Source organism: Martes martes, assembly GCF_963455335.1.
Source record: "Martes martes genome assembly, chromosome: 3".
NCBI lineage: Eukaryota > Metazoa > Chordata > Mammalia > Carnivora > Mustelidae > Martes > Martes martes.
The window spans coordinates 52,741,300-53,021,369 of record NC_137890.1 but is presented as its reverse complement, the minus strand read 5'-3'; the positions used below and the strand labels follow the sequence as shown (position 1 = coordinate 53,021,369).

The following is a 280,070-nucleotide window of genomic DNA, read 5'->3' as shown; positions in this document are numbered from 1 at the left end:
TCTTTGTGTGTCAAATAAATAAATAAAATCTTAAAAAAAAAAAAAAGCTGGGTTTATATATATGAAATGAAATACTGTGCTGTCATTTAAAACAGTTATGTAGTCCGTGTCGTAGATACGGAACAATCACGAAGATACATTATGAAGTGAAACTATAAGGTGTAAAGCCATACACATAAGTGTGTATGTATAAAGATGCATGCACACACATATTTCAGATTCAGAAAGAGAGGGAGGCACACACACATATTATATTCTAGAAACTCCAAAGGGTTCTAGAAGGATACCTGTGGAATACAACAGTGACAGCCTCGGGCTGGGGAGTGGCTGGAAGCGTGGAGACGGGGGAGTTTCATTTACGGCTCACTTGTGCTCACAGAGAGCAGTGGTAGTGGTTGTTGCTTCACTGTGGCCATGTATTATTCTTTCAGTTCTTTCCCTAATCATGTGAATAATTCGTTTAATTTCTAAAAGCATAATGACAACAGCAAAAACTTATTATGTACTCTGTGCCAGGCAGTGAGGGCTTTTCCAGGTATAATTTCCTTGATTCCTTACAATAACCCCGAAAGGTGCATACTTTTATCTCCATTCTATGGAAAAAGAAACTAAGAAACAGGGGAGTCAAGTACCTGGCCCGCCATCAAACCTCTGGGAAGCAGCAGGGCTGAGATTGAAACCCAGATCGGGCCCCCCAGCCTGCATTCTTTGGCCCCAAAATATATAGGCTATGAGCACAAAACAAAAATAAAAGGCATAAAGCAGATTCAAACAAATAAATTATTCATGTGGGGGCAAAAAAATTTCACACAGGTACAAGAATACCGGTACATATTTTTTTCCACGTCTTCTAAAAAGCTCAAAATCGGAGGCAAGAGTGTGCTGGTGGGTATAGCTGCCTTCCCTCTGCAGAGAATTATGCAGGATACCTTTAATGTACATAGCAAGTACATTTTGTATTATTATCACAGAATAATGGAAAAACGCTCCTCTACTGTGGAAGCCCCCAACAGCCTCACTCCCGTATCCTCTCCCATTCCTCCTCCCACATTTCTCCCCAAGTGCCGCCTAGTTATGCGAGGGGCCCCGGGGACATGCCCTATGCCTGTGCTCTGTTCTGCCTGAGCCATTCTTTCAATGTATATTCCTACCAGCCAGAGACCTAGACATCTTCCAAGGTCACGATCAAATCCACCTCTCGCGATAAGACTCTTCTGATCCCCTACCTAAAAGCCCACCTCTCCTTTGTCTGGACCTGTCTTAATGCTCCACTCATTGGAAATACAAGCACAGATAAATAATGCAAAGGAAATGTAAATTATGAAAAAGTCTATCCAGCAGATACCTGCCCCTTGCACTGTGGGTCTCGGGAGAGCAAGAACTAAATGTTTCCATTATTTGCACTACCACCCTCACACTGTCTGGCACAATATTTGACTAACTATTCAATGAAGGTTTGCAAGAAATGGAACACAGGGAATGGCATGAGTCATCAAGAAAACCCAGGCGGATGGAAACGCGGGAAGTCTGAGCAGTCACCACTGGGCTCTGGGATGTTAGTTACTCCTGCTCTCTAACGAGATGAAGGTGTCCCTCTCATGAGAAGCAGGAACTTGCTGCCAAAGGAAGGGCATGTTTTGAAAGCAACCGAGGGCCCAGGCATCCTGCTTTGGGGAAACCTACATAACGCTGGCTCCAAAACTAGAGACAGTTGGGAAGCCTCAAGGCCACTGAGGAATTGCCAATGGGGGAAGACGAGCCTCTGTTCACACTCACTCTCCCAACCTCACCCCCGGTTTGTGTGTTGTGTGGGTTTAGGGTGGGAAGGTAGTGGCATAAGACACATCAACTTTGATGTTAGCAAGATTTAAATCTCGTGTATACTTGGCTTGGAAGAATCTCAGGGATCCAGAGTTAATGGAGGTTGTCCACACTCAAACAAGAAGAGAAACTATCCTCATTGCAGGAGAAGGCAGAACCCTGAAGGGAGAGATGGAAAGGGGAAATGGACAAGATGCCAAGAGGAAGCGGAACTTCTGGAAGCCTGTGCAGGGTCGGCTTCCCTTGTCCATAGGAAACCCAAGACAAGCCCCCAGAGACATACCTGAACCATCTTCAGCCTCTGGGTGTGCTCTCAGTTGGTCACGAGGAAGACGGGACCCTTTTGATGATGGACCACGCCAGCCCATGAGTTGTGACAGTCATTGAGGGGTAGGACCCAATAGCCAGTTCTTAGCATTTCATTGCTTAAAAGCCAGGCTTCAGGGTAAACTAGAACCTGCCTTAGTATTCAGTAGCATTCTAGATGCTCTCTAACAGTTTGGAAGAAGAAATGGGGAAGGGGTTAGCACGGAATCCCACTGAGACCTCCCAGAGGAAGGGAATGAAGGAGGTCACTGCAAGGTCAGTGCTGGGTGGCTGGGAGCCCAGATGAGAATCCGCGGGGAACAGACAGGAAAGTACCTTCTTGGTGGGGGACAGGCCTGGAGAGGAACTGGCTGGGGGAAGTGCAGCACAGCCTGGGGCCAGAAGAGAGGGCCCAGGAGAAAGAGGTGGGGAGGCAGATCCTGGGCAGGAACCCTGGGTCGCCGTCCTAGAGACAAGACCCCGAGCTCCACCTAGCGCTTTGCAAATCCACAAAGACACACCAAGATCTTTTTTTTTTGCTTTGTGTTTCCACCCATGGGATACTCGCCCTCTTGTAATTCGACCGTTGGTTTATACACGTGGCTTCTCCAGGGAAAGAATCGTGGGACACCATTAGGAGCTTCATGAGTTTGAAGGAGAAAAACAAGAAAACCCTTATCATCAGTTTCCTCGGCTGTACAGTGGGGATTTACATCTACCCCATCGTGTCATTGTGAAAACTGAGTTATGTGGAAGGATTTCTTGCAGCTAAACCCCATTCAACTGATGTAAGTTACCTTACTGCTGTGGTTGACATGACTTATATCATCACTGTTCCAGACCTTGAGTGGAAGCTCAAAGGAAAAGCTTCCCACCAGCGGAGCCTAAGGCACAGAGAATCACACACATTATGGGTGTCACTAGAGCCGCCAGGTTGTGGGGAGTAGCTGAAGTGTGTGGGCACGCACTTGCATTAGATCATTTCAGATGTGGTTCTTTTTCCTCTTTACTTCAGGAATGAAATGACACATTCCTCCCAGGTGGCAGCAAAAGAATTAAAAGGACAGCCCATCTGCATTCCTGCCTCAAATGGGGAAAAAAAAAAAAAAAAGACCGCAATCCCATTTCCAGTGAATCTCTGCCAAAAACTCGAGCCCAGCAACAGATGGGGAAAAAAGCCCTGCGAGACAATATACAACATCCCCAATCCCCAATAAAAATAATCAATAGTGGCGGCAGCGCTAATGCCCACAAGTGTTTCCAGAATGCAGTAGAAGTGTGCCAAGAATCATACCTGGAGGGTGGCTGTTGCCGGTGGTGTAGCCCGCCGGAGGAGGATCAGCCGGAGGAAGTCCTGACTCGTCCTCCACAGCGCCGGGGGAGGATGTGCGCAGGAGGAGGGGGGCAGGAGGAGCGGCGTTTGGGTAAAGAGGGGGAAGAAGAATCAAAATGGACAATATGGGGGTATATGTAATAGCAACAGGTCAGCAATTCCCAGCCGTGACATCGGGCATTCAGCCGTCTAGAATGCCCTCCTGTCAAGGACTCCATGTCGTGGGTTGTTACCGCTGATTAGAAACACTACCGGCAGCATTCTGAGAAGGTGAACAGATGTTCAGCCACTGCAGAGGAGCCAAGGCAAATATGGAAACCAAGGAAGAGCCAAGAAAAGCAGGGGCTGGTTACCTTCCTGCTGCGATGGTTCTGTGTGCCAAGGCTGCGTTTTCGTCATCACTGTGGCAGATTAACAAGAATTTGAAGCAAGGGGCGCCTGGGTGGCTCAGTCGTTGAGCGTCTGCCTTCGGCTTAGGTCATGATCCCAGGGTCCTGGGATCGAGCCCCGCATCTAGCTTCCTGCTTGACAGGGGGCCTGCTTCTCCCTCTCCCCACTTGTATTCCCCCTCTCGCTGTCTCTCTCTGTCAGATAAAAAAATAACATCTTTAAAAAAAAAAAAAAATCTGAAGTGAGTACTCAGGGCACCTGGGTGGCTCAGTCTGTGAAGCATCTGCCTTCAGCTCAGGTTGGTCCTGAGATGGAGGCCAACGTTGGGCTCCTCGCTCAGTGGGAAGTCTGGTCGATCATTCTCTCTCCCTCTGCCCCTCCTCCTACTCGTGCTCTCTCTCTCTCTCTCTCTCTCTCTCAAACAAATAAACAAAATCTTAAAAAAAAAAATAAAGTGAATACTAGATGTACATCCAAAGATTCGATGTGTCCACACAGCATACCCATTCTGCAGCGACTGGCTCTCAGTCTAATCCAGGGATAAAAGGTCAGATGACAGTGACGAAAGTAGGTGGAAGAAATGTTTCCCTACATGTGTGCAAGTCCACATGGACACACACACACACACACACACACTTTTGATGCCCTAGGCAAACACAGAGTCCCTTCCTTCCCATTCCCACAGCACGAACTCATCCATAACCCCACTGTTCCCTCACACAAGCCCTCCCTGAAGGATGACTCTGCCCCAGTCTATAGCCAGCCACTGGGTTTGCTGTCCACAGGTCTGTTCTGACCTTCCCTCTCATGGAAGTCACCAGAAAGTCCCAAAGAAGCAGCCAAGATGGTTCCAGATCCTCTCTCACAGGGACTGGGCTAGCTCAGGGCAACAGCTGCCCTCACCCAGATTTTTGCCTGTGGCTGAGGAGCCCTGCAGCTCCCAGGAAACTTTCTTTAGGGATGATTCTCCCCCGATGAGTCCTTGACTCTTGACTGGGTTTGAATAACGGCTTCTTTGTACATGCCTTGGTTATGGATGTTATAGAATAAATTGAGAGAGATGTTGAGGATACAAGTAATCGTATTCGTTTTTTAAAAATGACTTTGTCCCACATCCACCAATAACCAGGCCATTTGGAAACTTCTGGTTTTGACGGCTGAAAACAATAAGTCTTGAATTTTAGAATGTGCTGGAGCCTGTTGAAGATGTAAATTCTTGGTGCATCTTTCAGGGGCAGAAAGTCCCAGAGTGCCGGAAAAAAACCCCACAACAATGGGGATATATCAAAGGGATACAGTGAGTACTAAGGGATACAGGAGCCAACTGAAAGAGTTCCCCATGGACTAAGCTGGAGTAATTTGATCAAAAGTAGTATTGGTTTATAACCCAGTGTCCTTGAGTCCATACTGAGGTAAACAAATGATTGAATCGACAAATCTCCCATGTGGAAGAATTCCCAACGGTTCTGCAGCTCCTCTTCCCCTCAAGGTGGACAATAACTCCCCACTCCTTTAGTGTGGGTTACCCACAGTGACTTCCTTGCAAGGAGTACAGTGTACAAAGAAGGGAAAAGAGGGCAACTTTACAGTGGACAAATCTGTCAAAACCATCTCTGTCAGGGGCTCAAGGTTACCACCAACAGTGAGTCATGTTGATAGTACAAACCCATGAGGTGATGTGACAAGAAGGGCACTTTACCTCTGTGGTCTTCCTTCCAGAAACCCAGAACCCCAGTCTCACTGGGAGAAAAACATCAAACAAATCCCAATTGAGAAACATTCTAAAAAAAAAAAAAAACTCTCTTGAACTCCTCAAAACCCTCAAAGGTCATAAAAAACAAGGAAAGTCTGAGAAACTGTCACAGCAAAGAGAAGTCTGAGGTAATATCTATATGACAATTCGACATAACGTGGGTCCCTGGATAGGACCTTGTAATAGAAAAAGGGCACAATGCGAATAAAGTGTGGACTTTAGTTCATAATGTGTCGGTGCTGGTTCGTAATTACAACAAATGTACTACACTCCTACAAGATACTGATGAAGAAAACTGGGTGTGTTATGAATGGGACCTCTCTGTATTATCTTCGCAACTTTTTTGTAAATCTAAAACTATTCTAAAATGAAAAGTTCATTTAAAGCAATTGGAGGGGGGCCTGGGTGGCTCAGTGGGTTAAGCCTCTGCCTTTGGTTCAGGTCATGGTCTCAGGGTCCTGGGATCGAGACCTGCTTCAGGCTCTCTGCTCAGCTGGGAGCCTGCTTCCCCCACACCCCTATCTGCCTCTCTGCCTACTTGTGATCGATCTCTCTCTGTGTCAAATAATAAATAAAATCTTTTTTTTTTTAAAGAAAGAAAAAAAAGGGCGCCTGGGTGACTCAGTGGGTTAAGCCACTGCCTTCGGCTCAGGTCATGATCTCAGGGTCCTGGGATCGAGTCCTGCATAGGGCTCTCTGCTCAGCAGGGAGCCTGCTTCCCTCTCTCTCTCTCTTTGTCTGCCTATCTGCCTACTTGTGATCTCTCTCTCTCTGTCAAATAAATAAATAAATAAATCTTTTAAAAAAAAAAGAAAGAAAGAAAGAAAGAAAAGCGATTGGAGGAGGCCATGGGGCAGGGTACCTGGTGGCGCAGTTGGTTAAGTGTCTGACTCTTGATTTCAGGTCAGGTCATGATCTCAGGGTTATGAGATAGAGCCCCGAGTCTGGCTCCGTGCTGGGCGTGGAGCCTGCTTAAGATTCTCTCTCTCTCTCTGCCCCTCTTCCCCTGTTATCACTCTTGCATGCTCTCTTTCTAAAAACAACAACTATAATAAACAAACAAACAAACAAACAAACAAAAAATAAAGCAGTTGGGATTGCTGGCTGCCCCATCCCCAGAGGCTGTGATCCAGCAGGTCTAGTGTGAGACTCATCAACCGGGATAGCGGGCGAAGCAGATGATTCCACTGCAGGTGCCTACACGGTTTGTTAAAAGGCTACAATCCAGAGACATCTGTTTAAGCAGAAAAACGGATGGCTCCTGAACCATCTACCTCCCTCTACACTGGAATGTCGGTGGCTTCCAGGACAAAAAGAACTGCTTCGTATCTGCCCATCCCGCGAGTAGCATTCCCGGTGCTGGGCCGATCTGAAAATGTCATATTATTCTGTGGCCATTCACCAAAGGCCACATTTCCTCAGGTTTTGACAACCCCCAAGTACAATCGCATCCACAAAGATAAGCTTTAAATAGTGATGATGATAACAGACAGTGCCACGGGCTCTGCAAGCTAGCAAAATAAAGGAAATAAAATGGGAATAAAAGACACGGCTTCCAGCGGCTCTTCAATGGAACATGACATTACATGGACAAAAGCTATTCACTCACCACGTGGGGAGCCGGGGAGGGGATGTGACATGCACATCTTCAAAGCTGGATCCAACCGTGCTTAGTCATAGTACATGGGCTACTGGTATTCTCCAGAACTCTAAGACATTTAGTCTGTATTTAGTGAACTAAAAGAAACACAATAGTAACTAATGAGTGGTCTTCAGTTTCAAACCAGAGCCTTGGGACCATTAAAATGGTTTAGTAGAAGAGAATAAACATAGATGGGTATTATCAATCTTACACATCGCATTAGAATAGGTGGTTATAGGTTATTATGAAATAGTTGGATTGTGTCTTTATTATTTTCTCCAAGCCTTGACCTCTTCATGAATATCGGCTGTTTTTTGGGCCACCATATTATTCATTTCCTATGCCTGTGCGTTTTCCCAGTAACGGGATGGTCAGTCGCTGCCAGGCGATATCATTTGTCTTAACTTACAGACTTTCTTGAAGCATCAGGAAAAACATAATTCTGCCTCTGTGTGTGTGTGTGCATGTGTACAACCAACTAGCCCTGCTGTCTGCTGAAGACAGCTCTGTGAGCAGGGCTGCGAACATGAGCACAGGCTGTCTTCAATTGCCAAACTGTCGGTACTTTCTCACTGGTCACACACCCCATGGCCCAGCATGGGGGTCAGACTAATGAGCTCGGCCTCTGTACCAGGCAACAGTCTCCACTGACACCACTGTCATGACTAACTCACATTCAGGCTCCTGGAAATAAATTGTGACACTCTGTTTTTGATGAAAATGCAGTGAATTCTGAGCCTCACCTACCTCGGAGAAGGGCTGACTGTGGTGGCTGACAGGCTTGTCATCCTGCAGATGGCCCATGTGTAGGCCTGCCTTTGGAGAACAGCGTAGGGATGGAGATTGTTGGTCTGAAGTAGAGAACCATGGAAAAAAATTCATTGAGGAAATTTAGCCCAAATCCACGTTGCCAACCTCAAATTATTAGTTTCCATATAGAAAACAAAAATAAAGACAAGGACAAGATAAAGTTTATTCCCCAGACTGTTCTGCTACATGAATCATCCCAACCCAGTAACCAGGATATTTCCGTCCACAATACCTCAAAACAGACTCAAATGGCATTGAAATCAATTGTATTTCCCCATTTTTAATGGCACAAAGTTCATTTCAGTTAAGCAAATGACATCATACAGGGAAAAATAACCCGCAACATTTACTGCATATAACCATGCTGGACACTCAAATATGGTGGGTGGGGCCTGTGATAACTGTTGAACCACGAATGATCCCACAAATGTCAAAGTCAGGGCTGCAGCCAAGCAACAGGTCAGCGTCCCAAATCCTGTGCCAGGGTCATTTGTCTCTGAGGCAAATTATTCGTGGTATTTAAAAAAAATTACTTCTAATTAGAGCCACTAAATTATCCTCCCAGGGCTCTGTACTGATAAATACAAGCACATACCTCTTCACGCAGGCACGATGGAGGAAACCACAGGGAAGCTAAGTTGATCATGCGGCAAATCAGAGAAGACCCAGAAGTTCAGATGAAGAATTTGTCTCCCGATTCTAAGCTTAGGCCATTTATTTCTGCATTACTGAGAAATTGCCACCGAGATAAGAAATAAGTTGGACAAAAATCACTCCATGGAATGCTTCTTGATTTCTGGGCTCGGACGCTGAGGCTGCTGTTTGGTTTCTAAGTCTTTTTGATGTCTTTCTTCCCTGCAGATGTTAACTAGCTCTGTCCAGAGGTAAGGCTGGGCAACAAAGACTGGTCAAAATAGGAAAAGCTGTTCGTTGCATCCTGTTTTCTGTGAGACCATAGTTTCTAGTTCCGTCAGGACTATTGTTCAGGACAAGCATATCGTCTTGCTGTGCCTCGTCAGAACACCTCCTAAGGTCAGCAACATCAAATGCGTGCTTAGCAAACAAACATGGAGCATCTGCCGGTCACTCTGCTCGGTGCCGAGTATATAAAGACCCATAGGACAGCCTCTCTTTCAGTCCAGGACAGGAAGGAAGACACGAGAAAACTTGACCTTTCCTCTTGGAAGCTTCTCCCCGGTGATTCTCATCACAGCTCACCACTTGGCTAGAGAACTCTCTGCCCTGAAATCAGCCTCCTCTACCCTTCAGTGATGCTTCATAGCGGCGCTGGCCAATCAGAGTATAGCGTGGGCCACAGATACATGTAGTGTAGTTGAAATTTTTGAATGGTCATGTTTTTAGAAGTTAAAAAAGAACAGGTGAATAATATTTCATTTAAATAAATGTATCTAAAATTATGCATTCCAACATGTAATTGAATGAATAAATTATTAATTAGGGTTTTTTTTTCCATGCTACATCTTTGGAATCTATGTGACTCTACACTTAGAGCACACCTCAACATGAACTAGTCATATTTCAAGTGCTCCGTGGCCCCATGTGGTGGTGGCTCAGCTCCAGACACCAGGCCTGGCCTCTCTTCTTTTCCTCCAGGGAGCTCAAAGTTTTTGTTCAAACAAGAAGGTAACATATTGGTTTCCTATTGCTGCTGTAACAAATTACTACATGTTTAGTGGCATAACACAACACGAATTTCATAATCTTACAGTTCTGTAGATTAGAAGTCTGACAGGGGTCTCACCAGGCTAACCTCAGTGTCTTCAGGACCACGTCCCTTTGGAAGACTCCAAGGGAGAATCCATTTCCTTGACTTTTCAGCTGCGGGAGGCTGCCTGCTCTCTTGTGGGCTCGTGGCCCCTTCTTCCATCCTCAAAGCCAGCTATGTGGCCCTTCTCTGACTCTTCCTCTCCACTCACATCTTCCTCTGATCACAGCTAGAAAAGAGTCTCCTACCTTCAGAAGATTAGATTGGACCCACCAGGATAATTCAAGGTACTCTCCCCATCTCAAGGTCCTTAACTTTATCATATCTACAAAGTCCCTTTTGCCATATAAGGTAAAATATTCTCAGGTTCTGAGGATAGGGACTTGGACATATTTGGGAAGGCCATCATTTTGCCTATTTTGGTTATCACTTTTTTTGTTTTTGTTTTTGTTTTTTATTATAAAGAGAGAAGAATAGACATTGAAAGTTGGGGACTTGGAGAATCCATTAGGGTACTGGAAAGGCACTGCTTTTGTCCTCCAGCTCATTTAGAGTTCCTCCCTTGAATAAGAAAGAACCACTTTCATGAAGTTCTACCCTCAAGATATGAATATTTTCTCTCACATGTCACTGACCATTCATTCAAAAAGTATTTTAAGGTTTTCTAGATGTGGCAATTCTACCAAACAACCACAGCCAAGTACTAAGAGGAAAATCATGGTATAAGGTGATAGTTCTTTTTCCAAAGGGCCCTTAATAATATTATTAGTATCAATATTATTTATTCTTATTTATTAATAATAATATTATTATTAAAAACCTACTTACCATGTTGGAAGCACACTAAGAGCATGCCATCCTTCCCAAAGTAATGTTACTAATTTTCCAAAATCGGGAACCTATAGGTGTGTCTACTATAGGATATTCTCAACTCTAGATAATTGGAAATTACTAATGAGAAGAAATAACATTGTAAAATCCCAAATGGGGAATAAAAATTTGGAAAAAGAAGCTTTGTCAGAAAAATCAGAATCCTTAATACATGGAGCCAGAGACCAAAATGGGAATACAGGCAAAGACCAATACATACAAGATTTTCTTAGGAAAATTATCTTTTAAAGACTTAAAGATTATGAAACAATTATGTGTTTATGCACATATATAAATGCATCTTTTGATGCGAGGTTAGTATTTGCAGTAGTTTCCTACAGAGAATGTGTGATGCTTGCCACCTAGTTTATGGTCTTGGCCCCTTTGGAAGTGTTTTCATAAAACCAAAACCATCAAGGCAGGAGAGCACTTCCGATCCTGAAGTCCTTTTATAGATTGAGAAACAGGCCACACTGGGAGATCAAGCAACTTGCTCCAAGTCCTGCAAGTGACTTGTGACTCAAATTTAGACTGCAAACTCCCAGTACACTGCTTTTGCCACTGACTTATTGGGAAGGGCTAACCCCTGCCCATCCGTCCACCCATCCACCCATCCACCCATTCATTCAGCAAACGTTGGTTGAGTGTCCACTGCAGGCCAGATACGGTTCTAGGGCTGAGGGCACAGGAGAGGACAAAACTGGTGAAGTCCTGGCTCTAAGGGAGCTTACACTCTGGGGGACCAACAGGTGATAAATACTTGCTTCTCTCAGATGGAAAAAGGGCTGAGAAGAAAAATCGAGTGATACTGCAATAATAGAATGTAAGGGGATACGAAGTGATGGCAGCAGGTGCAGACCGTATTGGTAAGGCACCATTTTGAACAGAGGCTGTATTGGGAGTGGTTTTTAGAGTACACCTAGAATGAACGCTAATTTTAAATGGCATAGACATGATGAAATGCTAATAGAAAGTTCCCTAAAAGCTCATGAGGAGTGACCGAGGTGGGTGGGGATGGGTAAAAGAAGAAGGAAGGGGGTGGCCTGAGCACACAGGGACCGCTGGTGGTGAGCGTCTGCAGTCTGCCCAGCCGAGCAGGATATGACTGTCTGGTGAGCCCCGTGGACGCATGTCTCCTGTGTGCCTGGCACGGTCTGGGTTGGGAGGACAGGCCCCAGGATCACAGGGCAGCCATTCTGACCTGAAACTGGGGGGCAAACCTGAGCAGAAGTGACCTAAGAATTGAGAAAATGATCCAGGTTCTGGCTGGGGCTCAAAGAGGATGGCCCAGCAAGAAAAGACCTTGCGAGTGAGGCTAGATTAGGAGCCAGGCCAGATGAAACAAGGAATGCCTGCAAGACTGAGAGATGGTTCGAGCAGTCAGGCTAATTGTGCCCAAGGAAGCTTTTCGCAAAGCTTCAGATTTTTGCCCGCCGTAGACTGTGCTGCTGTACCACCTTGAGGCTCAAAGGAACACTGCAGCTTTAAGAGAGCAGAGCGGATCATCTGTGAGTCTGAGCTCCTGAGGTCCCTTTGCAAAGGCTCCCTCTCATTGTCAGACAGTGCTGTATGCCCCTGGGCGGTTTTGAGCACTGCCCTGTTGTGAACCCCGTGGGAGAGGCTGTGTTATGTTATCCTCTGTGGAAGGGCACTGCGTCCAGCCCTGCAGCTCTCTGACCAGTCCAGTCGGCTTGTGGGGTGCCTGGGGACCAAGGATGACCGCCTTAGACCACTGCAGTGCTGTGGTCCTGTTTCAAGCGTTGCAGGTCCTGTTTCTTCAGCCTGAATCACAGGGCAGTGTCCCAGGAGGCTAGCATTTTCCCACTCATGGCTGGGGACCACACTGGCCGGCCATGCTGCAGCTCTGCCCTTTGCAACATCCCCCTGGCTAACTGGCGTCCTTCCCTTTCCCCCAGGATGGACTCCTGCTAAAGACTCTGGTTTAAAGTTATCCTTGCCTCCTCTGCCCACCTCCCTCCAGCAACTTCCTCTGATCCAGTCCCTCTGCAAGTGTGGATAATGAAGCTTCTGTTATTCACATGTAGGAATACAGCCTGGGAGATCCAAGACAGACCCAGAGATGAGATAGGCAATGGTAATAGCTTCCCTTTGATTGCCTCCGTGGACAGCGGTCTCCTCCCTCACTCTGACGCACCCCAACTTTCAAAGGTGGGCAGACAGAAAACCCAGGTAATGCATACCTTCTCGGGGCGAGGAGGCGGGAGGGTGGGCATTTCAGGAAGCACAGAAAAGTGTTGTTTTTTTCCTTAAACCTCAGTTTGTGCTCACATATCATTTTTCTTCAAAGTTTTTTTTCAACATTTTCAGAAACTATCTATTAAGGTACCCCCAGAGCCTCCTTTGAATGAATTTTGTTGAGTAATTTATTTTAAATGAATTTTTATCATTGTGGAACATACCACACATTAATATTATATCAAGGATGTGTATAATTTGAAGGAAACAAGTTTGAACATCCAGGGACTCACCACTCATAAATGGAATATGACTGGTGCTTTTGGAAACCTCTGTTGTGTGCTCTTCCCTTTCCCAATCGCCACATGCAAATCCTTGTCCTGAATTTTGTATTAATTATTCCTTTGTATTTTTATAGTTATGTATGACTCCAAAGGGATATGTGTATATGTGTGTGCATATATATATGTGTGTGTGTATATATATGTGTGTGTATATATATACAAAATGACATAGTATATGATTTTGTCTGTTTTTGAACTTTATCTAAATAGATTCACTTTCTTGTATTCTTCTGTGACTTGCTTTTTTTGCTGTTAACGTTTTTGCAATGCACCCATATTGATGTGTATAGCTGTGACCTTTTGCCGATGTTTTATAAAATTCTATTGGATGCGAGGCCCCTGGGTGGCTCAGTCAGTTAAGCATCTGCCTTCAGCTCAAGTCATGATCTCAGGGTCCTGGGATCGAGCCCTGCATTGGGCTCCTTGCTCAGCGGGGAGTCTGCGTCTCCCTCTGCCTGCCACTCTGCCTACTTGTGATTTCTCTCTCTGTGTTAAACAAATAAATAAAATCTTTTTTAAAGATTCCATAGGAGGCCCATAACACAATTTATTCATCCAGTCTACTGTTGACCATTGCACATATCCCTTGGTGTATATATGCAAGATTATCTCTAGAGGTTTTTTCTAATGGTAAAATTGTTGTGATATAGGATGCACACAAGTCCAACTTAACTAGGTAATACTCAGTCCTTTTCCAGAGCAATTGTACCAGTTTCACAAATCAGTTTGCTCTGGAAACAGATTCGAATATTCCTGTGTAGGAAGTTTATGGAGGGGGGGCATGGTCTTGGGAACACCTATAAGAGAAGAGGAAAGCGGTATTCAGATCTGCCATCTTATGTTGTGCTAATTTTTGGCCTACTTGTTTCTTCTTCTATCTTTTCTTGACTTCTATTTTTTTTCTCTGCTGGTCTGAATATATGCAATTTATATATTCTCTTGCTGATTGTTGTGGACATTTTAGCTTGATTATTCAATAATCTCGAAAAGTAAACAAATACATGTACAGCTCTTCCTAGAAAACTTACTGTGTGTTGTTTCTGCTTCAGAGTTGTTAGGTTTCTTGAATCTGTGAATGGTTCTTCTGTCATTTCTAGAAAATTCCCAGCAAATTCTTTTCAGATATTAATTCTACCCTATTTTCTCCCTCTTCTCCTTCTATAATTATTACATGTGCTAGTTCTCCTTTCCTTCAGTGGCACTAACCTTTCTCTCACGAATCCTGTCTTTGTTTTTCTATACTGTATTCTGGAGAATTTTTTCCAATTCACTAATTCTCTCTCAGCTATGTCTAATCAGCCATTAGACTCAACCACTGTTTTCTCATTTCAAGTTTTCATTTTTAAAAGTTTGCTTTTGAAATAATTTTTCAGGGTGCCTGGGTTGTTCTGTCAGTTAAGCATGTGACTCTTGATCTCAGCTCAGGTCCTGATCTCAGGGTCGTGAGTTCAAGCCTCACACTAGGCATGGAGCCTACTTACAAAATATCTATATATGTATATGTATAACATATTTATTGGTTCTCTGCTCATATTTTATAAGATTTATTGAAATATGATTTCCTAGCACAAAATTCATCCTTTTTAAAAGGTGCAATTCAGTGGACTTTAAGATCTTCAGAGAGTTGTATGACCATGAACATGTTCATCACCCCAAAGGAACCTAGTACTCATAAGCAGTCACTCTCCTTTTCTCCAGCCCCCAGTCCCTGGCAATCACTAATCTATTTTCTGTCACTATTAATGTGCTTATTCTGAGTATTACGTATAAACGGAATCCTATAACATGCGGCCTCTTGTGTCTGCTTACACAGCACCCTTCTTTAAAGTTTCATCCATGTTGTAGCTTATCTCCCTACTTCATTCCTTTTAATGGCTAAATAGTCTTCCACGAAGTGGATAGACCACATTCTGTGTATCTATCAGTTGATTGACATCTGGGTCCCTTCCACTTCGGGGCCATGATGAATAATGCTATGAACATTCACGTACAAGATTTTGTGCAGACGTGTTTTCAGGTGTCTTGGGTATATCCTTAGGAGTGGAATTATTGGCTCATATGGTAACTATCTTACTTTTTTGAGGAACTGCTGAACTGTTTTTCAAGTGGCTGCATCATTTTCAATTTCCACCAGCAGTGTATAAAAGCCCCAATTTCTCCACATCCTCGCCCACACTGGGTATTGTCCACCTTTTTTAATTATACCATCCTAGTGACTGTGGAGATGTTCCCTGTTCATACTTAAGCTTCCCTCTATGTATCTAACACAACTACTTTATATTCTGTGCTTGATAATACTAACATCTTGAACAGGTTAGTTTTCTTCCAATCCCCAGGGTGCTCTGAAGAGCTGTGATTCTTTTCCACCCTCCCAACTTCACTTCTATACTGTGGGAATAGGCCTGTGGGGTCTTTACTTTGACCAGGTCCCAGACCTCGGTGTGATGGTTAATTTTATGTGCCGAAGTGGCTAGGCCACAGTGTCTGATATATGGCTGGAACCATCTGGGGGTTACTATAAAGGTATTTTTCAGATGAGATTAACATTTTAAATCAGTAGATGGTGAATAAAGATTATTCTCATGGCATGTGCGGGCCTCACCTAATCAGTTAAAAAATTTTAAGAGAAAACAGACCAAAGACCCCCAAGAAAGAGGGAATTTGCCTAGCAGACTGCCTTCAGATACAAGTTATGTAATTGGCTCTTCCCTGGGTCTCCAGCCTGCTGCCTAACCTGCATATTTTGAATTTGCCAGCCTTCATAACATGTGAGCCAATTCTTTAAAAAAAAAAAAAAAAAAGGGATTTACTTTAGAGAGAGAACACAAGCAGGGGGAGGGGCAGTGGGAGAGGGAAATGCAGGCTCCCTGCTGAGCGGAGAGCCAGACACTGGGGCTCAATCTCAGGACCCTGAGATGGTGACCTGAGCCAAAACCGAAAGACACTTAACCAAGTGAGCCACCCAGGTGCCCCTGAACCATCATTTCTAAAGGAGGTATTGGTTGTATGAAGTTTTAAAACCTCCAATTCAGGGGCCTAAAAAATAGAATTGCTTTCTTATTGATACCTTAGTTTCTATTTCTAGCACGGTTCTGTATGATGGCAGAAAACTGAATCATGGTCAATTCTAAGTATTCTGAAGACATTTAGATTTGAATGCAGGTGTTTTTCTTCTACTTCCTTCCTAGATATCCAGCATAGTCTCTAGCTGTAGGCAGCATCTGCAGTAATTTTGAGGTACGGAGGGAAGGTATAGAACTGCCTGCGTACGCATGGTAACTGGAGACAACCGTTACTTTGATGTGGTGGGATCTGTCTTCTGCTCAGCTCTTCTCAGTTGTCTCCTCGGCATGCTCTGAGGTGCACACATTCCCACCTCATCTCCAGCCAGTTTGACCCACGCTGCGGTACTGTTCCATTCACTCTTCTTGGGAACAAAGTTCTATATTCATGCTCACAATTCTCTGGAGCAGCAAGAAACTTAGATTTTCTCCGTCCCATTCCGCCAAAACCCAAACCACTATACCACCATCCCAAGAGCGCAGATATTTAAAATATAGTACTGAATTTGGGGAAAAGTAAAAGCAATAACACTAAATATGGGTGAAAATGAAAGTACAAGGGGGTACTCTTGGCACATTTTCTTCTCTCCACCGCCTCTTTCCACCACACATACCATTACCATATGTATATTTCATGTTCTTACTTCTCTTAATATCCCAGAGTTTGATTACATTAAACACTGATGTCTCCTTATCAAGAAAAAGATGGAAGTTTTCATCACATGTGTTCCCCCATTGCCTTACACAAGAGTTGGCAGAAATAATAGCATTTAAAAAAAATCATAAATTAGGGGTGATAACTTCAAGTATAACCTCCCTAAATAGGCCTGTATACTTTAGTTAGGAGCCTGTGTAGACCTCCTTAAAGATGGTAGACATGCCCTTGAACAAGAATTGAATATTGAATTGCAAAAAGGAAAAATTTGACCTCTACCTCTTATTCTTATACTTTGTTTCCCTAAATGCCCTACATTGTTTGTACCGGATAAATCCTTCGCCTCCTTCTTCTAGGTTCCCTGGTTGTGTGCTCTCTGTCTCTTCCACAGCTGCATCATCATCTATGCCTTTGTTCTAAGAAATCTGTCCATCTTTCTTGCTTATCATTTTGTTATATTTAATATATATGTTTTTGCACAATGAACTCCCACTGGGAAACAGCTTTCCTAAGCCTCTCCTTCTCACCCTTACAAGCAATCTCCACCCAGACCATCTGGCATTTCTAGCGGAACTCAGAAGTTACAAAATCAGAATGATTTTTAAAATTGATAACATCTATTAGGTGCTTATTATAGGACAGGACCTATGAAGCACTTTGTATGAAATGATAAGGGGGCAAAAGGGAAAAGCCACCAGCCAATTGAAGAAAGGGGCCTAGACCTGGGAAAGGACATCTGTCCTTTCTGTAACTCTTGTTCTCATGTTCTAAGGGACATGAAACCATGCATGGAATACCCTTTATTGCTGTCAGCACTGATGGGCGAAGTAAGAGGGAAGGTGGGAGGGGCACCTACGTGGCTCAGTCAGTTAAGGGTCTGCCTTAGGTTCAGGTAATGATCCCAGGGTCCTGGGATCGAGTCCTGCAATCTGTTCCCTGCTCAATGGAGACCCTGTCTTTTCCCACTGCCTGCCACTCCCCCAGTTCATGCTCTCTCTCTCTCTCTCTCTCAAAAAACTAAATAAATAATCTTTAAAAAAAAAAAAAAAGCGAAGGCTGGAAAGGGGAAAATCAGTCAAGCCGAGATAACAAATACTTCTACCTGGTTTCTGGAAGCCAACCAGAGATCCTTTTTGCACACTGTCCTTCTCAAAAGATCTACAATACTTACATTGTAAAGACTGTCAGTTGTCCTAACTTTGGCTCAAAGCAGCACCACATAATAGGAACATAAAGAAAATACAACATTCTATGGATCAGTCAGACCAAAGAGTTCTGGTTAAGTTATTTCTAGACAACAGAGTGGAAAGATTCATCGACCACCAAACTTGAAAAGCCCAAAGGTGAATGTGGAATTTAAAAAAGAAAAAAATAATAAGGTTTTGGCAAGTGTTTATGAAATGAAAGAAATCCCAATTGTATAAAACATATGTATGGGAGAAAAACCAGAAGGAAATAGGCCAATGTAAATAGCTGTTGTTTCTAGGTGTTATTACAGGTGATTTTGTCACTGTCTACATTTTGGTTTTTAAATATGGTGACACAGAGTAATGTAATGAGTAGAACTGGAGCCTGGCAGACCTGGGCATTAGCACTGTGCCTGCTGGGGGAGACACTTAACTCCTCTGAGCCTGATTTTTCTCACACAAAAAATAGGAATAATGACGACAACGTGGATATCTGGATTCAATGACATGAAGAGCTGGCCATAGAGAATAAGTGGAAATTATTATAAGAAGAGTATTGCATTTGGGCGGTTGCTCCTTCCTGCTTTCATTTTTTAATTTTAATTATTATTTGAAACATTGCTTCTTCACTGTTTCCATAGCATTCAATATCCTCCTTATGAAAGTGGTGTATTCAGCAGTAGTTTTTCTCGGCACACATAAGTTACCTGTAAATTCTTTTGGGCTATCAGAAATTACCTTAATTTTATGCTCACTCCTGGAAAATAGTTGAGAAGTATGTGAAATTCTAGATCTGACTTTAACCAGCACTTGAAGATATCATTCTATTATCTTTCGGCTTCTCTTAGAACTGTTGACTTGCTGTGAATCAAGCTGGTTCTTGTGTTCTCTAGTTGTTTTTGCAGCTTTTTATTTTTTAATTAATTATTTTATGTTTTTATTTTTTATTTTTATTTTTTTGAGAGTGAGCGAGAAAGTGCATGTGAGGGGGATGAAGGGATAGGAGAGAGAGAGAGAATCTTAAGCAGGATCCACTTCCAGCATGGAGCCCAAGGCCAGGCTCAATCTAATGAACCTGAGATCATGACCTGAGCCGAGATCATGACCTGAGCCAAAATCAAGAGTCAGATGCTTAATGGGCTGAGCCACCCAAGCACCCCTGCAGTTTTGTTTTTTTTTAAACGTGCGTGTGTGCATGCGCACACACATACATGTTGAACGAAATGTATACACAGAATTGCACAAATTTATAGGAACAGTTTAACCAGAATTCAAGGCAAGAACTAGAGTATTATTGACACATTAGCCTCCTGTAGATATTCCTCTGCCCCAGGAGTAACCACTAACTTGACTTTCATGGTAACCATTTCCTGGTTTCTGACACTTTCCAATTAACATCCAACAACAGGTTACAACAGCCAATCCAAACGCTGAAAATCTATTTAGCACAATTGCTGCCCAACAGAAACTGGTAAGGTGGAGGTCCCCAGGAAGGTCGCTTGGTGGCTGGAGAGCTGTAAGAAGGACTTGTCACTGTATGTCCTTATACCTTTTGGAATTTAATGTCATTTGCATTTATGACCCTTTGAAAAAAAGATAAATAAAAATACTGGCAAAAATAAAAGGGGTGTTAAAGGTCAAGCACATGGGGAAAAAAAAATTCAAGTACTGCATGTAAATTAAAATATTATGAGCAGTTTACCTGGGAGAAGGAATTGGATAAAATATCAGAACAGGCTCTTGAAGGCATCAAACAGCTCACAGGATATTGAGGAATCAATGGGTCAAAATCTAGCAAAAGCAAAGAACCCCAGCAATAAACTCGGCTCTCAACATCACTTTTCTGTCCTAGGACTATTTGCCAAACCTGAAGAAAAACTGTGATACAGAGTAATATTTCAGCAGCCTTGTGGGGCTTTAGAAAGGCAAAAGTCAATTTTCTCCTCCCTGTCCAACAAAGTGATTCTCAAAAACTCACCCCCTTCTCTAAGTTGGAACCCTGGTGGGCTGCACGCTTCACATAGAGGCCCTGGTCTGCGGGTGCAGCACAATTTCCAGCCACCTGATTTGTCAGAAAACGTCAAGGCTTGAATTTAAATTCAGGAGCTCCAAGACTAGCTGTGCCCCCAGGCACCTGTCAGAAGCAAATGAAAATCCCCTCTGGAGGAAAATCCCACCATCCCGAGACTTTCCTCTAGATCATACAGAGAAGTTACAAGTGGCAGAACTGTGATTTTTAAATCAAGCTCTTTCAACCCTAGAGCTGACTTCCCAAACTTCCCTAAACTGCCATGGGAAAAATTAAGTCATGTATGGGAAAGCAGGTCACCTACTCCAAAATTTGGAGCTGTTTGGATTTCTTATCAAAACTTGAAAAGTGACCAGCCAGCACAGCAGACATCTCCAAGAACAAGTGCACTCTTTTTCATGGAAAGGGTCTAGTCCATTGTTACACAGCTTTAATTTTTGGAGAGCAAAAGGAAATCTGCTAATTTCTACCCCACGGATCCTTACCTGGTCTTCTAGGTTCACAAGTTTCAATCTGTGTCCACTGACAGCCCTCTGTATGTTTAAAAATGCTTTTGAGGTCACCCCAAACCCCACTTTCCTTCTCCAGGCCAAGTAGCCTCCTTTCTTTCAGTGGAAACTCAAATGAATCCTTCCTTAGCTGCTTCAGCATTCGATGGTCATGGATGTGGATGGTTCACTTGATCTCTGTCCTTTGTAAGATTGTATCTGGGACTCAACCTAATACTCCAGGCACAGACTAAAAAGCACAGGGTCAAGCAAGACTATCGCCCACCATGCCACGGATTTCAACCTAACTGCTACAGTAGAAAAAACCCCCATTGTTGCAGTACACAAAACTACAAACACTCTTTAAGCATCTGAGTGAGAGCTAGTTAAGAGTTCTATGTAGTTTTTAAGATATGTCACAACTCCTCAGGCTCTAGCCAAACTGGTCTTTGGTTCTTCAGATAAGCCACAGGCCTTCTCTTCTCAAGGTGTTTGTTTGTTCTACCAAAGAAGCTCTCCGCCTCCCCCAGCCACCCGATTCCATTTGCCTGGTTGGTTCCCACTGAGCCTGAACCTAGCTGATGGCTTTGGTGGCACGTTAGGGAAGCCCAATTAGGCTCCTGTTTTAGGCTCCCACCATCCTTAAAACAGTAGCTAAAGAGTTAACTTTATAATTACTCATTTATGATTCTTCTTCTAAATAATAAACCCCATAAAGGAAGGGACTAATATTATAGGTTTTTTTCCCCATTCAAACCCATTCCACTCTCACAAGGGTGCTGGCAATGGCTTACTTTCCCTGCAGCCTCTTAGCACTCTGATGGAAGCCTTGACGGTCTCCCATCTCCCACTACCCCGCACTTACACAGACCTAGTATTCACCTCTTGCCTTACCAGAGCACTTAGCCATTTGGGCCTACTGAGGCCTTGGGGGATCGGACTCATTCAACATACTGTCTGTTATCTCCCTAGCTCTCTGACAACTGCAGACTCTGCCATTTAACCAGGAACCCCTCCTGGAAGCCATGGCTTCTGAGATGACTCAAAGACATAGACCTAGAAGTTGGAAAAGCGGGGCACCTGGGTGGCTCAGTGGGTTGGGCCTCTGCCTTCGGCTCGGGTCATGATCTCAGGGTCCTGGGATCAAGCCCCACATCAGGCTCTCTGCTCAGCGGGGAGCCTGCTTCCTTTCCTCTCTCTCCGCCTGACTCTCTGCCTACTCGTGATCTCTGTCAAATGAGTAAATTTTAAAAATCTTAAAAAAAAAAAAAAAAGAAGTTGGAAAAGCAATTATCAGAACATTTCAATCTCCCCAGAATCCATGCCACCTCGTCCCACAACTACCCATATTATTATAAACAGAAAAGGAGATGAGGTTAATTTCAGATGTAATTCTAGCAGTTTCTCTCTCTCTCTTTTTTTTCCTGACAGCCTTGTTCTGACTCTGCACAAGTCCACCATCCTTGTAAGCCCTTATGGGTTCTCTAAGCCTCAGTTCCTGGTTCATAGAATTTATGTAACTGGGAAAGAACTAAGTTTTTATCTAGCAAGTCATTAAAATATAGTATTTGGAGGAAAATATTTGAGCTCAAAATATTCAATTTGTGAAAGTGTGTAAACATAGAACCTTCCCACCTTTGGAGGAAAATGTCAAGTCATGGTTCAGTCACAAGGACAGAAGGGGAAAAAAAAAAAAAAAAACCCAAACCAGATTCAGAAGTTCCTTGTCCTAGTTTATTTGCAATTGTTTGAATATTATCCTTCGAAATGGTTACCAGGTAATGCTCCCAGTGCTCTTCAACACCCCTGGTCAGTATACTCCAACACAATCTTCACCCAAGGCAGTATAAACCAGCTACATATCAGATGACTTAGGCCAATCCTGTAGGTAGACACTGACCTATTAACTACAAATCTTTGGGAACCCATTCTCAGAAAGCCAAGAAGCTGCAACTGTTCATTCCTTTCTCCAGAGACAATGCCTCGGTAAAATACAGATACTAGGTCTCTGGTATTCTAATATACCAGCCCTACTGGCAACAATTCTATCCAACAATTCTATTGAAAAAGAAATGCAGAAACTGGAGCAAGATAGGTGAAGGAGTAGGAGGCTTAAATATCATCAGGTCCCAGGAATTCAGCTAGATAGTTATCAAACCATTCTGAACACCTACAAACTCAACAGGAGATAAAAGAGAAAAAGAGCAGCAATTCTAGGAACAGAAAATCAACAACTTTCCAGAAGGTAGGACATGTGGAGAAGTGAATCCAAGGCAACAAATGGGAAGATAGACCATGGGGGAAGGGGCCAGCTCCAGGCAAACAGTGGAGTAGCGGAGCACAAAATCGGAACTTTCAGAAGTCTGCTCCATGGAGGGACATCACTCCAGAGGCTAAGTGGGGGGTGGAGCCCTCACAGGGACAGTGTGGTCTCAGGACCCTTGGGGTCACAGAAAGATCAGGGGCGTCTGAGTGTGGTAGAGATCCCAGGTATTAAGAGTGGGGAAGCCGGCTACAGAGACAGAGCCGAGGAGTGTGATCTCAGCTCAGGGTTACCTTAAACTGTGATCCATGGCACAGTCGACCACTGCTCTTGGAGCAGAGACCCCAAAAGCAGCAGATCTGGAAAGACTCACCTTCCTCCTCTGGAAGGAGTGTAGCGGGAGCAGACTGCAGGAACCTGCTGGGTTTGAAGACTCCAAACGGGGGCGTGCGTAGAAACACTCGGTCACAGGCCCGGTGAGCATGGAGCGCGGCCAGAGACCAGGGAGGCAGGAGGGATTCACTGCTTTTCTCTGAGGGTGCACTGAGGAGTGGAGCCCCTGAGCTCTCGGGTCCTCCAGCCGGAGATTGGGAGGCCACCATTTTCATTCCTATCCTCCAAAGCTCTACGGAAACCATTCAGGAAACAAAAGCTCCTGAAAGCCAACCCGAGCGGATTACTTAGCCCGGTCCCTGGCAAGGGTGGTGCAATTCTGCCTTGGGCAAAGACAAATGCAATAGGCCCCTCCCTCAGAAGATCAAAAAGAGGATCCAGCCAAGACCAAGCTCACCAATCAATGAGAACTGCAAAACTTCAGAGCTATGGGAATTCATGGCTTTTTCCCCATGATTCTTTAGTCTTTCAATGTTAAATTTTTGAAATTTTATTTTTTATTCTTTTTTTTAATCTTTCCTCTTTCCTATTTTAACATTTTTAACTATTATATCTTATCAATACCTTTTTAAAAGATTTTTAGTTTTCATTGTTATAGTCATATTCTATCCCTTCATTGTATTTGACCTTATTTTTTGTATACATACAGGTTTTTCTTTCCTTAAAATACTGGGATACAGTTTCTTCTAATAGATCAAAATATACCATAAATCTAGCGAATAGCTTTGTTCTAGCCTCCAGCCTGATCACATTCTTTTCTTTTTTTTCTTTTCTCAACCAACTTCTTATATTATCAATCCCTTTTTTAGAATCTTTTAAAATTTACATCTTTACAGTCATATTCCATCCCTTCATTGTGTTTGCCCTTATTTTTGTATACATATAAGTTTTTCTTTCTTTAAAATTTTGGGAGGCAGTTTCCTCTAACAGACCAAAATACACCCCAAATCAAATGTGTGGCTCTGTTCTCATCACCAGTCTAATATATATATACATATATACACATATATATACATATATATTTTTTTTCCTTTCTTTCTTTCTTCTTTTTCCTCCTTTCTTCTCCCCCCAGTTTCAGGTCTCTTCTGATTTGGTTAGTGTTACCCTTTTAGTATTTTTCTGGGGTCGTTCTTACCCTTTTAGTATTTTGTTCTCTCATTCATCTATTCTTATCTGGATTAAATGACAAGGCAGAAAAACTCACCTCAAAAAAAAAAGAACAAGAAGCAGTACCAACGGCTAGGAACCTAATCAATATGGACATTAGTAATATGTCAGAACTAGAGTGCAGAATGCTGATGATCAAGGTGCTAGCTGGGCTCGAAAAAAGCGTGCAATATACTAGATAATTCCTTTCTGGAGAAATAAAAGAACTAAAATCTAACCAAGTTGAAATCAAAAAAGCTATTAGTGAGGTGCAATAAAAAATGGAGGCTCTTACTGCTAGGATAAATGAGGCAGAAGACAAAATTAGTGATATAGAAGACCAAACGATGGAGAATAAAGAAGCTGAGAAAAAGAGAGACAAACAGCTACTAGATCACAAGGGGAGAATTCAAGAGATAAGTGATACTATAAGACGAAACAATATTAGAATAATTGGGATCCCAGAAGAAGAAGAGAGAGGGGGGCAGAAGGTATATGGCAACAAATTATAGCAGAGAATTTCCCTAATTTGGCAAAGGGAACAAGCATAAAAATCCAGGAGGCACAGAGAACCCCCCTCAAAATCAATAAAAATAGGTCCACACCCCATCATCTAAGAGTAAAACTTACAAGTCCTAGTGACAAAGAGAAAATCCTGAAAGCAGCTCAGGACAAGAGGTCTAACACACAATGGCAGAAATGTTAGACTGGCAACAGACTTATCCACAGAGACCTGGCAGGCCAGAAAGAACTGGCATGATATATTCAGAGCACTAAATGAGAAAACTATGCAGCCAAGAATACTATATCCAGCTAGGCTGTCATTGAAAATAGAAGGAGAGATAAAAAGCTTCCAGGACAAACGAAAACTAAAAGAATTTGCAAACCCCAAACCAGCCCTACAGGAAGTATTGAAAGGTGTCCTCTAAGCAGAGAGAGAGCCTAAAAGCAAAAGACCAAAAGGAACAGAGACAATATACAGTAACAGTCACCTCATAAGCAATACAATGGCACTAAATTCATGTCTTTCAATAGTTACTCTGAATGTAAGTGGGCTAAATGCCCCAATCAAAAGACACAGGGTATCAGACAAGATCGGGTGTGTTCAGGCTGGTGTGGCTGTAGATGACAGAGGGTTCAGAATGGATTAAAAAACAAGACGCAGTTGATATGCTGTCTGCAAGAAACTCATTTTAGACCCAAAGGCACCTCCAGATTTAAAGTGAGGGGGTGGACAAAAATTTACCATGCTAATGGACATCAAAAGAAAGCAGGGGTGGTAATCCTTATACCAGATCATTTAGATTTTAAGCCAAAGACTATATAATAAGAGATGAGGAAGGACACTATATCATACTTAAAGGGTCTTTCCCACAAAAAGATCTAACAATTTTAAATATTTTTGCCCCTAACATGGGAGTAGCCAATTATATAAAACAATTAACAAAATCAAAGAAACACATTGACAATAATACAGTAATAATAGGGGATTTTAACACCCCCGTCACTGAAATGGACAGATCATCTAAGCAAAAGCTCAAAAAGGAAATAAAGGCTTTAAATGACACACTAAACCAGATGGACATCACAGATATATTCAGAACATTCCATCGCAAGGCAAAAGAATGCACATTCTTCTCCAGTGCATATGGAACATTCTCCAGAATAGATGACATCCTGGGTCACAAATCAGGTTTCAACCGGTACCCAAAGACTGGGATCATTCCCTGCTTATTTTCAGTCCACAATGCTTTGAAACTGGAACTCAAGCACAAGAGGAAAGTTGGAAAGAACTCAAATACATGGAGGCTAAAGAGCATCCTACTAAAGAATGAATGGGTCAACCAGGAAATTAAAGAAGAATTTAAAAAATTCATGGAAACAAATGACAATGAAAACACAACTGTTCAAAATCTTTGGGACACAGCAAAGGTGGCCCTGAGAGGAAAGCATATAGCAATACAAGCCTTTCTCAAGAAACAAGAAAATCTCAAGTACACAACCTAACCCTATACCTAAAAGGACCTGGAGAAAGAACAGCAAAGAAAGCCTAAACCCAGCAGAAGAGAAATAAAGATCAGAGCAGAAATCAATGAAATAGAAACCAAAAGAACAGTAGAACAGATCAACAAAACTAGGAGCTGGTTCTTTGAAAGAATCAATATGATTGATAAATCCCAGGCCAGACTTATCAAAAAGAGAGAGAGAGGGAGAGAAAGGACCCAAATTAATAAAATCATCAATGAAAGAGGAGATCACAACCAACACCAAAGAAATATAAACAATTATAAGAGCATATTATGAGAAACTCAACACCAGCAAATTTAACAATGTGGAAGAAATGGATGCATTCTTAGAGACATATAAACTACCAAAACTGAACCAGAAAGAAATAGAAAACGTGAACAGACCCATAACCAGTAAGGAGTTCGAAGCAGTCATCAAAAATCTCCCAAAAAAAAAAGAGCCCAGGGCCAGATGGCTTCTCAGGGAAATTCTACCAAAATTTAAAGAAGAATTAATATCTATTCTCCTGAAACTGTTCCAAAAAATAGAAATGCAAGGAAAACTTCCAAACTCATTTTATGTGGCCAGTGTTACCTTGACCCAAAACCAAAGATCCCATCAAAAAGGAGAATTACAGAGCAATATCCTCAATGAACATGGATGCAAAAATTCTCACAAAAATACTAGCCAATAGGATCCCACAGTACATTAAAAGGATTATTCACCACGACCAAGTGGGATTTATTCCTGCGCTGCAAGGTTGGTTCAACATCTGCAAATCAATGTGATACAATACATTAATAAAAGAAAGAACAAGAACCATATGATACTGTCAATAGATGCTGGAAAAGCATTTGACAAAGTACAGCATCCTTTCCTGATCAAAACTCTCCACAGTGTACGGATAGAGGGTACATACCTCAATATCATAAAAGCCATCTATGAAAAACCCATGGTAAATATCATTCTCAATAGGTAAAAACTGGGAGCTTTTCCCTTAAGGTCAGGAACACAGCAGGGATGTCCACTATCACCACTGCTATTCAACATAGTTCTGCAAGTTCTAGCCTCAGCAATCAGACAATAAAAAGAAATTGAAGGCATCCAAATCAGCAAAGAATAAGTCAGACTCTCATTCTTTGCATATATGATCCTTTATGTGGAAACCCCAAAAGACTCCACTCCAAAACTTCAATAACTCATACAGGAATTCAGTAAAGTGTCAGGATATAAAATCAATGCACAGAAATCAGTTGCATTTCTATATACCAACAGCAAGACAGACAAAAGAGAAACTAAGGAGTCGATCCAATTTACAATTGCACCCAATACTGTAAGATATGTAGGAATAAACCTAACCAAAGAGGCAAAAAAATCTGTACTCAGACAACTATAAAGTACTCATGAAAGAAATTGAGGAAGACCCAAAGAAGTGGAAAAACGTTCCATGCTCATGAATTGGAAGAACAAATACTGTGAAAGTGTCTATGCTACTTAAAGCAAGCTACACATTTAATGCAATCCCTATCAAAATACCATCAATTTTTTTCAAAGAAATGAAACAAATAATCCTAAAATTTATATGAAACCAGAAAAGACCCTGAATAGCCAGAGGAATGTTAAAAAAGAAAACCAAAGTTGGCGGCATCATAATTCCTGACTTCAAGCTCTATTACAAAGCTGTAAGCATCGAGACAGTATGGCACTGGCACAAAAACAGACTCATTGATCAGAATAGAGAGCCCAGAAATGGACCCTCAACTCTATGGTCAACTAATCTTCAACAAAGCAGGAAAGAATGTCCAGTGGAAAAAAGAGTGTCTCTTCAACAAATGGTGTTGGGAAAATTGGATAGCTACATGCAGAAGAATGAAACTGAACCATTTCCTTACACCCCACACAAAAATAGACTCAAAATAGATGAAAGACCTCAATGTGAGAAAGGAATCCATCAAAATCCTTGAGGAGAACACAGGCAAGCAACCTCTTCGACCTCAGCAACAGCAACTTCTTCCTAGAAACATCGCCAAAGGCAAGGGAAGCAAGGGCAAAAATGAACTACTGGGACTTCATCAAGCTCAAAAGCTTTTGCACAGCAAAAGAAACAATCAACAAAACCAAAAGACAGTCAACAAATGGGAGAAGATATTTGCAAATGACATATCAGATAAAGGGCGAGTATCCAAATCTATAAAGAACTTATCAAACTCAACACCCAAAGAACAAATAATCTAATCAAGAAATGGGCAGAAGACAGGGGCGCCTGGGTGGCTCAGTGGGTTAAGCCTCTGCCTTCAGCTTGGGTCATGATCTCAGGGTCCTGGGATCAAGCCCCACATAGAGCTCTCTGCTCAGCAGGGAGCCTGCTTCCCCTTCTCTCTCTGCCTGCTTCTCTGCCTACTTGTGATCCTTCTGTCAAATAAATAAATAAAATCTTTAAAAAAAAAATGGGCAGAAGACACAAACAGACATTTCTACAAAGAAGACATCCAAATGGCCAAAAGACACATGAAAAAGTGCTCAACATCACTCACCATCAGGGAAATACAAATCAAAATCACAGTGAGATACTACCTCACACCAGTCAGAATGGCTAAAATTAACAAGTTAGAAAACAACAGGTGTTGGTAAGGATGCAGAGAAAGGGGAACCCTCCACCCTCCTACACTGTTGGTGGGAATGCAAGCTGGTGCAGCCACTATGGAAAACAGCATGGAGGTTCCTCAAAAAGTTGAAAATAGAGCTACCCTATGACCAAGCAATCACACAACTGGGTATTTACCCTAAAGATACAAATGTAGTGATCCAAAGGGGCACGTGCACCTGAATGTTTATAGCAGCAATGTCCACAATAGCCAAACTATGGAAGGAACCTAGATGTCCATCAACAGATGAATGGATAAAGAAGATGTGGTATATATATACAATGGAATACTATGCCACCATCAAAAACCCCCCGAAATTCTGCCATTTGCAATGACATGGATGGAACTAGAGGGTATTATGCTAAGTGAAATAAGTCAATGAGAGAAAGACAATTATCATATGATCTCTCTGATATGAGGAATTTGAGAGGCAGGGCGGGGGGTCATGGGAGGTAGGGAGGGAAAAAAATGAAATAAGATGGGACCAGGGAGGGAGACAAACCATAAGAGACTCTTAATCTCAGGAAACTGAGGGTTGCTGGGGGGATGGGGAGCAGGGATAGGGTGGCTGGGTGATGAATACTGGGGAGGTATGTGCTATGGTGAGTGCTGTGAATTTTGTAAGACTAATGATTCACAGACCTGTACCCCTGGGGCTAATAATACACTATGTGTTAATAAAATAAATAAATAAATAGGAAAAAAGGAAAGAAAAAGGAAATGCAGTTCTGAGAATCTGCTCTCGGTAAACCTACGCTGTCTCTCCTTTATTGTTTACATACATAAAAGGCTGTGCCTTTAACAACTATGATGTGTCTTGTGCAGGAGCAATAAACTCAAGTTTATAATTTCTAGAACCTTCCTCCCCTCTTTGAGTAATCCTGGAGGATGGAAGTGTTGCTAGAATACTGTTCAGATTTTTTCTAAGCACATTAATGATCTCATCTGCTTTCAGTCAGAGGCCTCATGACAGAGACTGCTAGGGCCCCAGCAGGCAACAGAAATGGATGAAGTGGATGGAACCGGTCATGCCAGAGACAAAAAAAACCCTTCTAAGCCCAGACTGAAGGGGCCATCATTATTCAGCTCCTGCCAAAATGTTGCCACACAGGAGGAGGACAGTGTTCCAGAGCTTCCAATTTTTCAAGAGAAGCTGAAATTCAAAATGTATTCAAATGTGAAATCTCCTTCAAGTGTTGATAATGACCTCACGTTGGGCCAAAGCATTTCAATGGGCAGGATTTAGTACCCAGGGATCATCTTCATGGCTCGCTTGAAACTCAGAAGTCTATGCAGGTGTCCTTTTAAAATAGGGGTGCCCTAAAATGTCAAATGTGGGGCTTCGGTTGTCTCTGAAAATATTTGTTTTTTTAAATCTCTTTCCAATCTACAATAGTATTCTCCTTACCCTGGAGCACAAAACCGGGTGATTACAAAACCTACAAGGAAGGGGCACCTGGGTGGCTCAGTGGGTTAAAGCCTTTGCCTTCAGCTCAGGTCATGATCTCAGGGTCCTGGGATTGAGCCCCTCATCGGGCTCTCTGCTCAGCAGGGAGCCTGCTTCCCTTCCTCTCTCTCTGCCTGCCTCTCTGCCTACTTGTGATCTCTGTCAAATAAATAAATAAAAACTTTTAAAACCTACAAGGAAGAAGAAAAGAATGCTACTGCCATTCCCAGTGAGTGAGCTTCACACATTCATTGTTCTCACTATAAACGCAATGCTACAAAAGCTTAGATTTTTTTTTTTTTATTCTTCCCCTTTTTGCACAATAGCACCAACAGCATATTCCTCCTTGGGTATGAGACTTTTCTCCATCTTTCACACTTTGAAAAATCTAACCTGACTCTTCAAGCCCCGTCCCTCATCCTCCTTGCTATCCCAGCTGAGACACAGATGGCAAATAATCCCAATGTGCAAAATTGTTGAAAGGCCATTTGTCACAACTTCCTGTTCCTTTTGAGCCTTTTCCTTGTGGAATTCCAGGCTAAGGCATCTTGCTTACCTTTTCTCAGCATTTTTAAATTGTTTTCTTGGGGGACTGGGATCCACCACACCCAAGCCACTTTTCCTTTCATTATTTCCTAGTATTTTAGAACATCTACACAAAGCTAGAACATCATTGCCTAATTTCTGGGGTTTATCTACTTAAGACATATTCCATACTTAAGATCATATTCCATCAGCAACAATCAGCACCTGTTAAGTGCCTGATGCTACGTGGCATGACGGAGGTACAGATGCTCTCTACAGCCTCTGCAGGGAGTGCTGCATCCAGGCCAGAACAATTTCCCAACATGCAACCATAATATTCTACCTGGCACTCAAATGCAAAACAGACTGGGCAGACGGCCTTTCAGGTCACTCCCGTCAGCATTCAGCATTCAGAGGCACCTGAATATATAGCTAGAATTCAGCGTCCAGTTAAAAATACCTCGCTTTACATAAAATAAAAAAAAAATGAAAAAAAAAAAAAAAAACCACCTCGCTTCCCTAGTTCTCGGAAACCACTTGAGAAGCACAGAGATCATCAGTTCCGTTTCTATGCCTTTGTTTAGTTCAGGACAAACTAGTTAACAAGATACTACAGAAGGAAACCGAGGCCAGGCATCTCTTACGTTTATTGGAGAATTCTTAGTTTGGGAGAGGAAAGATCACAGACAAACAACTCATAAAAGATAAAAGAACAATTAATTGCAAATGATTACAAAGGTAATTTCTGAAATGTTTATTTTGAGCCACTGCAAAAACAAAAGTATAGTGCATCCTGGAGTTTGTATTTTGGTAAATGAACATATCAAAGGACAGAAAAGCCAAAAAAAGTTACTGTTATACAATATCTTAATGTAATAATTCTGCACAAATAAACAGCTGCAATTACTCAAAGCTGCTTCGGCTATATATATATTAAACAAGAATGTGAAATTACTTTAAACACTGCACAAGTAACCAAAGTTAGCAAATCCAGCAATATTAAAACCTGATATTAAATAGTATTCAAACATTACAACAAAAACAAAACAATGAACTTCTAGAGCTATAATTCTACCCATGTGAAAGGAATGTACATGGATGGTAAAAAATAATAATAATAATAATAAATAAATAAAGTGACAAGAGTGACCAACACAGCACCTGCATCTTCAGAGCAGATACAGTAAGTGAGTAAATGCATGTGGGGTCTTTTGCTAAAAATGGAAAAAAAATGCATTCCACTTTAGTATAATCACAGAATTCCCACTGAAGCTCTGTCTTATGCTGGTGACAGGTGGGCAGGGTTTTAAATGGAAAAGTATTTTCCCTACACCCTGAGTGTGGATGCGTACTATATATTTTTTAAACTGTGGAAAGCTTCTTTTGAGAAAAACAGAATTTAAAGCAACATACTGATGGGAAATTGATAGTTAACCATGAAAGAATACTATTAGCTAAATAATTAACTAAGAAGACATCTTGAGTCTGGACTCCGATGATGAGTCAGGGTTAAGATTTGCATTTAGGAAATGTGCACTGATGTCAAAGCCATGTGGATAAATGATCTTTCACTTTATACACGGTACATTTAATAGGTAATTAAAGTCTCCTACCAGCAACACAAAACCCTTATTTAAGCAAAATGGAAGTATTATGAATTGAATTAACTCACATCAAATATCTGAAAGGGTAAGTGGAACATTTTTCAAAGTATAAAGATGTTATCACATGTATTCACTGAGTGAATACTCTCAAAGGTTTTATTACTCCATTAAATTCTATCAACCATCCCAATAGAGATTTTAATTTTCATCTGTATTTATAAATGAATCGTTCATTTTGTATAAATCAGGAAATACTTTCAAAATCAACATTAATAATCTCCAAAATATAAATGTAATTTAAACTTGGCTTGGGAAAAGAAGAATATGAAAGAATTGCTACATTTCAGTCGAAAATAATGTTCTTAAAAAAAAAAAAAAAAAACACCTTATCAGAGGCCTCATTCACTTTCTTTCCCAAGATCCTTCAAGGGTTCTGAAATTGGTAAACAGAGAATTCAACTCAATGCATATCACATCACAACATGGTAATTTCATAAGGGCCAAAATGTACAGAACGGCAAGATTACAATGTTATAATATAAATATGTCAAGGAGATTTGTAATAAAATGAGACGGGGGTGGGGGAGGGTGGTCCTCTCAACAAACCGAGCAACCAAACAGACATAAGATGTCTTTGGAATAATCACAAAGTGTCTCTGAAGAAAGTTAAGTTTAGACTGTCCTTGATTAAGATACTTCTCTCCATATAAGGAGCTTTACTCACGCTTCTTTTCACATGTGCCAATACTTAATATTTTCCTCTACGCCCCTAAACTGATATAAGGGTAGAGTTTCATTAGGATTCTCACACACATGCTAACACCTAAATACTGGTCTGTCATTACGTCGTGGCTACATAAAGGAACTCTGAGTCCCGCACAGCTCCAGGTAAATGCAGAGAAAACAAGGATAGGAGGAAAATCTTACTTCAAAATGATTATTACCATAAAAGACAGAAACATAAAACATTTTCAAGCACAGAAAATTTTACAAAATGAATATATTTTCACTTTAGTTTAAAAGAAATTCAGAACTCAATTTGTTGTTAATCAAATCCATACATGTATCGAAGTTACTAAACACAACTTGATAGTTATATACTTGTGAAAATTCAATCTAAATTTAATAATCCATGTTCTAATCAAAAACCCAGTTCCTAGCGTGTACAAACCCAGTCCAGTACTGCTGCATCTCAAGTTCTGAGAAGCTAAAGACAGAAACCATTCTGGCTAAATAGATCTCCTGCATTTCTCCACCTTAAAAAATACTTGAAGAAACTTTAGGAAAATTTATGTTTAAGGTTTGCTCTATTTCTTTATTTTAAATTGAGAAAAACCAAAATTTACGCTAAAACCTTAAACTGTTTATGTACTTTTGGCATTTTTCTTAAAAAGCAAATTTTACTCTCTCATTATAAAATACATTTCTCTACCATAATGATTAATTCAAATTAATGTCAGTGCCTTATTCCTTGCCCCTAGCTGGGTGCTATGTCTTCTACACTTTGTGCAGCTTCCAGAACAGTCAGTGCTCAGGAAAAAAGAAAATGTAATGGAGCAAAACCAAAGTCCCCAACAAAAAGTGACTTTACTCTAGATTTATGCTAATGGAAGAATCAAAAATTCATACGGGCATACCCTCACATGCAAAACCAAGACACAGTCTTGGTTCTCTATTCAAGTCAACTTGTGGTTTCTAAAGACAAAGCAGTAGAAAACATAGAGCCCAAAACACTCATGTCAGGCGACTTTACAAAATAGAGCAGATACCATTTTACTGGGGGGAAAAGGAGGGCTGGGAATCCCCGTTTTCTAGAAAAAGCTTATCCTTGTTAAGTAGAGAGTTTTGTGTTTTTTTTTTTTCTTCAAAAATCTGACAACGAAAATCATTACTGGGCTTCTTTAAATGCATTTCCATACTAATATTAATTTTTAAAATTTAACGTTTTGCACCTTTATTTTCATTTATAGGATAAATTAGGGACCCAAAATAGTCAAAAAAGAAATAAAAATTCTTAACTGCACAATCTTTATAGACATTTTATTTTAAAGCACCTTTTAAACGTCAACAGTGGGTTTCTAACCAAGACAAACAGTAAAATTAAAAAGGGCACAAAAACCCACTAGGCAAGGTTAAAGTACTCCCTTATACACACATACACACACACAAATTTCATGCCAGATGGATTGGCAACATTAGCAAATAATGTCATTTGCTGAAAGGCTGGGGAAACTATCATTGATGGTATTTATAGAAACCTAAAATACTAATATGTTTCTAGGAAATTAAATATTTGGGGGGATTCAAAAAGCTACTGATAGCTAAGCTATGAAAATAAAATTGACTTCTAAAAATAAGAGAGAAATTCTATGGCAGGGGGGGAACCCATTGACCTCAAAGCTCTTTTGTCAGGTTAGCTCTCAAAAGAATAGCATATTTTGCAAAGGAGCAGAATGAGAAGTCTGTCCCTGCAGCCTCCCCTCAGCCACCTCAGTGTCGTCTGTAGCAGCACTATTTGGATGCAAAAAAGAATGCTGTCAGTCAATGTCCCTGAAAACCTCAGGGTCACACCTTCCTTCATTCAAATCAATGTTCTTAGGGTCTTAACACACTACACAGGTGTAGAGAATAGTGATGAAGATAATATCTGACAGAGATTACAAAAGTATGAACTATATACAATGTGGGATGGCTGAATGCGCGGAAAAAGCTCGATTTCCTTCCCTCCCAGTTCACTATCGGTGTTCATATTCAAAGTTTACCCTCTGCACCTGTAACTGTTTCTTCCTCTCCCTAGACCGTAGACTGTACCAGCTGTAGGGCTGTACTACGCGTTTTCCAAGAGCCAGTCAAACAGGGACTGGCAGCTCTCCTGGGTGCCCGGCTTCTCCTGCACTTCGTAGTACCGCAACACGGCCTGCAGGACGTCCCCCACCTTCCATGCCTTCTCTTGTAATCGTCGGGAGAGCTGGGGAGAAGGAAAGGCATGTCCCACGTTAACCAAAAACAATCTCCTGACAACAAACTTTCCATGCTTATTTTTAATATCAGAGAACTGTAATTCTCTCATTGTCTGCAGTAAAATATTCTTTCCCAGTTGTATAACAAGGTCTTCTCCCCTAAATTACCATCCCTCTGCGCAAATTAAGCATTTTTCCTTCCTGCCCCTAACAAATACAGCTCCTCCAGAGAATGACACTTTGGGATTGTTGAAAACGGAATTGCACAAACCTCCACCACCTGAGAGTCTGTGTGGGAGTACAGCCTCCATTTCTGCACGAAATTCTTGACCTAAATCCATCTGTCACACCCTCAATTAGGAACATCAAATAATAAAGACAATGTCCATCTTGACAGAAGGATATGGATTTTTCCTTCCACTATATGCAATGTGGCTTTTTTCTGGAATACACACTCTGGCCTCAACTGGAAACACAGCTAAGTTAAGAAATGCTAATGTTTCAACAAAAAGCCACCAAAAGAGTAAATAAATATTGTGGTGATCATTTCACAATATATCCAATTATCAAATCATGTTGTATACCTGAAACTAATATAATGTTATATTTCAGTAATACCTCAATTTAAAAAAAAGTAAATAAAGGTTTAAATAAGCTCCATTGTCACCAGAATCAGAACATGTCTTCATTCATTTTTTTTCTATTTAGTTCTATAAAAACTATTTTAATTTTGTAATATAAATATGCTTAGCCTTATTAAATACAGCCTTAAAGAGATACAACTCACAGACCATACAATTCATCCATTTGAAGTGCACTTAGTCAATGGTTTTTAGTAATAGTCACTGAGCCGAATGCAACCATCACTATAATCACTGTTAGAACATGTTTGCCACACCAAAAGGAAAGCTCTACCCATTAGTAAAAACTCCCCATTTTCCCAAACCCCTCAACTCTAGGCAATTACTAATCTACTACAGTCTCTAGAGGTTTGCCCATTTGGGCCATTTCATATAAATGTCAACATAAAACGTATGGTCTCTGGTGACATTTCTTTCTCCTAATGTGACTTCAAGATTCCTCCACGGTGTAGCATGTATGCACTTCCTTCTTTTTCAGTGACAAATAGTACTCCACTGCAAAGATAAACCACATTCTATGTATCCAATCTAGGATGTTTCTACTTCTGGCCTACTATGAGTAATGTTGCTGTGGACATACATTTTCATTGCTCTTGGGTATATATCTAGGAGTGGAATTGCTAGCTTATATGATAATGCTAGGCTTAACTGGTTGAGGAATTTCCAAAATGGGGATGTGGATCCCCAGTGGTGGCACCAAGCACCATTATGCTCATGTTCACCTCTTAGCCCTCAGTTTATTCGAGACTAAATGACTTGAAAACGTCTGCCTCCCTCCAATGAGTTCTAACACCTTTCCTACCACCTCCTTCTCTTTGACAGCTCATTTCTGGAGGATCACTTTGTCTTATTTTCTCCTTTTGCCCCAAAAGAGAAACATAAACCAGAAAAATCCAAAAGTCCAAGAAAATACAAACAACAAATTCCAAAAAAAAGTTATTTTTACTGAATACCTTTTTCACATACTTCTTTCAACAATATCTTTGTAAACTCTGAACCAGAAATCAAGAAACTGGACTATTCCTTTTCTGTTATAGATCAATTTATACTGGTTATTCATTGAACTATTTTATATCTTATAATAAGATTAATCAAAATTCTGATAAGGAAGATTCTGGGACAAAAACCTTAAGACTATAAAATGCAAATCTTTTTTTTTTTTTAAGACTTTATTTATTTATTTGAGAGAGAGAGAGTGTGAGAGTGGTGAGGGTCAGAGAGAGAAGCACACTCCCCGCTGAGCAGGGAGCCTGATGTGGGACTCGGTCCCGGAACTCCAGGATCATGACCTAAGCTGAAGGCAGTTGCTTAACCAACTGAGCCACCCAGGCGCCCCTATAAAATACAAACCTTGACCAACATATGGTGCATGGCACACAGTTAAGTTCTCAATAAAAATACCCTATTAGTGCATCGAATCTGGATGTTCTATTATTAGAATCCTACAAAATATTCAAAGTGGTCCATGGTCCCTTAAAAGATGTTCAAAGCCTCACTGGCTTTTGAGTATGCTAGTTTCTCCCACTGATAAGACTGGATTAACAAAGCAGGAGACATACTAATTACCAGACATAATTATGAATCAATTTTAAAAAAGAATAACTCAATCCTTTCATATGCACACATGCTTAGTCATGGCACCTAACTGAGTACTCGGGATGTGCCAGGCACTAGATCAAGCTTTTTTTTTTTTTTTTTTTAACAGTATTATGTTTACTCCTCACAAGCCTCTGAACTGCTCTACTCATTTTCACAGTGCAGATGAGAAAACTGACTAGCAAGCCCACCCAAGCTTAGACTACTAGAGTGGCGGGGCTGACATCCAGACCCACTATGAGACTTTACCTCTAAGCACTTACCTACTCTGCTATCAAGGGGCATCTTACTAGATCAACCACGTGACACAGAACATCGTATACGGTTAAACGTGTCCTTATAACCACCCCGTAAGGAAGGTACTTACTTGTATGAATTCCTTCTTTGCAGAGTCATGAAGGTAAAGTTCTGCCACTTCGGCCTCAGAAGCAACAAGCCACTGAAGAATAACCCTCAGCTGGGGGTCTACTGCGCACGGCTCCATGTCGATATTCGTAATGAGCAGGATCTTTCTGTCTTGCCCCAAACCTAATATTTACATTTAAACAATATAGAGTGAAACTCATCAACTGAACTCTCAATACTCTGGTTTCCAAGGATAGAGAAATATTTTCCATTTCTTAAGATTCCAATCAAAGCTGGGGAAAAAAAAATCTGTCTTTTCTTATCCCCACCTTAACATCAACTGAAACATTTATTTGAAAGGGCACAATAACTCTACAACACAGGAATAACATTGATCATCTACCAAGAGCACAAATACAAAACTCTATTTTGAGGCCCTGAATATCAAGTACTATACATGCATAATTTGTGTCAAATACAGTCCACAGGTAAAGAAAGAGAAAACAAAACTGTAAGGCTATGATTACAATCCAAATATAAATCTCATATAAAAATCTCAAATAAATAAATACATTAAATGGACTTGAAGAAAGCTTCTTGAACTAAGAGAAGTAACAGACTCCACAAACACTGTAAAGGGCATATTACATGGTAAGTATTGTTCTAAGCTCTTCCTATATACAAACTCCCAGAACCCTCACACCCATCCTGTGAAGCCAGAACTACCATCATCTCCGTCTCACAGGTGAGGGACGTGAGGCAGAGAGAGATCCAGAGTCTTACAGTGGGGAAATGGCTGAGCCAGGTTATGAACAAACGGTCTGGCTCCACGCTCTTAATCACTTCATTCTTGAAGCAAGAGAGGGGTAAAAAATGTCACATGCAGCTACCTACAACCCAAAAGCCAGACCAGGGAATTTTCTGGTATACCCCTTTATAAATAAGATACTGCTCTCAAGTTTCGTTTCTTTTTTTACGAACATTATGTTCTCAACATAAAGAAGGATGAATCCCTATTGACTATAAAACTAATGACGTGGACCGATATCATGCGTTTAACACTCCTGCTTAATAATGGCTGAGCAAAAGGCAGACACAAGAAGAGCTCTGCCACACAAGAGGTGAGCAGCCGGCCTGCTGGCAGACATCACGTCAATTTGTACCAGTCATGGAAATTTGTTGGCCAATGTCCCTGATTCTTTTTTACGATTTGCAGGGCATTCTAGACCACTACTAATCATTTTTAGGATCTGTGTTGGTCCCTAATTTTTCGCTTAAAAAACGGATCCACGTCATTCTCTTCAGATAAATGTACTGCCTTCTCCCCCCGGCTCCCCACACTGACTCTCAATCAAAAATGGGTCTGGTACACTATGAAACCAAACATGGTCTCTGGGCCATTCTGTAAATCCTGCAGCGGTCACAGGGTTGGAAGCCAAGTCACCCGAGAGTTCTCTGTATTACTGGGTTTCTCAGTTCGGGGGACTTCTGGCTGCCTGGCCTAGGAGAGGTCATTCAACACCAGGGAAAAGGCAAGTGGCTGACCTCCTGCAACTAAAAATACAATGAAATGAGGTTTGTTGCCTTAGGATTTCCATATCTCTGAATCTTTCCATAAACCTCTTATCAGTCTCTCCTACTTTACCAATTCCTAATTTAACAAATTTCAAAGCTGGCCAATTTTCTATATAACAAGAGATGACTATGATCTCGAAAGCGGGAAGTGACATGTATCTACATACAGTTCATCTGATTTCTATCGACTCACAAAAGAAATCCTAAAGAGCCTGCAAGTGCCAAAAGTAAAATTTTAAAATCAATTTCATATTTATATAAACTTTTATTTTCTTTTCTCTAATTGTCCCTCAGGAAAGTCAGTTAAGTAATGACTAGTTCATTGGAGAAAATACTCACCACATGCATTTACACCATGCACAGTCTTTGGAACAACTTTGCTCACAGGTATTATTTGGGAAAGGGAAACAACTTTCCTAGACAAAGTCAACACTCTTTTAGTCAACAAAAAGAAAACAAATATTACCTAGCTTATCTGTCACTCTAAGAATATTGCCCTACCCCTACTTCATATCTGATGACAAAAATCTACTTCTAGAAGTCCTATATGAAGAAAGTTCACTTAAAAAAAAAAATGTCTACTTAGCAGAAATACTGGAACTAAAAAATTATCACCTTAAGTCTGAGGATTTTAACTCAGAAACCAGTTCATGACTTCCCTAAATAAGAAAGGCATAACTGGCGATAAAACTCATCGGTCACTCATGTGTTATAAAGTACATTTCGAGAAATTCATTTGGGCAATTTTCTGTTTGTCCACTTCAAAGAAATGATGGGGAAAAAAAAGCACTAGCTCAAAAACAAATATCTCAAACAGTATGAATATTTTTAGATGCCACTCTATAGAAGATATTATTGGTATTTACATAATAAAAAATAAGCCATCTAAATACAATAAAAATTCAGCTTTAATAGGGAAAATATCTACATTTATGCAGACCTTCTAATATTTGAATTAAGGATTACAAAGCATGGTCCAAAACACTCTGACCAAAGGCATCTAGTATTTATATATGTGGAATTATGTTCATCAAAAGAAGAATTAAATATTTTCTTCAAATATGTATATTTATGAGTTTAGGAACAGAAATGAGAGAGGGAAGAACCAATTTTTAAGTATCTTTTAATTTTTACTTACTAATTTATGTAAGATCAACATTAAACACTAATTTGAGAGATTATAAGTTTGGAAGAAAAAACTAGGGCACACGCCATAATTATATCTTATAATGTAAGGGTTTTATGTTTAGAAAAAGATAATTATAGAGAGATTATCATAAATTTCCCTCTCAAATCACTGAATGATTCTTTTAAAGTAGTTCAGTCTTTACACCAATGGGCACTTCATTAGTTTAGCAATCAAATGGTACAAATAGTTCAACAAAGGACCTGCCGCTGGATGTACTAGTTCAACAATTTCCTGATTTGTAATGTAAATACCCTGATTTGTAATAACCCGGAGCCTCGGTGATGAAAATGCACAAGGGGAAGACCCTTCTAGGAAACTGAACAAAAAAACATGCAAACACTTTGAAAAACAAATTGTCAATTACCTTCTCCATCATCCTCATGATCTTCGTCTTTATCATCTGGCCCATCACTTTTCGAATAAAAGAGCAGAAGCAGTTAAAAAAAGAGAAGCTTTAATTAATAATGGTATTAAAACCAATTCTTAAAATGTGGAAAAGAATGAATGTTACAATATGATATATGACATTTAAAAAGGGAAGAGATGATAATAAAAAAAGGAAGCTTTGCTTCTCACACCATTTCATGTTAAAATCTGAATTGTAAATGATGCCTAGACAGGTCATCAATAACCAAGAAGTTCTACCTTACCGTGATAGAGAACGCCAAGTAATTTCATGATAAAATTTATCTTCAAATAATTTAAAGCTAAAATATTCGACTAGTTTGGTTTTGGATAACACAGCATGTGAATTATCATAGAATGCCATGAATAATTATTTATTAATTCCTCTACTGATGCCATGCACATATTTTTAATGCAGTAAAAATACATTTTTCCTACACTTGCCTTATATATGAAATAAAATTACATACAAAAACAACAACAAAAACCAGAAATCCTGTAGGAAGCAAGCTCTTTTTAATGAGATAATAATTGGTAGGATGAAAAATAGCAAGCAGAGCAATACATGCATAGATGGAACATATTTTGCAATTAGAGGTCAGTCTTATCTCAGCATAATTGAAGTTTTTGATTAGATGTAAATTATCGAGCAGAATCATGTCCAAACATAGGAGAAAAGCAGATTGATACATATTGGCACTGTAACCCACGTTCTTTTAAGAATATGACATCATGCATTAGTGTGAAAGACTCATCAGTTTGTAAGTTTCTGGACTGGACCAACCTGTCTGATGTTGGAAAGGATAAATTGTCCTCATACAAATCTCCTTCTAAACCAAGACTGCTCCAGCTACTGCTGTTACCATTACTGCCAGAAGAAGAAAAGAACAGAGCTGAACCAGAAAACGAATAGTAAAGAAGTCCTCGGTTTATCCTTGGAACAGCTTCTGTTGGTGATAAGTGGGAGGCTGGGAAGCTGCTCGGCGGAGTGGGGCATCCGCAGAGGTAGAGAGACCGTCACTGCTACTGGCGGCTTCGGACATTTGGGAGTTTTCTTACTTGTCCTCCATAGATCAGGAAAACTATTCTCAATTTATATTTATTTTACATACGAACACAACAGAATGACTTTTAGGACAGCAAATGAATGCGTGAAGTAAGAAGTTTCAGTGATTAACATCTATGGCAAATCTTGGGATATCATTTGTAAAAAGGCAATATTCTTCAGTTTGGGTAAAATTTTTAAAAAGACCACAGGTTAACATTCTCTCAGCTCTTTAGACAACGCAAACACTGACTGGTTTGGGGGTGGGAATGAAATGACAGGCAGCAAAACACAGTCCCAAATAGACCTTTTCTAACTACTTGGAGAAAAGATGTTTTATGATTTCAGAATACTCTTATTATGTCAATCACTTTCATTTCATACATTATGTATAATTCAGTAGGTGGCAAATAACATACATTTTCTTCAGAATATTGAGTAACCAAGGCTTAACATACCTGTCTGGTGGGCCAGTCACTAATGCCACACAGATACCTTCTTAAAGTACCGAATCAAAAGAAGAAAGCAACTATATTCTAAAACTGCGGCAAAGCAGGAAGAAACAAAAAGCGACTATGTTCGGAAACAAAACTAAACTTAAATTTTCAGACTAAAACCTAAACATGCAATTTAAAATTCTAGTCATTAAAATAATTAGTAAGCACATTAGTTTGCAGTGATAAGCAGCTTATATTTCCCCCACATTAGGCTAGGCAATTATAAAAATTAATATGTACATAAACCAAAATTCTGGTTCTAAAAACTGAATTAACGCAAAATCATCTTCTGTGCATCAGTAAATGTTGACAGGGTTACAAAAAAAGGATGATTATTTAAAAGTTCTAAAGAGTTTTCAAGCAATTTCAATAATTTACATATCCGTATTTCCTCTGGCACTAGCAAGCTGTCACAAACTACACTGTGTTAGAAAAGTTAAAACTGAGCAGTGACTTTTCAACCTACGTTCCAACAAATATAGCTCTATTATAAAATCATGAAAACAGCCAGAGTTTTGCCTATATAGCCTCCTGTCAGACAGATCAAAGATGGGAAAACATGGAAATACAGAATGGACAGACAGCTGTGAGCCAAACAGAAAGGAAAAACTGAGGATCTCAAACATTGCATTTATCTCTATTAACAGAACCTCTATTAATAAAATAGATTTTCTTTTTTTTTTTTTTGGGTGAATGTATGATTTTTTTTTTTATTTTAATAAACATATAATGTATTTTTATCCCCAGGGGTACAGGTCTGTGAATCGTCTGGTTTACACATTTCACAGCACTCATCATAGCACATACCCTCCCCAATGTCCATTTCCCCACCACCCTCTCCCATCCCCCTTCCCCCCCGCAACCCTCAGTCTGTTTCTTGAGATTGAGTCTTTTATGGTTTGTCTCCCTCCCAATCCCATCTTTTCATTTTTTCTTTTCCTACCTCCCCCCAAACCCCCCCACCTTGCATCTCCACTTCCTCATATCAAAGAGATCATATGATAGTTATATTTCTCCGATTGACTTATAATAAAATAGATTTTCTAAGCAGAGAAAAATATTACAAAATTAAAATTCTTACCCATACGCTGACAACAATAATGATTCCTTTTAATTAATCATCAAAATCTATCAAGTTTAGGTGAACATGCAAAGAAATAACACCTAAAAAACGTGAAGACAAAAGATTCAAACTCCCTCCACTTAACCTCATTCCCCTCCCTTCCTTTTGTCCCTCAAAATGGGTCAGATTTCAAGTCAGTTATTTATAAAACATCACCACTAACTAGGGTGCCCATATAATTCCTCATTTAGCCAGGACACTTTCGGAAATGAGATAAGTTTTTACACCAGAGCAGCGGAAGTAAATCCGGACTGTTCCAGGCAAACTGGGAAGTACAATCATCCTCCATTAACCAGATATAAAATAACTTAATTTCTTCACTTAACAGTGTTCCTATTTCATTCTTTTTTTTTTTTTCCTATTTCATTCTTGAACACTGCCTTGCTTCCAACATTTTCTTTTAAATCTTTTCCTGTTTCCTATCTATCTATTCCTATCTGTGTATTTTCCATCTTTTTGTATTTCCTAGGTCTAGAGCAAGTGTACCTCAAGCCAGTGGGGGGTAAAGGGATAGGATTCTTTTTTTTTTTTTTAAAGATTTTATTTATTTATTTGACAGAGATTATAAGTAGGCAGAGAGACAGGCAGAGAGAGAGGGGGAAGCAAGCTCCCTGCTGAGCAGAGACCTGATGTAGGGCTCAATCCCAGGACCTTGAGACCATGACCTGAGCCGAAGGCAGAGGCTTAACCCACTGAGCCACCCAGGCGTCCCAAGGGCTAAGACTCTTTATCATGGTTTTCAGTCACATGAAGACTACTATCGATTTTGACATATCTTGTAAATATTATCTCAAAAGTTCTGTAAGCCCGGTCTCACCTCTTACCTAATCTACTATATAACTTCTAAAAAATTCACAGACTGCTTGAAATACTTGAGACACACATACACAGACCAAGTCTCTTTCAGATCAAATAACTATACACTCCTCATAAACACCTGTGAAACTCTGAAATTATTATTTCTTTTTTAACTGCTGCCCTCTACTAAACTTCCCACTTGGGAGTAAAAGCACATGAAGGGTCCAAACCACTGAAGTCCTTTATCTCTTATCTGATCTCTGTACCAGAAAATTGCAGTTCCTACAGCAGATGTCATCAAAAGACAAAACATGTGCAGCCATGTATCTTAAGTGTGGTCGCTGAACCACCTGCATTAAAACCATCTGAGATTCTTGGGACCTCCAATGACCTACTGAATCTTAATCTCTCTCAATCTTAATCTCTCTAGAAACTATATGTTCAACAAGCATACCACCAACCCTGGATAAGCCCTACTCTTTTTCTTTGTGCTTGAACCTCAATAACCACATAGCATAATCATTCTTATTAATTACTGTGTTCAATTAGAACTACAGGTGTTTTTCTGACAAAATGCTATAAAGCCAAGTTATTCCCCAACCTGAATTCAGTTAATTTTCTGAACCAAATGCATTTACCCATGTTAAACATAATTCTTTTAGTCTCTGCCTGATTTGGTCTTTTTGGAAACTTAGTTCTGTTAATGAGATGATCTTTTCATCTTTGTTTTAAGTCATTCACAATAAAGAGCACAGCAGCCCCTTCTTATCTGCAGAGGATGCATTTCAAGGCCCACAGTGGATGCCTAGAAACCATGGATAGTACTGAAACCTACATATACTACGTTTTTCTCTTTACATACATACCTATGATGAAGTTTAATTTATAAATTAGGCACTAGTAAGAGGTTAACAATAAAAACTAATAATAAAAGAACAATTAAAACATTATGCTATAATATAAGTTATGTGAATGTGATCCGTCTCTCTCAAAGTATCTTCTTGTATGTACTTACCATCCTTGTGATGATGTGAGATGATAAAATGCCTACATGATGAGATGAAGTGAGGGGAATGACACAGGCCCAGTGACATAGTGCTGGGCAACAAGTGCCCTTCTGACAACACGTCAGAAGGAGGGTCATCTGCTTCTGGACCTCGACTGACCATGGGTAACTGAAACCACAGAAAGCAAAACCGCAGATGGGGCGGGCGGGGCAGGGTGATTACTTCTTCTGTTACTAATAAAATGCTAAAGAGGACAGAACCAAGGACAGAGCCATCCAATCAAACCACATTTTCCACAGAGCTGTTCAACTGGCTACAGGCCCCTTAATGCCACCCACCATGAACCCTAGTTCACCCATTTTAACACCCGGATTTCCTAAACAGCAATGTCAACCCTTACTGAAATTCTAGAAGCCTGTGTTTCTCCAAGACGAGAGAAGAATTTAAGTGTTAACATTCTATTCCAGGTAGATTTATGGAAAGGGCCAAAAGATGTTTGTGATATTACCCCTACTTCGCACTACCAGTTTTAAAGACGGTCTTTGGATCCAGATTTTAAGACGTATTGATGGTTTACATAAAGCATTTTAAGAAACTACAACAAAATAGATGTTTTATAAAACATTAATACTACTGGTTAATCTAAACATCAGACAAAATGCTCTGAGATGATGTGCAGGTGAAAACCCATTTTCTTCCCTTCATCCCCTCCTCCCACAGTTTTCTCACATCCTCCTTTTGGTAAGTCAATTCCAAGGGTTCTGTTCTACTGAAGCCTCACGGGGTCCTTTCCAGAGCCTGAAACTAAGAAGCCTTTCCTCTCCCTAGACTCAGCCCTGGATGACACTTATTATTTCCAATTATCAATTAATGTGGATAAAAATTTATGGCGTTTTAAGTTTAGTCAGGAATGCCTTTAGAGAGTTAAGAATATGAGACAAATGTATCAATAAAATATGCGGAGGCTGGCATTATAAACAAAATAAACTAAAACAAGTTATATATGAGGTAAGTGCCTTCTGCTGTACCAAACCATATTTTTATAAGGAATTTATATTTTTTTAGTCATTCAAATATAAATGCTCCAGGACATTTTGTTCCTGAATAGCAGGGTAAGTGAGGAATCCTTCCCAAAAAAGATATTACTTTCACTAAGAACAAAAAAATTACAGGATCATTTAGATACCTTTTGTAGATCACTGTCTTTTTTCTCAGCCTCTAAAGAAAAAAGGTACCCTCTTTAAAAAGTGAGAAATACAAAAGTTCAGGAAAATCCTAAGGGTATAAAATCAAATGTATGCAGTATTTTTCATATCAACTACTGGCACACCTGAAGAAACTTAGCTTGGCTAATTATTGTACCTAATAAATGTGAAAAACCATTAGAACCACATTATGGAGAACAAAATACATTCCACAAATAATGAAAGATTTTCAAATTCATGATTTTTAAACACCCAGTATAAATTTACTTCTGAGGTCTGAGGACCTGAACTATGCAATCACATGCACAATTTTAGTTACCTTTCACTTAGGTGATGAAAACTGCTACTTTCATCCTGATGCTCATCTTCAAAACTTAAATTGGACCAGCTGCCAGTGCTGTCATCACCAATACTGAGATTCATCTGCTGGCTGCCAAAAGACTCAGTTGACTGAAACTCTTCTATTTCTTTTGGACTGAAAAAAAAAAAAAAAGAAGAAGGAAGAGAGGGAGGGAGGGCAAAAAGGAAAAAAAAAATCAATCCAAAGTCATCAGATTCTGAATTCTAAGACTATCACTTTGATGATAAAGATTACAAAAACAAGAATTGACATTCACAGCCACACCAGTGGCCCATCCACCCCTTCGTGTCTGCTAATAATGAGACTTTGAAGGAAAGCATTCTACTTTCCAAGTCAACTGAGCTGTATCTATTATAGATCCATCCCAAGTGCTTTATTATCTAAATTCTCTTTAAAGCAATTCATAGTTTCAACTGGGACCACTACAGAAGAGGACAAATTCCTGTTTATCACCTACTTTGTAAGACAGTACTTTAATTTGTACTGAGAGGAAGCTCCTTCTGGCTTTAAGAACAAAATTAGTAGTCCAAGGAATTCTAGTACTGTCAATCAGGCCTAGAGTCAAACTAGCTAAAATCTCTTTTAAGATTTTGAGCATAGGATCACAACCCTTCTTACTTTTCTCAATGAAAAAGAGACCTTTATATTTTTATTCCATCTTCACAAGAAAGGCCAGTCACTATTCAATTACTGTAACTGTCCCTCTATATTTAATTCTCAACATTGCAGTTTAAAATAATACTTTCCAAAGATGAAGAGGAAAAATGTTAGTCTTGTGATCAAAATCTTCTAGTGGCTCCACACCAATCAGAGTGAGGGTTCAAATCCTTATAACATAATTTGCTGATATGATACCTTCTCCTCGTCTCCATCGTGTCCCACGTATTACTCTCCCCAGCCTACTTACTGCAGCCACGCCTGCCACTGTGCACCTTCCCCAACACGCACGATCCTACCCCTTTGTCTGGAACTCTCTGCCCCAATTCCCATGTAACTTATTCTCTCTTCATCTTTGGCTCTTTGCTCAAATGTTATTTTGTCAGTGTTGCTTCCCCCTCTATCTATTCAAAACTGCAAACCATCCCCACCTGCTCCCCCCGGCCCCCACCATCCCCCACACCTCCCTTACTTGCTTCAGTTTTCCTCCAAAGCACTTATCGCTGTGTGGCGGCACACTTGGCTATTTTACTTGTCTACCGTAACATAAGCTCCAGAGAACACATATTTTTGACTATTTTACTTATTTCTGTATCCCCAGTGCCCAGAATAAGTCCTGAACTGCCCCACCCCGCTCTGGGGCTATCCTCATTTTATATTTAAGATACAGCAACCAGAACTATCCTGGACAGGCATATTATAGTTTTGAGCCGTAACAGAGCTCAACTTTGTTCTTTTAAAAATTTTTATCACTTTCTGGAATGTGCTGCAATCTAATGCTTTTTTGGCTGAAATGACCCACTAGATGAGGTCCAGAGAAGAGTTTTAATGACTGCTGGGTTATTCTGGCTCAGAAAGAATAGCTCAGAATACAGTTCAGATGTTTGCTCTGCTAAAAATAAACTACCATATAATTCCCCATTTGACACTCACATACCACCCACATACCACCCTTCTGTACATTACAGCTTTGTAAAATATTTATGGTTATTTTCATGAATCAAACATTTACAAGAAAGGGGACGCTAAATGATACCCTTAAAAATAATCCATCTGAACGAACCCCTCTAAAGCTTGAAAGGCAAACCATTTAAACTTCAGAAACAGAAAATGGGAAACAGGACCCTGCACGAACTAGAGCCAGCTTTTCATGATCAGCATTTACAGAACCCTACACAACTGTTAAGAAGAGGAAAGGGAAAAGAACTACAAAGTAATATTCTACTGGCCTTGGTAGAAAGTTGGACCAGAACAGCACTGGCTTGCAGGAATACTCCAGAGGCCTACTTACTCACCCAAGGGAGTAAGAAGGAAAAGTGAAAATGCGGAGCAATCAAGAGCACCGGCATGAGCCAGGCCCTGGGAGGGATATCTTAGAGAGTCTAATCCAGGGGAGAGTCTCTTTTCCTCCCAGGGCCTTAGGGGAGGCACAGGGAGAAAAAGTTAAAAGAGCCTGAGGCCAGTTTTGCTTGAGGAAGGCTGCTTCATCTGTGGAAAGGCCTAGTTTACTAGCACTTACTCATTCATGTATTTACTAACCACTTATTATATGTCTGTCATTGTATTAAGAACTGACAGGGGGGCACCTGGGTGGCTCAGTGGGTTAAAGCCTCTGCCTTCGGCTCAGGTCATGATCCCAGGGTCCTGGGATCAGGCCCCGCATCGGGCTCTCTGCTCGGCGGGCAGCCTGCTTCCCTCTCTCTCTGCCTGCCTCTCTGCTGGCTTGTGATCTCTCTCTCTCTCTGTCAAATAAATAAATAAAATCTTTAAAAAAAAAAAAAAAAAGAACTGACAGGTAGTTGTGACAAAGAAAATGCAGGTCTGCAAATGTTTACTGTAAAGGGTCAAACAGGGGCGCCTGGGTGGCTCAGTGGGTTAAGCTGCTGCCTTCGGCTCAGGTCATGATCCCAGAGTCCTGGGATCGAGTTCCACATTGGGCTCCTTGCTCAATGGGGAGTCTGCTTCTCCCTCTGTGTCTCTTCCCTCTCATGCTCTCTCTCACTCTCTCTCTGTCAAATAAATAAATAAAATCTTAAAAAAAAAAAAAAAGTGGGGGGGGGGGGCAAAGAGAAAACACTTAGGCATTGTTGGCCATGTCTCTACTTCAGCTACTCACCTCTGCCGTTAAAGCATAAAAGCAGCCATAGACAATACATAAATGAATGAGCACAGCTGTGTTCCAATATAACTTTATTTATGAACATTAATATTTGAATTTCATATAATTTTCACATGTCACAAAATAGTATTCTTTTGATTTATCAACCACTGAGGAAATGTGAAAACCATTCTTAGCTCACGGACAATAAAAAACAAACAAACAGAGGCCAGATTTGGCCTGCGGGTTATAGTCTGCTAACCCCTGCTCTAGGAGAAAGAAGGCTACACAACTACAGCAGAAAGAGACCTCCTTTGGTTCACCAGAAACAACACAAGAGGATGCCATGGAACAACTGGCCTCCGGAGTCCTGGCCAAACTCCATCTCCTCATTTTAAGATGGCTAAGAAGAGAGGCGGTCCCTGCCACGGCTTTGACAAAAGCTACTAAAAAATCTGAGGAATCCTGTGACTCTGTTAAATTCCACCTCAACTCTAGGAACTTTCTCCATCCAGTGGGACTAACAAAATCCTACAAACTAATAACACAAGTTGGTTCTGATGCTTTCCAGGGAAAAAAACAGTTAAACTAAGGTGTTGGTTGGAATCCCTGAGCGCAAGGCACAGCTACTGAAGAACAGGACATTGTGAGACCATCGGAAAGAACTTGGACAGGAACCCATCAAGAGAAGTGACAGCAGTAATGGAAATCTTTGGAGAATTTTTAAAGCTCCTCCTCACAGCAGTTTGGTTAAATTATGCTCTTTATAAGAAAACTTACCTTTGTGAAGGGGAAGAAAATACTGTAACAAAAAAATTTTAATCTCAGAGCAGTTAATTATCACGGTAACATTCTACATTTGCCATCTAAAACTCTCTGGTGTTTCTTCAATCCAGCTTTACTTACTTCCCAGCTCTGCGAACGGGGGCAATACAACTATCCTCCCTAAGCCTCTTCTTCTAGTTCAGGAAATGGTTAACACCTTCCCTCAAAGGGCTGTTGGGGGGATAATGAGACAACAGAGATGGAGAGTAACGCATGGGATATGAAACCCCACACAAATGCAGTAGGGAAAATGTTTTTGCTAACTTGGGTTTAAAAATAATCGTACCTTTCTTAACAGGACCTAAGACACATATGATCAAGTTTAACTTTTATCGTAAAGACCCAGAAGGAATCTGAAACTCACCTGCTGACCGCACGTCCAACATTCGTCATTGCTGACGTCATTATTTCTGTGGTAAGGCTCTCAGCAAAGCTAACGCCGTCTTGTCCAATTCCGCTATCAGCTGCCAAGCTGGTATTGCTCAGCTCTCTCTCTGCTTTTTCAATAGCTTCCGCAACAATCTTCTCAGCAAGCACTGTCTTCTTATCGAGACCAACATGAATTTGTGGGACATCAAGATGAAAAATTCTAGATTCCTGACAGACGTTGCTAAGTTTTGAATTAGAAACTAGCTTACTACTAGCAAGTGAATCCTGTCTGGAAGCGTGCAGAGATGAATTTCCAGTGCAATCGTGCAGTTCTTTACGGTCACAGTATCTGCAAGCTTGGTTTATAAGAGGTGACAACTTTTCTGCATAAGTGACCCTGTCGGCTGCTTTTGTGGACTCAGACCCATGGAAAACTGTGGATCCTAAACTGAGCCCTAAAGTGTCATCCACTACCTTCTTGGCATACTGCTCTATAGCTTGAACAACACTCTCTCCATAACCAGACCCACTTAAGCTGCCCGTACTGTGGTAAAATCTGTGACTCTGTGAGGAAGGCTGAAGAGACTGAAGAAATTCTGGCTCGATGTGAGACTCGGTGTCTTCATCACATCCAGACTTTTCATAAAGGCAAGAATCTGTTAAGGATTTTGGCAAGCCACCTGCAGATGCTGTCAGCTCTTTTGTAACATCTCTTGTTATGCTGTGAGCAAGAGAGGCTGAAAAACTATACAGTTCAGGGCACTCATTTTTATGTGTGTCCTGCGTCCACTCACCAGTTTGATTTTTACAAAGGTAACCTCCATTTCTTTTACTTGGCCGTTCTTTATCTGCTTCTCGGTGGTGTTCTTTATTCAAGAATATGAACAGTTCGTTCTTGGTCTTGACCTGTGAGCTCTGCACGGGGAACATTCTTGAGCTGCACTTCATTTTGGCTGTCTTAGCGGCTTCTTGCAATCCTGACTTAACAGACCGATAAGCAAGTCTGTTGGCATACTGGTCCATTAACAACTCACTATTGCCGCCTTCCTGTTTCAGCACTTGGATAATGTGACCCGCATACTCATCTGTCACGCTTTCACAGCTGGGATACTTGTAGGTCAGACCAGACATACAGGAGCTTGGTGGTAACGAAAGAATGAATGGATCCACTTCTCTTGAGTGGGCTATAGCCTCTCTATCCAGCTTCTCTTCTGATCGATCATCTCGGCCCCCGTCAATGTAACAACTATTCTTCCTTTGCCTGAAAAGCACACAACTTCTAACTTTTGCTATCTTCTCAGCTTCCGTAATGACTTCTGCTGCCAGATCACCTGCAAAATTGCGTAATGTTTGTAAATTTTCCTCTGAGCGACTGAAAACGGTAGGTGACACACTTCTTTGACTTTGTGCATTTAAGCAAGGGCTTTTCACCCTGGGTTCTTGAATGATTTTATTATCCAGGTGGGAAGCTGCCATTTCCGTAGCAAGAGAGACAATGTGGGTAGCTAACAATTCTGCAAACTGAACTTTCTTCCCTGAGTGCTCAGGCTTCACATCCACTTCCGGATGCCCTTCATCTTCACTACTTTCAACTTCTTCTGAAAGAGATCGCATGAGTTTCAACATGAACTCTTCTTTTTCTATGGTATTTTGTTCATTTTCAGACAAACTGCCCACAGATGAGTTGTGAGGTGTAGAGGGAGGTGTAGCAGGTGCAAATTCTTTTGCTAATTCCCCCTTGAGTTTTTTGGTTAACTTCTTGATATCCCATTCAGAACCAGCCCGGGATGGTACGAGAGGAGTGGAGGGAGGAGTATCAGGTATTACATTTCCATCTCTAATTTTCTGTTTGTCTTCCACATGCAAACCATCTACACATGGAAGCACTGTGGATGAGAAAGTATGTGAATGAGGAAAAGGGTGCTCTTGCCCAAAAGACAAGGGCTCAAGTGCTGTATTATTCACATTATGCTTTTTCACAGGTTTGTCTTTAGCAGCTTCCTTCAGATCGGGTTTCTGACCGGCAGTTGTCGGACATGGGGGGAGTGTCTCTACAGAAGAGCCATGAGCCGAAGAACCTTTACATTCGGGAGCACAATCCTTTCCTGCTGAAAGTGAACAGTGGGTTAAGTGATCTTGAGCATCAAGAAATTTGGGGAACTTTTCCAAGGTCAACTGTGACTCTTCTCTGGAAACAGGCAAGCTTTCTTTGGGTCCGGCATTTTTATCTACACTTGGGATGGTTGATTTGCTTTTATCTACGGAATGTTTAATAATAGATTTAGATAACTGATCAGCAAACATGTCCTTATTGCTACCTTCACTCTGTTGCAGTGTTGCTTGATCAGAGTGGAAGGGAAGGGGTTTTCCCTTTACTGCTGTAGTTACACAATCTGTGTGTTCATCAGTGGTTTTTGTATCTTTGAAGGATGTCATTGACTCTAATGTTTCATTTACAATCGTGTGTACCACTGAGGCGGAAAAGTTGCTAATAATCACAGGATCGCTTGTTAATTTTGAAGAGCTCTGCATTTCAATATCATCATTAGTTGGTTTAAAATCTTTCTGGTTACCTGGATTGTGGTCTGAGGGTAAACAAATATTTCTGAGACACGCTACTTCCTCTTCTTTGCTTTTTGTGGTAACACGTGTCTGGGTAGAATCGCCATTCAAATTACTATCATCAGATGACCGAAGAGACTTTGCCTGATATATGTTAGATGAAATATGATATGGGAGAAGGGCACTTCCTGCTAAGGGCACTGGTATAGAAGTAACCACTCCAGACGTACAAAACAAGGCCTGCTGTACTGTGTACTCCTTTTTATAGTCCTGCATGGGTCTTGTCGCTGTTACAGTCTGATTGTTCCAAGCAGGGGAAAACGTGGAAGTCTGTGTCGATGGCATTAAATTTTCTGTGCTCACACACTTTATGTTATCTGTAGAAACACTAACTGCTGCCTTGGTCGTGAAGGTCACATCGACTTGCGAAAGCTCAATAAATGCTTCCTGTATAACAGACTCAGATAAGTCTTTTGCATAGGACTTTACTACTCTGTCCTCACAGTCTGACGACCACCACTGTGCAGATGCGGGTATTGGAGGACAGGAAAACTGACACACTTCCATGATGCCTTCAAAAACAAGCTCTTCGGCAAGATCTGCAGCAAATCTAGCAACCGTGTTAGTGAATATCTGCTTTTTTACGTACTGTAAATCCTGTAAAGCACTTGCTAAAGCTTCACTCACCAAAAAATTAGCCAGCCCACTGATGGCACGTTCTCTCAGTGAAAACGCACACTGCCTTCTCAGTTCATTAAATGCCACCTGAAAAACGGAGGACGTCAATTTGATGGCTAAGTGACACAACGCATTGGTACATGAAGAGACTCCCTTCTGTAAGTCTTTAAATGCACTGCCCAAACTTTTTTCCACAAGATCGGATGCAAATTTCTGAATGCTATCTTTAATCATCAAGGATTTATTGTTAGATTTACTTTTTTGCTCAAGGCTTTCGCTCTTCAGAGCTATGGTTTTATTTTCTCCTTTTTTAATACTCTTTGTGTCTGGGGTTACGTCAGGGTGTTGGGTATGAAGAACAGAGCTCAGCACCTCACATGAAATGCTATGGGCATAATCCTCATAGGTGTAATAAAGAGAATCATGACTCTCATGAAGCTGAGCTCCACCGATATCTGTTTGGCAAAAACACTCAGCAGGAGGACAGCCTCCAAGAGGACTAAAGGCAGAGGATCGAACAGGGCTAAACAAGCCGCTGTCCTCCCCTGACGCCTTCACTGGGCGTGGTGAATCTGGAGCATCACACAGGTTGCTGTAAGGGGATTCTGGCTTACGAGGAGTTGGCTTTCTAACATTAGCTGGGAGGACTGGACGATCAAACTTGAATTTTTGAGGATTCATTGCAGTGGTTACAGAGGAAGATTTTTCATGTTTGTGTCCTTTCTTTTGTGATGTCTTTCCTAGGACAGGATCTTTTGGAAACGGACAGGAAGTCTCTAAAGTTGGCTCTAGTTCATCAAACTGATCAAAACTATCAAAAAATTCACTCACTTCTGAGTCCGAATCCTCTATATCATCTTTCATCACAGGAATTTTAGGTAACTCAAGTTTTGCTTTTAAACTTTTCTGATAACCCTCTTCATCCAAGAAAATAACAGGACTTGGACTGGAGCATTCAGATTCAGAGGAGTAGGCGGGCGAAGAAGAAAAAAACGTTTTCTGTGCATTACCACTTTTATCTGAAGCATTACATGACCTGTAGAAACTCTTCTGGATCCACGGCTCAGTAATTAATGTAGTCACTGAAGTTTTCACAGAAGGTAGTTCTTTATGTCCCAGCATATTTATTAAGGAAGTTGAAGGCTTAGCCAATGGCTTCTGCCTCCCAGAGCTGACGAGAATCCTTAAATCATGGGTTTCTACATGGTGACCAGAAGAAGTCTGAGAAGCAGCATCACACTGGCTCTTTAGTGCGGTAATATTTATTCCTGTAGAAAAAGAATAAAATGATCAAATTATTAGTGAACAGAATCTTTTAAAAATTAAGTTATATCAATGGGCTAAGTAGACTTTAAGCATGAAATATTTATTTGTAACGTGTCTTCTACACTATACGGTTTACCAGATTCACCCCAAATCACACTTGAGAGCAAATATACCTTTTACTAAAATAATTTCATTTTACCTGACATCTGGTAATACTTGGTCTATGAAATGGTTAGCTTCTTGCCCTATGTGTTAGAAACACTAATGTGGTCTCTCTACCAGGTAACTCTTCTCAAATTTGAACCCAGGATGGTCCAAATACTTAATGTACTGAGGTGAACAGTGCTTGAACAGGACTACCAAAGTAAGAACAGAAATAGCAAAACCAAGAACCAGATAACAATGAACTTAAAAATCACAAGAGAATGAATTCCTTGCACAATCAAAAAAAAAAAGTTAAATTTTTAAATTGCATCTAATTTCTAATTCAACAGCTCAGCCTGAAAACTTTTAAAACTGAATGTTAAACTCTAATTTCCCTTTTTAAGAAAAAATTTAGAAAAGAACAAACCATCATTGCATGGCTTTGAGGTCTCTTCTTCCTCTAAGTGCTCAAAAGCAGTGACAAAGTCATCCTCTATGGAAGACACGGACTGATTGGTGTCATCATCATCTTCCTTAGCAGTCTCAAGTTGGCGCTTCTGATGCAAGTACGTGTCCAGGGTATATCTTATACCAGTAGCATATTTACTTAGGAGACTGAAGATGAAATCAATTCTGAGTCTTGGTAATGTAGGTGACACTCTCATGACACAGAGCATTCCAGAATGCTGACTCTTGGGGAAGATGAAAGATGATAAACATAATTCAACTTTCAAAACACATTATACATATAAAGCATATTATCTGGAAGTGAAGCCTGGAAATAACACAATCTGAGGGAAAAAAAGAAATGCATGCATCCCAAGAGGCTCCCTGATTTTGTATTGTTAAATTCTTTTCTTCACTGATTCTCTACAACATTTCTCACTTCCCATTCTCTTTCTCCCAATCTTTTTCTCATCGTTACTCCAATTCCACCTGTCCTATCTCCCGAAATGTTACTATCCATATCTCTGGCATGTTTTCCAATATTATTATATAACCTCATGAGTTTCCTTGTTCATTAACTGAGCTCACCAACTACACTGTAAACTGCTAGAGGGTAGGAACCAGGTTCTATTCTATTTTTGTATCCCATTTTCCAGTAGCTTCTAGCAGGACACCACCTTCCCTTCTATCATAAAAGAACCTTCCCCTCCTTTTACCTAAATGTCCCTAGTATTACAATTTTATAATAATGTTTAGAGCTCTGATTAAAAATAGAAATCATCAGTTTTTTGCCATATATATTACCTTTAAAAATGCAAATACTGACAAATGACTTAGTGAAAAAAGGTAGAAATCAAATATAATAGCTAATCACGTCTTGTAATCCTAGCAAACAAATTAAAGTAAATATAAATGAAAAGCATAATAAAGAAAATGAGGCAAGGAGTTCTACTTTTACCTGTAGACCTCATAATGAACACAGTAGTCTTTTATACTTGGAATAAGTAACCCAAACTTTAAACCTACTGATTCAATTTTTAGGAGGTAAAACATGCAAAGCACTTTTCTTTGACGCATTATCAACAAAATAATACTTACTAAAGAACTAAAGGCTGAATGTTTTAAAACTAACTACCTGTCTGAAATGGTGACATTTTTATTTATAAATAACACCTCTTTCAGATGTCAACTTTATAATGAATTGTTTTTTAACAGAAAACAAGTTAAACTACGTCCTCTAAAACACTGAATGCAATATTCACATAAATTTAGAACTAGCTGTAAAGGGGGAAAAGATTCTATAGTTTAACCAAAGGTAGAAGAAATTCAAGAAATCCAGAAATGAATTTTCAGGAAAAAAATTAATTAATATGCACTTGCATATCATTTAGGAACTTCACACACGAAAAAATCTAATTTAAAGCTATGGTCAAAATTATTCTATCCTTCAGTGATTTCAAAGCTTCCCAAGTTCTGTTTTTTACAAATCATATTTCCTTGAGATAGCATTAAAAAAAACTTCATCCAAGCTTTTAATAGTTTAACATTCTCCATCAAATGTCACTGTAAAATTTGCCCTGAAAAACACATTAGAAATGATATATAAAATTTACCTGACTTAGAGGACCACTGTTTGTATCTGATGATTTGCTTATATCCTTCATACAAATAATTTCATTTTCATTTAGACTGCAGAAGTGCAGTGAATTCAGAAGATCTGGAAGTTCCAAAGAAACTGCAGCTAAATCCTAATTTAAAAGAGAAATACAATAACACTTTTGTTTAGATTCCTATAATGTGAGCCTTATTCAAAAACCATAAGGTCTACTGGTTAATATACTTTCCAGTTCAAAATAGTTAACATATGTAGTTTATTGTGAGTAATTTTTTAACTCAAAAATAAAATGTACTAAAATATTTTAATACCTGCTATTTTTATAGCCTTTTAAAATACTGACATCAAACTCTAAAGTATTTTTACATGGTACCTCATACATCCATGACAACTAGCTGTTTAATAGTTTTTAGCTGCAAATGTCAACCTGCAATCTTCAAGTTAATCATGGACTATTTCCCACATATAGGGATTCTTCCCAGCAGAATGTGCTTCTTGGAGCTTAAGTTTTTATATTTGTAAAATACATATCTATTTTTCTGCCTTTCCTCTCCAAAGTACTATATTAAACTCTGGCTGAATATTTTGTGAAGATATTAAGGAAACATTTTTTTTTTCTCATTTGCCCTTTTTATGTAAAGACTTTACCCAGTGAAAGAATTAATGTCTTTGACCCCACCTAGAGTACTTTCCTTTATAAACATGGCTTTATCAATAACTCTTAAAGAGGAAGTAGACTAAGAGAAATACATTGGAACACTTCTCTTTGCAGCCTTATGTTCTCAGGAGTATATCTTCTCTTGTGCCTTCTGTCTGAACAGTTTCCTTCAGGCAAGGGCACAATCAAGACACACAGCAATTTTCATTATCACCTGATAGGCATTATTCATAAAGAAATGAACAGTATTACTTTTTCTTTTGGGAGACGCTTAACTGCCATAAAAGGAAAAACATGGCAACCACAAATATTAAGCAGCAGCACAAGGTAGGGGGGAGAAAAAAGATGCCTACCACATCTACACGAGCTTCAACCTTCTTTATATAACTGTGAAGCTCTCCTTTGCTGATCATAATCTCAACTACCAGTTTCCGTGTAAACACCTGCCTATATCAGGCTAAAATTTTGCACTGGTTAATCATTGTTTCTTACAAATTTCACCTTTTAAATTGAACTCTATCTCAGTTAAAAATATAAAGATCTGGGGCGCCTGGGTGGCTCAGTGGGTTAAAGCCACTGCCTTCGGCTCAGGTCATGATCCCATCATCCTGGGATCGAGCCCCACGTCGGGCTCTCTGCTCAGCAGGGAGCCTGCTTCCTCCCTTCTCTCTCTGCCGGCCTCTATGCCTACTTGAGATCTGTCTGTCAAATAAATAAATAAAATCTTTAAAAAATATATATATAAAGATCTGATGAAGTCAGATTAGGAAGACCATCCAAATTTAAAAAGATAAGTCTCATTTTCTACATTATGCACAGAATGGAGGAAAGTTAGCTTGTGGGTGGCAACCTTCTCAGATAAATTACTTCTGTGGCCTCCTAACCTAAAACTACTTTCTGTAACAAGAATACTCTGAAAATGCTAAAAGTGAAAATGTCCAAAGCACACTCAAGAGTCATCTTTTAGCTTTAAATAGGAATGATTTAACGGCAGAGTTTAGTGTAAATTTTGGGCTAATCAGGCAAATTTCATAATCTCAAAATCTGTTCCAAATAATCTCCCATGGTCTTTTCCAGTTCAATAAATTGACCATACCTGAATATGAGCAGCATCTGTTTCTTCATTAAAACCTAGAAATGTGACCTGAATAAGGAATAAAGTTCCATTAATTTGAGTTTTTTAAGTCTTATCACAATTAGATTATTGACAGAGCTGAGATACAGAAAAAAGCACAGAAAACATTAAATGCTGACTGTTACACACAAATGTTGAAGCATCATGTAGTGCAGCTGAAACCAATAGGTTACATGTTGATTATACCTCAATTAAAAAATAAATACATTTTTAAAATGCTGGCTGTCTTGGACAAAATGATTCGTTTTTTCAAAATCATCACAAAGGTTTTTCACCAAAGATTTGGTTCCATAATGCAGCTCTTCAACCTTCCCCACATCTACTTCATTAACAAGTTCAATCAATTCTACTCCACAAACCTATCTCCTGTAATATCTCCATCTCTCCACTCCCCCTGCCCCCACTTCTCATCTGCACGACGGTCCTGTCCCACCCTGTCTCAGTAATAATCATGGCACTCCCCTGTCAAAACCTTTCCATGCTTCCCACTATGAAGTCCTAACCAAGGCCCCCAGGCTCTGGGTTAGCCAGGACTTTCAACCTTCCCTCACATTTATTCATACACATGGGCCCTCTTTCTGGGTCTAGAACATGCCCAGTTTGTTACTGTTACGCAGTAACGCCCCCACAACCTGCGTCTCTAGACCTTGGATGCTTACACGCCTTGCTCCTCCTCATTCAAGATCCAACTTAATGTCACTCCCTCAGGGAGTCTTTCCGGGGTACGTCCCCAAGACTCCTTATTGACTTCCTATGATATTATCACTTATTTCCTTCAACATCCTTATATAGGGATTTCTCTACAGGAGTTTATATAAATTAAATTTCTAAAAGAATATCTAAAGGCATGAAAAAAAGTCACATTTTAAAATAAAATAGTAAAAAAGGACAAGTTACAGACAAAAATGATACAAGGTATGCACACAATTTCAACCTTATTTTTAAAAACATACACATGAAAAATAGTACTGGAAGGCAATACACCAAGCTATAAGCAGCGATTAATTCTAGATGATGGAATTATAAGTGATGTTACTTTTTTCCTACTTTTTTCATGTTTCTTCCCCCAATCATGTTTCTTCTTTTCATGTTTCTTGCCCCTAATTCATAAGATTAATGATAGTATTGTTCTTTTTTTTTTTTTTTTTTTACGGTTTTGTTTATTTATTTGTCAGAGAGAGGGAGGGGGAGAGAGCACGCACGACAGAGAGCACAAGCACACACAAGCAGGGGGAGTCGGCTCCCTGCTGAGCAAGGAGCCCAATCCCAGGACCCCTGAGCTTAACCTACAGAACTACCCAGGCACCCCTGATAGGCATTTTCCTTTTGATACTTGCAGTATTTCTTAATTTTCTACAAGCTACATGCACTACTTTTGTAACCCCCCCAAGTATTATTTTTAAAAATTTATATTCCCTTTATGTCTTCGACATCATAGGAAGAAAAATCTTCCATTTGAAGACAGAATGGTAAACTGTCAACTAAGCAAGTACTGTGACTAAAAATATGAAATACTTAAATTATAGCAATATGGAAAATCAATTCTCAAGAATTAAGGGAAAGCAGCATAGTTAAAATATAAAGAAACACTGACTATACTTTTGATCTCTTTCTGATGACTCACAAACAAGTCAGAATATTACATTAGCCCAGGATCGTTATTCTAATTATGGTTATCACTTCCCAAAAGTGCTACAGTTAATTTCCAGGTCTCTAGGTAAACTATTAGGCTCTAGGAGCCAGTCTCCTCATCTGTAAACCTCGGAGCAATATAACTCCTCTTCCACATTGTAAGGGTTAATCGGAAAACATGAAGGAAAGTGCCTTGCACATCATAGACAGTCAATGACAAAGAAGCTCAAAAACAAACTTCTTCCTTTTCTTCACAAAACACTTAGAGATATGCATACCCTCAAGTGAGACAGAAATTCCTTCTATTCTTTCAAGTTTCCTTTTACTGAATACAAAAGAGAAAATAAGCTGACATGCGGTTTTGAAGATGCCAGTAGTTTTATATTTCCCATTGATCGAGGAAGGCCTCACCAAAGAATGTGGGCTCGGAAAGGCACTACGTAAGCAGCTGGAGAGATACAGGCTGGAAAACTGTTTGAGGGCAGAAGGACACAGGAGACCTGTCATACTTGGCAACAACAGAGGAGATTAAGAGAGGCTCAGCTTTACTAAAGTAAAGCAGAAGGGATAACAGAAGATAATAGTCAAGAGCCACCGAAATTAGCTGACACAAAAAGGAAAAGGCTCAGGTCAGAGAACACTGTAGGCCTGAAGGGTCTGCTCACCACACCTCTGGAACTACTTCAAATATAGTTTCACAAGGAAGATGAAAGAAAATACTTCCTCAAAATAAGAATACTCGATTTTTTTTTAAATTAGATCCTTGGTTCAAAAAAAAATTTGTTTTCAAATAACGTACTTAGCACTTTTGAGCTTGAACAGCCTAATACCTTACTTCTCTTATTTGGTGACATGAATGTGTTGATGGGACTGTGGCTATATTACAGGAAAAAACGTAGTTCTTTTCATAGTAGTAAGTCCAAACAGAGACTGGAAACACTGATGTCGCACAGAAATAGTTGAGCAAGTACTATATCTTGAGTAGTAAATATGTTAATTTCAAAGTACTTTTATCACTACTTTTTCATTTTGTATCAAAGTACTGAATTTAAATAATCAAGAAAATAAAAACCAAACAAAAAAAAAAGCACAAAGAAAACAGTATACAACATCTCAGCAGCTCAGTCGTTAAGCATCTGCCTTCAGCTCACGTCATGATCTCAGGGTCCTGGGATCAAGACCCGCACGGGGCTCCCTGCTCAGCAGGAAGCCTACTTCTCTCTCTCCCATTCCCCCTGCTTGTATTCCCTCTCTTGCCACCTCTGTCAAATAAATAAATAAAATCTTTAAAAATATATAGATACATTTCATGTTTAAGAGTAAAAATTTTAGTATTAAAGTATCAATTTACTGAATATAGCAGGAATCATCTAACACAGTGCTCTATGTCCATGACTGCGAACAACAATGCCTATCCACTAAATTAAACGTGCTCACTATAATACACTAAGACAATTATGTTAGCCAATATTTAAAACAAGTACTTCTCATACATGTATTAATACATACAGATTTTAGGCAATTTAAAAATAGATGGCGCAGCTTTACAAAGAAGCATGAAAATACACTGTTTTAGTAGGAAGAGATATAGAAAGTATTATGTCAAACCTCAGTCAAATTGGCATGTTCATCCTGCTTTAAGCAATCCTCTGCTGATATACTGCATAGTTCCTTCTCACTCTGTAATAAAGACTTGACAGACTGGAACACATCTTCACTGAAGCTCTGAAAATAAAAGATATTCTTAATTTATTTAATTCTAAGACAAGGTAAAAGATCTTGGAGATATTCTATTTTTACATGCAGAGTCACTAAATCTCCAATTAATATTCATTTGGCACCTGTGAATATATACAGACCTCAAATGAGCTGAGAGAAAGAACCAACAAAGGGCTTAATCATGTAGAGTTCCATCTGCTCAAAACACAAACATCACAGCCCAGGCATTCGACCCACCAGAAGCTCATGAAGCCCTCACTCTGGGTTCACTTAGTCTTACTCCACACTAAAACCCAACAGACTGCATACCTGATTTCCAAGTCACTAACAGAACAGAAGCAGCAACTATATAAGGAGGAAAATGATGTAGATGCTGTAATAAAGCATGCTAACAAAAGTGATTACTCTTATAACAAAGGTGGAGATGGAAAAAAGAGATAACAACCTGAGCTAAGACTTTTCAGGGGTCCTAAGGCAACTATATGATAAAATGAGGGAAGGTTTTCAGAATTTGGTAGGGGAGAGGTCACAAACACAAAGGAATAGAGGGAGGAAAAAAATTACATAAAAAAATAAGTATTACAGTCAGACATCAAGAGAACATTAATTTCATTCTACCTTATTCTCCTTCTACTGATTTACTGAGCTACTCTTCTATTAGAAATGTCTTTATTTCCTAACCTTTCCCTGTAGAAATTCTACGCAGCCCAAGACCTGTGAAGATTTTCCCACCCCTCAGTCATAATAAATCAAAGTTTCTACTGTATTATCTACACACTGAGATCATTTAATCCACCTCACAACATACTACCATTTCTGTTTTTGTATATATTTGTCTTTCCTACCATTAAACCAAATTATTGAACCAGAGACTATATTTGATTCAGTTTGTTTCCTTAGATTTCAGTACCTCACATACTGGTAGGATATGAACTCAACAAATGTTTGCTAATTTAATAAGAAGTTAGTGAAACTCTTTGGTTTAAAAGACAAGATACATATGAAACCAAAGCAGTAAAGAAAAAAAATATTAAATTTGATTATGAATTATCAATATGAACTCATGATTCCTTAAGCACATTAAAAACATTCTCTAAACTACTACATTTTTCCACTGAAACATCACAGAAGCAATGAATGACCCTCAGTAGTAATGCACCCAGATTTTGGTTTCTAAATACCATTTTGCCAATAAAAAGAATTAAAGCTCCTGGGAAAATGGTTGGTTCCAAGCTGGAGGCAGAGAAAGTAGGCCATATGGGTGGGGCATCTTAATTATGACAAAGCAACGAAGTGCTCAGGAACTAAATGGGTCATTTCAAAAGAACACAGCAGGAACAGGTGGTGATTAAGGGCACATTTACTATGATGAACACTGAGTAATGTATAGAAGTGCTGAGTCACTGTATTGTATGGCTGAAACTAATATAGCACTGTATGTACTAGAATTAAAATTTTTTAAAAAAGAAAAGAAAATAGAAGCCAACCTGAAGGAATTCCCATTGGAACTTAAGCATCAAAAGAATAAAAATGGTAATGAATTATAATAACTGGATTTTTTTTAAACCTACAAATCCATTAAAAGAGACAGCTAAAAGGATGGGGGAAGAACACTTGTTTACATAAGAATGCTGAATGACAAATATGGACAGGATGACAAAATTTATAAATGCCATTTGTAAATCCCAATGTAATTACTGATTTAGGGAAAGATTATCAACGTATCCATATCACTGGGTTCAAAGCTACTGGGAAACAGGATGCTCACTCTCTCCCAGCATCACCCTACAGGTTACTTATTAATTGTACCAATTATAAAGGATACATGTCTTTATGTTGGAGATATTTGGTGATACTGGGTGGAGATCAAAGAAACACAATACCCAAATAAAGCGTGCATCTTGACTAGATCCTAGATGAAGAGCAAGGTAAAAATAACAAAGATATTTGAGATAATTAGGGAAATTTGTATATGAAATGCATGTTAGATGATGTTACTGAATTAACAATTTTTCTGAGGAGCGGTAATGATGCTGACATTCTTAAGAGATGTCTGCAGCCAATTCTCACGTGGTCTCAAAAGGGAGTGTGTATGTAGATGTGTGCATGTGTGTACACGTGCACACATGTGTTTGTATACACACACAAATAGCATGGTAATGGCAAAATGTTAACAGACAGTGAACCTAAGTGAAGGGTATGTATAGTGTTCATTGAACTGATTTCTTTTCTCAACTTCTCTGCAGGCTTAAAAATATTCTAAATTTTAAATGATTCTGTTTTCATTAATGAGTGGAGGTTTTTAGGCTGAGATACAAACAACTCAAAAAAAAGTAAAAAAATATGAAATCTGAACCTAAACTATTAATATAAATTCACAACACTGAAGGAGCAATGGGCACTCCTAGTACCCAGAGTATGTGGTTTCTAAATACTAGAAGGGGTTCTTTGGAGAAAAGCCAATTCCAAGTCTGAGAAAGGGAAAGTAGAAGGTGAAACTGGGTTAATCTGTTATACTAGGAAGTAGGGAAGCAATCAAAGAATTAAGAGCCTAATACAAAAGGATATAGGCACCAGCTTAGAGGAGACGATGTCTGAGACCCCTTGAGCAACTTAAACAAGTAAATGAATAGATAACTATAAATAAATAAAAGATTGTAAAACATAGAATTTTGAAAATCCATGAATCCAGAGCAATACAAATGAGCAAATGAATGGAAATAAACTCACTTGTTTATTCCACCAAATTATTAATCTGAAAATTGGTAATTCAAAGGTATTTACCTAGGCTTTATGGGAAATACTGCAGTTCAGTAAGATTAATAAGGAAAGGCTTTTAAGAATTCTAACTAATAAATGTAAAAAGAATGATAGCATTAGGAAAATCTTCATTTCGCAGCTTTTAGGAAATAGCAGGTTCAGGAAAGGGTCACCCAGGATACCAAAAATATTAGATAAAAAGTTGCTGGAAAAAAACAAGATATTTACACACAGCAAGTATCATCTCATAGATTATTTGATAACTAGAAAATGGAAAACACGCTTTTAAAATGGACATTTCTGGCAGCATTACTACCCTCATCAACTGAACAATTCTTGCATCACTGATCACAGGAAAACCTGAAATTCTATCCTAACATCACCCTATAGGGTATTCTTGCTAAAAATGTTTAACCTGAATCTAATCAAGCTTTGACACCTAACTTCTAGAGTCTGTGAAATGTAGAAGAGAGAGGAGTAAGTTAAATACCACAGATCTAGCATGTGGGACATTGCACAAGAAACTGGCCTGGCCTGTTCAAGAAGTCAGTCTTGAATGAATGAATCAATCAATCAATCAATCAATCAATAAATAGAAGAAACTTTCAGACCAAAAGTAACATAAATAAGTCATAAGCATCAAAGGCAACTTAAGGCTTAGGAGTCTAGACTGAATCCAAAGTGCGAGTGTGGTTAGAGGTGGGGAAGACTGCAAAAGACTTTTTAAGGGTAATAGAGGAAGCCTGAGTACATGTGGGTATTGGACATTAGGGAATTATAATTTTCTTGAATGTGATAACTGTATTATTGTTATGTGGTAAGTGAATTATTGTTATGTGGGAGGATATGGTAATCCTTGGGAGAAGTACGCTCAAGTATTCAGGAGTAAAGAGACATTAAGACTGTAACTTTCAAGTAGTTCTGCCAGAAAGTAAACACGTGCACACATAGAGCAAATAAAACAAAGTACAGTCAACCTTTGAACAATACGGGTTTTAATTGCATGGGTGCGCTTACACATAGTTTTTTTCAGTGAACAGTTTACTGCTATAAATGTATTTTCTCTTCCTTATGATTTTCTAATAACATTTCCTTTTCTCTAGAATTTACTGTTAAGAATACAGAATATTATACATATAACATACAAAATATGTGTCAATTGGCTGTTTAAGTTATTGGTAAGGCTTCCGGTCAACTATAGGCTATTAGTGGTAAAGTTTCTGGGGAGCCAAAACTTATACATGGATCTTCAGCTGCACAGGGGGTTGGCACCCCTAGCCCCCACATTACTAAAGGGTTGCTATATTAGTAACCTTTGAATATGCGTGGTTGGTATGCAAGTTTATGTTTAGGAGTGCTATGGTTTTAACTCTTCTGTATGCTTGAAATTTTTCATAATAAAATGTTAGAGAAAAGAGGTCAAGAAATGGAAGGGTAACAAAATTGTCTTAAGAGGAGGAAAGGGTTCTTCCTCAGACTAGAAAGAGGATCAGGAATCATATTTAATTTGCTAATTATCCAGTACCTAGCACAGAACCAGTGCCTAGCACAGGGCCTAGCATAAAATAAACACTCAAATTTTTATTTGCTGAATGAATAAATGAGTAAATGGCAATATCTGGGGGTAAAGGTACATAAGAAAATTCATACCTGATGCTTCTATTGTTAAAAGATGGGAGATTTTGAGATGACAGAAAACTATCTGCTGAGCAGAAATAGGGAGGCACTGTGATCTTTGGCAAATAAAGTTGACTTACCTCATATCACTATTTTCATATATGTCAATCTTACTAATATTAATTATTACATTACTAATTACAATATTAAGATTCATTTAAAAACAAGAATATCATACAGCTGCTTAACAAGATTTTTAAAAATTATCCACATTTTTATTAAAACTATCACTGAAAGGAATCTAATACAGTGAACTTACTCTTCTGACAGATGTTCTAGTCTTCATGTGACTGTTTCTCAAAGTCTGGAAGGTCGCCATAACTATATTGCTGTTGTATGTAATCAATGAAGAATTAATCCATAAAACACCTAAGGAAAACATATTAAAAGAAAACAACTAATTTACTGATTTTAGTGATTCAGACAGACATTCTGTCCTAAAATAACTCCTTTAAATTCAGTCATTTAAAAATAAAAACCTTAAAATTCTGAGACACAAAAAATTATTTTAAGCAGTTTGCCCTTATCTATCCAATCTCACTGCCTTTGTGTTTTGTTTTGTTTCGCTCTTTACAAATAAGAAAGTATATGAAAGTCTTAATAAGAAATGTTTGGAAAACCTTTTAAAATCTAAAATAATGAGTATCACAAAAGAATCCCAGCCTTCTTGCCTCCCAAAAGGCACTCGAACCCTAGGGCCACTGTGAATGTGTGAATGCTCCACTCCTTATTTCTTGGGCAGAAAGATTTGATAATATGCAAATGAGACTACAAAATCTGTATTTACCAAATAAAATCCCATAAACAATAATAAACTCCTTATTTAGGAATCATAAGAGCACCAATGAATAGAGTTCAAAAAACATCCAAGTTAAATGATTAAGAGTACTTAAAACACATGCACACGTACACACACACGCACACACACAGATACACAAACATATACACAGAGACCTTGGAAGAAACTCTAAAATTAAGAACTTAAACTTTTTACCAATGTCTTTAAAAAGTACCTTTGAAAGTTTAAATCAACTTGGGCATTGAGTACTCAGTATTCACGTCAATCACAGTACCTTGCCCATTCAAAATCTACTTGTGTTCATGCTATGGATACAAGGAGAACAAAGCAATACAGCCCTCTTGGGCTCAGAGACTTGGAAGGAAAGTATTTCATTATAGTAAAGAATGAGAATAGGAACTGAATTCGAAATTACTAAATAACTCAAAAATCTAAATGAATAAAATTTGAGAAAGGGTTTCAATCAAATTGGCCTTACCAAGAATAACCCAGTTGAGGTTTTTAAAACATCTGATCAATATAAATTTAGACTATGAAGAGATACATACGCAAAACCAAACGTGAACCTACTTTCCATCAGGAGGCAAACCAATTAAATGTTGGTGGAGTTCTAATTTTATATTCTTTCACCGTAGAGAGAAAACTGAAGTGTATATACATGCATCCACACATACACATCTCCCTCTAGAGATTTCTAGATTGTAATTTTTAACAAAGAATTATGATGATATCCTATTCTGAACTAGAATCAATTCTAGTTGTTTCCTTAACAATAAAATGTGATTGGCTAGGACTGAAGCAGGCTTGTGAGAAAGGCAAGGGAGGCCCCAACAGCACAAGATAAAGAACAATATACCAGTTCTCAGAAGAGTACCATTTGTGTCCCTATTCTACCTCTCATTAGCTTTGTTTCCTCTAGGTAAATTGCAGTATCTCTGGATTTCTTTCCTCAAAGTAGATATCAACTTACTTTCTGGAGATGTTTACCATAAGAATCAAATGGAAAATAATTTACAGGAGGTACTTCAGAAACTATACATCGTAAGTAAAAGAAAAGCTAAAATATTTACTTATGGACCAAAGTGATCAAGGGGTCAAATTCTCAAAACAAGGTATAAATATAAAAGTTTATGTGGCCAAAGAAAGACAATAATCTTTTTATTTTTCCCAGGCCAACTCTCTCCTTTTTCCCCACAGAGTTCTCTTCATCTGTCAGAAACCCTGAGACGCAAAGGGACTTGCCTTAAACGTTACAGAAAGCTTATAAAATACAAAGGCCAACACAAGGGTTCCAGAAAAACAGAATTCTCAAACGCAGCAGCTGAGTCAAATGGCACCTTCCATGTGGGCAACTGTGTAATACCGATCCAAACCTCGAAAATCTTCCTCTGCTATAAAACAGTAATTCTCCTTCTGGGAATTCACCAAAGAAAGCAATGATCCTGAAGCATCTAGGGTCCAAATGAGAGCTTATAAAGAACCAAGTGCTTTGCTAAGGGATTATGCGAACATCTCCTGTAATCCTCAGGACGGGTAGAATGGTATTCCAGCTTTACAATGAGACAAACTGAGGCGGGGGAAGTTAGGCAATTCGCGCAGGCCCACACAGTGAGCAGTAGAGCTGAGATTCAAATCCAAACCAAACTCTAACACCCAGGCTCCTAATGACTCCTCTGGAGTGTGTAAAGGTTTGAAAAGCGGTTCATCACACTTTATATTAGAAACGAGCAGCCTTCTAGGTGCCAGAAACAGGAGAGTGACTGAATAACCCGGATGTGGTCCCCCATGATGCGATCGCATTCAAAACAACACTGAAGGACGGAGGAGCAGCACACACAAAGCATTCTTCACTTTCTGACTACTGAAAGGGTGAAATCGGGGAAAGAGATGGGAAACAGCAATCACCTTTGCAGCTGCTAACTAAAGTCCACAGGAGGAAAGATTACACACTGACTCAGAAGAGAAGCGGGCCAATTATCTAGATGAGCCGGTCACGGGAAGCTGCTGTGACAAGCCACACCCCTGAAGCACAGGAGACCGTGACAAGGAGGCTGGGGGCGGCCAGGGTGCTTGGAGACAACATCCTGTCTGGATTTGACACCTCTAGTTACCCCAGTGCTCTACCTACAATACTCCTGAACAGCAGACCTACAAAGAACACACTCTTCACAGTTGAGTACTAACACAAATGGAACCCAAAGTTCAATAGACCAATGAAGGAACACTAAAAACACAAAATAAAAAAAATACATATACACTAAAGAAAGAAAAAAAAATCCAGACAAATATTCTCATGCCACCCAAAACTCCTATTATCTATTTTCAGAATGGTACGTCAGAATTTATATTAATAAAAAAGAAACTATATTTAGTTCCATATCTTCACTCATTTTGAGTCCTACTCCATCCCTTTGTCTTTAACTTAACACATAAGTAAAATACTAGTTCACAAAGGGAAAGATCTATCAGAGAATAATCTTTGCGACAGTCCATTCAAGTGAATCCAACCTGAGATGGTATGACTCATACTGGGTAAAGCGGATCTTTGGAAATGAAGCAAAGACAAACGGGGGAGAAAGAACAACAGAGCAGGGTTACTTCACCATCTTACGTAATGAGAGAGAATGTAGTTTTAAATAGACTTCACAAGAGGGGCAAAACTACAGCATTTTCCCCTAAACACCTTTGTGTTATTATAATAAACTTCCTACTAAATGCTTTTTTGATTTGTGCCTTGTTATGGGTAAACAAACAAGATTCCCTTGTTATGGGAATAACTAAGTGTGTTTCTTTACAGTCAAGAAAATTAAAATGAAACTAGATCATTCTTTTGGAAGATCAGAGACAGAATCACAGATAGACAAGGCAAACAACTGAAAAGAAAGCTGGTAGAGGAGCTCAATAAAAATAGAGCATATAAAAACAACACCATGAAATAAGGGCCCTTGGGTGGCTCGGTCAGTTAAGCATCGGCTCAGGTCATGATCTCAGGGTCCTGGAATCGAATCCCATGTTGAACTCCTGCTCAGTGGGAAGTGTGCTTGTCCCTCTCCCACTGCCCCTTCCCCTGCTTGTGTGTGCATGCACTCTCTCTCTCTCCCTCCCTCAAATAAATAAAATCTTTAAAACTAAACAAATAAATAATAAATTAAAAAATAAAAATACCATGAAATAAATGAAATCCCCTTAGAAGCAACCAAAAAGCAGAATGGATATTGCTTAAAATACTGAAACGCCAACGAAGTCTTAAGAAATATCACAGGATAAAAACAGACGAAAGCATTAGAGAAACAATTATAGAGAGTATAGAAAACAGACATATGGGACACTTTGAATAAATTACACTTATCTTGGATCCTGTGATTTCCTTTCCTAAAATTTATCCTACATATATACTTGCACAAAATTCATGAAGATATATATGAAAGAATGTTCACTAAAACAAAAAAAAGCTAAAAATAATCTAGAAGTCCATCAATTCAAATAAATTATACTACATTCGTATGACTGATTATTACCAGCTGTTGGAGTCAGATCAATACACACCGATGTGACAGCATGTCCATAAAATATTAAGGTAAGAAGCAAGTTGCAGAACAGTGTACACAGTATGTGCTCCCTGCATGGCTTTAAAAAATAATTACATATACATGCAACCATGTGTGTATATTTGTACATGTCTTGGAGATACTATAGTGGATATAGACTAAACTTATGACAGTGGTCATGCATGACTGCTGGGACTTTTTTAATATTGTGAAATGTCATGTAACTATAGTATGGGAAGATGATACATTGTTAAGTAAAAGAAGACAAGTTTCCACATGTTCACAGTATCCCATTTTTGTATAAAATCTATATGACTACAAGTGTGTATTTATATAAGCAATGTAAAAACGAACATCTACGACCTGGGTAAATACGATTATAAGAGTTTTATTTTTCTGGATGTGCACAAGTTCTTTCATAATCAGAAAACAAATACTTATAAGTCTTTGCTCCTCTCTTCTGGCCTAAGAAATTTTCAAGTTGACATCATCTATTTCCTGACCTTTTTATAGCATGAGTTAACCAAGCCAAGGAGTCTCTGAAGTCCTTGTCTTCTACCAACACTCTTATCCTATCTTGACTCTCTTCCTATGGCACTGGTTCTCAAACTTCAGTGCACATGTGGATCAGCTTATTTCTAACACCCCTCTCACCCCCAGTGATCCAGATTCAGAGACCTGAAACCTGGATCAGAAACCTGAATCAGACCTGAAACCTGAAACCAGAGATCCAGAGACCTGGAACCCTGAAATCTCTATCTTTATCTGTACCCTCTCTAGTTTCTGATTGAGAAACACCGTATCTCTCTAGCCACTACATTAGTCTCTTTCCCTAAATTTTTTCACAAGTTGTTACTCAAATGCTAACATTTCTAACCTCCATCCTTGTCCTTTGTGGTACTCATTCTACCTACTTTTCCAAGGATAGTTAATCTCTACCTTTGGTTTTAACTGTGCAAATAACTCCCTCATAATATCTCTAGTTCAGTTTCAGTTCCTTAGTCCAATTCTCTTTTTTCTTTTTTTAAAATATTTTATTTATTTGAGAGAGAGAGAAAGAATAAGAGAGAACAAGCATGAGAGGGGGAAGGTCAGAGGGAGAAGCAGACCCCTTGCTGAGCAAGGAGCCGGATGCGGGACTCAATCCTGGGACTCCATAATCATGACCTGAGCCATCCAGGCGCCCCCCCCCCTTGGTCCAATTTTCTACCAAATATTTCCGACAAAATATCCCAGTTACTCCAAAATCAGAATGTCCAAAAATTGAATAAAACTTTCTCTCTAAACAATCTTCTTCTACATTCCATTAGTAAGAGCCAGTAAACCAACTGAGCCAGCAGGCCAAGCTGGAAACTGGCTTTTCCCTCAATCCCTACAGATTACCGCATCTAGTCAATCCCCAATCCCTCCTAAACTTCCCGCCAATCTCCCCTCTCTTCCACCAGCTGAACTGCTACTTACTCTTCATAGATCAGTTCAAGGACTTCCCTCCTTGAGGAAGACCTGGCACATCTCATCTATCCCTCTTTGCCCAAACAGTAGCCACATCCTTTATGTTCCCAAAGTGGTTTGTCCTTTATTCCTTTGGTGCCATTGTTTGCATGCTTCCTTCCTTTTGTGAATTCCTTGAGGACAAAAATGTTTTATTGTATTTGTATTCTAACATGGAAGGCATTCAAACATCTACTGAATTAATAAAATAAAAAGTCTTTTTAAAAGAAAGTATATCTTTAAATGTTTACACAGGTATTTCTACATTTAATGAATTATTTGTGAAAATATAAAAGTTTTCAAGAATTTCTAATTCTATAATATTTGATAACATATTTATAATACATGCTCCAAAAACATGTTGGCCAAATTCCAAATGGCCAAGTGTTAAAAATTACTATTCTGTTATATATAAACACAACAAAGTAGGGCAAAATATATGAAACATGAGTTTTCAGATATCAGACAATAGGTAACCCACGCCCATGACAGCTAAAAGAAGGGTAACACTAGCTGCTGGCTATTTCCAGGTCACAGCAGAGAGAAGAAAGCCAAGCAGTCCAGCAGTCTCACCAAGTTGCAGAGACCGAGAGATCAGAGTCTGGGAAGGCCAAGAAGGCTAGAATTTGCAGGGCAGTGTACTGGAGAGAGGGCTTACAAAGACTGAAAGCATCAGAGAGTTGCAGATGGGTTCTTCTAGGGTCCTTGGTCAGATACTGATCTGTGCCGAGAATCAGATTTTGGGGAAATAATTAACTACCAAAGAGCAGCAGGCCAAACAATACCTGGAGCCAGACAGGGCTTGGAATAATTTGCACTTCCACCAACCAGAGTGGGAAAAACCTTGTAGTATGTCAGGCAAAGGATGGCCTCCATAGCAGGAAATCATCTTAGTTGTGGGACTAAGTCAGCACTACACCAGAGGCTGTTCTGTCATCACCCTAACAAAGCTTAAAGGCAAGCCTCAACACAATCCAACAGGTTCCAAATAACCTATGAACCCCAACTAGATCCAGCACTCTTAAAAAAAAAACAACAAAATCAAGCAAGCAACAGCATAAAACTCAATGGCTAGCACAAAGCCAAAAATTACCAGTGGAGGAGAAAAATGTGACCCATAACCAGGAAGAAAAACATCATTAAGTGCAGATCCAGAAATGACAAAGATGATGGAATGAACAGAAAAGATGTTAGAACTGTATTACAAATATGTTCCATATACTCAAGAAAGAAGAAAACATGGTCATAAGGAGAGAAACAGAAAATATAAAAGAGCCAAACCAAACTTCTAGAGATAAAAATAAATCTAAAATAAAATACATACTGGGTACAATCAACAGCAGATTAGGCAGCAGCAAGAGAATGTGAACTTAAAGACGTAGCAACAGAAGCTATCCAGAATGAAGCAGAGAGAGAAGAAACCCACAAACAAAGCAGCCTCAGTGACTGACTGTGAAAGGTAACTGAAATCCCCAAGAATGTGGGGGAGAGGAGCACTACATGAAGACAAAATGGCTCAGAATTTCCAGAAATTGATAAAAACCGTAAACTGACAGATGCAACGGTTATCAACAAACCCCAAGAAAAGTAAACAAAAAGAAAACCACACCAAGGTACATCATAACACAGTTTCTGCAAACTAGTGGTAGAAAAACCTTAAAAGAAACAAGAGAGAAAAGTATACATTACATACAAAGGAACAAAGAAAGACAGCAGACTTCTTGGCAGAAACTATGCTGGGCCATAAGTAATTGAGCAACATCTCAAAAAAGTGTCAACTAATATGGGGTGTCTGGGTGGCTCAGTCAGTTGAGTGTCCGGCTCTTGATTTCGGCTCAGGTCACGGGTTAGACTTCATCTAGGGTCCTAGGATAGAGCCCCACATGGGGCTCTGTGCTCAGCAGGGAGTCTGCGTGAGGTTCTCTCTCTCCCTCTCCTTCTGTCCCTCCCCACGCTCGTGCACATGTTCTTTTTCTCTCTCTCTCTCAAATAAATATTTTTTTAAAAAGTGTCAACTGAGATATCCATACCCAATGAAAATTTCTTTCAAAAATCAAAGAAAAATAAGTTTATTTGAACTAAAAAATCTATGAGAATTCATCACCAGCCAACCACCACTAGAATAATAGGCAAGAGAAAAACAACACCAGATGGATGTCTGAACCTAAACAAGGAATTCAGAATGCTTGAAAGGGTAAATATGAGGGTAATACAAAAGATATTTCATAGAGATGTTTTCTCCTTGTTTATTTATCCCTTTAAAAAATAACTATTTAAACTAAAAATAAGAACAGCATATAATGGGGTTTACAACATACACAAGTAAAAGGCATGACAAAATAAAGCACACAGTGTGGTGGGCTAGAGTTAAAAAAAAATGCTGTTCCTACAGTATACAAAAAAAATGATATTGATAAGTTAAAGTTATCTCATAAACCCTAGAGCAACCATTGGAAAAAAAACAAAAACAAAAACAGAATAATACCTCATAGGAAAACAGTGGCATAAAGGTGATGCTATCTCCCGTTTCTGCAAAATCAGGAAGCTAAGGCTCATCTTCACAGAGAGCTATAAGAATGCAATTACATAATATATGTACAAACAGGACCTGATAAAGCAGGAATTGATACAGCAGGAATTCAAATGTTTGCTTCTTCCTTAAGAACAAACTTGCCGTTTGACATAAAACCTAAAATACCACAGCTATCAGTTATTACTTTGTTTTCTCTTTCAAAACAATAATCAATCATAAAAAAATATCTAACTTGTTTATGACCTAAATGATTACCTATTAAGATCCTTGCTTCTCTAGTTTCCTGTATACCAACAATAAACACAGCTTTAAAAAAAAAAAACAAACCTTGGGGCGCCTGGGTGGCTCAGTGGGTTAAAGCCTCTGCCTTCAGCTTGGGTCATGATCTCAGGGTCCTGGGATCAAGCCCCGCATCGGGCTCTCTGCTCGGCAGGGAGCCTGCTTCCTCCTCTCTCTCTCTCTGCCTATTTGTGATCTCTGTCTGTCAAATAAATAAATAAAATCTTTAAAAAAAACAAAAAAACAAAAAAACAAAAAAACAAAACCAAACCTAAAATCTTCAGGCTGTGCTTTTCAAAGTGAATACATGGCTTAGAAGTTTAAGTAATATTGTTAATCTTCTATAAAACCCCCAAGCACAAGATTATTTTAACAAAAAATATGTTCAGAATTTTAACCCAGGAAAACATCTCTTTATCAGTGGCATCTACGACGTTATGAATCAAAGAATATACTGTTGAAAAGACATTTAAGTAGCTCCTGCAAATAGTAGTAAGGCTCTACCCTAATCTGCCAGTAGCAGGAATGACTGAATGGGTCTGGTTTGCCAATGGTCCAGTACTTGGTACCTATGAGGCATTCCTAAAAGCCTGTGCAAAACCTATTAACTGACGGGATATATAAAGCATAAAAAAGAAAGAAGAGTGTGAAAGGTAATTTTGAGGTTTCAAGCTTGGGGAGCTGGAAGAAAAGTGGAGCCTTTGCCAATTACAGGGTAACTGGAAGGTAGTGTTTTATGTTAACATAGTATCGAAAGATACCTAAAATACATACATTTAGTTGGGGGGTGGTCAGAGCTACAGTTGTTATTCTAGGAACCATCTATACATACAGAACTTGAAAGCTGATCCTACAGACTAGGAAAGAACAGAAGATCAAGAAAGAATGTAAGGGGACAACCATGATAAAGGGTTGCTGGGCAGGTAAGCAAATACCACAAATACGGGGCAGTTGGAAAAGCAGGAGAAGTAGAGATTTAGAAGATTTAGTATCACTGGAAACAAGAAATAGTTTTATGTCTGGAATGGTCAGTATTAAACTTCCAAACTCCTGAGGGTAGAGATGATATTCTTCCATCTCTGAATGCTGCAGGAAACTCAACCACAGGACACAGTCAGTAGAAGTAACACCACATCCTTACACTGTGCCACTCAGGCACTGCTTAATTGCTGTTAAACAGAATTCACATTCCTTTTTTTTTTTAAGATTTTTTTTATTTATTTGACAGAGAGAGAGACATCACAAGTAGGCAGAGAAGCAGGCAGAGGGGGAGGGGGAAGCAGGCTCCCCGCTGAGCAGAGAGCCTGATGCAGGGCTGGATCCCAGGACCCTGAGATCATGACCTGAGTTGAAGACAGAGGCTTAACCCACTGAGCCACCCAGGCACCCCCAAGAATTCACATTTCTCACAACAGAAGTTGGTGTTGTTACACCCATCTTACATATAAAGAGACTGAGGCACAAAATGCTTAGATAATTCACCTTAACTTACAAACCTAGATGATTCTGTCCTGAAGGAGATCATTACTGAGAGCAAGCTCAGTGTAGTACTGGGGGGAAAACTCAAACAGCAGGATGTTAAAGTACACCAGAGTACATTAGAGTACGAAGTACATTTCCTCCCTGTCTGTCCCCTCTGTTAGAAACTTGCAGTAAGTTCCCAGTCTAAAAAAGTACAAACTGGGGGCACCTGGGTGGCTCAGTCGGTTAAGTGGTTAAGTATCTACCTTCCGCTCAGGTCAAGATGCTGGGCTCCCTGCTAAGCAGGGAGTCGGCTTCTCCCTCTGTCCTTCCACCCCACTGGCGTTCTCTCACTCACTCTGCTTTCTCTCTCAAATAACTTCTTTTTAATCTTAAAAGAAAAGTACAAACTGAGGCACACCTACATCTCTTTCTTATCCATTTTCCCATTCCCATCTTCCTCCATCCTCAGCCACAGGGACTACACAAGTTGATACCTGGGCCACAGGACTATCTTTTCAGAAATTCAGAATGAAGATATGAAGACACCTGTTGAGAAGCATGCTGCAAACACAAAGTGAGCTGCCACCACAGCAAAGCAAAGTTTCAGGCAAACCGAAGTCAGAGGGAAGCAGGAACCAAGAGCTTTAAAGAGAGCCAATTTAAAAGAAATTGGAACAGATAGAGTCCAGAGTAGCAGAGACAAGACCGTGTGTTCCCAGAGAAAAACTGGAACAGTACTAACTGCCTAGAGATGTTTCTAGTTCCCAGGATCCTGAGCTGGACTTCATGCAATGGACTTCAGATGCAGTCCTCCGAATGTTATGACAAATGCTTTTTTTTAACTAAGTTCATTCAAATGGATTTCTGACTCTTGCAGCCAAATAATCTTAAAGCCGTTAAAAGAGGTCAAAGGAAAAAGACTGAATAAGCAGCTACTATGTGCTTCAAAATAACTTTGAGGTATTTTGACTCTTCACCATCAGGGGTGAGGAAATGGAGGCTCATCTCTATTAAGTAGTAGTCTGCCTTACTCCAAAGCCCAAACTCTATATTTTGCCTCATTTTCATTCAAGTTACATCCCATCTATTCCAGACGACCATGCCACTTATTTTTTTTCTCATGAAACATTCTCAGAATAATCCAAAAATATTAACTTTTCACCTTTTCACCTGTTCAGCCTCTTTACATTTCAACCACCTTTACTCTATCTAGTAAGTATTTAACAATAAAATGACGTTGTATATGCACATATGAGCAGCAGAATAAAGACATTCGGATCCTTTGGGTCTGTTTCGAAACTGACAGAGTATTTTTCTTTCCTTTCCCTACCTTACCAGTTGATACACCCTTAAGTCAAGCCCAAACTAAGTATAGCTCTTTTCCTGACCTGTCCCACCTTCCCTGCCTCCAAGTGGTTGACGTTATTACTAAAATGCAGGCCACCTAACAGAAAAAGAATACATTCGGCTTACCTAAATAATTATCCTACCTAAAACTACTTCATTACTTTTCTTCTTGTTTAAAGATTTTATTTTTAAGGAATTTCTACACCCAATGTGGGGCTCAAACTTACAATCCCGAAATCAAGAATCACATGCTCCACCAACTGAGCCAGCAAGGCGCCCCCCCTTCAATTATTTTTCAAAAGCAAGACAAACCCGAAAAATATCTACATGCTAAAAGCTTGAAATCCTTACCAAAAGGCTATAAAGACTAGCAAAAAATTCTATTTTTCTCTCCCTGAAAATCAGTTTGCCAAGATGGAATGGTAGGGAACTTTTAAAATCTAGACCAGTCTCTTTTGCCCATTCTCAAAAAGATATTCCCTAAGTTTTCCACATTTTCTTCTAGAATGTAACAGAACTCCACTGCCTATTTAAATAAGTGGAAATTTCCCTAAAAATGACCTATGTGTAACATCTGGCTTGATTTCTTTTACAAGACAGTAAATTTCTGGAATTAAAAAAAAATTTTTTTTAATGTACTATCCTTCTACCAGCCTCTAAAGGTACAGGAGGATTTTTTTGTTTGTTTTAAGATTCTAGATTTATCCCAGAATTTAGAAACTAAAGAAGCTCTTACTGTGGGTTCAGGGTCTTCGGCAAGTCCCCATCCTCAACAACTCAGAAATATCACTTGCCTAGGAGTATACATTTAGGCCCTTAGCAATACTGCAGTTATCTGGGTACATCCAGAATCCATTTGTTCTGACTGCCTTAAATTCTTTGATCTCTCATAAATTGCTCTGCTACTCACAGCCACAACTAACAGTGAAATTCACTGTCAACCCTGGGTATTTCTGCCAGAAGGAACATAAGAAAGTAAGAAAAACCATGGTACTACTCAAAAAAGATAACTAGATGTTTAAAAAGGTTCACTAAAATGCACTATTTTAACCGACACTATTCATGCCAGGAACTGTGTTGCCAATTACTCTAAAATCATAAACAAGACATGAAAACCATCTTTGCATTACTGAGTACCTTATATTTTGAGTACTCTGTATTTTCTGAGTATTTCCAGACATGCCAAAATCAGTGTTAGTCAATATAACTATAACATCCCTCACACGGTGGGAAGAAGCCAAGGAAACCTTACATGTTTTGCGAGGGACTGAATAATTTCAAAGCTGAAAAGAGAACTACAATTTTTAACTCTAATTTGCACTAAAGCCATTAGGTACGTGTCAACTGTATTTCTCAGCGTGAAATTTCCTTAACATCTTAAGCCTAAACCACCTCCAGTTTAATAAGATTTTAGAAGAGACGGAAAGCGGAATTGCTACCAAGCTATACCACTGCCATGGTTTAGACTCCACTGCCATTGCCATTTTACGAACGTGTTTAATACTTCGGTCACATCCACATATTTTCGTGCAAAGCAGAGTAGGTGCCTGGTACAATAAAAGTATACCCAATCCATTCAGGATATGGATGGCCAGCATTTAACCATTAACAACAAACAGCCCCAGAGAAAATGTGACAGCAAATCCAAACACCAACATTCCGAGGAGCTGCTTGACGCCTTCCGTTTCTGTCACAAGATTTGGGATGCGCCTGGTTCCACGGCTCTGGGGTTCTGACAGCGAAGGATGCTGCTCGGGGACAAAGTGCAACGTCCTCCTCCGGCATAAGCTCCGGTGCGCGCACCACCAACACAAACTAAGCACACGCTCCGCGACGCACCGAAGATACCCGGCTCTGAAGACCGTCCTGGGGATGGGAACTGAGCTTGTCATTCAAAGGGGCCGCAACTCCGCCACTACACTCTGGACCCCACGGGACCCGTCTCGAGCCCGAGGACACCCCCTCCCCCCAAGCCCGGTGCTGCGGGCTTCCTTCCACCGTCCAGCTCCTGCCGCCCTCCTCCCACCCCCGAGCCAAGGCGCAGCTCTGGGAAGCCCCGAAATCAGAGCAGGGACTGCGGGCCGGCTGAGAGGCTGGGGCACCCGGGGCCGGACCGCTCCACCGACCGCGGCCCCGCACCACGCCGCCACCCCGGCCAACGCGCGGCTTACGCTGCGGGCGGATCCGCAGCCGCCTCACCTGGGGGCCGCAGCCTCCGCAGCTCACAGGCATGTCACCGGCCCGCAACGACCAGTCGCGCGAGCCGCTGAGCAGGCGGGCGCCCCCTCCCGCACCGGCCCCCGGCCCTCCCCCCTCCCCTCCCCGCGGCCCGCCCCCGGACTGCCCACCCCCGGCTTCCGCCGCCGCAGTTCCCGTCGGCAACACCACCTAGTCCCCACGCCTCCCACTCACTCTCGCGAGAGGGTGCGGCACCTCTCGCGAGAAGAACTCTGTGACCAAGCCCGCGCAAAAGTGGGTGGGCTTTTAAAAAATGAAAGGAGCAGGAAAAACCTTCCCACGTGCTCTGGGGCAGCTAGCGGATCGGTCCCGTGCGTCACGTGACGGGCAGCCGGCCTCTCTATTGGCCAGAATCCGCTCAGCCGTGGGAGCTTTAAACGCCTGGCTGACCTACGAACCTGCGGCGAACGTCTTGCGCGCTTCCTGATCCGTTACCTTGGAAACGGTTTAACCCTTTCCTCTGGCAAAATACCCAAGCGTTGGCTGGCCCTGCAGGTTTGGTTTCAGGCCCTTCCTCCTTTCTTTGGACCCCTTGGTCTTACCGCCTGGGGTCTGCTGGGCTTCTTCGCCACAGGCTAGCTTTGCTGTCTTCCGACTGCCAGGACTCTTCCCAAAGCGGCAGCCCCGGCAGATCTGACGGCCCAAGGAAGGCTCATCCTTTGGGGTAGCTCCGCCCCTTCTCCCCAGCATCTCTAGGGAGGACCACTCACAGCGCACCAGGCCGACCGCCCCATCCAAACCTCAACAATTAGCATCAAGGGATCTCCGGGCCCTAGTGCTCACCCTTACCAATTCACGCGGTATTGGAATCAGGAAGTAAAGTATTGGTCACGGAGAAACCAAGCCCCAGACAATAAGCTAATGTGTGATTATTTACATTTAGAATCGTAAGGCCTAGCCCAGTCAAGGTGCACAGTCTCCCCATGGACATCTATTCAAGGGTGGAAATACCCGATAGATGAGAAAGACGTTTTGAAGTTTATCCTCATTATGAGTTTTGTACTATTTGGGGGCGGGGGGGGGCAGGGAACAACGGGTGCATTCTTACGTTCACGTCTTCATTCAACAAATTTTTGTTGAGCTACTACAAATGTTAGACATTACTCCAGGCCGTCGATTGAGCAGTGATGATGACAAGTGAGCCTAGGTTCTAGAGTGCTTATGGGGAGGAGGGGAGAAAGAAGAAATGTTTGTTGACGTCAAGCTCAATGCAAGGAAAATACAGTAAATGATGTGATAGTGATTGTGATTGGGTGGCTGCTTGAGGGGCGGAACTTTGGGGGAGACACTTAAGGAGTGATTTGCCTAACAGGCTTGCAAACCTCAGGGAAGGGCAACCCAGGCAAAGGAAACAGCTAAGTCAGAGGCCTTAAACTGGCTTCGAAGGGGAAAATATGAGAAAGTTAAGAAGAAATAAACTTGGAGAAGTAAACAAACATGGGCCACAGCCTGCAAGACTTTGTCAGCTAAGAAAGTAATAGTTGGGAATTTAAATGCAGGGGAAATCGTCGGAAAATTCTGAAGAGGGAAGAGACACCTACGCTTTACTCTTTTGTGTTTAAAGCTCTTCCCTGCAGAAAATTGATTTTAAGAAGGTCACAGAGGAAGCAAGGAGATTGAGACTTGTAGTCCAAGAGAGCCAAAATCCTGAAAGCCTTAATTTCCAATAACCTTGACATTGCTTTTCTAGAATCCATTAGGTCAGAGCCCTGGTGCTGTTTGCTCCCTTTTGTTAAAAACATCTGGATACATCTTCAGTTACTGCTATTTAATTACAGTAAAAGAGATAAATGGAAATTTTTTTGTTACTTGGGAGAATGAACTTCCCAAAAGGAAAGTCACGTTTGATTTTTTCCCTCCACATACACCACTCAGATAACCACCTCTTCTGTCTATTTCTAAAGTCGGTTCTAGAGAAAAAAACAACATAAAGCCATGTTCAGTGCAGATACTTATTTCTAAGTATAAGATTTTAAAAGACAGAGGTTGAAGGCTAGAAAACTGAAAATGTTTCACGACAAGAAACAGAAATCAGGGGACAAATTCCAACTGGAAGACCTCTCATTAACTGGTAAAGCAACCAAATTAAGGTTCCTTATCATTCCTGAGTGTCAGCTTCCTCATACATAAAACAAGACAATTTAACTAGCCTACACAAGGAGTGGTTAAGCTTGAATTACACTTTGGCATGCAGGCACCAGTAAGACGGAAGCTGGAAAGGGAAATGAAATTTTTGTAAAATCTAAGAGTCAGCAGCACAAGCCAAATGAAATTGGATGCGCCTGCACTTGAACACACACACACACACACACACACACACACGTACACACCAGCTGAGGAACTATGAGACTGGTTAATAACAGATACCAGGAATGCTTCCCTAAGAAACCTTGGCCTTCTCAGAGTGTGAAAACGGAAGCATTGCCACCTGCTCAACCTCATATTCCCTGTAGCTATTTTGAATCTAAGTAGTATTTAATAAATAATGGTTCAAAATATTCCCGATCGAGATTGAAGAAATAGAAAATAATTCAAGGATCAGAAGCAACATTTTAAAGTTAAGCTAACACTTTAATTCTAATGAAAATAAGATTTCAAGAAACATTTTGGGGCTACTTTTCAAAAGGAAAAATGCCTTTTCAAGAGAAAAGGCATTATTTTAGCAAATTAAGACCTTTTTTTAAATGCTGAAAAAAATGGAGTACTCTTTTCAGTTCTGTTTGCAGTCCTCATAATGATTAACTGAAACAGCTGCTTGGTACTGCTAATTTAGATGAACAATGGGCTCAATTCTATCATTCTAACATGTATTAATAGAGCCATAAATCCTCCCAACTCACCCTAGCAAGACAGTCATTGTGGTGTCTTTTGCTAACTACAATTATTTGGAGTACAATGAATATGAAGCAAGAAGAAATTTAGGATTGAGATGCATTTCTACAGATGTCCCTAGTGCCTGGATTCTCTTTAAAATTATTTTCTGTTTTAACAGCTTTATTGAGATATAATCCACATACCATATAATTCACCCTTTTTAAAGTGGGCAATTCAATATGTTTTGGTATATTCCTGGAGTTGTGCAATCATCACAAAAATTTAATTTTAGAATAGTTTTGTTTCCCCTAAAAGAAACTCCATGCCTATTAGCAGTCAATCCCCCACCTCACACCCAGCCCTAAGCAACCACTAATCTACTTTATGTCTATACATTTGCTTATTCTGGACATTTCATATACGCGGAATTATACAACATGTAGTCATTGGTGTCTCCATTCACTTAGCATAATGTTTTCAAGGGTCACGCATATAGCTTTTCTTTTTTTTAATTTTTTTTTTAAATTTATTTGACAGAGAGAGAGAACACAAGTAGGCAGAGCAGCAGGCGGGGGGGGGGGGGGGCGGTAAGCAGGCTCCCTGCTGAGCAGATAGCCCCATGCGGGACTCGATCCCAGGACCCTGAGATCATTACCTGAGCCGAAGGCAGAGGCTCAACCCACTGAGCCACCCAGGTGCCCCACGCATATAGCTTATGTCAGTATTTCATTTCTTTTTATTGACAAATGATGATTCCATTGTATAGATAAAGTGCATTTTATTTATCCTTTTATCCATTAATAGACATGTGGATTGTTTCCACTTTTTGGCTATTATGAATAATGCTGCTTTGAGCATTTGTGTACAAGCTTTGTGGGGATGTTGATCATTCTTTTTTAATACTTGAAAATAAAATTTATCTAGTTTATAAAATCCGTATTTCCTTTCCCAGCACAGTTACTTTGCTCCTAGCTTTGTCTTTCGTGCCTGCTATTTGAAGTACGTGCTCTCTCCCCAAAGGGCTGGCATTTCTCCTTGGGCAGCTCCTATCTGACAATGTCACTCCTGTTTGAAAGCCTTCAGTGGCCTCTTACGATTCCACCCGTGATCTACTTTACTTTATTCTGCTATTAGTTCTCCCTCTCAGAAAGTCTTTCTTTCAGTTTCTCAAAGTAGGGCCAGACCCTCTCTGCTTTGGAGCCTTCCCAGGAGGTTTTCCTTCAGCATCAGTGTCTTCCTCTGTCCACCCCCTGAGCCTCTGAATGCCTGTGACTCCTTCAGCATTCAGCTGTATTCTCTTTTCCTTAAGAACTCTTGTTCTAAATCCCCAGACTAGGTAAGCTCCTCCCCATCTGGACTCTACTCTTTCTTCAATGCATTTATCAACTTATAATGATCTTTACTTGATTGATTATTTGGTCTTTTTCCTCTGCTAGACCATAAAATCCTTGAGCAGGAACCACATCTGTTTTTACTTACACATGCCTGGCACATAGTGTTATTAGTTACTTAATAGCTGTTCATTGGAAGGAAGGAAAGAAGAAAGGGAGGAAGGAGGAAGGGAAGGAAAGGAAAAAAAAGAAAAGAGGAGGGGAGGTATCCTTATAGCTTATTCCATGTTCTATTTTTCTGTCCCTTGCTAGGTGGTTCAAATAAATTTCTAGGCCCAAGATGGCACTGCTCCTGCCCAGGGTACCGCCTCAGCAACCCAAAACTTAAATAACTTTCCTGTCTATGTAAATGCTCCACAAGACCAAAATGACAGTTTATCTGGTCAGCCAATCCCCCCAAACCAAGCCAACTCTGGGCGCTATCCTTATTTCTTTGTTCTTTCTCAACTCCGAACAAAGTTGACTATGTGGCCCCAGCCAGTAAGATATTTTCTATTTTTCTTGTCCTTGTCCTTGTTGTTTTGTTTTTTTTTTTCCTTCATTCTAGAAAAGCTTCCTGATTTCTGCCCCACTTCGCAGTTCTGGAGACTGTCCACTTAATGAAGTGGGAAAGAAAGTTTATATCACCTAAATTGTTTCCTTTAATCATTTTCTAACCTTAGGAATCTTCAGTAAAGTCTTGATAAATCTTATAAATCAAATCTGCTCTGTGGCAAGGGGGTTTAATGGAAGGCCTGTTCTATGCCTGGGATGGTGTAGGAGCCCATGTTCCCTACAGAAGGGGGTGCGGGGAGAGAAAAAACAGTGGTGTACTAGGGAGCCAAGGCACCGGTGTGACAAGTCCGAGAACACAGGCTCTGTCTAAGCGCACCTAAAATTGTGCTGGGGAACATCTCACATGTTCCCAGGGAACATTTTAGTGAGCTAATTTCTAGTAATCAAGTTGGTAGTGTCTCCTCCAAAGTAATTTTGCTATTTAATGGAAATGTTACTTTCATTTGTTTACATAGTCTAATGGAGCCAAGACACTTGGGTTATATGCACATGAAAGAATTATGGCCCAGCAAGTTTGAATGATTTGTTCTAGATCATGTAGGGGCACTAAATGCCATAGTTCAGACTAAAATTAGCTGGTTGTCTGGTTCTACCTATCAGTGGAACTAAGCATACTACACAAAGCTAGCCTTTCGGCTTAATCCCCCCTAATGACCTTTCGACTACAAAGGCAGGCATCATCTTTCCCCAGGAGCTTTACACAAGCAATCTCTGACAGGCAGAAGCAGATTCCATGTCGCTTCCTGTTGGAAAACTTGAGTCTCCCTTTGGCCCACTCGCTGAATTCCTGTTTCCTGCCTGAGTGATGGCCCCAGCTGGCAGTTCTTATAAGAGAGGGAAGTGGAGTCTTTTTGTCACAATGCTCAGTTTTTGGATTTTGGTTTTTTCTTTTGTGATGATAAATCCATACACACTCCTGCTGCGGAACGAGGGGCAATACAAGAAAAGATAATGGGGCAGACCACCTTTTTTGGAGGATGCTTACATTCATTATTTAATAAGCCAATGTAAAATGTTCTGAAAGTGGAAAAATGTGGACATTATAATTTCATTAGCCATTTAATCATGTAAAAATGCTTTTTAAATGTAAAAGATAAATTATCTCATCATGCCTTTGTCTTAAAAGTATGTATATTATAGCACGGTCTGATATACTTCCTAACTTACATACTTTACCAAATTCTTTTGTAGTGAATCTCTTGAAGGACAGAAGCATATCTCAACCATTATAACATGATACAAAGTGATGGTTTCATATATCGCAGGTCTTCATTAAATGCCCAGTGACTTCTAAAATCACAACTATAGTTATTAGCAAATAGTACAGATGATAATTCAGAAGTGCCACTCCAAATTAAAGACTTCTGAATTGGCAAAATAAATTTGAATGCTATTGTATATCATGCTCAAATAGAACAAGTTTTCTGATTTAAATCATCATAGTCATAGCTAAAATTACTAACTTAACTTCCAATGAGTAAAATACAGATGTGCTGTATTTTAAGAAAATGTAATATATTATTGTCTGAAATTCAGAAACAATCATACATAAATTTAAGTACTTCATAAAAGAGTCCTAATGATATAATTGCCCTACTGACATCAAATGGTTGGTACAGAGTTAGTTATAAAATAGAAGCACGGACGCCTGGATGGCTCAGTGGTTAAGTATCTGCCTTCAACTCAGGTCATGATCTGAGGGTTCTGGGATCGAGCCCTGCGTTGGGCTCCCTGCATAGTGGGGAATCTTCTTCTCCTTCTCCCACTCCCCCTGCTTGTATTCCCTCTCTAGCTGTCTCTCTCTCTCTCTGTGTCAAACAAATAAATAAAATCTAAAAAAAGAAGAAGAAGAAGAAGAAGAAGCATAACATTTTATAAAAAAGCTTATGTTTATAGGGTGCCTGTGACCTATAGTTGGAGGAGCATATGACTCTCACTCGTGACCGAGAAGTCCTGAGTTCAAGCCCCACATTGGGTGTAGAGATCACTTAAATAAACTTAAAAAAAAAAAATTATGTTACAGACATTTCTAATTCAAAGAAGCAGTAATGTAATTGAACATTTCAAAAGCCTTTAGTATAAATAAATGGTAACTGCTTTAATTTACAAAAAAAATGTTATACAATGTAAGGACCTATTTAGCAAGAGGCTTTCATTAAAGTTAAACTGTCCCTGCTCCCCTTCCCCCAGGGGATTCTCTTAAAAACAAGTCCCGGAAACCAGCTCCAGGTAACAAAGCCCAGATACAAGGGTGGGTCAGGCCAGGTGGAGACATCCAATCAGTGGGGGGGTTGCATACTGTCTCTCTAGCTACCAAGGAGTATGCTCCCCCCCCCCCCAGCCCTTTGGGAGCCTTTTTGGCGCCAATCCTAATCAAGGTGTAATAGGCTGATTCAAATGTCTACTAGGGTAAATTGTAATTCAATTGGTCACCTAGCATCACTGTGCAGTTTCCTGTGTGTTACAATCTCATTGGTCACCTGTGCGTGGCCAGGCCCGACTGCATGGCCTTTGCCTTTAAAAGCTAATCTGTGAAATAGAGAAGGGTCGCCCTCTCTTGTAAGAGGTGCGTCCCCGAACGTTGGGTTAGGTTCTTGATGCTTGGCATGAAATAAAGCTTTGCTTCACCTTCGCTTTATATCAGTCTTGCTCCTTTAATCACGGACCCATTATTGGGGCATAACATACACAACTTCACAGAAATGTCTTTTGCAAAGGTGAAATACACTTCCTTTTCGTGTAAGCCAATGGCATACATGCTTACTACTTAAAAAGAGATATTAGATAACTTCCCCTGGATTAGGTATCCAAAAGGCAAGGGAAGTCCTTTGAATATTGTCTTAAACTTATGACAAGATAACACAGATCCTAGAACAAGCTGTTCCCAGGTCTCTCATTCCTCATTGTTTGGCTGCTTTGCTTTCCAAATGAAACATTAACATGTAGATAAGAATGTCTTTATTTATTAGTTAACTCACATGAAATTCAACAGAAATGTCCTTCTGTGATTAGATCTTTAAAAGTAGGTAATACTCAACTCATGTGGAGCATAAATATTGCATGCCTACTTATGGGTCAGGAAGCATTAAACACTGGTGATTCAGGAAGCATTAAACACTGTGATAAAAATCTGGGCTGTAAAGTAGCAGAACTTTTAAGATACCTTGAATTCTTCCTGGGCTTTAGGGAATCTTCTACTTGATGTTTTAAGCCCTTAAACTATGCTAGAGAGGTCTAGTGTAGCCCCATGCTAATGTTGATTCTTATTTGTATTTATATGTATATTTCCTGGGATCATCCTGGAACAAATTGGCTCCCCTTCCCCACAATGGAACTTGTGATGTCAGCAGGCAACCTTGTGCAGGACAGAGTTGGTTTCCTCGGAGCCAGTCCTCATGAGCTCTCAAGTAGCTGACTACCTCTGGTTTCTACTTCTACTTCACTGTACATCATTTCATGGTTAGGACGATCTCCTTCCTCTGTAGTATGTGGCTGCCAAAGCACAGCAAGAAGTGCAACCTTAGGCCACATGAAAGCCAGGATGCTTGCAGAACAAAAGAGGCGGTGGCCCTCCCTTAAGCTTGTTCAGTCCACATCTGCATTCACCAACTGAAATGTGACCAGAGGAGAGGGGACTAGAAAATACGAATAGGTTAAACTGAACCTGTGTGGATTTCACCCGGAGAAGGGAAAACTCACAGGGATAGAATAAACTCCAGTTGAAAGACTACAAAAAAACGTCTTAGGCTTCTGTTCTTCCAGAGGAAAGGATGTGAATTTGGGTTCAAGTATCAAAGTGGGAAATAATCAACATTGGCTTAAAATGAAAAAGATTATCTTTATGAACAGTGGATATCAAATTTCTTAGCATCTATACAATTTATTTTTAAAACACCCTTTGAGAGCCCAAATATTTAAGGTCCTAATCTCTTTTTCATAGTCTGCTCCTACCTCTAAATTGATTTTAAAATTCTTCTTGTGAAAGTGTGTCCTTATCTCACATTTGATGATATTGGTTGCTATCCTTATCAGTTGCTGTAATAAGATTCTTACAAAGATCTTTTTATCTTGAAACATCAAGCCTATAGACAGAGTATAATAGGTGTAACAAGATTCCTACAGTTTAATGGCCTATAATTTTCTCTCTCTCTTTCAGCTGCTCCGTAGCTATTTTGAAATTGCCGTATAAACTCCTGATGAAAATAGGTGCGCCATAAAATAAAGTCTGATAAATCTTTGTGTCTGGCTTGAGGAAATGTCATTCTTTTATGGGAAACAGAAGTCAACATTTTACAAGGTGCTGCTTGGGTTTTGGTTTCAAATCCTGTGCCATTCAAACTTTAATATTTGCCTGCCTTTTTTCATAACTTTTAAAATTATCATGAACAGTTCTTGTTCCGCTGTACTCTTTATGTAATTCTAAGAATTCTCAACTAAGTTCCAGGAGGAACTAAAGTCCTCAGTTGAAGGCTGCTGAAATGTACATTCTGTTATCCAATTTTTTTTAAGTTTATTATTATTATTATTATTATTTAGTAATCTCTATATCAAACGTGGAACTCAAACTCATGACCTCAAGATAAAGAGTTGCATGCTCTTCCAACTGAGCCAGCCAGGAACTCCTATCCTATTTGATTCTTAATCATTATTACCTCTCCACACCAGATACACTAAAGTGCTTGCATTTTACCTGGTCTCAGTAAGGTCAATGCTGGTTTCTGCTAGAACATCATCTCATTAAAACGTGACTGGACAATGCCATTTTGCAAAGAGACAACTCTTTCCCCAGAAATAACACTTGTTTCTTAGATACTGTACAGAATCAATCAGTCCCTCCTGCCAGGACATGGCAAATGTGTCCTCTCCTTGTTTTCAATAATCTGATTCACCATCTCCCTTGGGAACAGGGTTTTGTGACACCACAATGTTCCATCCTCTGTTCCAGTTTGCATTGGACTTCTTGTCCCTCATCCAGAAATGGCAAGTAACATGTGAGAAGGCCAGATAGAACCTCCTCTTGCCCTCAAAGAGAGGTCTCTCTCAAATCACCTCCATGTCATAGAAGATTACCATAAATTTTGTCCTCTGTTCACTTGTTGACTTTGGCCAACTTAAGGGTCTATTTTTCTCCTTGACTCATGACTTTTTTTTTTTTTAAGATTTATTTATTTATTTTATATTGAAAGAGAGAGAGAGCGAGCATGGGTGGGGAAAGAGACACAGGGTGAGAGAGAATCCCAAGCAGACTCCACACTGAGCACAGAGCCCCACATGGGGCTGGATCTTACGACCCCAAGACCACAACCTAAGCTGAAATCAAGAGTCAGAAGTTCAACCGACTGAGCCACCCAGGTGCACCATTCCTTGACTCATGACTTTTGATGACCGCAGGTCAAAATTGAAAGCGATGGAATGTTAGGATGTACAACTATACGCAAGAACAAATACCTGCTGGGAGAAGCCAAAGGCTCCCTGTGCCCCTGCCAAGCATTCAGTTCCCCTGGGCCATTTTCATAATGGATTTCCTCACTAAGCTCCCTGCCTTTCAGTAATATTAAACCAACTTCACGGCGGTTCCAACAAGCGGCTGGCTCACTTCCACCTGTGCCAGAAGCCACTGGGATATTCGTGTTGGTCATCTTTTGCCTCCACAAAGGCATCAATAAGATTGCTCTGGTCTGGAGACTCCCCTGTATTTATATTCAGGGCGGCTTTATATCCTATTTTTATCTGGTACAATCACATACGATCCTGGTACACTCACAGTTTTTACCTATTGCTAGCACCTCTTTATCAAAAATATCTGTTTAGAAAATAAATTATAATGACATTTATATCCTGCCATAGACAGAGTCTCTTCTCTACCTGGCCAGGTTAAAATGGGCCAGGGCCAGGATACCACCCAGACGGCCAACTGGACAGAAATAACCAGCCAAACCCTAAAGCTATTATCTTCAGCTCCACTCTCCCCACTACCAAGATAACCAACTGGTTGTTTCTCCTTCCCACCATCTAACTCATGTCATCCACGGTTATCTCAGAATACCAAATGTGCATGAGCTACATTTTCTAACTAAGGAACTTCTTGAGCTTTCTTCTCTTCATCCATGTTTGTGGTTGTAGAATATGTCGAGAAATTCTATGCCACAAAGGATAGCTGACAGGCTTTCTCAAGGAAGTCAGAGTGACCTCAAAAGGATATGTCAGCAGTGGACCCCAGGACATCCCTACTGCCTGCTACTAGTCTCAATAACATCTCTGTAACTTCTCTCTCTGAAGACTCTCACCGAGCTGCTGAGCACCCTTCTTACCGTCTCAGCATTATAGCTATCATATTGGTGACCTAGAACTCTAGCTTCTAAATGCTCTCAGATTCTACAGCTCTCAAATTCATCAGCCTCTCCATTTTGCCCAATTCAGCTCCTACCCTTCATACTAACAAAGGATATTTAGAAATATATAGTTCATGCCATACTAAATTCATGGATGCACTGGAAAAAAACCAGCAACAGTACTTTAAAAAATGAAGTAAAAGCAGAAGAGCCTGTCACCTCATCTCCACCTGCCATCTGGAGACCATGGCCACCACCCTGCAGAGATGAGGCGGAGACCTGTAATGCTGGGATTTCTATCACCATCTGGCCCCTAGAAAAGGTCAGTCCCCTTAAAGGAGGTGGCATCACCTCCTATCCCCAAGGATCTGACACCCCCTGAGAATTCTTGAAAAACCATGTGGCAGGAAACCTTCATAGGATACTTTTCTCTAGGCTGACTCTGCCTGGCTCCTCCTTCACCTATCACTTTGGCTTCTATACAACTGATTTGACTGCCTTCAGTCCCTTGAAGGCAGGCAGGGACTATTTGCTTTTTCCTCTCTGTGACAGAATCGGGCCATAAGCATCAATCCCGAAACAAACACATCTCTGTTGCTCCACTCTATCTTTTATTATTTTTTTTTAATTTTTTTAAAGATTTTACTTATTTATTTATTTGACAGACAGAGATCACAAGTAGGCAGAGAGGCAGGCAGAGAGAGAGGAGGAAACAGGCTCACCGCTAAGCAGAGAGCCTGATGTAGGGCTCAATCCCAGGACCCTGGGATCATGACCTGAGCTGAAGGCAGAGGCTTTAACCCACTGAGCCACCCAGGTGCCCCATCCACTCTATCTTTTAATCCTCTCTTCTCATTTGCCTGCCTGAGGAATGAGGACAAAATAGCAGTGAAGGTCTGGGGTCAGAGTCCATAGATTTGAAGATAATGGGGCTTCAGGTTGTCTGTGGTCTATTTGCTAAAGAAGCTAAATCAGACAGGAGCTGTAGAAGTCTCGTCATGAACGATGAGTCCTAGGGAGAAGCAAGAAGCCCACCTAAGTAGAGTCAGAGAGGAATCCTCAGATAGCAGAAGAGCCAAGCTGTTCCAAGGCAGAACTATTCAGGAGACCTAAGGCAAAGCATTGCTTACAGATGTTGTATTTCACAAGGCAAGTAGTTTGGGAATATGCCTTGGTGCACATTTAAAGGACTCACGATGCCCTAGTCATCTCTAAGACAGAGGGTTGTATTTCTGAGGAGTACTTTATCTCTAAGCTGAGGAGTGAGGGAAAGTAAAGAGAGACAGCTGTGTTCTAATAAGTGGGCTTCTATTTTGAGGGTCTGGATCTCGAGGGTTTAATTTGATCAGTCTGACACAAGTTAGGAAGGAAGTCTGAAAGCTTAGCAAGTGCTGAGAGCTGTAAAATTTCATCACTCTTAGTGGGGCTATCTATTACACTCATCCACTAGGTTGGGACAGGTTTTAGGCAACAGAGCTAGGAGGAAATCCAGCCTGGAGCTCAGAGTTTCATATCCAAAAAATAGTTCATGAATGCAGCAGGTGTCAAAAAAATCCAATACCAAGTATAAGAGGTGATCCAAAGGCAGATAGAATACAACATCGGGGAATCTAGGCTCAAGAGACACTCAACAATCCAGGCTGACAACTGGCAAGCACTAAGAAAGTATATCGAGAAGTGAAATGGCCTCTAGCCATATGGGTGTAAGAGTGGGACATGAGTTGGGGAAGAAAAATGGTCAAACCAAGGGAGGCCTCCAATCCCCGGTTAATACCTCAGTTACCACGGACCTCAGGTTCAATCAAATGAAAAGAATTACAACCTATGAATAAGGAAACTAAGTTATTAGACTTGGGGCATAAGATCAGAGTCTAAACTAGGATATTTTGTATGTCCTAAAGAAATTTTGAAGTAAGGATAAATCCTAAAGCCTCGTTCAGGGTTGTTTTGCAGAGAGAAGATGGAATCACAATGTGAACGCTAGTTTTAAACTGTGAAACATTTAAAGCAAACTGAAAATAATATAACAGATTGTATTTGAAGAAGCAAAATGTTCCATCTAAAGCTTTATTCTCACTATATTTTCTTCTTCCTTTCTCTCCATAGGAAACCACCATCCTGAATCTGATGCATGTCATTATCATTAATGTTTTTATACTTTTACTATATATGTCTGAATCTATAAACAACACAAACTATTTGAGTGTTTAACATTTTTAGATAAATGGTATCATGTGGTATATTTAGCAACTTGCTTATTCTTTCATTCAACAACAGTTTGAAGAAATCTAATGCAAGCTATGTACATAATTTTAAAATTTTGTAGTAACAATATTAAGAGTCAGGAGGAACAAGCAAAATTAACTCCATAATATATTTTCTTTAACCTGACATATCCAAAGTATTATCATTTCAATATTTAACTAAAGTAAGAATTATTATTGAGACATTTTCATTATTTTTTTGTATTAAGTTGCAAAATCTGATGAATTTATATCTAAATTCAGATGAGCCCCATTTCAAGTGTTCTATAACCACACATAGCTAGTGGCCACCGTATTGGGTAGTGCAGATTTGGTTCAACCTTCCCTTTGTAAATAACTGAAAGTTCTGCATAAAATTTAAATGAAGGCAAGGAAAAAGAAATAAAATGAAGGCAAGAACCTAGAGAGTTAAGCTTGCCATTGAATCAGATTTTATTTGAGGCCATTTGCCAAAATGGCTAAACTGAGCTGTTATTTTCATGGCTCATAGGATCTTGGAGGAAGACAGTCAAACTCGAACCCACCCCAGGTGGGGAGTCTAATAGGAAATCCTCACTCCTCCACTAAGCTAAATGCCAAAAGGCATTTTTGGCTTACGGGGGTGGGGCGGGAGAATGTAGGAGTGAATCACTGTAAGAGTGAATCAAAAATGAATCCATCCCATGTGCTATGACTAGACCACCTCCAGGGTACAAAGCTGCCTTTAAAACACTTACTAAAATCTTGTGAATCAAATAAAAAAGATCCTAAAGCAAACTATTAAATGCTTGAAATTGGATAATAATGAAGCTACATATTAAAAGTTGTGGGAGGGGCGCCTGGGTGGCTCAGTGGGTTAAAGCCGCTGCCTTGGGCTCAGGTCATGATCCCAGGGTCCTGGGATCGAGCCCCACGTGGGGCTTTCTGCTCAGCAGGGAGCCTGCTTCCCTTCCTCTCTCTCTGCCTGCCTCTCTGCCTGCTTGTGATCTCTGTCTGTCAAATAAATAAATAAAAATCTTTAAAATAAATAAATAAATAAATAAAAGTTGTGGGATGCATGAGAACTTCTCCAGCAAGCCCAGTCTTGCCCATTCAATCCTGAGCAGGACATGGATCACTGCCCACTGGAAGGCTTATCACATGGAATTAGTATGCAATTGCAAGTCGACTATTTGGGGCATTTGCTCTCTAGTCTGAGCATGCACAGGATTTCTCCACTGAACTCCAGCTCTGTCATTTCTACCATGCTGGGTTGGTGGTCTGAATGGGATTTTGCCTCTGCTTCCTAATGCGGGTTGGAATCCTGTCCTGAGTTTCAGCACACTGACTTCCCTAATGTGATTGAACTTATCCCTTGGATTTCTAGATAAATAGATGATCATCTTAAACCCATACAAAATCCCTTTTTTAGAAGAAGAAGAAGAAGAAGAAGAAGAAAAGAAGGAGGAGGAGGAAGAGGAAGAAGAGGAGGAGGAGGAGGAGGAGGAGAAGAGGGAGGGAAGAAAAATTCTTTGTGGGATGTAGCTAAAGTAGTACTTAGAGGAAAACTGATAATTTTACATGATTTTATTAAAAATAAAGAGGATATACTAAGCATCAAACCCAAGAAGTCAGAAAATGAAAATGGAACAAACCCCCCCTCCAAAATAGAAGGAAGTAATAAAGCTATACCTAGACAGTTTTATAGATAATTCCATCATACATTCAAAGAACAGACAACTCTACTCTTACACAAATTCCTTCACAGAATAGAAAAGAGGAAATACTCCTTCAACTCATGAGTTACTGTTAAACTGAATCCCAAACTAAACAAGGACAGTGAAATGTCAGTTAAGAACATAGACATAAGATGGGTGCCTGGGTGGCTCAGTCGTTAGGTGGCTGCATTTGGCTCAGGTCATGATCCCAGGGTCCTGGGATCGAGGCCCACGTTGGGCTCCCTACTCAGCGGGAAGCCTGCTTCTTCCTCTCGCTCTCCCCCTGCTTGTGTTCCCTCTCTCCCTGTGTCTCTTTCTGTCAAATAAATAAATAAAATCTTAAAAAAAAATAGACATAAGAGTTTTTAAACAAAATATTGCGAGTAAGATACTCTCTTCACTCATTCAACAGACGTTTTTTGAAGACCGGCTAGGAGGCAAGCTTTGTGCAATGCAATGGAGACAAGATGAATAATATATATTCTCTTGTTCTTCAGAAACAGATAATTTAGAGGGAAGAGAGCTGCATTAATAATTATGATGCAATATGACGGCTCTAGTCAAGGTATGCAATAGCAACAAAGTGTAATAGGAACATAGACCAGAATGTCTAAGTTGGTCTTGGCAGATTTTAGAAGGTTCCACTGGGAGATTTCTTGAGCTGAGACTTGACGGATAAGCAGGAGCTTGACAGGTAGAGAAGACGTGGTGTTGGTAGTAGAGGTAGGTAGGAGAGTAAGGATGTAATTTAAAGTATAGTTTTGTGTGTGTGTGTGTGTGTGTGTGTGTGTGTGTATTGTATGTGTAGACAGGAAAGAATGGAACGGAAAAGGATGAAAAAAATCCCAGCAATGGAGGGGAGGGTTTGGAAGTTTTCCTTTCATTCATAGTCAATATACAGCAGAAAGACAAGACTTTAGTTAATAACTCAAATACTCTGTAATTAAAGTTATCAGAGATTGCAGAACAAACAGAAGCAGCTATGAATATGAATATAGGTCAGGGTTCACAGAGTCTACAGTGAATTAATCCACTAATCTTACCATTTAACTTTAAATTTTTGCTGGTGCTTATTTATACTCATTTTGTTTTTACTCATATTGTTTCAGTATATTGAAGTCCACATGGTAAGTGTATGTTAAGATCATTTATCCTGATGAAAATAGAAACTGAATTTTACTTTTAAATTTAAAAAATACTTCAGGCCAAAAAAAAGTAAAACATATTGCCAACATGCTATAATCACTTTCAACTCAGCTGATGTGCTTTAGTAATTTGATTTCCAGTTGAAATTGCATAGCTCATCAAATTATAATTAAGCTAATTCGAGTGTTACATATTAGTGTTTCTTATTGGTTGAAAAATTGGCATCGTGGAGTAATGAGATTTTAGTCACTTATGCCTTTGGGCTGAACAAACTTTTAGAGGAGACTTGAGATGTCTAATATTCTTTTTTTTTCAAAATTTTCTTTATTTGACAGACAGAGATCACAAGGAGGCAGAGAGGCAGGCAGAGAGAGAGGGGGAACCAGGCTCCCCACCGAGCAGAGAGCCCGATGTGAGGCTTGATCCTAGGATGCTGGGATCATGACCTGAGCCGAAGGCAGAGGCCCAACCCACTGAGCCACCCAGATGCCCGAGATGTATAATTTTTTTTTAAGTTCATAATTTTTTTTTTTTAAAGATTTTGTTTATTTATTTGACAGAGAGATCACAAGTAGGCAGAGAGGCAGGCAGAGAGAGAGGGGGAAGCAGGCTCCCTGCTGAGCAGAGAGCCCTATGCAGGGCTCCATCCCAGGATCTGGGATCATGACCTGAGCCGAAGGCAGAGGCTTAACCCACTGAGCCACCCAGGCGCCCCAGAGATGTCCAATATTCTTATCATCAGTTTAATGGGCATTGGCTTCTGTTCTTTAATTGGTTATCAGTGTGGTTAAATTTCTGCAGGTGTATGTATTGAACAAATTACAAGAGATAAATTTCAGGTCCTGTTTCAGATTTCTTATTAATTTCCAACTTAACTGCACATGGTGAGTCCCGTTTCATAGGGCCTGGGTTCTTGAAACTTGCTGGCAATTTTCTTGGAGCTCAGAACTCGGCCTTTCAAGCTTCCCTTTATTTTTGTTAGATGGTGAACAGAGAGCTTGGATCAACTCAGTGATTCCAAACCTGGCTGCAGGTAAGAGTCTCTCAGGGAGGGTGATCAGAGGGATACCCTGACGCCTCAGATTGTAGATCTGTAGGGCTGGGGTAGGTCCTAGACATTGTTTAATACGCTTTCCAGATGATTCTCAAGCAGTCAGCTGAGCATTGGATGTTGTTGAACTAGTGCTGCATTTTTGGAACTGTGGGCTCGGCTCTATTAGAGCAGGGGTTGGGCTACTGTTTCTGTAAATAACATTTTATTGGAACACAGCTGGCTAACCATCTCTGCTTTCCCCCTACAGAGGCAGATTTGAGTGCACCTGACAGAGAGGCCACATGGCTCACGAAGTCAAAACTACTTAGTCCCTTTACAGAAAAAGTTTGCTTACCCTCTCATTAATGGGTTCCAACATCATTTCAATAGGTGGCATCGGTATTTAAAAAAAAAATTAAAGTACAATGCAGGTAAATAAGTGCTGTTATAGGGGCGCCTGGGTGGCTCAGTGGGTTAAAGCCTCTGCCTTCGGCTCAGGTCATGATCCCAGGGTCCTGGGATCGAGCCCCGCATCAGGCTCTCTGCTCAGCAGGGAGCCTGCTTCCTCCTCTCTCTCTGCCTGCCTCTCTGCCTGCTTGTGATCTCTACCTGTCAGATAAATAAATAAATAAATCTTTAAAAAAAAAATAAGTGCTGTTAAATTAAATCTACTAAGGTATATACATATGTTTGTGTGTGTGTGTGTATGTTTACATATATTGATGCATAATGGGGAATATGTATCTCTTACTGTGGGTAGCAGCCAAAAAATTCTGAAAAATTTAAACCGTATTATCTGAGGTTCCTTTCATCTGTGAACTTTCAGTTTCCATGGTGCTTGTGCAACATGAATGTGGGTGGGAGGAAGGTCTGGGCGGGACAGGAGATATGCAGCAAACATGCTTTTATTACTCGCTATGCTTCTTGGGGCTGCTTCCTACTTGGCAAATCAGTGTCACTCCTTTAAGGAAGGGTAGTGCTCAATGTCCATATTTGTCCAAAATGTCATTCATTGCTAGAAGGAGAACCAACTGAAGTTGTGTGCAGCATGTGAAGACATTGAAATGGGGTGAATACTATATTTATGGGGTTGTTATGAGGAGTAAATGTAGTCCCTCAAACTAAGAGGTACTATATAGGGCTAGGATGCTACTCTTTTTTATCTGCAGCCTCTCATTTTTGTGGTTGGTACTCTCATCCCCACCATAAGACTAGCTCCTGAACGTTACCAACCATAGCACTGATGGTCACATTTTGTGAATGCAACACTGGGGGCACAGGGACCAAGGGAGACACACACTGGGGCCAGGGCTAGGGAAGGAAAGGTGGGGCTCAATTTCTTGGACTACTGGGACAACTCTGATTTCTAAAATTAATAATGAATAATAAGACAGAAAAATATACTATGTTTAGATTTCCTGGTGAAAACTCGAATTTGCTAGCACTATACTGTGGTCTGAATGTTGGTGGAAATCCTAACCCCCAATGGTATTAGGCGGTGGGGACTTTGGAAGCTGACTAGGTCATGAGAGTGCAGCCCTCAGGAATGGGATTAGTGCTCTTATAAGGAGATACCAGAGAGCTCTCTGGTCCTTCCTGCCAAGTGAGGACACAGAAGATGGTCATTTCTGGCCAGAAAGTGGGTTTTTACCAGAAGCCGAATTTCACAGTGCCCTGTCCCAATCCTGGAACTTCCTGACCTCCAGAACAGTAAGAAATAAATGTCTGTTGTTCAAAATCCGTGCATTGTTATAGCAGCCCCAAAGGGACTAAGATGGCCTATAAACCACTGGCTGCCAAGATTAGGAAAGGGACTTTCTGATTAATCAAGAAGTATAGTTATATAACACATTACTTCTTTAAAAAGAGTTAGTATAAAGTAAAATATAATTTGCATTTTAAAGTGAAAGTAATTTAATACGATGATTCAGAAAGCCCTTCAGAATCAAGCTGTGCCTCAGGTCACCATGGAGATGCATAAAATTTCGGTTGCTCTGAAACCGAATGCTAGATGACAAGCTTGTGCAGAGTTTAAACTCCGGTTCCTCTGTTTCCTAATTTGGTTAGGACCCTGCATATTTTTCCTTTATGTATAATCAATTGCAAGATTGAAAGGTACCCTGAGGTGTTCTGGTCTTCTGATCTGTTGTCTGAATTACTTCTGACCTAGTCAACAAATAGATACCGTGCACACACCATGTGCCAAGTACTGTTCCATGCACTGGGTCACACTGACGAACAAATTGTCTTCCCAGGTGGAGTTTACATTCCCGCAGCCTGTGTTTGAACTCTTCTCTCAAAAGGGAACACATTCCGTGAGACGGTTCAGCGCGTCTCTAGATGTGGCAGTTTTTCTTGTCAATCTCCCTTCTCTCACTTAGGACGAGTGCAAACCCAGTCTTTCTGGACAGTCCTTCAAAGATTTGAAGACAGTTCTTATGTCCAAGCTCTTATCCTCCTACATCTTCCCCCACTCCCCATCCCTGAATTTTCTTTTTCAAACTAAGAATCTTTCAGCTTCTTGGCCCACTTTTCACTGAAAGTGATGAGTATTTTTTTTTTTTAAGATTTTATTAATTTATTTGAAAGAGAATGAGAGGGAGAGCACGAGCAGGTGGAGGGGCAGAGGAAGGAGGAGAAGCAGACGCCTCATGGAGCAGGAAGCCCCATGCAGGGCTCCACTCCAGGACCCCAGGATCATGACCTGAGCTGAAGGCAGACGCTTAAACCTCTGAACCCCGCCCCCGGCGCCCCACGAGTGTTGTCCTTAAAGAAGAGTGCTTCACCAGCTTTAGAGGCCACTTCCTGGTCTGGTAGGTCTCGGCTCCAAATATACCCTTCGATGCTATATGCCCTGGGATGCTGGGTTTCCGGATCCACAGTACAAATGTTGCTCCACACCTGTCAGCTGGTTTCCCTCCCATTCTGCCAATGGGGGTGCAAGAGGGAAACAGAAGGCAGGAGGAAGGACTCACTTTTCTTGTTTTACTCACCGCTGCTGCTGATGTGTCCTGGATGCCAGCCGTCTCCCTGGCAGAGGCGGCTGGTCCTATTCTCCAGTTTCTTCTTCTGGCACTCCCAGAGCCAGTCCCACCAAACCCATCTTCGAGAGGCACCATCTGATGGACCTCGCCCCCTCCTCAGAGGTCTGAGTCCCACACCACAGGGCTCTGTTCTGACTTCCTGAGTATCTTTAAGTACACTTTCATCTTCTCTGATGGCTTCAACGCCCCTGACGAGGGCTCCCAGATCTCTATTTCCTCCCCACACCTCTCTCTAACATTGTCATAGATCTTAATAGACATCCTCCAGTCATCGCAAACCCATGAAGTCTGAATCTGAATTTGACCTTGCTGTTTTTCCTTCCAGGTGGTAGAAACCTGGGTTCCTTCCCTCCCCCTCCATCATCCACAGCCAGTCTGCCCGCGCAGGCCATTTACACGTTAGTATTTGTCAGATCTGTTCCCTCCTTTCCAGCTCCACTAAAACCATCCTAGAGAAGGCCCTCACCGCCTCTCGCCTAGACCTTTTCCACAACCTCAAGCTGAACTCCGTCTTCAGCCCTTGGCAGGTCAATCCTACCCCACAGAGGTCACTGATCTGTCCAGGTCTCAAATCCAAATCACTGCTCAAGTTCCATCTTGTCTCTTGCTGCTCTCCTTTCATGCTTCAGCAACACCAAGCTGGACCTGCCATCCCATTTTGCTGTCTCCCCTTGCATTGTTACCTCTGCCTTTCTTACACACATATTTCGCGAACAGCTTTAAAATCCAACTCAACGTCCCCTATTCAGGAAGGTGCCCCAAAACCTCCATTACACATTCCCTTCCTCCGTGCTCCCCACATGCTTGGTGATGTATTTTTCTTTTACCAGTGCACATCACTCTGTTCCAATAATCTTTTTTCCTCACGAGACAGCAATCTCAAAGGGCTGGTCATAGATCCTTACCACTGGAGACAGCACCTGCCATCCATTTGGTTAACAAGGGCTTATTGGTGAACTTCAAGGACTCATTTGCTATAAGGGTAAACTAAATTATGTTTTACCATTAAGAATTCCCCCACCACATGGGTATTACGCAGCAACAAAAGAACTGAACTATTGTTCCATGCAACAATTCGGACTCATCTCCAGGGAATTAGGCTGAGTAGGGAAAAAAAAAAGTCATATACTGTATGATTCCACTAATACAAAACAAAATGACAAAATTACAAAAGTGGAGAGAGATGAGTGGTTGCTAGGGTTAAGGAGAGGACGAAGGCAGGAGGGAAGTGGATGTGGCTATAAAGGGCAACCCAAGGGATCCTGGTGTGGCTTTGGAGTGAGAGAACTGTCCAGCATCTGGACTCTGTCAATGTCAACAACCTGGTTGTGATATTGTGCTCTCGGTTTGCCGGATGTTATCATGGGGAGGAAATGTGTAAAAGGGACACACGATCCCCTCTCCATATTTTTTCATACAACCGTATGTGAATCTACAATGATCTCAAAAAGCGTAATTAAAAAACTAAGGTTTCCCACCACAAAGAAATTAGGCTTCACACATTTTCCAAATGCATTCTTTTTTATTTGAGAAGGACGATCTCAAGGCAGTGCCCTTTGGGAAAGGCATCTCTCATCATCATGTACATCGAGATCAACCATTACTCTCAGCAAAGTACAAAAATACACACATCAGTGACTTCCGTACAATAAATACATAATCATGCATCCCACAATAAAAGGCACGGAAAACTGGTCACTTAGTAGTCATAAAAATTACTAGCTACATTAACAAAGCCACCCAAATTATCTGTATAAGTAACTGTAACAATATATTCCAAAGGTGAAAACACATAAAACATCTTTAAAATAGTATGCAATAAATATCTCAATTGTATATATTTAAAAAATTATGCCATTGTAAACAGCATGTAAACAAACAAAACACATTTTCTTACCATTATTAAAAGTAATTAGAGCCAAAGTTATAACCTCTGCTCTGTCAGGTATATTTCACTGGCAAGTGTGCTAAGCAGTTAAAAGTTTCACTCTTTTCTGCAGCAAACAGAGCCCATTGTGTAATAAATAGATATGATCTGCATCTTTCAGATACAAGTAAAAGTTTCAAAACCAACTACCAAAATGTAGTAAATTCTTAATGATAAATAATGGGGCAAAGGCTAGATTAAAACTATCTTTTGAAATGTAAGGGACAAAAGGAGCTCTATTGTTAGGTTTTCAACATGATGGTAAATAGGAGGCAAATAATTACTGATTATCTTCATTGAAAGGTGAAATTAACTGCTCAGCCTTCTGAGCCCCCTTCTTTTGTGGACATTTTATAATAACGAACAAAGAGTAAAGTTGTATCAAAGTAAGAATTCCCTTTTGCTAGAGAACAAAGAAATGGTTGATACTTGATGCTGATGAAAAGAATGACTTCAAAATATGCCCATCAAAATGTAAATACACATACAAGTAAGGTTTTTTCCATACTTACCGACAATAAAGATAAAGAATTTTTCTATTTGCATAAAGGAACCCTATTGCCTAACCATCAATAAATATTCAGAGAAATTAATTTTTTTATGACTCAAAAGTTTTTGTTTTCTCTCATCTATATCAGGACACCAAGGCATACAAACACTAGTTGTGTATTTACTATATTCTCAGATAAGTATGCTACCTGCCAAATATTAGTACTGCCTACTCCCCATTAAAAATAATTGAGGTGGAAATACCAACCCATAACTTCAAGCAGAGTCTTTGAAGTATACCAGAAAGCATAACTTTATAGTTTTTCCCCTCTGCTGTGGGTTTACAATGCATACCTCATATATTTTGGTGTATGTGGCATTAATAGGGATATGCGCCTTCCTAAAATGGACTTGAAATTTAACCCGTGTTAGACAAGTCTGTTAGTCTCTTGGACCACACATAGCACATATGGTTGTGGAAACGGGGTTCTACAGATTGATGAAGAGATGTACTTGACAAAGTGATGATCAAACATTGTTTGTGGTTGTGTAAAAACTGGACATAAAAATGGGAACAATTCTTTATGACACAGAATTTGATTAATTTTTTGGGTGGAACAAGGCTACTCTGAAGTCACCAGAGAAATATTTGGTTTAAAACCTGTCCCCACCTAATTTCCTAGGTTGTAGAAAATAATTCTGAAGACAAACTTTATTGTTTTTCCAGCATCTAATTAAGTGCCAAGTATAGAGCAGGTAGAAAAATGTCTCTCAAGTGAGCAAAGGAAGAGGGCATTTAATTTAATGACATGCATTTTTTATTACTATTTATTTCATTTTTAGAAATTATTATCTACGAAGAACTTATTGTGTTGAACTTTATCATGATTTGGGACCATGGGGAAAGGTTTCATAGAATCATGATAGAAAAACAAACTGTTAGGTATTAGATTTTAGTCTTTATGTTCTATAAGGGGTGATAATAGTACAGACAAGCTATCTAACATTGCATCATAAAAAAATGAAATAATCATTGGCTACAAATGACCTGCAATCACACAAATTCAGCCTGTATCTCTGGCTAACTATTACTTTTGAGAAAATTTCACCTTCATTATTGGTTTTGATTCTTTCTTAAACCTTATTTTGTGTAGGTGACCAATGTATGTGTTTTAAATAACTGTGTACCCTGAATGTGTCTGCAAAGGAGAAAGGTAATCTTTAGGGCATATTTGTTCATTATAAACAAGAATTTCACAGTAATGTGGAAATTTTCTAAGTCTCATTTGTAGAAAAAAGAATTCAGATTTGGTAAATATTTCTGATTTAAAGCTAACGAACGATTCTCCTTTTCCAAACAATCTCTCTCCCTTGACGTTCGTCCTCTGCTGGCTTGCCAGAGTGCGTGCATGCCCACCTGCTCATGAATACACGCCCCCTCGCGTGACTCACGGTAGTTTAAGCTTGCATTTGTAAAAGTATAAAAATACAAAGAAGTTCGGGTGCTCTCCTACCTTCAGTCCTTCAAAAACATTGATTGAAGTCCTATTACATGCTAACTCCGCACTGAGACTACAAAGAGAAATTCAGAGAGCAGGGGAGAAAGGCAGGCATAGACAGATTATTGAAATGTGATGTTGTTTTGACAGAGGAAAGTTCCAAGGTGCTATGGAGCATGAACGGAATACTTAACTCTGGCTAGGGACGAGTTGTCAGGTAGAACTTCACAGAAAGTTAAATCTGAACGGAGTTTTGAAAGCATCGATCTCTGGCAAGTGATTATGCCGAGGCAATGAACTGGGAGTAGCTTCAAATTCCTGAATTACCAAAGGTCTCTAGAGGAAATGGTAGCTGAGGATGCTAAAAGGGTAGGACCGAGGCAAAGCCAGAGAGCCCCTTATCTGTCACGCTAAGGACTTAGGTTCCTCTATAAAGAGGAGAACCTATGTAAGAATTTTTAGCAAAGGAATGACAAAGTGACATGTGTTTTAGAAAGACCACTCCACGGACCACGTGGAAGATGAACTAGAGGTGGCAGACAATGTATGTAGGAAAACTGGTTGCTAAAAAATGTGGCAAAAGCACCAGAGAGAAAAATCACTGACCGAGGGCTGACTAAAGCACCGGGACTATCGCATCACTTAACAATTAGATATAGAACATAAAATGCCAATTCAACTTTTGAGATGGACAGAAAATGAAATATGCCACTGCATGAACACTGAGAAAACTTTCATATATGAAATGCTTTTGCTTATACAATCCAAAACCGAGATTGGGGTTAAGCCATAGTTTTGTTCCATATTTTGGTTTATTAGTTTCTTGGCAGAGACACAGAAGCATGTCACGTTGCTATGAAAACTGTGTCCTCTCTCAAAAGCTTTCTGAAAGCTTTTCAAGTAAAGGAAGATGAGGAAATGAAAAGAGCTTCAGGTTTGCAATTCTTGCCTCCCCATCATCATGTATGTTAGGAAGCTGTTGCAGGACTGAGATTTGTAAACATGGTAGGTTCTAATAAAAGTTACAATTACTTGAATTATACTAGGGTCATCTGCATACCAGGTCATCGTGAGAAGCAAATACCCAGAAAATAATTTCTTCCTGTCACTGTACCAAATCATTCTGGAATCACCATTTAGAGACCCGTCTTCTTGAAAACTAGGTTGTAGCATGAAGACAGATCAAAATCCCTTGCAGACGAGTTCTGATTCTGGTTTTTCCCTCTATATCGTGCAGCTTACACCCTCTCATCGTTTCAACATTTTTAGGGGGAGGGGTTGTAACAGGAGCTCCAAGTTATCATAGTATGCCATAATAAATACCAGATTTAGGAACAAAACTTTTCAGTATCAGGCAGTGACTGAATTCAAATATCAGGTAAAAAAATAAAAGTCAATATTCATTTACCCTCCCCTATGTTCAATAATTTTAACAAAACTATTCTGATTTTTCCCCTTTAACTGTACTCAGATTTCTATAATGGTAACAATGAAAACAATCCTTAGTTCCTTACAGGAAGTTGGGAAGGTACTTTACATAAGGGAGCTCCATTGGGCAGCCAGAGAATGGAAGTTGGTGACCCAGCTTCAAACCAAACAGCAGGGGAAACATTCAGAATTCACTTAGTACAGAGAGTAAATGACATCATGGGATAAAATAAGTTAAGAAAGTCCTGTATTTCATTTTTGTAACCACTGATTTAAGGAGACATTTTCCTCTTTCAGGAATTAATCTAAGAAAAGACATGAAGATCTTAATTTGAAAAAAAAAAATGTGTCTATATGCTACTATAAAATAGTTGTTTGGGTTGAGTGCAGAAAAAACAAAATTACTCTAAATTTCTGAAGATTTTAGAAGTGGGAGTAAATGAATAATATGAACCTATAGTAGAGAGATGAAAGTTCCCATAACTTACTCTGGTATGGACAGTATTAATGTAACTTCACTCTCCTTGCAAACTGAACATCAGAGATTTAGTTTGGACTTTAAATTTTCATACTATAGCTTTGGAAGTCCTTTGTATATCAAACGACAACTGGAAAGAATTGGCAAATTTAAGCATGATTCTCACATACATAATTTCTGCTGTAAAAGAAAAATTATCAAGTACTTAAAATTCATAATATTGTGTGCCATTTCTAATTGGGAATGTTGAAACACCAAAACATACACAGTTTGTAGAAAAGACACAGTGAGCCAGTGCCACAGTCAGTTACAGAACTGAATAAATCTAAACCAAATTTCCAACTCCAGAATCATGTGATTCAGCTATTTACAATACCATTAATTACTATAGCAAATTAATTCTTAATCTCCTACTATAGTTCTTAAGCAGTTCACAGTTCACCCATTGCTCACACTGTAAAACCATAAATGGTTGAATCTGCGGCTTGTTAAATCGGTTCTTTTCGTGTACAACATTGTCTCACATTAGGTCAGGACATTTCTTTTCTTCCTAAAAAACACCTGATTTTATTCTCTGTGGTAGGTTATGCCCTTGTGTTTTAAAAATTTCTAGTTTTTTAAAGAGCTGAACAAAGAATACTTTTTAAAACAAAAGTAACTCAAAACTCAAATTAAAGTCCCACAGACTTAACTGACAAGAAACAAATAAAGCATTATCCATCAAGGTTACTATTGGTAAAGTAGGCCAGTCAAATGCAAACATGCCTTAAAAATGCACACCCTGGAATCTAAAGCTGGGCCCTAGAAGTCGGTGATATTTTGGGGTTCAAGAATCTCAGGGGTCAGTTGAGTGTTAGAATAGCATACAATCGCTGAGATTTCTTTTACAAGAAAAACAGAAAAGTTTATCACACAAAAAAGTTCTGACTTGAAGATAAAATGTATATTGGGAAAATATGGCACAGTGAATCCCTTGGTTATATTAAATTCTTAATACTGCTGATTTCATTTTGGCATTATGCCCTTTTCCGTATTTAAATAGGCAAGTTATTTTTTAACAAATTCCCATTACTATTTAGTTATTGATGATGGTAAAAAAGATACCATTTTTTTTTAACAAGGAAAAAAACTGGGCATCTGTTTGACAGAAATGAGTACTTCAAGTACGTAAGTAAATCATTAACAGACCTATTACGCTCTAAGCAACAGCAGTAACAAAGAAAAGAGCTAGAATATGCATTTTGCATAAAGATTAAATTTCACAACATAATAAATAAATGCACTGATTTATACAACTTGAGAAAACCTTCTACTGATGATCACAAGTAATACTGTCTTACATTGACTTTGTTAATATCAGCACTGCCTCATATAGAGATTCAAAGGTAAAATTCTTGCCCCCAAAGCCACAAAATATACAAAGCTGGTTTGTTATTAAATATTTGTCTGCCAAAATTCCCGCAAACTAAAATACATCTTGGCAGTCTGAATAACCAGCATGATAATTATTTTGGTATCAAAAGATAAGAAAAATTTTAATATGAAAATTAATAAAACCAGTAAAAGGAGAAACCTGTTGTATAAATAGACATTTTAACATAAAAGTGAGACTTGTATCTCACTTGAGAGGAAGAAACAAATTCCATACAACTTACTTGAAGACTTGAAAATAATTATATTTTCCCAGCTCTAGATAAATATATTACTCCAATTTATTAGTCATCTTCAATATACAATATATAACTCACAAAACTGGGAAGGTTACAATACCAAAATCTTTCACAGCACTAGTTACCAGTTACCAGAACTGTAAGAAATCTTCAGCTACATATCAGCTTAATACTTAGAATATACAAACAGATATGGCTAAGCTGTGGTAAACAATAGTGCAAACAGTAAGGACCACAAAATATATTCTTTTTCCTTTTTAGCTTGTTTATCTAACTGCATTATCCTACTTCAATGGTATCATCAACTGAATATGGAACTTATCTTAATGCATTTTAAAAGCATCCCTATGTTTTTAGATAAGATTAATTTACTCTTGAAATGCAGTTCCTATGAAATACCCAGACTATTTATAAATTCCTATGCAATGAATAACTTGTAGCTAAAATGAAATATTTTATGTGGAGCTTTTATAGCTTTTAAGTAGTGGCTTGGTATCCGTTTTTCCAAAGTAAGCTTGGGTGTGTATCAAAAATTAAGAGATAAGATATAAAGATGTGTAAATAGAATAGCTTAGTTACATAAGGGGAATCAGTCTGTTCATCTACAGTAGCAATATGGGTTTTTATCTAAAACACTGTTACTGAGTTTAGTGCAGTTTCAGTTACTATTAAACTTATTTTCCTGAAAATAACAGAAAGAAGTATACAAATTGGTACAGTCCAGCTGTCTTTTATCTCTCTGTTCTCTGTAATGATAAACTTTTATATTTTTTTCTGCCCACAGAAATGTCTCTAAACGAAATTTGGAGACAATAATAAAAAGAAGCAATAATAAAGGTAAAGGATGCTTTGGGTATTAAAAAACTAATAGTCGTTGCCTTTTGAAGTGTTGGTTGTTTCTTTAGGAAGGCATCCTACTGCGAAGGCATCATATTACCATTTGACACAGAGATCATTATACAAAAGTCACCGGGGAGATGCCTAGCAGAGACAAACAGGTCCCAGGCCCCATGATACTGGGTGGGGGCAAGCCAGAGAGGGAGGAACATGGCTGCCAAGCACCGTGGGAACTGCCAGGGAGATTATGCCATTGACCAGTAGTCAGTATGTGAAGAATCTTCACGGTTCACTCTTTCCAACTGATTATAAAAACTTGGTGTTTTAAAACTGCCACTTGTATTATTATCCCACACTGAACCAATTTACCCAGTTTGCATCTGAAAAATGCAGGATGAGTTCATTCTGCCGGGAGAGGGAAGGAGAGATCCTAAAGGTCAAGGCTGAGAGATGTAACGTTTATGGAGCTCAGCGAAAAACTCTATCCTTTAAGAATTCACATCTGTATAATGTGAAAGTCCACTGTATTGTCAGCCCAGTCTGACAGAATAGATAACTTACTTCATAAATGATGTATATAGAGATTTCCACTGTAATTTTCTAAGTCATAGCTTTGCATGAATATATTCTTTCTTGAATCCTGTTAAAAATAACTCCTATTAGGACTAAAGTAGTGCCCTCTTTATTCCTTAAGATTAGCTAAAGAATCTCTAAGCAGTAATGTCCTGGTAAATTATATCAGTATGTAAAAATGATGAAGTATTGACAATAAATCACTGGGAAAGATCTTATTAGAGAATTAAATAATTTGTATTTTAAGGATCAAAAATATGATATATTGTAGGCACTACTTTACAGAATTAACTATCTGAAAAATCAAGATAACTTGGCATAATAAGAAAAAAAAGTCCAGCAAAATGCACCCTCTTGAGGGCTTTGATGACATGTTCAGTTTACTTGCACTCATTTTGGTTCTTTTTTTTTTTTTCCACGCCTCATGATTCAGTTCATGTGCATGTGCTATTTGTATCCTCAAGTATGAACTATGTCAACAAGATAATCTAGTGATAAGAGAAAGTGAAATGTACAAGTTGTAGGAGACCGACCCGGTCTTTACTTATCTCGGTACATATTCTTCTGAAATGTTCCCTGTGACTTAAGTTGTGAACAAATGAGAATGCCACATGAGCGAGACACTGAGCAGAAGTGGATTGTTAGTGACTCAGCTGTGACATGGGGAGCTGGAGAGGGGCCAGCTGTGTTGGTCAGCCAATCTCCTGTTTTACCTTAGCTACCAAAATAAAACCCATGGGTAGGCAGGGTTTATCTAGAACCAGAATCAGGAAAAAGCATTGGGAAGAAAACTCAGTGTAGGTGATGAATGAGTTAAAGCTCATTTCTGGCATTTCTAGGAAGTGGTGGGTTGGGGGAATGAGCTATTCTGAGGGCTTTTTGAAGAATTCAAATCCTTAATAGCTGGGAGAGTTAAAATGTGGCTAGGCCCATGCTGACCACTGACAAATCTTGTTTGAAAGAAGATTGATATTTGGTAGGTCCGGAATGGACCTGAGAGTCTGCATTTCTCTAAGCTCCCAGGTGTTTTGGATGCTGCTGGTCCATGGACCACATCCGAGTAGCAATGATCTAGATCAGTGCTGTCAGTAGAATTTTTGCAGTGATGGAAATGTTCAACATCTGTACTGTCTACTATAGTTACTGAAATTGAAATGTGTCTGGTGCACTTGAGAAACTTTCTAATTAAATCAATGTAAACTGAAACAGCCACATGTGGCTAGTCCCTACAAGATCGGACAACACAGGTCTAGACATTCACAGATCATCTCATCTCAGCCAGAGCGATCTATATCACAGTCTCCAAATTATCCAACCCACCAATTTATTTAGATTATCAGGTTTCATTTTATGAAACGCAAACTGTAAATTTCGTTTCTTTAAATTGTTCTCTTCCTAACACTTTGCTTAGATGACCCATAATGGGCCCCTGAGTGGGGAGAGATGAAAGGGGTCATTTTCTGAATGGAGAGTTGATGAAGAAAGAGTAGCACATGGCAGTGAGGATTTGAGCAACTGTCACAGTATGGGCACGTGGGAGACGGGAAGCCGGGAGGTGGGAAGGGAACTCCGAAAGGGAGGAGGACTAACACTGAAGGGAAAAAAGAGGGGGGGGGGCTTTGAAATTTTATTTAGGTCTGACCCTGTCCTTTTCCTTCTCGAAAAGCAAGTTCTGGGGCATCTGGCTGGCTCAGTCAGTAGAGCATGGGACTCTTGGTCTTGGGGTTGTGAGCTCAAGCCCCACGTTGGGTGTGGAGATTACTTAAAAATAAAATCTTAAAAAAAAAATATATACACACACACACACACACACATATCTGTCTCAAATTCTTCCTCAGGAAAATAAGACTGTAAGGGAGTGGATGTTGGCTGGGCTGTGATTCCCCTTCATCCCTCCCAAATTATCCAGGTGTGGGAGAGCCTAGCAGCAGGAACGTGCAGTTACAGCTGGCAACTGGGAGCAGGGCTAAGCTTCTCAGTTCAGCTTATGAATGGATCAAGGTACAGAGGCCCCACCTGCACTCTCCTGAGCTGTGATCAGATTCCGAAGAGCGGTTCTTCCTACTTTTTATTCGTAGCCCCATCTACTATAAGCTGGCTCCTCTTTGATGCTAATGGGCACCTCGGGAGGCCCTGAGGACACCATCTTGGCCAACAGATGTGAATAAGGTCATTTGGGTCCTACATCCATCATGCACAGACAAAGCATACAGGAAAAATTGTTCTTATTTAACAACAACAAAAAAGATACCAAAATTGTCATTTTAAAGGATTTCCCTCATCCAAAAGCCATCTGCAAGAAAATTCTAGTTAACTAAAGAGTCCATTAATTGAGGTTTTACAGCATAGATAAGAGTTATTACCTATGAGTAAAAAGATCAGCATCAAACAAAAAATTTAATTATTTTCATCTTACTCTCAAATTCCAAACGTATAATAGCTTAAATCTTTTCTAGTGGCAAAGGTATGGTATTTTGGGCGAATAAAAATCAGTAAAGATTTTTATATTAGTTAATTCTTCTCTAGAGTTCCTTGCCTCTTTGCCCCTACCTTTCTTTTTTTGGTAGAGCTGGATAGGGATCTGTGATCTGACAGCTGGCATCTCCATTTTGATTTCATAGGGAAATGCCTGGAAAAGCAGGATACCTTCAGGGGCTGGAGAGGTGAGGACTATAAAAGAAGCCCTTTGATTTCCTAAGTGTGGGTAACATTATAATATTAAATGAGTAGCTTCTGACTCTTTCACGCTACTTGATGTAATTCCCTTTGGGAAATTTCCATTTATTCACAACTTAGGTAAAACATACAGTCAGACACATTTGGTCAGGAACCCACCAGTCTCATTTATTTTTAAGATATCAAAATTTTGTGATTTTACTGGTACTTAAATACCCAATTTATAAATAAGACTAAGGTGTCAAATATTTAAACTTCTTTGCTATAATGAAATTCTATGTCTGACAGTGTCATTTTAAATGCTTTCTCACTAATATTTCTCATTAGGCATTTGGCAAATAATTGTCTAGAAAATATCAATGAGAGTATATTTCAAGATGATGCATATGTAAGTGTGAATGTACATGCATGTGTGTATAGACACGTAGAAATGTATATGTACATGTGTGTGTATGTTTTTCTATTGAGCACCTACTTAGAAGGCTACTTCATGAAAATTGTCACCACCGGGTCAATACCCTGTTTTCTTCTCTTATATAGAAGATTTTAAAATATTACAATTAATTTTTGGTATATAATGTCTAAAGAAAGATTGTTTAAGGAAATTTTTATGACTTTTTGACATGTATGCCTTTGGCTTTCAAAGATTTGGTAATTGTAATGTTGACTCCTAATAAGCTTACACTGAAGTATAGTGGTTTAGGAAAAGGAAAATGATATTTACCTGATACAAGAATTAAGTGAGATAATAATAATAATATAATAATAATGTAATAATAATAATATTAAGCCCTTAAGAAAAAATTTAAAAATTTAAATCTCTCATTGAGAAGTTTTATCAGTAGTTACTCTAGCTAGTGGGTAAGTCTGGGTGACCAATCAGTATATGAATCCCAGTTGAGGCCTTGGGGAAACTCCTGGATGTCAACAGCTCACTATATTATAAATGCAAACAGAGTATTAAATAAATACTAAATTAAACCAAAAAAATAACAAAATGTGGGAATTTTGGTTTAGGAAGCTATAATAAGCTTTTAGTTCAGCAACAGAACATGTAATTTTATAAAAATATCCAGAGAGTTTCTTAATGTGCATGTCTACTGTTGATGATAGAGTGACATTGAATTGGCTTGCATAAAATGTGTATCATTTGTTGATTATGGCACAGACACATGTTCACAAATTCTTAGATACAGAATATTTATCCAAAATCCCCTATCAAAGAACAGAAAAGTGCCTTGAACCAATAAAAAGGTAACTTCGGTAGTAATAAATTAAATTCCATTAAAGCTGACATTAAAGCTCAGTTTTACGATATTACATGTGACATGCAAGAAAAAGAAAGACCATTCAGGCAGGAATGTCGTGCATTAAGATCTGCATTCATTCATAATATTTGAGGGTTTTCAACCATGTTCCCTGACCACTGAATGCTAGGAATCTCAGTTGACACCCAATCTAGCATTCAAAACACAAACTAATGTATATCTTAGTCTCCTAACCAGTGATTTTTAAGGAAGAAGCCAATGCCTCCAATAATGAAACCTAGAAGTTTTAGCCACATATTGTTATGCAGTCATATGGTAAGAACATTCCATCTGACCAAGTTTCAGGAAAGTACAATGTAAGTAAACGTTTCCACCTTTCAGACAATGCAATTATCTCGGATTCTTCCTACCTTCTTACTAATATGAGCATATCTGAACACGTCAAGTTTGCACAATAAGTAAATGGCTTTGTGGAATGTATTTTTTTTTTTTGGCACAAAAATATTTCCTAATACCTCAAATGAAAATTTTCACCCACAGCCAGATATCAAGCCATAGAGGTGCTTCCCTGGTGCTTGCTTTTCTAGGCAGAAAAGTACAGAAACAGACCATTGCTTCTAAGAGCTTTGTATTAAGTAGCAATTACTTCCCTTCCAAGGGATAGCACCAATATGATTACAACTCAGCCTGGGGAGGGCTCCTTCCGAGCTCTTTAATTCCCTGGAGAATTCGCTTCATATGACCCACTTTCGTTATCCCCAGGTCCTAAAAAAAAGAAAAGAAAAGAAAAAGAAAAAAAAGAAAAGGTAAGAAAAAAAAAAAAAAGGAGAAGGAAAAGAAAGACGTTTACTGACGAGAGAAAACTGGGGATTAAATATTTCACTAGCAAATAGCATAATTAGCATTCAGTTTCTATTCAATGACTTAGGAAGTATAAGCTATGAAGATCAGTTTATAAAGCAAAACTAACCTGACATTAAAAAATTATCAACAAGTTAAAAAAAAATCACATCCCACACTAACTCTGAAATGTAACAATCTCAGAAATTATACACAATGGTGGTTCTTCAGAGTCAAAATTAGGGTCTCCTTTTTCTTCTGCTTCTTCTTTTTCAAAACACAGGTCCTTTTGGGATCTCAGAGAACAGTGACAGAAGACATCAGGGCCGCTGCAACTAGTCTTACGGCAACCACACACTTTCTTCCTAAAATAGTACTTAAAAGTAAAGCCTAATCCTAAAGACAGAGATCACTGGCCATCGCCTAAATTTGGAACGTCAGTACATCTATGGTTACATTTAGAGTCTTTCATTTGAGTGGACTGTTTAAATATTCTTTCTACTTTGCGAGACAAAAGTATAAGAAATTATTTCAACCTGGCTAACTGTGGGTTGATGCTTTTCCTCAGAACACTTGTGGCTTCTTTCCCTCAGAACCTTCCTTGTTTCTTACAGAACTGTCTTCCTTTAAAGGGCCAAGAATTCAATAGTTAGTTTTCAGAGAGGGAGGATGATTCCAGACTGTATAGCGCACAGCAGGCTCTCGGCAAATAAATCCTTGCTGCGGGAAGGAAGGAGATGCATACAAGACAGCCGTGATATTCACGACCCGAAAAACTAAAAGAAAGGGTGAAGGCCCCTGAGCCCTAAAGTTTCTTTAACATTAATGGGCACAACTGATTGGCTAATACGTGAAGTCAAACCAATTTGGTATAAAAAAGAAAGGGCTTGAAATATTTGAAAATTAGCAAAAAGGGACACGTGGGTGGCTCATTTGATTAAGCAACTGACTTCAGCTCACGTCATGATCCTGGAGTCCCAGGATTGAGTCCTGCATTGGGATCTCTGCTCAGCGGGGAGTCAGCTTCTCCTTCTTACCGCTCCCCTCTCATGCTCTCTCTCTCTCAAATAAATTCTTAAAAAAAAAATAAAATAAAATTAGCAAAAAGATGGCTTCCAAAGCAGCCTCGAAAACAAGATTACAAGGTACCACAAAATTATGTGTCTGAGATGATAAAGATTCCAAATATCTGTCCTACTTCATAAGCAAAGAGCATTTTTTTTTAAAGGATTTTATTTATTTATTTGACAGAGAGAGATCACAAGTAGGCAGAGAGGCAGGCAGAGAGAGAAGGGGAGGCAGGTTCCCTGCCGAGCAGAGAGCCTGATGCGGGGCTCGGACCCAGGACCCTATCATGACCTGAGCCAAAGGAAGAGGCTTAACCCACTGAGCCACCCAGGCACCCCAAGTATTATTTATTTTTAAGCTTTAATGAAATAGATGAGACGATTGTAAGCACGTGCACACCCCGTTCTCTCTCTTCCATATACTTTATGGGCTCTTTGATTCTACAGCAGCGAAGTTACTGACAATTCTTTTTCTCTAATGACAATTTTGAATCTTTCTGAAAAATACTCTTTCTATATAGCAAGTGCTCCTGTCAAGCTTGAGATAATTTCTGGGTCACATTTTTACAATATGCAACTGACCCTGAAAAAGTATTTTCTCATAGGACACCAGGTCATTCATAATCAGTCTGAAGGCAACGAACTGTGTGTTTCCTGAGTGTACGCTAACATAGCAAACTTAAAAGCAAGGCCAAATCCTAAAGAAAGTGAGCCGGCGGCCTGCTACCTAACTGAAATATAAATGCATTTGCAGTTGCATTTATTTGAGTGGGATATTTTAATACACTTTCTGCTTTGTGATAACAATTATCTGATGAAGAAATAAATTTAATACTAAATATTCTACTTAAGGCCATACGCACGTTGTATTTTCAAGAATAAAAAACTTCTTTGCGGGAAGCAGACTCTACTCAGAATTACCATTTTGGTGTAACGAGATGAATGTTTTCCACAGAATTACACTAACGCCTAGCTATATTTTTTTTATCTTGAGTTCAATACCTTCATGACTTCTAGGAGTTAGATTGTGATAAGGTTACGGCCGTGACATCTGTTAATAGTTTTCTTAATTTATTTTTATCAGATTCTTTATTATGTGCCTTTTCTTTCTTTGGATGAACAGATCTAATTTTGCAGAAACATGCTTTGTAGATATTCGGTTACCTTTCTAGGCACAGATATGCAACTTTCCAAATGGAAAGAAAAACAAAAACCAACCACACAAACAAAACCATTGCATCTTTGCCAGTGTCTTTGGTGCCCCTCACTTTTGGCTACTGTCTTTCTGGAGGGAGAATAATACAATAAGTTTCTTTATTTCCTAAAGCACCTTAGAAATATTTTTCTTTTCCCACCTTTACACTGTCACATTGCTACCTCTAGTTGTCTTGCTGATAAAAAAGTAACAGCCAAGATGTGAGCATGAGATAGCCAGGTGACAGGTAGTGGGAGATACATGCCGTAGCAGGGGGCATCTCTAAAGATGAGGAAGAGTCTAGTATTTTCGGGCAAATGGAACATGGCCAGTGTGGATGGGGTACAGCCCAGCAAGGGGCCAGTGATTCCACAGCAGTTTCCATAAATGGGCAGACTCGTGTTGACCTCCCAAAGATGCAAGTCTTTATTCCAGTAGAAGTGGGAAAGGTGATCTGAGCTTAAGAGATCACTCTGGCTGCCGTGTGGGTAATGGACTAGAGAGAGCGCGGGTAGCAGCGGAAAAGTCCAGTTAGGAACCCCGGTCTCACACAGACAAGAGGTGCCCTGGCACGCAGTAGGAGTGTGGAAAGCAGAGAGAGAAACGGATACAGTCTAGAAACCTGGCTCGGTGCTAGGCTTACTGAGATAGGGGACAAGGATAAGGAAGAGGAAGGCGCTGAGTATGACCGTGGGCTTCTCTGGCTCGAGAGCCTGGAGGGAGAGAGGGGTGATTTTACTAAGATATCCACAGAACCCTCCCTGTGTGACAGGCAACTATCAAGTGGAGTTGGTGATAAAATCCTAAAGCTTCCAAATTGAGGTCAGGGCTGGGGGTGCAAACCTGTGAACCACAGATGTATTCATGGACCATATTTGCAGCAATGGGAATGGATAAGGTTACATAGGGAGTACAAGATCCTCTAGCAAGACTTAAAGAGTTCATTCTGAAGAGTCTGCTCCCTCTTACAGCTACAGCCAGAGGTCAAGGAGAAGCTCATTTGCTCCCCTCATGGCTTTGCTCTATAGCAGGCTCTTTTCAGATAATTATTGTTTTTCATTCTCCCAAGCCCCATTTTGGAAGGAAAAGAGTTAAAAAGGACTGTGTCAACGCAAATTTCTGAAAGAAAAGTTTTAAGGTAAGGGATGTAATTTGCATTAAAAGTAAAAATAAAGCAGAACAAGAAGCCCCATGATAAAGCTAAAGAGAAAGTTTACAAAAATAATTCTTACCCATTTCCTTTTTACTTATACTCTTTCTCCAGCCAAGTCCTATCACTCCAACTTTGACCTCCTATGTGTATGAGCTTTGTTTTTCCAACCTGTGAATATCTGCCTTACTGCCTTACTCGTTGTGTATGTGTGCATGTTATGTGTATGTTTATGGTTGTGTGTACATATGTAATATATACATATATAATTATATATTCTCACACACATTCAGTCTTTCCCTGGAACTTATGCTTATTTGTGGCAAATTAAATGTAAGCTCCTAGAGAGGCTGGCGTAATATATCAATCAGTAGCTATTCAATAAATTCAAGAGAGCTATTCAGTAGCTGCCAGACAAGGATATAAGATGCTACATAAATATGTTAGATGTAATGACCCCTTACATTTCTTTTTTTTTTTTTTTTTTGTGCACTCACTCCAAGTTTTGAAGTCAACCTCTACTCTAGGAACTCTAGCCCTGTATATTTTTCTATTTTCCAGATTTGGGGCTCTCAACTGGGTTAATTAATTAATCTATTATTTTATTATTCTGGTTAAAAATGTTTAGGTAGATGTGGTGTCCGCTTTTAATGTGCTAAGACTGTATGACTCTGCTTTATAAAATCCTATATATTACCCATTAATTGCTCCAAGATCTCTGCTAGCATATTTGTAGATAAAGGCACCAATAGTTCATGAATTTGGTAGGAAATCACTGTATCTTAATCCTGTGCAGTTCAGAACTTGGCCTACAGAAAGGGATCACTCCAACATAGGTTAAAGACTTTGTCACTTGCTTATTACTCAATCTTGGAATTTTAAAAATGGCACTGTTTGGTAAGAAAATTCAACATGACAAAATTCTACTTGGAACCTTGGGATAGAATAGTGTACTTTGGCCATGTTGTGTGTCCACCCAAGAAAATAAAAGGGAATTGCTGCAGACCGTGAATTAATGATTTTCTTTCTCTGCAGTAAATGACAAATAGGCTCTCTGCCACCTTCTAGGAAAAGTGAAGCGTGATTTTCACTTCATTTACTAAAGAAAACAATACATTTTTTTTTTGAGAATAATACAATCATAACAGTAACTCACAGGGAGTGTATTTGAACTTATTGGTCTAGTTTTTCATGTGAGCTCTGAAAGGGCAGTCAGAAACAGTATCACAGGACTCTCAATTGCCACTGCTGTGAGCTTCTTACCCAGTTCCACATATTAGGAAAACTTTGTTATTGGTATTTTGAATTAATTTTTAGTGGTTAACCTTTTATTAGTTTTTTTGGTCATTTTCAGCAACAGTGATCACCTTTCATGCTGATCCAATAAAAAGAGCTGATGGAAACATGGGTTATTTGGAAATATTAGCACAGGGATAGCCATACCAATGGATGCAGAGAAAAAAATTATTAACTTCATGCTAAGCTTTAGCTGTAATAATCAGAGAATGATACTTGATCGGACAACACTGCTGACATTCTTGTTTAAAAAGCACACAAGGAACTCCCGACCACAGGACAATGCATATTAGATTACTGCCCGTTTGCAGGACACAGGACATAAGCCAAGCTATAAGCATATAACAAAAGAGGCGCAGGAGAGGGCATTCTGTTTTGCCGGGAAATTTTCAAAAGCAGAAGAGTAGCACAAAGGAAATACCTTAAGATCTCGCCTTTCCAGATGCAAAAGTTCAGCCCCTCTGATGTCATGACGGATGAAGATTTCTCTGTACTCTCCCAAATTGAGCAGCTCCAGCCAAGCAGCAACTTCCTCTGTGCCCCATTTTTGAACTACCAAAGTTAAGAGCAAAACCCCCGTAATTTCTACATGCTCAATGCATTACAAAGCAAAGGTTGGCCAAAGAAGATGCAAAACAGAGTACAGCGGCAGTGCTAGCAGAGGGAAAGGTTAAAGGTGTCGTTTCCACGAAACTCCAATTTCACTTTTTCCCCCATGCAGGTTACAGACTCTCCATCCACACAGAGATCTGACTATGCAGAGACATTCACTGATGTGCACAGGTGCCTTTACCTTCAGCTCAATTTCCTCTCCAAGCCACCCACACCACACAATCCAAATAAAATATGTACTTCTCACGATTAGGATCGACAGTCCGAGATCCAAATACACGCTGATGATTTCTTTAAGACCGCATATGAAACCAGTTATAACTGAATTAGCTATAAGTGCTAATGAAAATTGAAAATCTGACATGGGCGTCTGAATTTTACTCCAGGTGTGGCTGAATTCAAGTGATGACTTCATTGATTTTAATTATTAACAAGGATAGCACTAAATGTGTTCTTAGCTCACTTTAAAGTCCTCTGGAAACTGTCAATACTGCTAAGAGGAGTTGGAATGTTATTTTTCAATATGTATCATCGTTTTATACATTTTATTCAACACTGATTAGCTTAATTCAAATTTGTTTGGTTGTAAAATGCTGTATTTGGGGTTGCCTGGGTGGCTTAATCGGTTAGGCGCCTGCCTTCAGCTCAGGTCATGATCCCAGGGTCCTGGGATTCAGTCCCACACTGGGCTCCTTGCCCAGCAGGGAGCCTACTACTCCCTCTGCCTGCTGCTCCCCCTGCTTGTGCTCTCTCTCTCTCTGACAAATAAATAAATAAAGTCTTTAAAAAAATAATAAAATGTCATATTTGATTTTACAATGCCCTTCAACAGCTGCTCTACCATTGTCAAAAATTAGGTCATAGATCACTTTTTCAAAGGAGCTAGCTCACTTGGAAGGATAATAAAGTGACTGGATTGTGAAAGGCACCTGTCACCATGTACACACAACTTGAAGGTGCCTCGGCAACACTGTCGCATTAAAAGTAATTTCTAGGGCAAGGGGGAAAGGGAACCAGACAAAAAACACCAAAGGCAGTTTAATCTTTGCTTGAGAATGCAAGTGTCACTGTAGACTGTCATGACTTAGGGGTGGAAATGGTGCAGTAAGTCCTTGGAACAGGGGAAAGACAATGCGTAACTTCAGGTGGAAAAGTCTGTTTAGCAAGTTAAAAGAGTAACTGAAAGTTTCTATATTCCTTCTATCAAAGGGATGTAGACTTCGAACTCTGAAGGAGAAAAAGAAATTATACACCGATGTTACAAGAGACAAAGGACCGTCTAAACAGGTGCATGGATGTCCACTGAACAGAGTAGAAGCAAACCAGCGCCCACCTTGTTTTCTTGTGTACTTCATTGCTATAGACCCCTACCATTTGGGTGGATTACTTTAGGTGTGACAGGATTTGCTTTATTGTGGTAAAATGAACATAAAATAAAATTTACCATTCTAACCATCCTATGGTGTACAATCCAGTGGCATTTAGTACCTCCATAACGTGCAGGGGTCACCACAAATAATTCCAGAACGTTTTTATCACCTCGGTGACATGGCTTTAATAAGTTATCTTTTGCACAGGGTTATACTTTCCCTTCTAGTGCGGATCACCTACCAGGCTGTGAACTTGTCTTCTGCTTCTGAACCTTTTCCTTTTTAAACTTTGGCACGATCCGAAAGACTGTGCTTCTGCTGTTTCTCTTGGTGCAATCCATGGGGGGCTCCTGTTCGAGTGGGGCAAGAAAGGAATTTGCTCAGGACGTGTAGAGAAGGAAACCTCACTCCGATCTTAAAGCCAGCGCAGGAATAGGTTATGGACACAACACACTGTTGGAGTGGTGACTTGTTAAAAATTAGAGAGCATGATGCTACATACTCCTGAAAATGGACTGATGCCCATGAGACACTTTTGTTCACAGAAAAGCCTTTGCTCCCCTGTTCAAGAGCAGCACATTTGAAAGTGGTGCTCGAAATTTACTCTCCCTTGAATATCTCTTTTTCAAATTCTATTGTCACAAAGTCTGCATTTATAGAGAAGTGGGCCACATTTCACATACCGCGTCTTCGTTTGGGTGTAAGATATAGTAAAGCCACGGAATCTCCGTTAACTTCTGCAGCTCCACCTCCACGGAATGTAAGGCATTAGAAACGCGCTCCTCATGTGGGGATTCTAACTGCTGTTTACCAGCAGATTTTAAAAAACAAAATAAAACAAGGCTCAGTGAGCAATCTCAAACAGAAGAAATTCGTTTTATTTTGACAACGAACATCCTCATCTCTTATGAGGCTAGTCTAGGTTATTGTTAGTAAGATAAAGGAATATAGAGGGGTGCCTGAGTGGCTCAGTGGGTTAAGCGGCTGCCTTCAGCTTAGGTCATGATCCCAGGGTTCTGCGATCTAGCCCCGCATGGGGCTCCCTGTTCAGCGGGGAGCCTGCTTCTCCCTCTCCCTCTGTCTGCTGCTCTGCCTACTTGTGCGCTCTCTCTGTCAAATAAATATATAAAATCTTTTAAAAAAAGAAAAAAGGAATATGGGGGGTAAAGAACAGATTATTTTATATTGAGCTCACTTTTTAAAAATCTGGATAGATTTATCCATACTTTCCAAAGATAATACAGGTAGTTAGTGTAACTTCAATAATGTCACAGAAAAAAAGTATCACTTTTGGTGGTTTTCTTTCTTTCTTTTTTGTAAATTCTTTCCTTTCTCTCTCCCTTCCAATGCATGCATCCATCCACCCACTCTGCCTGCTTGTTAGTAAGTAATCTCACTATTCTACTTCTTTGTGGCAAAAATCCTTCCGATTTCCATAGGCCGCTATGTAAGCAAATAATACTATTTTTAAAAATCGGTCAAAAACAAGTCACATCATAAGAACTGCTTGGCACAGAAATCTCCCAGAGAATTAAAATAATAAGTTTAAGGGGAAAAAAAAAACCCACAAATCTCAAACAAACAAACAAAAAAAGCTGTTGTAAAAAATCAGGGCAAGAGCAAAATGCCCAATGGTTTGCAGTCTGAAAGAGGGTTAAACCGGTCACTTATTATCCACTTATTTGAGGCGGCTATTAAAAAGCACTTAGAAATTCAATAGTAAAGGTGAAATAAACACTGTTACGTGTAGAACAGGAAGGGAGGTGACTGCCTTCTGGTCCTGGCTTTGTTACTAAGCCTGCAACCAAGGGAAGGCTGACCGATGGTAGGAGTCTTTGTTTCTTCCTTAATAAATAGGAGAGTGACTAGATTATTTCTATGGTCTATTCCAGCAAACCATCCTTTCAAAAATTACTTTAAGATTGTCGAGCATCTACATATAGGTTCACAGAACTTTAAAATGAACGTTCAGCGAAATCGTTACTGTTATTTATTATGGTCGTTCTTTTTTCCTCCTCGGTTATTCAAGGTATTTACCATTTCTAGTAGTTAAGAAAAATATGGAGATTCTCCACCTTGTCATGTAAAATTTACCACTTTCCTTTGAGTCTAAGAATATACATCTTATAAAATTGATAACATGGTATTGCATATTCATTCTAGAAGCAAAATAAAGTGTAAAGCTTAGTTGATCTCGAATATGATTGACACTGTATTATGATGTCAATATGGTCAAAGGTTTTGAAAAAATTCACTGGTATACATTTTAAACTAAACACTTATATTTGACAATGACAGAAGTAGATCAAAATGATAAGAGTGTGTGCGTGGTCTTTCTATAAGAACATAATATAATTGGTAAATATTAATCAACTAATACTCAGTAGGTGCTTTCAGTGGAGAGAACTAAAATATAGAACAAGTTATGTTTCTAGTTGTTATCAGATATGTAAAATATATCTTTTATATTTCAAATAAGACAAAAAATACATGTCCTTCCCCTAAAAAATGGGATCAGAGTCACAGCTCACTGGATTTCACTGGACCAATTTTAGAAGAGCAACAAGAAGATTCTGGTTAATAACAGAAGTGCCAAGAATGGACAAAATATTCCACTGGTTTTATCAAAAAAGATAACCAATGTGTCTTCCTGAAAGTTTTCTTCCTGGCCATAGCATAGGCAGCCACGTCCTGCCCTGAGGAAGTTGTTCTTCAGCTTCCTCTGGAGATGGGTAAGAGCCAGGGATGTCATTCATCCCTGAAACTTCTCTTTTCAGATGATGAAAGATGCTCCAAGGATGGTGCCTTTCTGGACTCCAATCGAACAGAAACTCCCGGCACAGTTACTTCGTTCACTAGACTGTGACACACCTCCCATTTTCCCACTATGCCAGATACTATGACTTTTACTACCACTTTATTTAGGCGTCTATTTTCCAAAGCCAGAGAGAAAACTACAGTCAAGAGGAATGTTGTAAGATCATCACGGACCAGTTCATCAGAATCGTGACAAGGAAGAGGAAAATAGCTAAATGTATCATAATGCATCAGGCTTTCTACACAGTGACAGTAGCGCATGTGAAAAACCCACAGTTGAACACTAGGTGGCGAGAGGACCCCATATTCTAGAACGTTTGAAACTGGTGAGAGAATAAAAGGCTGACAAGGCAGACTCTGGGCAAAGCAAACCGGACATCTGTGGACTTCTAGCACTTGAAGTCCACGGAACGTGGTCAGATTCAGACTGGCCCGAAACTTCATTTCCAGCACCTATCTGAGTTAATCTAGAGATAAGGCTAGCTCTTGAGAATTCAGTTCTTGAAACATCGAGTCTAGAAAGTGTTGCCCTTTCAGTAAAGCTAAGAACTGCATCAATCATATTTCAAATGTTAATTTCGGGAACAAAGCCAATGATTTCCTCTACTTCTCTGCCACTAGGAAGTAATGAGCTCCCGAGGGGTGCCTGCTACACTGCAGAAGGTTCAAGTCTCTCAAAGCTGACTGGGGAGAACAAGACCGCATGACAACCTGGTGGCATCTGTGAGAGGAGGCTTCTACTCCCGTTAGCCTGAATCATATAACTCCCTGGGGTAGCCAGGCATTTTCTGGAAGGCAAAAGCCAGCTAAAAGGGAAGCCCCAAGGATGGAAGCCAAGAGGCTGCTCTGCATTAGAATCTGACGAATGAATGTATGAACAAAGCCGAGGCCCACACACGGGTCACCATTGTGTTACCAGTCATCTCTTCCTTACCAAAGGGACCCTGCCCACTAGCAAAGATTCTGTTTCATTATAAAGTGCCTTCACATTGATGGCTATTTCCGTGGCAGTGTCTCTCGTAAGACTCTAGAAAAAAAAAACAACACATCAAAGACAAGTAGTTCTGGATTAGGTTGGGATTCAATCATCAGCAAGTACTTAACATTTCATTCTCCCCATAAATTCACATCACATGTATTTTTACAACTCCACTTCAATTCTATTATAACTGAACAATTTCACACTCGTATTTGTTCACAGGGTTATTTCTTCAAATCCTTACATCTCAGAACCAAAGGAGTTCTCTGACTGTGGTTACACACTTAGGCCCCCATCTCCCACACACAAACGTGTGGATACTCGCAACCACATACACATGTCCCCACAAAACTGTTCAGTCAAAGGAAATGATGCCATATCAGATAATGGGGTATTTTCAGATCACACTCAGTTCTATCCACTGACTTTCATTTTCTCAGAAGTTCCAGCCGGGGTGTTTTTTAGACTTTCACCTTGAGGACTAGCACTTACGAATCAATTTAGGTAACGTCCATTGAATAATTAAAAGAATAAGTGAAACCATATGATACTTGACTCTCTCTGCTTGACTTATTTCACTCAGCATAATCTCTTCCAGTACCGTCCATGTTGCTACAAAAGTTGGGTATTCATCCTTTCTGATGGAGGCATAATACTCCATAGTGTATATGGACCACATCTTCCTTATCCATTCATCCGTTAAAGGGCATCTTGGTTCTTTCCACAGTTTGGCGACCGTGGCCATTGCTGCTATAAACATTGGGGTACACATGGCCCTTCTTTTCACTACATCTGTATCTTTGGGGTAAATACCCAGTAGTGTAATTGCAGGGTCATAGGGAAGCTCTATTTTTAATTTCTTGAGCAATCTCCACAACTGGATGGGGAGGTGAACCATGAGAGACTATGGACTCTGAAAAACAATCTGAGGGTTTTGAAGGGGCGGGGGGTGGGAGGTTGGGGGAGCCAGGTGGTGGGCATTAAGGAGGGCACGTATTGCATGGAGCACTGGGTGTGGTGCAAAAACAATGAATTCCTGTTACACTGAAAAGAAATAAAAAAAAAAGAATAAAATAACGCTATCATCAGGTTTCTCTAAGCCACAGCCTTGTACCATGTATTGCATTTCAAAAGAATTGTATTCTTTCCCTTTTTTTAACACCTACCTTAAAAAAATTATAGAAGTTACAAAATTGCAGCATCTACATTAAGAAGTTTACCCACTTTACCAGTTTCATAGAACAAAATGAAGAGAGAATAACTTCTGTACACAGCCTCGACAATGAATGAGCATCTCTAATAAAATGCGTGGTATGTAGTTTGCCCTACATCAAGGTGCAGGGGAGAAGGTGACAGAAAGAACAAGGAGGGATGGCGGTAGCTCGAAGGAGAGGGAGTGCAAGGAAGATGGCAAGGCATCAAGTGATTGAAAGAGAAATGTGCAAACAATGAAGAGACTTTAAAGGAATGGAATGGAAAAATGGCAGGAAAAGAAAAATAAAAACATGGCCACAAAGTTATCACAAGCTTCTGGCAGACACTCCCATAGACTGTCCAGAGCTTTTTCAAAGGGCATGGCCCATGTTGTTGCATCGAAATATACATGTAATACATAACAATCTGTAGAATGAGAATTTACCATGAGCGCCTCACCTCTGGGAAGCGTGGGTTGGCTTTATTCAGGGCGTGGGAGCATGCGTTCACAGCATGGGCCAGCTCTTGTTCCAAGAGACAATGGATTGTGGCTGCATCACAGATCCTGAAAGCAAAAATGAGGCAGGTGAACAAAAAAAAATTTGAGCATTGCTGATTTTCCGCAAGTGCAGAAATGGGAGGAGACAAGTCGGAAAAAAAAAAAAAAAGGTTAGGGAATATTTTTAAATGGGTTCAGCTCAATTACAAATAACAAAGCATAGGTTTACAAAATTCAGACCCCGCTGCAACAAAGAATGTAAAACCCAAAATCTTTATAGGAAAAGTTAGGCTTAGAATCACAGAGAAACACACTGAGCTACAATTTGGAAGAACAAAATACAGCAACACTTCATTTTGAATTATCACTGGCAAGTGAGATGGGGCCCAAATGTAGAGAGCAGAAACTTCATCTTTTTTTTTTTTTTCATCTTTTATTCATTGCAACTTCAACCAGGAACAAATAAAACAAAGTGGAGGAAGAACATGGCCTATTTATCATCTGTACACTAAATGCTTTACATACATTATCTAATTTAATATTCACAACTTAAAAGGTAGCTGTGATTAATTTTCTCCACTTTATAGATGAAGACCTTGAGGGATTCGGTAAATATGCAAAGCTAAGAAGTCATGGAGCCAGGATTTGAATCTATGTCTATTAGCTCCGAAGTCTACTGTACCATAGTCCTCTGGAATCTTGGAACATTCAAGAATATCCTGAACAGACAGGATCCTGGAGGACACTAAGGCCAAAGAAGAAAAAAGAGGACAAGTTCCACCAATTGCTGGAAAATGAAGGAAAGCTGGAGGATGAGCAAGAAGGCAAAACTATGCAAATCCTTTCTGCTTCTAACATCTACAAGGAGAATGATCTTCGCACTCTATAGAAAGGGTAAAACAAGAAAAGAGACTAGGCCTGTATTGTTGAATCAACAGTAAAGTACGAGATCATACAATTGGTATCCGAGCCACAAAGAAATTTGCAAATGTCATCTCAATATTTCTACTGATAACTTTGAGAAATCATAAAGAATGTGTTACTTATCAGAAGAATGCAGGTGGGTAAATGTTATTCTAATAAAAGAAAGAAATCAATTTGAGATCAACATTTCCAATTGCCTACTAAAATTTCCTCCCAGATCTCTCTCTCTCTCTCTTTTTTTAGATTTATTCATTTATTTGAGAGAAAGAGAGAACATGTGTTCATGAGTCAGGGGAGGGGGTGGTGCAGAGGTAGACTCCTGCTGAGTGCAGAGCCTAACATGAGCCTCTTTTTCACAACCCTGATGTCATGATGTGAACCGAAACCAAGAGTCGGATGCTTAACTGACTGAACCACCCAGGTGCCCCTCCTCCTAAATATTTCTAATGTAGGTTAAATTCTGGAAATCCAACACGGACCCTGTCATTTTCCCTCTCAAATCTACTTTCCCTCCTGAATCCTATGGTTCCATCAAAGGTTCCACAGTCCATCCAGCCATTCACTAGAACTTGAGGGTCATCCTGTCTCCTAATTCAGGCCATTCAGCAATTTTAGATCATAATCAGTCTTAAGTCTCTCTTCTTTCCATCTCTACTACCTCAGTCCATCATTTCCTATCAGGACTATTCTAAGAGCGTTTACCCTGCCCCTGTTTTGTTATCTTGCAAACAGTGCTACACATTGCTTCCAGAAACATCTGGATAAGACCTGGCCCCTCTTCCCTTCTCCAACCACATTTCCTACTCTCTCACATACACCATGCCATCCCCAGTTCCCTGAGATTTCCTAAAAGTACTCCACTCACACTCCTCTGGACCTCTGCTCAAGCTTGTTCCCATGTTGAGAATGTTCCTTCTCTTACTCTCCCATCAGGACTTGGCTGAGATCACTTTTTTCAGGCAGCCCTCCTTTGCTTTCTTGGCCTCCTGTGTGTATCCACAGTGCCCCACTGAGCCCTGTGATGGCACTCTAGCCACACTTTCTCTCTTACTATCCTACCCACAAATTAAGGAGAGGGACTACAACCCAGCCATTTTGGTGCCCCCCACTGCTGAATATGGTGGTTGGCATGCAGAAGAGATTCAAAATTATTTGTTGAATACTGAATGAATAAGTTCTGAAAATAGATGAGTGAGCCTGATTTTCATCTCTTGCAAATTAAAAACAACAACAACAACACATATGGGGAACCAAATTAGGTTGACCAAAAGCAGGTCTGGCCAACCTTCACTTCCCTTTTCTTTCTTTCTTTTTTTTTAATTAAAGATTTTATTTTATTTATTTGACAGAGAGAGACACAGCGAGAGAGGGAACACAGCAGAGAGAGTGGGAGATGGAGAAGCAGGCTCCCTGCAGAGCAGTGAGCCGGATACGTGGCTCGATCCCAGGACCCTGGGATCATGACCTGAGCTGAAGGCAGACGCTTAACGACTGAGCCACCCAGGCGCCCCTTCACTTCCCTTTTCTTGATAAGGTTATTTGGTTAGTTGACAGGAAGTTAATTTAGGAAGTATATTTGATTTCAAGGGAGATAATACAGATAGTATATTTTGATTTCAAGAAAATGCTGCAGTTCTATTTTTAATTTTTTGAAAGATCTTCCATACTACTTTCCATAGTTTATTAGTTAGATTGATTATGGTAATTGTTTTATAACATATACATATATCAAACTATCATTTGTAGACCTTGTATATATATATGTGATTTTGTCAATTATTCTTCAATAAAGCTGGAAAAGCAAAAAAAACACCCCAAAACCCTTTAAATTGGGAGTCCACAGAAGTTGTTTATATTACCCTAAAACGAATCTCTGTGATAAAAAGCTGAGATGTACAATAATGCAGTTTTGTGCATTTAGCTAACTAAATACTCGAATTCTCTTACCTTGCTTCTAAGCCACTCAGTATCTTGAGTTATCATACTTTATTCTAATACTGAATATTGGGGTCTCTAGCAGTAGGAAGTTCAAATCTTTTCTCTCATATCTCTAACATCTAGTACATTCTAGGTTTCCAACAAATATTTATGTATTTATTTAAGATTTTATTTATTTATTTGAGAGAAAATGTGAAAGAGAGCATGAGGCGGGGACGGTCAGAGGGAGAAGCAGACTCCCCACTGAGCAGGGAGCCCGTTGCGGGACTGGATCCTGGGACTCCAGGATCATGACCTGAGCCGAAGGCAGTCCCTTACCCAACTCAGTCACCCGGGCGCCCTCCAACAAATATTTAAAGAGCTTTGTTTTCCTTCTTTTCTTTTTCAACATCTTTATCAGTGACCAGATGAAAGTGGAAAGAATATAATAGCCACCATTCACAGAACACTATATATGCCAGACGTGATGTGCTATTAAGTTCTTTACTTGGTGGGTTTCATTTAGCTTTCACAATGACCTACAGAGTAGCTCTTACTATCTCCATTTGGTAGAGAAGATTTAGGTGAAGAGGGGATAAGAAACTTGTCCATGGTTGGCCTCCCCTCCCCCAACAAAGTTGACTCCTGGGTCATCATGATTTTTATCTGTTTCACGCTCCTGGAACTTGTGTTTTCATCTCTTCCCTTTCTGTCTACTAGAATGAACTCCTATGTGTTCGGTCTCCCAATCTCTAGATATGTCTTTGGAAACTGGTTCTCAGACTTTTCCCACCTAAATTTCCTTGGGAGCAGGGCTAATATTTATATTTCCTTCTACATTCCAGAAGCATCTAATTAATAATTATAAGGTAACATACACATAAGTAGTAGAGCACAAAGACTGTGTAAAACTGGGAAATAAACAGTAACAGAAAAGAGCATCGTGTGGTAGGGTAAGTTAGCCAAGCTCTCCACCGGGTTTCAGGAAGTCCAAAGTCTGCAGAGAACACAGGTGTGTGTGTGTGTGTGTGTGTGTGTGTGTGTGTGTGTGTGTGTGTTGGAGGGGGTTTAATTGAGGCATAAATGAGGCAACAAATGAGGTAGGAGAGTAAATGCATCTCTTTTAGATACTCCCAAACGACTGACATTACCGATCAAAACTAAAAAACAAACCTGGTCAAGACCAGAGTTGTTCTCGCCTGCAGCAAGCAGGACCGCCCTACCTAGTAATGAGCTCCTCTGCGGCCTGGGAGCAGAGCTGCATCTGGGACACTTCTTCTGTTGCCAAGTCAACAGCATGCTGGATGTACAAATGGGTTCGAAGAACTGGTTTACCGGAATCACACTTCTGTTTATCCTCCCAAGATTTCAGTGTGCTTTCAAAAGCCTATTTAACAACAATGTTGCAAGGAACTATTAGTTTGGAACTCTGAGATCCATACATAAGAGTGTATTTAAATGTTACACGAAAGACTTTGAAATGACTGCTTTTTTTCCTCATCTGAAGCTTCATTAAAGAAATCTTAAGATACAGGAAAGTTATTTTAAAGTTTTCTAGTGTTATCATAACACATAAGTAATGTAATCAGTGATGAGGAGGGTATCACTGAAAAGTTTTTCAAAAGACAGCTTCAATTTCTGTACTTTAAATGCATAATAGACAAGATCAAGATGGATACTGGCAGTCTTTGATCTTAATTAAAACATATACTGGAAAAGGCAAAACTATGGAGACAGGGGTTGAGGTAAGAGAGGGAGTGATGGCTAGGTGGAACAGAAGGAATTTTGAGGGTAGTGAAACTAGCCTGTAGGATACTATCATGGTGGATATAAGTGATTATATATTTCTTAAAAACTGTAACATGTACAACATGAAGAGTAACCTATGACCTTTAATTAATTAATAATTATCAATACTGGCTCATCAACTATAATAAATATACCACACTAATATAAGATGTTAATAATAAGGGATTGCATATTAGTGAGGTAAGGAGATATGTGGGAATAGAATTAGAATTCTCTGTATTTTCTGGTCAATTTCTCTGTAAACCTAAAAAATAATAAAAATATAGACTATTAACTTTTTTTTTAGAGAGAGAGAAGGTACACGCATACACATACAAGCCAGGGTGGGGGAAGCGGGGAAAGGAGAGAGAATCCCAAGCAGGTTCCATGCTCAGTGTGGAGCCCTATGTGGGCCTCAATCTCACAATCCCGAGATCATGACCTGAACAGAAACCAGGAGTTGGTTACTTAACGGACTGAGCCACCCAGGTGTCCCTAGTCTATTAAATTTTTAAAAAACTAAATACTTGTTCATATTTAAAACCACAATGACCTAAATGTTAGATTTATGAGGCAATTTAAGTATTTTTCCTTGGTTTCTACTTTCCATAACAACTGAATTTTTTTTAAGTAAGCTCCACACTCAGCATGGAGTCCAATGCAGGGCTTAAACTCACAACCCTGAGATCAAGACTTGAGCTGAGATCAAGAGTCAGACACTTAACCGACCAAGCCACCCAGGTGCCCCCACAGTTTAGTATTTTTAAGAGGCTTGATAAAAATCTAGAATATGTATATATTTTTTTACATACCCTGTCCCTTGTTAGCATCTGAGCTCTGTTTTTGTGCACAATTTTGATAATTCCTGGAGGCTGAACCCATGCTTCGCCATCCACCTGCACTGGGACTCCCTCATCGCCAAATATAGTGATTTTTACCGTTCGGCACTGAAATAAAATGATCCATTTTAGAAAACAAATCATCCTGAGAAACTGACAGTCTGCGTTCAAGCCTGACTTTTAGTCAGGTGGAATGGAATGTATCTTTTTCCAATTATCATGACATAGTAATAACTGACATGACAAGAAAGTTAACATTTTATAGATGAATAGACAAGGCAGGAGTCCTTTGGAATAGTTCCCCAGTCCCCCAAGTTGCAAGGTCAGGTTTGATCAGAGAAAACAAACCTGGGCTATTCGATGATGCTGCAGTTTAATGACCCTTGAAACTGCCATTTGCATGCTATCAAATATTGCAACGACTTCCAGGATCTTGTCATCAAATGATGGTGCAGCAAATATCTGAAAGGAAAAACTACATTACATTTCCCTGATGAGGTTAAGGTTTACATGAAGTGGCATATCAGCAATGTAAACTCTGTAATATACATATTAAAAAAAAAAACTTAGGAAAATAGTAAGCAGAAAAGTAAGTAAACGTTACCAGGAAATGATAATCCAAGGACAAAATAATCCACCTTTGTATAAAATGTATTAAATATCTGTTCACACATAACTCAGATGTCTTGATAAAATGGTGCATGTGATTTTAGGAACCCTAAAATACCCAGTTCCCTTGGTATGTTCTAAGGCAAGTCTTTCAATGTGTTACAAGCAATAGGTATGTAAAATGTGCTTAATATCTTAATACAACAACTTTTTAAAGCATTTGAGAAGATGGCAACAGACACCTCAGAGAATAAAAATCATGCAGGCTTACTCGGTCTTGATGTTAAATGCATTTTTCACAAAATTAATTGAATCAAACAAATTAAATTCCGGCTGTATCACTTTGTTCCTTTTATTCTCCCTTTGACTATAATGATAAACATTTATGCTTCTGAAAAAAATTATTCAGTATCAAGTAATATCCCAATTAAAATTTTCATTGAAAATATCAGGACATGAATTTGCAAACACTGATGATTTCTTATCATCTCTGTAAGCAGAGTGCGTGGTTTTAAATCATGTCTCTGCTGTCACACTTCCTGTGTGAACTTAGTGTCAGTTTCTTCACTGGTAAAATTTAGATTAAAATTGTGGTTGTTAGTAATGAATGCGAAGTTCTGAGAACACTATCTGATTACCTAGTAGGTGCTGTTAGCTTTGTTTAGCTTTATCTCACTGATTTCTTCCCTTTAAAATATTTAAGAGTAGTTACAGGCTGAGAAAAAAATTAGCAGCTAACATAAGTTTTATAGTTCAATAAGATTGAAATACATTCACATAATGAAAGTCACAAATATATTCCAATTTATGTTATACTCTAATCTCTGACTGCTCATTCAAGGACCCTGAAAAAATGGGTCAGTGGGAGCTCTTGTATTATAAGCCTGAAATAAATGGGGCTATCATTCCTTACATGTGATTCTTCAAAGACTGTGATAATCCTTTTTTTTATTGTTACGTAGATCTTAACAATTGTTCCTTCTCTTTCATTTTATTATTTTTAAAACATTTATTACATTTGCTACATTGTGTTTTTCTTTTTTTCGACTTTCCTGTCAAAACACAGTCCTAAATTTCAAAGGCCAAATGAGCCCTCTTAACATTTCTAAAGATAAAAATAATAGTAACAGACACAAATTTAGAAAGTTAAAAGTACAGAAGGTATTTTGGTAAGCAGAATAATATCAATCCCCCTTCCCACTCCCAAAATGTCCATGTCCTAATCTGCTGAGGTTATGAATGTTACTTTCCGTGACAAAACAGACTTTGCAGATGTCATTACAGGAGGGACCTTGAGAAGGAGAGATTATCCTGAATGACGTACTGGGCCCAATGAAACCAAAAAAGTCACTGAAAGTGGAAGAGAAAGGCAATTGGGGAGATCAGAATGATGCAATGGGAGATTCAGGCTGCCTCTGTGGGCCTTGGAGATGGAGGAAGGGGCCATGGGCCAAGGAATATAGGCAGTCTCTAGCATTGGGAAGGTAAAAGAAAATACTTACATCATCCTCTTTAGTTCCACCCCAAAAGTTAGTGCCTCCTGCATAGCTGGGAATGTTCAACACTGCTATTCCTTGCAGACTGGGGAGAGGAATATACTGCCCATCACACTGTAAGGTAAAAAGCTTAGAGGTTAGATAAAGAGAGCAAAACTGCTAGTTGGGAAGCCACTCTAACACCCAAGACAAAGGGTGGGAAGTGTATTGGCAATGTTTGCTTTTCCTACAAATATATTCCTACACATTACCTTTCTCTTGTTTTTCTAATTAAAAAAATTTGAAGCGTATACATTCCTGTGGCAGAAGTTGTTACAGAAAACCGACTTAAGATAACATTTTACCTCTTCTTTCTGTCAAAATCAGGCCGTACTTTTCTGGAGTTTTTTTCAGATCACTACAATATTCTCACTTGCATCATGGTCACCTTTGTGCTCATGTCAAGTGTCCTTTTGCAAGCAGGTTCAGGGAGGGCTTCTGGGTCCTAACTACCTCATCTAGCCAGTCTCTCAACTCCTGGGACTGTGCTCCTGCTCTGTAACTAACTGTTGGCTGGCCAAACTCAATGCTGGGTTTCTCAAGTAGTCAGAACCAAAACTAAGGAAAGAAAAACCGTGAATGTCGGGAAGTATCTTATACTCCGTGTCTTCTCATTAATCACTTCAATGAAAATTAAAATTACCAATTAAATAGGGAAAAAAATGTCCTCTGGCTGGTGAGTAATTATACATGACAGGTAAGCAAATTCTTACTGAATAGAAGGTTTACTCCTTCATTTTAAAAGAGGAGAGCTCGCAGATGTCATATGTACAACAGATGCTATAGTTTCATTAATTCTTACAATAAAAAGTAATTAACGTAACTTTATAAAACTTGCATTTTAATGCCTGATTGAAATGATCTCTAAACTGTAGAACAAATGAAAATCCAATTTTCAACCATTTTAGATAACTGAGAATATTTTATACTTGATTATATTCCCTCATGCATTTTTTATATTTTCTTTTCTTTTTCATGAAAATACATTCAAAAGTCTATACTGTATCCTAGCACCTAGGGCCATTCTTGGCACACAGCTAAGGCTCACTGTGTATTTATTAAAATGAAAAAACATTAAATATTAAGTAGAATAATAAACTTTTTCTGAATCTGTATCTTTGTGTGCTTTAGAACACGCAGTTTAAAACATATAACTAACTTAAAAGAAATGGAAGGTATGCTAGTAACGTCCATCTTAATTTCTCAGCGAGGATAAACCAAACCAGCTGATCATGTGCACGTGCTCCAGAGTGGAAGGTATAATGATTTTATCTTTACTCGGACATTTAGTTGATAATGAATGAGCCAGGCAATTCTATAGTCTAGATAACACCTAAATTAATAATGCTCTGTTTAATTTAATGAGCTGTAGACTTAAGATTAGCACACTTTTCTGTACATAGGCTTTTCCTTAAATTAAAGATATCTCGTTATAAAAAGATACAAGATAGGAAAGACGTGTATCAGCATCAACTGTGAATACCGGACCAAGGGGGAAAGAAAATAAAATTCACAGAAACTAAACTTTTCAGAGCCATGCCCCCAATCTTGTTTCTCCTATTAGTGAAGGAGATTAAAAAACTTTTGCCATCCTTAATTTCCCCCTTAAATTAGTAAAAACTACTAAAAAATTTAAATGCTCAAAATCTCTTTTTATTTTACTATTGTAAGAATTGGAACAAATACACATTTCAATCAAAAGAGTCTATATGCTATGAATTTTTTTTCAGGGATTTGTGAAATGTTAGGCATTATAGAATTGGGTCAGAATTTATAAACGTAAATGAGAAAATCTGTGAAAATTCGTTAGAAATGCTCTCCTATAAATGTCCTCTCATAGCTCCACCTTCTCAGGGAGCACCACGATGCCACAGAACCATCCACATTTCAGGAGCTGATGATAATGATAACTAATGTGTCATCCACAGCCAGTGTCTATACCTCCTTTAGTATAAAGTCGATAATCACCTCCAATGGGTGTTTAAACACTCGAAGAGTCACTGAGACCAAATTAGCTCCTCAAATGTCATTATTTTTCTAAGTAAGATAATCTGAAGTATCTTTACTTCAAGATGAACCTACCTCAAGTTGAACCCTCTGTTCTAAATTCTTGTATGATCTCTGTAATAACTCCCGGGTTCCAAGGACTCCATACCACATCAAGTTTTTAGTTCGACTCCTGAAATAAATATTGGCAGACAATCCAATAGCTATTACTGATTTACTCTTTAAAGGCAGAGCAAGCAAAACAGCTAATAAATGAAATTAAAGTGGAATTACCTCCATGTAATAACATTATTACTATTACCAAAATTACCTGCATTTTTCAGGGTGCTCCTCTCTCTTATTATTAAATTCTAATGAAATTTTTGCATCTAATCCAATCCCAAAGTAATTGTTCATGACACATTTTTCTGAATATCCATCTCTGTGATAATAAGGAAAAGTACATAAAAGTCAACTTCAGATTCATTACAACAATTACAATTTGCACATAAAATAGCACTTAAAAGCATTTAAGCTTCCATGCCTCATAGATGAGACTAAAACTTAGCAGGAATTATTTCCTATTCGTATGCCATGTGTACAAGCCCAGTGCATATATGTCATTTTTCGTACATATGATATAAAGGGATAGTGAGCAAGGCAAAACAGAGACAGAGTCATGGTAATGCTTTTCTATTAACAGTAATAAAACCTTAGTTCTGCTTCCTTTGTAAGCCCCTCACCAAGCATAGAAATGGGAGGGCCTTGCAGTCAGATGCAAGGAAATTTTTCTTCACTTGTACTCTTATTAATGGACAGATATTTACTGAGCGGTAAAATGACCAGGTCCAGTCCACTCTTCAGGCTTCTTTGGAAAGTACAAAGAAGTTTAAAAGATAGTACTGTCTTTGAGGACTGTCATTACAGAAATGAGATATAACAAAAGCAAAATTAAATACGGAAGTAAATGTTCATATTGAACTTCCAAAAAAAATTGTAGTTTTAAGAAGGGAAGAGATCCATGTGGACCAAGAAGCTTTTTGAAGTACATAAACCTACAAGCTGGATGGGGAAAGATGAGTGGTTTGGCAAGACCAAGAATAAAGGAGGAAAAAGGAATAGCAAAAATATGGTTATGAAGGTGATGATGAGTATACTATTCCAGGGAAAAGTGAATATAGCTGTGCCTCATTTTGCCATAGGGTTGTTATCCGAGACAATGGGCTGGACAGGACCTACCTCAGGAACAGATCATGAAAACCACTGTGTTTCCAATGGATCGATGTACTCATCATTATATCAACTTTTGGAATTTTCTGATGACCCTTTTTGTATGGGGAGCCAAACTTCTTGTAATGCACTGACAATGTTACCATTAGTATAAAGCAGAAACAAGAAAAGCCAAAACAAGATATTTACAAAACTATTTTCTTACACTGAATCTGGATCGGGGTCGATAAACGGTGTTGCACCAAAAGGATCAATATTTGCTAGTAACATTTTGTTGATTATAGAACTCCCAGCAATGGAGGCAGCTAGTCCTGCTCTTAAACCTGGCCAGAAAAATAAATACATACAGGATCACATGTTAAGAAAAAGACAGAGAAAGAGCCAATGCATTGTTTTCAGGTCTGGTCTCAGACACCTTGCCCCCAAAGCATGTTTTTTCAGTGTCTGCTTTTCTCATTAGCCAAAACTAAGAACTATGACACTGGTAATTTTAAGATTTTTGAGCCTTCTTAGGATCTATATGTTGTCATAAAAACGCAGCAGATGAAGACTCAAATAAGAGTCTCTTTGTGACAGCTTCTCATTTACCATTCTAGTGATTCTAGCACTTCAACAAATAAATATTACTTCCTTTGTTATAGCAAATGAAGTGGTATTCTATAAGGAATTTACAATAAAGAGTGAATTACCAAGAATGTCACAGAGTTACCATGTCCATACTCTCAAAGCATAGGTAATAATAGTTTTAATTAAAAATATTAACAGAGGGGTGCCTGCATGGGTCAGTCGGTTAAGCATCTGCCTTCGGCTCAGGTCATGATCTCAGGGTTCTGGGATCAAGCCCTGCATTCGGCTCCCTGCTCAGTGGGGAGCCTGCTTGTCCTTTTCCCTCTCTCTCTGCCCCTACCCACCCCCTGCCCCATTCTCTCTCTGTCTCTCTTTCCAATAAATAAAATCATTGGGAAAAAAATTAACTGACATACACAAAACTCTGTTGGTGTCAAGAGTAAATACAAAAATATTAAACACAGGTATTTATGAGTTTTAGAAAAATACAGTGTTTGAACATAAAAAATGAAGCATTTAACTTACCTCTAACTATGTAAAACTGCAAGCTTATTTCAACAACTAGTTAGTTTTCTACTAAGTAGTTATGATGTTCAAAGCTATATTCTACCCAACCAATTACTGACTCTAGCAGCATTAAATTCTGGAAAGAAAAGACAGTAATAGAGGCCTAAGGGAACAAAAAAAGGGAAAGAAGAATGAGGAAAAATATGTAATTGAGAAACACTAGGAAATTAGGGAAAAAGTCCTTGAGCAAACATTCCTTTCCTCAACTGTGTCCTCTTTTAGGAGATTATTATTTATTTTAGCTACAAAGTTTAGCTGATTATCAAATAATCAAGACAGATTTTATTCTGTCATTTAATTTCATAGTTTTGAATGGGTTATGGCATATTTAGTCATGCCAGTTTCTTTTATCTCTAAATAAGTGAATAAATGGGGAAAAAAAAAAACTCTCCTGGTGAGGAAAAAAAGAACAGTTTGGAGACGTGAAGAACCAGACTCCAGCTGCCCTAAAGAAAAGTGTAATATTTTCTTTTCTTTTTTTTTTTAACTTTTATTTTTCATTGATTTTAGAAGGAGAAGGAGCAAGAACAAGCACAGGGGATGGGGGAAGGAGTAGAGGGAGAGGGACTTTCTGCACTAAGTGTGGAGCCCGTCGCAGGGCTGCATCCCACCACCCTGAGATCATGCCCTGAGCCAAACCAAGAGTGGGAGACCTAACTGACTGCACTGCCCAGGCACTCCCAATAATACAATATTTTAAGGTTAGCCATATTCACAGCTTTAGCCCAGATAGTCATCCCACGGTTCCAGGTTTAAATAGATGTAACATCTAGACATGGAGGCCTTTCCAGAACCAAACATGCTCTGTATTTATTTTTTATTTTAATATTTCATTGAGATATAATATACATACCATAAAATTCACCTTTTAAGCGTATAATTCAGCTATTTGTAGTATATATACAAAGTTGTGCAATGATCAGTATGATCTAATTTAGAATATATATATATATATACACACACACATATATATATATATTTAAAGATTTTATTTATTTATTTGACAGACAGAGTTCACAAGTATGCAGAGAGGCAGGCGGGGGCGGGGGGGGGGGGGAAGCAGGCTTCCTGTTGAGCAGAGAGCCCGATGCGGGGCTCCATCCCAGGACCTCAGGATCATGACCTGAGCCGAAGGCAGAGGCTTAACCCACTGAGCCACCCAGGCGCCCCCAGAATATATTTTTTAAGATTTTATTTATTTGCCAGAGAGAGAGTGAGTGCACACAAGTGGGGGGTGGAGAGGCAGAGGAAGAAGGAAAAGCAGACTCCTCACTGAGCTGGGAACCTGATGGGGAACTCGATCCCAGGACCCTGGGATCATGACCTGAGCCAAAGGCAGACGTTTAACTGACTAAGCCACCCAGGTGCTCCTAGAACATTTTTTTTATTACTCTCAAAACAAACCCCATACCTGTTGGTAGTCATTTTACTTTCCACCCATTCTCCACATCCCCAGAGCCTGGAAACCACCAACCTACTTTCTTTCCCTATGGATTTGACTATTCTGGACATTTTGTATAAATGTAATCCCATAATGTGTGGCTTTTTATGTCAAGCTTCTCTCACTTAGCATAACATGTTAGGAGGCAACCATGCGGCATTTATCAGTGCTTTGTTCTTTTTAAAGGCTAAATAATAGTCCACTGTCTGCATATTGCACATTTTGTTTCTCCATTAACTGACAATTACTTGGCTTGTTTCTTCTATGTGGCTATTATGAGTAATGTTGCTATAAACAGTTACATGCAAGTTTTTGTGTAGACATGTATTTTTAATTCTCATAGGTCTATAACTAGGAGTTTACTGGATTATATGTTAACTCTGTGTTTAATTCTTTGAGGAACTGCCAAACTGTTTTTCCAAATGGCTGTACCATTTCATATTCTAACCAGCAATGTATGAAAGTTCCAGTTTTTCCACGTCCTTGCCAGTATTTGTGATTATCTCTCCTTTTTGATCATAGCCATCCCAGTAAGGTAAAGTGGTATCTCATAGTGGTTTTGATTTGCATTACCTTGATGACTAATAATGGTGAGCATCTTTTCATGTGCATATTGGCCATCTTTGTATCTCTCTTGGAAAGTGTCTACTCAGATCCTTTGCCCATTTTTAAATTGGGGTATTTGTCTTTTCATTGTTGAATCTTAAGAGTTCTTTTTATATCCTCAATACTAGTCCCTTATCAGACATGCCATTTACAACTATTTTCTTCTGTCCTGTGGATTGTCTCTCCTTCCTTCTTTCCTCCCTCCCTTCCTTCTTTCCTTCCTCCCTTCCTTCCCTTCCTTCTTTCATCCATTCATTTGTTCTTTTTGACTTATGAGAGAAAATAGTTTTTGTTTATTCATTGTTTTTATTTGTTTTGAGAGAGAGAGAGTGCAGTAGGGAGGGGTAGACAGAGAGGGAGAGAAGAGAGAATCCACGTTGGGCATGGAGCCCAATGCAGGGCTCAATCTCACAACACTGAGATCATGACCCAAACTAAAATCAAGCGTCGGATACTTAACTGACTGAACCCCCTAGGTATCCTGAGAGAACAAAATTTCATGGGAAGCCACAACAACCCAGAATTTGCAAAAACTAAAAGTAAACATACTATTTTGGTGATGGCAGATTATCAGTTGATCAGACTAACTACTCCTCACTATGAGGGCAAATAGGAAAGCTGAGCAAAATGTAAAATGAATTCATTTGAAGATCATTAAGAGGTAGACCAATGATGAGGTATTAACAGTTAACCACTAGAAAAGAAAAATGAGTTAGGTGAGCCCAGGACTTAGGGATAGATTTCTTTCTTTCTTTTTGTTTTTGTTCATTTGTTTTGACTTTTTATTTTATTACGAACACTTAAGAACACTTAACATGAGCTCTATCCTCTTAACAAATTTTTAAGTGTACAAGGCAGTATTGTAAGTACAATGTTGGACACAGCAGATCTCTAGAACTTATTCACCTTCCTTAACTGAAACTTTATGCATGTTGGCCTGTTCTTTGCAGGAAATCTTGTTATACGTCTAGTTGGATTTTCTATTTTTGAATCAGTTTTGGTAGTTTGCATGTCTCTAGGAGTTGGTCCATTTCATTGAAGTTCTCTAATTTGCTGACATGTAATATTTGATAGTTTTCCCTTATAATCCTTTTTATTTCTGTAAGGCTATTAGGGATGTCTCTCCTCTGTCATTCTTGATTTCAATAATTCAAATCTTCTCTTTCATTTCCTTGGTCACTCTAGCAAAGACTTGTCAATTTGTTAAACTGTTCACAGAATCAACTTTTGGTTTCATTGATTTTCTGTATTGATTTCTATTCTCTATGTCATTTATTTCCACACCAATCTGATTATTTCCTTTCTGCTGATTGCTTTGGGTATCTTTATTCTTCCTTTTCCAGTTTATTAAGGTGCAGAGTTAGATTTTGAGATCTTTCTACCTTTTTAATATATGCATTTACAGCTTTAATTTTCACTCTAAGCACTTCCTTGGCTGCATCAAGTAAGTTCTGGTGTGGTGTATTTTTGTTTTCATTCATATCAAAGGACTTAAAATTTTCTCTCATGACTTTTTTTTTTCTTTGACCCACATAGTTGCACATATTTGTACATTTCCAAACTTTCTTTCTGTTATGGATTTCTAAATTCATTCCACTGTGGTCAAAAATCGGCCTTTGATAATTTCAATCCTTTTAAATTTACTGAGAATTGTTTGATGGCCTAATTTATGATCCAAACTGGAAAATATTCCATGTGTATGAGACTGAGAATGAATATTCTGCTGTTGTTGGCTGGAGTGTTCTGTAGGTCTGCTTGTTTTGTATGTTTTTCAGGTCTTCTATTTCCTTGTTGATTTTTATCTAGTTGTTTCTATCCACTATTGAAAGTACGATAATAAAGTCTCCAATTATCATTATTGAATTGTGATTCACCTTTAAAAAGAGCTTGTAGGACAGACTGATTTTCAGGGTGTAATTTGGGTCCAATCAACTCTGGAATAAATCTGGAGTGTTTTCACTAAGTCAAACAACTGGTATTTAAGGAGACATCTGTATTTTCCACTTCCCTAGCTGCACATGTTGTTTGCTTTCCACTAGTACTAACCTAATCCCAAGGTCAATTCATCTCATCGGAGCTGGAATGGATGTCTCAGATGTTCTAAAAGGAAGCAATGTTACTAGTCTAAAAATGACGGAGAGACTTATGGCTCACAACAAAGAGGAAAGCTGTGGAGATACGAAGAGGTAGTAGAATATTGGATAAGATTTACCCTGGGTGCTTAGTAAATGCAGATTTCTGGGCTGTATTCTAGTATAACTCAATTAAAACTTCTCAGGGCAGTGCCCCAAAACATGTATTTTAGTACTTCCTTTCTTTCCTTCTTATTTCTAACTCTTACACACACACACACAGAAGTCTAAGGATCTGGAATCTGATTGTAAGAGTGATAAGAACATTCTCCCAAAGGGACATTTATCTCTAAGAAGACATTTCTATAGTGCATAGAAATGAGTATTTAATACATTTACACAGAAATGCTTACAAATACGCCATGTTTCAGAATCTATACTACCTGGGCAGATTATTCTGGTGTTGAGCACAGGGAGGTTCTCTTTGCCGGCTGCCACAGCGGGACCAGAGCCAGAGTCAGCTTGGGAACGACTTGCCCGGCCATCTGGAGACCGAGGTGCAGGTGCAGCTTTAACTATTGACGAAAAGTCCCGATGATTTTTAAAAAAAAAAAAAAGGTAATGATAAAGTTATAAGAATAAGCAAGCCCTAAAAAATTCAGGACATAAAAATAATTTAAATAATTTAAATCAATTAGCAGAACTGAAGATATTACATTGTGTTTACCTATTCTTTTACCATTGTTTTCACTTTGAGATTTACTGTTCAGAGGGATTGGGCCACAGGTAGATGTCTGGATAGATCATTTCAAACAGACAGAAATTAGTAAAAAGTATAGGCCTACCATAACTAAAGGTCAGTAATACTCACAATTTGAATGTGTCCAACCCATATTTAAAGACAAAAAAATTTTGAAGCCTGATGATTTTTGAAAATGGTACATATGTGTTAAAATGTACGCCACCGGTATAATCCTTTTGCCATAAATGTTGGGTGAACGATCAAATTTAATTAATTAACTCCCAGAGCTAATATATGAAATGTGAGTTAACATTGTCTTCCATACATAAAAGGAAAAATGGTATTTTTTTTTCAAATGAAACCAATATATGTTTCCTGTACTTCTCAATTAACTATATATTCAAAACAAAAATTTGCCCCAGATAGGTCTATCATATTCTTTAAAATGTTCAATACATTTAAAAGATTATTCCTAAAGGGAATTACTCTCAAAGTCAACAAAAAAAGATTTAATTCTGTCTAAACTATGGCAACGTAATGGAGAGCAAATAGTATCTTTAACTAATTTAGGAGCTATTGGCAGGTGTTTTAAAAAAAAAAACAGTATTCCTCAAACTCAATTTAAAAATACTTAAAAATTTAATTACCTTTACTCTCCCTAAGGCTAATTACAAACTAACCACATTAATCTTACACTCTCTTCTCTTTCTTCAAAAACAGTCCAGTTGCACTAAAGAAAAGTAGCAGACGGCGACTTTTTTTTGACAGATGAGAGACCCGGAGCTAATTTCTAATAAAAACAACCTTTTGATATTCATCTCTTATAAAAACCAGAGAGCGTCCTAGTGACTGAGATTGATGTAACATTGATGGTAACTAAATTAATGTTTCATGGTTCTTCTTAAACATAACATCTCATCGATCATATTAATATACTGCATTGTACATCTCAGGCATATGAATTATTGCATAATTAAATCATATAATGACTCCTTTTCAAAAAGTAATGATTATTTAACATAGAAATACTTCTATTACTACTGATTCCCACTAAATCGGATTACTAGCTAGAAAATAAGAACAAATATTGCAACATTAAGGTACCAAATGTTGCAATATGTGTAAATTTATGACTATTTCAACTTCAGTATCTAGAGTTGCCTACCTTTATTTTTTAGCTTTCTTTGCAGACTACAATGGAAGTGTTCAGTTCATGAGACTATAGTAAGATGGGATGGTAGCCGGCTGGAAAACCATTAGCAATGAGTGCTGGAAAACCAAACCTCCTTTGGAGGCAAAGAAACCATGCCTTGTCTTAAGGGAAATGATCAAGCAGCATATTGTAAGAATCCCATTGTCAGCCCTACTAAAGTCAGCTTTATAATGGGTGAAGACATACAAGTCCCGCTTATGAACCTCTAGATGAAGTCAAGTTGAGATGATACAGTCAAGCTTCAAAAGATTTTGACAGGGACTCCTGGGTGGCTCAGTTGGTTAAGCGGCTGCCTTCGGCTCAGGTCATGATCCCAGCGTCCTGGGATCGAGTCCCACATCGGGCTCCTTGCTCCGCGGGGAGCCTGCTTCTCCCTCTGCCACTCTGTCTGCCTGTGCTCACTCTCTCTCTCTCTCTGACAAGTAAATAAATAAAATCTTTAAAAAAAAAAAAAGATTTTGACAGGATGCAATGACAGCTCCAAATTGAAAAGATAAAAGTTTATAGGGATGAGCATGTACTACTCTAATTAGGTTTAAAAAATCACTTGCACAAAATAGGAGGAGACCAGGTTTCTACAGTATTAGAATATATTACTTCATGCCAAGAAGAAATCTTGGGTGGTCCTTCTAACATGAAAAAACGTCCAGAATGAGTAGTGTATGGCTATCAGTGTGGTGTTAGAGTACGAAATATCAGGGGGATTGCATTCAAAATGGGACATGATATTGACCAATTGAATGCGACCAGGAAAACTAAAAAGTTTGGAATCCAGTTAATAATTGGTGGACGAATTGAGGAGATAATGTGGAAAAGAAGATACTAAGTTATGGGAAGAAGACAGGATGCCACACGAGCCTGCTTTTAAGGTACTCACATAGCACCACACAAAAGTCAGCAGTTGTGACTGTTACCATGATCATACATGAAGCTTTAATAATTAGTGTGCTCACAGGCAGAAACGGAAGGAGGAAAATACAAAGCTAAATGTAGAGAAAAACTTTCTGACAATAAAAGCTGATTTTAAGAATGGGATGTAGTGAGAGTGAATGGTGGGGCGCCTGGCTGGCTCCGTCCTTAGAGCTTGCGACTCTTGACCCTGGGGTCATGAGTTCGAGCTCCACGCAGGATGTAGAGATTACTTCAACACATAAAATAAAATATCTAAAACAAACCAAAAAAGGAAAGCGAGTGGTCCAAAGGCTAAATGGTCATCTGTCAAGAGGGTTATAAAATACATGCCTGTATAGGATTATAGGCTGCAATAGGGACCTTTAAGTCTATAGGGTATAAAGTTAGAGAGTTGAGTTGTATACTGGCATAAGTACATTTCAAGTCTAAAAGGGCTATGGGTATCGAATATGTACACATCGGTTGTATGCCAGACATGGGAAGACTGTAAGGTCTGCATTCAAAGTTTCTAAGAGTTTTACATACAATAAGGGATATTCTTTCGAAGCTGACATAATTAGTCGTAACAGCAGTGGGAGGAATAGTACTAATAATAGTGAGAATGACAGCAAATGTTCCTTCCCAGCACTAGGCACCAGACACTATTCTAGGCACTCCCCATATATCAGCTTCTCTAACCTTCACAACCAGGAGGCACGTCATTATCCCCTTGTTACAAATGAGGAAACCGTTGAGAAGTTAAGCAATCCGCCCAAGTGCGTGTGTAATGAAAGTGAAGCAGAAACGTAACGATTGCAGTTCTGAGTTAACAGTGTTGACTTTTCATTAGTACCATGCAATTATTTTCATATTATCTTCTCAGCCTCATTATCCTTTAATTTCTGCTTTGCTTTATTCTAGTAAATTAATAATTATTCCCTTATACAATCTGAAATATTAAAAGTATAAATTCATCTTCAAACTTAAGAGGCAGAGGAATAATTAATGTTCTTCAAGTGACTACATATTAATTTCCTGGCAAACGTAATTTCAGTAGAGATAGGGTTGTAATTAGATGTCCAGTGATTTTGAAGATTAATTTAGCAGTAAGAATTAGCAAACCATTCAGGCTGAGCAATGGAATCCAGGGGACTGCTCAATTATTTAAAAGGCAAACTTTGGGCATGAGTAATGTGCCCAAAATTTCACTTCAATGTGCAGTTTTCATATAATTCTCTAAGGCATCTATGGGCTAAAAAGAGGTTAAAATCTGCTGATTTAGATGTTTCTTCCTTTTTTCCCCAGGAAAGTTAAGATATTTAACCATGTTTGGTTCCATAAGCCTTAGCTTATTATGATAATCTCCAGATTATATGATAAAGCGGGATGTGGGAGTATTTGACAATCATCTAAATGTTACCTTTATTATTTTAGTATTCATAACTATCTAAGCTTTACCTTCTGAAAAGTCTTGTTAAAAATAAAAATAAAAAGTTTACTTCAAACTGATAAGCCTTTTGAGAATGAAAAGCAGAATTGTATTCTACGTAATTCCAAAAGGATTACAGTTTTCTTACCAGTTAATGACTCTCTTGTGTCATCGTCTTTAGACTCTTCTTTAGATTCGTCTGTTTCTGTACTGTCGTTATCGAATGACTGGCTAACTGGCTCACAGGGATGGACACTCTGGTCATCCATAACTGAGAAATGTGTTTGGACAAGTAAAAACAAAATCCACAAATATTAATACATGCTTAAAAAGAAAAATGAAACCTAAAGCAAAAGAAATTCCATATTCACAAATACTAACGTAATAAATTTGGGGGTGATAACCATAAGGACTAGAGATTATCGAACTAAATATTTGAAATTGTAAACATTATTTTTTTATCAGAAGAAAAAAATAAAAGAATTCGGGAATGAAATACAAGTCCATCTATAAGTTACAACCTGAATTAGGTGTTTTTGAATATTAATTTATGTTAAAGTTAACTTTTAGACCACTACTAAAATTCGAAGAGAAGTATATCCATTATATTCATACAAAAAATTAAAATACAGGTGGAACCTTTATAGACTCTTTAAAAAGCAACATAAACATTTAGGAAATGTATTTCAGAGAGTATTTTCAAAGTAGTTTGCAGGTTTGATTTTCTTTAAGAACTCAACAGATTCCCATTAGGTAAAAGATATTTAAAATTTTAGAATTGTAACTTAAAGTAATTTTCCATGTTTCCAGTGTATTTTTATCTTTGAGATACTATTTTATGTATCATTGATATGTCGTTGCTCACATTAACATCTTATGTGAATCCTACTTAAACAGCAAATAGGACTTAGTACAAATTTCATTCTAATGGCCTCATCTTCCGTCCTGCCTGAAAATTTTGTGTGTGTGTGTCCAGTCTGACCAATATGAAAATTCCACTGTGCCTTCAAGATGGGGACGTGGCTAACTTCTTCAAGGGCCAACTTTGTTCACGGGTACCTTTGCCGGCTTCTTCAATGACTTGTCTCACAGCTTTCTTTAAACTGTTTGCCCGCAGCATTATTTCCTTTGGCTTGACAGCTTTCTGGGAAGGAGGTTTTGCAGGGTCATCCACGAGCTGTTCTTTGCTTTCACACAAGGATTCTTCACTGGAAGATTCCACGGTATCTTCTTCTACGATGAGAGAGTGGATGCCTGGGAGAACGGGGGCAGCCTGGGAATCTGTGTGCAAAGCTTGAAGCAGTTGTTCAAGCTTTTCATTTAGGACCGAACACTAAGAAAACAAAAATACAGCAATGAATCTCCACTGGGTGGAAATGGAAAAGAACAGTTTAAGCGAATCACTTCTGATTTTAGAGGAAAGATGCCTATATTAATATTTACCAATTAATTGGCTACCCATTATAAAGGATACTTTTAGATAGCTTATAGACTAAATAATCTACCATTTTTTTAAAAAAGAGCACAATTATGTAAATTTTTATGTGTGCTTCCAGAATATTCCAACTCTACCATCTTTATATAATTATTTTTCCATAAAACAAAATCTCTATTATCTTTATATAGGTATTTTTCCTTAAAAGAACAAACACTTCACTTCAAAGTGACACATTCCACAAAAAAACTTAAGCAAAACTTATATAAAACATTGTGTAAACTTTTTTTTAAAGTAATCGACGTAAGGTACCGTTTTGAGCATCATAAACTGCAGGTCTGTCTGAGTTCTTGGTAAGCTCTCCTTCAAAGCTTTGGTTGTGAAAGGGGTGAACGGTGCCTACAGGCTTACTGGCTCAAAAAAAGAGCAAACAGGAAAATGCACAAGGGTAAAGAAGAAGAAGAAGATGCAGAAAGAAAAACATGCACTCTGCCCTTATTTCTGTCTGCTTCTCTCGAATGACTAAGGGTAAAGAAACACAGAGGGCTGACGCTGATGCTACGAATGTCCTAATACACCTTTGATTGCCACTCCGATTCCTGTCCTTTCCTCCTCCAGAAATAGTTCAGAGAAAAAAAAAATATGGCTAGAGAGGTCTTCTGTTTTCTGAAGCTCTCCACAGAGAAAAATAAGAAAAAAAGAGGCTGAAAACATCAAATGTATGTTCATTTCTATTTCCTTTTCCTTTCACTCAATTAAGCCACCATCCATAGCATAAATGAGATCATTCCTTTGCAAGCCCAAGAAAGCCAAACCTTTTATAAGAATGTCTGATAAAGAACAAATGAAAGTAAAGAGAGTAGCTTTTAAGGTTCTTACTTTAGCCTCCAAAAGCTCATAAAGTGGGGAGGGGCTATGTATAAAGAAAAAGGCAAAGCAAGAAACAGTATCCTGAAAGGGGCCAAGGACCATAATGCCTGGGGAACCCGAAGAACCACATTAGGTGGGAGCCTGATGACCAGTTTGCCTGGAAATGGAAAGCCATTCCTCTCCCCATTGGAACACCAGCTGCCCAGCATTTTCCCCCATGTGCCCCCGCTGCTGAGCATCTCTCCTTGGGGATGTCAATCCATGGGAAAAGCAAGTTGGTTTATAAAATTCAGGATTTCGGACAGTATCAGCGGTACAGTTTTCCTACACATTCAAGGGTAACTGTAAAAGAGAATATATTTTAATCCCTCACATCTGATTCAAAAGTAGTTTTTCACTTGATTTAAGATGTTTTGGCAAGAAAGGCATTTGATCAATTTAGCTACGAAACACAGGGCAGTTAATTTTGTCAGTAAAAAACTTGGGTGCCCTAAAGGTGACCCGCTTACTTTACTGGCCACGGCATCTGCGGCAACGGTGTTTTCCAACGTTTTTTCATAAGCCTTCTCTACTTTGGCAACAAAGTCCTTTACAGTTTCACATAGTATCCTTTGAGGAAAAGAAAGTGCAATTCAGTAAACCCCGTGGACTGGTTTGGTTTGATTTACAAATATATTTAAAAAATAAGCACAATTAGGCAAACTGTCAAAGCATAGGTATATATAGACCATTTGTATATAAAACCCACAGTTCTATGTGCTGTGTAACACATACTACTAGTAAGTTCCAGACATTCTGAGTGATAAATGGAAATGCACATAAATAAACTCTGCTCTACTGGGGGTGGTGCATAAACAATGAATTCTGAAACACTGAAGAGAAATAAAATAAAATGAAAAAAAAAAAAAAAACCTCTGCTCTGTGTAATTTAACTGATCATTATTTTAAGGTCACAACAAGCCTTTCTCAAATATTTAAATTAAATTCTTGAGGAGAGTATTTGTAAATCTCATTAAAAAAATAAACATTGGGGTGCCTGGGTGGCTCAGTGGGTTAAGCCTCTGCCTTCGGCTCAGGTCATGATCTCAGGGTCCTGGGATCAAGCCCCGCTTGGAGCTCTCTGCTCAGCAGGGAGCCTGCTTCTCCCTCTCTCTCTGCCTGCCTGTCTGCCTACTTGTGATCTCTGTCAAATAAATAAATAAAATCTTTTTAAAAAAAGGCATTATGTATAGTTAGCCAACATATAGTATCTCATTGGGTTGTGATGTAGTGTTCAACAATTTCTTAGTTGTGTATTTAACACCCGGTGCTCATTAAAAAAAATTTAAAAAAATTTAAAAGCCATATATTATATCACTAAAAATAAAAAGCATTATCTCCAGCCTCTTACATATTTTCATAACAGGACTTGCAATGTTAAAAAAAAAAAAAAGGATAAATTTGTCACTTAATGTTGTCACTGTCACTCTACTGCTCATGATCCAGGTATCTTGAAAGTGTACTGTTCCTGAAGAGGAAAGGGATTGTGTAAACAAGCTGCCACTCGAATTGAGTTATATTCTCCGTAAATCCATTTGTTTTTTTCCTTAAGGTAACCAGTACAGTCATACGCAAGACTACCTTAATTTAGATCTTGTTAGTGTCAACAATATATGGTTTTACTTGTTTGTTGCTTTTAATTACATTTGGTTTTTTTTGTAATATAAATAGATCAAAAGAAAAAATTATCTGAAACCCTAAACACTAACTAAAATCTGTCTTTCAAAAGCCTTTGGGACTGGGGTTGGATTACAAACCACCCAACAGAATGGCATGTGACCAGCTTTTTGTAGCAAGGGCTAATAGTGAGTCTGAAAACAAAATCAGATGATTTTAAAATAAAAGTATTTCTCTTTATTATGGATACAGATTGAGAAATTTGAAGGAAAAAAAATAAGAAGTTTCCAGCAATTATTTTTTCTATTAAACTTGTAACTTTCTCTGGCATGTGAGGGACATACTGATTATGTTTCCAGATATTTAAGTATTATGACTTTAAGCCATTCATTAGGTACAGTACACACACAGACACACACACACACACACATTCCAAACCTTCACATTCATCATCTAAAAAATATATTATGAATTATTCCTAATAAATTTTGCTTTCTTTGCTATTTTTTGGCAACCATTTCTAGATTTTTACTTGGACAAAAAGTAATATTTCCTAACCTTCAACCTCTTTGCTGGCTTTTTAATTCACATTTCTCCAGAGACTCTAGCTTACTATTAGAGATGAAGTCACGTGCTTTACCTCAAGTTTTGTTTTCTTTGTTCATGTATACTACTTTTACAAAACTTCTTGAAATATTAAGGCAGGCTGTCACTAAATTTTTTCTATGAGCTTTACTGAAAGTCTCGTTCAGATGTCCCACCTCTAAGGAGAGGAGACACTGTCCTCCCTCTTTATGTAACCCTAAGATATGTTTTCCTTGCTATTATTATAACATGTTTTGATATAATTTTCTCCCGTAAAATTGCATATGCCATAACATTACCATAGCTACTTTTTCTGGTATTTTACTAACTCCTAGGGACAGAGCCTGTAGGTCCATCAGCCTAGGAATGAAAGGGGCAACAAAGGTGCCATGTTGCTCAGACAGATGGAGGCTGAAGAAACAGGGTATGATTCTGTGTTAGAGAAGACTTGCCATGTAAGTTGTGGGAAGGATCAGAAGAAATGGTTTACCTTAGGATCCAATAAGTTTCAAATTCCAGAAGACGTAAAATATTAAACTCTGGAGAAATGAACTTTTTACTATACCTAAATAGTGAATGTAGATTTCTTGAAGTTGAGATAAAATGTACACCTAAAAATGGCATGATTTCAAAGTCATACCACCTGGGAACTTGCAAATTGCAGAGAAATAATTTTAAGATGTATTTGCTATGGTAACATGGAAGATATTCTTCAACTGATACAGTTCTCTATTTTAGTGCATAAAGACATCTGGAAAAGATGTGCAAAAATCAAATAAATGAAAGTGGAATGTGGATTTTCCCATAGGGCTATAAAAATTTTTAATTCCTAATTGTATCTTAAATCAACGTTAGCCATAATTTTGACAAGATATTTCCAAGTTGAGCACAAATATGCAGTTGATACTGCACCAAATATTCTGCTGAAGCTAACAAAAGTCCATATTTAGCAAGCTTGATGATTTCCTCTATCATCGCAATTATATTGTATTCATGAGATCTATACTTTTTATCAATAGCGGCAGTATCTTCATTTATCAATTTTACCCCACTTATTTTTTTAATAGGGGCAAATGACAGTAAAATATGCAAACACTACACTAAGAAAAATATGGCAATGGTGCCCAAACAGATGCACATAAGGGCAGGCAAGGGTCATCCTATGAGAACCTGAAATGATGTAAAAAAGTTCCAATCAGAAATTTAAGATGATTTACAAGTATCATTGCATAATCTAGAAAAACCCTTAGCTATCTCTATGCTCTGAGGAAACATTCTAACAACTACATATCTTACCTCATCTTTTCAGTGAGGAAGGGGGAGGGACTTTGCCTAAATTATCTTTATGATAGATACCAGCTCTGAAATTCTGTGATCCTATGACAATAGTTTCAATCTTATTATTTTTTCTGGCCAATGATCCCATTTTCTAAGAAGTTTTGTCTACAAAACAAATTGCATTTACTTAATAACTTTGCTTTGTATTTTTATTAGTAAATGAGACCTATAATTGCTAACTAATGCTTCCGATTCTCAGAAGGTAACACATGTTACCATACCAAACTGACAAAATTTCAAAATCAAAGAACTGTTGACATGATATTGGTTAACCCGTAGTAACTACATTAGTTAACCTACATATCAGCTATGCTAATGGAATATAGCTTTTCCATCAGTATTTTCTGCATTTTAAAAATAGTTAAAACAGCTTAAGCTACTGAGAATTATCATGTTATCATGCCTTAATAAAAAAATTTTTTAAGCATGGAGAACTATTACAGACTTTACAAGTCTTAAAGGGACATATAACCCAAATGCACTATCTGAACCTTGTCTGGATTTTGATTTGAACAAATCAACTGTTTAAAACAAACTTTGAGATAATTAGGGACAATGGATATGGATGGAGTATACAGATAGTCTTAGAGAATTACAAATTTTATTAGACTTTTTAACAAGATTATTAGGTATATACACTGAAAATAGAATAAAATGATTTCTGGGGTTTGCTTAGAGATGCTATAGCAGAAGAAAGTGGGAGTGGATGACAAAACTTTGATAAATACTGAAGCCATGTGATGGGTATGGTGGGAAACCATTATTCCAGTCTCTCTACTTTTATGTATGTTTGAAAGTGTTCATAACAAAAATTAAACTTAAAAATATACCATATTACTAGTACAAATTTACTACATTTTTCCTTTTTTCCTCTCTTGTACCTCTTTATGGCAAATCCCCTAAAATTTTAGTCTGAGGTTATAAAGGCAGGACAGCTGGACAGTCTGCGAGCACAGATGAGTGACAAGAGGGGGCTAGGGGTGGAACAGAATGTGTTTCAAGGCAAATGAGCAAATCAGAGAGAAATCCAAAGCTAAAGCTAATAGTAGAGCCTAGATAAAGAGCCAGGCCAAGGTCAAACAAAAAATTTGAATGTAATTGATTAAAGCACGAGATGATGATGCCATAATTTAATATAGCACTCTGTAGTTTATAAGCTCTATATTTATTTCATTACTCAACTTAATTCTCCCAACAGTTCCATGAGGAAGAAAGGAAAGGCACACTTTCCTCTCTTACACTTGATAAAACAGACACAGGCCACAAAGCTAGCAAATGGCTGAATCTCAGCTAGGACCTCAGAATGACTTCTACTTGGTCCAACGTTGTGATTTACTCCTGTGGTGTTCAAGCTGTTTTCCAGAAATACGTGAAAGATTCTGCAAATACTTGACTCAAATTTCATTTAGAAATGTAGGATATAATTTTTTACATGCTCAAATAATCATTAGAGATATTAGAGACAAATAATATGCCAGCTTCTACTGTAGAATTCACATTTTTTTTGGTGCAAATCTTAGACTATATTTGATGCAGCTTTCAATTATTTCTGTATTTTATTTCAGTTACATGGCAGTAAGGAAATTGTCTTGAAGAGTCAAAATAAGATACAGAAATAACTAGAAGCTGTATTAAATACAAAATGGTAGGTGTCATCTATAATTGTAGCTTAATTTTTCTCATAAATGACTAATAATTTAATCCTGTCCAATTTATTAATGACAACAAAATACAATTTTAATTTTTAAAATATTGCAATTCTATATAAGATCTTATTTCACAAAAGACAATGTTAAAAGTCAATTATCTCTCAATTAAAAATATGTTAGATGTATAGAAGGCAGTAATCAAACACATCAAACACATGAAGGCCAGTATTATGGATTTGCTAACATCCAAACTATGAAAGGAGGCCAGATAAAATATTTACTTAACTGCATCAAAGAATAATTCTTTTATAACTCGTTATACTTTTTAAAAGTTTCCATTTCAGCTTTCCATCTTTTCTAGCAAGATCTTCTAAATGCCGTATAAAAAAAGCACCTGACTCACAGGGCAAGGGCGGTAAACGCAAATGTCTTCTTCGTAGAAGTAATTTAGGAAGTACCTAAGGAATAACTTTGGTATATAAATTTGGCCCAAGATGAGGAAGACAATAGGGAGTACTGAGGCCTGGGACAAACTGGAGATTTCTACATTTCGCCACAGGGCAACACAATTCGTCAGAAAACACCCAAGCAGATAGCAGCAACAGAAAACCAACAGCAGCTCTATGTATGCATCGAACACCGTGTCTGCCCCTCACCTCTCTGGACAACCAGGGTGCACCCCTGACTTAAGCTGCTCAACTCCTCCTATTGCCAAGTCCTGTTTCCTATTCCTGGGGCTTATGGCATCAAAAGCAATTGTCACGACATTTATACTCTGTCACAAGCAAATCTGTTTATATAATGATTTATCTTGTCTTCCCTTGATTCTTTGCAAACTAAGTATATAATATACTAACATTGGTATATTTTTGTCCCCACCGCTTCCCGAATCCCTCACTCTCTTTCTTTACTTCTCCTTTTTCTCTTTTTTATGTAGAAGAGTAATATTTCCTTGCTAGGTGAGAATTGTAAAGCATGCTTTTACCCCTGCTTACCAGCTGAAAATTGCAGTGGGTTTCGCCCTTGCCTCTAGTTGACTTTCTAGGTCTCAGGACATCAGTGTAGGATGCTTCAAAACGAAATTCTAAGTTCCGGGCACGTAACATTTGGGATAATAAAATCAAGTAGCTCTGGCTCCATGTACAGAATCAATTTAACTAAAATCTGACAACTCTGAATTAAAACATAATTATGTGATTTAAACATGCTGATGTCATCTTGCAAAATCTCTTCAATATCTTCCCTTTCCTGATGTAAACAATTCCTAAAGAGTAGTGTTTATGGAAATAATAAATTATAGTGAAATGTGTTTTTCATATTATAATTAATTATAAATGCTTCTTTATTTTATTTATTATTTATTTTTAATTTTTTATGTAAATTCAATTTAGTTAATATATGAATGCTTCTTTAAATAGGAGCTTAGATTAGTTAAAATCTAAACACCGCACTATTCTGATAAAAATATTTCAGATTAAGCATCCAAAAAAACCCCTCTAAATATATACTCCACTGCAAACAAGATGGTAAAGTGATTAAAAAAAAACAACACAATGCAAGTTTAGTACATCTAACTCTGTAAACTACCTCATGAATTTTTGGGGAGAAAAAAAAATCACAAAAAACTGACATAAATGGTAGGAATGAGCATTTTCACCGTGTAACTGTTTCATGGCTTCAACTTTGTCACTCACTTGGCAGATGATATGACCACAGCATGTTCATCAGAATTGAGAATTTTTGTAAGATGAGCTGCAACGGAGTCCTCATAAATTGTCATCTGAAAACAAAACAAAAAAACCCTACACTGTATTATCGTTTCTGGCATTTATACCGCTCAGTTATTACTGCTTTTAAACTGGGACCATTCAGGACACACACGACACAGGGCAATGATTATAATGAAATATACAAAAGAGTCATCATACGAAATAAATAAAACTTTCTTTCCATAAAAGGCTTTTTGCTTCTGAAATTCCTTAATCTAGAGTCTTAAAAAAAACCCATAAAATCCATTAAATTAAAAAAAATTTCGAACAGCTTAATAGCTAAAGAACCCATCTGCATCTGCACAAAAATGCACCAGATGACCAATGAAAAATGGGCAAAAGACTAGAAATTTAAAGAAGATAATACCAACAGGCCACAGCCGATGACAGGTGATCAACCTCATCAGCCATCAGCTTGTGTTTGTTTCTGCAAACACAAGCTGTAACCACAATGGAGTATCCACCAGAAAAGCTACAATGAAAGCAAAAACAGTACTACGCCTGGGAAGTGCGAAACCCCGGTGAGGTTCTGGAGCAACAGAACTCTCACTCACTGCCAGTGGGAGGCAGGAGCTGATAAAAACACTCTAGAACACTGCTAAGTGTCTGTCAAAGCTGTACACGGGCATACTGCATAGGACCCAGCAATTCCATTTCTACATACATATATACCGCTAAGAAACGCGATGTGCATTCACCAGAAGACACGTGCTAGAAAACGCTCACAGCGGCCTTCCTTCAACAGTAGCATGGGTAACAGAATGTAGCGTATCTGCGCAGTGACTATCGTGGAGCAATGACAATGCGTGATTTACAACTATGCCACAAAATGGATGAATCCCACGGACGTCAAGTTGAATGGGAAGGATTCAGAGAAGGGCTGCTTACAAAAGCGTTCCTTTTATAAATACAGAAACAGACAAAAATAATCTGTGCTTTTAGAAGCAGAGAGAGTGGTTCTGGGGGTGGGAGTTGGGGATGGTGAATGGATGGATGGTTAACAGTATTTGTCAAATATGAATTTTGTCATTTCTCAAGTGTGTCATTATAACAGCCTGGTAGTTGGGATCCCTATGTCTCTCTTCTTCCTCTCAAACCATTCTCCACTTCCTGGCACACTGATTTTTTTTTTTTTTCCTAAAACACAAATCTGATCACACTACATCTCTCATGTCTGAGGGGATCTCCCCCCCTTACATTTCAGATAAAGTCAAAAGTCTTCAGCTAACATGCAAGACCTTCCATAATTCCCAGGATTCTCCATGATCCAAATCCTCCTTCTCTCCCTGTCATGTGTTTTGATGCTCTTGCCTTGCACCACCCACTCTAACCTGACAGTATTACCTGCAGGGCCCCAAATGTACCAAGGTCCTTACTATGAGGTTCTATGTCATGCTCTTTCTCAACTGGCTAATTCCAACTTCTCTTTTTTTGCGCCAAAAACCCAGTTCACGTACAACCTCCTCTGTAAAGACGTCACTGAGCTTGCCAGATGAAACATCCTCTCTTCTGTGCAACCATTATGCCCTGGAGAAAACTTAAACATAGCTGATCATTTACTGTCTGCCCCTCCCCCAAGAACAGAGATTCTCCAACTTTCTGGCCTCATTGCATCCTTAATGTCTGAACGATTTTGTCACAGTACCCCAAGGCCAAAAGGAATCCCTAACAGTAGTTAAGTACAAACAACTTAATTAGTACCTATGTCCTAACAACTTAAGAGCCCTTTGAAAGAAATAATAAATATAATTTACAAATAAAGTTGTAACATCTTAGCATGCTGTAACCAAACAGCTAGGAAACAGAAAGAAACAGAAAGACGCTTTCAATAAGAGTAAATTTAAAAACAAATTAATAGGAAGAATTTCATTTCCAGAGATTTGAAGATATTCTCTCCCATTTTCAGGGAGTTGGTGAGAGACAGCAGCTCACACCTTCTTTTTGATGACCTTACCATTAATAAATAAGCAGCTACTGACTCACTAGACCAGTGTGACAGGGGTATACCGGTGTGATAGGGGTATGATACAAAAGAGACGAAAACAATGACTCTTGCCTCAAAAAACTTTTAATCTAATCTGAATGCGATGGGAATCGGGCTTCCAAGAAATACACAAGGCCAGAGGGCTTGGATAACAAGATGCCCATAGTTCCAAGAGCGTTTGGTATTTAGACCAAAAAATGACGTTACGAATTGTTTATTGACTGTCCACCCTGTGCCAGTCCCAACACCAGATGACAATGCAATGGTGAATGAATAACACTTTGCCTGGTCTTGACAGTACAATAGCACCAAGATAATGGAAGGGGGCCATCGAACTCGTAAAGAAGGAGAGGGTACTAGGGCTTGGGGGATGAAGGATGGTTTCTTGGAGCAGGTGATACCTGAGGTAAGGACAGGTGTGAACTGAGCATGATGTCACAGGGGGGACACATATTCATTCGCAAAGGGATAGAAGAGAAAAGTACATGACGACAAGGGGATTTCACGTTAAATGTAAGCAACATGTTTCCTAATATTGAGTATTAACAGAACCATTGTTACTGAAAGGAATCATGGAATCCTTGTTTTTTCTAGATTTAAATAGTACAACAGTAAACAGAATTACTTAATTATGGCCATAAGGAGTTAATAAAACTGTCACAATTCTTTAAGCTCTGCGACTCTACAATGCCAGTGGAATGCTAAGTTAATAAGATAATTAGGAAGTTCAACCACATTTGTGCCCTTTTAAGGAAAACTGGAAAAATAATAATTTCACAATCATGCATAAAGGAATTTAAAATGAATACTTAAAAAAATATAAGCTGGGGAATTAGATTGAGCCTAAGACGGAAGGTTCAACTTGCTTTTATTATAGTTTTAAAGGCAAAAAGGACACATGGCCACTAGTGGAGTGATATGCAACATTCATTTAACTTCTAATCTTAAGGCAAGCCATCCCTTTGTTATACAATATTTTAACAAAAAAAAAAAACAAAGTAAATTAAGTCTTATTCAAAACCTTTTTATACTAAAAAAAAGATTTTTTTCCATGTAGTTACAACTGTATCTCATATTTAGCGACTATATATATGTAATAAAAGTAAATTGTTTACCTTTATTATTGTAAAGTTAATAGACCTAGGTCTAGGAAATAGACCTCTCTGAAGTAAATGGAACAAAAGAATTCCCCTTTTTGTCCCTCTGGGGAGAAAATTAATATCATTTACAAAGATACTATTAAGAAAAAAGACTGGTTTCTATAAGAACAAGTATTATATTTATAGTTGGATAAAATACTATAAATAAAAATACTGTTGAAAATAAAGTAGTAAACATATTAATCTTTAATAGGAATTATCTTTGTCAGGGCTATAGGTAAGATTATTTTTTCCAATTATTTTTGTATTTTCCATATTTTTTAGAAGCAGTTTTTGTTACTTTTAGATTAAAAAAGAAAAGTGTTCAATTATAACTAGCTTCTTTAAGGAATAGTCCTGTTTCTAGTTATCATTCCTTTCCTTAGTTTTGACATGTTTATAATTTTCCTAATGACAAAACAGAGATTTCAACTGTAAATAAACAGATGAATTTTCCTAGAGGGAAAAATAAGTTATCATAGATCAAACAGTTTGTCAGTCAGAGGATAATCCCTTGAAAATTAGGATCTGTTTCAATCCTCCAGCGCTTTGAGGTTTAGTCAAAACACTCAATCTTTAAATATCTAAGAACTAGAGTGCTGACCGGTCTGCAGCAGGGATGGAATGAAGTGAACGCTCTTTCTTCCACTGTTTTATCATGCCCATTGGCTTCATGGGGAAACTTGTAATGGTGAATCCTCAATGAAGAGGCAAAGTGGGAAGAGAGAAATCATATAATACTCTGCCCACAAGCACTGGTGTGTTTGGAAATTGCTGAGCTAATACCTACTGGTCAGACAGGTGTCTATGGCCAAAGCAGAAGATGAGTAAAAGCTAACAGGAACCACTCGTCCGCGGGCCTTCCCTAGAGCCCTGTTGGTAAACGGAAGCAGGCAGGTGGAATAGTGAGGGAGAACTATCCAAGGTAGGGGAAGGGAACTCACATGCCTGGTGCGTTATACACATTGGGTCCTGTGTTTACTCCTCCCAACATCAGGAACTTGCTCTACAGATAAAGTAATGGAGGCTCATGACAGTGAGTGATATGGCCAAGTTCACAATCCCAGGACAGTGTTCATAGAAGGACACTAACCTAAATCGTAAGGATTCTTTCTTCTGGGGCAGAGGACTAGAAGTAGTCAATAAGCCCATACCCAACACAATAAAACATAAAATGAAGCAAACATGCTACCATATCTTCTAAAGTTTTCTTATTTGTTCAAGATATTCACCCCTATTTCCAAATGATAAAGAGGCAAAGGGTTAAAGTCTTACATAAAATTCTTCCGATGCTTCTGGAGGTTCTGGAAGTAGAGAAGCCTTTGGTGGCAATTTGAGTTCATAGGTCATTATACTCCACCTGAAGGGAGAAAAATCTTTGGTCTAAAATTCCTTTAAAATGTAATAAACTGACTTTGTTCTTACCTCATGTATATACATGTGCACATATATGCATGAACTGTGGTTTATTGTATCTAAAACAACCAAACATTTAGGAAAGAGATGGAATTTTGGTAATCTCATAAAATTCTGAAGTCATACTTTACGATGTCCATATCTTACCAATCCTCTGATTAGGAACTCCCAAACTTTTTAAAGGCCATGACCCACAGTCAGAAATGCACACATATAACAAAACTTTCCCTTCTTTACTAGTGCAATCCATTCTAACTTTTCTTTTTTCTTTCACTTCTTAAATAATGTTCACTGCAAGTGACTAATTAGATTCACAGGTTACTAATGGATCACATCCCAAAGTTCTAAAACAATGTCCCAGATTAAACAAATGCATAGTGCCAAGGAAAGATAAATCATTCTCTGTGTACCAACCAGTCTTGCCAAGTCAGCTTATACATACATGAAATGAAAATTAACTAAATACCTCTCCTTAAAATAAGTAAGAAAGTAAGCATGGGGTTGAGAAGAAAAAATTAACAGAAATAATAATTAACTTCTTAACACTTGAAGCAAATTTATTTCAATTAGCTGTAAATATTAATTTCAAACCAAACACTGAATCACTTGGTGTTAAGCAATCAACTCCAGATAAATCCAGTCTTCATCTAAAATAATTTCACAGTTTGGGAAGAACAGTGGGTAGGGACATTTCTGTTGTCAGTAACAGGATGTGAAATCACGATTTTATAAAGACACAAAGCATAATAAAAGCAGTACCGTAACATATGCATTTTAAGAAAAGCATATCATGGTTGAAGCCAGTAACAGAACCTAGGGGAAAATCCCAAGATTAGCATCAGTACTTAAACAGAGCTGAGTGTGTCATTTAAACTAATAAGTCTTTGCATAAAAATCCAAATTCCCAGAAAATCTCCCCCAAAGCCATAGGTTGTATGTTAGAAGGTAAAAACTGAATACCTATAGCTACTTCTCAACTCTTGACATGAATATACTATCAAGGAACAGATATTTGGGCACCAAAAGCCATTCATTCATTCATGCAACACTTATTGAACATCTCAAAATAACAGACAGCATTCCATGGTCTGGAAACAGAATGCTGATTAAGACTTTCCAAATGAAGTTTATATCCTGGTGCAGAAAATACATAAAATAAAGAAACTCTGTAGATAGCCAAAGAGGGAAGACCACCATGAGAAACATGAAAGTGAAGTTCCTTATAGCTGAAATACTCCTCCAGTTGAAGGACAGTGAAAGAAATTGGAAAGAAATCCAAACATCTTAAGTTTGCTGTACCTTCCATGCTGTCCCTCCTCCCTTGATAGAAAATGGCTGGAGCCAAAGACAGAGGAGAAAGTGGCGGGACAAATTAAGAAAGGATGCGTACTGGGACCAGCTAACCAAGTCAGAGGCCGGAGGGCCGGACCCTATCTGACGCACGTGTGCGTTAAGGAGGACACAGTACATGGTGCTGAGGAAAGAGCTTGAGAACTAGAGTCAGGATTCCAGAAAAGAGTGCCAGTTAGTTCTACCACTTATGAGCTATGTGACACTCCCCAACCATTTTACCTGTAAGATGGAGATTATAATTTCATTCAGCATTAGGTGTGTAGGGATGATTAAATGAGATAAGTAAAGCAAGTAAAAGTACCAGGCAGACAAAAAAAAAATTCTTCTCACTGTCTCCACAAGCCTCAACTTTCATCTCTGTAAAATCGTCATAATAATGTTGTTCTTAGCCGCCTAACAGTGTTGTTTTGAGGAGCAAATCAATTGATTAAAAACAAAAAGTTTCTGTAATTCAAATAATATTAAACGGTGACTTCTGCCACCCGTTCTTTCCCAACAGTATTCTTAGTGAAGACAACACCGGAACGAAATAGCCTTATGTTTCCAATAATGGTTGTAGGTTCTCCAGCCTCTTTTGATGTTTCTCTTCCTTTGTTGTATGCAGGTCTGTATCAAAGACTCTTGCCATGAGGGCACTGTTCCTCTGCGGACCACCTGGAGAAGTTAATTTTTCTAACACACAAAGGAAAAGCACACACCCAGTGTGGAGGAAATGTCTAGCAGCATTTCCTGGGATGCAGTGAGAATCGTGTTTAAATTTGTGCAAAAAGCCATTTTTTGTGTGTGGTTTGGTAAGCACAGAATTGGGAAATCACCTCCAGGTTCTTTTAAAGACTGGAGACGGAATCCACTTTATACACCCCAGGTAGGGGGGTATCCCTCTCACGAATAGTTTTGGATAACTACAGACAGAAGCTCTACAGCCCAGCTCTTTTTAAATATCCTGTCAGCAAAGGAATCAACCATTATACATTACCTTATGATGGGCAAGGTTACAATTAATTAGGTTATAGCTCATTTTAGAGTAATTACATTTTAGATTGGTGGCTCCCTGATGAGATTTTGTTATTTTCGGGAACAGTTCCACAGACGGCTAATCCTATCAAAGTTGTTTTGATTCATGATAGCTTAAGTTTATAATGATATTCTGACAGTTGTTTTCTACCTATGGTGGAGGAAGGGGTGGTTACTGCTCACTGGGTCCCAATCCTACCCACCTTCTTTATAATACTCAGGGTACACATACGGTGATTTCCTTTTTTATACACGGAGCATTTAGAGGGAAAGAAGTTGAAATGTGATCAAGGATACCACAAACACAGTAGTAATTCCTTGATGTGGTGTTCTTAGTATTTCCCAGTCACTGGGAAAGGATTGTCTTGTTTAGTATTTAGTTCTTTGTTGGTTCAATTCATTTTTAATACGCATAATCAAGAAGAGATATTCTAACACATCTCAAGCTTATACATCTTCCTTAGCTTTAATGAAGCCACAGGACAATGGGGCCATAGCCATTACAGTCATCAAAAGCCCCCACACAAAATGAACTGCTTAAGTCTTCTGACCTGAACCAACAATGAAAAGTAAGTGCTCTACCAGCAGGATGTTCTATTTTTAAAACAGTGGGTTCATTAGACTAGTTTTCTCAGTTTTTGTTACAATTTATCCATCCACCCCAAAAATATATTTATTGAGTGTTTACGCAAGTCAGTAGACCTCAGGTGTGAAAAGAGTGCGTAAGACCAGGAAGTCCATCCTCATCGAGCTTACAGTTCGTAAAATTTCAACTGCCAAAAATGATGTCAGTATGCCATTTTCAGGCTAGTGTTAGAAGAAAATTCCCTTTTACCTGTCTAGCATTTTGGTACTGGCACGTTCCAGCTTCTCTAGAATTTGAGGAAGTTGGGTGTCATCGTCGTAGGAACCACCCCAGCCTAGAACCCGGGCAAGGTCATTTCCTGTACCCAAAGGCAATACTCCCAGCTGACACTGGAAGAGAGCACAACAGGGAGATCTCAGGCAAGATGAGAAAGGAGCCACGACGCTTCTGCCCTCCTCTGGTCAGCAGGTTAGTATACATTCATGTTAACGAGTCATGAAAAGATTTAGTACTTGCCTGTTTATTCAAGTTGAGCTTATCAATTTCTGACAAGACCCAACCTACACTTCCATCTCCTCCACAAACAAGAATTCGGAAATTGTCAAACTTCTGGAATAATCTTAAACTGAAAGCAAAAAGTATTTTATTTTAATATAAATAAATAAAAATCACTTTCCCCAATTCTTTGTTATTCTGTACATATTGGTATTTGTGTTCAGATCAAATATAAGAATGCTTACATACATATTAATGATACTATAAAGATGGAAGTGCAATTTTTAACTTGAGAAAACTTCTTACTCATTAAGAGGAAAGGGGATTATAAGTAGAAATGGAGATAGAATTAGGAGGGAAGGGGAGTGAGAAATGAGAAAACAAAGAAGCAGAACCCAGGAAAGAAAATGAAAGGTGGGGCGCCTGGGTGGCTCAGTGGGTTAAGCCTCTGCCTTAGGCTCAGGTCATGATCTCAGGGTCCTGGGATCAATCCCCGCATCAGGCTCTCTGTTCAGGAGGGAGCCCATTTCCTCTCTCTCTGCCTGCTTCTCTGCCTGCTTGTGATCTCTTGCTCTCTCTGTCAAATAAATAAATTAAAATCTTAAAAAAAAAAAACAAAAAAAGAAAATGAAAGGTAAGTGATAAAACAGGGTAAAAGTAGTGATTTTTTTTTTCTTCTCATTACAAGAATATGTGATTTCCTTAAGAATGGCATATTACAAACCGGGGGTGGAGAATCTAGGGCACTGATATTATTGACACTCAAGTCAGTTCCTAAAGGGATCCACCAAACCCTGCCGACATACCACTTTTCAGACAGCCACTTGCTTTTCCTCCCCCTCGTCCCCTAGTCTGGGTTAGTCTTTTACCTCTGTCCTTCCTTCATCTTAACTTTGGACACATCCCACCTCCTGAATGTACCTTTGTACACCTCGAGTACTGTGGAAACCTTATAAAATGTGCTGTCAAGACAATCTCAAGAAGTTTCACAAAGGGCCTTCCTTGGAATCATAAAGGATGGGTGGGAAAAGTACACGTAAATAAAATAAGATATAGGAACTGTGAAGGATTATGAAACAGACGTGCTAGAAAGGGAGACACAGCTAAACAGCAATGCCAGAGACACACTTGAGAGGTGAGGCCGGGTGAGGAAATGCCAGACCCAAACAAGGGGAAGACATGTACAAGGAGACATGGGGTGGGGTGCGGGGGGGGAGCATTGGGAAAGGATGAAGACCAACATCAACAGGACCAGAGGGCCTGAGACTTAGCAAGAAGGCAACAGAAACAAGAAGAAAGAAATCTGAAGAGAAGTGAACAGAGGCACACAGACTGACTGAGGCAGGTGAGAGAAAAGACAGGAAAGTATTAAATTAAAAATCCAGGGCCTTTTTAGAGTATCTAAAATTCCCATTTTTACATCTGTGTTCATGCTTTAAAGTATGACAGTGGAACCCAAGAGAAAAGTGGAGTTGGCAGAAGTAAATAATGAAGAGGTTGCAAGAACCCAGGTTCAGGTGATCCAATATCACCTCCTCAACAAAGTCATATACACACACCAAAAATGTATTAAAAGTACCATAAAGCATATTTTCCCTCACTGAAAATCATTTAAATTTTTTTCAGATTGTAAGTTAGAGGACATTCCAGAAAGCTGAAAAGAACAATCAACACCAGTGTTTTTTGTCATTCATGTAGGAATTGAGTCTCAAGTCCTTGAGGAGCTGTCCTTGAGACCCACAGTGGTGTCTGGGCTTTGGTTAAATAATTGATTATTTGTATTACATAAAAATCAATGCTGCTAGCCTTCCATGAAGATCATTTTCTAAAGTTAACGGGTATTTCTATATTTACACAAGTTGATCTTTCTTAGAGCTAAGCAAACCATTAGTGTTGTTGAGGCAGGATATATTCTCAAACATTTTCTGAACAAATTTTGGAGTTTTCAGCACATAAGGAAGTTATATAAATATCAAAAGGTGAAGTTAAAATTTAGAATTAGAGCTTTAAAAAAGGGAAGAGTGGGAAGATCAATACAGAGATGTCTCGATGAATCGACAATCTTCACAAACTGAAAAATCAAACATATTTCATGCTTAGTGCTATTTCATTTCAATGAGATTTATCAATAATCAATTACCCTAAATGAGGACCTCCGTTCATTAAATCAAACACCTGAGCCGGATTTAGCAACTGTTTAAATCGACGAAGGAACTTTACTCCCTGATTATCTCCACTCTTAGAATTGACAAAAACCAGTAGAGGACTAACACAGAATGAAAATGTCGCTCTACAGAAACCTGTAAAAAAACACACAACATAGGATCAATATGAACGGCTGCCTGTTTTAAACTACTGACAAAACTTCAGAGAAAAGAACATAAATTCATAAAGAACCTTGTTTATTACTTGAACAATAAATTAAAATTTAGCCCCCCAAATGGAGAGTTTTACTTACATACTAAGACGATAGAACTTATCTTTTAAAATATGCTCTATAATGAAAAATCCTACCAAAGATGGTGAAAGTATTAATCATAGAATATTGAAGAGGTACCACCTACCTTAATACCAATGAGTCTCCAAGTTCACATTTGTCAAAGAATTTATGTTCATAGTCAGTATTATAAAATGTTTTAACTTCTCCCTCATGAGGCTTTAGAAAATACTTTAAAATTTATCATAAATAATAGAAGCTTGATTTATCAGGGCTTGCGGGGAGGGCTGTTTATAGCACAGGTTTAAAAAATCACATCTTTTGCAAGCTATATCCTCATATTTATAGTATCTATCGACATAATTAACATAAAAAGTCTGAAAATCATAAAGCACTTTATTAATGTAAAACTTTAATAACAGCATATGGTAAAAGCTTTTTGTAATATGGTTTGCTTAGAAGGAAGGCAGGGTTCTTTAGCACTTTAACCAAGTTGTAAGATTCTGGAAAAAGTGATGGAATTTATAGAAATATAAGTTCCTCCAAGGAAATTATAGGAAAACAGATTTTAATAAGAGCTATGCTGATGGGTGATTTCAATTACAGAAGGAAAAAAGAATACACAAAAATTAATCTTTTGGATTATATTTTGTTATAGAATAATGATCTTATTTTACTTGCTGAAATGTAAAATCTGTAAGGCTTATGTTTAGTAATTTCACCAGTGTATTAATAGCTATGTTAAGTTCTAATTCTACAATGTTCTTTTAAAAGTTAAATGTACTGTTCAGCAATTTAAATGGATTTATATAAAAACTGACCAGAATAACCAATTACAGTTCAATTTGTTCTAGGAAAGTAAATGTACAAATCAACATTTAATACACCAGGAATATACATATTTACACTACTGATACATACCATCAGAATCAGTGCTATTCAGTGCAATTGGAGGTATGACAGACACTTTACATTGGCCAAGGGGACACACAGGATGGTATAAATCTTTGCAGGCAGTGTGTACCTAATAACAAACAAACAAACTTTCAAGAATCATAAAAACGCATCAATGTTTTATTATGGCATAAATTGCATCTAAGGAAGTGATCATTGAAGATCAACTATATCACAAAATATTCAGTAATTCATGGCACAATACTTACAATGCTAAAGAATGGGCTGATTGTTGTAGAGATGGGAATTTGATTTGGTCTGTGTAGTCTACTTTTATGATTATCGCAGGCAAGTAGGGTATATCAAGAAATGCCTGGTGAGTGGAATCAGGCTGGCTCAGTCGGTAGAGCATGAGCCTCTTGACCTTGGGGTTAGAAGTTCGAGCCCCACGCTGGGTGTAGATATTACTTAAAAAAAAAAAAAAAAAAAAAGACATGCCTAGTGAAGATGAGGAGAGAGGAAGAGAGGAGAACAGAGTGCAGAGGAAGAAAGGGGAGAGGAGAGAAGAAGGGAGGAATGAATGGAAGGAGGAAGGGAGAGGAAGAGAAAGGAGGGAAGTTCACTAGTACTTGTCAATATCATCATCCATAAAGAAAACTGATGACCTCTACCTTGTAATGTTCTTACAGAATTTAATGAAAATAAAATGTGTAATGTGTCTGCTCTTTCTGCAGTGGTCCTATAACTTTCTATTCACACCTTTTTTACATATAACATTTTCATGTTATTATAGGTATAAATACATGAATGCTTATTTTCTCGGCTAGACTTCTGGCTCTGTAAAGAAAAGGAAAAGGTCTTATTATTGGACACTTATCCTGGAAAGTGATATATATCATAGGCACTCAGTAAATGTGTGAACTTCATAGAAACAAAGTTTCAAGGTGAGTCAAGATACTATTGTGAACAGGAGCAGGGCTAACTTGCTAAGTAGAACCCAGAGAGCTTACAATAGTTTAAGTACTTACCTAAAGAGCCTGGAAATGTTTTAAGCAGTAAAAGCAGACATTTCATAAAGCACTTAAATTTAATACAGCTTTATTTCATCAGTCCTTTTAGAAAATTAATAAAATATTTAATTAAACACCTATTTATCAAAACTTTTGAGAAAATAGCTGAAATTAAATAGTGACTCTTGTTTATGTGGTGACCTAATTTTGGATAGTTCCCTAATATTATTTATAATAATTAACATCTTAAATGGATCAAAAAAAAAAACAAGCATGCACAGGTAGTTTTAAAAGGAATTTTTTTAAAAGTATGAGAATTGGGTGCCTGGATGGCTCAGTTGGTTAAGCGACTGCCTTCAGCTCAGGTCATGATTCCAGAGTCTTGGGATCAAGTCTGCATTGGGCTCCCACCTCCACGGGGAGTCTGCTTCTCCCTCTGATCTTCTCCCCTCTCATGCTCTCTCTCACTCTCTCTCTCAAATAAAAATAAATAAAATCTTTTTTAAAGAAGTATGAGAATTACAGAGCAAAACAAATATATTGATATCAATGTTAAATGAAAAAAGCAGAAGATAAAATCCTATCTTCACTCTTTTTATAAAAAAGGTAAAACTGTACTCAGAGACTGGACAACAACTAGAAAAACGGACTCTTTAGAGCTGTGGAACTATGGTCTTACTTTACTCTGTTTAAACTACGTGACTGGTTTACAAACTAGATATTCTGTCAGAAACTCATTATTTTAAAGACAAAATAATGTGTGAAGAGGTAAGTGATATTGTATAGGAAGTATAAGACTGAGAAGGAGGTGACAAGGTGACAGTGGCCCATTCAGACAGTGGCCTGAATGTCCGATGGACATAGTACAGGGCAGGAACGACTTCATGATAAGATGATATCTAACTCTGCCAGAAAAAAGAGGGAGAAGACATTCTAGAATGCCCCCTTCCACATTCTGTATACACCCTTCTACACTGTTCATGAAATTTTTAAAAGGGCGAGTAGAGTGAGCAAGTAAAGTAGCTAATGAACTCCTCCTATGAACATTAGCAAAGTTGAAAAAGCACTGAGAAAATAAAAGTAGAGACCTACACACAGCAGGTAGAGACAACTTCTATAAAACCTTTCTCAAGTAACTGATCACATACATAATCTGCTTTCTTTTCAAAAAGAGAACAGCGGAAGTTCCAGAAGCAGAGAAACAGATGTACAGACTAATGAAATTAGCAGTAGGCACACACATCAGAGGCTGCCCCTCTGAAGAGAAATCTTAGGTGGGATGAAGTTTTAAAATGTCACTTATGGGAGCACTTTACTTAACTTACTTACTTACTTATTTTTCTTATTTATTTATAACATTTTTATCTTACAGGTCTTTTGTGAGCACTCTTAAAATAAGGAAACGCCAGGAGGGCTCCTGGGCGGCTCAGTCGGTTGACTTTTATTTCAGCTCAGGTCACGATCTCAGGAGTCCAGAAATCGAGCCCCATGTTAGGGCCCGCACTCAGTGGGGAGTCTACTTGAGCATCTTTCTCTTCCTCTCCTTCTGCCCCTCCCCCCAACTCACTCACAATCTCTCTCTAAATAAAAAAATAAATAAAATCTTTAAAAATAAATAAATAAAATAAAATAAGGAATGTTGGGGCGCCTGGCTGGCTCAGTTGGGAAGCGTGTGATTCTTGACCCTGGGGTTGTGCCACAGGAGAGTTTTAGGGGTTAGAGTTTCACCAAAACTCCAAAGACGTACCTAAGACAGTCTATATATTATATTACAGGGCATCAGAGAAATTAGAAGTAACACCTGTGGCTGACAAAAGGGCTAACTGATGAAGAATAACAAAAGCATGAGGATAGAATCAAGTTTTATTTAAAAATAAGGAGGAGTGCCTGGGTGGCTCAGTGTGGGTGGGGGTAGCTCAGCCCTCTGCCTTTGGCTCAGGTCATGGTCGCAGGGTCCTGGGATCGAGCCCTACATCGGGCTCTCTGCTCAGCAGGGAGCCTGCTTCCTCCTCTCTCTCTGCCTGCCGCTCTGCCTACTTGTGATCTCTGTCTGTCAAATAAATAAATAAATAATCTTAAAAAAAAAAAAAAAAGAAGGAAACAGATCACCTATCAGGCCCAACTGAAAAATTGCAGGACTTACTTTTTCCCGTGGAAAAAAATGGAATTAATCTCACCAATTATGAAATCAACCCAGCATACTCACATCATTCTCCTCTGAGGATCTACATCATACTTACTGAAAGAAATGAGTTTTCCACCCTTTTTGGGGGGGGTGGGAAGTGACTTCCAAGACTCAACACAAGACCAAACAAATCAGCCCAATGCAAGGCAATCGCTGTCACAGTTGGATGGCATCGCCCAGTGCGGAGATGAGCACCCACAGCTTTTGCCTCCCCACCCTATTACGGTGAGCACCACGCCAACCTCTGAGTGGCCTGAGTCCACTTGGAGTTCCTGCTCTGACTGCCCTCATGAAGCCCCGGGCCCAGTCCTCACACAGTCTGGCACAGACAGGACCATGCCTTGCCGTTGGCTCCATGATATGCCATGCGTACTTCTCATTGCTTTCTTACACATGTGAGAAAGTTTTAAAACATTTATCTATATAATATATATGTAATATAAAAATCTAATTTCAGAGCACCTGGGTGGCTCAGCTGTTTAGGCGGCTGCCTTTGGCTCAAGTCATGATCTCAGAGTCCTGGGATCGAGTCCCACATCAGGCTCCCTGCTCAGCAGGGAGTCTGCTTCTCCCTCTGACCCTCCCCTCTCATGCTCTCTCTCTCTCAAATAAATAAATAAAATCTTTAAAAGAAAAATCTAATTTCAATTATACCTGTGCATGGCTGACTGAACTTGGTGTTCCGTCAGAGAACATGCACAGGGTTGTACTGAAATTATACTTCGCACGTCAATCAAAATTTGGTGGCTTTCTGTGTGTAACAGGTGGTAAAACAGGGCTAAAAATAGTAAACCATCAAATGTGGCTATAGCATAACGAAAAACAACAAAACTGTGGGGAAAAGGTCTTCAGACCAAAAAAAACCAAAAAAAAACCAACAACAAAAAAAAAAAACAGATGACAAGGGCATTACAAAAAGGATATTTAAAAAGTAACCAGACTGGAAGGAATATACTTTGGAAAAAGTTGAATGTTACAGTGGGTATGTATGCTACCATGCTCTGTTAGTCTGTAAATTCTTTACTCCTAAATTACATAGATCAAAAAAAAAATTATGGAGGAATTAGAAAGGATTCTCACCATCGTTTTACACCAAAGGCATTTCCAATCTTGTAGACGCAGAACACTCCCACACGTTTTGTCACAGACAGCACACTTGGCACTCACGGGCAAGTTACCCTCAAGCCATTGGTGAGGCATAGCTACCTACGCAGAGAGAATAAACAGCAGGCAAATTAAAGACGGTAGGACACCATTCTTACCCTAGGGAAGGTCTACAATTATTTCTCATTCTACGGAATCAAGATATGTATCACTTGTGGCACCCATTCATTTAGTCCACTTTTATTGACCCTCTATTATGACCTGAGCACCACAGGGATACAAAAATAAGCAAGACCATATCCCTGACCTTCAGGATTTGTAGTATAACTGGGGAGCAGTGAAGGTCAAGGCATTATCATGAAGTGATTACAAAGTGCTATCAGAGATGCTTATGCAAGTTGCCATGGCGACAAGGTTTTAAAGGTGGAGGGGACACTGCCAAAAGGAGGCCCCAGTGTCTTAGGAGTGAACATCTGAACAGACACCTGAGATCAGCCTTAAACCATATTTTACTGTCAGATAAGCGTCTCCAACACCAGCCCAGAGCAGCAATCATTGCCAAGCCCTCTTCGCATTTCCCTCAAAATTTAAGAGCTAAAGGAAACTACGGAGGATCTAACTGGAAATAGAAACTCGTAACTAACCAAAGTCTCCCATTTAGTCCTACTAGTAAATACTCTCACTTAACTCTGTCATTTTCCACAGGGCAAACAATAAGAGGGAGGTGGTACTGGGAAGAAACCAAAGACAGAACTGAGCTTACTCCATCCTCGTCCTCTATGATGTCCTTCCCTATGGAGGCTAGAGTCGTCCATTTGCAATTATTTGTTGCCCTCACTGCACATCTTTTGTGAGCCTTGAATTTACACACTAAAAAAAAAAAAAAAAAGTTAACCATTTCTAAATGAATATATACTTTTGGAACAATGATTAGAGGAAATCACAGCATGGAATTTCAAGGGTGGGGGAAGAAGAGAAACCATAATTCAAAAAGTTTAGTTACTCTTCAACAATACTAAAGGTATTCTGAAAATATCTTTTCAGAAGATATTCATGTATTTATGATATATGTGGTTATGTATTTATGAAGCACTTTTATCAATCTATAGATTGCTACTTAGATTTCACTCACAAATAAAACAGGAAGGAAATAAATACAAAAGAACTAGTTCTTTAGGAGAAAGGAGAAAACACACACACACAAACAGAATTAAATAAAATTCAGTTAATACAGAGGTGCTGGGAACACCCTTTTTCTTAATCTGGGTGTTGATTACATAAATGCCATTAATTTGTGAAAAATCCTACCAGTTGTACTCCTCTGATATTTGTGTTTTTCAGCACATGTATTTAAAATAAAAAGTTTGAAAATATCAGTAAGATAAAGAACAGGATAATCTAGAGGAGATTTAAAATGCAAGTATGTCAAGAAAATATCCAGTCACGGGGAATAGGTTGATAAAGGTCACAAAGATGGCATTGTTTTTTAAAGGTATTACTGTTTGGGATCACTACATTATAATGTAGAAGAAAATAATGAAGAAATAGTACATTATATCCATCATTAATTCTGCCCAGCCATATTATCAAAAGGGAGCCTAAAAAAGAGACACTAAAACTTACGAGACATGAAGGAAAAATAGTTGAAGACATAAATAAATGGGAAAAATATCCCATGCTCATGAATTCAAAGAACTAATATTATGAAAATGTCCGTAGTACCCAAAGCAATATACTTATTCAAAGCAATCCCTGTCAAAATTCCAATGGCATTTTTCAAAGAACTAAAATAAATAATTCAAAAATTTTTATGGAACCACAAAAGACACTGAATAGCCAGCCAAAGCAGTCTTAAGAAAGAATAACAAAGTGGAAGATATCATACTCACTAATTTGAAACTATATGACAAAGCCATAGTAATCAAAACAGTATGGTACTGGCATGAAAACAGACACATAGGGGCGCCTGAATGGCTCAGTGGGTTAAGTCTCTGCCTTCGGCTCAGGTCATGATCCCAGGGTCCTGGGATGGAGCCCCACATCGGGCTCTCTGCTCAGCAGGGAGCCTGCTTCCCCCACTCTCCCTCTGCCTGCTGCTCTGTCTACTTGAGATCTCTCTCCCTCTGTCAGATAAATAAATAAAATCTTTAAAAAAATTAAAAAAAAACACATAGATCAATAGAACAGAAGAGAGAGCCCAGAATTAAATCCACATATATATGGCCAATTAATTTATGACAAAGAAGCCAAGAACACATAATGAAGACAGAACAGTCTCTTCATTAAATGGTGCTGGGAAAATTGAACAGTTATGTGCAAAAAGATAAGACCAGGCCCTATCTTATACCATATACAAGAGTTAACTCACAATGGATTAAAGAGTTGAATATACGACCTGAAACCATAAAACTCTTAGAGGAAAACTCCCCAACAGCTAGCTCCTTGACATCAGTCTTGGTGATGATCTTTTTGGGTCTGACACCAAAAGCAAAGACAACAAAACAAAAATAAACAAACAGGACTACATTAAATTAAAAGTTATGACACAACAAAGAATGCCATCAACAAAATGAAAGGCAACATACTGAACAGGAGAAATATTTGCAAATCATGTATGTGCTAATGAGTTAACATTCAAATTTTACAAAGAACTCATACAAGTCAATAGCAAAAACCAAGCAATCCACTTAAAAATTGGGCAGGGGATCTAAATAGACATTTTTCTAAATAAGACATATAGATGGCCAACAGACACATGACAAGATGCTCAATATCATTAATTATCAGAGAAATGCAAATCAAAACCACAATGAGATATCACCTTACACCTGTTAGGATGGCCATTATCAAAAAGACAAGAAATTACAAGTGCTGGCAAGGATTTGAAGACAAGGGAACCCGTGTACACTATTGGTGAAAATGCAAATTGGTGCAGCCACTCTGGAAAACAGTACCGAGCATCCTCAAGAAATTAAAAATAGAACTATCAATTCTAGCAATTCCACTTCTGGGTATTAATCTGAAGAAAATGAAATCACTAATTTGAAAAGACATTTGTACCCTCATGTTATTATAGCATTATCCATAACATCCAAGATACAGAAACAACCTAAGTGTACCTCAGTGGATAAACAGATAAAGAAAATGTGATATCCATATGTGTAACTACACAATGGACTATTATTCAGCCATATAAATGAATCATTTGAGACAACATGAATGCACCTAGAGGATATTTTGCTAAGTTGAAGTAAGTTGGAGAAAGACAGATGCCTTATGATCTGACTTATATGTGGACTGTAAAAACAACAAACCCACAAAAAACCAAGCTCATGGAAACAGAGAACACCTTGGTGGCTGCCCAGGCAGGGGGAGGGAGGTGGGCCAAATGGGTGAAGGGCATCAAAATGTACAAACTTCCAGTTATAAAATAAGCCACGGGCATGTAATGCACAGCATGGTGACTACAGTTAATGACACTGCATCGAATATTTGAAAGTTGTTATAAGAGTAAGTCTTCAAAGTTTTCATCATAAGGAAAAAATTCTGTAACTATGGTTGGTGACAGACGTTCAGCAGACCTTTATGGATAATCAGTTTACAATCTATACAAATATCAGGGCACCTGGGTGGCTCAGTGGGTTAAAGCCACTGCCTTCGGCTCAGGTCATGATCCCAGGGTCCTGGGATCAAGTCCCGCATCAGGCTCTCTGCTCAGCAGGGAGCCTGCTTCCCCCTCTCTCTCTCTCTGCCTGCCTCTCTGCCTACTTGTGATCTCTCTCTGTGTGTCAAATAAATAAATAAAATAAAATCTTTTTTTAAAGTTTAAAAAAAAAAACAATCTATATCAAATCAAAAACACAAAAGAGAGAAATAAGAAGAAACAACCAGAAAGCAGCAGCTCATATATGAAAAACAAGTAAGCCACAGGTTATCTGAGAAAGGCACCCTTACTTATGAAAATCAGAACTTTACTACTATTAAACTTCATCCTTTTAAGGATACAAATTATCCAAGCACTGGTGGATAAGGATGTTATACCAGTTTCTGACTTCGTAGATACTTAAAAGCAGAGATCACATCAGTGGAAATAGAAAAAGTAACTGCTCCTAAATGCTAATGGAAGGTGGCTCTTTTTCACATGATTTTTGCATTACCCTTAACAGGTTTGAAATGATGGAATGCATGCCATTGTTTTAAAAAAGTCCTAATTTTAAAAGTCCGAAATTATAGTCCTAATTTATAGCCACGTGGGTGGTTCAGTCCTTAAATGTCTGCCTTCAGCTTAGGTCACGATCTCGGGGTCCTGGGGTCAAGCCCCACAGGGCTCCCTGCTCAGCAGGAAGCCTGCTTCTCCCTCTCCCACTCTCCCTGCTTGTGTTCCCTCTCTTGAGGTCTCTCTGTCAAATAAATAAATAAAATCTTAAAAAAAAAAAAAAGTCCCAATTTACTGTAGCACACAAACAGAAGGGTAAAATCCCTGAGAGTCTGTAGCCAAATGTTCAAAATGCTTCAGGACGTCATGGGGAGCCGATATGCAAAAGGTCACTTAAGCGGAGTCGGTTTTTCCTTGAAAAATATTAGTCTAGACATTGGAAGTGTTTCATTTAACTGGTCTTTTGTGTACCTTGACAAATTCTTTCCTGGAAATCCTACTATTTTTGTGATAAATGACTTGGGGACTCGAGCACAGACTTCATAGACAATAAACCGGTTTTTCAATGGAATCTCATTGCTGGTAGACAAAGGTGTAAAGAGCGAGCACCGAAGGAAGTAAGCTTGGCCTGAAAAACAATTTTAGTATGACCTGCTCCCTTTTGCTCCCATGCAAGTGACTACTTTAAAACTGAGGTTAATTAGGAGCTCTAGGTCTTTCATCTCTTACAGTATTTCTCAAAAGTGTGGTCCTAGTTTTAGTTTCATCTGCAACTAATTCCCAGGCTGCTTTTTAAGTACAATGAAGTATTTGGTATTAATAGTCAATAAGTGTTTTTTTAAGAGGCAAAGGAGGAAATAAAAGAGAGCAACAGGGAATGATTTCATGGCTTTTTGAGAAGTTTGCCATTAAAAATCAAATAGCTCATTAAAAATAAAAATCACACTTGTAATAATAAAGTGCTTCGTGCAATGAGTCTTGAAAATTGCAAAGGTGCTTAATGTAGCATACAATAATAATAAAATAAACCATACTATGATTACAGTCACTAAGGAATGGAAATGATTAATAGGCACCTGAATTTTGTTAGTGGCCATTCTGAAGTTATTCTGAAATAAAGCACTTTCCCCTGACCTATAAAGCCATTACTTAAAACCACAGAACTTAAAAAAAATATGCTGACATGTCACTAAATTATGATTTTTTAATTGCAATTTTCAGTCTACCACATTGAATCTCTTTAAGTGTTCAATAGCGGCTAAGATAAAAATTTATAGGTACCTATGTTAACATATTTGATGCTGTTGAATCAAAAAGAAAAAAAAAACCCACCATTTAACTTTTTTGTTCAGTTACTGTTTAAATAACTGTGAAGAACAAATAGGCTCTGAAATTATTACTGACATTCTCGATTTAGGGAATCATTTATGAAAAGTATTTTGTCTATTTTCCACTCCTATATTTTACATATACAAGGCTTTAAAATAACAGTTTTAGTAATTAATCAACACAAACTCAGAAGACAAATCAGTACAGGCTTGTTTTCCTGTGAAACACAAGGGCAGAAGGATAAAGTAAATTTAGTGATGGCTTCACACACTAGAAACTGAATTCTATTCCAATACAAAGTTACTCACTCACTGTGGAATGAATTTTTCTTGTATTTGCATCTCTGTTTTTTCTTTTAAAGCCTCTTCATCCTATGTCTTTTGTTTTTGTCAAGCAAGGAGTTTATTCAGATTTGGGCGTAGTGTCTAAAGCTTAAGCATGACTTGGATTATAAGAAAATGATCCTAAATAATCACATTCTCATAAAAAAAAAAACTTCTTTATACATTCATAAAACCCTTGGGATTTTTAAAACCTTTTGCTACAGTTCTAACAATACCAATGGGCAAGACACCACATATTTAAAATTTTTATCAGCAGAGAAAATGAGGACTAACATATATTCTTCTGAAACTATAATTCAAAAATACAGTAACTGACCATTAAACAGTCAGGAAGACTTCATTATTAACAAAATAATGATAAATTTATTTAAAGACTTTAAGTTTCTTATTCTCATCAGTTAATACAATTTTCATTTTTCTTTTAAAAGATTTGGAAAAATTCTTAGTCATCCCAGTTTAAACTCAATATACAAACAACTAAATATATCTAATAATGCATAAATCAAATCAGTAGGGTACCAGAGAGTATCTCAGATCTGATATCCTTTTTTAGGATTTTTGGAATGGGAGACTAGGAGGCAACTAAAAAGACCTTCAAAATAACACCTCAGAGTTTTACACTTGTAAGAGTAACTCAGAGCCACAGGAACCCTTGTAGATTACTAAAGTCAGAAAGGGCAATTACATCTCATTTGCAACCACTCTTTAAATCTTAAAAAAACAAAAACAATGTGTAATGCTTCTTCCAAATGTTCATTTTCACAAATTTTAATGCCTCGGGCCATGACACAATCTGTAGTTATTTACTTGACGGATTTCTTACAGAGCACAGTTACAACCTTCCACAATTTATTTGACTAGAAAAGTAGTTTCCTTGCAGATATATTCTATTTAATTTTCATAGCATCTGTGAATATAAATGACTATTATCCCTGTTTTGCAGATCAGTAAACGAAAGTCAAAACGTGGAGCTACCTTAAAGTGAATGAAAGCTGGGACTCTATTACTATTTTATTATGGAGTCTAATAAAGTTATGTTCAAAATTCAGATTTTTTTGTATTAGAGAAAAAAGCTAATATTAGTATTATATCTAGTTCAGAAAGTAGTACACAGTAGTGTGATCACTGAGGTATGGAATTAAATAAGTCTGAAGAAGTTATAAGTTTTCTCTTGGTATTAGTATATTTGCTTCTGCTGGTCACTGCTTTTTTATTAAAAAACAACCACCACCACCACCACCCACAAATCCTATAATGAAAACAACAACCCTGGGCTTATTTTCAGGAATCTTTCAAGAAATTAAAAATGATGGCATCCATTTCAATTAAACATTAAGTGAAGTAAAAGAAAACATTTAAAACAATGAAACAGAAATAACAATGGGAAATTCTGTCAAAGAGCCTGTACTGTCCTCACTGAAAGTTTTGTCCTCATAACCAGTCGGAACAGAAAAAGAAGACCAGAAAACCAGAAAGACGGATACAGTCTAAAGACGATTTTTAAGCAGCAGGCGCTAGTTCCTCAGACATGCAATGCTACATTTTGATTTATACTTCCTTCCCAGTGATTTGTATTCATCCTTCCCTCAGCAAAAACATTTCCCAAGTTGGTCCTATGTGCGCCGAGCTCCACTTGAAGCTACAGTAAAACTTAAACGCTACATTCCCACTGAGGTGCTCCCAGCTCCTGCTTCCACCCAGGGGAAATGGTTTCTGGGGGGACGTTTCTCTGCTAGGCTGTTCCCAGTGTGGTCAGTGGTGAGGGAGAAGGCCGGCCCCGGGCTACCGTACCTTCACAGGACAGGCCATGGGAGGTGACTCCGGAAAGGCTCTCTCTGCACACGTTACAGAAAGTGGGTCGCGCGTGGGAGCAGGCGTACCAGTTATGCATCCCTGAGAAATGTTCCACGTTAAACTGGGCCACCTAGAAACGAGACGAGAGCACAGATTTGCCAACCGAGAGAACAAGACGGCAGACAGTGAACCTCAGGGATGCACTTAGTTAGGATTAAAATTTCAAATGTGTACTTTTTAAAATGGAAACACTTTAAGTTAAAATTTTAAAAAGGTCAACATCAGATGTAAGCATGTTGCTTAATGAATCTGCACATAGTTTTCTTTGCCGAATATAGCTTTAGCTCTTTGAATGACTTTCCTTCTCCAAGAACAGGAGGTGCGGGGAGAAGATGCTACTTTACCTCGTAAGGTTCTCTGGTCTGTACAGACTTCAGTGAGCTCATCCAGTCCTCCATCTCCTTCCTGTTCTCAGCGCACAGCATCAGTCTTCTGAATGGAGTGATTATCTGAAAGGGGTAATTCGATCTAATGATTGTTAGTAACCAACAAGACAGATTATTGTAAAACCTAGCAATCAATCGTACGAGGAAATTCCATTTCTAATCTCGGAGTCCTCATTTCCTTGATGAAGACAGTCAGAGTCTCTGTAACAAAAAAGAGTTTAGTTCTCTAAGTACGATACAATGGGGTCTAGGAAAGAAAAATTCCAAGGAGGAGTTTCTTGTCTTTAATATCATTGCTCCTTACTTAGGCTTTTTTCGCCCGGTACCAAAGGCTATGAACGCAAATGAACAATGTACTCCTATCTCATGGAATGTATGTTGAAAACTGATTTTTAAATATACTTCAGAATAATTCATAGTAAGCTTAGAATTCAGACACAGTTTTCAATATGGAAATTTAAAAAACTGAAAACCAAAGGAATGCAACATTGAATAATTCATAATCAGTTTGTGATAATATCAGGAATATTCTGTTATTAAATAATGCTGGATTTACATATCCATTCCGTTGTCTATTTTAATATCATTTAAGTAGGAAGGGTATTTCCCCCATCATACAGAACTACTACTACTTTTTAGTGAGAGCAGGGCAGAAGAATTAACGTAAAAGTCCTCCAGTTGGCTTTAAGGGAAGAAAATAACTGTGACTTTCATCTTTTCATCATGTCACTAAAGAATGCAAATTAATTGTATTTAAAGGCTTAAGCAAGTGAAATGAAGATTGTGCTTCCAAAGTGAGATTCTGAAATGACTTGAAAGGAGCCTCTATTTATGTGTGAATACAGCATTCTCGGTGTAATCTTGAAGTTGCTAAATCCTACGCATTCACTGCAAAGAAGGGGCCCTATATTTACCTGTGGAAGACGAGCAAACTTTACACGCCCACCTCGAACCTCTCTCTAAATAACAAGTCATATACTTACAGAGACAATAAGAAATTTTCTCAAGTTAGAAGCCATTCGATCAAGTGATCGTCTACATATTGCATTACGCAGCAGATGTCCGAAGTCCTGAAAAAGCAGGAATCGTCTAAAAACAAAAGGAGCAACCCTGCAAGCCTCCACCACCACTGTTCATCTTAGGAAATAAGCCCATTATTCAGAACTACAGAGATCAGCCCCCTCTTAGCGACTCACCGCTCACTGCCTCCTTTCTTTTTGTCTTTGGTGTAGATGGCACGATCCTTCCTTAAACCCAGGGGCCTTTCATGCATCTGACAGGCACTCGCACTTAAATACAGTCGGCCAGAAGTCACATGGAGGAGGAGCACCAACCACTTAGCTTTGGGTGTTTGTTAATTGCATATGAAATTGAACAGAACCTCACTTCTGCATTTTCTTCTGTTTTCCACCACCCTCTTTGGATAAAGCTTATTAGCAGTTGGTCACTTTTCTTCCTGAATAAATAGTTAATGAAAGAGCACTGCCTCCCTCATTACTTAGGAGCCAAATGGATGCTTTATTGCTTCAAAATGTTTTTCTAGGACAGCTCATCAAATGCAGCAGAAAAGACACCATTAAATCATAATACTCTCCTGGCTCTGACGACTGGCCTGGCACTCCAGAAACCTCCCAGTTTCACTGGACTGACTGAATAAATCTGATACTTATCTGGATAAATATCACCGCTAGCATTCCTATTTATTTATTTATTTATTTATTTTAATTTGCTATACTACATGATGTAACTCTAAGGATTCCCCTGCTTTCGTTATAACCTTATAGTGAGACGTTATTCAGATAAATAAATCAGTCTTGTTATTTTATTCTTTGATTTTGTTTATCATTGAATTCCAAGTAAAGCAGGATGTCTGATGGGTTTAACTATCTTTAATGCCTTTATGTTCTTTAAAAGTCACCACGAATTCAATAAAAAGGGGAGAAAGAAGAATAGGGAAATAGCTTTGAATTTTTCTTATAGGTTTTGGAACTACATAAATACCTCAATCCTAAAAAAATTCAGCAACATTAATCATGCATGCACCTTATTTGCGAAGGAAGTAAAAGGTGTACTTTTGCAATTTCTCCTCTTTAACAAAAACATGCTTTAAAAAGTGGTCAATAATAAGCAAATAAAGATCATAACACAAAAGGTGTTTTTAAGAGCCAAAAAGAACTTATAAGTAATTTTGATTTACCGATCTTGTGATCAAGCATGATTAAGATATCTACTGATTATAGTTACATTATAAGAAGTCTGCATGAAAAAGAAAATCCCTTGTAAATCATGTGATGCAGAGATGTCTGGCTTTGTGCCTTCAGTATCAAAAATATGTCTTCCAGGGGCACCTGGGTGGCTCACTGAGTTAGGCCTCTGCCTCCAGCTCAGGTCAGCATCTCAAGGTCCTGGGATGGAGCCCCACATCAGGCTCTCTGCTCAACAGGGAGCCTGCTTCCCCCTCTCTCTCTGCCTGCTGCTCTGCCTACTCTGATCTCTCTGTCTGTCAAATAAATAAATAAAATCTTCAAAAATAACTCCTCCAGCAGCCTGGAGTTGTCTGGGCCCAGCCAATGGCAAGGCTGGCTTACCAAGTAAACCTGTAAGGTCTCCCAGTTTGGCCCTTTCTTCTGGAGTAATCTCAAACCAGCCCACCAAAGCTCTGAGCCCTCTCCCCACCTTTTATTTAAAAATTCTTCCTCAACCTCCATCTTTGTAGGAAAAAAATGAGACAGTCACAGTTGTTAGCTGATAAGCTTCGGTTGTATCCTAACTGAACCCCATCATACCTCAGTGTTTTCTCATCCAAGGCTTTACTAGGAAAATATTTGGGAAGCAGCAAACTCTGGAAATTATTTGATTCTCGTTCTGGAAGTATCAATATACTCAGCCTTTTTATTATGACAGGTGAGCAGTGTGGGGAGATGGAAAGATAAGAGGTATGGGGAGGGGGTTAGTCTCAGGGAGAGCTGTCTGAGACTGGGCAGGGACAGGGTGGGTAGTGGAGCCAAGGCCAGGAAGTCTAAAGTACTTTTTACCTTTCCTTTTTTTTTTACTTTTACCTTTCTTGAAGGATCTGCAGCTTACTTATCTTCAAGTGCCCTCTAGTCCCTGTCCTTCTTATCTCGACCTTACTCTTACCCTCTCTCTCCACCACCCCAACAGCCCCAAATAATTTTTCTCAGGCACATCTGAACTTATTTCAGTAATTAGTTTTCTGACTATAACCACTACTTTGACCTCAGATTCTGAACACTCCGGCATTTACTGAGCATGTATGGTATGCCAGAGCCCAGGGCCACAAACCACAGGGGCTTTGTCTCAATAATCTAGAAGAGAGACAGAGAAGTAAACAAGGTTTGCTTGTCCGAAAAAGAGCTGTATAAGATGAGCACTAAAGAGAGACATCTAAATCGGTTTCCTAAATGCTGCCTCAAATAATATCCAAACTCTCCATTAATAGACATATTGACCCATTTGGAGAGTTACTGGCCTGTAAGTATTAATCCAACAACACTAATACATGTGTATAAGAATCGAGAATTTCTCAGTCTGGTAAAGCATACAGATACATAAAACAGGAGACAATCTGGCATTAAATATATAAAATGCTACAGATGAGTAACATTACAGTGAAGACTTTAAGTACATAAACATGCCCAGGAAAAAAACACAAATACTGGACTGGTCGTCTTTTAGTGAAGGGGTTACAGATAATTATAATGTTTTTGGTTTGTCTATGGTTTCTAAAGCAAACTTGTACTATTGTAATGAAACATAATTATTTATTTTTTATTTTTTAACTAACAGAAGGATGGGAATTCAGAACTTAAAACTCTGCATTGTTTCAAAGCAGGAATTCTTAAAGTTGGCTGCCCATTAGAATCACCTGGGAGAATTTTTAAAATCCCAATGTCCAGGCCACAATCCATACTGATTAACTCAGAACAGAGGAGGGTGGGGCCCAGGCACCAGTTTTATTTTTTCTAACTTCCAGATAATTGCAAAGTTCAGGTACGTTTGCGAACCAGTGCCCTAAAGATATTTTGCTGTTCCCCACAACACTGTTAGAACTTAAAAAATGATGGATGTTTCTAGAACCCAGTGAATTACAGGAATTGCTGATCTGCAAATTCCCAATTAGAAGCCGCTAATGCAACAGCAAAGAGATCCAGTGTCTACACTCTGGAGTTAAGCCCACTTTGAATGAAGACCATCAGCAGCCTTTCTCACTTGTGTGGCTATGAACAATGTTCCCTCCACTCTATGAGCCTCGGTGTGGTACCTGCTAAGTGAGGATAAGGCACTAACTCCCAGCTCTACAGAGTGTGGTATGGGTGAGTGAGACAATCCATGGAACACATTCAGCACAGTGTCTGTAAGAAAGCCAAAGCTCAGTAAATATTAGCATCCCAGTTCTTGGTGCTGACAGAAATTGTGTATACACGTACAGATTTACATATATATATCTTTTAAAAGTGTGCCCGAGTCCAAATAACATGAATTCGGGATGCCTGGGACATTAAGCATCTGCCTTTGGCTCAGATCATGATCCCGGGGTCCTGGGATTGAGCCCTGCATGGGGCTCCCTGCTCAGCGGGAAAGCCTGCTTCTCCCTCTTCCATTCGCCCTGCTTGTGTTCCTGCTCTCGGTGTCTCTCTCCATCAAATATATAAATAAAATCTCAAAAAAAACCATGAACTGGAGGCATTTTGCCAACAAAATAGTCACTGACTAGAAAACACCAAAAGAGGAATAATGACAATGAGCTGCTCCTTAGAAGGTACTGGGAAAATCTCAACAAACATGAGGAAAAAAACCATCCCCCCTGAATTGCACAGCATCTCATCTCATCCACAGCAGGAATATAAGATAGTAGAAGGCTTACCAAAGCGAAACGCATCAGATCCCTGCACAATACTGAAAAGCTGAGCATGCCATATCTAGTAGGGTACCACGCTTTAACTATTCCAACAGACAGTTCCTTCTTTTAACTCAGATTTTTGATTCTGCAAAGAAGGAAACTCTGAAAACTTCTGTGGTAATCTGAAGTGTCCAACAACTTTCTCCATTAGAAAATTCTTATTTCTGATCTAAAGTTCTTTACAACAAGCTAATCATATTTGCCCTATGGCAGTCCTTTTTTTGGAACTATATATTTCAGGAGCACCTGGGTGGCTCAGGCAGTTAAGCGTCTGCCTTTGGCTCAGGTCATGATCTTGGTGTCCTGGGATCAAGCTCCATGTCAGGCTTCCTGCTCAGAGAGTCTGCTTCTCCCTCTCTTTTCTCCCTCTCTCTCTCTCTCTCTCTAATAAATAAATAAAAATCTTTAAAAAAGTAAAGTGTATACATTTTATTTTACTTTTTTTTATTTTTTAAGATCAGCTTTATTGAGATGTAAGTCACAATACTAATTCGATTCATCTGCTTAAATCGTACAATTCGATGGTTCTTGGTGTATTTACAGCATTATACAACCATCACCATCATCTGTTTCAGAACGTTTTCACAACCCCAAAAATGAACCCCCTTAACAGTAATTCCCCAATTTCCTCCAAACCTGGCCCCACCCCCAGCCATTGGCAACAATGAATCTACTTTGTCTCTGATTATGCAATGACTAAGTCATGGGAATAACAGGCACAGCATAGGGAACACAGTCAATGACACCATAATAGCGCTGTACGGTGACAGATGGGAGCGACATTGGTGGTGAGCACAGCATAATGTAAAAACTTGTCCAATCACTACGATGTGCACCTGAAACTACTGCAACATTGTGTTTCAACCACACCCACACCCAGATAAAAAAAATTAATGGAAACAATTTTCTAATTAAAAAAATAAAATGAGGTTTGACATAAAAAAAAATTGATGCCATGTTTGATAACAACTATGTAATTCATCTATTTAAATCAATCAGTTCCTTAATCCAAATGCATTTACAAAGTTAACCTGATATCCCAACTTGAAATTCAAAAGTATTGCTTTCCAGAGATGTAATTGCAAAAGTAAAAAAGGAAAAATTTAAATAAATACAGGGAATTAAAAAAGAGAGAGACTGGCAACATTGCAACATGGATGAACTTTGAAAACATGCTAAGTGAAAGCAGCCAGTTACAAAAGACTACATATTGTGTGATTCCATTTCTATGAAATGCAACATTTTTTTTTATCTTTAGTGATTAAACCTGAACTATTTGATTGAAATAAAAATTCATATGCAGTAAGAAGCCTTTCTTGGGCAGCAGAACAAAAAGAAAGTTTAGTTGTCATCATAACAATTTTTTACTGTCTGTGTTTATTATAACTTGTGGGATATAATTTGACTTTTGTTAAAGCCAATTCAGGTGTAATTACATCTCGTTAACACTAGGTTTGCGACACCTGAAGTTGCCAACAACTCAGTTCATCCTTCATCCTTCTTCATCCTTCCTCATATATCTACAACCAGCTCTTAAATTATGTATATATTGCATTTTTTTCATTCTTCTTTTATGAAATGAAATAATTCACTCTGACAACTTAAATGTGCCAAATTGTAATGCAGTCCCTAAGTGACTATTATGAGAGGAGAGATACTTACTCCCATATTTCATACAGTAACCGGGGAACCTCTACATCCAAGAGCATAGGTCCTCAGCTATGTGTGTGCACCTAAATCAAGCCAAGGATTTTTCCAAAATACAGCCAACCATGCTTCAAACCAGATGCGGGCATCGAAATCTTAGTTTGGAGGGAGGCGTGGATAATTTCATGTACTCTGTAGTCTGGCAAAGCTACACAGGTGATTCTGATGCACGCCTCTGTATTAATCATGGAAGGTACTAGAAGCATCCAACTTTGCCATTGTCAAGTCAGGATCTGGTCTCAGGAATGGAACGAAAGTGCTCTTAATCTTTATGGCTCCTTATCTCCTTTTTCAGCACCCTTGCGCTCCCAAATTTCCAGTGCCCTCAACTGTCCCTAACAGTATTCAAATAGTATTCAGTGGGGGATCCACCGGAACGAGTCTACCACCTACCGTACCGCATGTGTATAATAGAGGCCCCAAAATGATGATCTCTGATGTTTTTGTTTGGCCATCCTGTTCGAACCCTGCAGTGCTGTGTTGTAAAACCACAACAACGACAAGAAGTTAAAATCCATCATTTTAGACATGTACTTTGCTCTTAAACCTATTTTCTTCTGCTGGCTATTTCATACACTTCAGTCACTAAGGGGCCTCTGGAGGCATCTGAGGTTGCAAGTCCTGCACAGACTGACTCCTTTTCCCGCTGGGGTCAATACTTCCCTATTTTATGATCCAGTCGCTTCAAGTCCCATCTATTTCCAAAGATGACAACTGCTGATCTAAAAGTGATTTTTTCTGAGGTGTTATAGATGATAAAGTTTCAGTGCCTATTTTGTCCCAGTGGTGCTTGAATTTTAATGGAAGACTAAGAAAAGTACCATGTCACAACAAATGTGGTTTTGGCACCAAGACCAAAGAAAGAGCCAGATAGTATAATTCAAATCAACTGAATAACAGAATTTTAGATTAAAAAGTCAGGGTGCTTGGTGGCTCAGTGGGTTAAAGCCTCTGCCTTCGGCTCGGGTCATGATCTCAGGGTCCTGGGATAGAGCCCCGCATCGGGCTCTCTGCTCAGCAGGGAGCCTGCTTCCCTTCCTCTCTCTGCCTGCCTCTCTGCCAACTTGTGATCTCTGTCAAATAAATAAATAAAATCTTTAAAAAAATAAAATAAAGTAAATAAAAAATAAAAAGAGACCCTACTGTACTGATGTAATACCCTAAACATTCTTCATATAGCTGTGAACACTGTGGAGAACCTGCATTCCGTGCTCATGCAGAGAGTAGTTCCACAACATCTTGGAGCACAAACTTGACAATATCTCAAATGATGTCAAATAACATATAACGATGTAATGGGCTAAACGATAAGACTGAGGTTGACAGGTAATTCATATACACTCAAGAGCCTCATTATTAATCTACTGCTGGAATTTATAAAGAAATTCTGCTATGCAGGCAGTGTTCGATGTCAACAGGATTCTAAATCATATTGCTTGGAAGTTGAACTAAGGTCTTCCTAGTCCCTTTCAGAAAGATCTACAAATCTTTTCAGACGTCTATTTCAAGCCATGTTTAGATTTATACACAAACGCACATATACACCCTTCATTGAGAGTTAAAGAGGATCTTTGCAAGTCATTCCATCCTTCTGGTTTTGACAGACTGGTCATCTTTCCAATGGATGAGTCATTCTAGCTGAAGACAACTTACTGATCTTTGTGGGCATGCCTGGAATGTAGACTTGGGGGTATCAAACATGTGCATCAACCCTCAGAATAAACAGGGAGGCATTTAGTCAGGACACAAGGAAGTCTACCCCAATGCTGCTTATTTTAAGTCATTTATCATCTGTATGTATAATATTAATTTCAAAAATCAAACTATAAATCAAGTAATTACCTAAATTCTGGAATAAATAATTGATGGAGATTTCTGTAGCATTATATGAAACATTACTCACTTGTGAAAAGATTCCACAAAAAAGTGTTAAGTATTGACAAAATAGATTCTGATGGAATTTTTTTTTTTGTAAATATGTATAACTACTATTCTGAGAAATGTACTAATTATAGAAAGGAAAAAAACCTTTGGACAAGAGCAGAGCATCTTTGCCAAGAAAATGTCTGTCTTCTTATCTACAGGAATACTTGACTACAGACTTATGGCAAAAAGGCCATATCTCATTGATTCTTCAATCATCTCTGTAAATTAAGCATGGGATTAATTTTGTTACAACATATTGAAGGGGAAAAACAAATGTAAAAGCTAAATGAGTTGTCTACCATATGTTAATGTGCTTCTATTATGAGGAGTTAATAAAAAACAGTAACAGCACTGTTATAGCAAGTAAAATAAAATAAAAATAAAAATAAAAATAAAATATTATTCCTTCACTGTAAAATACTGAATTGAGAAGCTACAGGTAATTCAATAAAGCTCTTTCACAGACTTTGAGAACAAGGAAAAAGAAGTAGAGTTAAAAACTGGCAATGATATTTTTAGGGATGGTTCCTGAAGAATGAGGGGTCAAGTAGAACAATGTGAAAGATCCACTTTAAAACACTCTAGATAACACAGGGGAAAGACCAACTAGATGAAGCAAGTATTGGCAACATCAAGATAGTAGTAGGAGCTGGGCAATGGGGATGTGGGCTTTTTCACAATTAAAAAAAAAAAAAAATGTACCCAAGTATTGGAGAACAAGCAAAACCCTTCAAGGAACTAAGGACAAGGACAGAGTTGAGGGATTTGGGTGTCTTAGTCTTCTCTTAGGTAGACCCTTTTTAACCCTTGGCCTGAACTCAGCTTCCAGACCACACCCATCAGGACCCAAATTTCTGAACTTTAACTGCCCTTTCCTGTATCAAATTCACATTAAGAGAGTAATGTGGTCCCCTTGCCCAAATGACCTCAAATGTCCGCAGAAGCTAATGACGTGAGTCTTCTGATCACTGAGTGAGATGGGGTGGGATGATCAGAGCAGAAGAGAGCCATGCAAATCTTACTTCATTAATTCTTGAGTTTCGATGATTCTGCTTAAGATTAGGTTTACAGGCCACAAAACCTACTTCTTGACTATGGAATAATGGCTTCATAACAAAGTCATTTTCCATGTTAATTTGATTTCCCTCTATAACCTAATGTTGGTTTTTTACTACTGTAGAGTATTAAATATAAATAAAACATAAATTCTGATATGTTTTCATGAAAAAAGGAATCACAGATTTCAATGAGTTCTAGTACCAATGTTCTCACTACATACACAGTATTTTCATAGGATCTCACAATCTAAAAAGTGATTTTTTCCCTTTATTTCAATGTAAAAATCCAAAATACTCTAAAATCAAAATTTTACTGAAAAGCATTTAATAAAACATTAACACAATAAAATAGAGGCATGTAAGCTGGCAGAATCCAGTTTTCAAATAAGCAACTGAATTCAACACTGTGTAATTTTATATAGTCCTAGAATCTACATGAAAAGTGTTAAAGAAAGCAATCTATTTAACATCTTCTGGGACAGTCTTGTCTTTAAGACTTTGTTTCAGAGTAATGGGCCTAACTGTGACTTCTCAGAGTCTCTGATTCACTGGAGAACCAAAGGTAGAAGGATATAGTGAAACCATAGAAGATAAAGACAGCCTTTCTGTAGGCTGTGCTCCCCAATCCTGCTATCCCTGGAAAAGGACCTGGGGCAAAAGCCCCAGGGAGTCCACCAAGAAAGGCTTTCTGTGTTGCTTACTGTGGTATCCTATTCTTTGTATAGATAAATTCCATGTATAACAATAAACCACTATTTCTTCGAAGACTAATTAGGTTTAGATTCAAGTCAGTATTAAAAGTTTCTTAGAATTCAAACAAACTGGTAGCTATCAATGTTTGGTCAGCCTCTAACATACTAGTTTCCTATCGCTGCTGTAACAAATTATTCCTCTTACAGTTGTGGCACTCAGAAGTTTAGGGTCAAGGTGTCCAAAGGGGTGCATCGCTTTTGGAGGCTATAGGAGAGAATCTGCTTGCTTGTTTTTTTCCCTTCTAGATGCAGCCTGTATTCCTTGGGGCTCAAGCTCCTTTGCTTGCATCAAGTCAACCTTCTACCTCCTTGGTCAAATCTTCCCTGATTCCTCCTGCCTCTCCCTTATAAGGGCCCCTGTGATTATACTAGGCAGACTCGATAGCCCCAGATAATCTTATCTCAAGATCCTTAACACAATCAAAACTGCAAAGTCCCTTTTGCCATATAAAGTGACATTCACAGTTTACAGACATTAGAATGTAAATATCTTTACGGTCCATCATTCAGCCTACCACCCCCATATCATAGATATAATACAAAATTGTAACTTTTGTTATTGTAAAAGTGAACTGGTAAATCAATGACATGGTCCTCTATTTTCTTACTATATTCATATCTTAATGACTATCCATGGATATCAAAGACATTTCTTCCAAATAATTAATAGTGAAGATCTTGAAAAACAGGATGCTTAGGGGCCTCTAAGGTTGATAATTAAGCAGAATAATTACTCCCGCAGTATCTCATACTTTCAAAGTGCTTTGCTGTCAGTAAGATCACATGTATTATCTCATTTAATCTTTCATATAACTGGCCCACTTGATAAGTAAAAGCAAACTCGGTAAGTAGGAGAATCAGAGTACACAGTCAGGTCTTCTGGTTTCAAATCACACTTTTTTTCCCTGTTACACCAGACAAGCTGGGCCTGTTTCTCAGCTGCCTTTATGTGGACCCCAGAACCTTACACATATATGGTATGTGTAGCTCTAAGAAATCAACTGCCAGCAAAAACAATTTTGTCAAGATGAAACAAAAGCATTAAGATAAGAATGTTGCAGATTAGCAATAACAAAGTAATATTGTATGTAAAAATTTTTAAAATAATTAAGCTATAATTTCAATTTACTATATATGTAATATAGCTATAACTATGCCCTATGACTAAAAACATACGTGGTTCACCAAAATTGGTATTTTTTAAAAAAGATTTTACTTACTTACTTGAGAGGGAGAGAGAGAAAGGGGGCAAGAGCACAAAAACAGGGGAAAGAGAAGCAGACTCCCCGCGGAGCAGGGAGCCCAACGTGGGGCTCAATCCCAGGACGCTGGGATCATGACCTGAGCTGAAGGCAGATGCTTAACCAACTGAGCCACCCAGGCACCCCCAAAATTGGTATTTTTAAAAAAGCCTAAAAATTACTAATCAGGACTTTTAACAGCAGACCAAAATCCATGAATATTTAGACTGCCAATATAAAGCAAGCGTATTTCACAACCACCGAAAGTACATAGAAGAATTCAGAACTGAAAGGTAGTCTACACAAATCAGCTGCATTATTCTACGCAGTTCACTTGGGAAGTTTTCAAGCTTCCCTTCAAGTTCAGCGCCCAAGTGTTTGAAAAGCAGTTCGCTTTCTCTGATAACCTCGTGTAAGAAGTTTTCCACTTTGACTTTCCACCACAATCTGCTATTCTTACCTCAACAGTACTTCTGTCCACTTACATATTAGCATTTGATCCTTTTCGGGGTCTGCCCACTTTGTGTCTGTTTCACAACTGTACTGCAAAGGCCAAGCACAATTCTAGCGCAGAGCATATTAATCTTAAGTGATGGGCAACGACGACTGGGTAAATGAGCTACAACATCATGATACCTATTGCGATAGTTTAAAACGGACACTCTTTGACTCCAACACCAAATTTTCATTCATTCACTAGAAAACACAGAGAGTGCCTTATTTTATGCCAAGCAACGTGGCAACTCAGGGACGCAGAGAGGAAAGACCCAGTCCTTGTACTCATGGAGCCTGCAGTTCAATGAGGAACACAGATAAGTAAACCTAATTCCAGTACAGTAGGTTCCTGCCATCTTCCAACCCCACTCAGCTTAGCTTCCAAGCTCCTTCAAGATCTGGACCTGTATTTACTTGTCAGCACCCAGGGAGCTCCTAGAATGCAGTGAAAGGAAGCCAACCAAGGTCAAAAGTCAGGGAAAGCTTTCTGGGAAGTGATATTCAAGCAAGTAAGGGTGAGAGGCAAGTGAGATTTGGGGGAGGGGAGATTTCTGTGGGGAGGGAGCCAGGGAGAAGGGAGAGGAGGAAGGGATCCTGCAAACAAAGGGGCATACAAAGCCATAAGGAGGAAATGTCAAGATAAGGGCCGGGTATTGTGAGTAGCATACGAAGGCCACCAAGGGTGTAACAAGGCAAAGCCAGAGAGGTAATCACAGAAGACCCTTCATCATGCTAAGGGGAATGGATCTGAAGCTTACAGTGACAGAGCACACATTAACTGGTTTTCAGCCAGGAAGAGCCAGGAATCACACGTTCTAGACAGAGGCTGGCAGTTGTACAGAGGGTCAGCTTGGTGGTTGGGTCCCAAGGGAGAAGACTCTTCTTTTTTTTAAAGATTTATTTGTTTGAGAGAGAGAGAGAGAATAAGGAGGGGTAAAGGGAGAGGGACAGAATCCCTAGGCAGACTCCCCACAAAGCCCATTGAGGGGCTTGATCCCGGGCCCAGAGATCACGGCCTGGACTGAAATCAAGAGTCTGACACTTAACCAACTGATACCCAGAGGAAGATTCATGAACCTTTGGAAACGGCCTGACAGGCCATGAGGTTATGGCAGCAGTGGGCTGCTGTGTATGAGACCATGACATGAAGATGTGGGCAGAGAAGACACACAAAAAAGAGTCAATAGTTTTTTGGAGACAGAATTAATGGGATTTGGTGACTATGTGGTTGTGAGGTGTGACAATGAGGGAGAAGTCTGGACAACTCCAGCTTTCACATCTGGAATGGAAATAGCTTCCAAGTCCAAAATAGTAAGAATTACCACTTACGGAGTAATTTTAACAGGCCAGGACCTGTGTGTGCTAAACATAAAATATATTATTTATAGAAGATAAGTAAGATTTATAGAAGGCACAAGATCTTATGGCATCTACACAACCCCAAATGTAGCGACCCGTTTTACACTGGAGGAACCTAAGGCTCAGAAAGGTTTGTCATTTGCCGGAGGTCACAAAGCACCCGTAGGATTTGAAACTAAATTCTGCCTGCCTTCCTAGCCATCTACTAGAGAATGAAGGCATAGTAAAGAATTTACTGACATTACCCTACAAGAATAGGCAGAAAAACCTTCACATGCTGCTCACATTTTCTCCTCTTAAAAAGAATCAAGGCAACTGTACAGTTGTATTTAAATCCTACATATACTTGTATATACTTTAAAGATGAGCAAGAAAAGGTGCTAGTAAATTAATAATAATAACAACAACAATAATAAATGTGCTAACTCAGGTCTCTGCAAACCAGGAACCATTAGAAAACAAAATATTGACAGGATATATATAATCATATATATTATCATATATAGTATGATATACATACACATGTCATATGCATAATCATATATAGTATCTTATTTGTACATTGTACACAGGAAAATGAGAGGGGTTTTTTTAGTATTAATTGTAATGACAAGGATCACAGTGATTTTAGAAATGATTTATGTAGGCTGCCACATACACTCTTACTGTAAATTAGCAGTGAGTATTAGTTAATGGACACAGCATAAGTTTTACCACTCATTTAATATTTTCAAAATGTACCAGAGATTGGAACAAAGCATTAGCCTCATTCCCTTGGCACAAGCTCTATTGGTTTATAACCGTAAATTGCTTTGTACAGAACACATATGTAATGGGAAAGTTCAAAACAAAACAATTATCTTGTTTATACCAGTCACCACAAAACTAAAACATTTCTAAAACCTAAATTTTCCATTACACCATGATCATACTTAAGGAATACAGAAGGCATCTGAATATGCTAGAAACTTAAAAAAGAGCCATGAAATGACACTAAAGGAATCCTTTAAGCCATTTTAATAGATTTTTAAAGCATCTCTCAATCGCCTCCTAGACATTACTAGGGTATCTTACTATCATTTCAAATTCAGTGTCTAGTTCACAATGTCTTTTTTTCACTACCAATAAATCTACTTGTATTCTCATTTTCTACCCTTAATTAAAGGCATCATTTATATAGCAATCCTCCCAAATTCAACAACTCTACATTAGCTTCCTCCTCTCTCTTCTCCCTTCCTGTTAGCCACACCTTTCCAGTCTTTCCCACAATTCCCTCATGTATTACTTCCTTCCCTCCCATTACAGATGGTCTGATACACCCTTATAATAGTTCCCTTGGATACTGTAGCAGTGTCCAACTTGGGCTTCCTGCTAAGTCCATCACTCTTGTCAAATGCATCTGATAGGAAGTTGCCAGAAAGGGCTCCCATTTAGCATTTAGAATTTTCTTTGAATAAGGAATGAGCATTTGTGACACAAACAAAAAAATTTTAAATGTATTTAGGATGAAAAGTACATCTCCCTCCCAAGTCTGCCCCCCAGCTACCAAGGCTCCCTCCTAAAGGCAAGTATCTGTCAGCTTATCTGTATCTCTTCAGAGATATTCTCTGCATATACAACAAATATGTGATCTTTCAGGGTTTAAATGCATGACTGTGGGCCCATACACTCAACCCCCCACCCCCAACCCCACACAGAGTAAAAAACACTGAGTAACATTTTATACATGCACACTGTTCCACATCTGGCTTTTCACACTGAATACAATTTGGAGTTCAGTGTGTATTATTATATACAGAGCTGATTCCTTCTTTTTCATGGTGGTTTAACATTGTACTATGTGAAATAGTTCATATTTCATTTCAACCAGTCTCTAACTTGCACATTTAGGTTATTTCCAATCTCATGCTATTACAATGGGTAAGTAGCCTTGTACGTATGTTTTGGCACACATAAACAGTACTTTTCACTATCTCTGCAAACGCTGGATTAATATGGGCAGTGAAGGCACTGATGAAACCAAGGACTTAAAAAAAAAAACCTCTTTTTACAACCTAACCTGTGAAGTGCCTATCTTGGTCATACTGTATTTAACCTCAGGTTAAAATCTTTCTTTTTAAGCAGCACATTGAAGTCCAGCTCTGCCAATCCTTACTGGTGGACATGCTTTTATCCATCCTGAAAAGGCTTGTACAACCTAAGACATTTTTGATGAGCAACACTTCACTTGTACAAAACAACAACTCTAAATTCCTACAAAGGTCCCCAAAGGGAGAAGGATTAGCCGATTTGTCTTGATGGTTTTTCTTACGTTATAAGCCTAGCAAATAGAGCACCTCAAGATTTTAGTCTAACCACAAAAGGTCCAATGGTTTGTTTCCTAGGACTTTGGTCTGAGGAAGCTCATCATAACATTAAGAAGTGTTTCTCTGGGTTGTACTCTTGGAAAAGATGCTATACCATTCAATGAAAAGATAAACATGATATACCTACGGAAACAATGATCAGCTATTTCATTTCTAAAAGCCTGATGTCCAAGTCAGAGAAAAAAGGAATGCCAATTTCAAACTCCACTTATAAATTATCAGCTTTCATCGAATAAAGCCATCTGAACTGCATATAAGTCAATTTTAAGAAGCAAAACAGCCACTCAAATTGCATTAATGTGGTATGATTTTCGAGTGCCATAAAATAGTTAAGCCAACATAGACATAAAAAATCTGTGGTCTGCCAAGATCAGGCATGGAATAATTAGGAGACCACCGCAACCATTAATCACAGCAAAAATCATGTTTGTAAGACTCGTTGTTGATTAAAAAATCACCTGAGTCACGACATAAAGAGTTCAACTAGGATACAAGTATTTATGGGTATATTATAATCCAACCTCACTGGGGGAAATTAGGAAACCATGCTCTCTAGCAGAATCTTGAAATGACAAATTTCTCCCAAAGGAACACTAGAGTTTACATTCATTCATTCAACAAGACATGTTCTTTCATGCGTTTGACAAATATTTATTGTCTTTCCCCTCTGTACCAGGTCTTGTGTTAGCCCTGGGGATCCAGTGGTGAGGAAGATAGTCTGCGTCTGCAAGGAAATTTCAGTCTCCGCCACCTCCCCTCACTCCCTCCCACATACACACACACCACGCAAAGATCTCTCCAACAGCATCTCAAAGGATGGTCACTTAGCTCTTGCTGTGCGGTAGAATGACAGTGTGTGTGGAAAGGGCCAGGGAATCTCTAAATCCACTCCTCCTCGCCTACTCTCAGTAAACCCCAAGAGCTGGGAGCCCCAAATTCCACACTAGCTGTGCATAGCTGTTAGCCATCCAACCTTGAGAAATTCATTTCAGCATGAGCCTGAGTCTGCTCTGAGAACTCTGTTCTTGAAAGCCTTTTCCAGTTCATAGGGAATGAGAGGACTTGAAATTTCTAATAATGGAGAGAGCTATTACATCACAAAAGGCCTGTTCTATCAGATGACTCAAGTTAGAAAGCTCTCTTTTACGCAGAGCTAAAATTGTCCCTCTGTGAATTCAACTGTGAATCTTTGTCCTGCATCCCGAAGTAACACAGAACCTGTCAACCACCTCTTATGCATGATAATCCCTCAAATAGTAAAAAGATGTCACATTTCCCCAAATCTTGAAGATAAAAAAGTGGCCTCTAGTGTCAATCCCATGACTTCCCAGATCTTTGTATAATATTGGTTACCATCATCTGTGAGCTCTTTATCAACATTTCAATTAAAAATACAGGGTCCCAAATAAAATGTAGTATTCTAAATTGGCAGTAGGACCAGCAGGGCTAACTACGTACCTGGTAATAGAAGACAAGATTCTGTGATGGACTTGGGGGAGAAAAGACAACTGAAACATAATGAACAATTAGAGGAAAACTATGTGGACCATACTGACTTAAAGGTCCACAATAAGGAGGTAGGATAGCAGAGAGGTCAAGAGTACAGACTGTGGTCAGACGACCCTGATGGGTTCAGATTCTAGTTAGTACATGTGTTAGGTGTTAACTTCTCTTTTTCAGATCTCTCATCTACAAAACGGAGAGCATGATAGTACCTATCTTACAGGACTGATATAAAGAATGAATGATCAGCATTTAGAAGAGGTACATAATAGTTACAATAAATATTACCATCAAAATAGGCAATTTATTTATCTAAGGGGTTATTTATTTAGATGATTACCTAAACACCTGTTTCATGATGTGCATTGACAAATGAGGAGAAAATAACATCTCGCCCCTTCCTTTGTAACTAAAGATTGAAATACTAATGGATATAAGTAAACTGACACTTAGGTTCAAAGGATGTGGTATTTCTCTTAAGAGAGAAGATAAACCGAATTATAATAACAGAGAGGAAGCTAAGGAAAAAACAAAATAAACAGATAGTACACATTAAAGAAAGGAGGTCTTTAAGAACATTTTCCCCCGGGGTGCCTGGGTGGCTCAGTGGGTTAAGCCTCTGCCTTTGGCTCAGGTCATGATCTCGGGGTCCTGGGATTGAGCCCTGCATCGGCCTCTCTGCTTAGTGGGGAGCCTGGTTACCCCTCTCTCTCTCCCTACCTCTCTGCCTACTTGTGACCTCTGTCTGTCAAATAAATAAATAAAATCTTAAAAAAAAAGAAAAAAAGAACATTTTCCCCCCTCCCATTAAAACACAGCCCATTCATTTCAACTGTACTATGAATGTATAATTTTCAGCATTTCAGGTGCCGGATGTTCTCTTTATTTTCTTGTTTTTATGCATATTTTTTGAAACTTCACTGGAGGAATCAACTCAAATGCTAATCAACTTTCAGTCGTGTCTGCTGCGGCAAGTGACCCTGAACTAAAATGACTCTGTTCCAGTGCTCAGCAAGCTCTAAAAATAAGTGCTACCACGTGGTATCCGTGTTTCACACAGTCGAGTAAGCCAGCGTGGGTGTGCAGTCACTGTGAGATTCCAAGTACACTCGTAGATCACTCATTAAAAATGTGAAGGGTAAGGGGCACCTGGGTGGCTCAGTGGGTTGAGCCTCTGCCTTTGGTTCAGGTCATGATCCCAGGGTCCTGGGATCGAGCCCCGCATCAGGCTCTCTGCTCAGCAGGGACCCTGCTTCCCTCTCTCTCTGCCTGCTTATGATCTCTCTCTCTGTCAAATAAATAAAATCTTAAAAAAACAAAAGTGAAGAGTAGTTAAATAAGCCAAATAAATTACCTCTATATTTCTTTCTAGTTAAAAATAAAAATTGCTTTGTTTACAAACTTCCATAAAAAGTTCTGACAGTGTCAATACAATACTTTCTTTAAAAATGATGACTATGGGGGCACCTGGGTGGCTCAGTGGGTTAAAGCCTCTGCCTTTGGCTCAGGTCATGATCCCAGGGTCCTGGGATCAAGCCCCACGTCAGGCTCTCTGCTCAGGGGGGAGCCTGCTTCCTCCTCTCTCTGCTTGCCTCTGCCTGCTTGTGATTTCTGTCTGTCAAGTAAATAAATAAAAAATCTTAAAAAAAAAATGATGACTATGTACTTAAGATTGAGCCTACTTGTCATTAAAATTTAAAGAAAACAATATTTGAACAGCATATTTTGAAAATCTAACGTATGCCATGGTGATTGTGACGACTCTCCATTCAATAAAAAAGCTCTTCATAAAAAAAAAAAAAAAAAAAAAAGAAGGCCGGGAGTCGGGCCAGCAGGAGGGGCCAGGGTGGAGCACTGGCCTCAAGGCTTGACCCTCCCCTCTCCTCCCCCTAAGAAAAAAAAAAAGATATGATCAACATTTCATTCATCACAGAAGGGTGGCTTTTTCTAATAACATCTATTAATATGAGATAAAAGTGGAAATAAATCTTCACCACACCTCTGAAAGAGAGGCAGGGTGAACAGTTTTCTCAAGATGAAGTTCACCTATATTCTTCTTTAAAATCCCCCAACTTACTAGGAATTGACAACAGACTATCACCTGTGAAGGGAGCAGGCAGGGTGATAACCTCAGGATAATAACAGCCATTAGCACTTACTAAACTCTATGTGCTCATCACAGGTGCTAGGGAATTATAGTGCCCTAAAATCCTCACAACCCTATGGGACAGGTTCCACTACTATCCTCAGTTACAGAGAACATGGATTCACAGGGGTTAACGAATTAGTCCAAAGGCACGTAGCTAGAGAGGGCCAAAGCAGCACAAAAACCCATGCTATTTGACTTCACTTTGTGGTATAAGGTCTGCAACTGACTAAGTCACAAAAAGCTGGGATGTACACATCACGATGAGTGAGAAAGAGACAAAGAGAGCAAGCGGATGTGAGAAGAGGGACCCAACAGAGGCAAAGACTAACCAGATGGAAAGAACACTGTGTGAAAAGGAAGAGCCCTGGATTAAGCATCAGGAGGGCTGGGACCCTTCCAAAGGGCGCGTCAGTGTGACCAAGGGGAAAAAAATCAATTCTTTTCTCCAGTCTAATAGAAGAACACATTTGCCTACAGCACAGAGGTGTGTTAAAGATAAAAATGTTGATGTGAAAAACAGAACTCCAGAACATCATGCAGAAATCAGTAAAATAAAAAAGGAAATGCACAATTCAAAAAATGAAGAAAAAAATTAGTAATGTATTATAGATGCCACAATCATAGACAATGCTATGGGAGAGCATAAACCACTCATAAATTAGGGATGAACATTAATGAATCCTGAAGGCTTATAAAATACCAACTAGGCTGTCAGGGGTTGTCCTTTTCCATTCCCTGATCACACCACTGACACCTAATGCACGGAAAATGCTTTCAGTGTCTTGTTGGTGCCATCAGGGGTGCCTGTTGTAGAAGACACCTTTAAAACCCAAAACTCCAACAGAGGTCAAAATTCACCTCATGCAAGGTAATTAAATATGCATGGATGTGGGGGGGTAGTATGTGTATACATATCTATCTATATTTAAAAATCTGTTTATTTCAACACTGTGAGATCTGGAGGAGAAGAACCCAGTTATGCTGTGTGACCAACAGAAACAGTCAAATAACAAATGGGTATTGTTTTTAAGTCACTAAGTTTGTGGTAATTTGTCACAAAGCAATAGAAAACTAATATGTACCCAAGGTGATTTTTGACAACCAAAACAACAAGATAATTATTAACTGCAGGGATGAGAGCACAGGACTGTACAAGGAAGGAAAAGTAACCACTGAGTAGGTAGGTCTGAACCACGTCCATAGATCCTTTGATGCGACCCTCATGGTGTCTCTATCCCCTTCCTTGAAGCTCAGCCAACCTGAGTTACTCACTCATTCTGACAGAATGCGGTGGACACAATGCAGAGTAACATCCCATGTGAAGTCAGTTTCTGCCGAGCTCTCCTGAAACCATTTTACTAGAGAGTTTGGGACTGGGTTTTCAGGCAAAGCATAGCTTTTCTATTTTCCATTTGCTAATCCCAGATTTTCCATTCACTATTGTCCTCTGTCAATATATCATCCTCAGGGACTTCAAGGCATAGCTGTAGCAAAGTTGAATATGGCCATTCCCGTATTTTCCAGTCGTAATACCACTAAACTATACCATTAACCTTTGACATGAACTAGCCAAAATAACAGTATCAACAGCAGTCAATGCAATCCAGAAAGGTAGGATATTTAAATATTTAAAGATAGGGAAGATTGTGCATTACTGGTTGAAAACCTATCCCTTATATTCTATTGTATGCCCTAGAAAGTTCTATCAAACTCATTTGCTGTAAAACTCTAAGCAATCTGCCTAATATTTTAGTCTCCACATTTCTAGTCCAACAAACTTCAGAAATAACATCTGGTTGAGTGGATAAATCTCTTGAAAATATTTCAACAAGAAGTCTTCTCATGTGTAAAATAAACTTTCATCTTATTAATTAAATCAACAAATATGGATAAGGTACTCTGAGGTAAAACGATATGACAGAGTCTTCTGTCCTCAAGGAGATTATAATAAACGTAAGTATCTAATTAAGTACAAGGCAGAACATAGTGAGTTCTTTTTTTTTTTTTTAAAGATTTTATTTATTTATTTCACAGACAGCACAAGTAGGCAGAGAGGCAGGCAGAGAGAGAGGAGGAAGCAGGCTCTCTGCTGAGCAGAGCCCAACGTGGGGCTCAATCCCAGGACCCTGGGATCATGACCTGAGCCAAAGGCAAAGGCTTTAACCCACTGAACCACCTAGGTGCCCCAGAACATAGTGAGTTCTCTAATAAGAAAGGCACTATAGGAGAGAATGAATGTACATGGAGGTCTAAGAAAGAGTTCTACAAAGGATTTGAATAACTTCTCTCAAATCCAAGCTTTTCACTTCCTTTTACTTTTATCTACAGTAATACCTTAGACCTGGTCTTCATCTGAAATTGTTCTATCCTTCAAATCTTCAATTTTGGAATCCTCTTTCAGACTAAATTCTAGATCCCTGTCAAGGGGAAACCCTTATTGCCCACTCCCCCATGAGTCTCCACAGAGGGGAGAGGACTATGGATCACTCCCTAGGGAAGGCAAGTGGTTCATCAGCCTACCCCACCTTCATTTGTAAGGAAGGAAAAGGAAGCAACAATTGATCAGAAACTCTGATTAGGCCTCCAACAATTTATCAGAAGCTCTGAATTTAGAGGTTGTTGGATCTTGTTCAGCCACAAATAAGCTGTCCCTCACTCCTTACATTTTATCTCAAGAACTTGTAACACAAAGGGGAAGATGGATGACTTATTGATCCCTCGAATATCCAAAAATGCCTTTGTCTTTCTGTCCAATAAGCCCTATAAACCATCAACCCTGGATCAATTTAGCTGTTGTTTCCTCTCTCCATCTTAAAAAAAAAAAAAATGTGAAAGGCATAGGAATGAGGTACATTAGTAAACCTGATCTCCATCTTTGCTAGACTACTACCTCATAATCTACTCCAGGTCCCTGTTCAGTTTCAACTCTCATTCTCTACAGAAACTACTCCAAACCCAAATAAACTCTGACTCATAGCAGATGACCTCAGCTTCAATTTCACTGAGAGAACAGTAGTATCTGGGTTTGGAATAAACAGGCTTCCTGCACACACCTACCTCCATAAACTTTCTGTCTCCTGGTCAGTGCTTATCTCTAGATGCTCTCTGGCTCCCATGCTCCATCCATTCTCCCCTCTCTCTCCTGTCGCTTCAACTTTTGAGTCCAACGATTTTTTCCTCTCTTCATACAGACACACTCAAAACCAGTTTTAAAAACAGATCCAAAGAACAGCAACAACAACAAAACTCTCTTGAAGCCTGAATATCATACTTGTCCTCCTCCTAACAGCCAAGCTTTTCAAAGAAGCAATCCACCCCGGCTTCTCTGCCTTCCCACCTGCTCTTCAGGGCAGCCTAATTCACACCAACCCCACCTCCCCGAAGTCACTCCAGTCAATGTGACCCAATGACCTCCAAGTTAACAAATTCCACAGACGCTTCTCATTTCTTCTTTGACTTGATCTCTCTACAGTATTTGATGTTTAACAACTTCCGTCCTTAAACTATCTTCCACAGGCTTTTCCTAACATCATCGCCTCCCAAGACTCCTTCTATACTTCAGAATGCTCTGTCTTGATTAGTCAAACTTTAAATTTTAACATTTTCCCAGGATTCTATTCTTGGCTTTCCTCTCCTCAAACAAAAAGCTCCCTGGAGAGGTGGGAGGGACATCAAGGATTATCCCACGTGCCAGTAAATCCATATGGCTAAATCTGAATGCATTTGCTTCCTCCCCCACTCCACCCCCCACCCCGACCAGACCAGCGCTTACCTCTATCACGGCACTGCTCTACGTTTATCTGTCTGTCTTCCCTGCCCTGGCAAGCCTGGGAGATGGGACACAGCGCACCACTGTCAGCAGTGCTGGCTTCTCGAACAGGGACTGGGAGTGTGGATGGGGGCAACAACATAGCAGGAGCAAGTCATCTTAGAGGACCTAGGAATATGAGGTTATAAAAACTACCCCGGAGGAACTTCACTGAACTCTGAATATTTTGAGAGAAGTAACAATCTGTTTATTCATCTCCGAATCTCTTGTGCTTAGCGCAAGTGCCTAGCCCATGGTGGGGATTCAAATCGTATTTTTTGAACGAAAGAAGTAGGAGAAGAATGAGATATCTGAGACTGGCTTTGAAGAGCTGGTAGAATTTCAACAGCCAGAGATAGAGGAGAAATGAGTCAAGCCAGGGGGAATGGGAAAATCCCGGGCATGGACAGAAATGATGGACCAGTGGAGTGCAAGAGGATGAACGGTCTCAGTAACACTAGAATGCCGAGGTATGATTTCACAAGACTCAAGGATGGTGCTGCAGATGTAACTTGACAGGCAAGAGTGAGCCAGTGAGGTCTTTCCAGCAGTGTGATTTGTAACTGGAAAAGAATCAACTGGAACAGAGGATACCTCTTAAGTAACCATCAAATGAATCACTTTATATGAGACTAAAGGAAGACCTGAACCCCAGCAACAGAGAAAAGTAGAAGAGAAGGGAAAACATTATTTTAAGATTGAAGGTAAGAGACACTTCTTGAATATTCCCAAACAATGGAATTCGTTCAAGTATTAAATTTAAAAGAGGTGACAATTTTAAAGCACTAAAATTAAAAGGCCTAAAGTGGAAAATGTTGTAAATATTTTTAGAAAATACATTTGATATGTTGGCTTCTTGACCCAAACAATCGTGAACAGTACTGGGTATACAACATACTTATCAAGTCTACCGTGTCGGCGGGAACTCCAACACGTGTAAGTCGACACAGGGTTGGTAACTGAAGAGGACACTCTGTACACACTTAGGAAAGGTCCTTCTGTTACTTTTGAGAAGGAAGTCAGCAGAATATAACCATACCGTAAAACTGTTGTTCGCATTTTTTGTGCTTGCTTCAGCTACACTGGCATCTGAGAGGTCAACTTCATCGAATATCAGAGACTGTTAATGAAAAAGAACACAAACACATTAAATGAAAACCTAACTCAATGCCCGTCAATAATTTTTTCTTTTTTTTCCAATCAGGACATGACTCTGAAGCCACGTCAGGAATTAGGAATAGAAAATGAAGAAAATGTCGTTAGTGAGTCTCTGTAACATCTTCTTAGGAAGAGCAAAACCACAAAGTACAACTAACTCATAAATCCCAAACTGAAAAGGTCTTCAAAGAACCCCACGGCACAGAGTTTCAATGCAAAATGCTCCCTGCTCTCTAGAAGCATAATCTACGGGAGCCTCCTCAGTGTGTTGGGCACATGCGCGTGCGTAAACATGTGTGCACACGCTCACACACACACAGTTATACCGCTTGAGAGGCAACAGCCTAGAACAACTTTGCCAGGAAGGCAGAGGCAACATCATCATTCCCACATCTGCTAAGTGAGAAATGAGAACCAGTCCTGGCACAGATCGTGGTGAGTTACTAAACTTTCTGAGACTTATTTTCCTCATCTACAAATGGGTTTGAATGAGAAGGTGAATGTGCTCTGCAAATATAAAATGGTGTTTCGTTCGTACTCTTAAAAGTGGTTTCAATCAAAAAGTTTCCCATGATAAAAACTCCACAGAAAGGGAATCTTTAACAATGTTCAACTTAGAGATTAGAAAATTCTACTAAATAAATGTATCCTTCCCACTGTCAGTCATTTGGTCATTGTTCACACTCATTCGATGTTTTCGCAGCAAGGCAGGGGTAACAAAGCACCTCTAGAAACTCCAGAAAAGGGGCCCCTTCCACATGCATCCTACTGTTTACAGCAGCAATGTCCACAACAGCCAAACTATGGAAAGAGTGCAGATGTCCAGTGACAGATGAATGGAAAAAGAAGATGTGTTGTGTATACACACACATACCATGGAACGTTACTCAGCCATCAAAAAGAATGAAATCTTACCTTTTGCAATGACGTGGATGGAATTAGAGGGTATTACGCTAAGTGAAACAAGTCAAAGAAAGACAAATACCATATGATTTTATTTATATGTGGAAATTAAGAAACCAAACAAATGAACATAGGGGAAGGGAAGGAAAAATAAAATAAGATGAAATCAGAAAGGAAGACAAACCATAAGAGACTCTTAACTATAGGAAACAACCTGAGGGTTGCTACCGGGGAGGTGGGTGGCAGGACGGGTTAATTGAGTGATGGACATTAAGAAGAGCACTTATAATGACCATTGGATGTTATATGCAACTGATGAATCACTAAATTCTACCTCTGAAACTGATAACATAGCATACGTTAACTAAATCGAATTTAAATAAAAATTAAATAAAAATAAATTTACCAAAAAAAAAGAAAGAAAAAGGGTCCCTTGTCTGATAACTTCCACACCACCCTCAAGATCCCTGGTGGGGTTGGGGCATATGCAAGTTCACTTCACTCCCACCAATATGACTATCAGACTTGTTCCCCAACCAGAAAGAATTTTTAATGTAGCACAGGAGAAGAAACAGATAATGACTAATTGTAATATAAGATGGTCTCTTGAAAATGCAAGGGAAGAAATACTACAGAATGCTATGGAAAGTCACGGATCATTTCCCCTGCAGAAAACATTCAAACTCTTGCTCTTGTGAATGATGGAATAAAGACTTTTTGAGGGGATCTTAAGGAAAACAGGGAATTTCATCAAGTGGAGATGGAGGGAAAGGTCATTTGCAGATGGTAAACATGGGGCAAGGCCACGGCTATCAAGTGGTCGGTGCTGCCGAGAGACAAATGTAGAAAGGCAGCATGGAGCCAGATCAGGGACAACCTTGATCATAACGACTTTTCAAATGAGATTACTTTATTTGGTTATTACTTGTACAGCGGCATAAACTAAGAATTACGTTTGTTTGCATATCTGATTTTACCTCCCAGCGTATAACTCTACTAATTATATCAGGGACATACATTTTTTTTTAAGTAGGGAAATTATCAATTATTCAACTGCTACAGTAGCCAGAAATCTTAATGTTTACTTTTGAAGGAACACTAAGATATCAGTCTTAAATGGAAGCTCATCATTATTAATTGTTTTCTTCCCAAGCCACATCATTCTTAGTTTCTTCAACTGTTACATAAAAATTATTTAAAGCCTTGATTTTACTTCACTATGGTTTTTATTCTCAACTGCTAGCATAACTGAGTGATTGTTTTGTGTCAGGTACCATGTGCGTTATCTCATTGAAGCCTACTCAGTGCAACACAAGCTGCCCGCAGCCACTCCAGTGGAATGTGCTGGAAGTAGGATACAACCCCTCATCTGAAACCAGAGGACAGCTTCTTAGCAACTCTAGCAAATCGCTCTCTCTCATGGCCAGGAAAAGATGTAGAAGGCAAAAGGTAGAGAGGGGAAACTCAAAATTTTCACTTATTACATTTAATAAAGTTACATTTAATGTTTTACTTTAATTGTAAGGAAAGAGGAAGGGAAGAAAGAATACCACGCTAAAACCTTCCCAGAAGATCATCCTCCATGGACACCATGAAATGGACTTAAATAGACTCCCTTGGGATTTGGTCCAAGCCGGATCACATGCATACCGAATTCGCAGAACAGTAAACCTCTAGTGAGCACCAAGACAAAAAGCTCATAGAACTGAAACTTTTAATCCATCCACAACCTCAAGCGCTTGCGAGTAATATTCTTCCAAATTACCTTTGAGTCCTTTGCATAATAAAGAGTGCGGCCTCGAAGTTTGAAGTAACGCTTTTTCCACCTTTGGAAGGAACTGGTTTGCTTCAACAGCTGTCCCTCTTTAATACTGGTCTGGGGAGAAACAGAAGTCCAACAACATGATTAAAATGAAATTCAGAACCAAATAAAATTCAGAATTAATGACACACTCCCAGCGATATTTTATATATCATCATTTCCCAGGTCCTAGAAATTACACAAGAAATTGTCTTCTTCTTTCTGTCCAACCAAGGGAGTGCATGCGCAAAGCCTCATGAACAAAGGTAAATCTGACATGGTTCTCTGCCCTTCAAGTAGTCACAAGTAATAAGGGAGGCACGTGCACCAAACTAATACGATTCCACATGACGTGTACCCTGCCTTGTATATAGGAAGTATTCAATAATGGTGGAAAACATAGGGAGGCAATATAATGTAATGATTAAGACCATGGGCTCTGGAGCCAGAAACCTTCTGTTGACCTCTTGATGCCACCACTTAGTGGCTGGATGATCTTAGGCAAGTTATTGAACTTCCTCATGCCTTTATTTTTCATCTGGAAAATGGGGATGACTCTGTGACATACCTTATAGGTTTATTATGAGGAATACATCAAAAGCAGAGAAAGGACTTATCGCATGGCATACAGTAAGTGCTCATTAAATGTCAACCTTAGCTATGTGTTATTGTAACAAACGTAGTCAAAGCACTAAGCATGGTGGTCCAGAGAAGGAAGCATCAGCTCTGTCACAGGGAGGCAAAGAAGTCTTCCCAGAGGAGACTCCCCTGGGGTGGGTCTACAAGGCATTTATCAGAATGACAAGGGAGTGAGAAGCCTATTTTAGGTGCATGCAAAAGTAGAAAGGTTTAAAACAGCATGCATATTTGGGGACTCTCCAAAGAAATTCATTATAAATGCAGGGTAGGGTTTGCAGTGAGGGAGCGGCAGGAGATGTGACTGGAGAAGGGAGGCAGGGGCTCTGTGATTCTGGGCCAGACCCTCTGCTGAGTGCTTCATGTATGAAGTTCATTTCATTATGAACAAGGTATGTAGAACCCCCTGGTCTCATGCAGCATCTCTCCCTCCCTTTGTCCTGACTGTCCACACGGTGCTTTGCTTTCAAGTGCTCTTTCAAGTGCATGCTCTTCTTAGGTCTGGACACGACCCACCCTCTCCTCCTGGGCTGCTCTTCCCTTGGACACCCATCTGACTGACTCCTTCGCCTCCTTCAAGTCTTTGACCTTCTCGGTGCACCTCACTGACTTCTTACTTAATACCACAATGTGATCTCCAAATTTCCCCTCATCTTATTTACTCCCTCACACAAAAGTCTTACTTTCCTCTTCCAATGTATAATGTAATATGCATGTTTATTATGTTTATTGTGCCACCCCTATTAGAATAGACTTGGGTTTATTGTGTCTAATAAAATTAAATTCTAATAAAATTAAATTCAACATTTTGTTTTAATTGGCAGGAAAGAAGCAAGGAAGGAAGAAGGCAACTACACTTATGGCAAACTAAACATACAGGTCTTCCTCTGAGATTGTCCTTAGGAGACATGTCACGGGACTGACTCAAATGGATCCCTTTGGGATGGGGTCCAAGAGGGGTCACATTTATACTGAATTCCCAAATGCGATGGTGAGCTTCCAGGACAGAAACAGCTCATAGAACCAAAATTTTAAATCCATCCCACTGGATTGCCCACTGATGATCTCAAGTGCCAAAAGCATTATCTAGCATACATGAAATTCAGATCTGTATGAATGAAGAGCAGCAAACTCACGTCTGATTGACTCCAGAGTTTATTCCCAATTTCTACACTATGCCATCTTCTATTATGAACAAGGCTTAAATATTGGGAAAAATGTGTTGTCACCAATAAGGTAGTCAAATTATATTAACGTTTACTTTCAATGTCAGTGAGAGTTTCCCCATAGCTTGCTCTGAGACTGTCTTCCAGGAATTGTAAATTTTTAACGCTAACAAAATATTTTTGCAACTTCATACCGAAGAGCTCGATTTGGAGTCAGACAGACAGACTTCAAGCCAGACTCCACCACACACTGAAAATAGGGCGAGTTGCTTCAGCAATCTGTCCCAGTTTCCTCTCCTGAAATACAGGAATAATAATACCAACTTCACAAGCTTGTTGCATCTAATTTAATTATACGGTAATGGCTGGAGAGCACTTAGCACACTGTCTGGGTTACAGAAAACATTCAATAAATGGCAGAAAGTGTTATTATTATGATATCATTATGCTATTAAGTTCGTGGAGTATTTGCCAGGCACCAAACTCTAAGAGCTTCTTGGAAGAAAAAAGTAAAAGTGTTTGCAGGCCACTGTGAGGGCAAATAACAGCTGGGGCAGAAGGAGAGCGTCAAGAGATTAGGTCAAGGAAGAAAAGAGCCAGGAGAGGCAGCCACGATGGGGAGCTCGCTTTTTTATCGTAAGTGCAAAAAGCTAGTGAAATGTTTGAAGCAGAGAGCGAGAATGGGGAAATGTCCAGGGGAGGGACACCCCAAGGGCTCGAGCATAGGCTGTGGTGTCACTGAGTTAGAGAGAAGTAGAGCAATTTGAGATGTTATTTCGGAGGCAGAATCCACTGGGCTTCCTGACAAGCATCAGGAAGAGAGAGGAGAAGGACCGAGGAAAAGTCTAAGCTGTTGGCTTGAGCAACTAGACTCGAGAGACCGAGAAAAAGGGAAGTGGGGAGTGGCGTTGTATCTGGTGTCACCCCAGGGGGAGAGGTGTCATTTTTAAACACAAAGTACTGAAATACTATAAAATATTAAAATACTATAAACACAAAGTACTGAAATACTATAAAATACTATAAAAATATAACTTACCCAAAGAACAAACCATTTGTTCTAAAAGTGGATGTACTGGGATTTTTGTACAGTTTTGTTTAAGGCCATGAGGAAGACAACTTCATGTTTGTTCTATTTATGTTCTATCAGCACTAAGGGAAGCATCAAATAACCTCTTTCATCCCCCATCCGGTTATCAGAGTGATTTTCCAAAATGAAAACCTGATTATATCATACCACAGCTTAATTCTCTCCCCCCTGCAGCAGGAAGCCCAGACTTCCACAGGTACCACAGAGGACCCTGCATCATCTCTCCAACCTCGTCACCTGCCCCTCTCCCCATGCTCCTCCCTCGGCCCTAAACGGCCTCTCGTCAACTGGCCCGTCTTGAAAACCCCTCTTCATCTCAGCTCAGATCCAATGCCGTTGCCCCTGGATCCCCTGACCCTGAGGAAGAAGTCACTCACCCCACCTTTGTCCCTCTGAGGTGCCTTATCCTCTCTGTATAACAGCATCTATGACATCAGAGAGCATCAGGTTCCATGTGTGCGGTCCAGCCATGCTTTGCGCTTCCTCAGAGCAAAGACAATATCCTACACCATCTAACACACCGGCCGACACCTTAGGGCCTCTGTAAATGCTACTGAGCAACTTTTAGCTAAATGTAAAATAGTATGTCAGATAACTTTGTATTTTAAAAGAATGAAAGGGGCACCTGGGTGGCTCAGTGGGTTAAGCCTCTGCCTTCGGTTCTGGTCATGATTTCAGGGTCCTGGGATCAAGCCCCGCATAGGGCTCTCTGCTCAGCGGGGAGCCTGCTTCCCTTCCTCTCTCTCTGCCTGCCTCTCTGCCTACTTGTGATCTCTGTCAAATAAATAAAATCTTAAAAAAAAAAATGAAAGAATGAGAAAACAGGACCCAGTGGCTGGATATGACCTTATATTTTCCAGCCTTCAGCAGATCTGAGCCTGCTTCTTCTCATGCATATAAAAACAGCAGATACGAGGCACAAAGGGGTATGTGCCCTGGGGTGCACTCCTTGGGTGAGGGGTTGGAGAGAGATGGGAAGAGGACAGGAAAATGTCTATCTATCCCGATTGCTAATTTAGAGATGATCCTTACATAGTCACTTTCGAAGCAAATAGTTCATCTGTTTTTTTTTTTTTTTTCTGTATCACTTTATGTTCTTTAAATCTTGCATAAGCATGAATTAATCTGCAATGTGTGAGGCTGTGGGGGATACAAAGATGTGTAAGATATAGTCCTTATCTTCATGCATTTACAAACTTTATGTTACACGGTTAATTTTAAAGTCTTTAAAAAAAAGAAAAAAGAAAAAATATTCTGAGGCTGCTTTCTTCTAAGAGATGGGATTTAAAACATTTAACTAGAAGGCAGTTATTCACATGAAAGTAAATCCTCAAAATAAAGTTGTTTATATATGGCTAGTTAAACAAACACTTCTTATAAAAGAAGGAGCATAACAAAAAATGATTAATTTGCAACAGCTCTAGAAAATATAATCATATTATCAAAGTGTGGTTCAGAGAAAACATGTGTGGGTCCAAAAAAATCTCCAAATACTGTGTATACTATGTGAATAAACAAGCAATCATTCTTTAAAATCATAATATTTATTATGTTCAATGTTGATGTTCAAGTAGAATAACAATTTGAAGTTAGGAACTAATATAAGAAAGTTATGATAAGAGAGTTATGATTAAGAACCTGTTAAAGTTAAGTACAAAAATTTAATTTTATTTTCTTCACAGTCTCCTGGCTAAGGGATAAACTCTCCCCTCCATTAAGAAAAGGCTTAGAAATGTTTACATTTAACTGGCCTATTGGTTCAGTACTACCCAACACTCATGAAAAGTCAGTAAAGCCATGAAGACTTAACTGTAATTCAATAACCCAGTTTCCAGGTGTTAAAAACACAAAGTTCAATGAAAAACTTGGCTTCGAAAAAAATTATTTCAATAAAATAAACTTTAAGTTGAAAAATCTCTTATCTAGTTGGCTTTTAAAGGAGGTCTATAATCTAATGTCTTAAGGCTGTAGAGTTCTTCATTTCATGTTCCTTATATAGCTCAAACAAAATTCATTTCTCTTTTATAATCACACACACACACAGTGATCTAAGATTTCACCCACAATTTCAGAAGCACTTGTGTGCCACAAGTTGAAGCTACTTAGATGGGATACTACTTTAGTGTCCCAAGGAAAACACAATTTTAATAGTCACTCAGTGAGCCATTTTGCAAAGCTAAGAATTTTTTGAAAAATCAGTCACTGCCTGATTTATCTGATAAATGTACATTTTCGCATGCTGACTTTTTTTGGCCATCGAAATAGGTGTGGTGAAAAGCTTGATATAGTGAAATGGAAATGTCAGTGATGACTCATCTTTTACAGATGTCTTCAAAAATTCCAGAAGAATCTCTAGCTTTTCCTCCTCTTGTCCTAACATGACCCCCTTAACTTCTCTTCTAAGGAATGGGAATGAAATTTGTTGTTAGGGACTAAATGTTGGTGTATCCTCCCAAAATTGAAATCCTAACCCCCAATTTGTTGGTATGAGGAGATAGGGCCTTCAGGATGTGTGCCCTTATAAGACAGACCTCAGAGAGTTCCTTCTGTCACATAAGGACACAGCAAGATGACCGCCATCGATGAACCAGGAAGCAAGACCTCATCCTACACAAGATCAGCAGGTGTCCTGACTGGGACTTCCCAGCCTCCAGAATTGTGAGAAATGAATTTGTTGTTTAAACAAATGTATGGTGTTTTTCTTATAGGATCCTGAACAGACTAAGACATGGGTCGAGAGAGTCTTCATACCTCGTTCTCATCTCTCTCTTTTCAAAGATTTTATTTTGAAGTAATCTCTACACCCAAAATAGGACTCGAACCTACAACCCTGAGACCAAGAGTCACAGACTCCACTGACTGAGCCAGCTAGGTGCCCCCCAGACCCCTGCTGCACCTCTCTTAACTTCTGTCAACTCTACTCCGCAAATAGAAAATCTTTCTTTGACACATATATTTCCTCATCCATTTTGTTATATAAGCTCCCAGAAAGCTGTCTATGCCTTCCTGGATGTCTGTACAGAACCTATAACATCGTGAGTCTATTTGACTTTCTTTAATGGTAAGCCTCTTTAGTTTTATGGATTTTAATCTCTAAATTGGAAATAATACCTGTATATCACCATGTGCTACAATGACACATGAGACAGTAGGTATGAAAGAATACACAATTCTTTAAAAATGTAATATGAAAAAAAAGTTTGAATGTAGCATGACAAGATATTATCTTGATTAATACTAGCCCCCATTATAAGTATTATTTATTATAGAAACGTTTCACTTCTTCAGTCCATCCCTTTCCACTCTTCCTGCCATTGCCTTAGTTCAAGCTCCTTTAACTCCCTTGAACTCAACGGTTCCTTAAACGTCCTTCATGCTTCATGCTATTAATTTTTCCCACCACTGGTCCATTCTTCCCACTATGGACAGAATTATCCCTGAAAAACAGAGGGGATCCTGCCAAACTCTGGTTTAACATAGTCAGTGGTTTCCTATCACCCATCGTATAATTCCAGCCTTATGACCTGAGCACACAGACTCCTCCTTCCGCAAGTGACCCACCTTTTTTTACAGCTTAACCTTCAGGAGTCCTCCTGAATCCACCTAACAGCAGAGTAGAAGAGAAGCATTTGCTACTCCTCAAACCCTCTATACCTCCCCATGTCCAGCCTCTTTCAAGAGCTCTTCCTTCTACTCAGAATGTTGTCTTCTGCTGCTTCTTATAACTCCCGCCCCATCCCATCATCCTTCAAGGCTCAGACCGCCATCACAGCCGACCCGCACTCGCAGCACTTTGCTCATACGTCATTTATAGCATGAATCATGTGGTAAGGGAATTTTTAAAAATTTGTATCTTATTTATTTTTCCACCCTCCATAGAGCCATAATATAGCCATAGAACCTGACATTAAGAAAATCATTAATACATGTGAATCAATTTACTGAGTAATCAGGAAACAACAAGGAAGAAATGAAAGTAACAACACGTATGAACCAAAGTTCCCCATCTCTAAAGTGAGGATAAAATCACCTGCCCCGTATTCCTCAGAGTTCTGGGGATGAAACAGAATGATGTGTAAATATCTTTCATAAACTCCCAAATGCTATATACATATAAAGTATTGTAAGTAAGGTACTATTTTAGCAGGTCATACTTGCGGGAAAAGGTGTTTTAAGTGGGACTGACACAAGTTAAATAAAGAGATAACACTCTTGAACTAGGGCCTGATGCCTACATAAAGAGAAGTTATCAAAGACAGTGTGTGTGTGTGTATGTGTGTGTGTGTGCACTAACCACTTATTTTATGGTAGACATAGACAATTATGTTTGAGTTTTGTATTTTGTGAAAATCTTAATGAAGTGAATTCTAAAGATAATAAAAAAACTAATATAATATTCTAAGTGTAATATAAATGAGACATTTTTAAAGAGTAATATTTAATGTGTATATATAATGTATATAACGTAATATATCATAGATAATGTATACTTCCATATACAAATGACTACAATGGTGGACATAACAGAGGAAAGAGATGATTGCATCTATCATAAAATCTCCATTAATGCACCAACCTCAAACGCCAGATGATACTCGAGTGAACAGTGTGGCCACTAGTGACATCTTCTGAAGTTTTAAATAGCTCCTGGTAAAGTTCTGATCAAAAAACAAACTATAGAGGCATCTGGGTGGCTCAGTCTTAAACATCCAAATCTTGATTTTGGCTCGGGTCATGATCTCAGGCTTGTGAGATGGAGCCCCACGTTGGGCTCCACACTGGGCATTGGGCCTGCTTACGATTCTCTCTCTCCCTCTCCCTCTCCCTCTGCCCCTTCTCAAAACAAACACACAAACTATAACCTCCCTTTTTACACACAGTAGTTATAAACCTGGAAAATTAATACCTTATAATAATGCTTTAAGATTTTGTGTTACATGAAGTTAGGTTTTAAGCTCAGGTGCTTATAAATCATGTTTGCTTATAATAATATCCTGGAGGACATCTTAAGGTCATAAATGATAGACGACAATTCTTTGAAGTTTTGACCTGCCTGGTATTTTGTAGGATTGCTGGCTAGGAGGGCTCACTATGCCAAAAGCACTGGGATGATTTAAAACACACACACACACACACACACACACACACACACACACACAAATTTCCAAAACACCTTTCTTGAAAATCACTGTTTTAAGGGTTCCAGATCTATCCTGTACTCCTAACCTTTATCTGAGCCATTTTTTAGAAGCAAATGTAGTGTCACCTTGGTGACATATCTGGCAAGTGGTGGATTTGGAACCACTTCCACGAAGACCATGTTTAATCCCATAAAGTGTATGGTCCCCAAATGTATACAGTTTTCTCATCACTAAACCTAAGAACATAGCGCAATCATGAGCTAGTATTTAATAATGAAGCAGAATTTACAGCTACTATAAATTACTATTTTACAACTTAGAATGTCAGTCTAAGAAGAGCCACTAAGGCTAGAAAGTGCCTTGGAGTCACTGGAACCTCAAAATTCATTAGCTGAACTAATTGAACTGATGCATCTATCTTCCAACTAGCCTATGAGCGACTTATCACGGTTCCTTGCACGGAGAATCACCCCTAAACCTTATTCACGGAACACAGGAATGAATGGAGCAAGGAAACCTGAATGGTACGTTATCTTGAGAGCTCTTAAGGGAGAGTCTGGGCAGGAGCCTTGCCAGCATTCTTCCAGCTGGAACCAGAGGAGCTTTTGTGGCCATCATTTTCTCCTTGGAAAATGTCCTTGCAGCAAATATAAGCCTTTAGCTGTTGACTACTCTACTTTTTATTTTTTTTTTCCCAAATTGAAAGCCATTCTGTTTTCATTTACAAAAATATTTTTTCATCATTCTTAAGGGAGGCCATCTCTTTTATCCACGTTAACATTGTCTCTGGGTGGCAGACAAGGCAGATACACCTGGAGGGTGTATAATCAGCTATTGTTTAAGAGACTTTCTATCCTACCCTATTTTGCCCAACAGCTGAACTTACATAATTTGGCTTGAAAGGTGGTCAAATCCATCACTCTTTTGATCCAATGTCTCTGAAACTACAAGTCTATCTTTATCACGAGTCTCATTGAATTGGGTCTCTCCTATTGTAACATTGCTTTTATCTTTTATTAGCCCTTCTAAATATTCTCTGTGTGATTATAAAACAAGAACTGTTTTCTCCACATACATGCCAGAAGCTATACTGAATGGCTGCTGCCTCTCTCCTCACGGCTTTGGAAGGTTGGCCATTGGATCTCACTCTGATTCAGCCTGTCTACCTCTTTTTTCAGTCACGGGTTAAAATGCTTCAAGCCTGGCTTTTCTCTCAGCTTCCAAAATATCCCTCAGTTCATCTTGTTTCTGGGCCCTTTTGGGTTTCATGCCTTGTGTCCTTTCCCCTTCTGTGTTTTATCCAACCAGAGATTTCTGACTCCCTTAAGAACAAATTTGAGCCTCTTTATGAAAAGGACTATATATGGGGTGCCTGGTGACAGAGTTCATTAAGCATCCAATGTTTGGTTTCTGCTCAGATTGTGATCTCAGGGTCCTCAGATCAAACATCCACCCAGTCGGAAGCCTACTTCAGAGTCTCTCTCCCTCTCCCTCTGACCCACCCACTCATGCTCTCTCTCTCAAATTAAAAAAAAAAAAAAAATCTAAAAAAACACAAGTATTATAAATATATGTATATGAAATACATATGTATTTTATATATGTGTGTATATATGTAATATATGTATACTAAATAAAATATACATATATTATAAAATCTAAAAATATACATATATTATACATATATTCTATTAAATATACCAGTTGTTCTAAAATCTGGCTGGTCATCTGAACAACATGGAAAACTTTATGGACATTCAGAACCTCTGTTCATCTGTTCATTCAGTCGATCTGGAATAGGGCATAGAATCCTACACATATCAAAGCTTTCTTGGTGACTGTTATCATCAGTCAGGTTTAATAAACACTCAGATAAACAGTATTTAAGTAATAATGTATAGACATTCTACACTTAAAATGTGTCTTTCTCTGTGTGTGGAGCCCCATTCACATGCCCCCCTGCCCCTCTCCACACTCCCACTGGCTGTGTTCCAGCAGAGGTGAGGGGAGTCATTTGGGTTTAATAACACAGCATGCCCATGCCAGCTCTCCCCTTCCTCCTCCTGAGAGCCAGCTGCCCACAAGAAACTAGGTTCTGTTCAACTATCATTCAGAGGCAAAACAGATTTGATTTGCACTGGAAGGTAAGGAATAAAAAGCTGGGATTTGCACCGGACACTACCAAAGGCTGGGTAATGGGGAGAGAGAGGAGTCCTTCAGCTGCCTACCCTCCCCTTTCCCTACTGTCTCCAGCTTGCACCACCACCCAAAACCCAAGCTGGCCCCAGCCTGACCCTGCCAAGAAGGCAAATGCTGGCGGAGGAACTGTAGTGGTTACAATGAGGGGCTGTTTCAGTCAGGACCCAGAGGGTAATGCAGTAAGCGAGAGGTACCCCAGCTTACAGAAGAATGGACACAGGGTGGGCTTCCGGAACCGGTGTTTCATGATAATGGAATAGGTTGAAACAACACGTTTTTATAAGTTGCCACCTGGAACAGTTGTCCTCAAGCAGTTCTGGGGTACCAGAATAATCTGAGGATACATCACCAGGTACTTTGAAGAAGTAACCCAGAACCGGACCAGCTCAGCCTCCTCATTCTGGGAGTGAGGAGGGATCCCTCAGAGAAGTCCCACAGCTCCCCAAAATCCATTAAAAATGGTGAGGCAAGATGATTACATGTGTTTAAACAGAATATTTAGTATTTAGTATCCATACAACAAAACTTTGTCATTTAATATTCTAGAAGTTTGTGGAATCGGTTCATTCATTTGTATTCTCAGAAAAATATGCAACCTCCATTGGTGTCTTTTAATTATTACCAGAATTGTTACTTTTAAATGTAACACACATGCACACGTGTTCTGATTTAGGCTGTCTGAGATGTACAGGCTGAGAAGAAAATGTAGTGTGGTCATCCGTCCGACACGGGGAGCTTACAGCCGCCAGCGCTGTGCGTACAAGTGGTTGTCAAGTCAAGTGAGGCATAAAACACTAAAATGGGCCTCTGGCGCCGCAGTTTTTCATCCTGCTGCGTTCAGTCCAATGATGGAAAAGGCTTTCCATCACAGCTCCTGCCTAAAAAGGAAAAAATCCAAAATGGCGAATAAAAGCCAGTTACGCTGCAGCATGCACAGACCCTGAGAAGTGACAAGCTCTGCTCCTCAAGACATTGAAGGACACATGCAACGGGAAGCACAAGGGGGAAGCTGTAGTTTCCTCGTTCCCACTGAGCCTCCTGAAAACTTAAAATATATTCACAATATCTTCGTTATTTTATTTGAAATACTATAAATGCTAATATTTTGGACACTTATATTTAAATGTAAATTAATGCATTCTAAAGCAAAATCATGGAGGTTACCCAACATATCCTAATTACCCTCTTTAGGGGCACTTGCATGGCCCTGTCAGTTAAGCATCTGCCTTCGGCTGGGGTCATGATCCCGGGGTCCTGGGATCGAGTCCCACATTGGGCTCCCTGGTCAGAGCGGAGTCTGCTCCCTCTGTCCCACCTGCTGCCTTCCCTTCTTGTGCTCTTTCTCACTCTGTTCTTTCTCTCTCTTTCTCAAATAAATAAATAAGTAGATCTTTTTAAAAAATAATTACCCTATTTACCAATGAACCATCTAGTTCTTACTAAAGTACTTTGTCCCTTATACTGGTTTGTAATTTTCTTGAGGAGATCTATAGATATAAATAACCTTCCTGAGACCATAGTTATTTTGTGACATTGTATTTGTTCTTTCCTAAAATGAAGTTCTAGCTCTACTTTTAAGATGTTCCTTCTTAAGGAGTTTCTAAATGTACTTTTTAAATACTATTAAAGAAATAAAAATATCTGATGTTATAAAGTGCTATTACACTTTTATTTAAAGGAGAACATACAACATGTTCATGCCCTATCAACAACAGACATACTTTCTTCATAAAATACAGTGAATTACAACAGATTACCACTGGGTGGCAGCGGTGTCATGCCTAATGCTCAGGTTTTCGTTCAGCGACAGAAAACACGGATAGGCCTCTTGGCAGTTAGATGGGTCCTTGCCCGTACCTGTGACTGGCACATAGTAACACTGTGTTGTAAAAGGGATTAAGAAAAAAATCTACTTTTCCAATTCTGAATTTAGTTCTTCCCTTATCAAACACCCCTCCTCACTTCCAAGAATAATCTCTTTGCCCACATGTGACATTCTGATGTAACCACTTTCCACAAGGCCACAATGACACAACTATTTTGATGTACAGGCATTTTGATATGGCCTAAAATAAACCACTAAACACTATGTTAATTTGCTAAACTAGTAACTATTGTATAAAACAGACAACCTCATGCTAGGCCTGAGTCTGACAAAACTGGTGCTTTCCCTGGTGTTCCCAGTCTAAGACTGCCGTTTGGCTGATGTAGAAGCTGGGGGTCAGTGGTATGGCCAACAATGGGATGGGAAATGGGGTGAAGCTCAGGTAGACTAGCCACATATAACCAGGAGTCATCTATTTACTACATAAACTTATCTCAGAAAGTGTTATTGGGGCACCTGGGTGGCTCAGTGGGTTAAAACCTCTGCCTTCTGCTCGGGTCATGATCCCAGAGTCCTGGGATCGAGTTCCGCATCAGGCTCTCTGCTCAGTGGGGAGCCTGTTTCCCCCTCTCTCTCTGCCTGCTTCTGCCTACTTGTGATGTCTCTCTGTCAAATAAATAAATAAAATCTTAAAAACAAAAGAAAGAAAGTGCTATTAGCCATTCTCTGCAAAAGATCTGCTTATTTACTAGAGTCTCAATTATATCTTCGATAATCGGCCTCTCAAATTCTCTGGTTCTTCTCCAGAGATAATCTGGGTCCCCAATGTGCAGGATATTCTCAGATTTTTGCCAGTCCTTTGAACTCATAGATAAATAGGTGGGTAGGCAGAGAGATATGTATATGTTATATTCAAATCATAAACTATTTTAATGATGGTTTTGATGGACAGGACTGATAACTGCTCAAAGAATAACCCAGTTCCTCATATTTTCTGCAAAGACTTATTTATTTATTTGAGAGAGAGAGAATGAGTAGGGGAGGGGCAGGCAGGGAGAGAGGGACTCTCAAGCAGATTCCTCATTGAGCATGGAGCCTGATGCAGGGATTGATCTCACAATCCTGAGATCATGACCTGAGCCGAAACCAAAAGTCTGGTGCTCAACTCACTGAGCTACCCTGGTACCCCTTCATCCTATCAGATTAAAAAAAAAAATCTTAATGTTCACAGAAATGGATAAAATCAAATGTGAGTATCCTCTGTGATTAGGATGGGGCAGAAAAAGATGAGAGATGAAGGCTTTGTAAATTACCAGGTGAAACAGTAACACATACATACACACCTCATACCACCGTGGGTTCTACACTTTGGTCATGACAGTGGGTTCCTTCATTGGGACCCATCCCCCTCTGAGATCTTCCCTGCCCTACTTCATCCCTTGCCAGAAAAATTTAACTCCCCCTTCCTCTGTGCTACTTTAGTACATTGTTCTTCCATCTCTCTTTATATTGTACTGTAATAATCTTCACACAATGTGTAGAGGTGCAGTACTATGGCCTGGGTGTAAACCATGGATCCTTGGCTGACTGGTTGTTAAAAGATGTTGGGCAAGTTACTGCGCCCGAGCTTCCTCTCCTTCACAAGGTGGATGATGACAACGATAGATACCTCACAGGGGTGTCGTTTGGACTACATGACTCAATGCATGTAAAGTACATTTCCTGACACATAGCGCTCAGGAGATCAGTTGTTCTTGTGTCATTCTTGCTCCTGTCTTCTAGTAGCAGTAGACTTCCCAAAGGCGGGACCACATTTACTTCTTTGTATGGCTGGTAGCCAGCACCATGCCCATCACCCTAGTGCTACTCATTTATGATCAGTTTATTGATCCAAACTCAACTATTCTCTGTCTTCGTATCTAATTGTTCCCTCTCCATCCATTGTTCCCTGGGCATGTCTGTTCTTAAAAAGTAAAAACTTTTTTCACCTGTTCATTACATCCTAGCTCACGATCTATGCCTTCTTCTTTATTACTACAAACCTTCCTTAAAAAAAAAAAAATTTAATATCCTTGCTGCCTCTTTCCTTTTCCTCAGCCTTACTAGATAATTTCCGTTTTTCTTCAAGAAAACATCCTTATGGCTATTTCCAATAATACCCCACATGCCAACTCTCTCTGGGTGAACTTACCCTTTGCATAGCTCCAATTATGTCCTCTAAATATGGCATAACTCCCAAAACAAATGTCTGCATTTATTCTCAGTTTTTCACTCCAACTCCTTTTACAGCTGCCTATTGACATCCACACATGGAGACGCTACCACCATTGGAAACTCAACAAGTACATTTCATTTCATGTAACATACATCTTAGTATAATGGAAAAAACAATGCTCGGGTCCCGGAAACCTAGATTCTAATTCTGAAACTTCCAGGTAATAACTACACAACACTGGGTAAAAGTCACCCATCCAGAATTCAAACTGAATGCAGCACCTTCCCACGGCAACTCTGTTCCTCTTCCTGTGACCCCATCTGTTAGCAGCGGTATCATTTCCCTAAGCACACAATCCCCAAACTGCCAAACTCTCATCTCTTCTCCCTTCCACCTAAATCCTTCAGAGTGCCATCAGCATGTTGGCAAAACCTGGTCTTCTTTTCTGCTCCTACCACCACTGCCCCAATTGTAGTAACTTTGCAATTTCTCAGCCAGACATGAACATTGATCACCTATTAAGTGACCAGGACTAGCACTGGAGGAAGAACTGTGGAGACAAGAGCCAGACCACTGCCAGCACTAACCCTTCATTAAGAAGATCCTGCTGCTCCAGTGTGAGTTTGGTCCACATGTGGGAAAGAACTCTACTCTTAATAACTCATTAGAGAGGCAAGGCAAATCTCTCAAACAAGTCTTTGCTGAAGGTTGGTAGGAACCAAAGGGACAAAACACCAAGGACCATGGTATATGATATGAACAAAATACCTCTTATTCTCCAGGTCTGTGAGCCCAAACAGGGACCTCAGGACCTTTCTGTCTTGGCTCCCCCAGCCAGAGCAGACCGGGTATTCCCCTATCATCAAGAACCATAGGCTGAGAGAAACACCACACTCAAGATCTCCAAACCCAAACCAAGAAGCCGAACCCTCCTGCTGGCCTGGCCGGGGCCCGTCCTCACAGCTCTTGCTCCTCTGAGTAGAGGAATAAGGGATGCTAGCTAACTGGGGCTGGCCCCCATTGGACACTGCAATCCAACCCATGTGTCCGATTGTTCATAAAAGAAAATCATATGGACATAAACTGTTCCCTCCTAATTAATTATCCATATTCCTTCTGCATAGAATTGTTTCCTTAAGATATAGCTCTCATCCTATTACTTCCCTGTCCAAAGTCTTTGTTGGTTGCTCCTAAATCACAGAGTAAAACAAAAACTTTGCTTTTAGGGCCCTTGACTGTCCACACCTTTTATGCTTTTGTATCCTCCTATCTTGGTGCAATTTCCCTCCTTACAGCCCTGTAGCTTCCGGTCTGGGCACACTGGTCTACCTACCACTACCTAAACAAAACACATATCTTCCTATCTTGGGGACTCCACGTCAGTCTTTCCAGAGACCCAGGATCTTGCCTCTCATCGACTCACCCTTAAATGAAGGGCTTCACACTCCCCTTTCCAAATGTGTCACCCAAGCAGAGCTCACTCATTGGCAATACCACGGGCTCAGTCCTCACAGAGCCCTATTTGTAAAGGTAATGGATTCACAGAGGAGAGCAATGTGCAAAGATGATGTTTACTCTAAAAAGCTTATCTCTCCCATTTTCAAATTGTCAGTGGCATATGAATTCTGAAAAATATATTACAGTATGAAAAGAAAATAAATCATAAAACAGGTCAAGTTACCCATTCTGTTTAACCCTATCTCCCTAACCCTCAAAAGTCCATCTAGGATCCAGATTATTTTATTTCTTTCCTCAACCTACTCACACTCCAATTCACTTGAGAAAACTATCAGAAAAAAGTGAATGCTTTTGTTGCTATTGGGATGGAAGGAAACACTTCCTTTCCTTCACTCCAATTCACCTATCCAGATGTCTTGGATGCCTATGTTAGGCCATATTACACGTGTTACCTTTATTATATACAATTCTCTGAATACACAGAGAATCCGCCTGCTGAGGTCACAGAGAGTCAGGGGAGACTCACCGCTTGCTGCCCTTTCTCTGTTATTTGAGGCAAATAAAGACTACTTCACCCAGATGCCTAAGAAATACAAATTCCTGAAGTGCAGAAGGGAAAATCAGGTTCAATGGAATATATTTTATTTTCTATATCTTTTCATTCATCAACATGTGTTTATTGTCTACTGCAAGCCAGGAACTAGTCTAGGCACTGGAGCTAGAACAGTAAACAAAAAGATAACAATGCCTGCCTTCTAGGAACTAATAATATATTGAATATCATGCTTCAGATTGATTCTATGAAGGATTTTTAACAACTAATTTCATTTTAATTTGTCTACATCTAAAAGGTATGTATAATCTATTCATCAACTTATAAACCTTATTAAAATAGTTCTTAAGTATGACCCCCAAAAATCTGAAAATAGCATGTAAGAGGGTGAATATAAAAGTTTAGGACAATAGCCAAAGAACTGTCAAAGAATAGTTTTCTACATGAAAAAGCAAGCAGCCACCTCAGGGGGACATAATCAAAAGTACAAATGAGCTTCAAAAAAAAAATTTTTTTTTACCACTTACTTCCAAGGGAATGCCTGCTGTTTTCTTTTTTTATTTTATACATCAAATGTACAATCTTAGGTTATTGAGTTTAAAACTATATGCATACGCATACACTCACACACAGCCACACAAATTGTTTTAGAAGGCCAAGATCATGCATATTTTTTAATTAAAAGCACCTCTGGAAATTTTTCTATTCACAATGGCTGTGCTAATACTGGTTTACCACCAATATTGATTTTTCCTATAGTGGAAGAATGGCAAGTAACCAACCTCAGAAATGTTATGATGGGTGACTGTTGGCCTCAGGCACTAAATAGAACTTTGGTTTGTAAATAAACAGTCTCCAGATGGAAAGATCCTATGCAGAACAGAGAGAAACCTTTGTGTGAGAGAAGCCACTAGTAGTTAGCTCACTGTAACCAATTCTTCCCCTGTCCTGATACTTGGCCTTCTAGCACCACTCCATATCCTGGCCTCCCTTGCATGTGGCCATGTGACTGAGTTTAGGCTAAGAGCGTGTGAATAGAAGCAATGGGTGCAACTGGTCATCGCCTTACAGACACTTCGCCTGGGTTTGAACTCACTTTCTGGGGGCTGGCAATGGTGATGCCATGAGCAACCCTGGAAGCTGCCTGGTGACACCAGATTTCTTGGGTGTGACAGGATGAATATTTGTGTTCCCCCCCAAATCCCTATGTTGAAACCCAATCCCAGTGGGATGGTATTTGAAGGTGGAGACTTTGGGAGGTGACTGGTTCAGGAAGGCGGAGCCCTCATGAATGGGAATAGTGTCCTCATGAAAGAGACTCCAGAGAGCTCCCTCACCCCCTTTGCCATGTTAGGACACAGGGAGAAGACGGCCAGCTGTGAACTAGGAAACCAGCCCTCACCAGACAGTGAATCCGCCAGCGCCCTGACCCTGGGTTTCCCAGCCTCCAGAACTATGAGAAATAAAGGTGTAAATAAGCCATCCAGTCTTTAATACTTTGTTATAGCAGTTTGAAGGCACAGAGACATGAGGCTTTTTGCAACTCCATGTCCCCCTATAGTTAAGAACTTGTGACTGAATGTGGGCAACAGTAATGGCCTTTATTTACTTTTTTAAAAAGATTTATTTATTTGAGAGAGAGAGAGAGAGAAAGAGAGAGAGCATGAGAGCAGGGAGGTCAGAGGGATAAGCAGACCCCTTGCTGAGGAGGGAGCCCGAAGCGGGACTCGATCCCCAGACTCCAGGATCATGACCTGAGCTGAAGGCAATCGCTCAACCAATAGAGCCACCTAGGTGCCGCTGGTCCAGGCATTTATACAGGGCCTACCTCCTCTATGTTCTCTTTGCCATTTTCTGGCCAGAACCTGGAAATGGTGACATAGCTTTAACCATGCAGGCAATGACCCTGGAGACATCCAAGAAACAACATGGAAGGAACAAGGATCCTGAATGGCCCAGTGTAGCAGAGATATCTCCTCACCTCACAAGATTGCCTCACACTGTGATGTAAGAGTGAAACCTCTTTGTTTTCCTTACCTCTGAATTTGGGGGGTTTCTTAGCCATCACAACAGGGTAGCTGTAATATTCAAACTACGTTAGAACTACCCCACCAGCTCTGGACCACATGCCTCTGTACTGTTCATGGTAAGAGAAAATTTGGGGCTTTTGTCACAGCAGATTTGCTAGTCTACATACACTCTGTTCCTACCATCTAATCTATAATTAGTCATTATATATAATTCTAGGAATAGATACAAAACTCTACGTAACATCCATTTCTCTTTCATTCCTCCTTCCTAACAGAACCCTGATTTGGTTCAGACATCCACTCTTTCTCTGCAAGTCATATGTTCAGGGGATGCTGACGCTATTCCTCGTTTTAGCAAGTACCTATGGAATAGTTTAATAAATTGCTAGGAGGATTCCTTTTCCCTTACCAGCAGTAATTAGTTCAGAGGTAGGCTGTGACCCAATTCTGGCCAATGAGATGTGAGTGGGGGTCTCCTGAGGGTTGGGGGCGGGGGCAGCCTTTGGTATGCTTGAAGAGAAATTCTGTTGACACCTGGAATTGATTCCGGCATGTATTAAGGATACAGCTAGCACAGAGAGGAGGGCAAAACCTGGAGTACCACAGAGAGAAGGGGGTCTGAGCCCACCCCTTCTCCATATGTTTAGGACAGTATGGTTTATGATTTTTTGTTACCTACAGCTGATGACATCCTGGCTGGTAAAGTATAGCAAGAGTCCCCACTGAATATACATAATAAACGAACCAATCCTAAAAATAAAGTAGAGATAATACACCACTCCAGCCCAATCATGAACTGAAAAAAACATATTTAATTACCCTCACACTAATAGCATCAAAGGACACAGGAACCACCACAAACAGCAGGAAGCTCAGCTAAGGTAAATAGCTTTCTCCATTTGCTTTCCTCTGATTTCAAAATGACAATCCACAAAACCATGAGGCTCAAAATTACCAAGACTATAAACCCCAAATAAATATTTAACAATCTCCTCCTTATCCCAAACTAAGGAGTTGCTCCCAGAAACAGAAGCAAAAATTTCATTCACCTGATGCAGTAAATTCCTGTTGTCTCTCTTCAACTGGTCATTTTGCAGGTTATCATTCTGACACTTAGTCCTTATTAATTCTCAGCACAATCTCCTAAAAGCTCTTCTAAACATTCTGTACTCTCATCAAACTACAAATTAGTTCAGCCATTGCCCCAGACAGGCAGGGCTCTATTGAGAGCAAGAACAGGAACCACATTCTTTTTCCTCAGTCCCTTTAATCCATTCAGAAGCCTGTTAATTGTCATGATGAAACCTATTCCAAAGCCGTCCCACTCATTTACAAAAATTAAACGTCCTCTGGTAACCTTTAGTCCCAAAAGAACTGTATTTCAGTGAGTAGAATGTCCAGCCCAAACTCCAAACTTTATTCAAAGTTAAAGTTTCTCCTTGACCCCAGCCCAGGCTATTATAGACACAGCAGGCTTCTCTTGAATCTGTCCGCTCCTTTCTTCAATGCCCTACCCACACTGCCTGACTCCTCAAATGGGGCCTCTTTGTGGGTTCTGCAGAGACTTTCCTTCTGGAAACATTCTTCTGCAGCTCCCAAGGCTCAAGGTAAGCCCTGATCACTCCGAATGCCTGTGCGCCCTCCAGCCTCTGCATCTGGCAGGAAAGGCCCTTGGCTGGAGCTACTCTTTAAAAAAAGACCACCAGGGCCTCTCCTGGTCCATGGAAGACAGACCCTGTACCTTGTGATTAGAGAAGGTACAGCAGGCTCCCAGTGTACCTTCCCCCGGTTCTGAGGCCAGGCAGGTATAGCCCCAGCATTGACCTCTAAACGTCTCTGGTCCATGTTCTGGTCCTCACAACCCTGGGAGGGCACAGATCATGTCACAAGAGCCAAGTGGTCTCCTTCCGACCCATTCACTCAGCTAGAGGAGTTAATGCAGGGATTCCTTTCCTTCCAGCCCTCTCAGTCCATCTTGGCCTCTTCCGCCTCAGGCACACCTTCAAGGTTTTGGGCCAAGAGGTGTAAACCTTCCTTAGGAACGTGGATATCATTGCCACCTACTGTTTTCTATGCAACCTTTTGGGGCTTCAGCCAAAATCAAAACACAGTGAAACTTATGTCAACATAAGTTTTGACTGTTTTTCATACTATCCAATATATCTGCCTCTTCCTACTTACTCTTCCTCCAATGTCTATAACAGATTCGGTCCTTCTGTTTCTACATAATGTTTTTCCACACACCTCCTTTTACTTGGCCATTACCTTTTCCCCTATGTCTCTTCTTCTTGCCACTGCCAAATCTCTAGAACCAACTGTCTAAATGCATCGCTTTTATTTCTTCACCAAACATTTCCTCTGACCACCTCCTCCAGAAGTCCCTGGAACAATTTTCAAGTCATCTGTGAACCTTTAGACCAGTGCTGCCCAATAGAACTTTCCGCAGTGATAGAAAATGTTCTAAATCCACATTGTCCATCCATGAGCCACAGAAGACTACTGAGCACTTTGAAATGCACTTAAAGACTAAATTTCTTCTTGTATTTAATTTTAGTTGATTTTAACTGAAGGAGCCACACATGGATAGTGGTTATTGTACCCGACAGCACTGTTCTAGACAAATCAAATTGTTTGTTCCCAATTCTCAATCTATGTTAAAGCTGCATCATTTGGTACGACCAGTGTTCTTCCAGGAACCTTGCTTTCACCATCAGTTCTAGATGACGATTTTTAAAGAATGTGCAGAATTTAATTCAATGGGCTAAGGAAAGAGCCCAGTCTGGCTTGGGGAAATAGCATGGACATATGCAGAGAGTAATTAATCAGCAAATGGTGTATACATTGGGGAAGGGAAAAGACAGGAGTGAAAAGGAAGAGCATGCTAGAGTAGAGAGGATGAGGGCAGGATGGGGACTGGGTGCATTAACTAGGGATGGATCATAAAGACCACTAACAGCTGGGGGAAAAGAATCACGGGGGTAATATCTAGAGCAGAGAAGATAATACAGATGAGAACACAAAGATTTGCTTAAGTGGCAGGGCTACAGGTAACATCTGGGTTTGCTTTCCCCCTCGACAGGGTTTAGTTTCAAGCATTTAATTAAGAACTTCAGTGTTCTGGGGCCCCTGGGTGGCTCAGTGGGTTAAAGCCTCTGTCTTCGGCTCGGGTTGTGATCTCAGGGTCCTGGGATCGAGCCCCACATCGGGCTCTCTGCTTGCAGGGAGCCTGCTTCCTCCTCTCTCTCTCTCTGCCTGCCTCTCTGCCTACTTGTGATCTCTGTCGGCGTCAAATAAATAAATAAAATCTTAAAAAAAAAAAAAAAGAACTTCAGTGTTCTAAGAAAACTAATTCTGGCAATGGGATGCAAGAGTGATTAGAAAGAGAAAATCTAAAGGTGCGGAAGGCAGCTAGGATAATGCAAGAGTAAGTCACACTGAATGTCTACAAGGTGGTTTTCAAATAGTATTAGCAATCGATTCTCAATGTATCAAATACGTAGGTGAGATGCTTTACTAAAGTCGATTCATCTTTAGGTTTAAGTGGATAAAATTATATGCTATGAAGACAGTTAATCGGAACAGAACTATTTGAAAGTCAAGGCTTTTTCCAAGCAGGAGTTACCACGGTGGCATAAATGTACGTACTGGTGGTTTTGTAGTTAATGTCAATGCTCACCAACCCCCGGAAGAAGCCCTCAGGCTTCCCTGAACTACAGTGTGAAAATTACTCAAACACAGGTCAGGGTTCAGGATCCCCATCTCCATCATCCTGCTTTGCTGGCTTCCGTCACAGCTATCCCCTTTGAATAGACTATGCAATCTACTTATTTATTATACTTCTATTTTATAGGATTATACAATTCATATTTCAATCTGATTTTTGTATGTTTGGTTCACTGCTGCATCCAGTGGCAAAACAATTGCCTGGCACGTGGTTGGTGCTCAAAAATATCTGTTGAATGAATGAGCAAAATATCTTTTTGGTGGGGGTTGTAAAATAAAAGAGAGAATCTTTTTTTTTATTATTTTATTTTGTTAGTCCCCAAATGATACATCATGAGTTTTTGATATAGTGTTTCAAGATTCATTGTTTGTGTATAACACCCTGTGCTCCATGCAATATGTGCCTTCCTTAATACCCATCACTGGGCTCACCCATCTCCCCAACCCCTCCCCTCTAAAACCCTCAGTTTGTTTCTCAGAGTCCACAGTCTCTCATGGTTCTTCTCTCCTTCCAATCCCCCTGCTTTAGCTTTTCCTTTCCTTCTCCTAATGTCCTCCATGTTATTCCTTATGTTCCACAAGTAAGTGAAACCATATGATAATTGATTTTCTCTGCTTGACTTATTTCATTCAGCGTAATCTCCTTCAGTCCCATCCATGTTGATGCAAAAGTTGGGTATTCATCCTTTCTGATGGCTGAGTAATACTCCATTGTATGTATGGACCATATCTTCTTTATCCATTCGTCTGTTGAAGGGGTATCTCAGCTCTTTCCACAGTTTGACTATTGTGGCCACTGCTGCTATGAACACTGAGGTACATATGGCCCTTCTTTTCACTACATCTGTATCTTTGGGGTAAATACCTAGTGTATTTGCACTAGGTATTACCTAGTGTAATTGCAGGGTCATAGAGTAGCTCTATTTTTAATTTTTTGAGTAATCTCCATACTGTTTTGAGAGAGAGAATCTTAAAGCAGGCTTCATGCCCTGTGCAGAGCCCAACGCAGGGCTCTATCTCATGACCCTGAGATCATGACCTGAGCCAAGATCAAGAGTCAGACGCTTAATGGATTGAGCCACCCAGCGCCCCTGAGTAAAGTATCTTTCAAGACTTCATCCTTGTTTATAGCTCTGCTTCATGTGCAGTGAAAATGGCCTCAGCCAGAACACCTTCTACACCAGCAACACTACCCTACACCCAATGCCTATGCGGCATCAGGCCTTCCCCCCTGTGGATTTGGCATCAACCCCCGTGCCACCCATAGAATCTTCTGCAAAACACTTTGCTAACATGTCTGCTTTTCTCCTGAAATCTTCAATCCATGTCTACTGTGCCCATGAGGGGGTAGCAACTCCCTGAGGGGCCTTTATGCAGCCCCGTCACTTTGCACATGCCCAGGCACATATTAGGTGCTTAAATAAACATATTGAGATGCTAGAATTGAATAGGTGAACTGGAGACAAATGGCAAAGGAAGAATCAATGAGGCTTGATAATGTGAAGTAGAAAGAGAGGAGAATGGAACAATCGGCAGTGCCATTAGCACGAGAAGAGACGTAGGTGGGCTGCCCAAGCACTGTGATATGAAAGCAGAAACAGGGCAAGTACTTAGTGGGAAGCTGTGGGTTGGAATCAGCTGGGAAAGAACTGGTGAACTCGGCATCTTTATGGTTACTCACAACTCCATGGCTATGTGAATCAATATGGACGAGAAGATGAGTTTTAAATAAGCCTTTGTTACAAAAGGATGTCCAGAGATGAAGCATCTCTTTGTTGGGTGTCGGCCAAGATGGATTTCCCTCTACTGTGACCTTTCATAGCATTTAAGTCTATTATAAAATGTGGCATTGAATTATGTGTATATGTGTCTGTCTATCTAGCTATCTAAGGAGACAGAAAATTTGGTGGAAGAGACAGAAAATGGAGTTGAGAAAATCTCCCAGAAAGCAGGACGAAAGATGAAAAGTTGGGAAATGGGGTAGGTAAGGGGAAGAGGAAAATGGGATGAGGGATCAAGTTCGTATTAACTCCCCCCCCCAAAAAGAACAGAGAAAACAAAAGAGAAGAGGTAATTCAAGCCAATTTCTCAGAACTGAAAGGGCATACAAAAAGCCCACACAATGGATGAAAATAAACCCATGTGAATATTGCTGTGAAGTTTCAGATTCCTGAGGAAAAGTGAACTTCCCAGAAGCTTCCAAAAATAAAGGAGATGAAAGGCACACAAAGCATCAAAGATCCAAGTTGTAAAGAATTTCTCATTTCTGGAAACTACAAGATAGGGGAACCATGTCTTCAATGTTCTGAGGGGAAAATGGCTTCCAAAGTAGAATTCAAAACTCAGCCAAACCACCAACCTATGTGATGGAAAAACAGAACCATCTTCAGACATGGAAACCCACCTGCCCAGGAGCCTCTCCTCTTATGTACTCGGACTCATCATGAGTCCCTAAATAATCTTTGCACATTTTTCTTTTCCATGTGGTTACCTCCACCCCCACCTCAAATGACACCTCCCCTTTCAAACAGTCCTTGGGCAGGTACCAGGAACACTGTCTCCCAGCTGGGCAGCAATTTTATGTACCCTGCAAATCCACCCAAGCACCACAGAATGTGCAATGCATTACTTTTTGAATAAAAACTATTCAAAGTCATTGATGGAATAAACTAGGCCAGTCTGGAATGATTGAAAAAGTTTACCACATAAATGGAATCAAAGCTGAATTTGAAGTCTCTCAAAAATTGCTTATGACCTGAAACTACTAGATTTACATAAGCCAAAACAAAATTATTCATAAAATAAAAAATTTAAAACTCTATTAAGAAAATGCAACAGGGACATGATATAATTTCAAATGGACATTTGCAAATGCTCTGCTCTCTAAATTTAGACAGAAATTTGGGTAAAGCAAACATAACATTTTTTAAACCAGATTACCAACCACGCATAGTTACCTATCAATTAACTAAACTGTGTTAATTATGACAATATTTAGGTCAATGGTTATTCACAGGGATCAAATCAAATACTGTTTTATGGAAGTTCAATATATAAATATAAATACTTTCATATGTGGATCATCAGAAATACAGTAAAATTTTAAATTCAGTCTAAGAAAAATAGAATGTCTTTTTTTTTTAAGATTTTTATTTATTTATTTGACAGAGAGAGACAGTGCAAGAGGGAACACAAGCAGGGGGAGTAGGAGAGGGAGAAGCAGGCTTCCCGCTGAGCAGGGAGCCCGATGCGGGGCTCAATCCCAGGACTCTGAGATCATGACCTGAGCTGAAGGCAGACGCTTAACCGACTGAGCCACCCAGGTACCTAGAATAAGTGTCTTTAACTTTTTCTCTGAAGTGAGAGACTATGGAAGAAAATTGGAGGTAATAAAAAAATGACTAATCATCAGTGTTCTAATAATGCAAGTGAAAAAGCTGCTGAACGTGGCTAAAAACACAATTCCTAGCTCCAACATTGAATCTGCTCCTCCCATAGTTATGATGCACTCCGTAAAAGTAGTCAGCGTTTATTGAGCAGCTGCTGTATGTAAGAAAGTACTGTACTAACATCTTTCACAGTTGAAAGACAGAACAACTGTGAAGCAGGTGACATGTCTTAGGAGAGTGGCTTGTCCTTCCATACCCCCTTCCCATCTTTCAGTGATGTCCCGCTCCCCAGCCTTCCTTCCCTCTCCCCGCTTTGCCCTGTGTTCTACCTATATGTCAAGGGCTTTTGCAAGTCAGGGAGCCAACGGGCACACTTCACACTACCTCTTTGCTTTCTGCTACCTTTCTATGGTTTTCTGTTCAAATACAACTGCTAAAAACCTATAAGGAAACAAAGGAGTGGTAGCTACGATGCATGACATAGAGGGGTGGGAATCTGTCCATCAGTCTGTCTTTCTGACACTGCGTAACACAACATATGGGCTTTGCATAAAACAAAGTTAATTCTGAACGTGAAATCTGGCAGCCATTTGTACAAAAATTTAAATCTCCTTTTTCCAGAATTTCTGACATGGTACAACGTTGTACATGCATCCCTTAACTCTATCCAGCTGAGAGCACTCAGCTCATGACACAGATTCGGGCCTGTGAGAAACAGGAAGGAAAAATACAAACCCTTTATGAACCATGAAAATTGGAAAGAACCGCTACTAGAGAGATATCAGGAAAAATCCCTATGAACTTTGTGATGCTTTTCACAGACCCACACTAAATTCTACGTCTCCAAACCCAACTCTACTCTATGATTAGGAAATGTATATTTAAAGAAGAATACAATATTCATCTTTTGAGCATTTCTGAGTCAATTTTTGATTTTTAAAGCTGCCTAAAATCTAGAAGTACAACCAAATCAGAGCAGTTGTTTCTGAGCACTATTTTAACAAGCACCTTTATGCAATTTTTGTAAGCTTTTCTAAAAAATTTGGGTCAAATACACATACCACAGAACTTACCATCTTAGCCTTTTTTTTTTTTTAAGATTTTATTTATATAGTTGAGAGAGAGAGAGAGAATGAGAGGGGAGGGGTCAGAGGGAGAAGCAGACTCCCCGCCGAGCAGGGAGCCCGATGTGGGACTCGATCCTGGGACTCCAGGATCATGATCTGAGCTGAAGGCAGTTGCATAACCAACTGAGCCACCCATTTTTAAGTGTACAGTTTGGTCATGAGAACTGCACTCACATTGTCGTACAGCTGATCTCCAGAGTTCTTTGCAAGCTTGCAAAACTGAAACTCTACCTCCTTTAAACAATCCCCCAACCTCTTCTACGTCCAGCCCCTGGCGACCACTTTACTTTCTGTGTCTAGAAATTTAACTACTCCAGGTAGCTCATGTAAGCGAAATCGTAAATTTTTTTTCTTTTTCTGATTGTCTAACTTCACTGAACGTACTGTCCTCAGGGTTCATCCATGTTATCACATGTGTTAGAATTTCCTTACTTGACTGACATTTGGAGGGTTTCCATCTTTTGGCTACTGTGAATAATACTGCTGTGAGTATTCTTGAGGCCCTGCTTTCAATTCTTTGGGGTATATGCCCAGAAGTGAAATTGCTGGATCCCATGGTAATTCTATTTTAATTTCTTGAGGAACTATATACTGTTTCCCGTAATGGCTGCGCCATCTTACATTCCCACCATCAGTGCACAAGGATTCTAATTTTGCCACATCCTCACCAATGTTCCTTATCTCTTATCTTTTTTATAATCGCCCTCCTAACAGGTGTGAGGCAATATTTCACTGTGCTTTTCATTTGCATTCCCCTGTGGATGAGTGATTTGAGTACCTATTCATGTACCTATTGGCCATTCCTATGTATTCTTTGGGAAAAAATGTCTATTCAATTCCTCTGCCCATCTTTTTAAAAGATTGATTGATTGATTGATTGATTTTAGGGGGAGAGAGAGAGAGAGAAAGAGAGTGAGCAGGGGTGGGGCAGAAGGAGAGGAAGAGAAGCAGACTCCCTGCTGAGTGCAGAGGTGGACCCAAAGCTCCAGCTCATGGCCCTGAGATCATGACCCGAGACAAAACTAAGAGTCAGATGTTCAACCTACTGAGCCAACCAGGCGCCCTCCCTCTGGCCATTTTTCAATCAGATTGTTTGGGCTTTTTTCCTACTGAGTTGTATGAGTTCTATATGTCTTGAATATTAACCCCTTATCAGATATATGATTTGCAAATATTCTTTCCCACTCAGTAGGATGCCTTTTCATTATGTTGATGGTTTCCTTTGCTGTACAGAGCTTTTCAAGTGTGATTTATTTATTTTTGCTTTTGTTGCCTTGCTTTCAGCATTAAATAAAGAAAAAAATTATAGCGAAGACTAACATCAAGGAGTTCACTACCTATGTTTTTCTTCTAGAAGTTTTATGGTTTCACATCTTGCGTTCAAGTCTTTATTCCATTTTGAGTTGATTTCATGTATATAGGTACTTTTAAAAACATTTTATAATTGAAGTTTACTGAACGCTTCCTACATGTCATCTTTAATTCTTAAAATTTATGAGGTAGGCATAATTCTTTATGGGGCAGGTATTACTTACTCACTTCAGAAGAGTGAAGGCTCCTGCCCATGATCAAACAACTGATAACTGGAGGAGGCAAAATTTCAACTCCAGTGCTTTTTCACCAAAAAACATTGATTTTTCATTATGACTGAAGAAATTTACCAATATCCTACTACGTCTTTGAGGTGCTTTCCCGTACCTTCCTTTACTGACCACACAACAAACTAGGCATTATTGGCCTATTTTACAAATAAGCTAAATGAAATCTGACAGTTGAAGGGACATGCACACATACGAGGTGACAGAACTCAAAGACAAGCCTGCTCTCTTCCCACTGTGCTCCACTGTCTAGGGAAAGAAGCAGAGAAAAACTGACACTCATCAGAAGACCCTAGAACTTCAGTGTCATAGCATTTTGCAACATCATGAACCACACGTGGAAATGTGGGAAGACAAAGAAGGTTATACAAGAATGTAACAATCTGGCAGTTTTTTTCTAAATGTAAGAGGAACAGCTGAGTCAGGTGACCTTAATTTATTGAATCTGTGCTGCTCATATTTTTCCAAAATGGTAATATTTCTTTTGTATTTACAGAGATAGCATTTTTTTTTCATTTCCTTTAACTTAGTCATATGATTTAAAACAGATTTTTTTTTTTTTAAGGGGCACCTGTGACTCAGTGGGTTAAGCATCCGACTCTTGATTTTGGCTCAGGTCATGACTGAACCCCGCGTTGGGCTCCGCACTCAGAGCAGTGCCTGCTGTCCCTCTCCCTTTGCTCCTCTCCCCACCTCATGCTCTCTCTGTCTCTCTCAAATAAATAAATAAATAAAATCTTCAAAAAAATAAAACAGCTTTCTTTCTAAAGCACACTAAGGTATCTATTCAATGTATTAGGTTCAGGAAACGTCTATTATCTCACTAAATACTTAATATTCATTCATTTAACAAATACATGTTCAACTCCAGCTATGTGCCAGCAATGGCCCTAGCTTCCAGGATACAGTGTGGACCCTCAAATGTGTTGATATTTTTTTCTAATTTAATTTCCTTGTGGCCAGAGAATATGCTTAACATGATCTGAATCATTTTAAATGTAGTAGGCGGAATAATGCTCTCCTTTAATAAGTTCCACATTCTAATTACCAGCCAGAACCTGGAAATATGTTATCTTACATGGCAAAGGGGAATTAAGATTTCAAATAGAATTAAATTTATTTAGCAGCTGACCTTAAGCTGGAAAGAGTATCCCAGATTATCCAGGTAGGCCTTATATAACTACAAGAGTCCTTCTAAATGGAAGAAGATAGTAGAAAACAGAACCAAAGAGATGGCACTATGAGTAAAAACTCACCCAAACATTGCACCCATTGTGGATGGCTTCTAGAAGCTAGAAAAGGCAAGGAAACAGATTCTCCCTTAGAGCCTCCAGAAGGAGCAGAGCCTTGCCAACAGTTTTAATTTTAACCCAGTGAAACCCATTCTGGACTTAAGACCTCCAGAACTGTAAGGGAATAAAATTGTGTTGTTTTAAGCTACTACATTTTTCATAATTTGTTACAGCAGTCAAAAACCAAGATATTACATTTATCGTGACTTGACTATTACACAGACTATGGTCTACCTTGGGAAGTATAGTTGAAAAGAATGGGTATTCTACTGTTGTTGGATTGAGTGCTCTACAAATTTCTGTTAGATCAGGTGATGAACAGTGGAAGTCAAGTCACAATATTCTTAATGGTTTTCTACTTGTTCCAGCAGTTGCTGGGAAAGGGGTGTTGAAATTTCTAAATAGATTTATAAATTTGGCCACTTCTCCATTCGGATTAGTTTTTGTTTCATCTATTTTAAACCTGTTATTAGCTCCATACACATTTAGGAGTTTTAGATCTTCTTAATGAATGGACCACTTTATTATAAGTACCTTTTACTCCTTATAAAAGCCCCTGTTCTCAAGTCTATTTTGTCTGATATTAATATAACAACTCTAGCCATCTTTTGATTAATATTTGCATGGTATATCTTCTCCCATTCTTTTACATTTCACACATTTTATCTTTATATTTAAAGCAGGTTTCTCATAGACAGTAAATAATTGGACTGTGCTTATTTATCCAGCAACCAAAAGGGAGCGTAGAACATTTACATTTAATGTCATTATCAATATGATTAGGTTTAAATCTACCATCTTCCTATTTGTTTTGATTGGTCTCACCTGTCCTTTGCCACTTTCCCTCCTATTTTCTTGCCTTCTTTGAAATTAAATGAGTATCTTTTTTAGCATTCAATTTAATCTGTTATTGGCTTATTGGTTATGTGTCTGTTACTTTTTTTTTAATTTTTTAAAAATATTTTACTTATTTATTTGTCAGAGAGAGAGAGCACAAGCAGGCAGAGTGGCAGGCAGAGGCAGAGGGAGAAGCAGACTCCCCGCTGAGCAAGGAGCCCGATGTGGGACTCCTTTAGTACGGTTATTTAAGGCAGATAGTCTCTGTTACTCCATCATGGCAGAAGATAAACTATTTTCTCACTGTTGTCTAATTTTTCATCTCTTTAAACATCTGTTTGTATCAAACCAATTTTAAAAGAACCTACTATAGGGGAGCCTGGGTGACTCAGTCAGTAAAGCATCTGACTCTTGATTTTGGCTAGGTCATGGTCTCAGGGTCCTGGCATGGAGCCCCATATCAGGCTCCATGCTCAATGGGAGTCTGTCTGTCTCCCTCTCCCTCTACCCCTTCCCCTGCTTGCTCTGTCTCTCTCTTTCAAATAAATATATCTTTAAAAAAAAAAAAAAGGAACATACTATAACTAATGGTTGCTTAAGGTAGAAAATTATAGTTGGGAGGATATATATTAGAACAACTTTTTCCTCAGTGGATAAAAAAATTGAGAAGTAAAACAACAATCTTTCTGGTTGACTGTGTAACAACAAAGTTATTGTAGTTTTCAGGCCTATCCTTGTATTTCAATACCGTGGAGAATGCAAAGTAAGAGAAAGGGCAGGAGAGATTCTTCCACTTATTCATTCATTAATAAACATTTACTGACTCTCTCACTATATCTAGGGTAATTTTTTAGGCACTAAGGTTGATACAAAGATGCATAAACTATCATTGTTCTTATTGTTCTTACAACAAGCTGAAAGTCTAACGGGTGAGATAACAATACCGACCTCACACATACACACAGTGTGTAGTCAATGTCTTTGGAAAGGTATTTCTTAAGTGTCACAGAAATTCATACAGGAAAGGCATAACTCAAACTATGGACTTTAGATATATCTAGTAACCAGATATCTGGATTTTTCAAGAGTAGAAACGATTTAAAAACTCTGCCTTCGCTAGCCTCAAAAAAAAAAAAAAAAAAAAGCATACAACTCTGTTTCACAATCTTAAATCCTGGCACTGTTTTATTTCTTTGAAAAATGTTGGTTTTACTTTACATTTTCCCCCCAAAACATCCATTCCATCCATATAAAAGACAGCTCTGCTGCAAAACTTCCATCTTTGATCATTTCTTTTAACATTTCAAGATGTTCGCTGTATCCTAACAGCCTCATTGCTTCTATTTTGAGAACAGTCAGAACTTTCAAACTATCTATTGCCACAAGCTCCAGATCACAATCACTGTACTTTCCCCTATATCAATATATCTCAAAGTGTATTCCATGGAGCCATGGCCATCCTGGAAAGGTTATGTAGGAAGGATGTCCATTATTTTGTGGGAGTAGAGGATGTAAGAAAAGAATTCTTGAGACTATTTTGTTCATATATGTTTTACAAATATGAATTATAATACTGATCGACAAATAGTTGTTATAGTCTTGAAGGTTCCATATGCCCTATAAATATAATGTTGGTCAATACACCCCAGCTATTTTTCAGTTTGTGACAGAGCCTGTCTCAGCTAACACTTACACCCTTTCAGCCTACCACATCCATTAATATAACCTAAATGTGTATCTTTTTTTCCTTATGTTGCATCATATGTAAAATTCATAATATGGATCACTAGCTCAAAATGGATGACTGCTGGATATTTAAGAGTAGGGATAAAAATAGCAGCATAAAGTACCATGAGCAAAAATAGTAAACAGAAGTCCAGGGTGCATACACAATATCCATTTATGGGATTAAAGGTTATTTTATATTAACAAAGAGCAAGCATTATGAAAATTTTCACTGGGTTAAGAACACAGGATTACTTTGACCACAAACATCTGTTTTCCAAATTTGTGATACTTCTCTGTTATACTCAGAACCTAGGCAAATATAAAGTCCCATCATTTTGCCAGCATACTACCAACCCAAACTATTATAGGTATATTGCAGGAAACAGAAATCTAGCATGTTTAACAACTAGTTTGAGAAATAAAAAAATTGAATCCTTAGCTATCTCTCCACAGCCTACACAGGATGTTGTTAACTGTAAAATTATATTCTAAGAATATATTGGTTGGGTCAAATATAACCATAAAGGTTATTTTAATGTTTGCTCAAAGTGAAAAGAATATAGGCAATGCCCTACTATGTTAAAACTCAAATACAGTAACATACATTTTTCAAGGTAACTACATCTTCTTATGCTCATATAAAGCTAACCTTAGTATCAACTTTTTTTAAATAGTAAAACTCTTTAAGATGAATGAGGCTATTGTGAATAACTTCCTGAAAAAATCCTGGTAGTTTTAAATATTTACACCTAAACTAAAAACACACAAGCACTCTTATATACAACACTGAATAGCAGATGGGATCATTTCCTACAATGTGGCAGCAAAGAAAAAAAGAACAGATTGTACCGTTTCTGTTTGGACAGCAATAAAATGAACAGCAAAGAACTTCTAAGATATACCTGTGAATAAATAATACAAAATTTTTTTCTTACTTCTTAAATCATTTTGGTGCAAACATTTCTAAACATATAAAGTTCACATATGCATAAATGTCGGTTTTTTATATTAATATATTTACATAAATATGGGTGTCAAGGTGATCTATCACTATGTAAAGACCATTGTTAAAATTTGGGTATCAGTTCCCAATATGGCTTCACCTTAATCTGCTCTTGTATTTGGACCTCTGCTGTGGTCACTGCATTTACCTGGAGTGCCCGGGCTGTCCTCTGTGTCCTTTATGCTCCTTAAAGCTGGGTGTAACACTTAACTCCGGCTTTATTTCTTACTTGGTATAATTCTTGAGAAAACATAACGGGTTTCTGGTTTGTTTTTAATTTCTCTCACTCCCTGGCTCTCTCTCTTTTTTTTTTTCCTTGTTTTGTTTTCAATATTTTCCTTATCTTTTAAAGACAGAGAAAGCTGTCTATCTTACCTACCTAGTTCAGACACCATAGGAAACAGCGAGCCCAAGGCAGCAAGAGTAACGGATTAAGTGAGGAAAGGAAATGGGGTCTGCATGTGCCAGCCATGGATTCTCAATCTTGCTCTGGGCAGCCAGAGAGACCACAGAACACCCTATAGGGGAGAGCGCTGGGCATTATCTGTACCCTAGCCACTGCAGGCAAGTGCGCTAACCACCCTGCCTAACCTCTGCGAGGGAGTCCCTGAGCAGGGCAAGGCCCATTCCCAAACCCCTCCCAGAGGGTGCCCCCTGCCAGGCAGCAACAAAAACACTAAGTGAGCTGGTACTATGGATCCAGGGAAACTAGTGTCTTTTTTTTTTTTTTATTTAATTTTTTTCAGTGTTCCAAAATTCATTGTTTATGCACCACACCCAGTGCTCCATGCAATACGCACCCTTCATAATACCCACCACCAGGCTCACCCATCCCCCAACCTCCTTCCCCTTCAAAACCCTCAGTTTGTTTCTCAGAGTCCACAGTCTCTCATGGTTTAATTCCCCCTCCAATTTCCCCCAACTCCCTTCTCCTCTCCATCTCCCAGTGTCCTCTGTGTTATTCCTTATGCTCCACAAGTAAGTGAAACCATATGATAACTGACTCTCTCTGCTTGACTTATTTCACTCAGCATAATCTCTTCCAGTCCCATCCATGTTGATACAAAAGTTGGGTATTCATCCTTTCTGATGGAGGCAAAATACTCCATTGTATATATGGACCCTATCTTCTTTAACCATTCATCTGTTGAAGGGCATCTTGGTTCTTCCCACGGTTGGCAACTGTGGCCATTGCTGCTATGAACATTGGGGTACAGATGGCCCTTTCTTTCACTACATCTGTATCTTTGGGGTAAATACCCAGTAGTGCAATTGCAGAGTCATGGGGTAGCTCTATTTTTAATTTCTTAAGGAATGTCCACAGTTTTTCAAAGTGGCTGCACCAATTTGCATTCCCACCAACAGTGTAAGAGGGTTCCCATTTCTTCACCTCCTCTCCAACACTTGTTGTTCACTGTCTTGTTAATTTTGGCCATTCTAACTGGTGTAAGGTGGTATCTCAATGTCATTTTGATTTGAATCTCCCTGATGGCTAATGATGATGAACATTTTTTCATGTGTCTGTTAGCCATTTGTATGTCTTCTTTGGAGAAGTGTCTGTTCATGTCTTCTGCCCATTTTTTGACATGATTATCTGTTTTGAGTTGAGTTGAGTTTGAGGAGTTCTTTATAAATCTTGGATATCAGCCCTTTGTCTGTACTGTCATTTGTGAATATCTTTTCCTATTCTGTGGTTGCCTCTTTGTTTTTTTGACTGTTTCCTTTGCCGTGCAGAAGCTTTGATCTTGATGCAGTCCCAAATGTTCATTTTCGCTTTTGTTTCCTTTGCCTTTGGAGATGTATCTTGAAAGAAGTTGCTGTGGCCGATGTTGAAAAGGTTACAGCCTATGTTCTCCTCTAGGATTTTGATGGATTCCTGCCTCACGTTGAGGTCTTTTATTTCGAGTCTATCTTTGTGTATGGTGTAAGAGAATGGTCGAGTTTCATTCTTCTACACATAGCTGTCCAATTTTCCCAGCACCATTTTTTGAAGAGACTGTCTTTTTTCCACTGTATATTTTTTTCTTCTTTGTCGAAGATTATTTGACCATAGAGTTGCGGGTCCATATCTGGGCTCTCTACTCTGTTCCACTGGTCTATGTGTCTGTTTTTGTGCCAGTATCATGCTGTCTTGGTGATCACTGCTTTGTAGTATAGCTTGAAATCAGGCAATGTGATGCCTCCAGTTTTGTTTTTCTTTTTCAACATTTTCTTAGCAATTCGGGGTCTCTTTCTGTTCCATACAAATTTTAGGATTGTTTGTTCCAGCTCTTTGAAAAATGCCGGTGAAATTTTGATTGGGATGGCATTGAAAGTATAGAGTGCTCTAGGCAGTATAGACATTTTAACAATGTTTATTCTTCCGATCCATGAGCATGGAATGGTATTCCAATCTTTTTGTTTCTACTTCAATTTCTTTCATGAGTGTTCTGTAGTTCCTCGAGTACAGATCCTTCACCTCTTTGGTTAGGTTTTTTCCCAGGTATCTTATGGTTCTTGGTGCTATAGTAAATGGAATCGATTCTCTAATTTCCCTTTCTGTATTTTCATTGTTAGTGTATAAGATAGCCACTGATTTCTGTACATTGACTTTGTATCCTGCCACGTTACTGAATTGTTGTATGAGTTCTAGTAGTTTGGGGGTGGAGTCTTTTGGGTTCTCCATATAAAGTATCATGTCATCTGCGAAGTGAGAGAGTCTTAAAAATGTCACTGATCTATTAAGTAAATATACTTAGGATAATGGGAGCCAGGTTTCCCATTCTCCGAAAAGGGAGAAAACCTGAACAAAACTTGTGGTGTTGGACTGAAATGAAGAATACCAGAGTGACACTATGGTTTTCAATAGGAAGAGATATAGAAATAAGTACGATGTAAACTGCCACGAATACTCAGATCTTGCTTTCTAAATTCTATGCTCCTTTTAAAGGAACTTAAGCCTTCTTGCAGAAAGGGCTCATTTCAAGGCTAGGTAAAGGAAAGAACTTATCTCTGGGATAGTTCATTAAGCCAGAAAGTAGAGAAGTGCTTAAGAATGATGTGGACATATCAGAAGAATAGAGAAACTAAACCAAGAGAGCTCCCATTGGATGATCTAAGAATTCAGGCATGGAAATAAGTAACGGTAGTGGCACAGACCCCATCGAGCACAATAGGAAGTTGTGAGTCCATACTGACATACACAAAAATAAATTTAAAAATAGATGGAAAGAAGAGAAAGCATTTCCTTAGTAGAATGGCAACTAATAAATACAGAAAGAATGATTAAATTAGAAAATCCATTTGGCAAATACCATAGTCATTATTTTAAAAATATATATGTCTAGCATTTAAAGATACGTATATAAAATGACGAATTTTTAATGAAGAATGATTTGAGCTTTTGTTTCCCAGCACTGTGTGGCTTAAGAAACATAACAATTAGGAACAGGCTGTTCCTAATCCTTGGCTACGTCACTGATTCTTAGTTTCCTCATTGTAAAGGGATATGAACTAGATTCATGGTTCTAAGCTGTTCAATTCAAGAAAGCCGTTTTTTCCCCCCAAATAAAATCTTACATGAAGCTATAATATATAAAATTCAGATAAATCACTTGGGAATAAAATTTTCTGAGGAAAATTTAAGTTATAACCAAAATGGGTCTACTTAATAGAAAATGCTCACAAATCTGGAGCTTCCAGACTTCAAAAAACAATGTAGGGTAGGAAAAAATAGCCATAAAAGATTCTGTTACAACTGCAGATCCAACATGAACAACAATCAAGTTTAGTAGTCTTCCCAGAATCTAAAACTCTTAAAGGAAATTTCAGAAAGATGAGTTGATCCAGAAAGTCATTTTTAAAAGATTTTCAAGAACTGGAATTAGTTCATTCATTTTTATTGCATCAAACATAATCACCAAAGGATTTCACCAGAATATGATGAAACTGCCAGGTGTGGGCTAATACTGGAAGTCACAAAGTACTAATTAAGGACTATCCAGGCTGGGAAAGAACTTAAGGGTCACCCACTCCAACCTTCTTTTCTAGAGGACAGAAACTCATGTCATTCAAAAACTGCTCATCCACCCATACGGTGGGAAAGCCAGCATCTCATAAGGTCTAAAATAAATGTGGAACTGAAAAGTTAAAAGTCTTCCTTAATCTTCTTACATTTGATCTGAGAAACATTAGCTATTATATGGGATGTGCTATGTCAAAAAACATAAAGACAGAGGGCACCAATAGGTGAGGATAAAGAAATCTAAATTACATGGTTAGATAGTTGTTCTATTTGGGTATAGGGAAAACTAAGCCATTATTTAACTTCAAGGCTAAGGAAAGAATCACTAGAAAAGGCAATGTGGAAAAATCAGGCTGTTCTCAGATTTTTCCGTAATAAAAAAGTCAGAAGACAATGGAACAAAATTTGGAGGGAAGGAAAATGGGACTCAAGAATATGATATTCAGCCAAATTATTTGTGTATATTGACAAGAGACAGACATTCTCAAACCAAAAGAATGAAAAAAAATATACCCATGAGCCATTCTTGCAAGTATTTGCAGGTAAGAGACAGCTGTGACAGCAAAAGATGTGTTTCCAGGAACAGCATCAGCCTCCTGACCCCTGGATGGCAGCAGGACATGGACAGTCCACTGGTGGCCTCTGATTTGTACTCCCCCAACCTCTGGGGGACTTGGTGAGGCCCCAATTCCTAGAATTAAATCCCTCTCTATTTAAAATACCCAGAATGTTTTGTTTACTGCATTGAAACCTTGAGGATACAGCACTTTTTTGATTCGTTACAATAGCAGGTATTATATTTACTTTTGCAAAAACAATCCAGTGATTTTCGTTCAAGCAAATAAAAAATATGGAAGCAAATACAACAAAACGTTTATGGTGTTGTATTCTGGATGGTAGCATATGAAAGGCTATTCCCTTTTACTTTCTAAATTCCTCTCCCCCAAAATATTTCTCCTTTAAAGAAATAAGTATCTCATTGTAGCTGTAGAGTAGAAATAGGATTATAGGGAACCAAGGCTGAAAACAGGAAAACCACTTAGGATCCCGACGCAATAATCCCAAACTACCCTTGTAGCCCATACTATAGCTAGATATTTTTATCCTAATTGTATCTGGTTGAAATAGAAGTAAATAACATTTAAATCTGGACGGTCAGCAGGACTTTCCATTTCCTTTAGCCACAACAGCAGATGAGTGCCTTGAAGCGAAAGTCAAAGTACCCTAAGATATTTCTAAATAGGATGACCTAAACCACCATAACATTTCCATTAGTCAGATAAAAGTTCAAGGACAGGGCCAAGGACAGTGAAAAGTTGCTTTTCAATTTCAATTCTGTTTTAAATAAACAATTTTCAGAAACATATTTATCATTCCTTGTATGAATATTAAAATACCTTTTTATTTCTTGAGTAAATGATTTCATTCTTTTAGTATTGAAACACAAAGCCAAGTGCCACCAGTAATAATCAATGGTAAAGTTCCATGCAAGCTTTTAAAGGCCCTAACCATAGACTTTCCCTATGCTGAAGTCTGTAACATCATCTTTTTAAGTATTAATAAAATGGTGAGTTAAACTACATCAGAAAAAATAGTCTATTATTTTTAGACATGTTCAATTCATAATATGGGCAGAATACTGAAGCCTGTCTATGCACTGTCCAGTTTCTCAAGGGCTATGTTACTGAATTTATTAAATGGTCAAGTGGAGGGATTATTGCAAATATAAGCAATTTAAAAGTACCAAGAGGAATATCTGAACTGAGTTGCCAGAGGGAGTGAATAAACATTGTGGAGAAAGAGAAAGTGGTGCATAATTCTATATTGTATAAAAGGAAGAAAAAACTTTGAGAACTTATAACAGAATAAAAGGCTTTTCTTTTCTTTTTTTAAACTGCAAAGCTTACAAAGGATGCAGCATTCTTTTTTTTTTTTTAAGATCTTATTTATTTATTTGGCAGACAGAGATCACAATTCGGCAGAGAGGCAGGCAGAGAGAGTAGGGGAGACGCAGGCACCCTGCTGAGCAGAGAGCCCAATGCAGGGCTCGATCCCAGGACTCTGGGATCATGACCGGAGCCAAAGGCAGAGGCTTTAACCCACTGAGCCACCCAGGCACCCCAGAATAAAAGTCTTAAGCTAGAAGCCATCAAAAGAAAAAACTACACATACACACATACACAGAAAACAATCTAATACCAATAGCTTCTTTGCCAATACTACAGAAACTGGAGCTATTATCAACTTTTTTTTTTTTTAAGATTTTACTTATTTGTCAGAGAGTGAGAGAAAAAGCACAAGCAGGGAGAGCCCCAGGCAAAGGGAGAAGCAGGCTCCCCAGTGAGCAAGAAGCCCAACACAGGACTCGATCCCAGGACCCTGGATACATGACCTGAGCTGAAGGCAGTTGCTTAACCAACTGAGCCACCCAGGTGCCCCTCAACTTCCTTTAATTAGCAGGACTTAGCTGTTTCCCTTGGAGGAACCATACCATCACATCCAAATGGCACATACTTTTTTTTTTTTTTTAAGATTTTATTTATTTATTTGAGAGAGAGATAGAGAGAGATTACAAGTTGGCAGAGAGGCAGGCAGAAAGGAAGGCAGAGAAGAAAGCAGAGAGGGGGAGAAAGCAGGCTCCCCGCTGAGCAGAGAGATCATGACCCTGAGATCATGACCTGAGCCCAAGGCAGAGGCTTAACCCACTGAGCCACCCAGGCGCCCCCAAATGGCACATACTTTAAACCAATATTCTGTTGCTTACAAATTCTTGGAAAAGAGCTTTAACTTACTTATGGAAAGATAATCAAATTCTCAACATTATATGTTAAAATGTTATGGTCACAGAAAACAGAAATAGAGTCACCATCAGAGAAAGCCTGGGTACGCACAACATGAATAGCAGTAAGATTTCTAGAAAATGAGCAATAAAAAAAGTCATCATGTTTTCTTACAAAACACTTTACTGATATAAATATTATGTCTTTCCCCTTCCAGCTTTATGTTGGAGGTTGATATTCCTCTTCTTTCTCCAGCTGGTCATTGCCAAAAGGCCAGTGCAGAAAGTTTCCATGACAGGGAACAGAAAATAAACTACTACGTTAGCACAGATTATACATCCAAATATACGCATGGAATTCTTTTTGCTATATAGTAATTGTCTTAGTCCGTTTATGCTACTCTAACAAAATACCATAAACTGGGGAGCTTATAAACAACAGAGGCTGGGAAGTCTAACATCAGAGCACTGGCAGATTCGGTGTCTAGTGATGGCAGGCTTCCTGGTTCATAACGGATATATTTTTACCCCGTTCTCACACGGCAGAGGAGCAGCAATGAGGGAGCTCTCTGAAGCCTCTTTTATAAAGGCGCTAACCCCATTCATGAGGGCTCCACCCTTCCTACCTAAGCCCCTCCCAAAGGCCCCATCTCCAAATACCATCATGCTGAGTATTAGGTTTCAACATATGAACTTGGGGGAGACACATGGGGTCTATAGCAGTTAATACTTTTATTCTATGGGCCAATGAAAGATTGAACTATCCTCCTCTCAAGAACATGAATAATAATTTTACCAGTCAAGTAATTTTTTTAAGTTATGTCTTGGAGGCTAGAGATTTGTTTTGTTTTGTTTTTAAATCACAGATTAAATTTTGAGAAGTATATTTATAAAAAACCATGCATGCAATATTTACAAACACCATCTGCAATTTCCAGAGAAAGGTTATAAGAGGATTACGTGTGATGATCCAAAGTGAAAAATGGAATCCCACTGAACATGGGCTCATGTTAAAAGGAAAAAGCTATTATGTTAGAAGATTCAAAGCTGGCTGTATTGTATGTTGTCTAAAATTGTTCAAGAGATGGAGAGCCTTCAAAAAGAAAAATAGGGAGCTTCAATTAGGAGCATACAAATCCAAGGACGGAAATAGCTACCGCCGGTGGATCTGAGGTGACAATGAGTAAAATGTATCCAGCAGCCCCAAAATAGAAAACAATAGAAAGAAGCTTCAGGGACAGTCGCAGCAGGTGCTCTTGGGTTAACCACAGCGATCAAATGAACAGCCAGCACTGCAAGAGGACCAAAAGAGTCCCCACCTTCGCATCGCCCCTCCCAAAATTTCAGAGAGTGGCTTCAGCAACCCACAGACATTAATAAATAGCACGCAAGTAGTCTAAACAGCAGGCAGAAGCAATGGGGACTAGTTGACAGATGTGTTACGGGCCCAATTTCAAAGGGACTTCTGCAAGATTGGCAAGTTAAGGGACAAGAATGACAGGATCTTATTTACAGATTAACAAGGGTGCAAAAAGAATGAGCATGGAAGGTCAGCCAAGTACTTACTGCACTTTTACACTTAGATCTCACGTTCATTGATGTCCTCAGCCCCAAGAGATACACTTCCATGATCAAGTAAATATTTTAGTTATAAAGTTCTTTTGCTTTAGAACAGTGAGAAACAATGTCACGGCATAACCACCACAAACCTGCCAGCCTGAAAATGAATATTCTAGATGTGTTGCCAAACTGGAGGGATTATTACACTTTCAAACACCACTAGTAAATGTAACATCAGCATAACCAATTGCAGAAATAGGATCTAACACAGGAAAGAGTTCAAAAGAGACAGGCTGCGAGCTGAAGCTCACTTTCCCATCTTATTCCATTTAATCCTTGTAACGACCCTATGGAGTAATCTACTCATCTTAATTTGAAAATGAGAAAACTGAGGCTTGAAGATATGCACTAACTCACTTACTAGCATACAAACAGTACAGGTAAGAGGCAGAAAGAAGGGTCCCTATGCCTTAAAAACCCAGGCAAGATCCATTATGATGCACTATTGCTCTACTGCTGGATATGAAACAGAGTACCAGCTACCACTCCTTTCCAGTGTGGCATCTACTACCCAATGTGCTATTTTGTTTTCCACAACTTGTTCTGTTAAATCAAACAATGCATTTATTAGAACTTTTGCGGTATTATTCAGCATGAGAAAGCTATACCAGATAGTGAATAGTTAATACAAAGATGTGTTTTATTAATCTTTGTAGTTCTGGTGCATAAATAGTACCTATATTCAGGGTGTTAGGGGGACAGTGGATGGATGGGTAGTGGAGGCAGCCTGTTTGGAACATGACCTGAGTTAGTGGATACACAGATAGGTTATGGTTCATATGCCAAGGCAGGGCAGAGATGCCTTCCCCCCCCCCCTTTCCATAATGTGGATTGTTTCCAGGGTCATTTAATACTTATTTTAATATGTCACAATAAATAAAGAGTTTACCAATATTTCCTTTGTTTAATTTACAAAAAGAAGAAAGGGCAGATAAAATCTAGTGCTTTTCACAGCTGATTTTTGAGTGAGATACCTGAACTTTAATCATCCTCAGGATGGAGTCTTGGTAAATGTGGTGACCTTATCGAAGACATGAAACTAAGAATAATAGGGTGTAATCATGGCAAAAATCAGATTCTGAAGAATTAGTTAATATGGCTTTGTTACTCCTTAGAGAACACGCTTAACTCAGTAATAATCTCCTATGTCCAAAACACAAAAAAGGAAAATAAATCAGCACCCTTCAACTGTGATTGTTTTCTATGTACCTTAAAACCAAAACGACTATAATGAAAAGAAAAATCATTACTTCCAAAACATGTATTAGGCCATAATAAAAGTATAAACAGAACTTTCTAAATTTTCTGATTAGTCTTTCCTATTGTAGACAGTCTAACCAAAATGTCGTGGTAATTTCTATAAGAATACCTGCAAAAAAAAGTTCAATGAATTCAGTGGACACACATACAAAAATATATTTTAAAGTAAGGGTAGCAAAGTACTCATGTAGCAGAGGACCAGAAGAAAAAGCCATTGTGTAGTTGAAGCTTACCGGGATGCATTTCTTCCCTGGGGCCTGATTTCCATTACTCATTCTTCAAGGTTCAGTTCAATATGGCCTTCCCCGGAAGTCTTCCCATCTGCCCACGAGCCACGAGCGCCCTCTATGCTTGCCTCTCTTACAGCCTGCATCCATTACCATATATATTTGTATACAAGGTGTCTGCCCATCCATCCTCTACAAGAAGGGACTGTGTTCTACTAATCTTATATCCCCAGCACAGAATGAACTCTTAATAAATGGCAAAGAAGAAAAGTATTAGCATGCTGCATACCTTGCTACATAAAATACTGAGTATCTATCAGGCAGGGTACTAGTCTAAAATTGAGTTATTCCTACCACAGAGATATCGAAGGGAAGGATGAATATTACCACCACAACTAAAATATATAAAAGAATTTCTCAAAACTAGAACTGTTCCCTTATTCATTCAACAAAGACTTTTTAGGCAATAACTTTCTAACAAGGCAGTGTTCTAGGTACTGGAGATAGAGCAGGGGGAAAACCAAATATCCCTGCCCCCAGGGAGTTTTTATTCTAGTGTTAGAAGAAGGACAATAGAGAAATAAACATACTATATAGGTATTGGACGGTGATCAGTGATGAGGGGAAAGGAAAGAAGGAAAGAAACTGAAGCATGCCAGGCTTGGGTGGGGATTTGCCATTTTGGAGAGCATTCCCAGGGCAGGTCTCACTGAGGGGACATCTGAGGGGAGGAAGGGAATCTTATTAGTTAAAGAGACCTTTTCCTTTGCTTAAAAGTTCATTGGTTAAAAACACTATGTTCTGTAAATTGTTGAAATAAACAAAACTCCAAAAAGACACTGCCCTATCAATGCTTTCATAATGAGATTTCACAATCCAGTAAATTTAGAAATTACTTTAAGCAAAACTAATGAGTTGCCATTGTCTGATGACAATGAGCAAATCTATGTTTCCTTGCAAGGTAAACTTTTTTCCCTTGACCATCACAGAGTAAATTTTTTTTTTAGATGCTGATTTTATTTTAATCATCAAACTTGCTATGGTATATCATCTATTTGCTTTTATATTAATATAATAACTTACCTCTACTGAGCACCAGTTATATTCCAACTGTTCTCTAATACTCATATTATCTCATTTAAATCCTCACAACTCTGTAAGGTAGGGAGTACTATTTTCCCAATTCTACAGGTGAGTCTGCTTTAGAGAGATTAAGTAACTTCCCACTATGTCACCTAGACAGTAAGTTAGACAAATGGAATTTAAGACTAGGTCTTTCTCAAAAACCAAAGTCCACGTTCATTTTTTTTTTTTTAAGATTTTACTTATTTATTTGGCAGAAAGAGATCACAAGTAGGCAGAGAGGCAGGCAGAGAGAGGAGGAAGCAGGCTCCCTGCTGAGCAGAGAGCCCTATGCAGGGCTCCATCCCAGGATCTGGGATCATGACCTGAGCCGAAGGCAGAGGCTTTAACCCACTGAGCCACCCAGGCGCCCCCCCCAAGTCCATGTTCTTAACCACACACTTTACTGCCTCAAAGGTAAGAGCAATTGTGTTATATCAGCATTTCAACATACCTGCTTATTAATTCTTCAAATATAAACTTCACATGGAAAGAGACCTCATAACAAGGGTATTTTTTTTTTTTAATAATTCAGACATTAAGCAATATGAACTCCTAGAAGCAAAATACAGCCCCTATTTTTAAAGACCATTTTGGGAATCTATTTCATCAACTCAGTGAATGGTGATCCCAGAAGTCATTACAACAGGGAAAAGGAAATAAATGTAATTGATAAAAACAAAAGTAGGGGCACCTGGGTGGCTCAGTGGGTTAAAGCCTCTGCCTTCAGGTTATGGTCCTGGGATCGAGCCCCGCATCGGGCTCTCTGCTCACCGGGGAGCCTGCTTCCTCCTCTCTCTCTGCCTGTCTCTCTGCCTACTTGTGATTTCTGTCTGTCAAATAAATAAGTAAAATCTTTAAAAAAAAAAAAAGTAAACCACATCCTTCTGTCTCTAAGAATATCTCTCGTCTCAGAGCTGTTCCTTTTAAATTAAATCAACATAGAAGCAAGAAATGTATTATTAATTGTTGGATCAATTGTAGCAATAATTAATAATTAAACCCAAAGATTAAGAACTAGTGTAAATTGTTGGTGTTCACAACACACAAAATGGAATCTATTTGTCATTTCAAGCTTTTATGGTCTTTCTGGGATAAAAGCCATTTTTCTATCACATGAACAGATTATCTCAAAGTCAAATATGTGTTTGGTGTAGGGAAAAATGGGTCATCTTAATGAAATGAGTAATTCTATGTTCTACCATCAAAATTCTTTTTTTTGAAGTGATTTGAAATCAAATCTTAAACTAGTTTCTCTTCTGACAGAACAGATTTTGGGGTATACTATTCTGATTTGATGGGTTCTGAAGTGATTGGTTTCAACTCAAATATTGAATCTGCTTTCATGGATAATAAAAAGTATTTAAAAGTCTTTGATAACTCTTCTCCTGAGGAATAAAAAGAAGAAACTCAACAAAGTTAAGTCTTTTAATAGATATTTTCTTGTAGAATCATTTCCTAAATTGGATTTCACAGACCATTTTAGTCTTCTTTGAAAAGAAAAACTTAGAAATGAATGTTATTTTTCCTTTGAAATAGTTTCATATAGAGCTGATTGCTGTTATTCTCAGTAGCTATGTTCTATAAACTTGTTGTGGGAGCAACAAATGATACCAAAAAGCCAAAGCAACCTAGAGAAAGAAGAACAAAGCTGGAGGCATCATGCTCCCTGCTTCCAAACTATATTACAAAACTATAGCAAGCAAAAGAGTATGGCACTGGCATAAAAACGGACACACAGATCGATGGAACAGAACAGAGACCCCAGAAGTAAACCCACACACATTTGGTCAATTGATTTACAACAAAGGAGCCATGAATATCTGCTGAGGAGAGGACAGTCTCTTCAATAAATGGTGCTGGAAGAACTGAAAAACCACAGGTGAAAAAAATGAAACTGGACCATTTCCTTAAAACATACATAAAAATTAACCTAAAATGGATTAAAGACTTGAATGTCAAGACCTAAAACCATAAAAGCTCTTAAAAGAAAATTCCCTGACGGTCAGTTCCTTGACATCAGTCTTGGCGATGATTTTTGGGAGTCTGACACCAAAAACAAAGGCAACAGGAGCAAAAAGAACCAAATGGGACTAGATCAAACTAAAAAATTTCTGTAGAGTCAAGGAAATCATTAACAAAATGAAAAGGCAGAAAAATGAAAAACGAAAAACAATTGCAAATCATATATTTGATACGGGGTTCGTGTCCAAAATATATAAAGAACTCAGGAAAGTCAATAGCAAAACAAACAAACAAAATAGACATTTTTTCAAAGAAGACCTACACATGGCCAGCAGGTATGTGAAAAGGTGTGCAACATCACAAATCATCAGGAAAATGCAAATCAAAAGCACAATGAGATATCATCTCCTATCTGTTAGAGCAGCTATTATCAAAAAAGAAGAAAAAAAGCCCAATAACGTTTTTTGGTGAAGTTGTGATGGGAATATAACATGGGGCAGTCACTACGTAAAACACAGAGGTTCCTCAAGAAAATAAAAACAGAACTACCATATGATCCAGCAATTTCACTTCTTGGTATTTAATCTGAAGAAAATGAAAACACACACACACACACACACACACACACACACACAAAAGTAAAAAGAAAATGAAAACACTAACTCAAAAAGATACACACCCCTCCATTTCACTGCAGCATGACTTACAATAGCCAAAACATGGAAACAACCTAGATGTCCATCTGGATGAAGAGATAAAGAAGATGTGGTATATGTACATACAATGCAATATTACTCAGCCATTAAAAAATGAAAGAAATCTTGCCATTTGTGACAGCATGGATGGAACTTCAGGGCATTATGCTAAGTGAAAGGTCAGACAGAGAAAAACAACAAATATCATATGATCTCATTTATACGTGGAAACTAAAAAATACAATAATAAAATCCCCAGGCTTGTAGATACAGAAAACAGACAGGTGCCAAAGGCGGGGTGGGGGTGGGGGTGGGGATTATAAAATGAGTAAAAGGGGTCAAAAGATACAAACATCCAACTATAAAATAAATAAGTCATGGGGATATATAGCAGGGTGATTGTAGTTAATAATACTAAATTGCATATTTGAAAGTTGCTAGTAGTTAAGTAAATCTTAAAAGTCCTCATCACAAGAATAAAATATTTGTAACTATGTATGGTGATAGACACCAACCACACTTACTGTGATCATTTTGCAATATCTATAAATATTGAGCCATTATGTTGCATATCTAAAGTTAACATAGTACTTTATGCCATTATATCTCAATATAACTATTTAAATAAAACAAAACGGAGGGCGCCTGGATGGCTCAGTCATTAAGCATCTGTCTGTGGCTCAGGTCATGATACCAGGGTCCTGGGATCAAGCCCTGCATTGGGCTCCCTGCTCAGCTGGAAGTCTGCTTCTCCCTCCCCCACTCCCCCTGCTTGTGTTCCTTCTCTCACTGTGTCTCTGTCTGTCAAAAAAAGAAATAAAATCTTAAAAAAAAAAAACCTGAATAGAACAACAAGAAAAAGATACCTCAAAACTCAAGAAACTAAAAAAAGTCTCTGTGAATACTGAATTAGTGAGTACTGAACCAAAGCTCCTAGGGGAAATGCAGGGCTAAGTTCTTGTGAGCCTTTCCATCAACTGATCAATACTTAGCCCTGTTTTACACCCTGTTTAGTATCTGTTGTTGATCCACTAACATTGAACCCATGGCCAATAGCACCTGAACTTACACTTCAAGAAAGCTTAGATAACAATTTATTCCTTAAAGCACGTACGACCTTCTTGATTTTACGAACTCTAGACAGCATTTCAGGACTAGGCTTGGGGCCAGTTTTAAACAGCAAGATCACCACCAGAGAGCATAAAAATGTGAAAAACGTCTCCATAAACAGACCACAAAAAGGTCACTTATCTACTATGGGGGAAGACAGACAGTCACCTGGATCAAACCCAGCTGGTATCATGTTCATGCAGCAACTCAAATTTTTCCCCACTCTACACATGTCCACCAATGACCACAAAAGCATGGCAAGTATTGATTTTGGAGTTACAAATAAGTTTTAGTGAGTAGGTAAAATAGCAAATACGGAATCCATGAATAAGGAGGTTCCACCCAATACAATGTTAAGCATATGCATGTAGCGTTGTTTCTTGTGTGAAGAACTGCACTAAATGTTGTGCTGTGTCACACAATAGCACCAGCAAGCTGCACTAAAGAATGCTGGACATCAGAAGGTATGACTTCTAACCTCACAGAGATGTAAAAGCAGCATTTCACTATTGGTCATGGGACATATGTCATCACAGGCTGGGGTCATGTATCTTGTCCTATTATGTCAAAAATACATTCCAATGGTTTTTTGCATACAAAAAAATTTCTAGTAGATGTGCTGATACTGTTCCAGGGGCTGAAAGAACAGAATTTGTCACAGAAGAGGTACATTTTATCAAACAAGTTCCTATTAGTATTCCATCAATACATTACTAATAGTAATAGTAATACAGTAATAGTAGTAGTAATACATTCCAGTTTACTAAAAATTTTTGTCCAGTTAAGTTTTAGAAATGCTACCAAGAGCCAAGGCTTTTCATTATCAAGTTTTTTACATTAATATTTAATTTACTAAAGAAACAAATTAAAAACCAAAGTCAGTCTGAAGGTAAGTTCAGCTTACAAGCCATATTATTCTATTTACAAATCTGGCAAATTTCAACAATCTGTCTTAGAGGCTACTGGTTTTATTATCAATATTTAACCTTTTACTTTTTAGAAAAATTAGGTTATGCAGACTTTCAGCTTCTAATATCTCAATAACATCCTAATAATAATCACATCAATAAATACAGATCATACCAGTAGGGAGTATTTTTTGTTTTTGCCTTTATACAAATGATAAATTATTGAATTATTATTTGATTATTCCTTTATATGGAATCAGAAAAATTAATGCATACACTCTCTCTCTATATATATATATGCATACTCTCTCTATATATATATATATATGAAGTATACCACCTAATTATCAGATGTTTTATTAATACAAAGTCATTGGTATTTGAATTCCTTTGGTGTAAAAAATTCAAAATTTCTCTTTGCATTTTTCTGTAATGAGATATATCCAAATTGAAAAACTAAAGGTTTTTCTTATTGCAAAAGCAAACAGGTAACCTGTAAAACAGAACTGAAAACAGAAATAAACAAGAAAAACCCTCAACAAAGTAGGTTTAGAGGGAGCATACCTCAACATCATAAAGGCCATCTATGAAAAATCTACAGCTTGCATCCTTAAAGAGGAAAAACTGAGAGCTTTCCCCCTAAGGTCAGGAATAAGACAAGGATGTGCACTCCCACCACTTCTATTCAACATAGCACTGGAGTCCTAGCCACACCAATCAGACAACAGAAAGAAATGAAAGGCATCCATACTGTCAAGGAAGGAGTAAAACTTGCACTATCTACCAATGACATGATAGTCTATATCATGAAAACCTAAGAGACTTTACCAAACAAAGGCTAGAACTGACTAATTCAGTAAATTCACAGGATACAAAATCAACATCCAGCAATCTGTTGCATTTCTACACACCAATAATGAAGCAGCAGAAAGAGAAATTAAGGAAACAATCCCATTTACAATAATACCAAAAATAATAAGATACCCAGGAATAAACATGACCAATGAGGTGAAAGACCAGTACGCTGAAATCTATAAAACACTGATGTAAGGATCTGAAGACAACATAAAAAAATAGAAAGACATTCCATGCTCATGGATTGGAAGAACAAATACTGATAAAATGTCTATACTAACCAAAGGAATCTATACATTAAATGCAATCCCTACCAAAATACCAACAGTACTTTTCACAGATTTAGAACAGACAATCCTAAAATTTGTATGGAACCACAAAAAACCCCAAATAGCCAAATCAATCTTGAAAAACAAAAGCAAAGCTGGAGGCCTCACAATTCTGGACTTAAAGTTACACTACAAAGCTACAATCATCAAAACAGTATGGTACTGGTACAAAAATAGACACCTAGATCAATAGAACAGAATAGAAAACACAAAGATGAACCCACAACTACACAGTCAATTAACAAATACCCAATAAGAAAAAGATGGTTTCTTCAACACGTGGTGCTAGGAAACTGGACAGCAACATACAAAAGAATGAAAATGGACCACTTTTTTACACCATTCACAAAAATAAAGTCAAGACGCATTGAAGACCTAAGTGTGAGACCTGAAACCATAAAAATCTTAGAAGAGAACATGGGCAGTAACTTCTTTGACATTGGCCATAGCAACTTCTTTCTAGGTATGTCTCCTGAGGCAAAGGAAACAAAAGCAAAAATAAACTATTGGGACTACATGAAAATAAAAACCTTCTGCACAGCAAAGGAAACAATCAACAAAACTAAAAGAAAACCTATGGAATGGGAGGAGATGTTTGCAAATGATATATCTGATAAAGGGTTAGCATCCAATAAAAAAGTTATGCAACTCAACACCAAAAAAAAAACCAACAAATAATCCAACTTAAAAATGGGCAGAAGACATGAATAGACATTTCAGCAAAGAAGACATCCAGATGGCCAACAGACACATGAAAAGATGCTCATCAGCACTCATCATCAGGGAAATGCAAATCAAAACTATAATGAGATATCACCCCATACCTGTCAGAATGGCTAAAGTCAACAATACTAGAAGCAACAGGTGTTGGTGAGAATGTGGAGAAAAAGGAACCCTCACGCACTGTTGGTGGGAATGCAAACTGGTGCAGCCAATGTGGAAAACAGCACAGTGGTTCCTCAAAAAGTTAAAAATAGAAGTGCCTCATGATCCAGCAATCACAGAGTATTTACTCAAAGAACACAAGAACACTAACTCAAAGGGATATATGCACCCCTATGTTTATTGGGGGTATCATTTACAATATAGCCAAGAAACGTAAGTAGCCCAAGTGTCCATCGATTGGTGAATGGATAAAGATGTGAGATATATATATTATTTTATAGATGTTATATATAAAATATTATTCAACCATAAAAAAGATTAGAATCTTTTTTTAAGATTTTATTTATTTATTTGTAAGAGAGATAGAGAGAGCGTGCACACACAAGTAGAGAGAGAGGCAGGCAGAGACAGAGAGAGAAGCAGGCTCCCCGCCGAGCAAGGAGCCCGATGCGGGACTCGATCCCAGGACCCTGGGATCACGACATGAGCTGAAGGCAGCAGCTTAACCCACTGAGCCACCCAGGTGCCCAAAAAAGATTAGAATCTTGCCATTTGCAATGACATGGGTGAAACAAGAGAGAACAATGCTAAGCAAAATCTCAGAAAGATACATACTACATGATTTCACTCATATGTGGAATTTAAGAAACAAAACAAGCAAGCAAAGGGAAAAAATAAGAGAGAAAGAGAAAAATCAAGAAACAGACTTAATTACAGAGAACAAACTGAGTTAAATAAGTGATGGGGATTAAGAAGTGTACTTGTATAGACATTTTAACGATGTTTATTCTTCCCATCCAAGAGCATGGAATGGTCTTCCATCTTTTTGTGTCTTCTTCAATTTCTTTTAGGAGTGTTCTGTAGTTCCTCGAGTACAGATCTTTAACCTCTTTGGTTAGGTTTATTCCGAGGTATCTTATGGTTTTTGGTGCTATAGTAAATGGAATCGATTCTCTATACTGCCCAGAGCAATCTATACTTTTAATGCCATTCCAATCAAAATTCCACCAGTATTTTTCAAAGAGCTGGAGCAAATAATACTAAAATTTGTATGGAATGAGAAGAGACCCCGAATTGCTAAGGAAATGTTGAAAAACAAAAATAAAACTGGTGGCATCACGTTACCTGATTTCAAGCTTTACTACAAAGCTGTGATCACCAAGACAGCATGGTACTGGCATAAAAACAGACACATGGACCAGTGGAACAGAGTAGAGAGCCCAGATATGGACCCTCAACTCTATGGTCAAATAATCTTTGACAAAACAGGAAAAAATATCCAGTGGAAAAAAGACAGTCTCTTCAATAAATGGTGCTGGGAAAACTGGACAGCTATATGTAGAAGAATGAAACTTGACCATTCTCTTACACCGTACACAAAGATAAATTCAAAATGGATAAAAGACCTCAACGTGAGACAGGAATCCATCAGAATCCTCGAGGAGAACATAGGGAGTAACCTCTTTGATATCAGCCATAGCAACTTCTTTCAAGATATGTCTCCAAAGGCGAAGGAAATAAAGGCAAAGATGAACTTCTGGGACTTCATCAAGATAAAAAGCTTCTGCACAGCAAAAGAAACAGTCATCAAAACAAAGAGGCAACCCACGGAATGGGAGAAGATATTTGCAAATGACAGTACAGATAAAAGGTTGATATCCAGGATCTATAAAGAACTCCTCAAACTCAACACACACAAAACAGATAATCATATTAAAAAATGGGCAGAAGATATGAACAGACACTTCTCCAATGAAGACATACAAATGGCTACCAGACACATGAAAAAATGTTCATCATCACTAGCCATCAGGGAGATTCAAATCAAAACCACATTGAGATACCACCTTACACCAGTTAGAATGGCCAAAATTAGCAAGACAGGAAACAACGTGTGTTGGAGAGGATGTGGAGAAAGGGGAACCCTCTTACACTGTTGGTGGGAATGCAAACTGGTGCAGCCACTTTGGAGAACAGTGTGGAGATTCCTCAGGAAATTAAAAATAGAGCTTCCCTATGACCCTGCAATTGCACTGCTGGGTATTTACCCCAAAGATACAGATGTAGTGAAAAGAAGGGCCATCTGTACCCCAATGTTTATAGCAGCAATGGCCACGGTCGCCAAACTGTGGAAAGAACCAAGATGCCCTTCAACGGATGAATGGATAAGGAAGATGTGGTCCATATACACTATGGAGTATTATGCCTACATCAGAAAGGACGAATACCCAACCTTTGTAGCAACATGGACAGGACTGGAAGAGATTATGCTGAGTGAAATAAGTCAAACAGAGAAAGTCAAGTATCATATGGTTTCACTTATTGGTGGAGCATAACAAATAATACAGAGGACAAGGGTAGATGGAGAGGAGAAGGGAGTTGAGGGAAATTGGAAGGGGAGGTGAACCATGAGAGACTATGGACTCTGAAAAACAACCTGAGGGTTTTGAAGGGGCGGGGTGGGAGGGTGGGGGAACCAGGTGGTGGGTATTAGGGAGGGCACAGATTGCATGGAGCACTGGGTGTGGTGAAAAAACTATGAATACTGTTACGCTGAAAATAAATAAAAAATTGGAAGGAAAAAAAAAAAAATATGAGAAGGAAAGTGGCACCCGGTTGGCTCAGTTGATTAATGGTCTAATTCTTGGTTTTGGCTCAGGCCATGATCTTGTGGTTGTAGGATCGAGCTCTGAATCGGTCTCCCTGCTGGGCACGGAGTTGGCTTTGGATACTCTGCCCTTCTGATCCATCTCCCACTCACGCGTGGTCTCTCATTCTCTCAAAAACAAATAAATAAATCTTAAAAAAAAAAAAAAAAAAAAAAGAAGTGTACTTGTTGAGATGAGCACAGGGTATTGTATGGAAATGCTGACTCACTGTACTGTACACCTGAAATTAATACAACACTGTATGGTAACTAACTGGAATTAAAATTTAAAAAAAAATAAAGAAATAAGAAAAGAGCAAATACTCATAATTCTATAATACAGTGAGAAACCACTATGTCTCTGTTATGCCCTTTCCTGGGGCCCAGAGTCTATACATACTATAATCTCCTCTTCTGCCCCATATATGGGAGTACTTTCCATGTCAAGACGATGCCAATAGTTAATTTGTTCACCTATCTACTCTCTTAGTACCTACAGAACGTCAACTGCCTGCCAGGTGCCACATACCTGATGGAATTTTTTATATAGATACAGCATAATTAATTTAACCAGTTCCTTATTATTGGACATATGTATCATAAACAAAAAATGAGAAATAATCTTTCTGGCTAAACACTGAAGAGGTTTGAGAAATTATTTGCCTTGTCACTTAGTTGGGTTTTTGTTTGTTTTTTTTTTTAAGATTTTATTTATTTGACAGAGAGAGACACAGAGAGAGAGGGAACACAAGCAGTGGGAGAGGGAGAGGGGAAGCAGGCTTCCCGACAAGCAGGGAGCCCCATGCCCGGCCCAATCCCAGGACCCCGGGACCAAGACCCAAGCCAAAGACAGATGCCCAACCAACTGAGCCACCCAGGCGCCTCGCCTTGTCACTTAGTTTATGGTGAGTTTCAATATGTCAGAATTCCACAAGCTCTCACTTTATATTCTCTTCTTCAGTGTCACATTTTAAAATTCTTTCCAAGCCTGAAACTATGCAATTACCTATATTTATTCTAGTACTTTTATGATTTGTTTATTGTAAATTTGATCTTTATCCTATCTAGAAAGTATGTAGCCCATAATGTGAGGTAAGAATCGGGCTTCCAATTTTTTTGACTAAATGGTGAGCCAGTTGCCTCAAGAGGAATTATTGAGTAATCCATCTTCCCCCCACTTGAAATATTATCATTATTATAAACTATATTCTTATATGTTTATAGGTAAGTTTCTGAACATTTTATTCTGTTCCATTTATCTTTCAATTTATTCCCATATAAAAGCCACATTCATTATTTTTGTAGCTTTGTTACTTTAATGACGTCTGCTTGGCTAGGGACCCCTTGTTACTCTTCCTTTTCGACATGTATTATTTTAAGACCTTAAAATATATTTTAAGACCTTAGATCATTTTAGTGAGTTAGCCCAAATTCAAATAGCAAATGTATTTGTAATAGTGTAAAATTGAAGAGTAAACTTGACAAAACTTAGAGCATTCATCCAGATACTTTTTGCATCTCAGCAAAGTTTCAGTTTTCTTGATGTTTTCATTGTTTTCCTGATATTCTGTACATGTCTTAAACTTATTTTTCATCTTTATCTCACTAAAAAAATCTTGTAATACTATTTGAGTTTACAGTGGGCCATTCCTATGAAGCCTACTTTATCATTGGTTTTAACTATGGTAGAATGCACTTAACATAAAACTTACCATCTTAACCATGTTTAAGTGTGCAGATCACTAGCATTAAGTACATTCCCATGGCTGTGCAACCATAGCCACTATCCATCCACAGAACTATTTTCAGCTTGTAAAACTGAAGCTCTGTACCCATTAAACACTAACTCCCCCTTCCCTGATCCCCCCCAAGCCTCTGGCAACCACCATCCTGCTTTCTGTATTTCTGAAATTGACTACTTCTGGGACCTCATCTAAGTGAGATCACATGTTCTTTTGTAGCTGGTTTATTTCACTTAGCATAATGTCCTCAAAGTCGATCCGTGTTGTAGCAGGTGTCAGAATTCTTTCCTTTTTTGAGCCAATCACATGTATATCCCATGTTTTGTTTTGTTTTTATTCAACGGTCAATGGACATTGGAGCTGCTTCTACTTTTTGGCTCTTGTGAATAATGCTGCTATGAACATGAGTGTCCAACTACTTTATAAGTTAAATGTTTTATATATCATGTGCTCATACTATATAGATGGTTAATTAAACTATACCTCAAGTTCCTAGACCTTATCAGCCTATAAGTATACATGGGGTCACAGTGATGACAATAATCCATATTGTACGTCTGTTTCTCTTACTTGCTCATGTGGGACCCTAGTCCTTCCCCTTCATCTAAATATTTCCCAGGGAATGTCTCATGTATGTTCACAGTTCGCCTTGACAGGAAAGTCAGAGCATGTGACTTTCCCTGCTCATTCCAGCTTCTCAATTACACCACACGTACTGGGACCCTGAAGGGAATAGTACCACAGAATGAGCATTTTCCTGTCCCCCTCATTAGATCCACCATCATATTCCATAACAAAGGAGAATGAAGGAGCTGTCGGAACGTGTTAGAATGCTTCCTCTTTAAGAAGAGAAGAGGAGGGGATTCTGGCTGGTTCAGTTGGTAGAGCATGCAACTCTTGATCTTGGGGTTGTGAGTTCAAGTCCCATGTTGCGTGTAGAGATTATATAAAAATAAAATCTTAAAAAAGAAGAAGAAGAGGGGCGCCTGGGTGGCTCAGTGGTTTGAGCCTCTGCCTTCGGCTCAAGTCATGATCCCGGCGTCCTGGGATCGAGCCCCGCATCGGGCTCTCTGCTCAGCGGGGAGCCTGCTTCACCCACTCTCTCTCTGCCTGCCTCTGCCTACCTGTGGTCTCTGTCTGTCAAATAAATAAATAAAAAACCTTAAAAAAAAAAAAGAAGAAGAAGAAGAGGAGGAGGAGGAGGGGGAAGACCATGAATGCTTGAATAGTAATAATTCAGAATTGTAGTGATATGTATAGATGATGCTGAGGTAACCGTGTTACCAGGGAAAAGTTGAATCTCTTTCAACATTCTTCCCTTCCTACTGTAGAATCTTAGCTATATCTATGAGAACATCTCCATCCCCGTATCAACCTTCAAAAAGGTTTACAATTACACAACTTAGACTCGGGCCTGCCAAAGGCAGGCTACGCACAGGGATTTTCACTATGACTGAAGATTTCACTAGCAACTCACTCCCTTGCATACTTCTACGGGCAATAGCACCTTTCAGAAAGAGTGCCCTTCACCTCAAGATTTTTTTTTTTAAAGATTTTATTTATTTCTATATTTATTTGAAAGCAAGAAAGAGAGAGCGAGAGATCATGAGCAGAGGAGAAGCAGGCTCCCCACTCAATCCCAGGACCCTGGGATCACAACCTGAGCTGAAGGCAGACGCTTAACTGACTGAGCCACCCAGGTGCCCCTCAAGATTCCTGACTATGTGGCTAACATTTACTACCACTTACTGTATGCCAGGCACTGAGCTAAGGACTGTATCTCTTCAATCCTCACAAGAACCTTATGAGAATTTAAATATGAGAAAACTCAAACTTGGAGAGGTTCCTGATTTAACCAGTAAGGACTAGAATTAGGGATCATGGGTTACTTAATGCACATTAAGTTTTCAATTGTATATTGTTGTTTTTTTAAATTCCAACTCAGATCCATTTATTTCTTTGAGGAACTATCCTCATGTTCTGAGTAAAATATTCTTTGTATTTTACTAATGAAGAGACCTCAGCTATACGTACATGATCCAGAGATTTCCCCCAGCAAAACCTATTATTAATGCATCTATAAAGCATACTTAAAATAATTAAAACTGGGGCTACCTGCGTGGCTCAGTTGGTTAAGTGTCTGACTTTTGATTCTGGCTCAGGTCATGATCTCAGGGTTGTGAAACTGAGCCCCTAGTCCGGCTCTGCACTGGGCATGGAGCCTGCTTAGGATTCTCTCTCTCCTTCTCCCTCTACCCCTCCCCCTCCCTCTCTTAAAATTTTTTAAATAAAATAATTAGAACTCTACAGTTTTTTCGTAGACTTTCTTTTCTTTCTCTCTTCTTCTTTGAGTGGCTAAAATTTAATTCTTTGCAATGATTTTCTCTTCTACTCTTCCTTAGCTATTTGGTCCCATAGTCACTTCTGAAGACACCTCGAGTGCTCATTCTTTACCCAACATAAATCCCAGAGCTTGTCATTGTAATCTCTCCCCTGTGTCAACCCTTAACCCCCCTACCCCCTCTTCCTCTGCCATACTTATTTAACCAAACCATAACCCTGATTTAACCCAGTTCTCTATTTATTCTGTGCCTACAGCCATGTAGTTGAACATGGTCCCACAGCCAGGGTGACAGTGCTTACCTTCAATTCATGGTCACTCGCCTCAGGTGTGCCTAAAATGCCTCCTGATATTTACCCTGCACGTCTACTCCATTCTCCTATTCTCCTATTTAATTCTCCTATTATACACCTTTTCCTCTCTCCCAGATCTCTAAGATCCTCTCCCCCATCTTATTCTCAGGGGATGATCTAGGTTCTTATTCCATGAAGAAAACTGAAATAATCAGAAAAGAGCTTCCGAAAGCCCCTCCTTCCGAATCTACTGCACCCTCTGGATAAATAATTCTGCTTCCAGATCAGGCCTGCACGAGATCCCATCCTGCCACACATACTGGGGATGGAAGCATCAACTTCATCCCTCAGTGACCCCCTCCCCACCCCACATGGACAACTAACAGACACATTTCCTTGGGACCTAGAAAAAAATTTTTTTCTTTGACAATAAAATTTTGTAAATGATCTTGTTGCTTTGGCTACCAGGAAGCTTGGGGACAAATTAATAAGTCATCTTTAACAATAGATAGAAGATAGATAGATAGATAGATAGATAGATAGATAGACAGATAGAACGAACACAGACACCCTGCTTTATAGACTAACCTACTAACATTCTTGGTCTCATAGTCCTTTCTATATTTTACCTAAGCTTGATACACAATATTGAACATAAACCACTTCAAATATTTTCAGAAATGTTGGGAAATAATAGTACATAGAAATAAATCAGGCAGGGGCACTTGGGTAGTTCAGTTGGTTAAGCATCTGCCTTTGGCTCAGGTCATGATCTCAGAGGTCCTAGGATGGAGCTCAGCATCAGGCTCCCTGCTCAGCGGGGAGCCTGCTTCTCCCTCTGCCCCTTTCCATGCTCGTGCTTTCTCTCTCTCTCTCTCTCTCTCTCTCTCAAATAAATAAATAAAATCTTTTTTAAAAATTAAATAAATAGATAAATAAATCAGGCAGAGAAATGGGGGGGGGGGAAGGAGCATTTCAGGTCAATGGAATATCACATGAAAACACTTGGAGGTACAATAATACCTGCCTTACTTTGGGAACAGAGAAGAGTTTGGCACAATCGTCCACAGGATGACAGTGACAGAAAACACAACTGGAATACCAGGGCCCTGACTCTGCCTGGTATGTCCCAACACCAGATATCTGCATGGCTCATGTCACTTCATTCAGATCTCTGTTCAAAATCACTTCACCAAGAGAGTCTTTCCTGGACCTAGTCAACCCAAATACTTTCCACACATACATACACCGCCCCATCACTCTCTCCCCCTTTACGCTGTCTTATTTTCCTTCATTATGCTTAGGAACATCTGATACACATTTGTTTATATGGGTATTAACTTCTCCTTTGATAGAATGTAAGATCTAGTAGGTAGAATTTTTTACGTGATTTTATTATCAAACTGAGAAAGACCTACTAAGCTATGCTAAGAAATTTAGACTTTATTCCACTAGCAATGGACAATGTCTAAGATTCATACAAAATGTGTTATGATCATACGTCCCTCTCATAGAGAGAACTCTGGCAGTGGACCAAAGAGAAAATCCATTGCAAACATCAAAATGATAAATTTTGCAGGTCTAATGAAGTTAGGGTAAGTAGCAATAGAAATAAAAGGAAATGGATGAACAAACACACCCAGTAGACAAAGGGACAGTATATCATCATAGATTGAAACCAGGCATCAAACCAGTCACTGGAGAGCTGTGCAACCTCCAAGTTACTTTCTAATCCTTGGCTTCCTCATTTCTAAAACAAATATAATAGTTATACCTACCTACTTAACAGCTTTGTTATGAAGATTAAATGAGATAACATATAACAAAACAGAACTGACTACATTTGGTGACTGCTGACTGAGCTCCATGAGGAAGGGGGCTGTGTCTGCCTCATACGGAGCTCAGGGCTCCGTCCGCAGGGCCTAGCACTCTGCCCAGCCGCAGTAGACTCTGAATGCACTTTTATTGACAGCAAATGAGTTAATGAAGATGATCAGCAAGATAAACAGTCAAAGTTAACTACAAGGCAAATCCTGTAAGATATAAAAGTAGTGAAGCAGAATGTGCCCAGTAGGTGCGGTGACTATGAACATACCTGTTGGGTTTGAGAATGTCAAGACTGAGATGGCTAGAGAACACACAAGAGTCAGCACTGGTAGGCAAAGGAGATATAGGTCCAGGTCTCAGGAAAGAGCACAGGCTATTCAAAGACTGGTACAGCTGGTAGGGGAAGTCTAATCGAATCGATCACATTAACTAAGACAGAGGCAGACAGACTTAGAGTAAGAATCCTAGGAAACAAAAACATTTAGCATTAGCCAAAGGAGTCAGGGCTAGAGACAGACAGGCAGTAAAAAGCTAATAAGAAAGATAAGAGGAATTCAAACCTTGAAAACAAAAGGGAAAGATGTGAGAAAAATGCTCAACAGCATCAAAATTGGCACAAAATACAGTTGAGTGAAAGCTAAAAGGAGACCACTGGATTTTTTAGCAATTAGGTGGTAGTGACCTTTGCAAAAGACGTTTTCATAAAATGGTTGGGGCAAAAGCCAGATTGTGTGGACAGAGGAGTAAATAGGACTTAAGGAGACAGGGAGGATGTCAGGAAGAACATTCCAGGGTAAAGTAGACTTGGCCACAAAAGCACCTAAAAGCCTACCAGACCAATTATTTCTACTACCATCTCTAAGTGGTCACTCATTCCTATTACAGTATTTTTTCATAAGACATGTATAACATACATTACTCTAGAAACAAGACTGACCCTAGCTAAAATCATCATGTAGAGTAAGCCTATCCTCATTGCTCCTGCAATGTGAGTTTTCATACATCCATAAGGCCCTTCATGGTAGCAAAGACATTTTATTTTATTTTATTTTAAGATTTTATTTATTTATTTGACAGACAGAGATCACAAGTAGGCAGAGAAGCAGGCAGAGAGAGTGAGGGCAGGAAGCAGGCTCCGTGCTGGGCAGAGAGCCCGATGCGGGACTCAATCCCAGGACCCTGAGATCACGACCTGAGCTTAAGGCAGCGGCTTTAACCCACTGAACCACCCAGACGCCTGAAAGACATTTTATTTTTAATGATAAAATAATGGTCTATAGAACATAATAGTTTTATCAAGTCTTTTAAAAAGTCAACAAAGAACAGCAGTCTATATACCCTACTGATTAAGTTATTTAGGAAATACATGTATCATGAATAATTGAGTTATCCAGATTTTATATCAATTTTTTAAAATAATTTAAAAAAATTTTTTAAATAATTATAAAAATCAAGGATATAGAAGCATATGGTGTATTTCTTTATCTTTCATTACTTTCATTATCTTTATCTTTCATTTACTCTACCCTATGAGGCAAAAATCACTATATCCGTTCCGTAAATGAGAACCCTGGCCTTCACAGAAATGAACTGTATTGGTCACAGTATGCTAACTGATACAGCAAACAATGCCCAAATCTCAGAGGCTTAACACAGTAAAGGTCTATTTCCTTCTAGTGTCACCATCCAATGTGACCAGTGAGGTTTAGGGACAGGATCACAGAGGCTCTGCTCCATGAAGTCATTCAAGGATCCAAGCTCCTCTCACTAGACAATCTACATCTAGCTGGCAGGTGAGAGAAGAGACAAAACACAGAGTCCCATAAAACGTTTCAGAAGCCAAACAACAAACGTCACTCCCATCCATATTCCCCTGGCCTGAACTCAGTCACATAACCCCACCTATCTGCAGGCGGAAATGAAGTCCGACAGTGAGCCAGGAAGAACAGCAGAAATAGATCCTGATGGGCACAGCATTCTCTGTCACATTAAGTAACATGACTAAGGTCACCTACTGGGACCTGAAAGAGCCAAGATACAAACCCAATACTACTAACTCCTGAAAGGAACCTTGCTATCCTATCCCACTCAAGATGATTCATTTCACTGAACCCACCCCCGACTGCAGCATGTCTCCAAATGGCCACAACAACTGTTGGTTACAGTGTATGTGTATTTTTTTTTTCATCCATCATTTATGGTCTGTCCTGCAATTCCCCTTTACAAATCAATGGTTTCAGTCTTCTGAGGGACGTATACACAGATATAAAATGCGGGGAGCCCTCCAAAGCCCATCCATGCTATGGAATGCATGAACCCCAAGCTAAGAACTCTTCTCTATAGTACCACCTTACTATTGACACTGTTTACCTACTTCCAACTTTCTACCTGCTTCCCCCTGACTCTGACCACCCCTAACTTCAGTCGCACTGATCCCCTCCTTATCACAGCTTCTGTCTCTTGATCTTTGCATCTGCTGTTCCTTTTGCCTACATTGCTTTTCCCTCAGAAGTCCGTGATTCGTTCCCTCAAGATCTTTGCTCAGATGTCACCTTCTCAGGAAGACCTTTCCCCTCCCCACCCCACCCCCACTCATGTTTTTTCTCTATAACACTTCCCACCTGCTAATATGTGACACAGTTTACATATTTATGAGTTTATAACTTCTGCCTGCATTACAATGTGAACTCCAAGAAGGCAGAGGTTTGTGTCTATTTTGTTTATTGCTCAATCCCCAGCACCTATGAAGGTGCTTGGAAACACCATACATATCTTTTTGAATGAACTGAGGGGCAAAAATGGAATAAAGAGAAGGAGCACCCGGGTCAATATATGGGCCTGGAAATATCCTGGTTCTTACGCTGGATTCAGGGCTGCTTGTTTTACCATTCTGCCTCACAAACTACAGAGATATGTTCATATATGGAACATGCATATATCATGTTCATAGAACATTATAATTATATACTATGTTCATATAGCATCTATAATACACATTATATGTATTTATATATGTAAGCATATACAAAATTTATATTTATTATATATTAATGATATCTAACATTACATTATAACATTACTTTAATATTGTAATTTTTTTTTTTAGAGAGAGAGCAAGAACGAACATGGCGAGGGGAGAGGGAGAGAGAGAATCTGAAGCAGGCTCCACACTCAGTGCTGAGCCCAAAGCGGGACTCAAACTCATGACACTGAGACCATGACCTGAGTCAGTCACTTAACTGACTGAGCCATCCACGCACCTCTGTTATAACTTTAAAGTACTATATGAGTTTGCATAAATAATCCAAGTCAAAACAGTATGCCTGTTCAGGTATACAGCCTGGCAAAATTTCTCATTTAAATAAAATAGGAGATAGATGGAGAAAATGGCACCCCAAATGTCATTTTCATCCCTTAACTAGTTAAAAATAAATTCTATGTATACTTTTTCCTCAACTATGTTATAACGGGCCACATGAAAAATTACCTTATATAATTCTTTTTAACACTATATCATGACCTTTTAAAAATAGCATCTTACCTTATGGAAGTGAAACTAACAGTTTTCTTTGAAAACCTACTTGAAGAGTTAGCTACCTAAAAGCATTTCTTCTAACTTAGTCCTTCTAAAGATGTTTTTCAAAGTGATTCCACGATTTTGCTAACAGTAATTAAAATCAGGAGAAATGTGAGCTGAATTTTTTTTATTCAGAAATTTACTTTGCAAACACACACTCTTAAACGTGTCACGAAAAATGTGGGATTCGGATGCAAAAAGACATTATAAAATCCATAACATTGGTGAGAGATATACTTACAGACTAAAAAGATGGATGAAGGGCAGGGCAGGAAGGAGGAGGAAGGGGTAGAAAGAGGAGGACAGGGACAGGGGAAGCGTGGAGTGGGGGAGGGAAGTGGAGACAGCCGGCACCCATCTGTGCCTGTACCCTGTAGAGGTAAGGCTTCAAAACCCAATAAGCTGATGGAACTCCCGAAAAAAGTAATCTGGAACCTACCATTGGGTCCACTGTGCCAGGGAATAATGGTAACAAGTCTCGCTTTTGAGTTCTAGCCTGCCATTTACTCAGCAGATACTAAACTGAGTCTCAGATTTATGATTTGTAAAATTTAGGTAATTTTGCGGAACTGTTATATAAGCTCCTGTTTATTCAGTTCATTCAGTTACAAAAACTGCTCTGTAAACAATAAAATGCTAAGTAGAAATGTATTTTTAAATTTCTGACATAAATGCCCCAAGCCTATACATAAAGATTTATTATAGTAAATCACATGTTGGTGGTTTGAAAAAGTCATGGGACTCAAACGGCACAGGGAGAAGGTTAGAAATTCCAGCTCCATGTACGATAAAGTTAATCATATTTCTTTGGTATAAAACAAGAGCCTAATAGTCTTCCAAATATCCTCATAACAAAGAACGGGGAGGGGGGAGATTATTACCATATATGTTCGTTTGAAAAAAAAAAAGACTACTTGAAGCAGAAACAACGAGCACTGAATCCTAAATTAAGGCTGTTATCAATAACGGTTACTGGCCATTTTAAGCCACTTAACCAAATCAAAAATATATAAGTGTTTCAAGTGACTAAATATTCGTGGAGAAATATATGTGATACCCAGCAAAACCACACAAATTTGCCAAGGGAAAATAATGTACTAACATGTTACGGCCTTTTTCGAAGGTCTATTCTTAGATATAAAACAAACTCTCTTTAATTAAAACCTTTGCTTATAAACACATTTCCTGAGTAAGGAAAGCCTAACACATCCAATAGGAGTGAAACCCTGTCCTCTGGAAACAGAAAGGAGCCCTGGGTGGTTGACAATGGTCGTGTCATATAACCTTTTGTCACTCCTACCACAACAGCAAACATGCAACCTTAAACTAAGCGAAAGCTTTCTAAATTTAGATACTTTCAAATTAGGCATCTTCAGTTAGATGTAAAGGTTTAGTAAATTATTTATTATGTCTCTTATCTTTAATAATGGAATATCATGTTTAACTTGTAATCAGAATGGAAAGAAAGCTGTTATACCATGTATTAACTGTACCAGGACTCAGAGTTTCCAGTCTATATTTAGTTCACATTAAAATGGAAGCAAAGACGCAAACCAAGCTAAAAATAAAATGTTCTACAAAGATGAGATTTTTAAATGGATTGAAATCTAGCTTTATTTGGTCCCTTAAATGCCGAGAGCATCGAGCAGCACCTTAACTTTGCAGTGCATTGCAAACCAAACTGTACCATTTTCCATCATCTAGAACAGGGGTCAGAAAACTATGGCCCGCCAGCCAAATGTATAGGCCATTTTCTTCTGGCTACCTGATTTCGTATAGCCCATCAGTTACGAACGTTTTTGCATGTTTAAATGGCTTTAAAAAAAAAAAAAAAAGAAGATAAAGAGTATTTCTTAATGCCTGAAAACTATATGAAATTCAAATTTCATATGTCCTTAAAGTGTTACCACACCACTTATTCACTTAAGGATTGTCAATGGATGGGGCGCCTGGGTGGCTCAGTGGGTTAAGCCTCTGCCTTCAGCTTGGGTCATGATCCCAGGGTCCTGGGATTGAGCCCCATGTCAGGCTCTCTTCTCAGCAGGGAGCCTGCTTCCCCCTCTCTCTCTGCCTGCCTCTCTGCCTACTTTTGATCTCTCTGTCAAATAAATAAATAAAAATCTTAGAAAAAAAAAAACAAAAAGGATTGTCTATGGCTGCTTTCACACGACAATGGTAGAGCTAATAATTTTGACACAGACTTTATGTCCCACAAAGCTTAAGACTTTACTCTCTGAACCTCTACAGAAAAAGTTCACCAAGTTCTGCCCTAGATGAATGTTAATTATTCTTATTATTCAAAATACCTTCCTGCTCATCACCTAGCAAAATATTAAAATTCCTACTTGCCTCTCATATCATATTGAGCTTCTGAAAAATAAACCTATCAATATTACTTTATTCTCATTTCTTAACAATCTTCTGGCCATGTTTCTGTTTCTCCTCATATTTGGATCACTACCCCATCCAAAAATTCCATTCAGAATTGTGGTTAAAAGTTCTGAGTAATAGTTTCTAATCTATTCTGTCTGTTTTTTAAATGTTAGATGTAAACTATCATGGCCCACTAATGGGTTCCCACCTATAATTTGAAAAATGCTGAGTATTTCTTCCCTAGACTACTCTAACTACAGTTACAGTGAAAGATAATGTTTTAGTTGCACAAATTGCATCTCATTAAGCAGTGAAAAATACAAGTCAATATTTCCACATAGTGCCTTACCATAAACGTTCAAGAATTTGTTTATACAACCTTCATGTTAAAGTAAAACCAAGGTATGAACTGAAGATTGTGATGACTATTTTGTTACTGTGCTTAAAGAGATGTCTTAATCCAGACATAATGTTGCAAAGTTCTGAATATCATTTAGGGGGTTAGGTATGTGTTACCTAAATTTAAAGACCCATAAAAAGAAAGACCCATCAATATTCCAAATTAACTGTAAGAATACATAGAAATCCAGATCAATGAGAGCACAGTAAACCTAATTAGGAGATATTTTTGACACGTGAAGCTTCAAGACCTTGGCGGAGATGAGTCATTGTCAGAAAAAGTCAGAGATGGTTCCTTTGTTGGTACCACGTGGATAACGATGGTTGAACAATCTCAGTCTGCAAATCTGACCAAGGTTCCTCCAGCCAGTCCCTGTATTCATGGGCCAACAGTATCCATCGGGCAAAAAAGAGCAAACAAAGCTTCTTTCACATTCATGTTCAAAACCAAGGTGGTCTGAGTTTATATTAATGCCGTTTCAGAATGTCTCGTCCTCAATAAATATCTGCAAAATTTTCTGTAATGGTAAATCTGAATGTAAAATCAACCTCCTCCTCAAGACAGAACTGAGAATTAGGAATAAGAGCCAACGATAAGGAGGGAGGAAGAGATGGAATGAATTATAGCTCCCATTGGCTTTCTCACATCAGCACCGTTTCCACTTTTTTAAGTAAAGGATTTTTTTTTCCTTTGGGGAAACAGAGGTAGCCATAAAATTATCTACTGTTCAGCACCTGAGTAGCTAGCTGAGACTACCCAAAATTCTACTTCACTGATAAAGAGAAAGGAAAAAGTGAAAAACAGAGAGAGAGAAAAATAATACACAGCAAGGACAAAGGAACAGGAAAAAAATGGAGAACAAAGAGTATACAAAGTGGAGATGTGAGGAGGATACTGAAATGTATGGGAGAATTTCATTATTAAATCAGACTAATTTTAAAAGCATGCCAGTCTTGGGGCTGCTGGGTGGCTCAGTGGGTTAAGCCTCTGCCTTCAGCTCAGGTCATGATCCTAGCATCCCGGGATCGAGCCCCATATTGGGCTCCCTGCTTGGCGGGAAGCCTGCTTCTCCCTCTCCCACTCCCCCTGCTTGTATTCCCTCTCTTGCTGTGTGTATCTGTCAAATAAATAAATAAAATCTTTAAAAAAAAAAAAAAAGCATGCCAGTCCTATTTTTTACTTTAAAAGTCATCATAAGTAGCCTCCTCAGTAGTGTATGCAGCCTGTTGATTGTATGGGTTGCCCTAAGGGACCTTGGAGACAGCCCTTTGTGTGGATGCTGGGGTCTGACCTCATGGCTATCTCCAATTTAGGCTGCAGACAGGTGTGCGGGTGCCTTTGGAAAGCCCCAGGGCACAGTAGCAAGGGTCCACATTGGCCAAGTCATCAAGTCCATCCGTACCAAGCTGCAGAACAAGGAGCATGTGATTGAGGCCCTATGCAGAGCCAAGGTAAGTTCCCCGGCCGCAAGAAGATCCACATCTCCAAGAAGTGGGGCTTTACTAAGTTCAATGTGGATGAATTTGAAGACATGGTGGCTGAAAAGCGGCTTATCCCAGATGGCTGTGGGGTCAAATACATCCCTAACCATGGTCCCTTGGACAAATGGAGGGCTCTGCACTCATGAGAACCTTGGTACTAACCCCTCCCGTCATATTCATGCCCACCAATAAATCCAACTTCCTGTCAAAAAAATAAAAATAAATAAATAAATAAAAGTCATCATATCCACTGCAAAACAAACAAATAAACAAAACTGAGATTAGTGTTGTCCTAAAATAACCATAGAGAACTTCCACAGAGAAGTTCCATAGAGAACTAGGTAATTAAATGATGATCTATCATGTTAGGCCGAACCAAATGAAATCTCCCATATTTAACCACTTCTTCCCAGCTTTATGGAGATATAATTGACAAACAAAATTATATTTAAAGTATACAATGTAATAATTTGATAAACATACATATTGTGAAATAATTACCACAATTGGGTTAATTAACATAACCAGCACCTCACTTAATTAATGTGTGTGTGTGTGTGTGTGTGCTCATGTTTAAGGATGCTTAAAATCTAGGGGTGCCTGGGAGGCTCAGTCAGTTGAGCATCTGACTCTTGATTTTGACTCAGGTTGTGATCTTAGGGTCATGAGATCAAGCCCCAAGTCGGGCTCTGCGCCCAGCGGTGAGTCTGCTTGAGATTCTCTCTCCTTCTCCTTCTGCCCCTCCCCCTGCTCTCTCTCTCTTTCCTCGCTCTCTCTTTCTAATAAATAAATAAACAAAATCTTTTTTAAAAAGTAGGAATGCTTAAGATCTATTCTCAGTAAATTTCAAGGATACAATACAGTATTGTTAGCTATAGTCACTAAGCTGCCCATTAGATTCCCAGAACTTATTCATTCTAGAACTGAATGTTTGTACCCTTTCAACAGCATCTTCCCAGTTCCCAGAACTCCCAGGCCCTTGGCCATTTTTGACCTACTCTTGACCATTTCTGACCTACTGACCTCACAAATTCATTTAGCTCAACCTACCATAATGGAATACTTCCCCACCATCAAAAAGAATGAGGTAGATGTGTATACACCATTAGGGAAATGATGATATTCAAACTCCAAACAAGACACAGCATTGTGCACAGAATGTTCCCACTTGTACTTTTTAAAGAAACATATGTACATTCATAGACATTTTCTGGAAGTATACCAAGAAAAATGCCAACAATTGCCTCTGAGATGGAGACTAGAAGGTCTGGAGTGAGAGGGAGATTTGACTTTTCACAGAATACCCTCCCATCACTGAATAGCCTCTCACACCGTTCAATATCCTATTACAGGCGCGCGATACTTATTTCAGTTAAGAAGTACCTGGATACTTTCCAAATGCCACAATTAATTTAAGATTATTCAAATTATTTAAAACACAAACCAATATTTACAAAAAGAACACTTTAAATAAGGTAATTACTTTGGTGGCCTTTTTTATCCCAAACCTAAACTAACCAGACAACTTCATGATCATAAGGCTCTTAAAGGAAACCAAAATAAGTAACATGTTTTAATAATAATACCTATATATATGGAGCATTATATGTAACTGTATAATATATACATTACTCATTTAATAAATACTTTTATTTCTTTTTTTAAGATTTATTTATTTATTTTTAGAGAGAGAGAGAGCATGAGTAGGGTAGAAGCAAAGGAAGAGGGAGAGAATCTCAAGCCGACTCCATGCTGAGTGCTGAGCCCGACACAGGGCTGGATCTCATGACCCTGAGATCACATCACATCTCATGACCCTGAGATCACATCCACATTGAGTGCAAATCAAGAGCCAGAGGCTTAACCAACTGAGCCACCTAAGCATCCCAGAACTGCTTTCTGTCTCAAAACCCACTAGCTCTTGGGCTAGTCCTGGTCTCATTCTCCTCTAGACTCTCCCATCTTACATATCTGTGGAGATGATCAAGCAAGTACAGTCTTTTTCTAAAAGATCTTTTCCCTTAACTCTTACCTGGACCATAATTGAACCAGTATTAAATTTAGGAAATTTAATACAGGCTAGGAAGCAGTATTTAGCAGTTCTCACTTTATTAATCCCCTTACTGCACTAGCTCTCTTCCCTGAGAATCAGTATGTGTGATAAAGAGATGTAACTGATGAAATCTGTAGCATATATAAACAGTCTGGATGGAGGTGGGAGGGGCACACAGAAAGGCTGAGGCTCACCCTTCTCAGGAGTTTTAGGCCTGGATCTCAGGTGTTCATGTATGAAAATGCTGATGACGTTACATGCATTTGTATGAGTTAGTATAAAATGCAGGATTTCTGAAATTCAATACATCTTGTGAAATTTAAGAAATATTTCATGTAATGATCACTATCTCTAATCATGGGAAAAAAACATGTACTAAATATTTTTATTAGAGAGTTAAATGGAAAACCAATAATAAATGAACTTTTTAAATTTATTCTTAGTCTTAAAAACATGCCTTACCCCAAACCATAGATAATATAAAATTTAAAATATATAAACTTAGCTATTACCATGAATTCATGAGACCTACAAATTTTAATTGTACCCCCTCAAATTTGTTGTTTAACTTAACTCAAATTAGAGCCATCTCTAAATTTTCTTTCAAGTATTATAAATGTACTGGTAAATTTTGATACGTTTTGCATGGAATTTTAACCATTGCATAAGAATCTATAAAATATGCCACTTTTTAAACCTGCCATTTTGTTCACTAGTAACACAGTTTCATGAACTTTTTTAAAATTGAGATTTCAAATGTTAAAGGCACTGTTCGAAAGCCCCTATCTTGTTTAGCCTTAATCTTCTAAAAACATATTAAACCCAAATCCTTAAGTTATCACAGATTTTATTAAATGAAGAAATGTCACTATTAAAATGAGTTACAGTGGGCAGTTAAAAAAATGACAGAAGCAATCTTTGACTCTTTGCTAAGTGCATCTTGTTACCACTTGCATGCGCTTACCCCTATTTATTCTAGAAAATAAGGATGCAGGCTAAAAAAAAAAAATGATTTCATAAACATGTAATAAAAATTCTACTCTCATAGGAGTCCATTGATCTTAAAAAACGAATTCTCATAAAACTAAGTATAAAATTAACTTTTACAAATTTACTTTTAATGAGAGTACACAAGCCCAGTAATTTCATTGGTTCTCTTCAAATAACCTCATTAAAGTACCCTAGTGATAACAGACTTCAAAAGTACGATGTGTTTTAAAGTACGATGAAAACTTAAAAATATAAATAACCCTTCAGTGTGGTAAGCATTTCCTATGTATATGCTCAAGATCTATTTAAAACTCTTCACCTTTGAGCTCTCAAAAGCATCTGCTACAGACACGCAAGTAACAGCACATATTACACAAGGCGGTTAATCTTCATTCAGATAACCATGGCTGTTAAGATCTGAACCCCGCGCTGAGCAGGAACCCACTACTCAAAAGCCTGGCTTGTTGATGTGTCACACAGGGTGTTCAACCGCCAGCATCATTTACACAGGCGTTGCGCCTTGACTTCTGCCTTCCAAATGGCAGCGGGACGTAAGGCGGCAGTCTGCTGTCGCCTCCCCACCCACCTTTTCAGAGTTGTCCTGGGGAGGAGACAGCTGCTGCCCGCGGGAAGGGAAGGGGGGGGCGCGTTTTGCATCTCTGGCCGGTCGGCCTGCGCCGGGCTCCCTACGCAAGGCACATACTCCACCCAACCATCGCACGCAGGGAGGACAAAAAAATAAAAGTCCTTTTAAGTTCCCTGAGTGGGAACTCTCCAGAGCGCTTCAGCATTTTCCCACGCTCCCGCCGAGCCGCTCGTTCCCTGCTCCACCACCGCAGCCGCCTGCTCCCCGGGAGCCCACCCTGGCGGCCTCCCGTGCGGGCCCGGGAATCCCTTCCGGCCCCGCGGCGGTCCAGCTCCCGCCGGCCCCGCCCCCGGGTCAGGCCCCGCCCTCACCTTGCGCCCCACGTTCCCGGGATCTCCGGCGCGCGCTCCGAGTGCCCGAAGCGCCCTCGCTCCTCTTCCCCGCCCCGAAGCCTCCCGCCTTCCGCGCTGCCCGCGGGCTCGCCTCACCTTGGTCCGGATCTGCCCCGAGGTGGACACTTTGCGGATCAGTTTCTGGGGTCCCTCTTGCTCCGCTTCGCTGTCAGACGAATCGTCTCCCGGCCCCGCCGACGCAGCGGCGGGGGTGACTGCAGCGCCGGCCCCGGCGGCCGCTCCTCCCGCGGCGCCCGGAGGGTGGTGCTGGCCGCCGGCCCCGGCCATCCTTTCCGACTCCTGTGGGGACACAGCACCGCCCGGCGGGGGCGGCAGCGGCGGTCAGTGGGTGCGCTCGGTTCGAGCCGGGCCCAGAGCCCCGCGCCCGGCCGCAGCCGCCATCTTCCGCTCCCCCAGCCGCCTCCGCAGGGGAAGGGGCGCGGGGGATCAGACGCCCTCCCAGCAGCAGCCTTCCAGGCCCCTCCGCCGGGCTCCAGAGCGGCGAGCGCAGTGGGGCACAGGGGACGCGGACCCCCGCCAGCTTGGGACCCCTGTGCACCCAGCCTCGGGATGTTACGGGGTTCCTGACCTAGAATACGACCTGGACGGGTAGAGAGGATGGGAGTGTCAGAGGGACAGGGGCGACCTACTACTTCCCCT

The 280,070-nt window shown here is 39.1% G+C and overlaps 3 protein-coding genes across 4 annotated transcripts in view; all 3 read right to left on the bottom strand.

Moving 5' to 3' along the window:
* LOC308340223 (ATP synthase subunit d, mitochondrial-like) overlaps positions 1 to 23,359 on the bottom strand; it is a gene marked incomplete at both ends in the record, with an annotated part of 75,147 nt that extends 51,788 nt beyond the window's left edge. Inside the window, 3 exons of the mRNA XM_080799383.1 lie at positions 7,993 to 8,096; positions 20,074 to 20,157; positions 23,249 to 23,359. Of these exons, the coding sequence (XP_080655509.1) occupies positions 7,993 to 8,096; positions 20,074 to 20,157; positions 23,249 to 23,359 (299 nt within the window). The remainder of the gene's footprint in view (positions 1 to 7,992; positions 8,097 to 20,073; positions 20,158 to 23,248) is intronic.
* An 11,148-nt stretch (positions 23,360 to 34,507) lies between these two features.
* Positions 34,508 to 82,018, bottom strand: AKAP11 (A-kinase anchoring protein 11). The gene is made up of 12 exons (XM_080799343.1): positions 81,873 to 82,018; positions 67,891 to 68,000; positions 63,084 to 63,200; positions 59,805 to 59,852; positions 58,049 to 58,183; positions 56,416 to 56,680; positions 51,334 to 55,846; positions 47,348 to 47,503; positions 42,138 to 42,221; positions 41,313 to 41,359; positions 38,207 to 38,367; positions 34,508 to 35,610 (listed from the first exon to the last, which is right to left on the bottom strand). The coding sequence occupies exons 2-12, from the start codon at positions 67,948 to 67,950 to the stop codon at positions 35,470 to 35,472; spliced, it is 5,727 nt and encodes a 1,908-aa protein (XP_080655469.1). The 5' UTR covers positions 67,951 to 68,000; positions 81,873 to 82,018; the 3' UTR covers positions 34,508 to 35,469.
* A 32,817-nt stretch (positions 82,019 to 114,835) lies between these two features.
* DGKH (diacylglycerol kinase eta) lies at positions 114,836 to 279,832 on the bottom strand. Of its 2 annotated transcripts, XM_080799853.1 has the most exons (30): positions 279,507 to 279,832; positions 207,905 to 208,015; positions 205,118 to 205,198; positions 180,752 to 180,856; positions 180,345 to 180,477; positions 173,488 to 173,594; positions 172,701 to 172,826; positions 168,453 to 168,555; positions 167,235 to 167,394; positions 165,116 to 165,224; positions 164,849 to 164,988; positions 161,506 to 161,590; positions 157,033 to 157,118; positions 150,620 to 150,719; positions 148,865 to 149,138; positions 147,954 to 148,076; positions 143,974 to 144,105; positions 138,483 to 138,600; positions 137,379 to 137,489; positions 137,144 to 137,240; positions 135,029 to 135,136; positions 133,266 to 133,379; positions 132,891 to 133,025; positions 131,514 to 131,677; positions 127,410 to 127,515; positions 125,712 to 125,804; positions 122,644 to 122,763; positions 122,202 to 122,310; positions 120,400 to 120,530; positions 114,836 to 115,195 (listed from the first exon to the last, which is right to left on the bottom strand). In XM_080799853.1, exons 1-30 carry the CDS (start codon positions 279,696 to 279,698, stop codon positions 115,106 to 115,108), a joined length of 3,663 nt encoding a protein of 1,220 aa, XP_080655979.1. In that variant the 5' UTR covers positions 279,699 to 279,832; the 3' UTR covers positions 114,836 to 115,105. The 2 variants fall into 2 exon arrangements, with proteins under 2 accessions (XP_080655979.1, XP_080655980.1); XM_080799854.1 differs by lacking the exon at positions 120,400 to 120,530 and having other exon boundaries at positions 114,923 to 115,195.
* Between the last annotated feature and the right edge of the window lie 238 nt (positions 279,833 to 280,070).

Coding starts and splice junctions, on each gene's coding strand:
- DGKH (XM_080799853.1), bottom strand. CDS start 279,698: ATGGCCGGGGCCGGCGGCCAGCACCACCCTCCGGGCGCCGCGGGAGGA. Junction 205,199..207,904: donor ATTATGCAAAGGACTCAAAG/GTAATTTGGAAG, acceptor TTTCATTAACAG/TCTCTGATATTCGATGAAGT. Junction 167,395..168,452: donor GAATAGCACTGATTCTGATG/GTATGTATCAGT, acceptor GTTTTTTTACAG/GTTTCTGTAGAGCGACATTT.
- AKAP11 (XM_080799343.1), bottom strand. CDS start 67,950: ATGGCGACCTTCCAGACTTTGAGAAACAGTCACATGAAGACTAGAACA. Junction 42,222..47,347: donor TTTCATCACCTAAGTGAAAG/GTAACTAAAATT, acceptor TTCTTCTGGCAG/TAATGGTAACAGCAGTAGCT. Junction 35,611..38,206: donor CAAAGAAGGAATTCATACAA/GTAAGTACCTTC, acceptor CCTTCTCCCCAG/CTCTCCCGACGATTACAAGA.